Source organism: Typha latifolia, chromosome 11 (assembly GCF_019914945.1).
Source record: "Typha latifolia isolate L0001 chromosome 11, TyphaL0001v2, whole genome shotgun sequence".
NCBI classification, from domain to species: domain Eukaryota; kingdom Viridiplantae; phylum Streptophyta; class Magnoliopsida; order Poales; family Typhaceae; genus Typha; species Typha latifolia.
The window spans coordinates 9,697,286-9,941,078 of NC_133096.1; the positions used below are offsets into that span (position 1 = coordinate 9,697,286).

A 243,793-nucleotide genomic window follows, 5' to 3' on the forward strand; every position below is an offset into this window, starting at 1 on the left:
GGCTCGTCTCATCCGTCAAGTATAGCGTCATCAGCGGGTTGAACTCACTTCCGGTCGGAATCGCCTTCAAGATCGCTTCTTTATAAGCCACGGCTCGAGCCGTGGTGGTGACCGGCGGCTTCAGGTTCGGCATCACGATCGCCCTACCGAAATGCCTCGCGCTGCGTCGATGACACCATTAAGACCTAGAAAGCATCCGCATACTTCGAGATCGATAAGAGCAAGGAGAGGGGAAGTACCTATGCGACACTACTGCTTGGAGAAGGTCGCCGTCGCGGAGATGGAGATGCCAATCGTCGGGCTTCGTGATCGCGAGCTCCATTCTCGCTCCTCTTCGGGTTCTCTTCGGATTGCGAGAGATGGTAATGCAATAGCCCACCGGCCTGGGGGTTTCGAATGCTCGATAAGCGGAATAAGCAAGCATCGAGGAGATGGCGGACAGGAGGAAGGCGGTAGGGATAAGAGGGGAGGAGGAAGAAATAAACGAATCCGGATTTACTCCGATAAAATTGTTTTATTCCGATAAGCAATTCGAACGTTCGAGACCAGATAAAAGAATCGGATTCGTATTTGGGATCCAATAATGCTAGTTTATTTCTCTGGTTGGAAATTGGATCGGGTGAGGAACGATTTGGATAGGATCCGGTTAAATAAAGCCAATAGTAGCACTTTATATAAAATTCATTAATACCACTGTCTCGTACTATGCAACCTTTCTTTCCTGCTGCTACTTTTCTTCCCAAAAAAAAATTACAATAAAAATCAAATAGGTGAAAATACCACTGGTCTCGTACTATGATTCTGTGTATAGTAAATCTGTCTAAATATAGATATATATTAACGCATTAATTTCATGCAACCTGGAGAGGAGTTGGATGCAAATCAAATGTCAACATGGAAGCCCTTGACTTAGGCTGCCTTTGTGTAACAAAATTGATGGGCATAAAGGCCCCTGGTGCTATCCTATCCGGAGTGGATAACCACTTGGATAACATATACTTATCCTTCCTCCATGGTGCCATATGCATCTTGTTATCCTTCATGCACCTCTTTGCCGCAGCACACATGATCTTCACTACGCTCTTTACCTTCTCAGACTTGCCTACAAAGATCTCCGGCAGTACACCCACGAGGTGGTTGTACTCCTCACTAGCTCTCGCCATCTCGAACTCGGCTCGGAAGTTAAACTCGACGACGACTCTTACTGGGCTTCTCTTCCCACTTCTCGACTCCATCACTACGTCTACGTAGCTATGCTCTCCTGCATACAATTTGATAGCTTCAACGATTACATCATGATGACAATGTTATATATATAAATATATGTGTTGATATAAAACTTATATACCTGAAGGAATATCTAATGAACTCCTCCATTTGGACTTGCAAAGAGCACTATTATACCCAGATTTTTTAAGCCGTTCCGTGATGTAACGCAGTGTGCAACTCCTGCAGTACTCCTTGGCCATAAGATTTGAGCAAAAACAAACAAAACTCCCAGAGTTCATATTCCTTACGGCATCCTCTGTATCCATCCTTATCCTCTTCTCCGTGGAGCTACTCTTAGCCAATGCTTCCTGTGATATATATAATATTAGTTAATTAATATCTGTACAGCTTTTGTACATGTTTATAACTTGGAATCTATGACCACTTGGATATATATATATATATATATATATATATATATAATTACGTACTTGGAGGAGCCGGTGTTGCGTCTGCCAGAAACCCCTGGATTCTTCTTCGTCATCGTCGTCGTCACCGGCTTCTTCGCCGCCGGCATTATCCCAGGGCTCTTCTTCGACCTCCTCAAAGAACCCCATGACCATGTCTGAGAGGCTCATCACCGTCTCCCTCCCCTTCTCTCCCATCTCTATAGATTCAGTGTCCGTTCCGACCTTTCATGGACCCGTTTATATATACCAGTCCTGAGACCGCCGTGTTGGCCCACGTGATGACGTGGACAATGGACTGGCCAAGTTCGACGTGGCGTCTTGCTGTTGGATTGTCTGATTGGACGTGGAGAATGGAGATGGTAGGCTAGGTTAGTCAACATTTGTCGCCAGCGCGGATCCACGTCATGTATCCGTGTCGAGTTGCTCAATTATTATTACGAATTATTAGTATGAGTGGACACGGGTTAGGGATTTATCCTTAGATCTTTGTTGCTTTGGTTGGTTGCTAAATTAAGAGAATAATTTTTATGAATCAATCCTCTCTTATCCAAGAATTATAGCTAAATAAATATAGTTAAAGGTTGCCCATGCCCATGGATATAGCAACGATAAAACGCGTGGGGAAATTAATCTTAGAGTACGACAAGAGCAGTAGCTATCGTGCTTGTCGGATTAATATGTTACAATAATGACAGAATAAGATATAAAATGGAAAATTTCAAGCACTCATTAAATGTAAATCACATGGTAATTAAAGCGCACTGCAAGTTGTCATAGTTAATGCGATTAGAAGACCCAATAGCATGATCATTAAGCTAATCCACCCGAAAAACAAATTAAAATCGAGACTAGAGATGGAAAATTTGTGAGGTAACAAATGATTGGAACTCAGCTGCAACTAGTTCTTTTCAGTGGCCCGCCTTGAATGGGAATAGACGAATAGTTTTGTCTGGATAACTATTCCAACCACAACTCCAAGACGTACACAGGATAAGATGAGATTATTCTAATAATAAAATTATAATTCTCTGATTTTCGACAAGATATTCCGCCTCTTCTGATGAAGACTGCCCCAACTTGGCAATCATGAACAATATTCGCCACCACCAACCTCTCTGATTAAGTGGATAACTCATATATATATATATATATATATATATATATATATGACAGATTGAAATTATTCAATTTATCGAACTATTGAAGTAATACAAATGCTCCGTTTTATTCGAGGTTATAATTGTCATATATAAATATATACACATGTATTCAAAGTAATATACAAAATCAAGTTGAGAAAATAACGAGGGAATACAAATTACGCAAGAATTAAGGAAAAATGATCTCCATGGCTACGGTATAACTTTTTCCATCAGCGATGTGATTACTTCTGATTTCTTGCTTTCATTCTTATGGTACAATTTCTATCAACTTTTCCTATAAATTCTATGAACAAACAAAATTTGACAAGCTCGTCATACACACATTAGTCATTTAATGGAGAGAAAAATGATTTGATGATGGCATGATCGATGCGTAATCAGTGACAAAGTCAGACCATCTCCAAGAGCTTGATGCTCCCGCTGGAATTTGCAGCAAGTAATGTCGATGACTGGCCCCGCCAACACACCGAAGAAACGAACTGCAAGGGATCATCAACTTCCTGGCCAGACATGGGATCGGTAACATCGAATTTATATGACAAGACCGGCATAGGGAAAGCTTTGTGATAGATAAAAACCTAATAAGCAGCAGAATAAGAGAGTTTGTTAGCATAGATATTAAAATGCATGGTATATACGAACGAGTATACGACTCATTTTGAGCACAAACATCATAAACACATGCAGGTCTAATATGACTGTCCAACTGTTTAAAGAAAAAGAGCTGCCTCAAATTTTTGACATGGTAATAAGAAACCTTGTCCAATGTGATGTCTGGATATCCACTCTCGGAGGATCCAAAAAATACTCTTACATGGCAACTTTTGTTGTGTTCAGAAGAGTTCAAAGAAGGGCACAAATTACAGTTATAGCAACGAGTTAGGGTGGGTGCGTCCAAGTAGGGTTAAAGAATGTCAAAATAGAGAAGTACGAGTTGGCACTTTTTTGACAAATTCTAATAGAGTTAGTTTAATATTCTTGTTGACAAAGTGAACACTTCTATCAAGCTGAATATAAAGATGGAACAACTATTGCTATACTTTTGATGAAATTTTGAAAGTGCTGGAAAGTAATTTCGACAATCAACGATAAGTTAGTCTCAATTTAATATCGATATTGCATACCTCATTTGTTTCTGATCCAGTGGCAATATACCCATCAGATATTGAAAGGCCAACAAAGTTCTGGAATAATGCAACAGCCATAATCAAAAATAGAAACATAAGAAGATGCTTGCCATAAATAAAATGAGGGTCTGAAGATATGTCAAGAGAACATGCATCCTTTTGTCACTTCTAGTGCAAGAAAAAAAAAAGGATTTAAGCAGAGGGTCTGAATTATTTAATATATACATATATAGTTGTTGATTGAAAGAATTGGCCAAATTAAGAAGCCAATAAGCTAGATAAGCACTACATTGGTCCTGCAATATGGAAAAATAAATTAAAACTCTAACATATCAATATACCTTTATATTAGTATGCCCCGTGAAGGTCTGGACAGGATTGTCGATTACACTCGTTTGACATGAAGACAAGTCCCACTGCTTCAACGAGTTGTCGGTGGATGCAGACACAATAGTTGAAGAATCTAGATACTTAATAAAACTCACAGTTCTTGTGTGACCAACAAGAGTAGTACAAGGCATCCCGAAGTTACGAAGATCATAGCAGTAGATATTGTGATCTGCTGAACCAATTGCAAGTGAACTAGCAGAATCAGGATGGAACTGAACCGAGCAAACATGTGCCTTTGTTTTGATTGTACCAATACTTCCAGCCTGCAACATTCACTAAAACAGACATTTATGGAAACAGAATAGCATCTGGAGATGTGAAGTCACCATGATAATGTCAATTGTGATGACCATGGTACATATAGCTTAAAAGCTGGCATATATGAAGTGCAAGAATATATTGCCTGATTGATATTCCACAGCTTGACGGCACCATCATGACTTCCACTGGCCAACTTTGTTGGATCTGCAGTTGAAAAATCAACAGACCATACACGCCTTTCATGCTCCCTCATCTCTACAAAAGCCTGGTTTCTTGTAATATCCCACACCTGAAATGCACTAAAAGGAATTGTATAAGTATGTAGAGATATATACAAATTTTCAAAATTAAAAAGTTTTCCACCTGCACAACACCTTCAAAGTCACTTGAAGCTATTTGGCTCTTCATGTAATTGTTCCAACAAATACAGCTTAATTTTGATTTATTAGACATCTCAACTACAGGATAATGGATGTCGCGATCTTCATTTAGGATCATCTCACATTCAAAGATTTTTATTTTCTTATTTACACCAGCTGTCGCAAAGAGTTCCTTATCTCGATCAAAACTTAAGGAGCACACTAAATTTGAGAAACTTAACATATCTCCTTGCTTCAAGCTTGCCCTAACCTTCAACTTACTGAAGGATAGGTACTTGCATAATCCATCAAGAAAGGGATTCATCCATCGATTTTGCCTTCTAGTATTATAGCTCTCTCTAGAAATGATATCATCAACTGAACTTCTCGCAGTCCTAATAACAGATGCTATGCCATTATTAGTTACAAGGCTGTCACTTCTTGTAGGATTGTCGATTTGTTCCATCGACTTTTCTCTTGCTGAAAAATATGCTACTTCAAGTTTTTTGAAGTTCTTCATCAACCTCGAACTTTTTGACAGTACATTTTCATGAATCTGCAGATGTGACTCCAACCTAGGACCGCCAGCAAGATTGCTTTTCTGTTCCTCTAGGTTAAAACTCTGAGCCTCAGTCCTGCTATGCTTTTTTGAACTATAGCAGGATGAATCTTCATTCATTCTCGGGTACTGCAGGGCTTGATCCAACCTAGCAATTGCTGAATAGTCATTCTTAATCACCTCCAAGGGTAAACCCCTTCTCTGCCTAAGAATTGACTGCTGGTGTAGAATCTCATCTATGTCAGCAGAGAGAACGGCGACACTCTTACACAACTTATCTGCAATTTCCTGCTTCCTTTGTTGCGATTGCAAGAGAAACTCCAGCAGTAATTCCTGATCTTCTATCTCCCGTCTCACTTTTACTGCTTCTTCATGCTCTCCAAGATTGTCCCTTGGTTGGTCGAGGAACCCACTCTGTAACAGTTCACTGGCGATATATTATACAAATATACAGTCAGAATTTCTATTTTCAAGAACTCAAACAGAGGGACGCGAACTATTAAGACATGCATATATTATTAGATATTTATGCACTTGAACTATCATCTAGTTATTTTGCAGGTTTTTGAGTGCCTAGGCGTATGTCATAGATAACATATCAAGAAGTACTGAGATGCCTAAATTTCATGTTAATTATATTGGTCGAGCATTTTTTATGCTAATACATAAGCCTAATCTAATTCACAGATAATCATATTAACATAGATCACAACTTAGATCAAACATTCCATATATTAACCAACTGTAAGATGCCATGAACTATAATCCGTAGGCAAATGAGAACAAATACTTAAAAACTGACCACATTTTCGGCCGGGTATCAGGCTGAGGGTGCAACAACCACAAGCAGAAGGAAGCTTCCCTTGGCCACTTGAGTAGCAACTCTGGTGGAAGCACACGATGTCTCAAGTCTGACATGGACGCCAACTTCTCATCCAATGATTCAAACGTGCAGAACAACTACTCATAAGAAACCAGACATACCAACCATCAAACTACGAAGATGAACAACATTAATCACGAGAAAAAGTACAATAAATCTCCCAAAATAAAATCTTCACCTCAAATAGAATAACACCCAAACGATAAACATCCGATGCTAATGTCGTACTCCCACCGTTGGCTTCCTCCGGGCTAGTATAGCAATCCGACTCCATAACCAACATCTCGTTCGAAGGATCTCCTCCACCGAGCTCATTAGGGACCGACGTCGAACAGGAGGTGGGCGCGATGAATGATACACGATTGAAGGACGAAATGGCAAACCACGAGGGCCGGACATTACCGACGACAAGACCCCGCGAATGCGCGAGACTCACCGCCTCAACCACCTGGCGGAATATGGGAAGGCATTCAAGCAGGTTCACCCGCCGCCTGGGCCGGTCTAGCCATTGCCTCAAGCTTATAGTTTTAGCCTCTTCTTTCTCCTCCTTGGTTGATCCACCTCGGCTGTAGCCGCTACCGCAGCCATTGCCATCATAATTCACCTCAGAAGGCTCCTCGGATCCATCCATTACTAACTACCCCATGGAATACGCCTCAAGATCGCTCCTTTTGCACCAGAATACTTCCAACAGACGGCATCTAACAAAACCCATCTGCCAAAACCGCCATAAACCTCAGAAATCGAGCTCTATCGCTTGAAACTTCCCGGAAAAATACACAAAAGCTTCTCCCTTTTCCGGTTTATACTAAGATAGACAAACAACGCCAGAAGAAGAAGAAGAAGAAGAAGGAAGACTAGAAAAACCCATTTGAGGAAATCGCCATTAGTCTCAGAAACCGAGCTTTAACCTTCGGAATTATCGACGGAAGAGGGACAGAAAGGAAGAAAGAAAAAAAGCAAAAAACTCCTCTTTTACCTGTATGGCAGTGAGAGCAGCAAGAAGGAAGGAGGCAGATAAGGATAAAACCACTTGTTCCTTGGTTGAATTGCGTTCTTCGCTTCTTGTGCTCTCTATCTATCCATGTATCTATCTCGGGTAGACGTAGGAGCGCCTCAGCCTCACAAAATTCGCCAACCATACTGTACCACCACTTATTACGAGCACAGTGGTGGAGTCTAAGCAAACGGAAGCGGAATTTTACATATTACACCCCCCACATCTAAGCTCTTTTCTGGTTCCAACGATGAATTCTAGTAGCCTTTTTTTTTCCTACTAAATTTGTTTAATATACGGTGTTGTTTGCAAATATTCCTAAAAAATGTGCCCAGGGGGTGGGGAGGAGAATGGAATAACGTAGCGACAAGTAGAATAAACCAACTATTCCACGTCTCTATCCGAGCTTAAAAGGAGAATTGTCACGCGTAACCAGTCCTACCCCCCCCCCCCCCCACATGCATCGGATAACTTTATCCAGACCCGAGACGAATAGCATTTATCCGAAGAAACGGATCTGGAAGGGCAGATAACGGTGCTCTTATCCTCGCCTTTCCTTCCCTGCTCCATGGCTTTATGCTGAACGGGTTGACGTGGAAGAAGGAGGTTCATGTAAACGAAGGTACTTTTTTTTTTTTTGTTGAGAAGGACGTAAACGAGGATGTTTAATAAGTGGGTGATTTATTGCGGGACGAATCTTACATAACCAGTAGGACTCTTTATATGGTTAGTTACACTATGACCCCTTAACTACTAGTCATTTTCATTTTCATCCCCTCAAACCCTAATTGTATTAACAGAAATTACGAAAATGCCAACGGGGTTGAAGAAGAGAAAAATAACAACAAGGGTTTAAGGTCCATGTCATGATGAAGATGCCTTTAGATGTTAGTGGTGGTGATAAGTGATGCTGCGGTGTAGTTACGATCGTAATGAGATTTATATTTAGGATTAAAATTTGAGAATAAGATGAGAATAAAAGGTTGAAGGAGATAATGTGATGATATTTTGTTAGAAACCCTAACAAGAGCCTAATAAAAAAAATTATTTGATAATTTTAAATATTTGAAGGGAGTCAAATTATTAGAAAAAAGAAAAGATGAGGGGTGAATATGAAAACCACCGTTACTTTTTTTTTTTTTTTTGGTTTAAATTTCATTTTGCATAGAGTAATTTTGGATTAAAAAAATGGTTTTGCGATCCAGTGGCTCTCGTATATAAATATATTGTGTTGTTGAAAGAGAACCTTAAAAAATAATATAATCAGAAAAGCGGATTAAACAAAAGAAAGAAGTCTACTAATTATAGCTTGTACTTTACCTTTTGACTGGTGGATAAGTGGTGATTACTTCACTAGTTCGTCTAGGAAACGTGACCCGAATCCACGACTCCCGGTGGTGGTGTCATCGAAGTGGATTCTGAGGATTCCTAAGTAACAAATGCTATGGGCTCGAGGTCGCTTAAAGATGGTATCAATTTAAGTTTTAATATAAATTAAGACATATCGTGATCTACCTTCTCTTCCCCAAGATCGTCAGCCTGGCGTGGTCCTCCGTTGCATATGCGTCCAAAAGCTCAGCTCCATTCTCCCACTCCTACCTCACACGACCCACGGTGATCTCTCTCCTCCCCCTTCCTCAACTCTCGTCTTGAAGACCCTCCTCTCCGCTGTCGATCACCTCCACCTACCTCACTCTGCATGCATGCATAGCGACGCCTTGCTGAGTTCGACGGTGGCGAATGGCAAGGCCTGGAAGCCAATATCTCCAAAACCAAGCTTTGTAAGAATCTTCGCCATTTTTTTGGGTTTGCAGTGTTGAGCTTTATTTGTGGTCGTATTGTGTTGTTTTGATTGGGTTCTCTTGGGGCGTGGACGGTGAAGAAGAAGCTGAGGCTTCGGAGGATGGCAGCGAGCTTTGTTGACTGATGCTAACAGGGGTTCACGTTAAGGAGAAATTGATCAGACTTGAACTCGCAAACCAACTAAAAGGTGTGATACTTGGTGGGCCAAAGCCCAATGTCAAGGCTAAAACCATAGACCAGCCCATAGAATCTGACGACTTATAGTGTTTGACCTCCTAGTAGCTTCAGTTATACTATACAACTCACTTAGAACCGACACTTGTCATCTATATGATACCAAAAAAAAAAAAAAAACTGGTGCTGAAGTATGAGAATAATAGTAATATATCATTCAACATGATGCATTTCTTTTGACTTCGTACCTCTAATCGTTGTCTAATTGCATGTCCTTCTCGTGACTAGGCTATTGTTTGGTGTAGTACACTAGCTATCTAAATATAAATAAAACGTGCCTTATCTGATCTTATTTACTTGTCACGTACGCACACCATGGCCTTGAGAACCTTGGTCCAGAAGTCCAAACAGCCATCAGAGAAGGGAGCACGACACCTACTACGATCTGTTGTCATGATTAGCGGCTGCACGAAAGCTGAAGCAAGGGGGCACACCTATCTGGTGCTTTATAACTCGTGCAAACACGAATCTCGAGACGGATCAGGGAGCAATCTATCCGTTACACTTAAATCGTACCTGTCTTGCGTCCGAGAACTTTCCATGGACTGCACTCCGTAGCAACCATTCTCGTGAGCCTGGCTATTAAAACAGTGGAAATTACGGAGCAGCCCTCATCCACCAGACTCTGTCTTCTTCTATCTTCTGCCGGCTGAGGCCATTTATGGTAAGTAAAGAGAAGGGCAAACCCGTCAGTCGAAATTCCTCGTAATCCATTATCTAAGCAGCGCGAATCGCCCGCATTATCTAGACAGAGAGAGAGAGAGAGAGAGAGAGAGAGAGAGAGAGACGATGAAGAAGAGAAGGAAAACAGCGGTGCTCTTCTCACTCGCGGCTGTCATACTCTTATGCTACTCCATTCAATCTACAGCCGTCGATCTTCTCTTCAACGGCTTCGATCCATCGGACCTCCTCCTCTATGCGGACGCCACCGTCGTCCCCGGCCGCCGCTACATTTCCCTCACGGCTCCCTCCAATTTCTCCATCGGCCGCGCCCTCCACCGGAACCCTATCCCCACGCGCCGCTCCAGCGACATCCTCCCCTTCTCCGCATCCTTCATCTTCTCCATCGCCCCGATCCCAGACGTACTCCCCGGCCACGGCCTCGCGTTCCTCTTCGCCCCCGCCCCCGGAACCCTGGGAGCCACGTCAGCGCAGAACCTCGGCCTCTTCAACCTCTCCTCCAACCGCAACAACTCCTCTCGCGTCCTCGCCATCGAATTCGACGTCTTCCAGAACCCCGAGTTCTTCGACATCAACGCCAACCATGTCGGCGTCGACCGCAACTCCCTCACCTCCGTCGCCGCCGCCTCCGCCGGATACTGGCCTGACGACGGCTCCTCCGGCTTCGTCAACCTCACCCTCAACGATGGATCCAACTACCAGGCCTGGGTCGACTACGCCGGCGGGAGGCTCAATGTCACCATGGCGCCGGTGATTATCGGCCGGAAGCCGCGCCGCCCTCTCATCTCCGTCGATATCGACCTCTCCGATCTGTTCCTCGACGAGATGTACGTCGGGTTTTGCGCCGCCACCGGGAAGCTGGTGGAGCACCATCGCGTCTTGGCCTGGAGCTTTAGCAACTCCAATTTCTCGCTCGGCGACGGGCTAATCACCTCAAATCTTCCAGATTTCATCGCCAAGAGTCCCCGATCTAGCTCCAGATCGGGTAAACTCGTCGTCGTGATCTCCGCCACGGCGGCGATCGCGTTTATCTCCGCCGTGGCTGCCTTAATCGTACTAATCTACCGTCGTCGAAGAAGGATAGATATAGAGAAGGGGAAAGGGGGAGACGAAGAGGCGGCGGAGGAATGGGAGTTAGAATACTGGCCTCACCGTATCGGGTATCGGGAGATACTTATCGCTACGGATAGCTTCTCGGATAAGAATCTCATCGGCTCCGGCGGTAACGGGCGGGTATACAAGGGGGTCATATCCGGCGCCGAAGTCGCCGTAAAGCTCTTCTCCCAAGAAGATGCGAAGCAATTTGCCGCCGAAGTCTCCAGCCTCGGCCGCCTCAAGCACCGAAACCTCGTCGGCCTCCGCGGCTGGTGCCGCACCCGCAAAGCTGGCGCCGGGTTCGGGGAGGTGATGGCACTTATTTACGACTTCATGGTGAACGGCAGCCTGGATAGCTGGATATTCGACCGACCCGAACCGTTGGATTGGGGATCGAGGGCCAGGATCCTCCGCGAGGTGGCGTCGGCGGTGCAGTACCTCCACGAAGGGTGGGGCGAGGCTTGCGTGCTCCACCGCGATATTAAGGCGAGCAATGTGCTGCTCGACCGGTCCATGACGGCCAGGCTCGGGGATTTCGGGCTCGCCCGGGCCCACCCGCACGGCTCGGCCGGCCTAGGGACGACACGTGTCGTCGGCTCCGCAGGGTACTTGGCCCCGGAAGTCGTGCGGAATGGGAAAGCCACGTCAGCGACCGACGTGTACGCCTTTGGCGTGCTGGCGTTGGAAATGGTGACCGGGAGGAGGGCGGTGGAGGAGGGAAGGCCGCCGCTGGTGGAGTGGGCGAGGAGTGACGTGGCGTGGGATGAGGTGGTGGACCCCAGGGTGAGGGGTACCGAGGGGTACGATGACGTGGATGTGGAGAGGACGGTGAGGGTGGGTTTGGAATGCACGTGCGACGATCGAAAGGAGCGGCCGACGATGAGGTGGGTGGCGGCGGCGCTCGAGGGGGGCGACGATGACACGTGGCTGTCGGAGGAGACGTTGAGGAGCACCGGGGATCGAATGACGTGGCGATGGGCTCGGCGGGGAGAAGCCCAGGTACGGCACCTGACGTTCGAGGAGCTAAGGCAGTCCATGTCCGCATCCACGTCGCTCTCCGGCTCAGATTTGATCGTCGAGGGCCGGTGACACGCGTCGCGCATCGACCTCAGGAGTTATACACTGTCACTATGCTCTTATTTTTGTTCAGTTCAAAGTTTGTGCCTCTTGTCGTTTCAAACGTAGATTTGAGATCTCTAAGTCCAACTTATGGAATTGTTTTTTATTTTCCATGTAAATTTTAATCATTCCATTGTAAGACATACGACCGAAAAGAGAAGAAGTAAAATAACATCACTATCTCCTACCGCTGGCTTTTGTTTGTTTTTATGAAAATTTTAGCTGGTTGCTATGTCCGTCACTCTCAAATTGCTTTCAGGTGATGCACGGAGTATAGAAGATTGCTGATCCAAAAGTTGAGCCAGACTTGAATTGGTTTTTAAACTGACCTTTTCATACCGAGGAACCCAAGCTTACGCTAACTAAGACCATTTCATGAAGTTAAAAGTCAATCGACAAGTTTTTCTAATACACAATCAAACAGCTAATAACATATGACACTAATATTTTCTCAATTTACTCACTTATATGTTCATTAACCAATTAGCAAAGTATGAGTCCTCTCCAGACAAGGATAATGCATCACTTATTTTACTTACTTTCAACTTTTAAAATCAACTGTCAGTAAATTTCTCTGTTGATTTGACAACCTTACATTCTATTCAAACCCTAAAATATTCTTTAGGATCTCATTTGCGTCAGCCGATTTTAAATAAAAGCAATCTCTTAAGCTTACTTTGTCTAGAAAAATTGCGAGAGTTTGGTCGTGGATTTGACATTCAACGTTTTCCTGACAACTAACTGAGTTCATTGTAAAATCCAACAGAATAAGTCATAGCAAAGTATAAATATCAATGTCCTTGAGACTAGCTCCATACAATCTGTAATCAATTTTTTTATTGACCCAATCTATTGTTGAAATAAACCTTTATTTATGCTTTAGAAAGCCCCTGCGGACCTACACAGAATACCATGTCAAATGATTTATTTTTGTTTTAACACTATATTGGTATTTTTAGAGCGTTAAGATCCTCAGACACATCGCAAAAAAGCCCATTTGGAGCCAATTTGCTGTAAACAATAATAAAGAGTTGCAAAAAGTCAGCTTGGTCAAGGGATCTGATCTGCCTAAACCTATCAGAAGCATTTAAAACTAAAAAAATAGGACCGACTTAAAGAAGAACACACACACATGCATATAAGGCCACCCTCAAATGGACCCATATAAAGCCCACTAGTTTTAAACAATATAGAATGGAATTGTCTTAGCCTCTTAGGCCAAGTTTTGTGATACTATCTTACTTGCAATCTCTGATATGATTAGTCTACGCATTCATGATCTAACTAATATGTTGACAAATACTAATACTTTCTAACGCGTAAAATGTCATGCATAAAATATCACAAGCAACTTGGCCAGGCTGCTCATCAACATTTTCAACTCAACAGGCTGGTCAAATTTGAAGACTTAGCTGCAAAATAAGAACTAAAATAATTGCATTATATCTTTCTCCATCCAGAGAAAATAATCAGTAGTTTTAGAATGCTGCTTGGTTAGAGTATTTAATAACCATCACGCTTGCAACTGCCTACTCCACCCAAAGGTATCAAGGAATATTAATGGGACATGGGGCTCACACAGCATCACTCCTCTAGGAAAATAAATCCAATTAATAAACCAGATAAGGCAAGAGCTAACAGGCTACCATCAGTGGTAGGTGGAATGCTTGAATCCAACTAACTCAAACTTATGGACAACAACATTATATATGGATTACTCAAGAAACACGACGAACCTTTGACAAAAATACAAAAGTCTTAACTTTCAATAAATGGAGGAGGTCAATGTTTAGTGTCGATGATATCTTACAAGCTACATAGGTCGATATTTTCACCATCAATACATATTTAAGTATATATGTGATGCACAGAGCAACAACACCAACCCCATAGTGCACATTAGTGTAAGACAATATTTCCTATTAGCTTACCAGAGGTACAGACAGGAAACAATTTGCTGGAGTTCAGACAGATGAGTTGACTCTTTTGCCATTATTGATCCTAATCCAGCCTACCAGCTCTAAGATGTACAAGCAAATGTAACCTCTGAATTAAATTTTACTGCAACTATATAGAAGATGCTTGTTGTAAATCGTAATGTGTAATGTGATCTACTTCCGGACATGCAAAGTAAAATAGGTCGGACCCCAACCAGCCCAGGCAGTAACACTTATCCTTATACTTCATGTTTGTTGAGGAATGATATACTTGTTTGCACTGTGGTTGGAGTTGCCCTCTAATCAGGGACCTTCCTCTAACTTATGCTTATGTAATTTACTCTTTCTTATTTTAAAAGCTTAAATGGATATAAACCTATAATATACACTGCGAAAGCACATAAGCTGTTCCTCGCTTCCTGCCACTTGAGCATAGACTAATTCTCCAACTGGTTTTGATACTTGGATCTCAACAAAATACGGCAAAGGATTTAATTCTCATCAACTACATATCATGATCAAGGAGATCTGTGGAAGTTCAGAAAGACATCATCTAATTGCACAATCTCTTTGCCTACAAGTTGTTTGCCGCAAACATGCACAAATAGTCATATCTCTGGGACAAGGATTGGTTCTACAAATAATATCATATCCTGTTTAACTTGATCAATATGTCTGAAGTCGTTAAACCAACCAGCTTTCGTCACCTACTGACCTAGTCCACAATCATTAAAAGATATAGCAAGTATTATCAGTAATCTTTTCAGAACGGTAGGTAAATATTGATAGCTATTCAGCACTAACAAATAACAATGTGCATCGATGAGTATATGTATTTATAATGTGTTCTGCTATAATCGATGAATCCGATGACAAAGAGTATGGTGAATAACATCTCAATTGAAATGCACAACCATAAACTTGTCAAATTTTATACACAAAATTAGGTATAAACAGAGAATTTTCCTCATCCTCCTTATAGTATCTTCGAATTTATTCACAGGAACCGCTACAGATCTAACCCAAACCCCACAACCAATTCAGAAACTAGCCTAGATTGAAGCACGTAATGAAGGGGTTAAAAAGAACGCCATACCATCGCAAGAAACGATCTAATGCTTGGAAGAAGAACCGGTGAAGAAGCGGCGATCCGAGCCAAGCTGCTCTGAATTCAAACTTCTTTATTGTTAGCGATCGCCTAATCGAGTTTTAGAAACGAGAAAAAGGGAGGAAAGGAGAGGAGTAAAGCCCACGATGGCACTTTTGGGTTTCATCCTTGGAATTCTTATTGGGCCTAGAAGGCACGTATCCGATCTAGGCCGGGTCAAAAATAATCGGGTTTAACCCGCCAACTTGAATCCGGCCCATACTCGGATGCATATATGATAGTTAATACCTACCTAATCTCTGAGATTGTTTACTTTGAGTTTAGCAACCCCTCCTAAACTGGTTGAGTAATTAAATATATTTTTCATATCTAATCAAATTTACTTTCCAAATTAAAACTAACTAATTGAGTTCAAGATTTAGTATCAAACTAAATAAGACTTTGTGAACAACTATGACTAGTTATACGCAAAATGTGAAAGTGAAATTAATGCATTGGTGTTTTTTTTTTGAATTAATGTATTGGTGTTATGATGAGAGTGGGTTGTAGTTATATATACATGCAACTAAATGACCTTATATTGGATCATAATATATGACTGCTCGGTGCGATGGTTAGATAAGTGATTTGACAGCGTAGAGACTTAGAGCAATATATTGATGACATTTAGTTTGAAGCAATAACTCAACGATGAGCACAACTTAAAATTTATACTAGACAATTTAATATGTTGGCTAGTATTTAATAGTGTCTAAATACTTCTGTATCTAAAGAGAGCTAGTCGTTTGTCTAGCCTCTACTTACTAATGTTCTCCACCTGTTATTGTTTATGATAATCTAATTCTCCCGCCCTCCCCATCTTTTCACTTATTATTTATGATAATTTAACCTTCCTTCTTTTCTCTACAATAAGAGTAAACAATTTTTGATTATAAGAATAGTCGATAATTTTTTTAATCAAAACCTAAACAGATAATGAAAGAGAAAGCTATTTAAAATATTTTATACAGAATTAGAATTAGGGATAAAATATTTTAAAATATTCGTTATACTAGAATTAGGCTTTCAACCGGCTTGCTCCCTATAGATCACTCTATAAAGATCAGATTAAAAAAAATAAAAAAATAAAAAAAAATAAAAAAATAAAAAAAAAATAAAAAATACCCACTCATCTAATCCACCGAGATATGAGAAATTATCCTCAAACATTTCCATTCCGGTTACGATTTTATCTCTTAAAAAGATTTAAAAGATTCTTTGTGATTAGAAAATTTCTAATAGACTTTTTTTAATTCATCTAATTAAAAATGAACTGATACAATTCTTCGCTTCATTCCAGTATAAAAGAGGAATTTTAGGATTTAATCGTTATTTAAAAAATAAAAAAAATAAAAAAAACCTCTCATCTAATCTACTGATAGACATGAAAAATTATCCTCAAAGATTTCCATATTAAAAGATTCTTTGTGATTATTTCTAACTTTTTTTAATTCATCGAATTAAAAACAAACTGATCCGATTTAAAATTCCTTCTTTTGCGTGAATTCGAGGGTAATTAAAGAGGAATTTTAGGGATTTAATTGTTATTTAGAAAATAAAAAAATAAAAAAAGTCTCCCATTTAATGCACATGAAAATTTATCCTTAAAGATTTCTATTGCAGTTAGGATTTTATCTCTTAGAAAGATTTAAAAGATTTTTTGTGATTACTTTTAATAGATTGACTTTTTTTTAATTCATCGAATTAAAAACGAACCGATACGATTGTTCTTTCTTTTGCGTGGATTCCGTAATTAAAGAGGAAGTTTAGGGATTTAATCGTTCGGTGGTTGTTCCTTTAATTTTGGATCTTTAAATGGGAGATGACAAGACGGCCATTGAAGCACAATGACTGGAAAGTCATTGGGTCTCCGATCGGGGAGCTACGGATCATTGCAGCACCAGCAGCGGCAGCAGCTGCGCAACTTTGTCGCATTGCCGATACACTCACCGCCTCTCTATCTCCGCAAGCATCCCAAGATGCTCCTCTCCGGGTCGAGAGAGAAGGAGCGGTTCTTGCACTGGATTTTTAGGATTTCTTGCAGGGTGAAGTTTGTGATGCCGTTCTTGTTCATCGTCTCAATTTCTCTATTATGTTTCCTGTTCTCCATTGCCACAAAAGGTGCGATCTTTATTTCATTTGGTGTTTCAGTTGATTGGTGTTTCAGTTGATTGGTGTAAGGTTTTTCAAGAATTCTTGTTGTGCATTATTCTCTTTTCTAACTTATTATAGTATGATTCAATAACTTTAGTCATCTATTTGGTTAATTTTGTGATTGTGTGACTTTGTTCTGTTCTCTTTTGTTCACTCTTAGTTCTTACAAAGTTCGCTCTTAGTTCCTTCTTAGTTCTTATAACTGTAGTTGTTTATGATAGGTGCTAATACTAGTAATGATTTAAGTATTGATTTGCTTTTCAGAACTCACAACTTAATTGCGCTGCTAATCTCATTTTTGGTGACATCTGGATTCTAGAGTAGTCCAAGACTGCGGCGAACCTTGACTGTATTTTTGGATGACTCTTTTTGTCGCGGTACCATCATGATGGATGAATGTGAATCATGAACGCGTTCTTGTTACAACTACATATCAGGAGCTTAGATGAATATAATTAACAACTATGCCTGGATTTGGTGCTTCAAATTGTAGCTTTCTACCTTAACATTTTGGAAGTATGTCTGTATTTTGAAAACAGCTTCATGTCAGTTAACATCCTCAAATATTTTTATCTATGCATTATCTCTAAATCTTATTGCATTAAATTGTTCCATCCTCAAAAGTTTTTTTCTAGTAATTAATTCCACTGCTAGAATTTTTTCAAATGCTTAAGATTGTCTTCCTAACTCTTTTCAGTTTTCAGATCCATCTGATTTGGAGACTAACCTGGGATCTTCAAAACATGTCCAGAACTTTATATACCCTGGCTGGCCATCATTGAGTCATTTTACGCCTCCTTTTTTTCCTATAAAAGAAAACATAGTGAATACAGGATCACCTACAGATCAATTGTCTGCTACTCATGATAACCATATCCAGCCTCCTACTCCAGTTTATCCTAGCAATGCAATTTTTACACGGCATCCTTGTGAAAGTTTCTCATTTCCTCCACCACCGGTTGATAGGAAGCGCACTGGACCACGCCGTACGTATAGCCTCTTAAATTCTTGGTTACGTACTTTAATGACTCCAAATAGTACATGGAATTTGAGATGGAACTGACAATTTTGGTTTTTTTTTTTTCAGCTTGCCCTGTTTGCTATGTCTCTGTTGAGCAGGCCAAGGAGCTCATGCCACCTCTGCCATCGACATCCCCTGTCCTTAAAAACTTAAGATATATTTCAGAAGTCAACTTGGTCGAAAATGAGTTATATGGAGGCTTGACATTTGGAGGACATCCATCTCTGCATCAGAGGGATGAATCTTTTGATATCAAAGAGTCAATGGCTGTACACTGTGGGTAGGTAACTGTATAGAATTCTTGATATGGACTTACATTCAGTCTTTGCATGTTGTTTATCTACACCTCCAATCTTATAGTTGACATGTTTCATTATCTTGTTAGATTTGTTAAAGGAAAAAAACCTGGTCAAGGTACTGGGTTTGACATAGATGATGCTGATCTTCTTGAGATGGAGCAATGCCATGGGATAGTTGTGGCCTCTGCTATTTTCGGTACTGAACTGATGGATTACTGCAGTTGTCTACTTTTATTTTCTGTTCCTTTTGTCATTGCTACTTGTCACCTATCCAGATAAATTAGCTTTCTTTTATCTGGTTGAACAGGAAACTACGATATAGTGCAAGAGCCAAAAAATATCAGTGAATTCTCAGAGAGAAATGTGTGTTTTTATATGTTTGTGGATGAAGAAACAGAAGCCAGCATAAAGAACTCTAGTACGCTGGACCAGAGTAACAGACTCGGGTTATGGAGGAGGGTGGTAGTTCGCAACCTTCCTTATTCAGATGCAAGGCGAAATGGAAAGGTGCTTGCTTTTCTTGTTCTGCTGATATCCTGATTTCTAGCTTTTGAAGTTTGCTGTGAAATTATCTGTCCAGGGTATTCCCTAATCAAGGTGGCTAGGCTGCTTCAGATATTGACACGCTATAGAATAGACGCACCTCCCTTTGTGGTGTGAACAATCCAGTCATGAGACCTGATTGTTTTATAATTGGTTATCTAAGTTGGGTGGATCATGCTGCTTCTTACTTTGGCTCTCTTTTGCATGCTGTAATTATTCGTGCTGGAATTTGCAATATCTATTTCATGTCTTCTGTTTCTGTTCTTTTCCTCGTTCGTCTTGGAGTGATTAAGAAGTAGCTGATGTCATAAAATGTTGGAGCTGATATAAATTGTTCAATGATTTTATCACATTTCAATGGTTTATTTTCTTTTAATGCATGTTGGTGGAATTGTGATAAAGATTAATATTTTGAGAAGTTGATGCATAACCTATCTATCTAAATTTGCCTCACTTTGTAACATTCTTTGTTTTTAATTCATGTTGTATAATTCTAACAACTTTACTTTGGGTAGGTTCCAAAACTTCTTCTCCATAGACTTTTCCCAAATGTCCGGTTCTCTATTTGGATTGATGGAAAGCTTGACCTTGTTGTGGATCCCTATCAAATTCTGGAGAGGTACATTTTATATTAAGTGTTGCTTTGCTTCTTTTGGTATCTGGAACTCTTTGAAATTTTACATCAATGTAGACTTAAAGGAGAACTTTATAGACCATTTCCATTGATAAGTATCACACCACACCCGAAAATCAAATATCTTTGTGAAAACATACATCTATTTATTACCTATTTCTAAGGATGGAATATCTATTAATGGTTGTAGGCTTCCATAATAAATTTGTTTAACTTGTTCTAGAGTTCAAAAATGCTAAAATGTGCAATTGATTATAGCTGACTTATTTGCAATGTTACTACCCTAGAACTGATCAACATCGGATATATTCATATCTGTTATCTTTGCATTTGCTTAATTTACTTGTGGTCCAACTGGATCAAGAAGTCTAACCGCAATTGGTTACATATGTATCTAATTAGTCATGTACCATTGATTAGTGTTCTGTTTTGCCTTTTGCAATCATCTCTTATTCGCATTATCCTCTAATGTATGTACTTTGTTATCTTTCAGATTCTTGTGGAGAAAGAATGTCACATTTGCTATCTCCAGGCATTACAAGCGCTTTGATGTTTTCGAAGAGGCGGAAGCTAATAAAGCTGCCGGAAAATATGACAATGCATCTATTGACTACCAAATTGAGTTTTATAAGAGAGAGGGTTTGACACATTATTCTCCAGCTAAGCTTCCTATTATGAGTGGTAAATGCTGGTCCTTTTACTTTCTCAGGTTTAAGCCACAACTAATTTTGATAATATCTCTGATGACTTCTGTCATCCTCAGATGTCCCTGAAGGGTGTGTGATCATCAGAGAACACATCCCAATTACCAATCTCTTCACATGTCTCTGGTTCAATGAAGTTGAGCGCTTTACATCGAGGGATCAAATAAGTTTCAGCACTGTAAGGGACAAGATAAGGTCAAGAGTTAATTGGACGGCAGACATGTTTATGGACTGTGAAAGACGGAACTTTGTTGTTCAGGTATTACATTAGTTAGGATAGCCTTAAAGCTTTTGTCTGATGTGATAAGTTCAAGCACTTAACTAAGGATCTATATCAGACAATCCTATTCTTCTTTTTGTTCTTTTTATTTTGAGATGTATTCTCTTTTTCACATTTTATTCTGCTTTCTGGTTGATCTATGTGCTATTACAGGTAATCAGGTAGATAAATGGTAAGTGGGAATTGGCATTTTAATGGACTAGGAGTTCTACCAATCAAAATAAATGCTAAGAAATTTTTCTTCAAACTGTTACGCTAGAAATCTTAGATGTTATCCTGCTAGTCGTGTGTTTTGGAGGTCTTCTTTTGTGTGCTAATTAGCTTGGTGACTTAAATGACTTTTCTGTTTTATAATTTGATTTGTGCTGTGCAGTCATACCACAAAGACTTGCTGGAGCAAATACATACTGCCCCAAGTACTCCACCTCCTGTGGAGACTCATGCAAGACGGCAAATACTGGTACCATCTGGGAAGCTTCCCATGAAAACACCCATGAGGCATGGGAGGGATAGGAAATATGGTTCAAGGCGTCATCGTTCTAAAACTATCAATGGAAGGGACAATAGATTGTTATAATTTTTTTCTTTTCTTTTGACAATTTTTTCCCCAAGAACTTTAGGCTAGGATCAATGTTGGCCAACATTTGGACAGGTTTTAGAGATTTACTTCAATATATTCATGTAGCAAACCCTTCTTTTTTCCCTATTTTTTTTTTTTGGTCAGGAATTGTTGATAGCATTCTTTTCTGCTGTAAATAACCTGTTTAAAATAAATATCACTTGGGAATCTGTTGCTTTCTTGGAAGATGATTTGTATATCTATGTCTAGTACTGCCTCAGGCCTTTCACAAGCATTTATATTTGATCTCTTATTTCTTTCAAGGAATCTTTAGTCTTCAGAAATCAATTAGTTACATATCAGAAGACTAGAATTTGCAGTAGAGAATTGGGTCAAAATGTGTGCTTCATTCAACTTATGATGTAATCACTCTCTGAATTGGATCGATTCAGGCTAAATGGAGTAGAACACTGATTCATGAATAGCTGATAGAATTAGTCATTCAAATAACTTCAAGCTCTCACAATTACATATTCTACATTTATAAAAAAATTGTTCTACATACAAAAATATATTTTATCTTAAATAATATATTTCTAATAATATAAAATATTTAAACTTTCATATAATAAAAAAATATTAAGATCTTTTAAATAAAATAAATTTAATATATGTATACCTGTACTTATTTTGGAATATTATTTATTCAGTTGTAAACAAAAAAAATTATAAATTTATTATGTGGAATTAAATATTAGATTACCAAGCAAGTTTTTAATATATCTACTTATGTTTAAGAATTGGCAATTATAATAATATTTATTATTATTATTATTATTATATCACAAAACAAGGAATTAATTCCACTCAATTTCTAATGGATAGTAGTCAAACAGTCCTTTGTTTCCTTTTCTTGTCCAATTCTTTGACATAGATCACCTACCACTAGGTATGATATCATGGCTCCTTTTCTTACTTTTAATTCTTTCTTGCAATCATGTTGACATAGAATACCATGACATCCTCTGCCAACAAGATTGTTTCCTTTAGCACATTATCCAACACTAGCATCCATCCCAAACATGAAACATACAAACAACAAAGTCACTAATAAGACAAATCTATCAATCAGCTCATGACTTAGTATACAGCAACCTGCCAATTGCTTCTTATGCAGCAAAGCAACCTGTTTGTTGTACTCCTTTCGTAGAGTCCAAGTGAAGCATACCCATCTCTGATCTCTCTCACTCTGGCTATATATACATATACTTGAGAGCTCTGAGCTCTCCTCTTCTCATACCATGTTACACTTGTAACTTTTTTTTAAAAATTTTTTTGCCAGCACTAAACTTTGACTAACCTGAAGACATATGCCAATGGATACAACAAAGTTAAAAGATATCATTAGATTAATGATGTTATAATGTGAGTCCAAAGTAAGTCATATGCCTACTTTAGTGAATGGTGAAACAATAATGAGGTAATTATATACTCTGGGAATAGGGTCGATAGCAAGAAGAAGAAGAATTTAATATAAAAAAATCAACATAATAGGACCAATTTTGCCTGGCAAATCTAGTCACATGAGACAGGCCCACAAACTTCACTTGTTTTGTGCTTGTTTGGTAGCATACTCGAATAAATTAATGGATCCAAACTCCAAACAGCTCTTATATTTCTTTCTCCACCGTTGAAGCTACGGAAACATCTCATATGCAGGGCCTTGACCTACCCAAAATATAATTAAATGCCTTTTGGCAAGAAGACAAGCTGATGACAACTTTGCACCTCTGTTCTCCTTCAACACTACTACACAAAAAATTGACATCATATATACATTCCCACTGCTAAGTTAATAGATCAATCACTACTCAATCTAAGCCTCTTCTTCTTTCGCATGATTTGCAAAACAATTCCACTTTATAATTATACTTGTAGTTATGGACTAAAACATAATTTTGCAGCCGCGCACATACGCTTTACTTTATATATAATTTAAGAATTTAAAATAATTAGAGAAGATTAATTTATAGTTTAATATTTAGAGAAAGTATTATAAGGGATCAAATATAAGGATATAAAAATTATCTATTTATTAAGTTAGTTAAATTTGACATAGGGGTTTAGTGATATAATTAAATAATTCAGGAGGTTTATATATATATTTATTTTTTTCAAGAAAGCGAAAGTAATAAGTTGAGGGGTAAAAATATACACATAATATAATCTTACATATCCAATATAATTATAACAAGTAAAACTCTGTTTGCAAATAATGTAAATTTATGATCAATTATAGTACTAACATAATGATAAAGTGGAATTAATTTGCAAAAAGCACTTGTCTTCTTATGCGTACTATTTCATCACCTAAAATTGTCAGATTATTGCATGTGAAGGTGAGCAGGTGTGGAAGTGTGAAGCCATCGACTTTTACTATTTGTTGGGTCTCGTGCATCTTCGCTCACAGAATCTGATGACTCCTCGTGAATCGTGTTCTTTCTCTTTCTTTCCTCTTAATCTAACCCACACCAAGACACCGGTTGTCGTCTTCCTGCCCAAAGATCCAAGCTTGGCACCTCTTTTGGGGTACTATTTTTCTCTTCTTTTTCCCCTTCTCATGGTGGAGAAGATCTCACAATGGCTGCAAGCAATGGCGTCTTCTACCACATTCTGGGCCTTGCAACTTGCGTTGCATTCATATACCTCTCGTTTGGGGACATAGACTTCCATTTTCCGGAGCCCAAGATGAGCTTTGTGGCTAGGAATGGGACTCAATTTGTTGTGGATGGCAAAAGTTTCTACGTCAACGGGTGGAATTCGTATTGGTTGATGGATCAGGCTGTGGAGGAACACAGCAGACCGAGGGTCAGATTGATGTTCCAAACTGGTGCGAAGATGGGTCTCACAGTTTGCAGGACTTGGGCTTTCAATGATGGCACGTATAACGCGTTGCAAGTTTCACCTGGGCATTTTGATGAACGAGTCTTTAAGGTGGGTAGCAATTTCTAGATTTTTCTTTTGCATTCTCTCTCTCTCTCTCTCTCTCTAGCGTTGGTGTTTTACTGGGTGTTTGTGATTCGATTTTGGGAATTGTAGGCATTGGATCGAGTAATCGTGGAAGCACAGAGACATGGGATTAGATTGCTTCTAAGTTTGGCAAACAATTTGGAACATTATGGTGGGAAGACGCAGTATGTTAAGTGGGCATGGGAGGAGGGGATTGGATTGAGCTCCTCCAATGATTCCTTCTTCTTCGATCCATCTATCCGAAGCTATTTCAAGATATACCTCAAGGTAATTTAGGTTTTTCGGATCTTTGCCATTGAATTAGATGTATTGAGTTCTGTTGCAAGATTGGTGTTTGAGATATTGGCTCCATTAAAAAGCTCTCACCTAAACTCGCACAATGCGATGCGATTAACTGATGATGTTTGATTTTTATCCATTGGCTCCCAGACATTGTTGACAAGGAAGAACCACTTGAGTGGAATCCAATATAAAGACGATCCGGCTATATTTGCATGGGAGTTGATGAACGAACCACGGTGTATGTCTGATGCATCTGGTGACACTCTCCAAGTAAATACATTATCAACACAATTGTTCATAATTATGCAATCATAATCATTACTGTGCTATTGATGCAATCCTATTGTTCTACTTTATAAATTGATTGAATTATACTATTATGTATACTATGTATTGCATTTACACGAAGCCCCAGTAGCCGATGACTTTTTATAGAGCAGGTAAGGTTAGAGATACGTCTCTCTTTCCAAAACAGACAATTTTAGGCAAAACATGAAAAGCTAGATGAAGAACTTATGTAGGAGAAACAGGACAAAATCCACAAAGAACGCAAAGGGGGGGGTGGGAGGGGCCCAAAGAGATGCACAAGGAGAAATATTGAGGCAGTGGAGATGAGTAAGAAAGTATAAAGAAAGAATAATGCGGTGGAAATATGGATCAATGATCTCTTGAACATTGATCTCCTTAAAGTGACGACTTAAAAGATTGTTCTGATTCTTATATGAGAAACTAATCAAAATAACTTTCTTTCTGTAAGATTCGAATTACTGCCTTCCTACTTATTTCAGAGGAAGACTGTTTTGACAAAGAAGACGGTCAGATAGTGTTGTATTTTGATAGCTCCTATGACTTCTCTATTTATGTTTACCACTTAAGTTTACTTGCTTGAAACTGTAGTACAATGAAGCACTCCTCAGGAAGTCAGATGAGACGAGATGGAGACATCGTTATAGTAATTCACTCTCTAGATTTTAAGTCAACTGTCCATGAATGAGAGCTAAAAAAAGATATTTCCAGAGACGTGTATTTTGCAATAAATGTCAAACGAAATGACAAGATTATTCTGTATGCTTGAGTAGAGTCTCTCATGTACAACAATATAAATCAGATTTATAACTAGTTATTCGATGTGCAGCTCCTGATGCCAGAGTCCCATATGTTGATTCTTCAGTTGTATGAGCTCTAAAGAAAATATCTAGATCTTTTGGAATTTGGTGTTCATCATTCGATACTATTGTTGATCATTTCTTGTTTGCTGACATCCGCAGGACTGGATTGAAGAAATGGCTGGATACGTGAAATCAATTGACAAAAAGCATCTCTTAACAGTTGGACTCGAGGGGTTCTATGGTCCAACATGCCCTCCTGAGAAGCTGGCTGTGAATCCTGGGGAATGGTTCAGTACCCTTGGATCAGATTTCATTCGCAACTCCAAGATTTCAGCCATTGACTTTGCTTCTGTCCATGTCTATCCTGATAGTTGGTAAATTTGTATCTGTCATTGATTATCTTCTACTTTTTATCTTATTATATGTTTCAGATATTACTTTCCTGCTTGTTGAAATTCCCGGTCACTGATAAGCTTCATATTACATCCCTCGTCTGGCTTATTACTTCTTACGAATCTGATTCAAGTAGAAATGTGTTCATTTGCAGGTTGGTAAATGCAGAACTCAATGAAAAAATAAAATACATCTCCAAATGGGTGATCTCTCATATAGAAGATGGAGATACAGAACTTAAAAAGCCAGTCCTATTCACAGAATTTGGGCTCTCAAACAGGAACAAAGACTTTGATCACTCCCACCGAGATATGTTCTACAAATCTGTCTTTGATATCATCTATGACTCTGCAAAGAAGAACGGCGCTGGGGCTGGTGCTTTTGTTTGGCAATTCATGGTTGATGGCATGGAAGAATACAACGACGATTTCGGGATCATCCCCGATCAGAGGCCATCGATGTACAGGTTGATAAAGGACCAGTCGTGTCGGTTGGCTGTTCTACGACACGGGCAGGACACAGTAAAGAGAAATTTTAACAAGATCTGCGACTAATTTTAGCATATACAGTTTTCTCTTCTCCATTTTTGCATCAAACTACAAGAGGGAGGTTTGGATTTTTGTTGGAGGGCTTCTGGTCTGTCTCAGGCTCAAGCACATGGTCCTTGTGTAAAATCTTCTTTTAATTTCAACACCACTACTACTCGAGTACCATAATATGTGAAACAAATTTCCACAAATACAAATATGTAATCATTTTTTTTTTTTGCAATCTGGTTGATGATTGGAAATCAAGAACTCCTCTTCTTTACTACTGAATCATGCCTGCTTATATGAAAACTTACTAGATTTCAGATTGTTCATAAAGCATATTTTTGAATAATTAACTTAGCTCAATGAGACAAATCAGCTTTACAATAATAGAACTATATTAGGATAACCGATTGAGATGGATACAAAGCTAGATCGAATCCAGCCAATTTATTCCAACCTGATTAACTGTAGCACACCATGATAGTCCTTACTACATACACACTCCAGTTTACCATTACTGCATCCTTTCTTCTATCAGCATTCCTTACATAGCAGTACTCACATATATTGCTCAATTGCCACAGTGGCAGTCCACACAAGCACAGGTAGGTCCACACTTGCAGTTGCCCTCGTTCTTGGCAGCTGCGACCTCGAAGACGCCGTCATGGTAGCTGCAGAAATCGGACGAGAGAGAATAGAGAATTTTATTTCATATTACAGACTGTAATGTTCACTCGTTATCTATTTTCTTGTAAACTGATTTCTTTCAAATACCAACTATATGAATGTCTGATTAAGATGAATAGAGAAGAGTGGAAAAGTTTGTTCACATTAAATTTCATCCACACTGCAGTAAACAAACCAAAAGCTATTTTATTACCTCTTCTCAGTCTCAATGATCTCAACACCATAGCTGTTTCCCTTCTTCCTGCACATAACACACCAGCTTTGATCTCAGTACAAATTTCTCTCTCTCTTGAAGATAAATATAATATGTCGCAATAATAATACTTGAAGTCAAAAGAACTGTCCTTAGATCTCTTTTTTTTATTATTAATTGTAGTTATATGCGGACTTTTCAGTTCTCAACCACTTTCTTTGGAGAAACTGGAAGAGAACATCAAATCGTTGTCTTTTATCGTAGCCATCATCATATTTGTTGGTCATCACAACATCAAATCTTAGAGAAGAACTGGCTCTGTTATACTATTATAGCACTTCCCTTTCTAGTTCTACGCAGAGTTTTCAGTTAACTTCTGGAATCATCTCCATGAGATAAATCTGGGAAACTGAAAGACAAGAACAGAGCCAAGATGAACACTTACACGCACTGGCTCTTGTCAGCGCAGTCGCAGTTGCCGCAGGTCGACATGGTGAACTATGAAGGTAGCAGATGAACTTGAACCAAATGGAGAAGTATAGAATGCTAAGTGATCACAAATTAAGTGAGGTTGGTTTACCTTCTTCTTATAGGCATTCATATGCCAATAAGAAATGTTATCCATGAACGTGCCACACACGTTTCTTCTCTGTGCTTTGCACACGCCTTTGGCAACAACCATTCAAAGGGAATCTTCCTCTTAGCCTCTCATGTTAACATCTTCCTACAAATTGGAGATAAACCACTAAAGGCATACATTTTAGTGCAAGACTTGTTCATGTCGTTCTCTCTCACCTTTTCCATGTTGTGATTAGACTGGTAGATAATTTAAGAGGATGGTTAATAATGTTTTCTTTTCAGTTGAATGAAATTAACCATATGATCTAATTATTCTTCATGTTGAGAAAATGATGTGAATATCCTTGGCATATAAAATTATCTGCTACAATTCTAGTATAATAAAAAAGTTTTCATTGTTTTTCTTGGTTGGCTTCGGGCCTTTGGCTAGTATTAATATCAACTTTCACTCACTTCACCTCAACAAAAGGCAAATTTTCACGTATATAATAACTTGCAAATAGAAATATTGATCATCCTTTTATTCCCAGAGATTCTTATGTTGGACGATGGCGTTTTCGAGAAACGGAGCTCAACCAATAGCTGTTAGCAAATTCATAGTGGTGATCACTTCAACAGAAAGCTATCTCACTGTCAGGCACAAATAGTGCTAGTCTTTGTCTCTAGCTAAATAGTCCGTGATGTCCCATTGGAAGAGCCTACAGCCGTGTATAAGTTGGCTCAGCTCTGTGGATAACAGCACTTACAGTTGCTTCCCAATGTCAAAAATGGCATCTTAGTGCTTGTCTTCATTCAAATTCCCAAAGACCTCCCTCCATTTAGAGGCGGGAGAAAGACTCGTGGAATAGCTATTAATTTGATCAATGAAATTATCACAAAGACGCTTGTTTGGGCTAATTAGTTTTAAGTCTTTTGAGACATCAGAAAAACAAAGTGGTGGAAGCCTTGGAGGTCAGGAATCATGGCTAAATTTGCAAGCAAAGGAGAAATGGAATAAGAGACTCGATGCTGAAAGAGAGAACTTTCCTTTAGTTGATTTTTTTCCTACCTACAATAAATATAAGGGATAATTAGACAGCCCTCCTGAATTATTTATAGTTTTTTCACATCTGTACTTTTTTTCATTATCCATATAAAACTCCTGAATTAAAAAAATATCTACTTAGACCCTTTAACTTTAAAAAAAAAAAAAACTATATAAACTCTTTAAACGAAGGACTTTGTTAGATCAGAGAATATAAACTAAAAAAAAATTGAGAGAGTATATGTGTGATAGTAGTTGAGAAAAGCTAAGTATAATTAACCGTAAATACTTAGAATTATTGCCTTTTCTCCTTGTTTTGGAGGAAGACTAGTTTTCCTTGGAGATGAAGCACTCCTCGGGATGTTTGACGAGATGAGAAAGAGATATCATAGTTACCATTCATTGCATTTCATTCTAGAAAACCCATTCACTAGATTCCGAGTAAACTGTCCCATTAACCATACTCTTTTATATAAATTATCAGGACATACAGAAGTAGAAAACAAAGAGAACAACAAGACAACATTATAGGACAATGAGACGCATTCCTACACGCAAGGGAATCATCAAAATTGTATGTCCAGAAAAATCAGAAAAAAGCAGAGCAAGAAATCTATGATCAGTAGTCGCACAAAAAAAAATATCAATCAGTAGCGCCCGGTGACCATATCTCCGAGAGACAGATATTTCAGCCGCGAAGGGATACCACGTCGCCCAAGATATCAAAGAAATGATTTAGGTTGATTTTCTCCTTTCCAGAATAGATAGCTTCTGCACTTCCTCCGCGGGATCCCTGAGCAGCCATCTCCACAAGCATATATAGCTTCTTGATAGGCATCTGTATGATAACAAAATTTAGTAAGAACAAAGTGCCAGATTCTTACATCAAAGATAAAATAAGACATCCATATTCTTAGTTTAGTAGACAAGCCAAATTCATTTAGTACCAACAGAACATCTAGCATATAGATTGACATGGGTCAAACATGTTATAATGGCATAACCATAGTATTGTAATAGTTGTGAAAACTAGACTGTATGATCTGTCATTTCCAAAATGAGTTAAGTAGCAAATTGACATGATACCCGATAATAGACACTACAAATCCTTTATTTTGGATGTTAAACAGTGTGCCCTAGATAAGAGAGAACTTACATCATCTAATGCTTCGGCTGCTGAATCTATGTCATAGTCTGCAAAAACATTGAGACCTTGCAATACCTGCAGAGAGAAGTTGGAATTAAGAAACAGAGCGTCATAATACGATAACTCAGCAGCTAGCATAGAGCAAAAACAGTCCTTGCAATACCTGCAAAGCATCTGACTGCTAAGCATAAAAATTGGGAGGGAGCGGAGCATTGCTCCTTGACAAATATGACTACTTTTGAATTTTAACAAGCCATAATAATGGATGCTCTCACTGATAATTACAAATTCAATTTGTATGTATCCAAATATGTATATCCACATTCACTGACTCATGTTATACAAAAATATAAAGTATCTTTACCTTTTTGGCATCTTCCTTCTGCAGTTTTGGAACATGATGTGTGACAGAGAATGCATCACATATACCAAGAGACTCTAGAAACCCCACCTCACTAGTTGTTCCAATAACCATCAAATTCTTTCCCTGCAAAAATATCTTCTATTGAGATAATCTCATACTAAGAGTTCAGTGTGCAAAATTAGAGCATTATTGTTGTTTCTCTTCACACATGAACATGTGCAAATACAGTGTGCTTGTTATCATAAGGAAATTGGAAATCACAGTTCATGATAAAAAATGTTGAATCACTAATATGATATCCAAGTGCTTCATGTTCTGTAGTATTGATAATACTCATAATAGAAGTTCCCTCAAATAGAAAAGGATACTCCATTGCATAAAGCTCTTGTAAATGAAGGGTTCTAGAGAGAGCAGCACATAATCAGCATTACCCTGAGCTACTGAAGAGTGTTTTCAACTTTTCATGATACAAGCCTAGGCTACTGGGTGCATAATATCATACAAATTTACCAAGACAGAGGAGAAGGAAAGAAAAATAAGACCTTGGGAGGAAGCCTTTTGAGAAGGACCAATAAAGTTTGTGAAATGACATTTGAAAAACGTGGCCCAATAGCAACAAATTCGAGCAACCTGAGAATAAAATATCATTAAAAACTATCAAGCAAAAGAAAGTATGCACAGACAAGATTATACTTCGTGCAACATAATCTTCTGAAGCACTTGAGGAGAAGTCCTTCAGAGTGGCACTTATAGGTCACCAAAGTGAGATGTACACAAATTATTTTCTCTCGCAGAGCTGCATTTCTATCATATAGCTGAACATGTGACAGATATTCTATGTAATAATGCCTCATAGAAATATGAAACAGAACTAAAAAGAAAATACAAAGTTACCTTTCAATGTCATCAAGAATTATGATGCTTAACTGAGATTTGTAAGCATCCTCAAAAACCTAATCATAGAGGCATAGAAGCTGTATTAAACAAGAGCAGCAAATACAGTGCTGTTTTTGGAAGAAAATAAAGACCAATATACTAAGCTTTCTAATAGATGTGAGAAAATTAAGGTTCCTAAGATGTGACAAAATTTTGTGAAGGCAAAAATAGCCCCAAAGAACAGGGGTACAAAAATAAGCTTCCTAATGGATGTGAGAAAAAGAAATTTATTAGCTTTGGTTACTATCTATGCACGTAAAAGACCAAGAGATGTAAATTAAGGTTCAAAGTCAAAAGGATTTCTGCATGAGTTCCCTAGATTTCAAGCACATGCAAGTTTTTGTGTAGTAGTTACAGACCTTCACAATCCGTGCACATTTGCTGCTTTCACTAAGACCAATCATTGTCTCTGCTGATATCTATGATCACAAAAGGATAGCATCAAATATATATAGCTTGACAAATTAAAGGTAAGCAGGTAGTAAGAGGATCAAAGAACTTACGATCTTCACATAGGGAAAATCACTGTCAATGCCTATTGTGGCAGCCATTGCAGTCTTACCACTGAAATCAGATATGAATTAGAGAACCTACCAACTGCAAACAAAGACAATTGAAGAAAAGAGGCATACAGATTAGAGAGCTTACCTGCCAGCAGGACCTTCAAGAAGGCATGTAAGAAGTGGGCTACCTTCGCTGACTTTAACTTGCTCTACTAGAAGCATAGCTCTTTGATAGATGTGCTTGTGTCTCGCACCACAGTCAATGATACCATTGAGCCTGCATAATCACATTTGCAAATTATATTCTCACTGAGCTAACTGTGGACGTCAGTCGAACTATCATATAAAATCCTCAGATATAGATTCAGATTCACATATGAACCCAGAAATATTGGAGAATGGTAAATCTGAGCATCTTAAAGGCTTCTCTTTGCAATGAAGCACATCCAAGCTAACACCATCAAAAGGTTCCCATATGGAGGGGCCATTGCTGCACTAACCTTGCCTCGGTGAGAAGGCACACCACAACAAGTTGAAGAAAAGAAAGAGAAAAGAATTCCAACAAATCAGATACATGCTCAAGATAGATCTTATAAAGATAAAAGAAGGAACAACTTAGTCTCAGGACAAAATGATATCTCATAAGTTAAACAGGGAAAAAAAAACCTAGCATATCTCCCAAACAAAATTCTTCAAACCTTACTTCCAAACTAAAGAGAAGTTTACTCTACAAGCCACTTTCAGAATCATAAATGATAAGAAACCTAAGTTTACCTGCATCTTTCAAGATCATCCGTGGATGCTCCAAAAGCAGGAATAATTTCTTGAAGGGCATGCAAGAAGTCATCCATAGTAACTTTAATGCTCTCTTCATCTAACGGTTTAGTAAGATCATCCATGCTTATTTGCCGATTCAGAGCAAATGAAACAGCACTTTTAACAACACCTTCCAGTTCAGCTCCACTGTAATTCTTTGTGCGTGCAGCTTCATTCAGCATATGAAATTAGATTAGCACGGGGCATCTCCAGTCTATAATCTCATACATACACTATTCTTAGTACCTACAGATAGTACTATGCAGACAGAAACATATACATAAAAGTATGTATATGTACAGTTCCATGAATCCTTATGCATGTGAGACACAGCATTACGTAAGCAACTAGGCATTTCTTGCATCAGCTCACTATAGACAGGAGCTCTTTCATGATGCCTTGTCATCATCCAGAAGAGACACTGCCCATGTTATCCTTTACTATCAATTAATCATGTTTAACCAAAATAAATTTAGGCAGACATTTCTGAAGCTCTCCAAATATCAAATTACAATAAGGTACACTAAAACATAATTTCATTATTTAGCAGAACGGATATACTTGAAATAAAAAGAAAAACATAATGAAAGTAAAAGCATTTACCAAGTTCTTCAAGGCTCACATCTGGAGCAAGAAAAGAATTCTCTTTCATCTTATTTGTATGTATGTGAAGAATTTGCAGACGACCATTTTCATCAGGGAGGTTTATCTCAACATGAACCTCCAAGCGTCCAGGCCTAATATGGATAATTGTAAGACAACCATTACAGAAGACCAATCCAGCATAGACAACTCAGAATTACTAGAAGGAAAATGCAGGAAAAACTTCACTGTTCATAACCTAAATCAAGCTTTCTAGTCTAAAGAATATCAACTAATAACCTCCCAATCATTACATTGCTTCAGAAGAATGGTGTGACCTGGTATGAGTACATCTGCATGCTGGATTTGGAAATTTCCATTTAACATACTTCCACAAACAACAGTTTACTTGCTGCCTCATGCTAGTCCTCTGACCTACAACATATGGAGGTCTTCCTAAACTGAAGATGCAAGTGTCCTAATCCGCATATACTATCAAACTGATTATAAAAGTTATTAGAAAGAAAGTGAAAAGAAAAGAAAGTATCTAACTATCTATAACATAATATGAACTAATATTATCAGGCCATCCATGTCTCTCCAGCTTTCATGGTAAGTGGTAACTATAAGAAAATAGCATCTGCTAGCAACTGGATTCGCTACTTTGGCAATTTGCAGCTGGTATAATCCGCAAAACTTATGGGTGATAATATAATTTGAAGTTGCGCAATCTGAAATGTGAGAAACTAACCTCAGTAGCGCTTCATCCAGTAAATCCTTCCGATTAGTCATCCCAATAAGCAATACATTGTTTAATGACTCAACACCATCTATCTAGAATGGCATTACTTGGTTAGAATCGAGTAAATACACTTGCAGAGCTATAGTGCAAACTGTGGGAAAATTACCTTTGTAAGGAGCTGATTCACAATGCTGTCATGCACTCCTGTACCATCCCTTGTAGAACCTCTGGACTGTAAATTCAGATATGAATTCTCAATATAATGGAAACTAATATAATTCAGATATTGAATTTTCAATGTAATAGAAACTATAATATGTAGGCAAGGAAACAAAATGAGCTGACTACACAAGCATTTTTACATGACCAAGTATGTAACTTGTCATGGGGATTAAGGGACTCCCGGAGAATGCACATGTTACTTAAAAGTGGCATCAACTGGCATTACATGAACACAAAAGTAATTTTCCTCTGCTCTGAAAACTATTTTTAATTTCTTGGGAGTGCTGACAACAGCCACTAGAACAACAGCTAAAGGAGACAAGTGAATGTAACAGCTAGGAGCTTGATTGAAGTATAATATATAAAAGAATGAAGTGCAGCAAACATTTGGACGAACAAGATGGTTTGTATTTCTAATGAAATGAAAAGAATATTAAAGCATCCTCAAGAAATTAAAACATCCTCAAAAAACCAAAATTGAACATTAGAAGATAGCATATTTTACAAGCCTTTCAGGTTAGCATTAGAAGATAACACATTTTCTCATTGCTCATATCATTCCAAGAAGCAAATTATTCAAACAAAAAGATCCTATATTTTTGAAGAATTAACTACTTACCAAACTTCTTGTGACAGGTGTGGAATTGTGGATACCTATGAACTTCCTCTTAATCTCAATGAAATGCTAGAGCACAAAACTTTGAGATGCCACAGCAAATCTTAAAAATTTCCTTGTTGTAAAGTTGATTTCAAGTCATATCACTTAAAACAAATCATGCACGCAACGGACACAAAGCTAAAATAGACATAAATTATAGCATAACAACATTAATCATAATCAGCCCAATATAAAATTAGAGATCATTCCATGTCTCTGGATAGTATCAACTATCAACAGCCATTGTTTCACTAGATTGACCGAAGTGTTGTCAACAGAACATAAAATGAGGAATAGGTTAACAGAAAGAAGACGGTACAAGGTATCCACCTTACAGATAGCATCAATTTCATCAAAAATTATGACATGTAGTTCACTTTGGTCACCTGAAAAAAGAAAACAATATAAAAATATCAGAAAGAGGTCAGAAATCACAGCATCCATAGAAGACATAGAGGACATTCATAAAACTGCATGCCTTGAGTCCTCTGGTCATTTTCAGCATCAGCAAATAAATCTCTCACATTTTTCTCCGTCTCTCCAACAAACTTGCTCAAGACTTCAGGCCCATTCACGATCTGTAGAGGCATGCAATACATGTTCAGAGTGGAAATACTTTAACCACAACATATAAAGTTATAAATCACAGATGAAAATTGAGGAAAATGCTATTAGATTCTCCTGTTAACGACGGATTAGACAAGCTATTAAACACACTCCTGTTTATACATATATAGGACAGACAAGCAAGTGCTTATAGTTGTTCTTCACAAAGAAGTATATAAGCTAACTAAAAAACCAACCTTGGGTTCTTTCCCATTCAATAGTTTCCCTATTTGACGGGCCATAAGTGTCTTGCCAGTGCCAGGAGGTCCAAAGAGCAGCATTCCTTTCACATGCTTGATTCCCAACCTGCAGTGCATACCCATTAGAAGGGCACCACATACAACAAAAGCAGTAAAGAGAATTTGAAAATGTCTCAAACTGATAGAAAGGAAATTACTTATTAACGACATGAGGAGGAAAAACTCGAGAAGCGAATGCTCTTCGAAATATATCTGTGAATTCAGCACTTAATCCTCCTATCCCTAACTTTTCCAGGTTAAATTCTTTCTGTTTGAAAAGCTTGCTACTAGCAGCTTCACGCTGATTGATTATCTACATGCACAACAACAGAGATATATATTTAGATCGTGATGGTCAGTAGCTGATGCTTCTGCATATTTCCAGACAAATAAATCTGCTAAAAGATAGTAATCCATCAATTATCATTTTGCATGAATCGAAAAGGAATAGAAAAGAAGACCTTAATTCCAGAGCTTGGAGAAGCTTCAAAAACAATGTATGTGTCCGTGGCTATCATTCCTTTCTCCATTGGTCTGGAACTTTCTTGGCCCTCTAGCACCGCCTGATTCACTGTGAAAATATAGTTTGTTCCACAAAATTCAAAAGACACTCTTTGACCAGTTGTCATAACCTGTATAATGTCAAAAGTTTCTGGTGTAAGATAGACATAATCACACCAATCCTGTAAATTTCATTATCCGCAACAGAACTAATATTTGTTCAGCATATGCTTCTCAATTTTCCACAAAAAATCCTGCACAACAGTAAAACATAAAAACAAAAACAAGAAAAAGTCCTCCGAAGATGGAAGAACCTAACCTAAACAATCTTCAGGACTTATCTGGATAGAAAAATAAGTAACAAAACTTTCTTGATGCTTCAGGCTCTTCTGAAATGTATAAGGAAAGAAAATTGAAACTAAAGCAATCTCCTATAAGGTGGTTTTACACTCCAGTTAGCTTTCAGATAGGCAGATAGATAGCCGGAGATGTTGAACACATTCTTGTTTTCAAGAAATGAAAAGAGAGATCTGTATATCTCTCATGGGGAAAATCAAACTTATAAGGTAATGAGGTATTCCTGAGGGCAGAGTATAACAAAAAAAAAATATTTCAAAAAGACGTGAGAAACTGCGAACTCTACTTGCTATTCAGTAATAAGTAAGACGGTCAGAAGGTAGGAATATAATGATAAAAGTATTAATCATATTAATGCTAAGAATCTGCTATTGTGCATGGAAAGTTCCCCTTTCCCAAGAGAAAACTAATGCATTATAAATTACAGGAAGCAGGCAACACAAGAAGTCTCAAGAAATTAAGCGGATGCCTGACCTGATCCATAAATCTTTTCCTGAGTTGTTTGGCGAGAACAACAGCATCTAACTGCAAAGCAAACAGAGGTTTTATATACAAGTATATCATCCACCGCTGACTAGAATCTTACATAAATTTCAAAAGAGAACCATACTTGTTCACTTCGATTAGCCTTTCCTTTGATAAACTCCAGCTCTAGCGTAAGTAATGCTAGGTTGCAGTCATCAGGAGGTACATAACTAGATCGAAAAATTACCAAGAAACAGTATGAAGAAAAAAAAAACTGCCCAATGATTGAATTTGACAAACTACTGAACTAAGACTCCTAACCTGCTAACAGATATTGAATCACCAGCAGAAACTTTGGCATGGCGACGCTGGATAGCATTCAAAGCAATGTGACCAGTGGGAACACCATCATGAGCCGTGTGATTTTGTCAAGGATCAACCCAAAAAATAAAATAACAGATTATCACGAAACAGAATAAGATCCAAAGCGAATTAGATCAGACACAGAGAGTCTTTGATTCTGTGTAACATCTTAAAGATGCAATTCCAACTCAACATAACGCTAGAAACGAATTAAAGAAGCAATGCCTATATGCATAAATCACCTAGAACAACACTAAAGTGGAAAATTCGATATATCACGAAACTCAGCACGCAGATCCATCGTCATTGTATTAGCATTAGAATCTTAGATCCCTTATGTAACACTTTTACATTCTTTTCTTGAAGATTCCTGATGCGAATTTGACCGATCATATGATTTTCTATCAATGAATTAGCTTAAATAAAACTAAATCAGAAGATTCTGAATGAAGAAAACCATCAGACAAAGGAGATCAATAAAGGATATCGGAGGGTGAGGACGAAGGAATCGCCGACCGTCGCGAGGACCTGACTCGATCCGGGGGTGGAGAACCTCTTTATATCGGCGGCGGAGCAGTAGGCGCAGTTGGTGAGGGCGAGTTCCTGGCTCGGCGTGCTCGTCACGATCATCGAGGCGGCGGCCGCCGCGGAGGTGAGGCCGAATCCAAATCTCCCCGCCATGGGAGGTAGGGGAACGTAAAGGAGAGTAGTCGATCGAGATGAGGAATTCGAGGGAAGGAGAGTGAGATCGCACAGTATTTGGAGAGAGGCGAGACGGGAGGGAGGGAGGGAGGGAGAAAGAGAAAAGAGGAGCCAAGATGACTTCGGTCCGAAGGTTAATCGACAGGGAAACCGGCGTGGCCCGGTCAACAGCGCCCCTCTCGCTTTTCACAATATAAACTTAAGTCGGTAACGCTTATACGTGAATCGTCGACTTTGTTCGTAGTCGCTGATGGGGAGATGCAACCATCTAGGATGAAGGTTAGTCGGCGCGTTAACTGTCTCTCGTTGCCGAGTTTAAGCTAGTACACTGAGCTGCCGACTATGAACTGGATAAAGCCCAAAAAGGCCAATAGAAAATTTATTTTCTTGTTATATTTGCAGCCGTAAGAATAATTAACAACATAATATATATAATGTTCGGTAGCCAATCTAGTTACGTAAACTCTCAATTTCAAGCTCGTGAGACTTGTGGGCGAACAAAAAAGAAGGATATCTACTAAAATCGACAAGGTCTAGCAGCATGATGAGATACAACACACTAAGTTCTCTCAATATCCGAAAATAACTTCCTAGTGTCACATTAAAGTCTCAGGACGGATGTGACTCCAAATTGCAAACGTATCAAGACAGTAAAAGTACATAAAATTGTCGTCTAATAGAGTAATAATGCAGGCATTTACACACGTTATCATATCAAATTGAGTTTGAGTGAAGAGTCTTAATTTGTTCAACTCCAGTCAACAAGAATGGGAACCCAAAAAAAAAACGTGCAAAAAAAAAAAAAAGAATTTAGATGCACGGTATGGTAGGGAAGAGGAATCAAGAATGAATCGAACAAAAATTGAGTCGCCAACGTGATAAATATGTGGGATTAAATCGACTTCAATGTTATGCATTAGTCCAGAGATGGAAGATGCCTTTACTAGGGAGAAGAGATTAAAGAAATTTTTGAGATGGTAATAAGAACTGCGCCTTAACATGGATTAATATAAAATAATTGAGAGCTCTACTTCCCATGTCATTTTGATAATAAACTGGCAGCTTAATCCCCACCAACCCTCATTAAAGCTCAATAAAATACAACACTAATAAAGATTAAAACCCTCAGGTGTGTGTGTGTGTGTGTGTGTGTGAGAGAGAGAGAGAGAGAGAGTTAGTGATCATTACTTAAGGGGTCATCCTAATCATCTCTCTTATAGTTATGGAGCAAATAATTCACTCCAATTCCTCTCTCATTGGCCACTACTAGTTCCCCTCTCTTTTTCTCTCTTTTTCTCTCTTTTTCTCTCTCTCTCTTCCTCTCCACGAAAAAGCTTCCTCCTATCAAATTCTCACACATATCAACCTACCCCGCTCCCTTTAGCAGTTGGCCTTCCAGAACCTACATAACCATCACTACATACATCCATACATATATATCCATACCTCTCTCTCTATCGCTATATCGTCTATTCATCTCCCATTCCATTCTATTCTATTGCCTTCACTATATACCAATATGAGTACTACTAATTCCACGGAGACAGAAGCCAGCGGCGACGCAATGCCGTCGCCGACTTCGTCAATGAGCTCCTGCCCGGATCCGAAAGCGAAGCGGGTGCGGGGGGCGAGCAGGCACCCGTCTTACCACGGGGTTCGGAAGCGGGCGTGGGGAAAGTGGGTGTCCGAGATCCGCGAGCCAAGGAAGAAGTCGCGAATCTGGCTCGGGACCTTCCCCACGGCGGAGATGGCAGCGCGGGCGCACGACGTGGCGGCGCTGAGCCTGAAGGGCGCCTCCGCGGCGCTCAACTTCCCCGAGCTCGCCGCGTCTCTGCCGCGCCCAGCCACGCTGGCGCCGTGCGACATCCGGGCAGCGGCGTTGAAGGCGGCCGCGATGGAGGTCGAGGCGGCGGAGGAGTTGGGGGAGATCGTGGAGCTGCCGCGGCTCGGGGAAGGGGCGGCGATCGACTCGGCTGAGTTCGTCCTATACGACTCGGTCGATGACTGGGCCTACTCGCCGCCGTGGATGGACGGTGCAGATGAGTTCGGATTCGCGATCGATCACATCTGGACGGCCGTTGATCCACTGCCGGGGTGGAATTACGAGAACAACTCGGAAGCGCTCGTTTGGGATTGGTAAATTAAATAAAAAAAGAATTCCTTCATTCTTCTTCTCCTCTCTATAAGTTATTCGATATTTTAACATATCACCCCCTACATTACCACCTTATTAGAAGGATAGAGTGGTAAATAGGAGGGTTTCTTACGAAAAATTACTCGATCTATTTGGTCTGGTCTCTATGTGCTAGATTGTCGAGGTGCAAGGCGACTGTACGGTGTGGATGAATCCGGATAAAGTTATTCTACTCTTGTACTTATTCTGCATTTCCTAATCAGTGGCTTCACATTTGTGCTAGCAATTACATGATATAAACTATAAAGCCTCTGCAAAAGTAGCCAATAGTTTGGAGACCTCATCTTTGCTGCTCTATTGCTTCCTCTGTATCTTTTCCTCGAGAAGATATCAATAATAGTATATCTTCTACACATATTTGATTGAATGGAAGGACTTAATTTGTAAATATAAAAGATATAAGACTTAAATCGCAAATAGGTGAACAGATAGTGTGTTAAATGCAAATTGTCTTTATGTTAAACGTGGGTGTTATGAGGAAAGAATATTGCAAATTTGGATTCATTTGATGACCATCCGGAGCAAGTCAAAAACTTCATTAATTCTCTTTAATAAAAACAAAGAAATTAAACTTCATAAGTTTGATTAATAATTGATGGTTGCATCATTTGGGTACACAGGAAGGAACAATAAAAATTAGACCATAGATGAACCATGGAGATGGTCATTGGAATTGAAGTGCTTGCTTGGATTTAGGATTTCTTTTTTTCTTTTGTAAAGATTAATAGAAGTTTCTTATAAGTTTTATTGTACCCATTCTTCTTTGGACGACAAGAAACCTATTATTATAGGACAAGAGTACGTAGTCTCCCAGAGATAGTATTTGTTATGTTATTAGGAGGCTCGTTTGACTGGAGAAGTACGTGTTACTTTTAAGACCTTCAGATTAATTATTCAATCTCAAAAACTCTCTCAAGGCATAGAGGCGAGTATTAATAATTAATTACACTGAGAGGAAGTTTGTCTGACTGTAGATAAGTAGGTCTTATTTTAGACACCTATTAGACTTTAACGAGCCTCTAAGTCAGCTTAATCTGTGCAATTTGCATGCCGGAAAAGTTTCACCGTCGCACCAAGTAATACTATTTTCGAGTTGAAGTGATACCTAATCGTGTTAATCTCTACTAGCTTTTAACAACTTAATTGTAATTTATTTTTAAAGTAATAACAATAGGTTTTATGTACGTTTTATATATAATAAAAAGATTTGCGTGATAGATTCAGATACTTAATTTTGGAAGTTTCCATAACAGTACGATGTCATTGTCAATTCGGATGGGAATAAGTACGAGTGTTGTTATCAGAGGTAATGTATCACTTTCAGATGCATGAAAGATGAGATAAAACTGGAACAACATGGATAACTTAGTAAGAGAGGATTAGCTACACTAAAATTTTCATTAAAATACTCTTATCCAACCCAAAATAATTTCACCTCGCAAATCTTACCCAAGCTATAAGTACATAGGATAATTTTTTGATCGGATCTAAGTTGCTCCCCTTTTGATTTGATGTTGAGGAAGATATGAGGTTCACTCTACTCTTGGAAAGAAGAAGATAAAAAGGCATTTTTTTTGTATTAAAAAACAATAATTTACAATGGATGAAATATTCTCATCTGCCAAAATTATATTAACTTAATCAAGAATATTTCTGCACATAACCCCTATAAGAGAAGGCTAGATTTACAAAAGTAAAAAAATGAAGAAATAAAAAAAAAAATTCCTGTGGGCCCAAATTTCTCTTGGCGACATGTAGATCAAGTGGTGCTTCCCAAAGTTTCACGTCCCATGCAGCTGTGGGGCACCTCTCCTGTCCTAGGTTCAATTTCTTTTTCGGTACGATTATTCGACCCAGTCTTAATTTTTTATTATCTTTCATTCAATCATGCATATATACTACAAGAATTGCTTACAGTAAGATGATTAGCATCTTACATTATGGTTCTGAAGGATTAAGGTATAAATGACTCGGGAATATTCGAGGAATGAGAAACTATTGGACAACTTTTATGATGCATACCAGTCAAACAAATACGATTTCTATTCTTCCGTCGTAATCGTTGCCTTGTCATTTATACGATGGGAGGAATATCACATGCTAGGTTTATTCCCATGTGACAAATTTGAGACAAAAAAGAGAAATATGAAAGAGATAGATAGCATTGGACACAAGACTAAGACATTGTTGTTGTTGTGGAATAACTCACAGCATCTTAGTCAGCTTGCGTGACTCAGCATAACATTGGAGGTTTCCCCGACTCAACCAAGATATGAAATGTGATCCAAAAGAAAATGATTTAAGACTTCATTCATCAGTCTCAGAATTGTTTAGGCAGTGAAGACAGATGACGCAGGACCTGAAATGCATGAAGGAATAAGCTTTGACCATAATATACACATTTCTCTTACAAGCTGAGGTTTTTTATTGAGATGTTAAAGGTATTGACCAAGATCTTGATTGATATAATTAATCAAAAAGAATTCAGACTGATGCATTTAAATATATTGAGTTCAAAAAATCTCGCCGTATATGACTTGATACATCCCAAATATCGCCAGAGCAGTACCAGCATCTGTCGACATAGAATCTTTTCTGCCAATTCAGAAAGAGTGCTGGTTAGATTCATCTCTCCAACATCAGCTAATATTTTTACCTTATACACAAGATGGAGAGGCTTTGAGCCCTTTCTGAGATTGTTGACCTTCATCTTGTTTCACACCATTAGTAGATGTTGCATGGCGATACTCTAATCTTGACCACACAAAAATCTCGGCTGCAGCTTCTGGAATATTTGAAAGGCATTTTCTATCAAAGAAAAGAATCCAAAGTCAGAAGTAAACCCACCTGCACTCTTACCGATTCACTAGTTCTATAACGCAACAATAGGCATTTGTTCATGGCAAATGCTAAAACGTCAAAATACTTGATTGCCTTGGGCATTCTTGAGATGTAAAAGAATAGCTCGGATATAAAACATATGTTAAACTGGTCAGAGGAAAATACCTAGACATTAGTCAGCACTCAGCAGTAACAAGCATAAATTATATCTTTGTTCCTGTAGAGCACAGATATTTCAATAGATACTCATTTGAGGAACAAGTATCACTCAGATCCTGATGTAGTTTTGTTATTGCCTTTTGCAAGGACTTCAGTGCTGGAAGCAAACTTCTGGAATTCTGCTGAATGAAATGACCATGAACCTTACAGAGCTCCTACAACACATGGACACATTTAGATGCAAGCTTGCATATGACTATAGTGCTTACCTAGTCACTAGCATTAAATTTACCTGACACCATTGGAGGATAAATTCAAGATGTGGACAGCTTTCTAAAAGATCAGCAAATGCTTCAATCAACCTATGAAGATACTTAAATGGTACTGACGAAGAAATAGCAGGTATATCCGATGGATCCACAGAAAAAATGCACTTTTTGATTAGCGAGTCTTCATTCAGACGGAGGCTGAGCAACAAGGCTCTCTGTTTTTGGTCCTCCGCAAGAGCTTCATCGACTTTCTGTAGAGCAATTATAATCATGCTAGAGATAATCAACTAATAACCTTCAACGAGAAGTTAAAACAAGGAGGATAACAAACAATACCTCAGGAGTAACATCCATGTCAAGATCTGTCGGATCAAAAACAAATGATTCATCAATTGAGTATATTAGAACTCCCTCAGTAGTTGCTGCTGCCCAAGATCTACCAGTTGGTGCAATTTTCAAGCATTTTGTATGGGCTATAGGGCGTCCACGGTTTGGCAGAGAACCAGGTAAATCATGTCCTAGCCTTTCTGTTGTTTGTTGGTCGATTCCTTCATCAATATCACTATTTTCATCATCAATTAAATCTACTGGGCCAGCATCTGTCATCTTCTTGGAGTTCAGAAAATCAAGAACTCCATCCAAGGAGAGATTGCGAGTAATTTGAAATCTGCGAAGCAGTACCTAACAAGTCAAAGAGGACATGCACCAAACAGCTTAAAACTTGATAAGCAAATATCAATCAATTGTACATTCCAACATTAGTAAATAACACTATATAGCTGCCGGGAAAATATATTATATTTTGATAAGTTCTCCTATTGGACCAAAATGAAATAAAGGTTCTAGTAAAATAACACTACATAGCTGCTGGGAAAACATAGTACATTTTGACAAGTTAATCAGATATGTGGCTCCAAGCAGCATATGGAAGAGATATATTGCTGATTACACATCTTTAACAGGTGATCGGCTAACAGCAGCAAATGCATGGAAAACATAGTGAGATCATTAGGCAGCATCTGACCAAAAGGCTCTCTTGGCAAACAACTAGGGGTATACCAGCAAAGCACACAAGACTATAAATTATCAGATGAAAGAAAAGAAAAGATTTCTAACCTGATCTGCAATATCATACATGCATATGTACTTGCTGTTCCCTGCAGCTAAAATATAGCTTCCATCAGCAGAGTAGCATAAAGTTGTAAAATATTTCCCTGAAGTTGAGTTAGCTGCTGTTCTTCTATCAGTCATGAGACGTCCACCAGCAATGTCCCTGCGGCCCTCAATTGTATACATCAGCAGGCCATCCAAAGGATCCCAAAAGTGGATTAGACCATCTAATGTACTGCAAGCTAGCTGCTTTCCATCTGGACGATAAACAACAGTGAGAACATCATGTGTATGCGGAAATGTTTCCACTGCACCTTTTCCTTCAAATACATCCCACAAGCGCACAGTTTTATCCCACGATGATGAAGCCAGAATAGCCTATGAAAACAAGTCATTAGTGTTCCCACTCAACCAGCATGATGGCAGAAGTTACTTCATTCAAGAAAAAAAAACATTACATGTTTAAAAAAGAATGGTCCAAGACAAAGTCCTATTTTAAATGTGTTACAGATGCATTGGAAAAGCACAAGAACATTCAAGATGCAAGCCGACTTACATTTGTTGGTGAGAACATTAAACTGTGAACTGGTCCCTCATGACCACTGAGGACATCCAACAAGCGCCCAGTCTTCATTGACCAAACAAATATCTAAACCACATTTATGAAATATGGTCAAAGACATAACCAAGACTACTAGGAATGTAAACACCATATCGATACATTTATTTAGTTATAAAAAGTACATACCTCAAATGAATCAAGTGTTCCAGCACAAATTACTTCCCCACTCTGGTCTGAAGCTAAAGAAACAAACTGTCTAGGAGAAGGAGTGGTAAATGTCCTAAAATTCCGATAACGAAACAAATCCCAAGCACGAACCGTACCATCAAGTGAAGCACTCAAGAGACTGTGGTTATTAGCCATAAAATGAAGTGCAGTGACTGCATTAGTATGTTCTGAAAATGTTATGAAACAAAACCCTGATGCAGCTGTCCAAACCTGAAAAACATTAACAGCACAGTTCAACCTCGCTGGAGACAACCAATATATTGAAAAAGAAAAACTTTAAACAATACAAAGTTATAAGAAAGATAGATCAGCTGGTGCAATTGAATACCGATAAAACATTAGGCAAGTAACTCTATCGAGCTTTTTCTCAAGTTAGCTAGGCTAAACTCATTGCTAAACTTGCAAGATCTGGAAGGCCTCTTTAAATGAAACAAGCCTCACTTCCCAAGAAAAATGAGGTTTTAGAAGTTTGATATACTTCCTTTGATAAGCTTACTCGAGAAGCTCAAGCAAGATAGAGAAGATACAACTAAGACAGAAACAAACTTTAATAATGTCATCTAGCAATTTAGAACCTGATTTAGCTCTCAATGAAAATTAACTGCAGGTATTCTTGAATGGCAACTACTTTATTTCGGTCTTTTGGGTACATTTATCTACACCCACATTGGTTTCACAGATGGATTTCAGTTTAGCTTAAGGTCGACAAGTTTATACATCATAAATGACAAAATAAAAACCAAAGAGTATCAATGATGTATGACAATGTAGATTCAGGTGAATATATAAAATTATAAATCCTGGAATCCAAACATAGAGTAAAGAGCTCATGAAATAAAAAGTGACTATAAAGAGTATATACTAATTTTGGGCAATGATTACCTAAAACTATAAGTCATTTTTCCAATATAATTGTACTTACCTTGACTTTGTTATCATCAGCTCCTGTGGCCAACATTTGTGAATCAGGTGAGTATGCAATGCAATTCACATCGAAATAATGACCCTGTTGTTTCAGAATATAGCTCTCTGATCGCCATTCCCACACAAGCAGCTGCCCGAGCTTCGCACAACCAAAAGTTAACCAATTCCCAAGTTTGTTAAACACTGCAGTGGTTATCTTCTCTCTCGAAATGGAAAGCAAGTGGATGCATACAAAATCCGGCATCTGATAAAGCCCAAAAACTCCATTAGAGAACCCAACAACCACCATATCAAGCTCCCTGTGATAATCGCAAGCTGATAATTTTGCTGGCGACTGCATGAAGAAATCCTTCTTCTGCAATTCCCATCTCGCTTTATGCAAAGGAGTCTCTAATTCGTCCTCATCAACACTTTCCAGGGTCTTCCTTTTCCGACCGTCATTCTCAATCTCATCAGGATCTCCTCTAGGAACCTTCTGTTCTGGCGTCCCAGGAGCAGGAGGATCCAAGATGCTCCCTTTAGAGTCACCAAAATCTCCATTTTTCTCCAAATTCCAGGTAAGGATGGCTCCATCCCTTGAAATAGTATACACTCTATGAACCCTACCGCTCTTCTTCTCCACGGCAAAGAAGGCTCCAACAATGGCTTCCCTGTGCCCAAGAAACAAGAAAGGCTTATTCTTCGATCGGTTCGAGCTGTTCACAGCGAAGAGCCTCACGGTGAGATCCTTCGATCCCGCGAGGAGGTATTTAGAGTCCGAGCTCCAATCCAACGAGGTCACAGTGGCGGCACAGTCTGGAAAGGTCTTCTCGAGATGGAAGGGGAAGAACTCCTTGCGGAAACCAGGGGACCGCCAGATCTGGATGAGCTTTCCAAGGCCGACGGCAATAAGCGCACCATCAGAGCTGAACCGGACGGCGGATACGGCCTTCTTGAAGGCCATACGGTGGAGTACAGCGCGGCGCCGAATGTTAACGAAGAGGGCCCGAGAGCCATCATCGACGGCGAGGAGGAAGTTGCCATCTGGGGAAACGGCGATGCGGGAGATATTGGACGAGGACTCGAAGGGTAGCGTTACAGTTTGGGACTTGATGAGGTCGGTGGAGGAGATGCGGTTGCCGACGGGGGAGAGGAGGACAGAGTCTCCGGAGACGACAGCGTTTCCGCCACGGTAGGGAGCGCCGAGAAGGTTCTGGAAGCGAAAGTTCATGGCGGGCAGATGGGAGAGGTCGGAGATCTCTAGGTTTAGGGTTTAGGGTTTATTGTTTGGAGAAAGGAGGGAAGAAAGCCGCTAACTCGGGAAGACGACGGCTTAAACCCAACAAGTCAAGGGAGCAACGATGGGCCAATTGGGCCTAATTCTTATTAATGGGCTTTAAAGAAACCAATGGGCCCAATATAAAATTTGACCGTGAATTATAAATTGAAGGATTTCTAAAATCCTAACATTACAACAAAAAAAAAAGTTTTATTCCATTATGCCTCAGAGATAATTACATTTAGATTCTCACAACTACTGTCAATTTATATATAAACTTTCTTATTTATTTTTAGTGACATATAATCCCCTCAAAACTCCTAAATGTCTATTTTTAAGTTGTCATTTTGATTATTTTTTTGCTTTAAAAAGTATTATATTACTATCGTGCGATTAATTTTAGATTTTTGTATAATTATTTTGAAGAAGAAAAAAAAAAGCCAAGTTAAAAATAAAATAATTATTTAGGTCTCGGTTCATTCGTGCATAAAATTATTTTTAAGAATAATTTTATGCACACCTTTTAAATATAAATTAGGTACGTCTATAAATTTATTATATTTTATTATTTTGTTATAAAATGTAATGAGTACATTAAATAAATTTAAGTAAGAACTAATGTTTGATTACTAACCGAGAATGAGTATGTTAATTATAATAGAAATTTTACTTAAAAAATATGTATAAATCTATTGCACCTTTTTTATCTGTGGTAAGATTTTTTAATGTATAATTTGTCACATAACTTTTTTATACAAGATTTGACTAAAATATACATAATTAAATGCTTAATTATAAAATATTTTTAAAAAATATTAATTTATAAAAAAATATTTTTTATACATGAACCAAACTTCATCTTAGCGTTTTTCCTCTACTCTAAGTTCTATATTTAATTAGCCATGTTAATTATTACTAGTTTGAGACTTGAGAAAGAAACTCTAAAAAGTGCAATTAATCATTGCCCAATGGAAAGGAGATGCTAACAAAGGCAAAAAGGATCTTTGAACTATAGGAATCTATGAGGTCATTTACAAGGATTAATAGAAGTCCAAGATGCCCTTGTTTACATAAGTATCTCCTTTGTTAAGTATGCCATTAACATCAATCAAGGGGTCCACAAGGAGCACAACCCAACTCATGGTGCCTCTCCATAGCTAAGGCAAGTAGGCCAAGGCCTTAGAATCCAGCTCAGTGCCCCATCACTTCATGGACCCTAAGTGGGTTTTATTGAAACTTACAAACAGACCATCACAAATCTTAAGATGCCCTTGTTCCCATAAGTATCTCTGTTGCTAAATATGCTATCAAAAACAAAGTGATTAATTATTCACAATATCACCATACTTTTCATACTGGTGTAGGAAAAAAGTGACTCTTTTATTAAAAATTAAAAAATAGTCACTTCACTGAAATAAGATATTTTATTAAATTTCATTTTCTAACCACTAAACAGCACTTATGTATACAAGTCATGAGAGAGAGAGAGAGAGAGAGAGAGAGAGAGAGAGAGAGAGAGAGAGAGAGAGAGAGAGAGAGAGAGGTAGGGGGCATATTTTTTCTATATTAAAACATATCTATCCTTGACTACTGTCCATATGCATTGGACATGCACATTTGCAACTCTGGATTCCAACATGGTGATGGGCATGCTATGAAGGAGCATGCAGCACTTGGACAGTAGAGTAGAGATGGCAGCAACATTTGCTTTGTCTGGACCAGAATGGTTATGTCCAAGCCCCCACAGTGCCATGTGGACCATATGCCATGGCCCCCCATGAATGACCCATGCACACTTTTTCTTAGAACCATGGCATCAAGAAGAGCAAGCCCCTAGTCTTACATACTGAGGTATCTGGGCTATTAGTATTCATTAGAATGCTAGTACCAAAGAGGAGGACCTCCAAGAATGGTCTAACTTAGAAGTTGTCTGCCACCCCAATGCAGACCTCTTCATAGTTAGTCGGTATGAGTTTGGTGATGATGCCACTTTGCATGCACTACCCACCACCGGCTAAGTTTTTATAAACAAACTTAGATTTCTAGTGGGTGACTTGACAAGCAATTGTCTGGTGGAATGGAGGCAAACGAGAGAGGAAGTGGGACCCATGCATCGACCTTCTTGAGACAGACAGACACACCACCCACCTGCAGTCTTCTTCCTTTGATGAACAACAACAACACCTGTGGCATGATACACTACTACTACTACTCCTACTACTACTACTACTACTACTACTACTACTACTACTACTACTACTACCTCAATGCTACCTATAATCTCAGTTCCCATTCATTAACTCCAAGATCTCTCTCACGGAACCTAACCCCTCTTAGCTCCTCTTTGAACAGCCCAGTAGAAATTCCAAGAGAAGAACAACAAATGCCAATACAACACTAATCCTAAAAACTAGAAAGTTTATATGGGCATCATCATAATCTTGCTACGTCACTGATCATAACCAACGGTTGTGGAGATATTTGCAGGAAAAAAGAAAAGAAAAGAAAAAAGTAATTATATTAGTAACTATGTTTGCAAATTGCTGGATGAAGAGTTGGGCACTGCATGATATTTTTCTTGCTGGTTGTCCAATGGATGGAATAATAAAACGAATAAACTTTTGGTTTTTGGGGTGTCCACTAGGGAAAAATAATCGTGAGGGAGGAGGGCAGTGATTGGATGCTGGGCTTAAAATATTATAGAGGGGATGGAAATGGAGAGTAGTAATTCGATGTGCAAACACTATCATTGCCATTGCCGAGAAAGAGCCCAGCAAAGAAGACTACTCATTAATACTTTTTCCACCACCTTCGAGCTTTTCCACTTTGGGCGGTAAGGAATCCATGCCAGATTCCTTCTAGATTTTAAATACACCCTCTTAAGGCAAGGCCGTTGATTCCATAACATCCCTTGTAGACCTTCAAAGATTCACCTATCCAATTACCAATCTAACCCCCAAAATTTATTCATCAGAACACTTTAAATTTTGCCAAAACTATTAAAATTAAACGTCTCGAGAATGTTACCGGATACCTTATAGTGTGGCTCCACCTTTGACTTAGATTAACTCTATAAATAAAGAGACATAGCATAGTAGAGTTCATTTATTACTTTGAACTAGTTTTGGAAGAGAGATCTGGCATATTCGGATGGATAATATATATTGCTGGAACTCTTATGCACGGCTCCAATTGCACCACACAAATCAGACGAGGGCATTTCGGTAATTTACTATGCCATACTGCACAGCAAAACTTGGGGGGCCAACCAAAATCGTCCTCTAGCAAATGAGAATTCCAAGGAATGAGATACCTTTTGCTGTCCACTGGACTATATATACATCTATACCCCTCCACACTAATTCCAAACTTCAAACATCAACTCACCTCCTATTATTAATCTGTGATCACTATCCAACTCTCTTCATGGCTACTATTCTATCTTCCTTGGCTCTCCCTCGATGCACTGCTTTTTCGCCGACTAGTTCGGACTCGATTGGGCTTGAACTAACCAAATTAGGTCAAGTGGCTCCTCGGAGTCGACCTAATTTGTTAGAATCGTTCACAGTCGGCGTCGCGACCGAGTCACGGATCGCCGTACCGTGCCGGCCGGTCGAGACCGAACTCGTTGGCAGCAGCGGCGGCGGAAAGCTTGCCGCTTGGACAAGTATTAAACAGGAGAGGTGGGAAGGGGAGTTGGTTGTAAAGGGAAAAATACCACTTTGGCTGGTATGTTTACAAGATCTATTTTCATCATTTTAAATATCCGTTGATAATAATTATAAAAGCGATAATTTCCAAGAGATACATTTCTGTTTATTGTCGCTTTCAGTGCTAACGAAATGGAGATAAATTTTTTGTTGAAGTCGGGTAGAGATTCCTCTATATTTCTTATTAAATTATTGTTATTTTTAAGTTCAATTTGTTGATCATTGTATATAATTTGCATGCAGAATGGAACCTACCTGAGAAATGGGCCCGGCCTCTGGAACATCGACGACTACAACTTCCGCCACCTCTTCGACGGCTACGCCACCCTCGTCCGCCTCTCGTTCCGCCGCGGCCGCGTCGCCGCCAGCCACCGCCAGATCGAGTCTGAGGCCTACAAGGCCGCCATGCGGAACAAGCGCCTCTGCTACCGCGAGTTCTCCGAGGTCCCGAAGCCCGACAGCTTCCTCTCCTTCGTCGGCGACCTAACCGGCCTCTTCTCCGGCGCGTCCCTCACCGACAACGCCAACACCGGCGTCGTCCAGCTCGGCGACGGCCGCGTCCTATGCCTCACCGAGACCACCAAAGGCTCCATCCAGATCGACCCGGACACGTTAGAAACCATCGGAAAGTTCGACTACTCCGACAACCTAGGCGGGCTGATACACTCCGCCCACCCGGTAGTCACCGACTCGGAGTTTCTGACTCTGCTGCCGGATTTGGCACGGCCGGGATACGTCGTCGCCAGGATGGAGCCGGGGAGCAACGAGAGGAAGCTCGTCGGCAGGGTGAGTTGCCGCGGCGGGCCGGCGCCGGGGTGGGTGCATTCCTTTCCGGTGTCTGAGCACTACGTAATAGTTCCTGAGATGCCATTGAGATATTCTGCCCATAATCTACTACGAGCTGAGCCCACGCCACTGTACAAGTTCGAGTGGCATCCAGAGTCCGGGAGTTACATGCATGTTATGTGCAAAGCCAGTGGCAACATCGTAAGCAAACTCCTTTTTTTTAACTCATCAATTACTTTAAAAACTTAAGTTGTTATCACCAGAATTTGAAATAAACTATTTTAGGTGGCGAGTGTGGAGGTACCGCCCTACGTGACGTTCCACTTCATCAATGCATACGAAGAGGAAGACGAGGATGGAAGAGTGACTGCAATTGTGGCAGATTGCTGTGAGCATAATGCCGATACTAGCATTCTGGAGAAGCTTAGGTTGAAGAATTTGAGATCTTCCGTAGGCCAAGATGTGCTACCTGATGCTAGGTAGGTAGATTAAACTTAACTTAATTAACTTAATTGCATGGATTAATTGATTAACTTTGGGTTTTAATTTGGTTAGGGTGGGAAGATTTAGAATACCATTAGATGGGAGTCCGATAGGTGAGTTGGACTCAGCATTAGACCCAGATGAGCATGGAAGAGGGATGGATATGTGCAGTATAAACCCTGCATACTTAGGCAAGAAGTATAGATATGCTTATGCTTGTGGAGCCCAACGCCCTTGCAACTTCCCTAATGCACTCACAAAGGTACTACTACCTTAATTACTTTACTCTCTAAATTAATCTCTTTTTCCCATGCTAATTTTGTGTTAAGTACGATGATTAACAGATCGATTTGGTTGAGAAGAGAGCTAAGAATTGGCACGAAGAAGGCTCCGTGCCATCTGAGCCCTTCTTTGTGGCTAGACCGGGAGCAATTAAGGAGGATGATGGTGAGTAAATATTATTATTAATAATATATATCCTACGTTAAGATGAACATAAAAACTCACAAGAATTTTTTTTTGGATACATTGGTAGGTGTGGTTATCTCAATGGTGAGTGATAAAAATGGAGAAGGCTATGCTTTGGTACTGGATGGGTCAACGTTTGAGGAGATAGCAAGAGCCAAATTCCCATATGGACTTCCTTATGGATTGCATGGTTGCTGGGTTCCCAGAAATTAAAGACTACTCGTGTTCTTGTTTGTATATATATATAATATCTTGTTAATCATAATCTACTTGGCTAATAAGTTGGTATATGCATAAGATGTGTGTGATATATATATATATATATATATATATATATATATATATATATATATATATATATAACCATGGAGTATAAATAGTTTAAGTGTAGGGGAAAGTTGTGAAGCTTTTCTCTAGCAAAAAGATGTTGGCCTTTGGAATATGTTTGTACTGCTCCTAGAATGTACATGATATATTAAAGCAAGATTTGAGTTTGAAATCCAGTAACTATGCAGCATAAGTGACAATGCTCAGTGATCAAGCGATCTTTTTTTGTTTATGCAAAGAACAACACGTTTCCGATTGGAATTAAAAGACAAATAATTGTTCATACAATAGCAAAGAGCATCAATGCTCATTATTATAAATAAGCTCGTTCTCTAGTCAATAAGAATACTAGCTCAAAGATGCCTTTATATATATATATATATATAGATATATATACTCTAATCCCGTTCACATTAATTAACCCCAAAATACATTCAAACATTGATATCACGTCCTTCTCTTTGATACTATCCAAAATCGACCACGGCTTCTCCTTGATTTCTTCTCTTCTCTTCTCTTCATGCCATCCTCTCGATGGTACACACTGTTTAGTATTCTAAGGTTATGATAGGTTACGATGAAGCCGTTGCACGCTGCCTTCGTCGATACAATATTTTTTTATTATATTATTGACGATCGATCGATGAGCTATAATATAAGGTTTGTTCCTAAAGTCAGTCGCCTTATTTTTTTTTCTATTTCTTTTGTTAGACATGCAATGTTTTAATAACATTGACCAAAGTTACTGGCCAACCGACTCTCTAATCTCTTTTGTTAGAAGAGAAAAGAAAAAACCAAAATAGCCCATGTTTGTTTAAAAAGTAGTATAACTTTTACATAACAACTCTAGTAGAGTTAATATTATAAAAAAAATTATTTAATAATTTATTGGTTTAATTTAATTGTTCGACAGTATAATTAATTTGAAGGAACAATTTGACAGCGCGACGGTTTGAAGCTTTTAAATAATTTATCTATCCATTTTTTTTATATTTAGCTGCTCATGCTCACAAATAAAAAAATCCATATTTACTAATGTGATTATAAAGTGGAACTCGTTTTTGGGTTCACCCATTTACTTATTACAGGTTAGTTGTTAAGCCCGTCGCTGCTGGTTTACTCCTCTGCACAGAGGCATTTCTTCGAACATCTCGAGCGCACGTAGTAGATTGGCGATTGCTAAGAGGCCTCTCATGGCTTCCACTTCTAGGGCTTTTGGATCTGTTTTTCACAGAGCCTCACTCTTACATCTCGGCTTCTCCTCGTCCTTCTCCTCACTTAAGAATCCCGCCACGACCCAGAGTATGTTCTCCTCGCACAATCTTTTTCTCGTTCCCTTTAACTCAAGAAAATTTGCCTTATTCTTATACCTCGATAGCTATCGGTTTGTTGGAGAGAAACTTGGCTCGCATACCGTCATCTGAAGTTGGTCGCGCCGAGAGAGCGAGAAGGATTTGCACATCTCGGCCAGTTTGTATGGGAAGACGTTCTTGTAAGATTGCTGGAAGAAAGGCGCGTCCTTTTCAATCTTTGAATTATATTCGTGTCTTGTTCCTTGTCTCCTTTGATCAAATTGAGCACTCGAATTAGAGTTTGCATTGAGTTCAGTTTTCTTATCTAAACGCATGTAAAAGATGCAGTCTTTTGTTTTAACTGTGTGTACTCGTCTCATGTCTAATCCATGTATTGACTTCAAGTTCTGATTGATTAGTAACAATAATGGGGAACATTTTGAATATATTTCTTCAGTTGAATGCACTCATTGTTGCCTTGGTACAGGATGCTCAAAATCTGAAGAAGATGAAACGCAATAGCAAAATTGGAAAAGAAATTGTCTCTGCGTAAGTTCATAAGCTATGTTTTAGTTCATATAGTTGCACTACTTATGACATTTATCTTCAGTTGACATCCTCCCTACCCTTATTTACCCTCAACATCTATTTAGGGAAAAGAAGGGTAGGAGAGATACGCATCAAAGCCCTAGCCCGGAGAGAGAGAGGAAAATTACTTCTGCAACAAATGGAGTTGGGGTTTCCCAGATTCCATTATTTCAAACATAACAGTGATAAACTATATAAATCAAATTAAATTGGATGTGTCTGAGAATTCTTGTGTCAGATTTTGCCCGTGTTGGATTACTCAGAGATCTTGGAATTCTTATTGTCAATTTTTTTTTAATGTTTTACATACAATGCATCACTTGTTTCTTTCATATCGTGTAGCATCAAAAAGGGAGGCCCAAATCCAACATCGAATACTGTCTTAGCAGCTGTACTGGAGAAAGCTAGAGAGCTTGAAGTCCCCAAGGAAATTGTGGAGCGCAATATCAAAAAAGCGTCAGAAAAGGGTCAGGATACTTTTACTGAGAAGTTCTATGAGGTAGGCAATGCAGTATCATAACCTTGCAATCTGACAGTGTTTGAGATTATGCTGCTTATGATTAATCAGGTCTACGGTTTTGGTGGAGTTGGAATGGTTGTTGAAGTCCTTACAGACAAAATAACAAGATCAGTGGCTGCTGTCCGAGGCGTGGTAAAGGACTGTGGGGCAAAGTTGGCTGACCCGGGGTCTATTTTATTCAAATTCAGGCGTGCCCGAGTTGTAAATATAAAGGCTGCTGATGCCGACAAGGATCAGCTGCTTCTTGTTGCTTTAGATGCTGGTGCTGAAGATGTCATTGAACCAACAGTTTATGATGATGACTCAGAAGAAGATGGTCCTGAAAGGTACCTTTCCAGATAAGATGCAGTGAAATAATTTAATTTTAGTCGAACTTTCCTTAGAAAGGTTAGTTTTCTTTAATATGACTTAAAATGAAAAGTCATTTATCTATTAGGAGATTGGAAATTACCAGTAGTGGTGCATTATACTCGAAAAGAAACAAATGAAAAATAAAAATCTAGAGATCTTATTATGGTACTAATTTGACGCTTTGGACTATCTGTGCTGATTTATTACTTAATAGTCAATTTTCAGTGTGGATGCACGCTGATGTTCACTATAACTTGAAATGATCTCATCTTGCCCATCATATTAGTCCATGTTTAAATTTGAAATTGTATAATCCCAAAGATGGCGCTTTCGACTTCTGTGTTATGCAAATAATACAAGATACATCCCATAACCACAAAAACTATCCATACTAGCTATTTGTGTCCACATGACTCAGCATTTCATCTGGATCAAAGTAGGGAAGCAGTTTCAATACCCTTGGCCCGACTTGCACCCACTAACCATGATAAGATTGCTTAGTGCACAACACATCTCGATGTGTTTGACCAAAACTTTTGACTACGTGTTGAATTTAAAAATTTGACAGTTTGGTGTTTATAGCAGAAAAATTATTTTATATGAATGGTAAATATGTTCTTATAGCTGATTCAACTTTTGTAGATATTACAAGATAGTTACATCAGCAGAAAACTACTCTGTCATACTGTCAAAACTACGGGATGAAGGAATAGAATTTGAACCAGATAATGGTTTTGAGCTACTGCCCTTAAATCCCCTTGAGGTATGTTATCATTATTTACATCCTGTGCTTTTTCTGGATTTTGTTTCACTTTCATGCAAATGAATATATGTTCTAAATTCATCCAGTAGTTACTGCCTAATAACAGGGTTGCATATGTACATGGGCGTTGACGTGTTGTAGAGGAAATTGTTTAGAAAGTGGGTATTCAGATTGAATATTTTCTCAATGTAGCTTTCTGAGTGTTATCTTTGGACTATAGAGAGCTTATACAAGCAATGCATGATAAGCTACTCTATACTGCAACAAAATGTCATCTGGGTGATAATCTAATGATAATGACTGGTAAGTGGTGACTTAGCTACTTAGCCGGTTCTCCTCACTCATATGGACCAACATTTTTTTGGCAATTAAGACCATTTTTGGTTGGATGTAATTTCAAAATCAGTCAAGTTATCGGGAAGTGGGAAAAGAACAGTCAGATCCCCATTTTGATATTTTAAGAATTCAGCTTTTCATTGCATAGCTTTCCATGAAAATTCTTGTTGGCAAGTAAATCATCAAATTACTCCCCATGCACCAATAACAGGAACTGCTGATAATCTTGTGGCTGGAAAGTTGCACTGATCTGGACTAACGTTGTTCTGTGTTCATGACTTTGTGTAGTTATCTATGGAAACTACACATCTATGATAACATGACAACGATGAAATATGTGTAATCCTTTGAGCAATTACTTGAAGCTGTTAGAGGCTTGAAAGCTTTCTTCAAGTGCAATCTTGATCAATTTTACATCTTAGAAAACCATGTAACATGTTCTCTAAACAGGTAGATGATGAAGCTGTGGAGTTGAACAAGGAACTCATGTCAAAGTTACTTGAACTTGATGACGTTGATGCAGTTTATTCAGATCAAAAGTGATCTGATGTATCATCTGGTAACCGAATAAACCATCTGATTTATCCTTGACCCCATTCTTTCCTGTATATTTGGCAGCTATGACTTAATGTTCCATTCTATGAAAGGATTCCTACTTGGCTGAGGCAAATACTTTTATTTTCAATCAATTTGCCTTAAAGTACCTTATTTCGAACAACTAATTTATGCCCATTTCTTGTTAGATGCATCATTGAACTGAAGTGACGGCTGAGGACATTTGAGAAGCTGATATATTGAGCACCAAGTTCGTTTCAATTAATAAAAGAGGTCATGACCGCCGTTTGAATTAATCTGCTACCATTATTTGGATGCCATTAAATCTGAAAGATGTAATATTTAACTGACGAATAGAAGTTTTGCGTCATGCTCCCTGTTCTTTATTTCAAACTGATCGGCGATCAGTACGTCATATATCGAATTAATTTCTCTCAGCAGTTATTTGGGCTTCCGGATCCAGTAAACATTTGTGCCTAATCTTGGTCTCACACTGCACAAAGTTCTTAGTAAATATCCTATTTGGTGAGAGATTTTTGAGATTCTAAAAGGTAATCACATAGATCACCATACGTTTTCTTTTACAAAACATCATCATCTGACGTCAATATATCTTTTGAAAGTCTAAATTGACAAAAATTGTGACCACTGCGATAAATTTCATGTATCCTCTGATCTCGAGTAGATGTCCTAAGAAATGATGTCAATAAATTAAGCTACTTTTACTCCCGGATCCAACCACTGAAAACTGAGCTTCTCGAAACAACGTTGAAGAAACTGACCATAGTTCCTCTGCAAGTTTAGTGTTGTAAGAAAGTGAAGAGGACTCGATGGTCCTACCTTGGCCACCAAAGAAGTACTTCCCAGAAGCATCCTGAAGCAAAATTATGATAGATTTTATCCTTTAATGAATTAAACCTCATCAGTAATATAATGGAGAAGAGAACTTACTGGTGGTGCCAAGGCAGCATCAATGATCGGGCGAACACCAATCTCTGGCCATTGTAGAAGGTGCAAGAATCTTAGAACCGTGAAAGCTAGTCGAGAAAGAGTTGGAGGAAGTTCACGCATAATGTCGGTTTTGACAATTCCAGGATCAGCAGGCCTAAAACATGTGAAGTTACTAAGGTTTCACATATTATTGGCATGCATAATTTATAAATACATACATGACAGAGACAGCAGAAGATGTGTTGTTCACATAAAGTTGTCGATGAAGCTCATATGAGAACAGCAGTAAGCAAACTGGTATGGAAAAGAGGAAAACAATAGATAAAAGATAGTTACTTAAAACAAGGAGGTTCGTTTCTACTCTTAATTTCCTAAGAGCATACATACGTTTAGAATATCCGTAAGTACTAGCAAAAGGATATCCTTTCAGTGTTGAAGAGCAGCTCAGATTTTCCTTGCCTAGAGTTTCCACACTGAAGTCCTCACATGATGCTACAGATGAAAAATTGAAGACCGCACCAATTAGTAGGCAAGAAATGTGTAACTTGTAAGCTCTATCGCTCAGATCCCAATTCACATCAGTTGGGGATTCAGAAGATAAAATATTTCTATTTAACATGTTCGGATTTCATTCTTGACTAAACCTAAGGGGATTAGAGAGCTATCAAATATTTTAAAAATGTCAAATATTTAAGTGGTAAATATAAAAATTTAAAAACAAAGTAGTAAGAACCACAGTAAAAGGCAATTAGGTTCCTATGACAAGGTTTTCCATGTAAAGTTTGTACTTTAGATAAACAGGTGTCTTTAGGCAAAGATTTAATTGTTTGGATTAATTACCGAATCGGTGGGTGAAAGACGTCACATTAACAACTCGGGAAGGCACAGGACTGCTCTTGAGTAGTGGTAAGAGAATATTAGTCAGGAAAAAAGCACCAATGTAGTTTGTCTGCATCATCCTGAATACAGAAATGAGAAATCAGTATGGTCACAGAGATAAAACTCAGAACTAATTCTTAAAGAAAAGGAAAAAAGAAAAGTTGGAATAATAATACAGATGACCCTCATATAGTTGATAGATGAACACAAAAGAATAAAGTTCTATAATTCCCTATTTCATAATTATGCGGGGAACATGATTACCCACTTAGATAGAGGCTAACAGTTTATGCTCGGTGGGACAAAAGCATAGGATTTGGTCTATTTGCAATCTGCACTTTTCCAATCTAGATTTGCCAGATTCTTGTTTCAACCTACTCATTAGCACTCATAAGATTTAAGGGAAAAGTGAAGTTCAAAACCAGAATAGGAAACTTTAACAAAATTACCAGATTTCAATATCACTGATCCCCCAATATATACTCCTTGATCATTTGTTGGAAAATATGTGAAAGAAATCATCAAAGAAACACGAGCAAAAGGGAACCAAGGGATTACTGATCAAATCTGTCGGCGGTAATTCTACATGACTTCGCTAAGATACCAGCATTATTTATCAGGAGTTGTATAGAAGGATGCAGGTTCGAATCCGAAAGCCACTGCTTTATGGAACTTCCAAAGTTCATAACTGAATGAATGGATGACAAGTCAACCTCAAAAGCATCTACATGGGCATCTTCTTGTTTCTGTTTGATCTCTTCAATTGTCTGTTTCACATAAAAATGAAAAAAAAAAAAATTGAGACAGCCCACTTGAATCTTCGAAGGGAGATATATAGCTCAAGATTCCAAATGTACCTTATTTAACTTATCGGGACAACGTCCAGCTGGCAGTGAGACATAATGAAAGATCCTTTAATTAGAGACATTGATGTGAGGCAATAACTTAATTAAAAAATTTATAAGAATCAAAATAAGTCTAAACAATGGAGGCATCCTATTCTACAAATTATTAGGACTTGCTATAAAAACCATACTAGCAGTCAGTTTGGTTAAAAAGAAGGTTTAAGTATTGATCACGGTGAATATGAGTACTCTAATTGCTTCAATAGGACTTGCCATGAAAATTCTTTCTTCGATGTCTTTCCCATGTTTACGTTATTAAATTCACCTATCGAATCAACCAGAAGAATACCACATACTAGGTAGAACAATAACATAAGTAGCATTGCTATCACCGCATGCAAAACTAGAAGTGGAACCATCGCAATCCACCACTTTATCTTATATGCACGAAAAATACTCGGTAAAATGCCTGAACGAAATAAATCATACACTATCCTTACCAAGAACTACGTGATAGCCTTCTCGTGCCAGCGCTTTCGCGGCGGCCTTACCCAAACCCGACGTTGCCTGCAAATCCGACAAATTAATGTAAACAACTTGAGAATAACTGTGGAATAAGATAACAGACTTACGCCGGTGATGACGCAGATTGGCCTCTTAACCTTAGAGTCTGGGTCGGTGGATAAATGGCAGCGTGGATAAGAGGGGGATGGCTGGAAGGAGGGGAATAAGGCGGAGAGGGGTTTGGCGAATAGGAGGTGAAAGTGTGAGTATAGGAGGGATAGGGTCCACAAGATGGCCATCCTCCAGAACTCCATGGAGAAGACCATCTTGATTGCCTCCCTATCCACACCCATCGTTATTCGCGATCGCTGGGATAAGGGATCAAGTTATCCCGCTCCTGAGGTGCTATACTGCTGTCGCTATTCCGGACGAGACGTCGCTTGAGAGCTCCCTTCGCGGATCTAATATGATCGATATATCTGAGGTTTATCCGCAAATTTAAAGCCAAGTTTAGTTCTTAAATCAAGCTTTTATCCTAGCTAGATTCTAACTTTAATTTATCCTGGTTCTTAATAATCTTATTATCAAGCAGTAAAGCTTGCGTATGCTCCATTTGGATCTAAAGTCTTTCCGGGTTCCTAAAATTAATTGCTTATCCTCGTTGTCGTGACAACCTGCAAGTGTTGATAAGGATACGCAGTCTGATAGATGGGGGGGTGGAGTTATCTGGTAAGGCTACAGCAAGTAAGCATGCAGATTAAAATTATTCCACTTGGGACAAGTGGCATTCATGTTGCTACAAGTAATATGTAGTGTCTATGGGTGAATTTTCTTTCGTTTGCAGTACAAACTACAAATAAACATTAAAAAGCAATCGGCTGCAATCTCTATGTTACCTCTCTGTAACTCTCAAAAATTTCAAGATAGTGATCTCCCCTTTGTTCGATAAAAGAAAACGGGCGAGATAAATATATCCAGATCTCTACTCTAACATCCAACACATTGTATGGTAATTTGCTAAGACTGCAGGCGATCCGAAGGTTATCAGCACAAACCGAACGCTGAGTTGACTGCAAAACAATCTATGCGCTTGATTTACTGCCATGGGTTCTTCTTCGTACTGCCAACCCTTTTTGAACTGCTCGTGGAACTTGATTTATAATTCTGCAAGGAAGAACATAAATTAAAAAGCAATGTGTTACGGCTGAGAGTTAGAAGAACGAAAATTGTGTCAAGATTCTTGAGTTGCCTAACATACTGATTTAGATTTCTTCAGCTTTCCTCGCATCCTATTCTTTGCAGGTTTCAATTTATATATGCGAACCATCCAGTGATGAGTTGTAAACACCTGCATCAAAGATAAAATTAAACCAGGACAATGAAAGAGAGAATCATTGCAAATAAGTAGACATAAACAAGAGGGTCAATCCAGTCCATAACAATCAACCAGTTCTGTTAAATTTCAATAAATGGGTCGTAGAGAAAGTCTTACACAAAGATTTGGACATGACGCAGTTGTGACCTTTTAAGAAAAAGTGATCTTACCTCCTCAAAATGGGTTAGTTTGAAGTGTTTCTTTCCTATTTCTGTTCTCCTGACTCTGTCGAAGCCTTTGCCATCTGTCTCAACAAACCTAGAGACAAGGGAAAGGAAACATAACGTTATATCATCACTGATATGCTAATTTTGCATGGTATAATTAAAGGAGATTTACAAACCTATAATAAGAAAGCTTGTACATGAGGCAATTCAGCATCGTTGGAGTTGCATGAGCATCGATACGATATTGACCATCCCTCTATGTTGAAGGAGTAACACATCAGAGGAAAATTAGAGCTCCATATACTATAACGGGCAAAATAAAAATAGGGAACATGAAAACCATTCATGTTTGGTTTGCTAGTGTTGGCTCAGTATTAGTTGGCAAACGAAGAGACTACATGACGTGCAACATGAAGTTTAACCAAAATATCATCTATATTATGCTAAGGATGTCAACCCTAACTTTTATACTTGCTAGTTGCTCCAAGCCTCAACCACACACCAGTGTATACATTGCTCATCTTTTGGTATCAAAATTAATATTATCTTTTTGTTTTGGAATTAATTGCTTATAGGATCACCAATTAAAACAAGTAATTGATTTGAATGCAGTAGAAGATTTTGGAACTCACCAGATAATCAGGTTCCTTGATGTGAGGAAAAACACCACCGCCTATGCGGACCATCCACAGGAACTTATTAATATCATCACTAGGATATCCAACGAGCCCTGGAAAGAAAACATGCAACTTTAAGTTGTCTAACCTTATTAATTCAAGCTTTCAAATTATTGTGCAGTCATAAAAGTGCAAACCTCCAAATACAACCAAAACATATTTGACATCCAACGAGTTAAAGATCTCCCATGCAGCCTTCTCTGGGGAAGACATTGCCGTACCCACTGTTGCTATATGGGTGTTATTCCAGGTATTATTGTCCACTATGACAGTTCGGTTAGCCATTGCAGTTGTTTGATAACCATAATCCCACCATGAGGCTACCTGTAGGACATCATCTTCTAAGAGTTGGAAAGTAGCACATTTCAAACAACCGAAATCACAGTACAGAATAACCTCAAGTGTATTTTCCTGTATACATAACTCATGCAAGAAGTAGAGAGATCATCTTCTTTAATGAGCTGATGATCTTCCTTTAGGTCAAGAGCAACAACACCTTCCTTTGGTGAGCCTCTTTTGCTAATAAGCAGTTGAGCTCGTACAAGTACATTGTTTATATGATACGTATGCTAATACAATTCTACCTCAGGAATTCATGAAGTACTTGAGCATCAAGATTCTTAGAAAGAGAGATTTTTTGTTCTTTTTTTTAACCCCCGGGAAGAAAAAGAAATGATAGTCATCATATTTTAGATATAACAACCTTTCATGCCATCTTCTATTCAATTATACATCCTCCATAGGCGTGATGGCATATACTAAATTATTCTAAACTTCTGCATTTTCAAGTAGTAATAAGATCTGCTCGTAGAAATGCTAGCCAACTTATCAGATAGAAAGTCACTCGGGCACTTGTCTATGTTGGCTGATAAAGGATCAAAACACTTGAAGCACCGTTGATTTTTCAGATAACTTGATGTAAGGTATTAAAAATCTGGATTCATGGAGTAGAAAATCTTTTGTATATAAATAAGAAACCTACATAGAAAACCAAATCGTTTAAGGATTGAGACAGTCTTACCTTATCATCTACGTCGGTATTATGCCGTAACCATGCATAAGCTTCACGAAAATCATCAAAAACATGCAACCCGTCAGGTGAATGAGATGTTAGAACAATGGAAGGGGCAGAGTAAGCTTCAGCTGCTGCCCACACACAATGGACCTGCAAAGAGAAAGAACAATGAGCTTTGTCTGTCTCCATATGAATAATAGACCTGCATTAAATGCAACTTGAGATGTGAGATAAGACCCCATAAATTTCCATGCCAGATTCCATCGAACTGTTTCCTCTCCATATTCAAGTCAATTTTCAGACAGCAACTAACCAATGCATGATTTTGTTCCAAAGCATTACTATTAGTAATGTTACATACCACATAAAATCCACCAAGTACGATTAGTAGAAGAATGGCAACTGCAGATGCTTCTAGAGGCAACACTAAAAGCCGCCTTTCTGTTTTAGGCTTAACAAGAACATTTTCCACAATTTCTTTTTCCTTCTTGCGATTCTTCTTTGATGGTTTTTCTTTTGCAGCAGTTTCAGATTTCTCAGTCGTCTTATGATTAGCATGCTTTACTTCAGTTTGAGAGACAGAACTCTCTGTACTAGTATTCCCTGGCTTGAATGTCATAACACAAAATAACTGTTAGAAGCTCAAACATAATCTGTAAAAGAACAAGGATAATTTGGAGATACTAGAAAAAGAAAAAAAAATAACAAGAAAAGCGCATACGCCAGGACTGCTGAACAACTTTGGCAACTGAAATTTGATTGATCGTGTTAAGACATTGAATGCTTCAGAAAGAGCAATCCCAGACAGAATACATGCAGCTGGAGCTAATACAAGCATAAGTCGCACCTGGCATCAACAAAGCAACTATCAAAATGAAGACCTGCTATTAAGTTAGCAATAATCTTTGCTATCATTGTCACTTTCTCACCATTACTCCGGAAAAATATACTGATGTTACTATATACAGGACCACGAATGAGCTAGCATCAGATAATGGTAAGAAACATGCCTGCAGGACAAAAGAAAACATCATACAGGTGATGCGTAATAAACTTGGCAGATTTAGTTTTTTCTCATTAAGTTCCTAATATCAGAAAAGTTCTATCAAATTCAATCACAACATAGAGCTTGATCATTGTGCACAACAAACTATAGATATTAACTATATCCTTCTAGATAAGTAAACATCAAAGACAAGTTCATAATAGAGTGGAAAACATAAAGAGGATAAAAGTTAATTAAAAGAGCATATAAGTAGACAATCTATCGACTTAGAATGCCTTTTATAGCTGCCATTTAACTCGGTTCATGAAAAGGAACATAAGAAACACATACTATATGGAGAGATAATATGCTTGATCCACAGAATTCAACCCCATGGTACTTTAAACACCATCAATGTCAGAGAATCTTCTCGAGGACCTTAAGTCTTCCACTTTAAAAGACAAATTGTAACTTCAACTTCTTGTTGCCAAATGCAATAAAACTACAAAGTATCTAAGCCCAAGTTAGCAAGGACTGAATGATCAACCAACTCAACTGTCACCTGAACCAACTAGGTATGCCTCTAACTTAACAAAGAAGATCATAAAAAGTTGGATCTAACAACTCTTCATAAACCACACTGGATCTTGTGAGCAACATATATCCAGCAAATCAGCTTATAGGGAATTGGCTTTCTAAAAGATCCCAGGAGGGGGGCCTTGAAGGATATCTTTTTGCACCTCAAAATAAAAAATAAAAAAAAGAGCACACACAATGCAGGAGAGATTCCAATCAAATCTAAAATTTTTGGTGAACAATAAAGGAAATCACTATAATGTTACATAATTCACAAAGGTTCAAAAATTAATTTTGATTACCAAAAAGGCCTGACTGTAATTCCCAAATTAAATTTTGTTTACAGATGTACGATTACTTACTACAATACCAGCAGGAACTAAGAAGGCCAACACATTGATGTCCATGAAATAAGAAGGCCAGGTTGGTGGCTGATGTTCACTGACGCTAGCAATGATGGGTATGTACTTGCTTGCATAAGTTCTGTCACACCAACAAAAGAGTTAGGATCAGGATGTTAAGTTGTAGTTATACTATCTGAAAGAAGTACCGTATCAAAAATAATGCTAATTGATGCTTTACAACATGCTTCTATACTTGTATTTCACAGGGGTTTTATTGTAACAGAATATGGCGGGTTCTTTTGCATATCGCCACCTACATTTTATCCTTATTGCAGTTCTTCACATACTTACTTTTTCACCAACATTTGGAAAAGAAAGACTATCTCCAGTTTGTTTTTATAAGGAAAATCGATATTGACAAAAATATCTTCCTGTAGCATTTTGAGAAGGTGGGAAGAAGAGAGAGAAAACGAATTTTAGTAAAAAGAGAAGAAACCCATGGTTCCATGGCTTTGTGCAAATAAACTTTTCTTCACTACCAGCAAGTCTATCAAACTCTGAAGTACATTCTTTTGCATTTTGACACAAATAAATACATCACTATTTGGAAAACTTGCAACAATAATCTGCTCTTCTTCACATAATTACATACATTGTTTGGACCTTTTAATATCAAGATTCAAGAGATCACTACAATGATAAATTCCACTCAAAATGGTATAGCAATGCAAAATGAGATAAAAGGATATTTCTTCCTAAAGTTAGTGCCAATATAATGCTTAGACATGCACTTACGGGTCAAGTAGACTCAAACTGCGGCCACTCCATCCTTTTGTTGGGCTAGAAGCCACCAATGCTATGAGTATAGCTATCACTGCACAACAAACAGCCCTGGAAGAAAATTCTACCAGCACTCAGTTACTGCACAATCTTTAAAAGAACATACTAAATTAGGTGCAACTAATTCATATGTGTAATGATTGCTCTGACTGAAAATAAAACTAACTTTTAGAAACCTAACAATAGGTACATATATCTAGTGCGTCAAGGAAGGCCAAAACTCACATGCCAGCCATCATTACGAGTGTCATAGCCACTTTGAATAACTTCGGAGATAGGATCCCTTTGATATAATACACAATAGCAACCACATGAATGATAATGAAGACCTGCAATTTAACAACACAATATAAAATATACAAAGAGAGGATTATGCATATAAGTTAAGTTATGAGTCCGAGTCAGATCATTCTAAAGCAAGTCTAAACTTTCTAAGCTTGAATCCTTAGTCATATATATAAAATTGTGTTGAAGAATCAACAATAACTTCATGGAATGCACTAGAACTTAAAGCTTCAAATAGATTGTGAAATTTGATAGGTAAATATGGGTATTGAAGACAAAAATATTGTTCATTTATACTTAAATCAATGAAAGAAGTTCTCACATCATGTGAAACTTATTTGGAACATATCAACAATAACATCCATTATTTTTGCTGTAATCATTACCACATAGTAGATATAGATCTTAGAGGAAAAGCATCAATCAAGCATTCCCACCATACAAACTAGTTCTACTAGTGTAATTTGCTATTTTTTACTCTGCATGTTTCATACCATATATCCATTTCATGCAATTATACACCTTAAAGAAAGCTTAAATTTGAATAAGACAAATTTCACAAAGTGAACAACATTACCACATAATTACTGTGACTGAAAAATTTATGAAAGTTGCATACAATGTTAAAAGAAGTAGAAGAAACTTGTATAATGATCTATATATAACAACAAACCAGGAAAGAAGCGAAGTGTTCTGATGTCATCACTGCATTAAAACCAACCACTGGCACCAAGGATGCTAGAAGAGTTCCCAAGACAACCTGCATTAATGTTGGTAATATGACAAGGATGACTTCCCTCAGATATAGATTACTATTGTGAAAGTTTCTACTTTAATCTTATCTTACTTCAAAGTTGGAAATGTGCAGCTTTGCTTTCATTATCTTAAACACTTACAAGAGGGGCATATGCAATGTACAAACGTGAAGAATAGCGGCCAGTTACAATGCACAGCAGAACATGCATCGGGATAAGGTTAATGATGAACGTGTAGCCTCCCCAAGAGCAAACCTAGAAGAGAGAAACATTTACCTATGAATATAGTCATAAAATTGTTTTAAACACATGAAGTGTAACATAGTCATAAGTACCATGTAGAAGTATGAGAGAGCATTTAGAGTAGCATAGAAGAGTGAACCCGTATTTAATGTCTGCAAATTGTTGATACAAATAAGCAGATTAGTTAGCATCTATTAAACAATCTAAGATAAAGGTATGCATAAAATAAAATCTAACTAAAACGTGGAAACATGAAATAACCATCGTAAATCACTCACAACTACAGTTGAGCTAAAGTTACCTTTATGTATAGATAAAACGTAAATATTAGAGCAAATATTGCTACGGCTTCATTGTCATAGCTGCCAGCCACAGATCGTGAGATATAGGAAGGCACCTGCATTAATGAAAACAGAAAATCCACATTAGGTCAACAACAGTAACATATTTTGAAAGAGGCCACTGTAAAATTATAAGATCATAAAGAAAGCTCTAAAATTCATAAAACAATTGAAGAGTAACAAGATAAATGATCATAGATGTTGTAAAGAAAAGTGAAAAGGCAACCAAAAAACTCTAGAATGAAACTAGCTGTATCAATTACCATTGCCAATAGAGCTGCTGCAGTCAAACCAGCTCCAGCACCCTTAACTTCCTGTAAATACACGACAGACTTGTGAATATGATGATTTCTGTACATACTACAAGAGTGAAAAATAGATATCAAAACTATCTACCTTTGTCAGAAGATAAGTTGCCCAAGCTGCATTAGCTGAGAAAATGGGAGCAGTAAATACACACACGGTCTCCACAGACAGAGGAATGTTGAGGGAATTCACAAACCTGCATTCAGACAACTTGACCACATCAGGACATCTTATTGATACATTCCCATTCACTCTAGGATATTGAACTTGGTGCCTAACGCAAAAGTACGGATAGCATGAACATTACCACCAAATGGAACCTGCTGTTAATGTCAATCCAGGATAAACAGTACCACCAATCACACGACCAAGAGGATACCTAGAAACAAGTGAGGCCAGCATTATTTGACAAATAAAACATCCTATTGTTTCATAATAACATGGTTAAGCATTTTTTAGATGCCGTACCAGGTTCGATCATCAAACCAGTTCCAAAACTCATAAATCCCATTCTTTGTAAGAAACTGAAACAGATAAACTGTGAGTCAACGCAGATACAATATACATAAGTTGGGTTCTGAATAGAAGTTATATATGTAAGAATATTGATGAAACTTCTTCTATGACTGCATTGTAAAACTAATGCAACCAGCCAAAAATGAACTTGGTGCCAGAAGTATCTGCACATTGGTGTTATCAATGTACATGGCTGATCGCACAATTGAAGATGTGCAAACAGAAGGCATTATGTTGATATAATGACCCTAAAAATTGAATTATAGAGTCGCATTAGTTGCATTTATAACTGACGACTGAGCAACTAGTATATCTTCCAAAGGCCAGCCCTACTTATAAACAATAAACCAATTCGTTAACATGTATATAAATTTTCACAATACCAATTTTTATCTATTATGTTAAATGAACAATTAAAATTCTATGATCGCATAACTATATAAACAGACAGATATCACGCTCCACCACACTGCAGAAATCATTACAGCCTCCATTTAACAGCTCTTGATCGAAGAAAACGTAAATATGATTAGTGAAACCAAACCTGAGAGACTCTGTAGTTAAAGTACGGATCGAACTCATGGATCACGCTCTCGTACTTGATCACCTGCGAGACAAACCACCCAAGAAGAAACGCCACACCGAATCAGCAACGAAATCGAGATGACAGGTTGCGTTCTCGACTCGATCTAGGTTTCCGACACTCGAGAATCGAATTGATAGAAATCTTACGGAGAAGAGACGGATCGAGAAGGCGAGGACTCCGATCAGGAGAAGGATGAAGACGGCAAGAACGCCTCCAAAGGCGTTCCTCAGAGTTCCGCCTCCCGATCCAATGGATTCCACCATTGCAAGACGAGAGAGAGGGGCCGGAGGCGGAGACGAGGACGAGGACTTCTGGAAGACAGGGGTTTTTGAACGGATCCTGATCCTGATCCTGGACCCGAGCTGTATATTTCACGCACTAAAATGGAACCGATCTCATCAAGATCCGTCACAGTTTACGACGTCATCTGGACCGTCCATCTATTTACCACCCTCGCGCAACAATATGACATAGATAGAGAACTTAAACTAATCGTAACGGTGATTTAAACGGTATTAGTTCCATTTCTTTCTCTCTTTTTTCTTTTCCTTTTTTGAAAGAGAAAAAACTGTATTAGAACCCAGAAAAATTATGAAGAGAAAAGGAAAAAAAAATGCAAACGTGACAATCAAATATTTTACATTATGAAACCTAATTCATTATATGAGCGCTTTGTATATTTTACCACGCCTCACCGGAGTAAAATGATCGAGATCAAATATAGTTGTTGCTTTCCTGGGCCAATTGCACAAAAAATACTTTTTAAGTGTTAGTAATAGTAAAATTAACTCTTAAATATTAAGACTATTTATTTTGTATACTTAAAAGAGTTTTTTTTTTAGTACGAATGCCCTATTTTCCATCTGGTTTTCTTCTTCACTAGACATTCAACTTTATGAATCTCTCATTATGCTACCTCTATAAACAGAGAAGCAACTTCATAATCATGCATAATGACATAATCCAAAACTTAACAGCAACTAAAGCTACGAAATGGCCAAAAATGTACACTAGATCTTGTTGAAAATATTTCCATTGGCTGGTACATTAGGCATAATGCCTGTATCAGATGGATTGAGGGTACAAGATAATAGTTAGAGCTAATTTTACAATAATCCCAGACAAACCAAGCCGTAGAGTTGGAAGTTCCACATGGACAGTATTGTTGCTTCATTCCTCATTAGCAGCAATATGGACTTGTTGCACTAGACAAAATTTGCGACGGTGAAAACTGCCAGACCAGCAAAAGCCGAAACAGCAAATTCTCAGGACTCTTCAAGAAAAGCACGTCCAAGATTAGAGGCCAGAGCCAATCTGACAGAGCTCAAGGCATGAGACGGCAGGTTAGCATCACAGAAATCTGGCCGCAGTTTAGCGATGGATAGTTCCTGAAGCTTGTTTAGCAACAGAGTTGTTTCAGCAGCGTTTAACAGAGGATGGCCTTTCCAGTTCAGCAACTTAACCTGGGAACCATATAGAGAGGAAAAATATCCAGTCAGTAGGACTTAATCCAAGCATCCAATGATATTACTGATACATATATTCATATACAATCACAAGTTACGAAATAAGAGATCTCCATCAACTATAGAATAGCCAGCCAGCAATGATGTTTCCTGACATAATGTTTTCAGGAGTGTTTTGTATAAATTCCAGAAAACAAATTATTCACTAGCTCCTGGTATGACTAGGGGCAAGATGAACAGAAGAACATTCAAAATGTTCAACTACTACCTCAGTACCCAAAGGCAGAAACCTATATACCATCCAGAACAGATGTACTGTATCAACCTCCTTATAGTGCAGTATTAGTATGTTAGCAATTAACCGTTGAAGTACCTATACTACCACACTGCTGCTTATCTAATATGCATCTGTGGGTTTTCTAACATATTCAGCACTTTCATGGAAAGATGGCTATAAAATCAAGTCATTGACTCATACTTCCAGCAGCCTTGTAATAACTTCTATTGATAAATCCAAAATGAACAATAAGTAAAAAAGTTATAATTATTCACCACCTGTTATAGGTAATGTCATTTTTATTTCCTATTGCAATGCTTCACAAAAAATTAAATCAACAATCAAGCTTCCATAAAATAGTTCCTAAATAACCTTAATGTGTTTTAAGGTCTGCAGCAATATTTCATTCCATACCCAAATAATAACTATTAAATAAACCAAGCAACCATATTTTGATAATTACATTAACGATTGTAAGCAATGATAGATACGCTATCAATAGAAAATGTATTTAGAGCAACAACCTAAAAGCAGAAATTGCAATGGTGATGACTTACCGAGTCATGCAAAAGAGGAAGCCAGAAACGCTGTGGTGTGGATGGATTTCTCATAAGCTGCAAAAAGATTAACAATATCAATACTTCGAGCAAAATTGCCAACTCAACTTGTGCTTGGCCTTCCCCTCTGATCAGTAACAGCTTTTAACCGTTAGGAAGAACATATCCCTACATCAGCACATGTCAACATGTGCTGAATGCAGAGTTGGTTTATAACTGACAGTGCAGATCACTGACTACATATATATCCTAGATGGCTAGAAGTTCACGAGCTACTAATAAATTTCTCCTTGTGATGCAATAAATGACCAGAGAACTTGTCTCTGTACATAATAATAATTTTAGCATGATTATCAAATCAAAAACTATCAAATGGTTGCACCTAGGCAAGAGGAAAGTAAACTAATCAATATCCACAATCAAATAAAGAGGACCATGCAAAGCAACGCATCTCTTCTTCTATGATAAAGCCTTCTTCCTATGACACACATAACATCATTAGCTAGGTTAATGCCAGATCCCATGTAACAAGACTGACATAGAGCCAGTAGACCAAATATAAAACAATTGTTCTTCTATATAAAACAGAGATATAGAAGGTTCAGTCGGTTCTTTCCCGGAATCTGCCAAGTTACAAGAATAATCTTGAAATGCTAAAACTTACTTCAGCTTCTAACCTAGTAGTACAAGGTGTAGGTGCCAGACACACCACATGAGATACTTACATCTGACTGCAATTAGCTCTTATTAGATATGGATAAGTACCTGGATAAGTGATTCCATGGTCCGACGAGCAGCACTAGCATCCTTTCCCTCTAGCACCACCTGAAGGGATCTCTTAAAATCCCGATATCTGTGGTACAACCATGTTGTGAAGTAAACAAATATAGAAAGATAAATCACAAGCTGTATTTTATGTAATTCATGTAAAGAGAACAGAAAAAGGAAGCAAAACACAAGGAGTACTTATGAAGAAACTCAAGTCCTCTGGAAGTCCCAACATCAGAACCAAGTAACTCGATCAATCCCTCCCATTGCTGTCAGCAGTTCAAATCAAAATTTATAAGTTTCCCAGCAAAAATACTGATACATGTGGTTGAAAGTATCCTCCACAGGAAGCAATAGAACTTTGCTTTGTAGTTAGTCCCATTTCCAAAGGCACACAACTCACATGCACAAAATCATATTGCACGCAAGAAAGTAATACCTTGAAACTGTCATCAGATAGAGACTTCCCAATACTTTCAAACAGTTCTTGAGCAATTCTGTCGAGCCGAACTATGTCACGAGCTTGCTGAAACCAGTAAATGCCAGACCCTTTCCTACCATGCTTCCAATGGTACATGCCGGCAATCTAAAGTGTAAAGAAAGGAATGAAACAGAAAACAAGTTCATCAGTATTTAATGTTCACTTTTCTATACAATCTAACTATATGAAGGTTTTTGAAAAAAAAGAAAGATAAGCCAAGCTAAATCCAAGTCAGCAGCTTGTTTCTCTTTATATGGGCTTTAACAACCCAAGCCAAACTTGAGACTAAGATCTAAAACTTATGCTCATTTTGACTTTTTGACTTGTTAGCCACTTCAAGCCGAGACCTCAAATCAAGCAAAGCCTGTTAAAAACATTCAGCCTCCTTATGCATGAGCTTGGCTTAGTTATAGGCCTGAAGTTGAGGGTTGCTTCTTTTCGAGTTCGTTTATCATTTAATGAAGCTGCAATCAAGCTTTCTGTGAAGAGGAATCCTACTAGCACAGCTTCAGGTATAGCAGATCCCAAGTAGCTTATGTACAGGTTGGTTAAGTGGAGGAGCTACCATAATAGAGGAACGGTGAAGTATCGTATGCTTTAGAAACAAGATGTACCTTCATGACACCTGAACTGATGTTCTCCAGCTCATATAAACGGCAGATCTCCAGAGTCTGCTCAGAGAAGACAAGTTTCATGTCATTAAAAAGATGCCACTAGGAGGATATCAAGATGCAGGAAGAAATTATTAGAAACCTCGTTTGATATCACTAAGTAAACTAACATGTCCAATTACCTTAAGGGTTATCTGATGACTCTGTACAGGCTGCTTGCATAGTAAAATCTCCAGCAGTCCTAGTCCTTGCTTTGGGCATGATGCTAGATAAGTTGGTGCGATCTGACAACAGACAATGCAAAGATGACATCATATGAATCATGACCAAAAGAAAAAAAAAGTGTTTTGGGATAAGAACACAGGGTCAGTTTTAGATGCACTTGCATCTAAAATTTTGTCTTCAGATATGGTGAATTTTGATATCAATAAGCTGAAATTATGTAAAGTTGACTCAAATATGTAGAGCAGCCGAACAATATACATCACTTGATTAAGACTGTGCGACAAAAACTGCTATCAGAACATAACTATAAGAAAGAGATTATGTGTGCAAACTAATTATTCACAATAAAAGATTAAAACTCACTTGCCAAGTCAAAGTATGAGAAGACAAAACTTGAGCATACACAAGCCGGTGGAGTTCCTCAATGCTGACACCTCCTAAATTATACAGCTCTTCATGCAACAGAACATCTGTGTAATCACTATCAGCTGCCAGCAGCTCTATAGCATGAGCAACCATCCTGGATGAACAAAAATCCCAATACAATCAGGAGTACCACCTAATAGACAAAGAAACATAGTTTATAACTTACCATGATCCAAATGATTTTGAGCACTCGGCTAAAACGACCTAATGAACAAAGAACAAGAAACATTACCCAAAATAAAAACAACAAAACTCCACCATATTAACAATAGGCATGTAATCCTTTAAGAGAGTGAGAGTACATCTTCCTCACCTCCGGATTTTCTCCAAGAATGCCAATAAGGAGGCTCAATAATCCATTGGAAATAGAGGATGGTTTGAGTTGCATACATTTCTGAGCTAAGTTGTGCATTCCCTCTAAACCCTATATAAGTTTCATGTAATGATTAAATATTTCCAAACAGTAAGGAGATATAAAGAAAGCTCTGTAGTATTAGACAACCAAATGTATGGTAGAAACTAGAAAAACAACAAACTGCCCAAACATGCACACATTTGACAAATGGGGTACAATCATACATGTAAGATTGTGGCTAAACCAGAAAGCCAAATTGGCTACCCAACATCACATAATCAAATAAAGCAATTATGAAAAGGTGAAAAGTGCTGGATAAATAACTGAAAGTTTGTAGAATAATGGAATATATTAGCGAATATAAGATTCAATAAAGGGAAATGCTACTCCAAGTTCATAGAAACTTACCACTGTGAACGGCCTTATGAAAATAAAATGAGATATAAACAGCTCCAGCCAATGACAAGTTGCAGCAGTAATGTTCTTAATGTTTCCCAGCATGATCTGAAGTAAATTCCTCAAACCATCCCGAGTTCGGTGGTGGCCACATTGAACCCAAAATGCACTGCATTCCAGTTTACTTATATGGCCCCGCCATTTTTCCCAGGCCTAGTTGTGGAAGTACAATGGTAAGCGCCCATGGATAATACATCAAAAAAGGGGTTTCAGATTAAATGAGCATACCTTCATAAAATCTGGTTTAGTTTTACAACATTGACCTAGTCTTCCTTCTGGTATATCAGGACGCATACGTGGCATTATTGAAACCAGAACAGCAATTGCCTCTACTAACCCGTTTTCTGTCTGTACCGAGGATATATAGTAAGTAAGAAAAGTATAAATAATAAGACACGGAAAGTGATTATAACAATGAAGGGGACAGAGAGACAGCGAGATTCAGAGAGCTTGAATAATATAGAAGTCCTAATGCAAGTCCTTATGGCATAATGCAAATCTTCACTTGAAAGATGTGTAAGTCATCTCCTCAATGAGTGATTTCGTAAAAAATGACAAAGCATAATGAAACTAGAGAAAAAAAAAATCCACAAAGTAAATCTTTCTTTTGTCATAAGATATCTGAGAAACAATGACAATTATAGGTTCACTGCCAAAGCATGTCAAAGAGAAGGCTAAGCGATTCATAAACTCCACAAAAGGGGAAAAAATTATCTCCTGCATTTGCAATTAAAGCATCACCATGAAACAGCAACAACTAGAATTAAACAAAGATACAGACCTCGCGATTGTCAAGCTGGTCCTCTCGATAAGATCCATGCAATCTCAACAACTTCACCTGAGAGTGACTAGTCTATTTCAGGCTAATGAAATTAAAGAGATATATTTTCAGTATAAAACAGAGCAAATTCCAGCAAAGAAACTCAGAAGTGCAAAATTACCACAATATCAAGCCATCCAACTGTGAGTGCTGCAGACAGTCCTTCCCAGTAGTCAGGATCATCCTCTATAACCTGTGCAACAAACTCAAAATGAACTCTTTCTGGAAACCCCACATGCCAATATCTCATGATTGTTCATTTACTAAAAAATTAAATATGTGCAGTGAAAATAATAGCAAAAAAAAAATATATTCTGACATTCCCATTACGAAAAATAAGACCCGAAAATATAACAGGGATAAATACCCATATCCAGAAGATTTCCTGAATAAATCTGTCTAATGCTGAAAATCTGAAATTAATTCTGCGCCCAAGAAATAATAAAATCAAACCTGCAAGTTGACAAGCTTCTTTTGAAGACGGGCAAGCCTTGAATAAATTGCACCTTCCGTCCTAGACAAGAGACTATCGTAATCCTGATGGAGAAAAGGAGAAATGTAACTCCAAGAAAAGTACTTCTACCAAGAATGTTATACTCGTGTCCAATTAAGAAGGATAATAAGACAGGGTCAGAAAAGAACATTACTGCTAACCAATCAACGAGACGCTCCGGAAGCCAACTTGATAACTGTTTATCAACATAGAATATCTCCATGAGCTGCCATGCAGCCTTCAGACTGGTAGGCTCCTCAACAGGCTGCAATAGGAGAACTTAAAAGACAAATTAAGGGCAGAAGAATCAAATATAATTCAAAATGGTAAGAAGAAACAGTTTCTTTTATGAAGAATGAAAAACTAGGCCACCTGCAAAACCATCTTTGGATCTTCTATTACGTCGGTAGGACGGGAACTTGGCTCCCCGAGGAGGCTACTTATGCTATTACTGTACTCAAGAACATGCTGCCACCTGTATTGCCATGGGAAACAAACTCGAAAATTGATCTCCAAATTTAGAAACTGAAAATTATGTAAGATTCACAATGCAGAAAAATTTAAATGAAGTAAGAGGTAAAGTTTACGAGTCAGAATTCAGAATACCATTCAGTGCGGATCGAAGAAGACGGCATTCTCGACAAGGCGGCCAGCGAATTCTTCCGGCTCTGCAGAAGCGCAAAAGGGGGAACCGAGCCATAAGCAATCCTCCTCCTCTGGGCCTCGCTGATCTCTCCATCATCGGTTCCAAGCTTCACTTCCACTACCTTCCCGCCGATCTCCTCCTCGGAACCTTCGTCGCCAGAGCCGCCCATCGTGTCTGGATCCGGAGGTGGGCGGAGGCACGTAACATGGAGGAGGTTCCCACGTGACCAGGAGACATAGACTCGAAAGATCGGGGGCTTAACGCCATGACGTATGGGGTAGACGACCGGATCTTGGACGGCCGGCGAGAAGGGTACGATGGAGTCCCCGGAATCGGACGGTCGTCCAGGCATCTTCGCCGGAGATTTGGCCGGAACAGGAGGAGGAAAGGTAAGGGTTTCGAGAACGAGCGAGCGGGTTCGACTTGGGGTTTAGGGCTCTCGATGAAATTATTGGCGGGCTCCCAAAAAAATGCTAGCAAAAATTCGGCAAAGCATTCTGCAATGGTGGACATTGCTCGCCGACTCTTTAACATCCCCCACAAGTCAAGAAAGTCGGTGCATACTAACTCAGCTCTGCCGGATCTTGTGTTGTCCATCTTATGAGTTGTTTTCATCTCTCTTTTTTTTCCTCTTTAGAAAGAGTAATTTGTTTGCTACTACCTGCTGGTATACGTGCCAATTAAATCTTACTACAAGACTAGAACATTGAAAGAAAACATGCATATAGTTTGTTTAGATAATTCTATGTTTATAAGAAGAATAACTATAGTTTACTACCTACTCGGCAGCGACTGGCAAGAGACTACAAGAAAACCGGAAACATCAAACAAGAAATGCAAAGCCTGAAGGAAGCCGGTAACGAGAGAGTATATATCGCCGTCTTATTAAATACAAGTACATAAAGGGCGGCTCAAAGTACGCGGCGGCGAATCGTTTCACATGGCCGACATCCACCCGCTACAAAGTCGAGAACAAAGTCTACGTCGATTCTCAATTGACGTGGCCCTGTCATACAATAAACGTTGCCGAATTCATCAGATCACCATATTAAGCATAGAAGATGCAAGAACAAAGATGGAACATGCTAATATGCTATATCACTATATGCAATATATAACTTTCCTATAGAAAATACTAATTGAAGAGGAGAGAATAAGAGAAATGCAACATCAAACAGCAGCCAATTTATTTGCCTCGCTAAATGCTGTTCCAATTTCCATAACCAACCAACAACTCTTAATATCATCAGAAAAAGAACAAGTAACTAACAACTTTAGAATGTTGTATTTCTAAGAGCTCCTAGAAAGAATACGCATTAAGAAAGTAAGTAATGTTAGGACAAGTATGCTCCAAGATAACCCCTGTAGAAATTCACTTATAGAAAAATTCAGAATAGTATTATAGCTTCAAAAAAGTGATGTATATAGATTCTGTCTCCATAAGAAACAGGCAAGCAATCACATCGAGGGACATGTACCGAGTAGGTTTGAACATAAATCAACCATCAATCAGTAAGTAGCAAATAACTTCAATTCAGGAAGGAAAGGCATGCGATGAACCATAAAAGCTGTATTAGCATTCATTACATAATACATGTTCATATCCTCCTAAGTACATCAAGATAATGCGAGGCCATGACAGTTGACATTATTATTTAAAAGAGCAGCTTTTATTAACTTAACAATCGAACTCTATCATGCAAAGTTCTCAAATTGTTCCTGAAACTTCCCTCACTTCAGGAAGATGCTGGATCATACAGAAAATCTCATATTCCATGTTACATAGCAGTGCTGCACTCTCAAATTTATCCTGCATGCTACATGTTTCCAACTTCTGACAGTACTTGTGGATAGAAACAATCATAACCACAGAATATTTGTGAGTAAACCATAATCAAATGCGGTGATTCACTTATCTTTGACATCAGTCGATACAAAGAGGATATTTATTCGTTTTGCCCCAATGCACCACTCAGCTGATCAACCTCATCGTGCTACATGAGTATCAGGCACACATGATGTAAAGAATAAAGATAGCAAGCTTTTGAAGGTGTACACTTCAGTTTATTGCAAAACACACCATGTTAAGTACACATGATATACATTCAACTATCTAGTACAATACCAGTATATGCACAGCATTCTCGTGGTTCCAAATAAGAACTCTGAATGTAGTCTCTTATATAGTTCACCAAGCTTGCCTCCCTGAAGAAAGAGAGAGTAAACATTCTTTTACCATCTCTTGTATCTTTCTCTTCATCTGCTTGTCTTTTACACTGCTCAGCATACTGCGATGGAACATCTCCATTCGCACAAGCTCCTCATTGTCTGCTGAGTCCATGACATTCTCCAATTCCTTTCTCATATCAAAAACACCAGAATCCTGTAAAGACTTTGGAAGTGTTCGCTCATCTAGAGTCTTCCTAAAGATTGATATATGTAGCACATTGGCATATCGCTCCATACGTGTCAACTTTGTTCGCAGGAACTCTATTTCCTCCATTGCAGCAGATAATTTTTGCTCCATCTCCGCTATATTGCCATCTTTGTCTCTCACCTTCACATCTCTGTTTATATTCCCTTCCATCTCCTTGAAATTTTCATCGAGAGATGGCCACATAACAGCACAAGGAACATAACTATCAGTTGTATGGCCACTCCCAAGAACACCACACCGTCCTCTGCCCCATGCCCAAACCCTGTACCCCTCACCTGAAACAAGAACTGTATGTGCTGCTCCACAAGCTACTTGTACTGGACCTGTGAAGTTGGGCCCATTTGTCTCAGGAGATTGCATTCTTAAAGGATAGAGCGCATCCCCTGCATCAGTTCCTGTGTAGCTAGCATCCGGGCACAGCCCAAGACCCTTTTCCATTCCCCAACACCATACTTCACCAGATGAAGAGACAACAGCTGTGTGAAACAAGCCACAATCAAGAGATACCAGGAATGCATCATGTGGCAGTCCATTAACAGGTTCCGGTTTGCATGAACTGATCGTAGTTCCGTGAGCAAGCTGCCCATTCTCACCAAGACCAAATGTCCAGCACTTAGATTCGATATTCTTTTCATAAGTCTTCTCGTGAGTAAGAACAGCAGTATGAAAAGCCCCGCAAGCGATTTCGTAGACCACCCAAGAAGAATCCTCATTGAACACTGGGATAACCGCAGGACGTGATCTATTTTCCTTATCACCTAATCCCAACTGACCATGACTGTTGTTTCCCCAAGCATAGCATACAAGGTTGCCTGCAATATATGTTTCTCCAGCACTAACTGCAGCCACGACATGCTCATTACCGCATGCCACCTTAACAACTGTATGTCCATGGAAATCCCATACAGGCAATGGAACAAGACTGCCCGAAAGGCAGAACTCACCAGTATCAGTTTGCTGAGGGCAATTACCCCACATCCATAGAGCCCCGAGATTATCTATTGCAAATGACATCATCCCTCCAGCCTTGACAGCACAAATCTGTAGCACATTGAAAGTTAGAAATATCAAGAGAACCTACAGCATTCTGGTACACGTATATTTTTCGGGAGAACGTAATTCAACTTTTCTAACTTTACTAAGACATAACATTTTGCTTTTCAAGCATTTAATTGATGCCACCATAGTACCACACTCTTGCAGAAAGAGTTTCCTAAGAGGTAGAAGAATGGTATTGCGCTACCTTTAAAACAACTTGGCCACCATCAATGCTTGATCCATCTGCCAAAGAATCCGGATAACCCAATTCTTGTAGTTGTTCTACAGTGGAGGGAATCAACGAATTCTCCTCACCGTAACCAAGCTGGCCATCCATAAAATAGTCAAGGCAGAAAAGTACATTGTTGCTCACAGACTGTATCTATGCAGCAAGCCGCAAATATCAAAGACAAAACACAATAAAAAGAACTGCAGATTAAAGGATACAGATATTGTAGCCCCACGACCAAACGGATCCATCATCTGCCAAGTAAAAATGAAGGAATAAACATCAAGTTTCTAAGATGCAGGTGGAGAAGTGCAATTAAATATGTAGATAGAGAGTTAGACTACTAATTTCCAGAGCATCTTGTTTCAAGAGTTAAAAAGTGTCAAACCATTCGAAAAACTATGCATGTGATGTGAATGATCAAGCATCTTACTGGAATATCAACAGCATGGATCATATATAAAATTTTGAAATACTTAGAACCAAAAGACCATAGGTTTTGGAACTTTTTATAATTTAACTTACAAGTGAATTAGAAAATTTAGCTGTAAGGCAAGTGACATTATCAAGCAGTCCCAAATTGATGAACCCAGAGAGACCCTAAAATTACAAAAAAAAAATTCGGCAAATACTCCAGAGAGCAAGACCAAACAAAGTTCAAAATTATGTGGCGATGGATGTTTCAACCAATTAAAGCTATAAATAAACACATACGTGTAAAAAGAAAAAAAATAAATAAAACAACCCATACCATCTAATGCAAGACTATGATAAGCACCAGCAGCAATCCCCACGAACTTTGGCGGCCGCCCTCCTTGTCCATTCTTCCTCTCTCCCAAGGCGATGGGAACCGGGAGGAGCTCGTCCTCCTCCTTCTCCGTCCCGAGCCGGCCAAAAGTGCCCCTTCCCCACGAGAACACGCGTCCATCTCCTGACCCATTTGTACCAAAGCACTGAAATAAGTATCTCCCTTCTCTTGGGATAAGAAGCTACACGGAGTGAAGAGGAGAATAAGCAGTACCAGTCAGGGCAAGAGTGTGGGCTTCTCCGGCCGCGACTGATACGATCTTAGCCGACATATCGGCCGATCCCGATGAGATCGGGAGGCGCCGAGCGTGTACAGTGTCGAGGTGAACTATGAAGGGCCTCTCAGAGTGTTATCGGCCCTATTGTGGCGAGTCGGATAAGGGACAGTAGGAAACTAATCGAGTGTTGCTTTATAAAGCGTGCTTATACCGACAAAGGATTACCCTATCATTGTTCATTTGTCGCTATCCAAGTTTTATCCTCGACGGAAACTAGTTTGCTTCTGATAAAGATAATTTATCCTCCGTAGAAGTGTTTGACACGGAAATTTCTCTGAAGTCATCCAAGAGTTTTTTTTTTCCTTTTCTTTATTTTTTTTCTTTATTTTTTTCTTTATTTTTTTCTCTTAATGAGAAAAGTGGGCCTAATCCAACTAAATTATTCTAGGGTTTGTTAAAGGTACGAGCTTTCTCCCTCTATTTTTTCCATGTATGCCCCTTATAAGGCAAGCTCCTTATTTGTTTGTAGGTAAAATACTTTATAAATTTTGTATTTATGTGATTATTCTTTGGAAAAAAGAAGCAAATATGAGGGGTATACATGCAAGAGAAAAAAAAAAAAAACCTAAAAATATATTGCTGAATAAGAACATAAGTATTTTCAAGAAAACAAGAATAAGTGTGCCGCTTTTATTCTTCTTCCTTTGATATTGCAATCAAAGGTGTATTACTTTGCGAGATTGAAGATTGTAACGTCTATTAATTACGTCCGAGTGGCCATAAGAAAGCCAACCACGTCGAGGGAAACCTGGCTTAGACCTCAAGCTTCTCCAAAAACTTTTCAGAAGAAAGCAAAAGAACGCTGCAAGAAAAATGACGATCAAAAGGCACGACATAGATTAAAAAGGATCTTGTTTCTCTCAACATGCATTTGAATAAATAAAAAAAGCAACGAAATACTCTTATATGAGTAAAATACAATACAACCATTTTTTTATTACTTTCCTATCGACAGACAGACAGACAAACAGATGCCAGCATACCTCATCAAGGAGTAGTGTTTTGCAAAGCCAGCTGCGGCTCTGTGGACTATAACAGTTGAAAGTGAGAAAAATCTCTCAAGTTCAACACTTTGTTTTCCACAATACTTCTTCAGAATTCATCACACACCAAAGTTGGAAGGTATGAATACTTTAGCATGATTTAGAGTCAACATACGGGGTGCACTCATTTGTTTGAATACTCCCCTTGGCAATTTCGAAGCAGTTATTTCCTTTAAGCTACAGCAAGTTGCCAAGACTTTATATGAAATTCTTCAGACACCTGGGAAATGGGTGAAGCTCAAGCGGCAATGTTGTTTCTAATTGTTCAACTCATATCCCAAAAACTAAATCCATGACCTTGGATACAACTGATTTTGCCGGGGAAGCAATGCTTCCAGTCGCACGGCGCCCACTATCACTGATAATATTGGTGTCAGCCTTTGGGTGATAGGGGCGAGGGAAAGCTCCCAATGCACTTGGCGCAGCAGTGCTCTTCACAGCAGGCATCTTTGGAGGCAAGTTAACCATGAAGCCCCCCCGATTTATTTTCTGTAGCCTCTCATTCAGAAGCTGACGCTGTATCTGATCAACAGGCTTCACTCCTATTGTGAGTGCACCATTTAACTGAGTCCCATTCTTTTCAAGAGCCTTTCGAGCATCATAATGGTGCTTTAAGAACCCAATAAGAAAAGCATTGGAGAAAAAAAGTCAGTTTGAATCCAGACTAATTCCAGAAGACAATAGAAAGACATTAGAAGAAAGAAACAACCAGTCAGGACATGCTTATTTAATCAATTTGTCACTTCTTTTGAGAGTACTATTGTCTACCAAATTCATGCTGTGTTCTAAACAAGTCAATATATTAGGAAGAGATCTTAATATATACATTACGAAAAAAGTGAAATTTATATACCAATGGAGAATGAACAAATCTTGTAGTTTTGGCCCTACAAAAGGGACCTATCTTGCTGTTAGAAACAAGGGAGAATAGAGTTTTGACCAAAGAAACAAAAAAGAATAGATGCCAGTAACTTGCGGAATGGATATGCACAAGATTATACAGAAATCCTGATTTTCATATTTCAGAACCATGGAGTGAAAACAGGCAACAAGAACAAATTGTGAAAAAAACTTGAATTGGGTTACACTCTCGGGCAGGACATGAGTCGGACATGAACAAGCACAAAATTCACTGATTAAAATATGTCCCAAATACCAAGTCTAGCACCAAATCAAGTTCCAAGTTCCTAAGCAGGTGATTATTTCAGCTTGAAAAACATAACAAGAGATTTTTGGGTTATTATGGGTCAAACTTGGATTCACTAACATTTGTTGACATGCTAACAGTGACAAAGGGACAAAATCCCTAAATTTCACAGCATGAGAGTAGCTTATGAATGGTATGAAAATGATTGTTAGGATCACAACCACTTGTAGGTAAAACCTGATGGTATTCAGCTAATGGTATTCTTTGCACATCAAAATAAAGGAAATACAGAATTTGATGAAAGGATTAGAGATTACCTGATACAATATATGCATCCAGTTAGCTTCTCGAGGGCCAGGGAAATGCCTAATTATCACCCCACATTTCTCAAACTCGCGAAGTACAAGGTTCGTATCACTTGGGAAGAACCTGCAGAGGAAAACAATTGCAGTATCAAGCACAAAAAATGATGTTACAAACCTGGTGACGTCATTAACAAATGCAACAGAAAGATCATGCAGTTAGCATTTCACAGGTTGTTGGAATATCTTGGACACTGAGTTGATCATGCCAAGAAAGAATTGTGCAAGAGAAGTTCACCGACAGACAAAGACATCAGTGACCACTATATGAGCAACACGATTATCAAAAAAAACTTCGAGAGATAAAACTAATAAAAATCACTACAAAGTCGAAAAGAATAGCCATCATCAGGGAAATCACACTTAGTTTCATTTATAACTCATTTATCTAAGAAAATTTTCGGATTCAAATATTAACAATTTATAAATGGAGGACATAATCTATCTCGCTACCTACATCTAATTTTTCTGAAAAAGGGATTTTTTTTTTTTATTTCGATCGTATCTTGCCTATATGCCCTGTTAATTATTGCTATCTACCTACCGATAGCTTAAGAACTATAATAAAAACATAAAGAAGCAAGACAATAAAGCAACCAAGTAGTAGCAATCTCCATACCCGAACACAGTAACCCACTCCTCGTCAGCAGCTCCATTAGTCATCTCACTGTCCTCCATCCTCGCAACATCCTTCGTGGGAGGGGGAAGCGCGAGCAACGCGCCAGTCTCGACCACCCCCTCAACCGGAGAACCATTCCCCTTCTCCAAATAACTCAATCCATCTTCTCTCGCTGGCGTTATCATCCAATTCGAACTCGCTCCCCCATTACCGACCCCACTGCCCGATCCGCTCGCCTCCGCCCGAATCCGCAAAGCCGAGGAAGAGGACGGAGACGAGAGAGAAGGCGACCGGGAAAAAGATCGCCGATCCGGACGAGGCGGCGTCCGGCTACTTGGCGAGGAGGGTGGAAGATCGCCGACGGCGGTGTCGGGGGAGAAGTCGGCGCGGTCGTCGAGGGTGAACATCGGCGGCGGAGGCGGGTCGGCGCCGCTGGCAAGGCCATCTCGCCAAAGGGCGGAGGTAGCCGGCGGCGACCGGCCGCCGCCGCGGTGGTGGTTGCAGATCGGAGAGGCGAGGTCACGGTAGAAGAGGGATTGACGAGGAGCAGATCGAGAGCTCCTCGAGAATGATGAGGAACTCATCGTCTCTCTCCCTCTCTCTCTTTCTCTAACTCTCTCCTCTTCTGCCTCTTTCTTCCTGGAAGCAAAGAAAGGTTTCAACGGGACGGAAATGGGGAAAATTTTGAAATATTGGGGGGATTTTTGAGTTTTTCGATCTGCCGCTTTGGTTTTTTTGCTTTCCACGAGAAGGTGGAGGCGGTCCAAAGTAGCCGTATGAATAATAAAGATGAGGGTTTTGGCGTCAATATAAAGCTTTCCATAGCCGTTGATGCGCATCAAAGCTGGGGCCTGGCAAAAACGGACGGATAAAGAGGTGAGTAGTATTGCACATCCACTAATTACGCGGGCTACTCTTGCAAAGGATGAAAAATTAATAGGAACAATTACGTCTAAAAACCCATAAACTCCTTAATTGTAAAAAAAATCCTCTGAGATATCCCTCCTGTTAGTTATCCATCGGATTAATTTATCAGTATCACATAATCAACTTTAAATCTTTTATAAACCACTTTACTCTTAATTCATTTGATATTTTTTTGGTAAGATCAACGTCAATGTGTAACAAGTATAAGATGGAATAATGCATGTGAGAATAGCCAATAATTTAAAAGTTTTAGTGTAATTATTCTAAATTAATAGACCTTAATTGCAACATCCAATCAGATTATATTTTAGTGGATTCACAACCTCTTTAATTTTCATAAGAAGAATGCATGGTGTACCAGAACTGAAACAAAGAAAGGCTGCTTCTAGCCTTCTACTGCCTAATATAACATAGAGAACACCCCAATACATAGAAGAAAAGTCTTGGAGATCACCTTGCTGTAATTAGCATCTGAGCTTTGCAAATAGTAGTTATAAAAAGCCATAAAGAACTACAATATAGAGCAAAAATTCTTCAGTATGGCTGAAAACAATGAATGCATGGTTTTGCAGGGAGCCCTAAGTTGGCCAGGTCAAGAAGAGGGATATCTTCAATATTCTCGAGATCAATTAGTGAAACCTGAAATCATAAGAGGAGTTCCACTGCACTGTTCGCACCTTGAAGATAGACCAAGCACCAGTAGAACGAAAATTTCAGACAACAATTTGAAGTGCATTTGTCATTTGATGGAGATCTTTTCCTTTTTCTTGAGTAATCAGGCAGTTTTAATTACACCACGCGTAATAATCAGGAAGGAGAGAGTTGGCAATATCCCAATCCTGCACGTATAGAACCACAGCTTTAAAAGAATGTCGAGGAACAATAAGTGGTCGCAAATTATGCAAGCAATGTAGTCCTCACCACAAAAAAAGGAAAACTCCGATACCTCCATCATATTATAAAATTGAAAAAGAATAACAATAATGAATCCTATAAATCACCAACCCAGAAAATATATTTACTGGACCAAACATTATTAGAATTTATCATGCACAAACAGGCCCCTTATTTATCGACAGTCCATTGCACAGAGAAACACATCTTACTGCCTTACAAATTTCTGCAGAAAAAAAGCCGCAGATGCAACCTTAAAGCTAGAGAAGCGAATAGCTGTTTTTTCTTCATATGGATTAAATTAAATTTATTGTCAAATCACTTTCTATTTGTAGATAAGTTTATCATATAGATCAAACTAAGACTCCAGGATTAACATCACCATCATAAAACTGCTTCTTAGGTATGCACTAAATTCAAATAAAACTAGGCACTTGTATCAAACTCCAGTAGTTAATTATTAGATTAAACAACAAAAATAAAGCAGGTGGAGATGCAGTTTATTGCATACCTAAGAAGCAGCTTTCTGCACTAACAAAGCACTTCCAAAAAGGTCAAAAGCCGAATATACCTTTAACAATATTACAGCAGCCGCAGTTTTCCTGTAACTGAATCTATGTCAGACTTCCTCCCTGTATAAAGACACACGATAAGGGTTAGCAGATAATAGCATATAGCAATAGTTCAACTCCAATTGTATTTACCAAATAGTTAAATTACACATGAGAACATCTTGCAAATAAGTAGCATAGTATTTGTATTGATCAATGACAAAATAAATCAGCAAAAAATATCTCAGTAGAAGCTAGCTAATTGTCCCTAATCAAGGCCTAGCTCCGAGACTAACATATAGTGGCAGACCCTTCCTGCATACTATTTCAAGTATTAAAGCATGGCTGCTTACTGTTCAACTGCAAGAAAAGGTAAAACAAGAATCCAAAATACAAGATCAGACTAAGAAGTGAACCTGGTCCAATGGCAAGAACTGTCCTAGACCCAGATAGAACCTATAAAAGAGTTCATGGTCATTAGATTTCATCTATTGATACTGTGAAGAGGAAAAAAAAAAGAGTAGACAAAAATGGAGGAAAAAGAAATGCCCGGTTGGATTATGTTTGTCAGATTAGAGATAAGAGAGAGGAGATTCCAGCTGGAAAGAGGAACATTATTTAAGGTGTAAATACTCAGTTACCCACGAACTCTCTCTGGAGAACAACGGACAACAAAATTTCTGAAAATGGATACTGACTGTTCTGTTGTTTAAAGACTGTTTATGCATTTAAGAATGATAATTATTTCTTTTTTCCAGGAAGTACACTCCAAGCCAAACAGATCATGCTGAACTATAAGAGCTATTGAGTAGTACCTCCTATTGCATTGTGACAAAATTTAAAGCAAACCTGCGTACGCCCTGCATCAGCAACAACATGAGTTGGAAGGCCACAGCGATCTGCGGCATCCTTCAGCTTGTTCCTGGTGATATTCAGAAAAAAAATATTCAGTAAGCAATATGGAGGAGAAAATGGAATAGCAACTGTTGCATACATTTCTTGTTGATTCTTGCATGACAGAATTATTTTAGCTTGGCCAAATTGCTCCCATTGTCTCAAAAGAGCACGATGGCTGCAAAAAGAGAGATCAGATAACCAACAAAGTTCTGTTAAGAAGACATATCAATAGAGGAAGTGACCACAATGACAAAAGGAATAAAGCTTACAGAAAAACTCAAAATGTGTACTACAAATATGTTATTTGCTGCTGGGAGCATTTGGAAGGGTGTTCTTAAAATAGATAATCAGCTGAAAAGTGCTAGTCATGGATTATCAAAAAAGGTCTATATCTCAGTAGGTTTTGCAAAAGATTGCCATGTGTCCCTTCACTTTGAACTTGTGATATAGAGAATAGAAAGCACCTTTGGACCTTGAGTGCATATTTTTCACTATCATGCAACTCAAGTCAGCTCCCTAGTTACCTGTAATCATACAATCTTGATTCGTAATCATATCATTCAGTATATCAACTACGAAGAGATAAAACCTAAAGTCATAGATCAAGTTTAGATAAATCTCCATGGAGATGGCATGCTCAACTTAAACAATTTTAATTTGGTAGGGAGTAATATTTGAGGATCCATGAATAGGATAACTGTGAGTATGATAAACCAGATAGGACCTCAGTGGAACTCTCATACTACAACATGTAAATCACTACTACGCACCAGCATGCCTATAGATTAATATATATGTGTGACACGTGAATGTTCTGTTTCAATGCATCTGAAATTATTTTTTAAGAGAATCCAAATTATGCATTAACAGTAATTGCCAAATGAACCAAGACTTCAAAGCATATTAGCACCTTTGCAACAATTCCGCATACATGCCAGTTGCTGCATCTGTCATTAGAAATAAACATAAGATGATTAGGAATCAAGGAAACTGATTCACAATGAAGAAACTTAGAGCAAGCAATAGCAGACGCGTAGCATTGTTTTGACACTCCATAATCTATCCTTATACACCAATGCATCGTGACACTAATAAAAATAGTTTGACCATTTGATACACTTACGAGCGCATTGAGAAGCTATCTTTCCAACTCCCATCTTCAGATCTTGTCGAACAACTAAAACCTGCAAGATCTTGCACCAAATTAAATCACCAAAACCAGTAAAGTTATGGCGTTAAATGGAAAATTAACAAACTTCTGGAAGGTTTCATAGTCCCATATTAAATCGTATTCAGAAAATGAAACAAAATTTTTACTAACTTTCTGACGAAAAATTAAGAATACTGGAAATATATATAAGAGAGCTGCAGAGAGCACACCATCTTGAGTTCCTCTCCGCTTCCGCCGCCAAAAGCGGCGGATTGCTTCTTGGCCGAAGCCGAAGGCATAGTGGAATTGGAATTCCTCTTCGAACTGCCTCTATACGACGCAGATAGATCCATAAACAAGCCCAGAAGTAGACCAATTACGAGCCCAGGGAGGAAATTTTCCGGTTTCAAGCTGCTGGCCAACCATGGCTCCTCTCTCTGTGTAAGGAGAGAGAAGAACAATATATTATATGAAAAACTAAGGAAATGATAAGGAAAAAGAACTGTAGTGCAAAAAAGTGCTCACCTTTTTGGTTTCTTGAGAAGGATTTCGCCGTCGGGGGAACATCGCGTTGCTCTATGTTTGCTTGCTTCGCTTCGGATGAGTTCGGACATTGGAATAGGAGAGAGAGGACGGGATGACAAGGGTTTTGCTACTGGAGTTTGGGCTTTTTTATGGGCTTTTATTGGGCTTTTTGTTGGGATTTTATTGGGCTTTTCTACGGAAATACCTAGTATGACTATGAAATAAGTCTATTGGCAAATAAACAGATGGGCAAATGATTTTTATTTTCGACTGTGTATTAAGCTTGTAAATAATGATTGGATTTAATAGAATTTATCAGTATATGGATCTTTTTCTTTCAGAAAAAAATATATAATCTAACAAAAAATATCACCATATATCAATCACAATATTTATAAAACGAATCAAACCCATAACAATAAGACTCAATCACTAAAATTAAAAATAGTGACAAATATTAATTAAATATAAATCATATGTAAATATTTCAGTCGATAATCAATAACTTTTACTGTGCATGTATAATTCTACTTTGGTGCGCATTGAATCGGGATCATTATTAATATACCAGTCAGTTTACTCCCATTCCTTTCATAAATGAGATCAGATGAATTCAATTTCCAAAAGACTTAGAGGGAGAGATAGAGGCAGGTAACTCTGACATGAAACTATTGTTTGCATCCAAACAAAACTATAAATGAGAGAGAAGGGTTCGAGAGGAAGGGAGAAACTGCCAAGAATTTAATATGCTAGCATAAATTATGTTTATAAAATAATTTATAAGCATACCATTACTCTATAAATTAATGGATCTATTATTTTTGGTTGGATATAATTAACCAAAATATAAATAATTTTACTGCAATGACCAAATGATCCCTGCCAATACTCTGGGACGACATTATATTAGCCATACAATCCAGATAGTGGATAGCAGATTCTACCCCCCGACCCCACCATCCGCTCCGTTAACTCACACGTGCTATTCACGCGATCGAAGCACGTGAGCGGCGACCCAACCGGATACACATGCTCGGGGCGAAGGACCACGTGCGGGGCAGCGAAACACGGGGAAGGGGGTCAAAGACGCAATCGAATCTCGCCACGTGTGATTGACCACCGATCCTAGTGGGCTTCTTTTGGGCGCCCCTCACATGATCGCTGCCACCCGATCCAGCTCCGCATCACGTGCTCCCTGCGGGCCCACCGCTGTCCCCACCCCCCCCCCCCCCCCCCAAGATTATAAATGGGCTGAGAGGAACGTGAAAGAGGCCCATGAAACGAATAAATCACTGGAACTAAAACGTAAAAAGATAAATAAAAATAAATAAATAAACCGCCACGCCAAGCAAAGACCCAAGCCGTTCTCTTCCCCACTCCTATCTCTATCTCTATCTCTATCTCTCTCTTTTGCAGTCTTTCCTTTTAATCCAAGCAAAAAAAAAAAGGCCAAAAGTACAAGCCATCATGCATCAACCCCTCCCATCCGATATAATCCAAGTGGGATGTATCAATTTGGTGTAGCTGGGGTACTGGCGGTCCTTAAATAATATAACAATTAAAGTAAAAAAATAATAGATGACTAAATTAACAGTAAAAGGGAGCACCTATAGGGCCCCGATCAACCTAGGGATCAGAGGCCAATGGAATCCGGACTCAGACTGACGAAATCGGTATAACTAAACAACCCCATCGGATGGATGACACGTATTAAATCGAACGGATAACGGCTACGTGCCGGAAGGAGACGAGGCATAACGTGGAAAACCTGGCCGGGGTTGTAAGAAGTAGAAAAAACAAATCCACCCTACCCCTGTAGCTTCCCCACGTGGTTACATCTCACCCGTTGGATCGTCTAAGTCGAGCTGTAATCGTCGTGCTTAAACGTGGGTTAGGGAATATTTGTTAGCGCGCAGGGGTCGGAAATGGCAGTAGGATAAAACGGGGAATTTATAATATAAAAAAAAGAGGGGGTAAAAAATGAAAAAAAAAAAGTGGACGCGTTTCTCGAGGAGGGGGGAGTTGGGTTAGGGAGAGGAATCCGGCTGTAAACTTGGACGCTAATGCACGAGTCATAGCGACGAACACTGTGAGATCGATTCCTAAGGAGAGTTGAATTGAACACTTATAAAGTAAATTTCACATTATAACCCCCCACTCTCTTCTTAATTACCAGATTAATTAGCCATAGAATAAATAGTGTCTTTTACGGTTACGCCCTCTTGAGAACACGAAATTGCGAGGGCGTTTATGTCAAGACACTGACAGCATCGACTTGGAAGTTTTGGTCAGAATGGAAACTTATCCCTGTGATATTTATTTGTGGAGAAACCACCGCGAAGGGTGGGGATGTAAATACGACGGTAAAAGAGGGGTAGTTAAAGAGGCAGTACCTCATGGTACATGAGAGGTCTCCTTTTCCTTTTTTCCCCTGCCGTATAAATACCGATATAATTGTTTTATTTTTCACCTCGCCCTTTTGCTTTATTACTCCTTTCAATCCTTCGTTTCAGCTGTCTTCCTCTCTCTCACCTCTTCAACGCTCACAAATAAACCCTAACTCTCTCTCTCTCTCTGTTCTCTCTCTATAACTTCTCTTGAGGAATCATAAAACTACCCCGAAATAGTACAAAATGGAAGCACCCGAGTACTACCCCGGCGGGTACTACCAGTGCGCGCCGGAGAAGAAGGCCGGAGGAGGAGGCGGGGACCACTTCATCGTGGAGGACCTCCTCGACTTCTCCAACGAGGAGGAGGAGGAGGAGGAGGTGTGCGGCGCAGGAGACGACGCTGGAGCCGGGAACTCGCCGGCAGATTCCTCGACCGTCACCGCCGTCGATAGCTGCAACTCCTCCTTCTCTGGCTGCGACCCGCATTTGCGCGGCGACCTCGTCTGCCGGAGCTTCGCGGATACCACTCTCTCCGACGACCTCCACGAGCCGGTACGTAATTTTCTCGCGAATTATTAGAATTTTAGTTGTAAGTTATCCGATTGTTCATCGGACATTTCCCATTTTTGACCACTTGGTTTTAAATTTCAAAATGTTTTTACTCGGAAGAAAAAAAAAATAAGCGGGTAAATTGTGGAATTTTGGAGGAATTAATTCCAATTTATTTTCACAAAAGCGTTATGTATATGTATTTTAAGCTGCCAGAATTCTTCTCATTCAAGTCTCAATTCGGTTACCGGGAAAAAAAACGCGCTAAGAGATCTAGTATTCCATTCGTGAACGGAATTCCGTTTCCGAACGGTCCAAAAAAGGAAAGTTACAAGACGGAGAAGCGCTTCTGGAAGAAGCTTTGAATTTGAATTTTTTGCCATTTATGGTTGCAGTACGACGAGTTAAAGGAGCTCGAATGGCTCTCCAATTTCGTGGAGGAATCCTTCTCGAGTGACAACCTCCAGAAGCTTCACCTCATCTCAGGGGTCAAATCCACCGCCGCCACCATTTCCTCCTGCTCCGAATCCCGAGACAACCTCTCCGCCTCCGCGGCCGGCGCGAAGCCGGAGCTCTTCCGCCCGGAGGCTCCCGTCCCCGGCAAGGCGCGAAGCAAGCGTTCCCGCGCGGCGCCTTGTAGCTGGTCGTCGCGCCTCCTCGTCCTCTCGCCTGAGGCAGCGACGCCGTCGCCTGAGGCCGAGATAATCGCCCCGGCGGTTGTCAAGAAGCCTGCGAAGCCAGCGAAGAAGAGGGATCCGGGAATCGGAGCGGCGGCGGCGGCGACGCAGGACGGCCGGAAGTGCCTCCACTGCGCGACGGAGAAGACGCCACAGTGGCGCACCGGGCCCATGGGGCCGAAGACGCTATGCAACGCCTGTGGCGTCCGGTACAAGTCCGGCCGCCTCGTGCCGGAGTACCGGCCGGCCGCGAGCCCGACCTTCATGCTCTCAAAGCACTCAAATTCTCATCGGAAGGTGCTGGAGCTCCGCCGCCAGAAGGAGATGGAACAGCAGCAGCAGCAGCAGCTAATCCACGGCGGCCCCATCATGTACGACGGATCTCCGGGGAGCTCCGCAGACGACTTCCTGATCCACCACCGTATAGGCCCCGATTTCCGGCAGCTCATCTAATTGGAGAGCGGAAAGAAAAAATAAGGTCCCTCAGTAAGAATTAATCCTTTTTAGGAGTACTTTTTTGCAAAAAGGAAAAAAAAAAAAGAGGTACCGACAGATTGTTGTGCGTTCGAGTTTAGGTTCAAAATTTTCGTGTTATTTTTTCTCTTCTTCGTTCTAAGTTCTAACCCTTAGAAATTAATTCTAGGGAATTTTAAGCAATGTATCGCAGACTGTTATTTTCTGCATAGAAACTTAAAAATGTACTGAAATTAGAACAAAGTTGCTCGCAAGTCTATAACTCAAGACTTTTTTCTACAAAATTTCATTTTACCCCATTTTTTAGTTTTTAGAGCTGTGACAGCAGAACTGCTGCGTACAACCAAACAAACGAATGGGATTCCTGTTGTCCATCGGATGCACGTGATCATTTCCCTTATCGCAATCCGACGGTCCAAAACTTGCGAGTCGTACTCCAGGGGGCTGTACGAAAGATTACCCACCGTCCGCATCGGTCACTCAATACCACGAACCCCTAGGGGTGGGAGAATATAATTATTAAAAAACTGGAGGTCCTGCCGGGGACTAACTTAGCGAGATGGGCGCCCAATGACGCAGTCACATGGGTTGAAGCCCAAGAGGGAGGAATGAAGACTAATTCAGAGATAGAAAACGAAAGCCTTCTTTAAATTTTTTTTCTTTTGAAAAAAAAAAAAAAGAATCGTTGATATGGGAATGGGTGTCCTCGTGATCCAAGACAGGCTTTGGTGATCCATAGGCCACTCCCCCCTACTCAGTATTAAATTTCTGGATATAAGTCAATAATTTTTTGGAATATCCCCTCGTCCTGCTGCATTGTATTATTTTTTTCAGGCCCTTTTCTGCGTATTACCCTGCATTTCAACAAAACCGTGGTGCCGATTTACAAATATATCACAACGAGAGAGGGTCTTTTTTGTAACGAGGCTAAAATGTAGGTGGTAATATGCGAAAAAAAGAAACACGGGAAGGATATTATTATTTAGGGGTGTGGGCAGCAGAGGGGAACATACGTAACGGAGGTCACATGGGTAGGGCTCTGAATTGGTTGGTAAGGCGCATAATAGCAACCTTATTTAACGCTTTTTACTGTTCCATTACAAAGGGGGAGATGAGGATGGAATGAGATGAAATGGTGCGGCTCACGTCTTCCACCACAAGTGCGCACGTGCTCGCACGGAGAAGCACGTGCGCAGGCGTGGGAGGCCACCTTTTCTCCCCCACCCCCCCCCTGGGTTGGGTCATCATCACCTACCGGCGGATTTTGCTGCTGATCAAGGGCTTATATTTATGAGACTTTTAATTAGTTAACATTGAGAAACAACTCCTAATATGAAGTTGAGAGGATATACTCACTTGTGCCAAAATCCACCTCCTAAGTAAATTTATTGTGATGGCTTAGTTTAGCTTAGTGGTTTAGCTTGACTCGATAGTATATTGACTTGCAATAATAGCTCAATAGTACGACAACTATAAGCAATGGCTCGACAACCTAATGACTTAGAATTTATATTATATAGCTTTGTCTACCGGCTAAAAGCTTGTTGATGCTTTGTTCGGTCTATATCTAAACTCCGAATTCTTGAGTGATAATATTATATACTATATAAGAGTTAAATCAATTCAAGTAGCATTCGTTTAACTTAGCAATATATTAATTTACAATTACTGTTTTTAAAAAATCCTATTTAGATGGATCCATTACCACAAATTTTAAAGCAAATTTAATAAATTTATAATGGAGGAGCAAAAAGATAGATACGTGCATAATAAAAATTTGACCAATCTTAAGGATGTACGTGAATCTCGCTTGAGTGCAGCTCACTCTATTCTGCTGGAAAACTTTCTTGGGGTATGAACAACTAAGGTTTCACTTTGCTATAATGGAAAAAAGGACTTTACCCATTAATGGTTAAAATACTTTGTTTCAAATATGATATACCTAACCCAACTCTAGAGCTTTAATAGTTGAGTCTCAACGACAAAGGTCACACATATTCAAATCTTTTATGGACTTAAAACTCTCCTACCAAATAATTAATTAATTTATGGGTTCAAAATTTACCAACAAAAAGAATTGGCATATGTAACTTCCCATAAAATTTCTTATTCTTATTTTTTGGACTATTTATATTTATGAATTGATCCTACCATGCTTGATGCTTGGAGATTTCAGAACAAAATCTGAATCCGATCGAGGTAGCAACTTGAATGCGTTGCAGTATTTCTGAATGCGACGAATCAATCACATAGCGAGGGACCAAAAGATAAATACGGATCCAGATGTAGCTGCTCCTAATTCGTTGACTTTATATATATATATATATATATGTATGACATTAAAGACCACTTATATTTAGCTATGTAGCCCGCTTTGGTGAATCTCGGCCCAAAGGCGGCCCATTACGGCATTGAGAAAGATGGCCAGGGCGGGAAGGCGAAGAAGAAGAAGAAGAAGAAGAAAGCCATCAAAGCTTCTCTTCGGTCGCCAATACGTCTCGTAGGTGAATCCTCTCCTTTTGAGCCTTCCGATGGTCCCCTTCTTAGATTTTCGTGTTCTTTAATGTTATTTAAGATTCGTTACTCTGGGGTTTTCATTTGAATCGCCTCCTCTTTGGATCGAAGGAAGTAACTGTTTTTTTTTTCCTAAAAAAAATTCATGTTGGATATTTTGGTGGATGCCTCAGAGAATAAATTACATATTTTAGTTATTGTGATTCATGAATAGTATTAGATTTAAACTGATTTAGATGGTATTGCGAAGAGTTTGGATGAGGGTTATATGGTAGATTTTTCTCGTACCAATTCCCAGACCTGATCTTCCCTGCGTAACATTAGGTCAAGTTAAAAGATAGCTAATTACTTGTACAGAAGTATATGATTTTACTTACTTAATCTAATATTAGGAGCTATAGGGAAACCTTATTCTTATTAGTTGTCAACGCACTAACGGAGGGAAATTGATTTCGATGAATTAGGAGTATATATTTATATATTGTGTATATCATAGTCTAGAAATGCCAAAGCGGGATTATTGACATTTGCTAGGAGTCATAGTGGAGATAAGCAACATAAATATGTAAGAACTTTCTGGGACATTGTTAGATTGATTGTATCATAATAGATTTTGGTCCTGAGATGTTAATTGCTCAGCATTGTCCTAAAAGAAATTGGAGCATTGAACTTTAGCCTTGAATTGTATGGTCAGGCCAAACTTATTTCCGGCATTTTACCTGCATCTCAGAGGCGTCCGTTTTATCTAATTACATTCGATGGGCACAAGTTTCATATTTTGTAAAATAAGAAATCGAACTGTTAGCTTCTGTCGTCACCCTAAGGTGGCTAGATGCTCCCATCCCTTAGTTTTTCTTTTTGATATTTCAAGTATCTGAAAATTAAAAGTCATAATAGCGTACCAAAAATGTGGAAAAGTTGTGGTAGGGACCATTTGTAACAAATTGGATGGTGAAACCATGAAAGGTACTGTTTGTCCTGAAAAATAGGAGGCGTTTACAGGGGGACCATTCACAGGTTATTTTTTATTAGATTTTTTTTTTTCCTATGAATTGTAAAAGCGTGAATCTTCCTCTGTTATGAATTCTTGATGGATACACTATTTTCTATTTTAGGTTTTGTACCTTGTTGCAAAGGTTATTGTCAACACAAATTTGTAGAAGTTACTGTCTTTTTAATCTTACTGGTACTCTCAGTAGCAACTGTCATGATCTTTAGTTCATTATGTTATAGACTTATAACCACTATGAGGGTATCTCAAATTAAGCCTCATGCATGATGGACAGAAACCAGATCTTACAAGCCATAAATATCTTCTGTTATGACCAAAAGAAAGATTGACTTAGAAGTTAATTTTAGATTTATTTTTAATGTGTGTATGGTGAGAAATGATCTATAGAACTTTAGAGCCGCTTTTTACTGAAACAATTGTCACAATAACTTACATCAGATAATAGCTAGAAATTTCAAGGCTCATTCTCCTTTCACATGGATCCATTCATGTATCTGCCTCTTTCAATATTTTCAGACAACATATATTAATGTGTAATTCTAATTGGCTTTGCACAGGGTAAAGATGCTGCCCAATTAGAAACCATTCCTCATTGTATTTGCACAAGTTGGTGCAGCAGCATATTAGGAACTAAGAGCGAAACAAATTAAGGTTATACTTGATGTATGGTCCTGAATGAAGCCTCTGCTGCCTTTGTTGATCATCATCTTTGGTTTAACCTGATCTGTACACTTGTTACCTCTTGGATACCACCTTCTCTTGTTTGGAACTATTAGTTGATCGTGATTGATGTTAAACTAAATAACAAACTAGGGTTCACATTTCTTCCTGACTTCTATTTCTCTCTGTGGAAAGTCCATGAAAATTTAAACTGATGAATATTCTGTAATTCTGTTGGACTAGCACAGAAAGACATCTATATTCACTGAATAACATTCCATCAACCAGTTCTACGTGTCTTATTTCAATCAAGTCTTGATAACACATAGTATTGAGGAGACAGCACATAGGTTAAATATCTGCCTTTACCATAAATCTAAGCAGGAATATTGAGTGAAATCATAAACTATTCTTCTCAACGGCTTTGATGGCTTAATAGGTTAAGCCTATTAACAATTATGTGCCATCCATTTGGACTTACTTTCTCTTTATATTCACATTTCAATTTAATTTTATCCGCATTTAGCACCACATGATCCAGGATCTTTTCACATGAAGAACTATATATGCCATGCTTAGGCAACTATTTAATAGTTTAAGGTAAACACATGAAATTTTGTATGTAGGATTTTGTATCTTTATCTGTCTTTGAGTTTATATGCGCTTGCACAATTGAATTGCATGGTTTGTAGGATGAGTTATAATCACTTGGGAATCTTTTTTCTTTTTCCATGTGAAGCAAAATATTACACGTACAAATTATCAACCTTAAAAATCTGCTAAACTGATATTTTTAAGGTTGGATCCTGTATTTACATCTCGTGAATGATCACAAGGCATGATTTAGACAACTTCAACATTTTTATCCCTTTCAGCAAGATGTTCAGATCATTTCGAGGTACTGAGTTTAGATACATGGTTTATGCTTTCCTGCAGTATACTCCATTCAACAGTCTCCATTCAGTAATATGGTTGCAACTATTTCAATTTGCTCATTGATGGCAGATCTAATCCTATCTATCTACAAGACCCATTCTTTTTCCCTTTTCAAATGAAAAGGCATCCACCATAATTATCCAAAAAGGCATAACTTGAACTGTTTGCAACTTTTGCTTGACGGAAACTTACTAAGTTGCTGGTTCTTCCCCCCTGTATGTCTATTCCCCTAGCTTTTTGAAACACAAGTGTCCAAGTGATGCGTATAAAAGGGTGGGAAGACCTCCAAGCACATCTCATTTATGTAGAAAGGACACAAAGAAGCTTTAATAACTTCAGGAAGCAATGCAGTCCAACCTTTTTGGCAGAGAAGAAGAACCTGGCGTCCTCCCATCTATGGTGATTATAACATTATCTTTTCCTACTATCTTCACAATTTATAGTAGGCTGGTTGTAAGATAAGTGTAGGTGTTCTTTGCATTGTTTTGGTTGAGAAAGAGAGAAATGGTGGTAGAGTTTCCAGTGTAATTTAGACCCCTAAAGACAAGGACAAATATTTTCTGGCTGGAGTACGATTAAAATGCACTTTCACAATATAAAACCAAATCCTACGGGCAGAATCATCAAGTTGGTGAACTGATCTTCATTCTAGCAGGATCTATCTCCTCTTCCTCTGCCTCTGTTTCTCTCTCTCAATATCTATGTGTATGTCTGTGTCTGCAGTTGGTGCATGTTTGTCTGCACACATGCACGTAGATGCATATGTATGTGTATCTTGGTTTTCATGTTATTCAATTACCAGCTCTTTTACTTATATTTATATCATTTGATTCTTAAGTACTTTAGTAATTTGGATCATTTGACAGAAACATCAAGGGATCCAAAGAGCCTACTCTGACAGCCTACAAGTGACTGATAGAATCATCAAGAAACTGGATGAGACCCTAAATGCTCATGAAGCTGAAGTTGTGGTGTGTGAATGCTGTGGGATGTCTGAGGACTGTACCCCTACCTACATATCTCGGATCAAGGAAACATTCTGCGGCAAGTGGGTCTGTGGGCTTTGCTCTGAAGCAGTAAAGGAGAAGCTGAAGCGAGCACCACCACTCGCCATGGATGAAGCTTTGGAGTCCCACATGTCTCTCTGTAAGAAGTTCAACAGGACCACCAGGCTCAACCCCAAGCTCTCCCTAGCTGGTGCAATGAGAGAGATAGCAAACAAGAGCTCAAAGCATAGGACCTCTTATGACTCTTGTGCTTCCAAGGTTGCAAGGACTCTCAGCTGCGACTGTGTGATTGGCAGTAGGAGCAAGCACTCAGCAACCCAGTGATCTGGTGAAGCCATTTACTGAAGCATTTCTCTTCTATATGATCTCTGCGTTTCAATAGTTAGCATATTGGGTTGGTAGTTTTTTTCCCCCCTGACACTTTGTTGGATCTTTTTTCAGAGGATGCATGCAGTATCCTCTTTGTATATGTTATGGAGATCGAGTGAACGACTGATTCTCCTGTAGCTTATTTTTGTACTTCATAGAAAACTTTGCCTGTGATCAGGATATGTATTGCTTTATTTGGATTTGCTACGTGAGATGTCATTACAATTATGGACAATTTCACTTATAGCTATATATATATATATATATATACTGACGCTGTATTGCAGGAATTTTAGAAGTGATTAGTTGCCTGCCTTTGATTGGTTGCAAAATACAACACGTTTGGCCGCCAATTGAGAGCTGCCAGGTGCTACCCTGGAAAGAACCTACACCCAGCGCTGCATACGATCCACTGCCCATAAATCCAAATTAAACTGACAAAAATAGAGAATTAAGTGGAGAATATTTTTGTTATTAATCAAATCAATTCATCAATACACCAAATCACATATAACAGCGAATGCAACATACGTGATCTCCGAATTATTCATAATACAACCTCAGAAATATAAAAAAAAAACTCGAACTAATATCTAATTCTCAATCTGACACGAACTCAATCGAACGGCCCAATTAACAACAACCAGACTTGGATCTCACCCCATCTACCGATCCAACCCAGTACGACATGCACCAAATCGTTGCATACGTAGCTCCTCATGGAACCACCTAATGAACTCCTCAGCCTTCCTATCCACCTCTCCCCCCACCTCCTCCTCCTCCGCCGGAAACGGCGAGTCCGTAACCCTCAGCTGCCGCACCGCCGCCGGGCTCTTATCGCAACCCTCAGCTGCCGTCATTGGCGATGGCGGCGATGCAAGAAAACAATCATACTGTAAGTCTTCTGAATCGAGCATCTCGAAAGGATCATTGCAACAATAAGAGTCAGGGTGATAATAGTGGCGGTGGTGGTGAAGGTGGCGGCGGCGTATTTTTCGCTTCGATGGATATAAGGAAGGGAAAGAAGGGGTGTTACTGCAGCTGAACTCGACCTCGCGAGGTACGTAGACGGCGGTGGAAGAGTCCATAGAGCGGCATGTTAAGATCGAGAAATAGTCGTGGTTGCTGCTGTTGCTATTTCTTCTGATGTTATTTTTACGATGGTCTGCGAGAAGCCCACTAAGAATTTTTCTCACAATCTTGCTACGTTTGAATAGGAACTGGAGATCTTCTAGCCAAAGTTTGTGCTTGGAGATGCCTTTGATGTCGCATAGACTCTTGCCTGGGCTTTCTTCTGGGCAATCTGATTCCATTGCTGTGGCTTTCACTTCATCTTTTTGCTACTTCTTCTTGGAAGAATTAGTACTTCTTCGAAGAAATTCTGACAGAGAGATAGAGAGGAGTTTAAATTTTGGTTTCCTTTCAGGGTTGTGGGGGTGGTGGAAGGGGGAGGAGGGGGTATTTAAATGTGGCAGAAATGGTGGGTGATTTGTGATTGAGGTGTCATGGTTAGTATATAATAATTAGACAATTATTTCATAATAGTAGGTTGCAAAATAGAAATATGATAATTGGAATTAGTTTAAAAGCCTTCAATTATCAGAATGAGATACCTTAGATTCAAGCCTTAATTTTACTCAAATTATAAAAAAAAACTAATATTGACACATACTGTATTTAGAGTTATGGTAGTTAAAAATTAATGAGAAATCCTCAATCATTGCAGACATCTCCATTTCTAAGAAAAGTCCTTGAATCCTCCTTCAAACAAGTAGCAAAGTCATTAACATCAGAATCATTTATGACAACCAACCTACCATTAGTTAGCAAATGAAACTAGATTTTCTCATGCCTTAGTTTTGAGTTAATGTCCACTAGTTATGAAGCCATTTTCTCAAAGTTAGGCAACCGACTCAAGCCATAGAAATAAATTTTGGTGTTCACCTTGGCTTGAATTAATTTGTATAAATTTTTTTTTACCCACAAAATAAGTATTCATTAGGATTATATACTTTACCAATATTTCACAAATAATTAATTTGCTACTAAACTCACTTTTTTAATGATAATTATTTTAAAGCTAATGTATATTCACTTTAGTTTATAATTTAGATAAGTAAATACATGACATTGCTCTTTATATATGTTAGTAATAATATACTGTTCTTACTTAAATTTGAGCTAAAATCTATATTAATTTTATGTTTAAATCATAAAATTTCCAACAATTATTATCTCAAATATGACTACATTTTGAATAGACCAACCTGACCAAATAATTACCAATATATTAGTATATTATATATAAAATTATAAACGTGCAGAAGATTAAAGAATCGAATACGGCAAGTAAGTTTTCATGGATCGCTTTCCTGCAACAAATAATAGAGTTGGAACTTTCAAATTTTCCTGCAATTAATGTTTAACTTGCAAAATTCATATTGGCATTAATATCTGAAAGTGATATTAATTAATTTATTTTTAGAAGTATTCATAACCATTCAATCTGAACTCAATCAGAGGGAGGCAATATGGGAGAGTTTTAGGAATATATTGCTTTCTTTATATCAATGCAACTTTATATAGTGTGGGATTGTCATACATGGAATGAATGAACAAAGTGAAAAATAATTGAGAAGCTTATTTAAGAGGCTTTTGTAATTTAATTATATTAAAAATTTTAATTTAGCATATAAAATTATATATATATATATATATATATATATATATATAGTTGATACATATTTTATTATAATAGAGTGTACACAATATATATGCAATACAAACTATAATTTATTATTATAAATTAAAATTTTAAATACAATTAAATTGTAAAAGCCCGTTACTTTGGCTCCTTGGCATTATTTTGCAATAATATAACATATTATCACTTAATGTGGCATTTAAAATTGTAAGTTCTATATTTAATATAATTTATCCTTTTCATACTCTTTCGCAAATTGCCACCTATATCTTAGCCTTATTACACTACCCAATATTATTGAAATATTTAAGAATTTGCTCATTCTTTTTTTTTTTACTATTATTTGTAAAATCAACCTCTTATTTGTAAAATTTCCAATTATTTTCTATAATTTAAGTGTATTTTATTTTTTAATTTAACGTATAAAGCTGAATGCAAATATGTTTTATTATAATAAATTGCACATATATATAATGTATACTATATAATTATTATAAATTAAAATATAAAATACAATTAAATTACAAAATTCCCGTGCCGGTGCCTCCGAGGTTGTCTTCAAAATAAATAAAAAATAATATTTCTTCGCATCCATTGAAATGTCGCCAAAGTATGAATGGGGGAAGTTCATACAACCGAGATTGCAGCCGATCTTCTTGCACAAACTGGATTCCCTCATCAACCCAACTAACCGTCTCCTTTCGTCCTCTCTTCTCCTACCATTCTCTTCTTCCTCCAAGAAGAAGCGTTGCCGAAGTAGAGAACCAACTAACCTTCCATGGCCTTCCAACTCTACAGGCAAGACGGTGCCGACTTCATCCCGCAACATCTCATCGACACTCCATTCTTTAGTATACAAACTGCCGACTTCATCTCTTGGCCGCAATGGAGGCATCAAGCAGCAGAAGCGCCACTCCACCTCCTCCCTCCTCGCCTCCGCCCCAAGAGCCGCCGCCGCAGACATCTCCGTCCATATCCGATCGCATCGGCTTGGCGTCTCCCGAGGCGAGAGACGACGCCTTGTCCTGCCTCGTCATCCTCCTCACCTTCTGGATCTTTGGTCTCTCTCTTTACTCCATTTGTATGTCTACAAAGTTCCTTTTTTTTGTAATGTTCGCCTTCTTGATTCCTAAACTGCAATTGTTTCTTTCCAAATCTAGCAGCTTCCATGACGTTAATACTTGGATTATATGCCTCGGTGGATTTCCAAGTGGGTCCCTATTGCTCCCGGCTCTTGCAAACAAACTCCATCTTTGTGCAGGATATCAAGGTCAGTATGAGAAATGGATATCTCTATCTTCCAAAGGAATTATCTACTAAATCTGTGGTTTGGTGAGCTGTTCGTCTCCAACTGCAGGTGAAAGCAGAGGAGGGATCGAAGGATGCACCGATGCTTTACGGTTTCCGTGAAGCTCCGCCTCTTGATGTATTGATTGTGTGGTCGGAGAGTCATAATGTATCTGTACCGGCAAATTTCCACAAGGTTAAGATTAAAAACTGCCCGTTGTTTTTGTGCCGTGCATATGTTTGTTGTAATTACTGTTAGATCTCAGAATGTTGACAGATTATTACCTCTTCTATGACAGGAATGGATGTATTACCTTAACAGAGGAGCACAAGTTGAAATCGCTTATAATGTGAAGTCCGAAAAATCCTTTCCATTGAACCTCATTATTGCCCAAGGCAAGCAGAACTTTTTATTTGGTCCTAACTTACTTTTCTGCCTACAAATGGTTAATAGTACAATATAGTGGGTGTCGGTTTACATTATGCTTTCACCCAGATAATTTGAATGAATAAGATAAACCTCCTATTGTGAACAATTGCACTAGTATTGGTGTGCAGATCAGTAATCATCGGCCACAAATCAAAATTAGGGTGCAGCTATTCCCCAATGGGCCAAAGGAATGAGATGTACAGGAATAGCTGGTTTCCATTCTTAAATGGGACTTTAAGTTTATGTTGTATACTGATATTTGACCTAAAAATGAACTAGTTGTTTAGCCAGTTCAATTGCTTCATGTCTAATGACTATTTAATTTGAGGTCTACTTACCTACATTTCTTTGTGAGCTAAGTGTTGCATTTATTATGTCTCTATCCCCCTGTCATTCAGTTTATTTCTAAGCCACTGCAAGATATCATGTTTGGTAAATCTACTTGGTGAAGCGTAGAGATTAGAGAGTTAGTGTGCAATTATACTTGAATGTCGGTTCTGACGTTCTGTTTCTGTTTTCTTTCATTCTGTTGTTCGTTTGATTAATTTTTATTTGATCTTTTATTTAGGTAAGGAAAGCCTTCTCCAATGGATTGAGAACCCATCACATCCCAACACCACATTATCATGGAATCTGATACAAGGTAAGGATCACATTGATGCTCTTATGTTGGATGGCCTGTGTAACTCGTGCCTTATTTAGTTATACCATATAATTGCAGGGAATGGTGTGATTAAAAAGAATATTGAAAAGTCTTATGACTATTATGTTGCTGTGGGAAACTTAAACAGCCTAGATATCGAGGTAAAGTGTATAATTTTTTTTTGTTTTATTTCTGCATAGCTTAATTTGTCATTTTGGTGCTTTAGCTTGTTACCCCCTTGCAGATATGAATGTAATTTCTCTTCCTGATAAGAGAGAAAAGAATTAGTTTAATTAATTTGCAGCTCTTTCTATTTCCTTGTTCATGATTTTCATTAAGTAAACCCTGTGTACTCTTCCCATTTTGTTACTTAAATATAGGCTTATGAAGCAGGTACAACTGAGCTTCAGGATACAGTCTCTCTTGTACAATACAACTGGAGCATTTTACAAATGCTCGCTGGATCAAAAGTTATGTGTGTTAAGGTTATTCTTTTTCAAGGCAAATGTTGCAATCTTAGCATCAGGCCCTAGAAAGGTGAAAATCTAGCTGATTGTCTGCAATTTTTTTTTTTCAATCTTCCTGTATGAATGTATATAGTAAGATCCTTTGAGTTTTTTTTTCTCAAATCATAGCTGTTAATGTTAGTGATATGGTGAATTTTCAGCTTCAGGATGGTCAGTCTGATGAATGGTATGTTAAGCTATCATATGGGCCTAGATGGATCACTTATTTTGTTGGATCAGGTTCGCATGTAATAAGATTCTCATCTCTCTGCCTATCTATCTGATAATTCATTTATTTTCCTAATTTTTTTCTCCATGTAGGTCTAATGACTGCAGTAATTCTGTTGGTCTACAAGATACTTAACTACTTATTGAACATCCATGGAGATGACGTTGGCCATCAAACTGCGAATACAACTAATGAGAGAACTCCCCTTCTCACTAACAAAGAAGACGACAATCTGAGCTTGGGATCATCCTACGAATCTGTGTCGCATGATGAGGAAGATATTGAAGAATGCCTTAAAGCAGCAGCAGCAATGAAGTCGTTAGAAGAGCCTGAGACTAATCACTCCAACCAACTCTGTGCAATCTGTTGCAATGCTCACAGGGACTGTTTCTTCCTTCCATGCGGGCATTCTGCGACATGTTATACATGCGGAACAAGGTAAAAGTTTGATTACAGTAGTTGTTTGAAGGACATGAGCATCAACTAGCTGTTTGTTTATTCATGACAACCAATTAAAATACTAATGAGACTAATCTGAAGTTAATTTTGAGCATGCAGAATTTCAGAAGAGGCAGGAACGTGCCCTATTTGCCGAAGGAAGATGAAGAAAGTGAGAAGAATCTTTGCAGTGTGAGTTGCAGGGTGTTTAAATATTCTTCCCCTCCTCTTTCCTTCTTGCTTTGTAATTTGACACTCTAAAGTGAGAGTTTCTTCATTGAAAGGATTTGTTGCATGTACGTGATAAGATGAGTTGGTGTAAGGCTGACCAAAATGAAGCTGTTGCTTTTCATTTTGATAATAGGAAATTATCTAGAGATGATTGAGAAATGTGTGATAGTTCTGCTTTCAGATCCAAGGGTACGTTTGGAACCAAATCTGATTTTATCTAAAAGTAAATTCCATCTTTCAAAAAGTAATGAAATTAAACTGAAATCCATCTAATCTTATTGTTTGACATGAGGCTGGAGTTTGTTTTATTTTCCTATTTTACGGATGAACTTAATAAGAGTGTAACAAAACAAGTGTTAGTTTTGAGGTTTAAAAAGAATTTGTCGACAAATGAATTCCATCTATATTCCCGGGTGCAAAATGTAACAAAACCAGATAGGCGATCAATTCCAGTAGAATTGAATTATGGAAAGGCCATTCAAGTTAAACTTGATTTAAAAGATTGTTAACACGCCCACCGTGGGGCTCGAACCCACGACCACAAGGTTAAGAGCCTTGCGCTCTACCGACTGAGCTAGACGGGCTAAGTTGAGTCAATTTTAAAAGAAATCAACTTATACATATTTCTATATTTTTTTTTCCCATAATAAAGCTCCCGGCTGCCCACCAACACGCAAAGATACATCTCCCTCCCCTCCGATCTCCGGCTGCATCGCTTCAGATGATGCGTAGTCTCACACATCGCCTCCTCTTATAAGCAGTCTTCCCTCCGCGGCTGACGAATCCATCTGCCCTATCTGTATGGCTTCTTGGCTCAAAGTCGCCGAAGGTACGCAGATCTCGATCTCGCATCTCCTCTAGTTCGATCCATTTCGCGTCGATGCGCTACAACTCGTCAACCGACCTCATCACTTATTAATATTTGATGGCTTTTCTTGTCATGAATTGGTTCGATCGGTATTTCGCTCTTCGGGCGATGTGTAGAGGAACCGATTTGGATTCTGTTCCGGAGACAAGATCGTGTCATGTTAGCTCAAAACTTACTAGAGATGTTTGGTCTCGAAGTAGACGTTCGAGATTCTTGATCTTGTGGGAGAATTCCCAATCTTACGTGCATTTTCGTTTAATTTTATGCGGCAGTGTAGGTTCTTTGCTAATTCCAAGAATTCTAGTGAGCATTATACTTATGTATTTTAGCTGGTGAAACCAATGAACAGGTTTACAACTATAAATTCCTAGCACATTTGTGCACTGCTTGAATTATAAGTACAAAAGACTAGTTTTTTTTGGAGAAACGATGAATGCTGGCATCAGTACCAGTGGTAGTTTTAAATTCTATTGGTCTAAGTGTTTCTCTATATGCTGAATTCAGTTTATTGAAATTGACTAGCAAACTGACCTTTTAACAGCCGTGCTGTCATAATTTATATTCTATGAAGTCCCTAAGATTGTCAAATGTTCCAAACAGACTTACTAGAAGTTGTCGACAGAAGAGCAAAACTTGTCGTTAGTGAATATTCAGATGAGCTGTCCGAGTCACAGGCTTCAGGTACATCCCATTCTTTATTGGACAAATATGTCCCATATGCATTGCCTATTAGCAAACAACTTTTGTTGCGAGTTCTTTGGTATCTTTTGGGTTTGGCCACCACACTAATGTACTATTCCTTAATGTTCTTTTTTGCCACTAATAAGCATCGAAAGGTCAAGAAACTCAATCCAGGAAGATAAAGTTGAAGGAGAAGGTAATTAATCAATGCGACACTCGGATCCAGAACATAAGACTTGAACGTTTCTTTAAGGAACAGATAGTATCCTGTATTGACAATTTTATGCAACTCTTGGTTGCAGAGTCAACTGAAGTCCTTCAATATTGATGCATCTAAAAGCACCATTCCTGAAGAAGATCAGAAAAGCAAGCAATTATTGCTCCCAGATGTGCAGGATGACAAAATAAGGGCTGCTTCTTCTGAGCAGTTCTTTGATCTTAATATTAATGAAGCTGGCACTTCATCAATACCAATACCTGATAATAATAGAGATGGAGCAGTTTCAGATCATGAGAATGATAAAGGTAGAAATGCTGTCAACAATATGGTTGAAGTCCCAGTTGCAGAAAATGATGTACACAGTGCAGCTTCCTCTGCAAACAAAGATGGTACTGATGTAATTCCAAGAGATGAGGTTGAGATGTCTGCCTCTCCAATGGTGGAGAAAGTGACTGAGACCGCCGGTGGAGATCAATCGATTGGTGTTGATTTCAATGTGTGTTCTGCGGATAGGGAGATCTCCTTGAATGTTAAGCATGACAAAACTGATTCTGAAACAACTGAAAGACAGAGCGCTAAAAACCCCAAAGAAGCTGAGAAAGAAATTTTGTTAGAAGCCTCGTCAACCATGAGCAATCAGCAAGAGCATAAAGCTTCTTTCATGAAAGATCAAGATCAACTTGAGGAGGTAAATTGTTTCATATTGTTGAAGAAGTCACTGTGGATTTAGATTTTTCTTCTTGTTGTTTATGTCTAGTGTTGTGTGCATGTAAGTACGTGTTGGTCAATGGAATTGTATTACTTGATTCATCAATTTGTTTGACAGGCCCAGGGACTGCTTAAAACTGCTGTGAAAACTGGTCAATCAAAAGAGGCCAGATTAGCACGGGTAAGAAACATGATTGACTTTGTGTCTATATCAGCTTGCATGTGTAATTTGTCTAAGTTACTTCCCTGCATGCATTTTTGCCTTCCTGTTTATCTTGAATTAAATGTTCTTACTGACCAACAGGTTTGTGCTGGTCTCTCATCCCGCCTTCAAGAGTACAAATCTGAGAATGCACAGCTTGAGGAACTTCTTCATCAAGAGGTAAAACTGTTTTACATGCATTCTCTTGCTTTTATGTGTGGTTATGTCCTATAGGGTCAAGCTTCATAATACTTCACAAAGAAAATTACTTTGTACTTTTTTGTCACTTTGACTATAATTGATTTGACATTTGAAATGTGTTCCAGAGAGAGAAGAGTAGTTCATATGAAGCTCACATAAATCAACTACAGCAAGATTTATCTGAATACAGGATTGAAACGATGCGAGCTGAATCAAACATGTCTGATGCTTTAGCCGCCAAAAACTCAGAAATTGAGGTTCTTCTTACTTCTATGGATGCTCTGAAGAAACAAGCTACTGCTTCTGAAGGAAAGCTTGCATCTCTACAGGTGCCTTTTTCTTATTGTGCCCCCTTGGTTGATGCAGTAAGCTACCTAGATAAACCTATAGTGTTGCCTATTAGATACCTGAAGAATTAGGAATAGCCCGAATACCGCCGAAGCTTACAAATTGGCATCCTGCTAACATTTGTTTTCTCTTCAACCAGGCAGACATGGAAACTCTTAGGAGGAATCGTGAATTGACCGAGACACGAATGATTCAAGTACACTGATTAAATAATGAGAGAATTTTTTTTTTGGTCTGAAATAATTATATGTTTGTATCATATTCCCTGTAGTAACAATTTTTATCGCTTTCTCATGTTATAGGCTTTGCGAGAAGAACTTGCTTCTGCAGAGCGCAGAGCTGAAGAAGAGCATGCTGCTCACAATGCTACCAAGATGGTACTCCGAAAGAACTGTTGGATCTCCTTTCGTGATCTTCCCATTTTCAGTTCTTTTCTTTTTAAATAATCAGCATTATGCAGGCAGCAGTAGATAGAGAGGTAGAACTAGAACACCGAGCTGTTGAGGCATCCAGTGCTCTTGCTAGAATCCAGGTACTATATTATCCTGTTCAACCTCTTGTTATTCTTTCAGGACTGAGGCGAGGTATGTTATGGTGAAATTCTGGTTGCTTCTCGTTGTATGTACAGCAAGTTAGTAGCGAGATACAACTTTGAATTATCTGATTCCTTGATGTTGTAAATTGTATGTCCATGTGCTCCGTTGGCAATGATGAACCTGGTTTGAAATATATTAAAAATTATGCATCCATTTGGCCCTTGAAGAAACATACAGAATCTGTTTACACTAGCATAAGTCAGTATAATTTGATCTGATCATGATAAGTTCATTATTTTCAGAGAACTGCAGAGGAAAGCACATCAAGAGCAATGGAATTGGAGCACAAAGTGGCTTTACTAGAGGTACTGTGTCATTTGGTCTTCTCCTGTAATTCAGCAAGGTTAAGCAGTTAATCTAGTTTAAGTTTTTCATGTATTGTAAACACCTCTATTAGGTTGAATGTGCATCACTGCAACAAGAGTTACAAGATGTTGAAGCTCGAAATCGTCGTGCCCAGAAGAAACCTTCTGAAGAAGCTAACCAAATTCTTCAGGTGATAAAGACAGCAAAAATTACTCCATAGTTATTCAAGAAAATGGTGTCCAAACAACTATATGCCATATCTTGGGAACTTAATCTCATTGGGGTTGAATTCTTGAAAACTAGTAGATATTCCTTTCTTCCTTTCTTTGCAGTGACAAATGGCTATTCACTGCACTCAAAGACTCTGAAGGCAAACTTCATAATATTCCTGCTTATCTTGCATATGTTACAAAAAATAAAATGCAGCTGTTGTTAGTAATCAAAGTCTAAAACTATGCTGGGAAAATATTTTGTTATAGTATTAGTTTGCCGAAGAATAAATGTTGCTGTTTTTTTATACATGTAACTTCTTTTATTGTGGTGTTTTTTGAAAATTAAGATGCAGGCATGGCAGGAAGAAGTTGACCGTGCTCGTCAAGGTCAAAGAGAAGCAGAAAATAAGGTTTCGTCTTTGGAGGTACTTATATTTTGCAACCCTATATTATGAAAAATTAGTCCAGTTTTTAACTTTTTTGAAGATTAGAAATCCTTTGGGAATTGCACAACTGTTTCAACTTTTAGGTATTACAAGAAGATAGCTTGAAAATCTTTAGAGTAGCCTCATGTCCTCGTCTGACTACAACTAGTTTATATCATTATCTCATTTTAAAATTGTCCGAGTGAACATGAGAGATTGTCTATGCTTTTACCTTTTGACTTATGATTGTTTGTTAGACAACATCCTTTTTATCATGTTTCAGGCTGAGTTGCAAAAGATGAGAGTAGAGATGGCTGGTATGAAAAGAGATGCAGAACATTATTCAAGACAAGTAAGTTTCTTTGATACCAATATTCTGCTAATCTGCTCAATGTTATAGTAGTTACTATACAGAGATTTTTCACAGAACACATAATTTGGACAATCGCTTAAATTTACATCTTTAGCAAATTTCTTAAGTTTCTTCTCTAACTATCATCCTTCTCTGGAGCACATCGGCACCCTCCAAGTTCTGGTATTATTTTGGAGACTGATATTTATGATATCCTGAAAATTCCAGAATTGATTATTGCAAATCAAAATGATGGCAGGAAGATCAGTAATCTGTCGAAGAGTTAGAAAGTTGTATGCCTCCTAAGTTGGAGAGGCATACGCATGCTATTCATTAATTTGTATTAGTGACAAATTGTCTAGACATTGTAAGGGCACATCTGTGTGCTACACACATGTTAGATGAAGCATTTCAGTTCCTAATTTTAATTTGGCAAATTCAATGGTCTTGCAGTTTTACATAGTACTTACTACTTTCATATTCTGCAGGAACATATGGAACTAGAGAAGCGATACCGTGAGCTAACTGACTTGCTAGTATGCCATATTTTAGATTGTATTCTGCAAATGTAGTTTCCATTTGGCACTTTGTTAGAAATTACCTTGAGTTTACCTGGATTTTTTGTGTTTTGTTTCAGTACCATAAGCAAACACAACTGGAATCAGTGGCCAGTGAAAAAGCTGCATTAGAGTTTCAACTGGAGAAAGAGTTAAAACGTCGTCAAGAAGTGCAGGTTTGCACTTAATGTTGCTAAAATCTGTTTCCCTGCTTATGTTGCAAGTATTTATTATGTCATGTCATGACTGTCATAAAATTTTATAGGTAGAAGCAGAGAGGAGCAGAGCTGCCCGCCGAGCATTATCATCATGGGAAGAAGATACTGATATAAAAGCGCTTGAGTAAGCTCAGCCTACTCTTCCAGTGTTCAGAATAATCTGCTTTGTTTTCTTTTGTTTGTTTTCATCCTTACATGGTGGAGGTTCAAGGAAATTTGCTAGAAAACTAATGAGTTGACTGCAGGCCTCTACCTTTGCACCACCGACATATGGCTGCGGCAAACATACAGGTGCCTCTCTCTCTCTCTCTCTCTCTCTCTCTCTCTCTCTCTCTCTCTCTCTCTCTCTCGTATGTGCCACACTCCCCCCTGCACCCTATCATTCTCTTCTTACATTTTTGTATCTATTTCTTGCAGTTACATAAAGCTGCAAAATTTCTAGATTCAGGAGCTGTACGCGCCACTAGATTTTTGTGGCGATATCCGGTTGCTAGAGTAATCCTACTCTTCTATCTGGTACAAACTGGTTGATTTCCATCCTCCTCAAAAGAAATTTTTTTTGTCAGCATTGGAAATGCCTTGAAATTGACATGACTATGCTTATATGCAGGTATTTGTGCATTTGTTCTTGATGTATCTATTGCACCACCTGCAGGTATACATGCTTTTATGCAACAATTAATCGGCAATACACTTTGATTCCTTTTAGTAGAATAATTTGGTGCATTTTCTTGAACAGTCATTACATCAAATCCTAACAATTAGTCGTTCTTTTTGGAAATGTACTTATTCTTATTTTTATAAAAAGAGTAAGGTATATGGAAATCAAGTGCAACTGTATCTAGCTGACTCATGGAAGCATATCCTGCCCCCCATATTAAAATATGACCATTGAGAAAACAAGGGACATCAGCTAAGATGTGGTTAATTCCTGAAAAAAAACCTAGTAACCATGCTGAATGGAGCATTAAGTTGTAAGGAGTTGCCAGCATTGGAATAATTAAATGTACTTTCAAGTTACAGACAAATTATGATCTTCCAGTTCTTTTCCTATCAGTCTGGCTTCTGCTATAGTGCAATTTAGGATTTAAAAGGTCTTCATGTACGAAGTTTTGTCAACCTGATAATCACTTGTCATATGTTCAGAATTCCTTTATATCCAATAATAAATTGGGAAAAAAGGTCTTTCTGCGTGGTTGGGACAATCCATAACATACTCAAGGAAATGGGGATGTGTAGAAATACATTATATGCCTATTTATGTAAATTTAACATGTTCACATCTGTGCATATCAAATCACAGATCTGTTTGCCTTCTTGTGTTTGTACTGCCAAAACGATATACCTGTAAGTTCTATAATGATCTATTTTCTTTTTACAGCTGATGTGTCTAGAAAGACCAATTCATCCCAACATCTCTTTCCTATGAATTATATGGCACAAAACGGACACCAGGAAGAGCAGTAGCATTAAACTACTATGTGCATACAAGCATATTAGATACATGTTTATAAATGTGCTCGCCTTAGCAATTCATCCAACACCTGAGGATTTCTTTGCCTGTGTGCAGAATTTCTTATTTTCCCCCTGTTTTCTGGTCACTCTCATACATCGCAATCTATTAATTTTACTTCTTAATACCTCAGGAACAAGCTGACAACTTTGCCTCTCAAGGAGTCGCTGCATCTCTAGGGATGGGCAACTCGGGCTTGCCATAGAGGTCCTGATATTTTCCTCTGATGCAGTGGCCGATATAGATCTTTCTTTTTCCGTGTAAATTCTTTTGTTGATTGACAAATCTTAGTCCATTTTTTAATATTTTATTTCTCCACAGCATATTTCTAGTATGAAGTAACAAATTAAAGATCTGTACACAGACTTTCATTGCAATATTTAGTTCAAAGTCTACAGTGACGCATTCTGACTGAGATATAGTTTTGCAGAACTAGTAGAGCATCTTGCGAGCACTTGTTTGTTCCATTTTTGGGATTTGCTTTATTTATTTATTTTTTATTAAGTTGCTTGATTTTTGTTTATTGTGAAATGGCTAGTCCTGGTCCCCTTGCTATTCAAGTATTCATGATAACAAAAGATCCATCTACGTGTCCTTACGATATCTAGGCACCAGATCTCCTGTCCAGCCTCAGTGAACGTACTTGCCACCGCATTGGCTGCTTACGGCGAACTAGTGGCTGCCAATTACGTTACCCAGCCCACGGAATTCCTGCAGTTGAGATTGCAGATGATCTTCTCCCAATGTTTTTTTTTTTCGATAAAACTTTTGGTCCTCTGTAGCCTTTTTTTTTTCTTTTCTCCTGAGAGCAATAGTATAATAGTAGGCCGCGGTTTATGCCAAGTGCTAATCCCGTGAAATTCAAACCCAAATTTACAAATCCTAGTCAAATCCACTCGTCTAGATTGGGTTCAAACTTTTTTTTTTAAAGACCCCCTGATTAGATAAAAATTTATTTGATATCAGGTAAACCTTATTTACTTGAAGATAATAATATAGATTACCGTGTTCACAAGCTTATTGTCCCGATTGAGAAAAAAATTTCCCTTCTATTCTTCCATATTCTTCCATAGTTTCTTCACCCGCCGCCTGCAACCTTTCTCTCTAAATTCTTTCTCCTTTTTCTTCTTCATTCTCCTTTTTACTTTTCTTTTCCTCTTTCCCCCCGCTCATTGATGTCATCATTTATCATTTTTGTAGCTATGTTACATGCATCTCCTCCTCAATTGGCATTATTGACGCCTCCACCCTCGACTTACTTATATTAGTGCTCTCACCACCTTTTTTTTTATTTGACGACATTTTCAACTCCGATTGCGCCACCCACCGGCTACTTATGACTCAACTTCGACAATTGGATTGACAATTGTTATACCAACCTTTGGTGCAATAGTATTAGGTTTGGGTCGGTGGTGTGAGGTTCTAAGATGGTTGAGGTGTTTCGATGGTTGATTCCTTCACATAACGCTGACCCTTTGATATTTGCATTTCATTTCAGGCGAAATTATTAAAAATCTTTTGGTTCCATATGTCTCTCGCCATTCTTCTTGTGTGCTGCTGTTGTCATTGAAGACTAAGTGAGACGCTCATTTTGGATGCCTATCCTACGCGAGCTTCTTTCATTAAAATAGAAGAAGATTATTTTGCCCCTTTGATCGTCTGCAGCTCCGATGCAGCAATTTCATACAAACCATGGAGGCAAAACGCTACCGAAACTCAACCAAGTCCGCGTGGTGACGCGTATCATACGATCACGACCATGATCACGTACTCTGTCAGATATTTTATCCATGAGAAATTGATGATGATCTCTTGGTATCTCCTTTTCTTGTCGAGAGAACTCCCAGCGTCACAGGCTCCGCTTCCCACCCTCCCTCTTCGTGGGCTCCACCCCCTCCTCGTTCATCACACTTCTCCCTTTCGATCTCTACCCTCGTAACCCTAACCCTAATTTTCCGATCTCCTCACCAAATCTTCGATCGAGATCTACCGCGACATCCCCGATCGTCTTCTTTCAACCGGTGCTGCGAGAATCGGAGGCGAAATCTAGGGTTTCCAAGGCATGCGATTTGATGGGTGAAGGATGCCGGAGCTGCGCAGTGGAGTGCGCAGGGGGCGTGCGCAGGCGAATCCTGTAGTTCAAGCCGAGGGGCCGACCACTAGGAGGAGGAGAGCAGCGAGGAACAAGAAGACGATCGTGGATGAGGAGCCGGTAATTAGGGAAATCGACGTGAGAGAAGACGAAGGATTAGTTCGGGAAGAGAACAGGGAAGGGGTTGGGGAGAGGAAGATGGATGATTACGGAAGTGGGGCGAAGAGCGGAGATAAGGTTCTCGGTGGTGAAGATGAGGGGAGTACAGCCCCTATTCCGGAAAAGGTGGGGGTTTCTTGCTCTGTGTTACTCATTTTGATGATCATCGGGTAATTCTTGCGGTGTTTGCTCCTGGGAGCTGCAAGAATTTCTTGGAAAAGAGGAATAAGTTGATATCATTTGAAATTTATACGGTTTTGGTTTGATATTTGTTTAACCTTTTAATTTTGGAGATTTGACGTTCGATGGGACCTAGAAATGAAAAAATGTCGAGATAATCTAGGATATACTACCATCACTTGGAGCTTTCTTGCGCCTTCTTTATGATGTATTTTCTTCCTTCTGATAACCATTGGTATCCTTTAACTGGAACGGTAGTTCTTTATAGTCATATTTCTCTTTCTGCTAGTTATACATTTTTTTCTTGACTTTTCTATGTGATTAGATGATTTATGTGTATCTTTGTTCCTGAGATAGGACATTAAACCCTTCAGTTGAGATAATATGTTTTATTTGTTTGTCTGTTTTTGAAATCAATCACTTGTTATCATTTGAGTTAGGCATAACATCACTTTTCTGATCTACATTAATCAGCTCTATGTTATATTCTTCTGGTCATGTTGATTTCATTTCTTATTGTCATTTCAGTTCATGTTATGATCTTCTTATTATATTTGTCCAAGATATATCTTCTTTTCTTCCCTTTGTTTCTGCAGTACTGTTATCTATTGTGTCATTTTTTCTGTTTCTTCTTTGTTACAGGTCAAGATTGGCAATTCACCAAATTATAGAGTTGAAAGGAAGCTAGGCAAAGGAGGATTTGGCCAAGTCTATGTTGGCCGTCGTACATCAGCTACCAATACAAATGATAAAGCTACTGGCTGCAGCGCCATAGAGGTATTACTCATTATACTTTGTGTTTTATACAAGGAAATGGTGCTTCTTATACAGTTATGTTGGTTTCTTTATATGCTAGGTGGCATTAAAATTTGAGCATAGAAGCAGCAAAGGATGCAACAATGGACCCCCTTTTGAGTGGCAAGTTTACAAGTGAGGGAATCTATTATCTTAACTTTCATGTTTCCCATGAAATCAAGATAAAATTATGATAATTATTTAATCTACATGATTGATTCACTTATGTAGCACCCTTGGTGGCATTCATGGTGTCCCACGAGTTCATTACAAAGGACGCCAAGGGGATTATTACGTCATGGTATATGAAAATTTTCATTAATCTTTTAGACATGCAATGTTATTGTTCCCGTACTTGCTGCTAGATGTTAATTTAATTGCCTAATCCTTTGCAGGTTATGGATATGTTGGGTCCAAGTCTTTGGGATGTTTGGAATAATAATTCCCACACGTAAGTTGTTTTGCCTTGAATAAGAGTGGTCATAAAATTCTAATAAACATTTATGTAAGTTGACCCCTTTCTGCTTTCCAACTTGTGCAGAATGTCTGTTGAAATGGTTGCTTGTATTTCTATTGAAGCAATCTCTATACTAGAGAAGATGCATTCTAAAGGGTAAATCAATATAAGACCTTGTTTTCTCTATTAACTGCTTTTATTTCCTTATCTCAAATGTTTGCTGTTCTACTTCCTCCCATGTTCACTCTATAATTAAAAAGCATTGTTAATTACAGATATGTTCATGGGGATGTTAAGCCTGAGAATTTCTTACTTGGGCCTCCTGGGACTTCTGAAGAAAAGAAACTCTTTCTCGTTGATCTCGGCTTAGGTAAAATGAATGATTTTCATTCATTACATAGCAGCATAATGTTCCTTTTCTTTCTGTATTACTATACTTTACACATGTTACAGACAATTACCTGAGAATCTTTGATATGTTATATTGTCATTTTTTTAAAAAAAATCACCATATTGTCAAATTTTTTTTTCGGATCAACATCTTTACAATTTGTTAACCACAGCCACCAGGTGGAAGGATACTTCAACAGGTCTGCATGTTGAGTATGACCAACGGCCAGATGTTTTCAGGTTTACCTCAAACTTCATTGTTGTCAGAACGATGGACTCCTGCAAAAGTATATGGAGTTAGATATGAATTGTAGATCCATTTTTTATTCTTTTAACTGAAGTTCTGTTTCATACTTTATCTTGGCATTTCAGGGGAACTGTACGCTATGCTAGTGTTCATGCTCATCTAGGAAGGGTAGGAAGTAGGAGAGATGATTTAGAATCCCTTGCTTATACTCTGATTTTTCTTCTTCGAGGTCGTCTACCTTGGCAAGGATATCAGGTATGACTAGTTGAAATACTATTTGAAATAGATTGGCTTGTTCTTATTTTTAACATGAAGTTTTTTTCTACGCATCCAGGGAGAAAACAAAGGTTTCCTTGTCTGCAAAAAGAAGATGGCTACATCCCCTGAGTCTTTGTGTTGCTTTTGCCCACAACCCTTCCGCGAGTTTGTTGAGTATGTGGTCAACCTAAAGTTTGACGAGGAACCTAATTACGGAAGGTGTATTTCCCTTTTTGATAGCATTGTAGGTCCAAATCCAGATATCAGACCAATTAACACGGACGGTGCTCAAAAGGTATACCAGTGTTCTCTTTATGCCCTTCCAGTTGGACATTTTTTTTTCGGAAAGAAAAGGCAAAAGCTCTGTTTTATTGAAAGAGAAATTTCCAGTTGGACAGCAACATATGGGTTTCAGTACTATAAGAACCTAATCTTATTTTGGACTTTGTGAAGCTTATATTCCAGGTTGGTCAAAAGAGAGGTCGATTGATGATGGAGGAAGAGGATGATGAGCAACCAAGGAAGAAAGTTAGAATGGGAATGCCTGCAACACAGTGGATAAGTGTTTACAATTCCGCTCGACCTATGAAGCAAAGGTACTGACAATGTTCTCAGCTAGGTGTTTGAGAAATAGCTGACCTCTCTTTTGTTGCAGGTATCATTACAATGTTGCAGATATGAGACTTGGTCAGCACGTTGAGAAAGGAAAAGAAGATGGTTTATATATCAGTTGTGTTGCATCTTGTTCAAATCTTTGGGCCTTGATTATGGATGCTGGCACTGGTTTTTCCTCTCAAGTTTATGAACTTTCACCACATTTTCTTCATAAAGTGAGTAACCTTCATTTTAAAGTTTCCAGAATTGCACTTCAGTTCTAATTAAAAGTTTAAAACCCATCAGATTTGTATTACATTGCACTTGGTATATTTGTTACTATATCCTCTGATATTTCTTTAAAATATCCTCAAAGGAATGGATAATGGAACAATGGGAGAGAAACTACTACATTACTGCACTTGCTGGGGCAAGCAATGGGAGTTCCTTGGTAATAATGTCCAAAGGTGAATTCCTTAAACCCTATATTGTTTTGGAGTTTTGACAATTTTTAGATATTTTCTACTATACGGGTTCTCTCTTGAAACCTCTTCCAGGTACACAGTATGCACAGCAGTCCTATAAAGTTAGTGATTCATTTCCTTACAAATGGATAAATAAGAAATGGAGAGAGGGCTTCTACGTGACCGCTATGGCAACTGCTGGAAGTAGATGGGGAATTGTCATGTCCCGAACTGCAGGATTTTCAGATCAGGTTACAGTTCTTTCTTTCTTTCTTCAATTTCCATTTGTTTTGGCTGTGCAAATGCCACATGGAATTGATTTATAATTATTTTCCTGATTAATTCCCCTTTCTCCAGGTTGTTGAACTTGACTTCTTGTATCCTAGTGAGGGTATTCATCGAAGGTGGGACGGTGGTTACCGTATAACTTCAACGGCTGCAACATGGGACCAGGCTGCATTTGTTTTAAGCATACCAAGAAGGAAGCCTACAGATGAAACACAAGAAACACTCAGAACATCTGCTTTCCCGAGTCAACATGTGAAGGTAGGCGGATTACATATATTATGTTTACTTATTTCAGCTGATGATTGATGAGAACAGACATTTGGTTTCTTGTTGAATTATGGAATTTCTTGTTTCTTTGCAGGAGAAGTGGGCAAAGAACCTCTATATTGCATCTGTTTGTTACGGTCGTACAGTCTCATGAAGTTCTCTTGTTACATGGGATGATGAAGCCATTACTCACTTTTGCAGCCATATCTTTTCCTCCCAAGGCTATTATTTCTTCAGCTTTTGCAGCTTGCTGTTATGTATGTGAGTCAGAATATCAAATTTGACTTGGTACCATATCAATTATCAGACACAGCTGATACTGTGATACATAATGCAGCATTCCTACAAGGTTTTAAAGATGGCTTAGATGAGCTGTCAAATTTTGGATTGGTTGCTGGGCATCCTTAATTATCATAAAATCTGTACAGTAATAAATGTTTCATTAGCACTGTTATTAACTTTTATTAGGCAGTCAATGTCTGACTATGTTATTAACTGAGAAATTGTATTCCTTTGAATATGAAGCAGATCAAGCCTGTAGTTTCAAAAATTAACATCCAATTGCTTTGACTTCTTTCTGTTAGGTAGCAAGTTTTCTTCTCTACTCAACATTATCACGAGTGAAAGCCATTAGCTATCTGTCATATTATCTCTATTTGGCTTTACCATTCTAGAAAGTCTGATGTAAGGAGAGGAATATCAGTCTTCAATCTGGATGGCTGTTTATGAATTACTACATTTCTGAATAGTCAAACATTAGATTGATTTTCATGTTATTTCCGACAGACCTTTCGAAGAACTTTCTGGAGAAGCAAGAGTATTGCATATTTCTGAAGAAGAATCTGAGAAAACTCTTGTTTGTTATAGCAGTTTGTTAGTACTACAAAAGTGGACTAATGAAGGTGTAATTTCTTCTTTCCCTCTTTTCACATAAAGTGAACTTCTCACAGTCAAAAATTTACCATTTCATTCATTTAGTATTTGACATCTCTTTTAAAGCAGTATCTATTGCGGACAAAATATACTTTAATTTATTATTTTCTCTCATAATTGGAAATATGTCAGTATTGTATTGCTTTTTCTGCCTACTCAGTTTTAGCTGAGTAGATGTGTAGTAGGTGCTAGCTTTGATGAAGAAGTGGTTTATTACTAGTGGTGAAATCTTTATTGCTGACTACCTTATGAGTTGCTTGATTTAATAGTATGAGAAACATGATTCATGTTACTTGCAGCATCCCACAAGCAGACCTTTTAAGCTGCTATTTTGTAATAGCATCAATTGCATTTGAATGCTGCTATAAATTATGCAGTGTTTTTTCGGATATTAGAGGAATTACCCTGATGGCAATTCTTCAAGTTCCATAAATCAAGGAGAATGATGTCAGCTTCTGCTCTGCAAGTTTGTGCCTCATTACCAAATCATCATAGTTTTTATTTTCTTGTTAGAAGAGCATGTTGCTCAGTAGTATCTCTCTGATGGATTTTAATTGTCCTGCTGGTACCTAAATGCAGAACCCTAGCTTATAATCTTTGGAGGATTAAAAACAGGAGATGAGCTGTTGGAAATTTGGTATGACTTTATCGGACCTGCACTATGTTTGTGTTGTGCTTTGTAGTTGAAGTTTAAATATGAGTTGTTTGCACATGATCCATCCTATCTATTTTATCCCTTTTTCTAAGCTAGTGTTGGGTTATTTGGTGGCTTCTAGTATATTTTTCTTTTCCTCATAAACTCATTATTTATTTAGAGACTTGAATATTACTGTTGCTTGTTTGGTACATTTTTTAGAAGTTATTCAGCTAATAATTAAGTTTGTTGTCTAGCCGTATCAAGTCACTTTTTATTCTAGTACAATTTCTGTTATTATGCCCATTGCTTTATTTGTCTGTTGTTTGATTTATAATTTACATTTTTATATTGTATGCATCTCGATTGGTTTATTTTCATTTATTGGTCAACTAGATGAGCCGACAATTTAGCTTCCTCTAAGCTCCAAAAGTACAGGTTTAATTTCTTATATATGTTAATTAACTTGATCAACTCTCTGATTTTTTAGACTTTTTTGTCTTAATTCTAGGGTTATGGACACAAAAGAATTCATCTTGTATCTCTGCTGAACCTCAATATCAGTCATCAGTACACCTTTCATTCATGTTCTTTGAGTCTCTGCTTTCAGTTAATGACAAGTCTCAAGTTATGAAGCTTCCTTGGAAGAAAGGGGAACTTCTTAGATTATATGTCTAAGTTGATGCTAGCATATCAAGATTCAGTAGCTTGAGCGTATTTCTAGAAACATTGCAGCCAACTCAATCAGACGTACTTATGCTAGAGTTAGGTATCTAGCAGATTATGAATAGCAACTTTGTTTAGTGGTTAGGTGGTGGTAATGAAACTTCTGATTTACAGGGTACATGGACTCTGTTGTAGTAAATGTAAATTCCCAGATACTTGAGCTGCAGGTGGTTGACATTACTATAAGATGCAGATTTAGTGTTACAATTTTTGTCAAAGACATGCTTGAATTGCAACTAAAAGGAGAACTGAGAATATTTAAGGATGGAATCCATCTCTGAATTGAAAGGCTTTGCAGTTTGCACTAAGAGCATATACTGCATCAAGATGATTTTACTGAGCTTGATCTTTTATAATGTATCTTGATACACATGGAGCTTGATGTTTTACAATGTATCTTGATACACATGGAGCTTGATCTTTTACAATGTATCTTGATATACATGGAGCTTGATCTTTTACTGAACCTACCTAGATCAATGCGATAATATTAATTCTAAATCTGGTTTCAGGCTATCTTAACACCTATAAACTATAAAGAAGTACTCATCTGATGATTTCTTTTAAGCTATAGTATTAAGATAAAAGTATACTGCTTTTAGATAATGTGTAAGCTTTATAAAACTACAGTTAATTCTTCTTAAGAGTTCTGTAATCTTGGAACTCCTCTTGCCCCTTTAATTTGTCAATATCTTTTTGTATCTGGATAACAAGGCTGCGGTAGGGTATTTGTGTCTCTGTAACAACAATAGCTTTTGTGGTATTTTTATGAGATCGGTCACTCTTATTGCCACTGTTGTTTTATTGTTTTCTTTTGGCAGGGCAAGATTATTTTTCATGCGGTTAAGCTGATGTTGAAAGCAGATCTATTCGAGGAGATTATGGTGTTAGAGATCGGGGCCTTTTGTTTTCTCATTTTATTTTACTCTCTTTGTTCCTTTTCTTTTTCAAAAGATGGAGATCAGGTTTCGTTTTGTTTTGTGAAAAAGAAGTAACACTCTGGGCCTCTGAACTTTCATGTATGGATTGTATATCTGCTAGTGTGCTGGAATTTTATATACTTAGGCTTATATCCCCCACAGCAGACGTAATATGGGTGGTCTTTCGCAATGTAGATGTATGCAATCTCAAGAGGTTGTTGGGTCGAATCCCTTGATGGAAATTTCTCTCCAAGCAGGACAAATGTGTGGCAAGCTGTGTGCGAAACTGCGAATGGATTTGGTCCAAATTATGTTCTGTTTATTGGAAATATTAGCTCCAAGTAGATTAATTCAGCTCGAAGTAAGGAAGCAAGAGGCCAGAGGTTGGATTTCTTTGTTATTATTGCTGAAGTAAAGATGCTCTTAGATGTGTAGAATTACTATCAAAGATAATTGTGGTTGCAAATATAAGCAAGACAATTTAGGGTGTCCCTACTTTCCTGGAGGACTATCTATTTAAGTTGGTAGAAAACTAACAATATGAAGATATTTTAAAAGCAACTAGCCAGTGTTGACCTTCGAAAAATTTGAAGAACCAGTTTCCTCTGTTTCATTGCGGGGATAGCTCAGTTGGGAGAGCGTCAGACTGAAGATCTGAACGTCCACGCTCACCGCATTGTATTTTTTTTTTTTGAGAAATTCCGAACCATATAGTCGGATTCGGGTTTTGTTGGATCCTGTCTATATATCCAATGAATTATTTAAAAAAAAATTATGAACAATAATTATATAAATCCAATCCTCAAATTATATAAATATAAGTCTTGGATTACAGTGATGTTTTCTAATTTTGAGAAAAACAAAGATATTCATATTAACTGTATTATGCAAGAGAGTGCCATCCAACCACAGTGAATTATACCCATTTATCGATAAGACATCGTACATATATTACATTCTTCCACAGGTTTCTTTTCTTCTGTTTTGTGTACTAACTAGGATACAAAAGATTACTGGAGAAATAGAGCTCTGCTACAGCTTAAAATTAACATACAAAAACAGTGGTATTGTAAAAGAGAGGTTCCCGCAAAAGCACTTGCTTCATTGCCATCGTTTTCCAGGCTTGGCTGAAGAAGCTTTTGTTTGGCTCGCAGTAGACTTCACAATGCCTACAGAAGTGGTACGTATTAGTATGACATAATGTAACGGTACATAAGAGAATGCACTTAAGTTGTCCATCTAGAATAGTTTCCCGTATCCAAGCCAAAGATGGTCTTTCATGTAAAAACATGCCAACCACCACCAACCGTTTCAGTAGGAGGAACAAATGAATAACTTGTAAGAAGTCAATGAACACTTTTGGAAAAATTTCCATCAAAATATAAAGGGAGCAATGAGCATAATTATGAATGGAAAAATGCAAAATTTTAGCTAGTCTCTTTAAGAGGTGGATGCAGCTGTGGATCAATGCCTAGATTGTGGATCCAACCATGTTCAGGTTCCATTTTTCATCATTTTCCCAATTTCCCCACAAATTTCTTTAAATCAGAGTTCTTGAGTTTTGACATTTCACTTGACAGAAATATCAGCCTATGGCGTATCCTACAAACTCCATTATTGGCATAAATATCAACCTATGGCAATATTTTAACTCCACAAGCAATCTATTTGCTGAAATTTAGAAATTTTACAAATTAAGAAATCCACTTCATGGGTGTGCAGTGCATAAATCACATTTGAAATCACAAACATATTATGTGACTATGAAAATAATCTTCTTCGTTAGTTTGCAGAACAAGAACCAAAGTTGCAGACCTAGAGAATTTTAAAAAATTTCTTGCACTGATATTTGGTAAGCATGAGTAAAAGTACATACTTGGAGACTTTAAAGAATCTTTCAATTTTGTCCGGGACATTGTTGTTTGTCCACTCTTTGCAGGAACTGATCTGGTAGCAGGTGGTGGAACATTACGCCTGCATTTTAGAAAACTTATGTCAAACTTACATAGAATTTTATCATAGAATCCACCTTTACAACTTGAGAAACAATACTGGGAACTTATTTCAGTAGCATAGCTTGATCTTTTCTGATCTTCAAGTGCGATGCCGTCTTACCATCCTTAGTAAAGAAATGTTGTCGGTCATCACAAAGGTAAGGCAGCACATTTGCATGAAACTAAAAATTTGTGTTTTCTAGTTTGGTGGTTCTGGACACTGAAAAGCGCATAACCGACATTTTCTTAAAGAATAATGGAGAAAACTAGGTCACTCTTTAAAAGGACAATCATTTGGTAGTGCCAACATTATCTAAAGATTAGCCATATTGTATCAGTAGATGGAGCAACTACACAATAAATCTTACATGCTCTCCAATGTCACATCTGCCGGCTTTCCTGAATGAAGGAATGGATTGAACTCAAAAGCATTCCCTATTGAAGGCTCAATGTCTTCTCCCGTCGAAAAGGCGCCATCTGATATGTCACTCAACCTTTCATCATAATCTCCTTCACCTAAGGCCATCAGATCCGAATCAACAGGTGAAGTGCGACCAGCATCCTCTCCATTTAGCTCAGAATCTTTATGGTTAAATTCTGTGTAACTATCAAGATCTGAAGAAACCCTGTCGGTAGACTTGATCAGTCTTCCACCTAATAATAACTGGCCCTGTTGGTTGGTCACACCAAGGGGGAGAATACCAGGAGAAGAGGAAGATTGTCTTAGCAAGTTTCCACCATTTCTTTCAGTTTTTGCATACAGAGGTTGGGCTTTGATAGTTTTAACCAGTTGCAATTGTTCAATTTCTTCATCTTTCCTAGCTATTGTGTCTTTTAGAGATGCCACCTGCAAAACAGTAGTAGAGAATGTAATCCATACAATCAGCTTTCAAGTACGAACTTCATGCAGCACTGACATTAGCATAATGTGTGATGACACCAAACCACAAAATGTACAGCATACTACAAATTGATAAGAATCTGACCAGAGAGAACTCTTATTGTCTTATTAATAAAAGATGGCAGTCCTATAGTGTACTAAAGGTTTCATCTGAAAATTAGCAGACCTTCTTGAATAGGGATATCTGGTTATGTTTGAGCAAAGTAACAAAATCTAAAAGTCAGGTAGGACAAAACTATGTTTAGAAGCGGCTTAGAAATGATTATCTGCAAAACATTCATTATAGCCAACCATCACTAATTAGAGATGGCTGAAAAAGTGCCATTTTATTTAATCACAAATTATGAGCATGTTTAGTAATAGAACCTATAAATTACATATCTTCTATGAAGGTCCAACAGTCATGTCTATTCCTAGGAGGTAATTTGTTGCTTCTGTAATATTGAATATTCACTGTAACACTTGCTTTAAGACTTTCCAGTCAAGTTTGAACTTACCATTCCAGATGTTTGATGACATTCTATCAAAGGGCTTTAGTACCTATCTTGAAATTAAGTGATGCAATAAGAGAAAATTTGCAAAGTATAGGGAACTATTGGAGAGATGAGGTGAGTTAACCTGTTCCAACAGCTCTTTAATGTCTTTGCCCTCTTTGTTGCTCCTTGCAGCGCCCAACTCAACCCCGGACACCCTTTCAGCGAATTTTAAGGTGCTTATGGTTTCTGAGTATGATTCCACATCAGGATTTATCTGTACAAGCATCAGTGTCTTTGCTTGTCCACCTGAAGTTTAAGAAAGTTAAGGTAAGAGTATCATCAAGATGAGACGAGTATCAATGGCATATCCCAATACATCTGTCACATTATATGGTATCAACATAAGTAATACAACTCTTTCTGGCAAAGACAATAAACTTGTTACCTAAGGAACTTTGAAGAACTTGTGTAAGTTTGCTATTTCTGTATGGAACATGAGAACTCCTTTGTGCTAGAGCAGATATGACGTCTCCCAGAGCAGACAAAGATTTGTTAATATGCTGTGCCTCTTTGAGTCTATCACCAGTTGCTTCAGAGCGTTCAACTCTCTCACTTCCAGCAAGATCTATTAGATGGAGACAGCCTCTGGAAGTAGATCCATTCTTTGAATCCGCACCTCGAACATGAACGGTTAGAATGCTGCAGTGAAAAAAATGTGCTCAAATAATTATAGGATAGTGGATTTCTTCATATTTTTGTACAGAAATTATGACTAAGAGGACCTGTGAGACCGGCTACTTCTTTCATTTAGAGCTGTTGAACCGACAGCCCTGTTTGTTTGTCCAATTTGCATCAAGTCCAAAACATCTGAAGTTGATTTGACAGGGTGTAGGCTTGCATCAGGAACAACAAGTCCATTTGGTTGGGAAGTGCTCCAAATCCCAAGCGTTCGAATATTAAGGAGAATACAAAGTTCAAGAGCGAAGCATTAACGTTTCACATCTAGAATAGATGTACAATGCAATTCATGATGCATGAGTTGAGAAATCAAAGTAGTATTATGCCTTTTTACTATCATTTGAATAGGATCAAAGAGAATCAGGACCATCTAAATAGGAATCCCTAATAATATTTGTGAAAGACAGAGAATTTAAAGGTATACGACTCATAAAAGGATTTATAAGGATATCTTTTCTGTGACATATCATTTGAGAGGAGATCACGAACTTGTTCATTGTATATTTCAACCATTTGGACTCCCACTTCATAAAAGAAAGTATTCCTCCTACTGGAAGAGATGTCAAAAAGATCATTCAAAGCTCGATAATTGACACCCCAATCTTCTTTAGATGTACCAGGTCCACTCTAATGCAAAGATCATATTCTTTATCAGTTAGGAATAAGGGTATACACAATGTTCATATGACATCCATAATTGAGGTCGAGATGGAAAAAGATGTACCATTGTGTAGGTCTTTCCAGATCCAGTTTGACCATATGCAAAAATGCATACGTTGTAGCCATCAAGAACTGATCGTATTAAAGGTTGAATATCCGCAAAAACTTCCACTGTATATTAATCAAGTGTCAAACAAGTTGATGATAGCTAGAAGGATAAAGTAATTATTATTCAGTTAGCTTCGTATCCTACTAAATATATAAATTGCTTCGTATCCTACTAAATATATAAATTGTAAATCATAGCTTCTAAAAAGAAGACAAAACTATAAGTGTAACACAAGAAATAGCATAGGAAAAGAAAAATCAGTAAGTAGAACCTTGCGAAGCAATTGGAGCGAACACCTTGTTAAACTTGAAAAGTCGATGACCATCTTTTCCTTGCTTGAAAGGATTTGCAATAAGAAGCTCACCGTTCTCACCAATATAATCAATTGTTGTTGATTTTCCATTTTGTCCAGGAAGGAATGGTCTTATGCGGCAATATACTCGGATATTTCCTTAATCAAAATGTAAACAATATGAATTCAAAAATGTAAAATAAATGAAGAAAACAAAGTTTGAGGATATGTTGTACCCTAAAAGATACCTTTTAATTCCTGAACCTCATTGAACAACCTCTGATTTTCTGCAAGAATTGTATGATAGTTTTCAGCGGCATCTGTCAACTCTTTCAGCCTTAGTCCTGCAAAAAAGTGATCAGTTTATATATCAAAGGAGAAATTAAAGATGATAACAGTAGACAAATGAGCATATACAAGTATGCCTCACCGAAATTAAATATTTCTTCTCTCCATCTCTTTTGAGAAATAATTACTTCTTGCTTAATGCACTCAGATGACACCCTCAGATCCTGAGGTGGTTTCTTCCTATAAGGTAAAAATAAAAAAAGGAAACAAAAACTAAAGATAATATGAAGCTTGTCAAACCTTCACTGAGTATAATTGATTATCTATGAAATTCTGGAAGATGTGCTCCTTCTTATTCCAGCTCTGTAATTCCAATTCTGAAGCAGCCTCAATTTCTTCTATTTTCTTTGTTGACTCTGCTAAGAGAAACTCAAACTCCTTGATTTTCTTAGTTAGGTGGGTTTCCATATCTTTTGCCTTTCTTTCTATTTGCCCACAACGATGTTCATACATCTTATTTGTCATCTCCATTTCTTGCTTAAGCTTTGAAATCACATGGTCTGCATTTTCTTTCTCTTTCTTCAACCTAGCCAGATCCTCGTCACCCAGCTTACTTCTCTCTTCAAATCTTGACTTCTCATCCTTCGATACAGATAAAATGTCATAATTTCTAAGTTTCCTTATAAGAAGCAATTGAAATAAGTGACAGTATACCCATAAAAGATGTCAGCGCACACGTCAAAATTAAAGACATTTTTATTCAAGTTGCTGGCTTAGCACATTATGTTAGCATGCAAAACATGCATCAGTATGAAAAAAAAAACTCCAGCTGGTTGCCTCTATGCTGAAGACATGTTAGTCAGTTGAAATTGATTCGCATGGTTAAGAATACATAGTAGTTTGTGTACTTGAAGACATACTTTAAGTAAGTTTATGACATACTCAAAAATGGACGTGGTCACAAAACGATAAGGATGGGAAAATAAAAATGGTTGATATCCTTGATGATAGCATCAGTAAATGAAAATCAGAATTTGTACATTGTGAAGCAAGATTTCAATATAAACTTGTGGATGAGAAGGTTACAGGACAAGAACCGAACCTTTATTAGCTGGAGACGGTTCATAACTATCTGAAACAAAAGCATACTATCAATATAGTCACATAAGGAGAGTTTGTCCAAGATCAGCTAATGACCACTAAATATGGCATCCATACCTGGTTTTCTTCATTTGTCCCATTAACTAATGTTTCAAGCACATTGATTTTTGATCGATACTTCTCTTCCCGAGCTTTGATGAGATTATTTTGCTGCAGAAAACAAGCTATCAGAAAACCGCATCAAAGACATGCAGAGTAAAACAATACAGGAGATGTCTTACATTTCTTATATGCTCTGCTTGAGTAGAAATGCGCCGCTCAATCTCTTGCACAACTTTTCTCAGTAAATATACTACACGCTAGGGAAAGGAAAATGTATAATCATCATATGCATAAAAAAATGCTTAGAAGATCTTATGTGAATTTGCAAACTCGAGGGAAACCAACAGATCGAATTGCAAAAGAGACCAGTAAATCTGAAAATGCTTATATAACGAAGAAACTATTGTCTCGCCTAGTAACATACATGAGGTATTTCTCCTTTCTTTCTCTCGATACTCTCGTCCAGAATACCATTAATGACACTCAGAAGTGATTGAGTAGGAGCATTCTGCAACCGAACAATTAACCAAACAATTATTGTAAGAAATGTTCAGCTCATATGCCGCCCAAAAAAACTACAAGCTTGAGAAATTAGCACCAAGAAGTCACATAAACAAAATATCTTACATCTAAACTATTGGAGTGCATCATTTCTGAAATCTTGGCAGCAGGAAGATCAGAATAAGAACCTCGCTTTAATTGGAAAACTTCGCGAAACTTCTGTCCTGCAAGATGTAAAGGTGCATTTGATTTCTATGAAAACAACCACATCAGACCAATGTTGAAAATCATCTCGGCTCACGAATAAGCTATTGAACTAAATATTTTGGCATTTATAAAGGAAGAGATATGCAAACCAAACTGTAGCCATTCTAAAGTTAAAATTGCCACTGATTTTCTCAACTAAGGGGGGAGAGAGAGAGAGAGAGTGCCAAGAATAATGACAACAATGATTAATGAATGTAGGTTTTGCTTCACCGCCATGGTGAACATTTACTTTTGGCTCCTAAAACCCTTTGATTATTCTATAATAAATACACTCGGACCAACCTGAGGACTTGTTACTACATAATGAGTTGCAGGTGGTGACAAAGTGAAGGAAAATGACTTATGATTAGGGCAGATGTAGTGAGACAGCATGAATATGACATGATCAAGTCCATAAAGATGTCCAGAATGGGGAGGGACGTAATAAGATATGGAGAATGGGTAGGATTTCAGAAAATCTTTCCTAATTAAAGCGACTAAATCTCCAGGTAAGAAGAAAACGTTTAAGTGTCAACACCAAATAATAATTCGATAGGACTAGTTAGAAATGAATCTCCTCAAAGTTGTCATGGTAAATGTGGCAACCAATCTTGTCCCGGAAATTTTGAATAGAAGAAAAAAAATATTATCTTTTCTCTAGTAACAATGACTATAAGCATACCAGACGTAACAGGATTTCGCGAGGTAAGCTTCGACTTTGATTCTGAGAGGCCCTTTCTTCTCTCTTCTCTAGAAGTGGTAGAGCCTTGCTGAATTTGAATGTTTTTCCTTTGTTCAGCACCTCGAACCACAGATTTATCAGTTTCTGGAAGTCTCCATCTCTTTCTAAGCTGGACTCCAGACTTTGATGCATCAAGAAAACCATCTTCCCCAGGTTCAATATACACATGATCTCTGAGGATCAAAAGACAATCCACTACTGCAGACATGGATCCCTGAAATCATTGTATAAAAGTTTAAAGGAGTCAATTAGGGAGTAACGTTAATCAACAATCTCAGATTGTTGAAGTTGATACATAGGTGCCATCAAAATCCTTTAAGCTTAGTGCAGTATCTTTCACTTGAAAAGAGAAATTACCTGTTCCAGATCCATAACACTGAAACCAGGCAGACCCATTTCTGCAATAACCGAAAGAAACCTCTTAACATTTTTCGACCGCTGTTCAGAGGATATGTAAGCAACCCGAGAACTCTGCAAAAGAGTCTCAGCCTGAAATGGGAGGTATCACAAATTAAGATGTTGGTAGATTAGTTAAAACTAAAGCAATCTAAAAGAACCAACTAGTTCCAGAACTACCTCAATGATACCAGGAAAAAGACTGTTCAAAATGCAACATAAGACTGTGCCATCATACAACTGTTCTCTCAATTCTTCCTCCGAGGCATCAGCGGGCACATCAAAGTCCGGGAACAAGCTGTTCAACCACTCTATCGCATCTGCTTGCCGGTTGACTAAGGTACCAAAAACAAGGGAAAAGAGGCAAAAATCCGCGACTGACTACAATCTTCCACCAGCACTTGAATGAAAAAGCCAAAGAACATGGAACAGCATATCGACTCACCTGCATCGACATCACTATCTACACTTCCCATGGCGTCTCTTCTGTGATTTGACGCTTTAAGGCTCATCGGACCAACTCCACCATTCGTCTCAAGACTTCGTCCGCGAGACGAGATACTAGCAAATGCTGTCAAATTAGAATCAAATTGATCATCTTGGGGGTGAATGCCATACTACTCAATCCAAATTTTCTGCATACTCACTCCAAATCGAGTAATACCTATCGAGATTTCAAAGATCCGAGGTGGATACCGATCGCATAACTAGATGAGACGATCAATAACAGATCTTTGAAATCTTCGAACTGGACCAAAATCCGAGCGCAAACTCGTCTAGATCGTCGAGCACTAACCTCGACCGGAGCCAAATCTCACGACTCCCGAAGAAGTTTGCAGCTCCGGAGAAGAATTCTGAAATGCGAAGAACCCTAACAAGATGGGGTTTCTTGGATTCGCCAAATCCCCGAGCTCAGTGGGTACTTTATCTTTTCTACCCTGCTTTCCTTCCTTTTCCTCGTCTCTTCCTCTCCTCTTCCTCGCCTTAACTCGAGGTCGCCACCATTTAAGGTAAGATTAAGCGAGAATTAGAGAGATATAGAGACAGAGCAGTGGAGAAATGGAAGCGAGGGGTTTTTGGATCCTCTTCGATAAAATGGGAGCTTCACTTTCTCTCTCTCTCTCTTCTTTCTCTCTCTTCCTTTTCTTCTCCTTCGATAACGTGATCTCACGGCGTTAACCTCGCCACTGCCGACCGCATTGGCTCCAACGACGGACGACGTGCCCGTTTCAAACTTTTGATCTTTTGAAAGCACCACAACTAGACCCAATACTCCACCTAATCTACGATACTGCCATCGTTTAGCTCGCGAGCTCCTCTCTAGGTTTTAGATGGGGCCTTGGTATTTAGGTAAATTTTTGGGGTTTATGGTGGCAGAGGTTAAGGAGCGGGGTCCGGGTAGTATGAAACGCTTGGGAAACGGGAGGTGGTGGACCCAGTTGTTGGCCGGCACGTTCGGGTTTGACGGCGTTTATTTCAATATATTCCCGCCTTTAGACTTCTTCTAAGTGCGTCGCATGTCTCGCGTTTGTTCGTAGTTCGTCGCAACTTATCGGGTTCGGATCGCGGTCAGCTCACCATGATGCTAAAAATAATCAACATTCTATCTTGTCAAACTCGAAAATAAAAGGCCACCTAATTTGAATTTTTTTTTAATAAAAAAAATAATTTAAACCAGCCAAGCTTAATCAATCATCGAATGGATCTATTTCAACCTTGTTGGGCTTCAAATTTTGAAAAGAATCTTACCAAGAACAAGGCATCTCATAGCTATAAACTGTTTTATCTTAAATTGTCTCACAATTCCAACAGATGTTGCCGTTGGCTTGCAAAATCAATAACATAAGTATATTTACTTGATATATCTCAAGTTCAAATTCATATTACAACACAACGTATCTCTTTATTTCAAACTAATAACCATATATAGGCCGAAGACTTAGTCCCACAGGCTTAGTCTCAGTTACTGGACCCAGAAGCTCTTTCAGCAGGACCAACTTGCCGTAGCAACTGCAATGCCAAGGAAGCCACAAAAAAAAAGAAGAGAGAGAGAGATGTGAGAATTCAGAGATATCACTCAAGAAACAAAGTGGATAAAAATAAAATTAAAAAGAGATGTATAACAAGAGAACCTGGAAGTAGGAGTCCAGTTTTTGTCTCAAAACAGCATGCTCCCTTTTGACTTTTTGGAAAGATCTGATGCATCTGCAGGGACAAAGACAGTTTCATGGGTGAATGGCTTAATGACAGATCCCAAGTTCTTACCGTTTAGATTACAGAAAGTATGAGTGTCTGCTTCCAATGACAATAGTTAATAGTGGATCCTTTACACAATTGAATTGTAGGGGATGTGGACGTGAAAAGCAAAGCGATACAGCATGCTAGTGCCTGGGTTTGGAACTTTACTGAGTTCAAATTCATTGTAGAAAGCTAAGAGACAATTTAGCAGTGTTATCAAGGACCGAATCTTAACCAATAGGTAGGAATAGCTCAGTCTGATAATTGACATGCTCACTAGGAATGCGAGAATACATGTAAAACTATTCAAAGGCCAAGTGAAGCTTAGTTATCAAAATCAAGAGTTATGAAGAATAGAGGGAGAGAGAGAGAGAGAGAGAGAGAGAGAGAGAGAGAGAGAGAGAGAGAGAGAGAGACCCTTCATTATTTTCTTCTCTGCAGCATTCTCTGAATAGATTGCACTCGTTCTTCATCCTAGAAGCACCAATGCTGCACAAAATATTTGCCTAGAATTATTACCAGCATCCAAATAAGCATAGGAAGTCTATGAATGTAAGTTGACAACAAAAAGCACAAGAGCAGTAATCTTGAATTCTAGGATGTCATTCAATAAAGCTGAATCAAATGGTATCTGGAGAACATTTGTAAAAATTTAATTCATGCTTTAATAAAGATAAAATTGTCGCTCTCCTTTTGTTTTAATTTTACTCACTAAATAGAACAGTAGAGAAGGCAAAAATAAGTACTCTCCTGTTATATCTTGTGCCCTCTGTTCCACCTGTGAAGAGAAAATGGTAGAGAAATGCAACTAAAGACTTGACTTGTACTTCAGAGTTCAGATTATAAATAGCAAGCCAAGGGATCCTTAAACTTGGGATTTGATTGAATGAGGCGAATAACATAAGGATAGAAACACTGAGTGCAGAAAGTCACAACAGAAGTAGTTCATATCACTTGTGAGGCATTTTGGTCTATACACCAAAACAAACCATTACCTGCAGGTGCTACCCTTTAGTTGTTGCATGTAGCCATCCAGCTTGCTGAAATTTTGGGGGTTCTTCTCCCTGCAGGGATTAAGAAAGAAAAATATATTATTTAGGACTTTGAGATTCTTTCCATAAATAAATAAAGTAATCCTTTTGTGCAGTTTAACAAGATTCTCGACTCACAGAGCTTGCTCGACGTTAGCCATTAGTCTAGCAGAATCCCTGAAAAACAAGGTAACTACTTCTTCCACAAAATTAGGGCTAACTTCATCCTGCAAGTCTTCCAGCTGATGAAACTGTTCATCCAAGTACCCCTGCAACATCAAAATTAAGTTGCTAGGTTACTTTGATATTTACGGTCCCATGTGTACCAGGATAGACATACTTATTAAACTTCAATCTAAAGAATCCATCCCGTAGTAGTAATGATGACTGAGGAACCAGTCTGAAGTTTGTAAGAATATTTAGTAATCATGTGTACGAGTTTCTCATTTTGATATATACAGTATATACGAAAATGTCATTCTTTCTCACAAATAAATCATTGTATTTTTCTACTTCATGTGTTAAAATTCACAAAAGAGCAAGATTAGAATGGAAAAATAATCTGATTTATGAGTCATGAATATTCGTTTAGTACTAATGTTCATTGTGAATACTGCAACAGCAGTAGAAACTCAAGATATCATATGCTTATTTTTGGAAGATAAACAGTTGCCCAATATTGCATTTGCTGCTGTTCTTAAAGTTAGAAAGCAAATTGGAATTAGAGATTATTTCTCCTGTCAAGAAATCTGAACCCATATTAATCTGATATCATCCAACTCTTTCAAGAAGCAGTACGCAATGAAAAGATGCATGTGGAGGTAAATTAATACAGAACTGATTTCAGAGTGAGACACGAGTGTATAAGCTACATTATTCTGGCAGCATGGCTTCAAGGTTAGTAAGGAATTAGCCAATTCTTAGACAATTGTTTTCATCCATGCTTACTAAGGAAAGCATATAACTAGTCAATGTGAGGAAGAAAATTAGGGTAAGAATTGCAAAAGAAGCACAAACAGTGCTACTGCTGATTACTCTTGCTACTCCAGCAGAGGAGGGATCGCTAGGTCTAAAAGAAAAGGGAACCTGATCAAAGAGAGACTTCTTCATAGATGCAGCCTGACGTTGCAAGTTGGAATACTCCATTTTACGTTGGCTTGCACGTGAAAGGCCTGAGATTTCCAACTCCAAACATGAGATACCTTTATATAGCAGAGGGAAGGGAGGTTACTGTGCTTCTGGTAACCAAAAGAAGTGAGAATGGCATATTTCAGAATCACGTTGCTCCCCTATTTCTGTGTCAGAAATCAAACAGTGAAAAGAAATGGGCATCTTGAGCATGTAGATGATTTGCTTGCCAGGGTAAGCGCATTGCCCATCTATTTGGATGGTGACCTCCATTGAAGAAGATTCCGAGAACACTCTATCTTAGATTGTTGCCATGCATTCAACGCAAGAAGGATTCTATCTTCAGTATTCCATCCAAATTGTCTCTTTATGTTAATTTCTATATCACTCAGAAAGTTATTCACTTGAAGTAAACTTGCTTACAGCTTCTTGGCATAACTAATGCCTATAACTCTGCTCTATGGAGGGTGTATGGTAAGTTCTGAATTAAGGTTTTGAGTTAACCAATCGAAATGAGTGCCCCTGATATTAAGTGTGCTAAGGGACCGAGTTGGGTCACCAAAGTTCTCTGACTCATGTTTAAGGTTAAGTCTGAAATTATATAAACTACTTCCACTTTGAGAGCTGAATGGTGCCATATTTCTGGCCAAAAACACAAGCCCTTAAAGGCTGAAGATTCTGGATATGCAGCTTGCACGATAAATAACGGCATTCATTTCTGGCACGGTCTATACTAGGTCACATTTGGTTTTGTCTGGGACCAGCCTACTTAGAGGCCTTAAAAGGAAAATTCAAGAGGATGAATGAATTGTAAGTTCACCTTCAGTTTTAAAATATCAACAGATGCTTCCTTTTCTGCCAGTTGAATTACTTTAGTATGTTCTTCCAATATAATACTTCTAAAACAAAATATCTTAAACAAAAGACTTGAGCTCAATAAGTAGGAATGAATCACCAAGTTAGAAGAGCTGAGAACAGCCGGGTAAGTCTTCCATTTTTAGTCATTGAGGGCCTTGCTTTCTCCCCTGCATGCTTACCTTACCTTCTTCTTTTTTTCAGTCCTGATCTCCATCCTTGCTTGGCCTTTTTGGTTTCACTCTCATCCGTTGGATTGGTCTTCCTTAAGCCCACCAACCGCCTCTGCTCGACTTATATTAATTCTCTGCTTAGAAAATAAAATATCTCAAACAAAAGACTTCTGCAACTCCTGCATTGAGAAGCCGCAATATCTAAGTAGAATAAAAGGATGCACTCACTGAATGAATGAACAAATGACTAATGCTGAAGTTGCAAAATTCTTAAACCATCGTCTTTTAAGTTTCTTACTTACCCACGTCATTCTTCTTCCAGATAATGATTAGGAGACGAAATAAGAAGATGTCGGAAGTAGAATAAAGGGATGCACTCACCAAATCAATTCTATCTAGAGCCAAGCTGACAGTCAGAAGTAGTGGGTTGAGACATCAAATCAGTAGATCATTTCATATGATCATATGGGGACTTGGTGATCGATTGTGTGTTACTAATTAAGTTTCAACAAAAATAGTGCCCGCGGCCTATTTGTTAACAACAACAAAAATCAGTAGATCATCATAGTCAAGTATCAAATCACTGTTATCGACCATATTCATTCATTCCATCAAAATAATATTAGTTGAAAGCGGAGCTAAAAGACATTAAAAAAAAAAAAAACTTAGTGGTAAGGAAACTGGGTCTGCACTTATACAATAAGTTAAGGGAATTACTGGCTTGCTGCTGTAAAATTGATCAAAAGTAGTTCCTAAGAATCACGAAGTCATGTCTGATTAGGAGATTAGAATTATCCTCACCGGTCTAGCACAGTAGGTATATCAAGTAAAGAATACTTAACCAGCTGTCAGAAATGATTGAAGATAATTATGGATCATCATAAAATTTTAAAGCTGAGAGACTGTTCCTTTGCTACCTTAATCAACATACGTCAGCCCTCTCTAAGAGAAAGTAAACCTTCCCTTAAAAAAAGAAAAGAAAGAGAAAGATGGCTATAATCTTTTAATTGATTTTATCATCCATATTATCTATCATATGAATTCACCAATTGTCTAAAAGCTTAATATGATAGAGAAATATGGCTATAATCTTTTACATCTCATGTTGAAGGCCAGAAGCAAAGTGGCCAAATTCCAAATCTCTTTTTCCTCAACCATCACTACTCTTAATGATTTTCAATCAAGTTCCATCATAAACTACTTTGTAAGAGAAAAATATCCATGAAAACCATAATAAGGCCAGGCAAGTCATTGTTTCATATCATATGCCAGAAAAATATTTCTTTTTTAACAATTTCGGACAAAATATCTGCAATGGCTTTATATAAATGCATTATTTCAATTATAAAATCCATTCAATCAAGGTGTCCATAGTTTTACAAAGTCACTACTGTTTTTATTTTATAAAACAAATAACCACTTTTTATCACCATATGCTCAGCAGTAGGAAAAAATGACTAACAAATAAATTGCCTCGGATTGATGAACATAAACATATGTGAACGTGCACCCAGATATAAGTGTAACATTTACAGTTATCCAAGCAGCATAAATCAATCTGACCAGTTAGGCCCACATAAGAAAGCTCTACTCTAGTGAAGCAACTTGCAATCTTATATCAAGGTTGTTTAAGACAACCATCAGTCTACTTCATGTGAGTATCTGATTGCAACTACTATTATTTAACCTTTTGAATGATATCGCCATTGATACAGAGAATTTCAAAATTTAACAATCTATGTGCAGATAAATTCATCATGATATCTGACTGCCACCGCTATTTACAAGACCTATCCGAATATCTGTGGAGCTGATATTTATTTGACCTTTTCTGCTAGTCTTCTATGGTCCCACAAAAAAATTAAAAAAAAAAATCCAATCTCATGCAGATCTTAACAGGAAAGAAAAATGACATGCTGCAGAATTTGATTCTGTATCCTTCTGCAGCATGCATCACACAAACAAATATTTGCAAGAGATCAAAGTCAGTGTTATTTCCCAACCTTAGGAGAGAATAAGAAATTATGAAGCATCCATGAAAGGAATCATATGATCAATGGGCAAAGAAGAAATTTGATAATGAAACAACAAGTCTCATGCTTCTCAAAGCTCAAGGATAATGGTAAAAAGTAAAAGAGAAAGGAGCGAATGAGAACAGACTTAAGAGATGCTGCCTTTATTCCTTAGCGGCTCAGCCACATTAGAGTAGGACAAAGAAAAGGACTTCCAGTGGCTGTTTTCATACTTGTTTATTTCGGTTCTTTCAAGCATTTCGGCCGGTTCACAACCTTTGCCAAAAGAGTAAGAAGATTCATTCAATGATTGATCCGATATGATCGCACTTCCATCTTCCCATTACTATCACATATCGATAAGAGAATCCAACGTGGATTGATAGAACCCAGTGCCAAATCTGGGCAATAGAAAAGGATGGGAAAAAATAAAAATTCCAAGTCGGTTATTATTATGACAGGAGGTTGGCTCTGAACCATGTTTCTTCCATCAATCAGATATCAAGATCGACAGTTGATGCCCGTCCTGGATGATGCATGCCCATAAAGAATTTGTTCTGAAAACTTTCTCAAGTAGCACCAGCCATCAATCTACCGACATTATTTTGAGGAGTCGCAGTCGCAATCGCAATCGTGGGCACATTCCAGCATGCAATTTTAAGATCACAACATGGAAAACTTCAAAGTAATCCAGAATGAGAACACCAGGGGGAACACAGATTAGAAGAACCCAAAGAACAATTTCCAAGGAAATTATCTAAAATTTTAGATACATATAGGACAGAACCTCAGCATAAGATTGGAACAAATTTCCACCTAATAAATATGAATGATAGAAATCCAATTGATCATCAATAACTTCCTCTTGCTGGATCATTGCCACAATAAAAAAGAAAAAGAAAAAAGAATATACTAATGGTCAAGACAATGGAGAAGATCGAACATTTTATCTTTCTTTTTCTTCTTCTTCTTCTTCTTCTTCTTCTTACTCTGAGGAGACCAAATCTACCTACCATTTATCTACACTTCTAAGAATCCACATCAAGAAAGAAAGAAAAAGAAAAAGTTCAGGTACTAGAAAATGTACGTGTCCACTTTTCCACCTTGCATGATTATTTTAAGCAGTCTCGCAAGATCATCCAAAGTGTCAAAATAATGGTATTAGATTCCATAAATATCTTTCTATATCCCAAAGTATATACTAACAAAAGAACGCATCAAGAGTTGGAGGACATGCTCACTGCTTACCCCACCTTGGAAAGAGTTTGCCTGAGGAATGGGATCTTGTCATCCTCATCTTGGTACGGATCAATCGACTCTATCCTCGGGACCACTTGGGATTAGAGTTTTTTTATTATTATTATTTATTTTTAACCGACCTACTTGATAAAATAATTATCCTTTTGATATATATATTTTCTAAAAGCATTAAAGCTTTGTAAAAGCACGAACAAAAAGTGATTTAAGAAAACGATTTGTGTAGCAATATACCTTACATGATAGTCTCATTTTGTAGATTTAGGTATTTTTTTTTATGGAATATTTTTTTCATGAAATTGTGGAATGTTTTTATTGTCCTGTAGTTGTCCTAAATTAATAAAAGTTCAAGAGAACTTTATAAATCTCTTTCTCCCTGTTAGAATGTAAAATATAAAATTATTATTTTATATAAACTTTGAAATTTATAGAGTAATTAATGGATTAATATAGTATCACAGGCAAACATAATTGTTGTAGAATATAAGATATAAAATTCATTGTGTCTTTAAATACATGGCTTTTTATTTGACAAAAATTGTAGTACTTTATTTATTTATTTATTTTAAAAGTAGAAGAATGTTTGGATGTGGTTCGGATATAACTTTAAACTAACTTAGTGAGCATTAAATTAGTTTAATATCAAAATTTATCCCAAAACTAATTTAGGGTGACCTATTTAAATCTATTCTTTTCTCTCATCTTCTATCTAGTATTTTATATTTATTAACAAAGTCTAATTATTATTTTGCCTTTGAAAAAAATTATTTTAATTAATTATCATCCATCCACTATGAAAAAGTTCTTTTGATCATTTGACAAAATATCACCTAACTTATTAAATTTTCATACCACAACAAGTATAATCATGGCATTACTAAATCAATTTAAGCTATCTTATTTAAATTTAAGAAATGAGCATAGCCAACCGAGTTTTGTTTTTGGTTAATAAGATTTTTTTTTCTGTGAGAAGATTAATAAGACATAGTTAACGCTTTGTATTGGTCATAATTTAACTGTATAATATAGTTAAAAGGTAATATACACGCAAATATGAGGTATACAAGCAAAGAACTAGCTTTTGAGGAGTATATATGCACAACAAAAAGAAGAGGAAAAACTCCTTTAGTTAGTATTTACCATCAAAAACCTTAATTTGCTTGGAATCTTCAATCGTTAAATTCCCAAATTACAAAAATTTACAAAATCCAATTTTTATGTCGAAACTAGTTCACTTGCCTCAGAGCAATGAAAATCTAGCCGACTTACCAAAATTTTGTATAGTTGGAAACTTTGCTGCTCTTGAGAGGTTCATCTTAGAAAAGAATGTCTATATGATGATGATGCCTCATCTGAAAGTAGTAGACAATATCACAACAATTAAAGGGGGAATGACTCAGTAAACAGAGCAAGAGATATATCCAAGTAATGTTAGTATGTTACATCAAATAAGTAAACCAGCTGGGATCTCTGAAAGGGTTACAGATTAGATGAGAGCCATATTCTCTGTTTACATGCAGAAAGCCATAGCTGAGTTAGAGACCATATAAATTATTTAACTGCCGTCAACATATTCATGGGCATTAACCAATCTCCTCAACGACCCTGAAGACATGGACGCGAAGTTCCATTGGACCAACGATCTCGAACGCACAATAATCTCCTTCTTCAAGACGGTTGCCGCGTGCAAAAGCACACCAACCTCCAGATAAACGATCTCTTGTGCTTGGAATGTAGACCACCAACCAAGCCTTGCCGCTCGGGTCTCGAAGAACAATCTTGGTTTTGTCACGAGGAAGGTTCGGGCGTGAAAAACTAGTGGGGAACCTCTGCATTTGATAAAACCAGGCAACAGTTAAATGTGCAGTTCCATAAACATCATTGCTGCGACTTTCTACAGAAAGCAGCTAGCTGGACCATGAATTGTAAGCATGAAAAAAATGCGACTGGTTGGGACTATAAAAACAAGATGCTGAATTATAACTTTAGCAACTGCTCTAGCCAAATACTGTCTTATGCTTTCACTGTGGCAGAGAAAATTGTAAAGAGGAACAAGAACTATAGAACATATATATAGAAGTACAGAATGCACAAGCTTAGTTACCCGACAAGTTCTATCTTAGAATACGAAGTTCAAAACAGAACAATTTAAGCTTATGCATGACTGCAACTAGTTAGCCAACTCTGAAGCAAAAAATAAAACTATAATAGTTAAACTGACAAGTTATATCAAGTTATTAACGCACCAGCATATATGGCTTGGAAACATGCATTGTTGTCATACACATGACAGTAAAAGGGAATGGTGAAGTAAATTTGGAGGCAGCTTCACTTGCTTTTAGCCTTTCTTCATCGGTCACAGGCCGCCTTTTCGAAACATATCCTTTACGTGAGCGAGCAGGTGAACGAACCACACAAGTTGAGAGCTCAACAGCCTCCTGTTTTATTTTGAGAGGAGAGGATATTCGACTTCCTGCGATAATGTCAATGAAATCATAATTTTCATTCTTCACTGAGGGCTAGAGTTACTGAAATACAGTTAAATCAAAAAAAAAATCTTTTAACTCAACTGAGAAACATATGCAAAATTGGATCAGTCATTCTAGAAAGAAAACATCTTCTGTTCCTATACATTAATAATATGTTAAGGAATCTACAGGTATTCACAAGTATTACATCAAAGGTAGTGGTGGGGGAATAATTACTTGAATAATAAACTTTGTTTTGATAAAACAGTAGGCACTTTCTATTAAAAATCTTGTTTCCAATAAAAATGCATGCAGGAGATCTGATACGATGCTTACTTCTAACTTCCAGTAGAACCGAGTTAGAAGAGTCAACTTGTAACTGATTTTCTCTATGACAATTGTTAATAGCAAGTGCTGTCAAATCACTTTCACTTGGTTCAGTCTTAATTACACGGACAACATCAGATGATTGCTTTGGTGGTCTTCCTCGTTTCTTTTTCACTTCACCAATTGTGGATGTTCCATTGCATTTAGGTGAGAAGAAATCTTCCCTTTCACATGCAGTTGTATCAAAAATTAGAACAGTAAAATTCATGTCTCCATCATATCGGAAGACCAGGAATTCATGCTCCTTCAAAGCATGGTCCTTTACAAAGTTTTCCCATCCGGCTGCAAGGAATGTGCCTTTCATATCCTTGACTAGTTCAACTCGCCAATGACGACCACTGGGACCTTTAAGGGTAGCTTGCATGGCTGCCTCTTTTAAGATATGTTTCAAGAAGTTTGGAGGAATTTTCTGCATATGGAAGAGTAATGAGGAAATCATACAGCAAAATTAAACATGTGCTATGTAGCACCAAGTTTCTAGCACTTTTTAGATTAATTTTTCTATCTGAACCTGTCAACTCACTAATTATTTTAAAACTTTGAATTACTAGAAAAGTGATTTTTACATCTTATATTCTATTATGCCCTTTGAGATATTATGACAGGCCCAAGAAATGGACTTAACTAAACGGATGGTTTTATATTTTCAGGCAAAGATGAATATGACAGGTTTTGAATTCATAAACTCCGGCTCTAATAGTTAAATCGCCAATTATTTTAAAAGCTTAAATTGTTAGACAACAATAATTTTTATATTTTATATTCTAACAAAGCCAAATGCCACGAAGCTGGCATCTTGTGGTCAGATCAGTTCATAAATAAAAGTATAACCACCACCGCAGCCACCATAACTAATGACAACAGCAAAAACAACAATACACTGCCGGTTGCAACTATTAAGGTTACCTGTATGAATACTTTTCTTTGATTCAGATCAATATAATATATGGTTCTTTGCCAAAATTAAATGCTATAATGTACTTTTACTACTTCCTTCCATATGCATCAATTCTTTGTCTCTCTCTCAGGGCACCTTCTACTTCAACAAAATAACTCCTTTGTACATAAAAATGAAAAGCTAATTTGAATTTGAGAAGAAACAAAACCAAAAAAAAAAACAGCACAAATATGGATTGATTTCCTTTTTTATAATCTAATATAAATTATTGTGAAAATTACTGAAATGTTACTAATAATCCAGCTTTACTATACAACAAAGGCCAGTACATCCACAAATGCATTCCTCAGCAAGAAAACATCTATCTATGTGCATATCTTATACAATCTCTACTTCGAGAATGCACTTTGAATAAACAAACACTCTAAAGAACGACCATAACATGCACGAAGAAATGTCCCACTAGTGCAAAGATGCATTCCGAAAACGGAAAAGATTGACTTGCCAGGCGCTGCGAGAAGTCTCCCAGGAGCACTTTAAAGAAGTGAGGGTGCCTCGTCGCCGCACACTTCTCGCGATCCTTCTTCTTTGACTTCATCCCAGATGGAAAATTTCCCAAGTTGGAACCGATCAAGAATCTTCGGGTTAGCGCGCGAACCGAGGAGGAGGGAAGCAGAGAGCAGTGGAGGGCGGAGAGATCGAAGTAATAAGTAATGGGTGGGAGAGAAGGGAAAGGAAGAGAGCAAGAAAGCTCGGCTTTTGAGGGCCTTGCTCGCTGTTTGCCGAGTGGTCGCTTCGGCAATAAAATGGAGAGGCTACTGGGCCATCGACGGGTGGATTTAATTAGTTAATGAATTATTTATTTATTTATTTATTTAATGGCGGGAAAGGTAGCATGGATCTCGTTTGGGAGCTAACCGTATCCGTTATTGTAAGAACGCTGAAGCAGATGTCAGGAATGAGAGAGAGGATTTCGTACTGACCAGGTTGTAGGTTATTCACACGACCTAGACATTTTTATATGGCATTCTTCCCAAAAGTCTCGGATAATTGTTTAGTAATTTTTATTAAAATACAGGGTTTGAATTAAAAACAGTGAAACATAGGATATAATCTGGGTGTGAAATGAAAAAGATGTAGCAACAAATTTATAGAAAGTTGAGGGGTGAAATTGCAAAAAGTAAAATAAACACCGACTGCTGGTTTCCTTCCCTTCTTTTATCGCGTTGCGAGCTTTCGAGAGGCAAGCTCTTGTCATTTCTCGTTCGCAGCGGCGAAGACGAGCAATGGAGGAGGAGGACCGCCTTCTCGAAAGCGAGCGGCTTCAAATGGAGCAGATCCGAGAACTTGACATGGAGGAGCTCCAGATCGAAGAGGTCGACGAAGACTTCGAGCCCTCCTCCGATGACGAGAACACCCTCCTCAGGTTCCTATCTCTCCCTTCTTGTGATTTCCCATCCCTCTCCATGATCGCCATCTAGGGTTTTGTTTTGTCCTTTGGTAACGGAATGACCCTTGCGTTCAGAAGTGACATAGATTTTGTTTGATTCGCGCTAGGTCAAGTAGGCGAGAGTCGTATCTGGTCAGCGATGGAAGCTAGTGGGAAAATGATGCGTTTGTTGCGTTATTGTTAGTATAATTTGGATTTGAAAGGGTGAAACTGGATGATTGGTGTGCTTGGTGACACGAGAAGGGAAGAGAAATAGAGAAAAAAAAAGTATTAATTATCCTTACTCCCGGACTTGATTTTAGTTTCTTTTTCCCTATTCTTTATTCTGGTTATAATCTCTCTTGATTTTTGTTTAGGTTGTTATGGATTGGATTTGGTTTGGGATTGTTATAACTTACTTCTAAGTTCTAATGTGGGATTTGCCTGCTGAAGTGACTGGTTTGCACCATCTTATATCATGCGAGTACAATATCTTCTCCTAAGAATCTTGAAGTGTAATTTATTTTGTTGGTTCTTGTTGATGTCTTCGGTACTTAATGCTGCAGCTTCAGATACATCTTTACCCTATGATATCCTCGTCTCCTCAATGTCTATTATGTACATATTTAATCAAAGAAATTGGGGGAGGAGATAAAAAAGGTCATGCATACAAAGTTGGTCCATATTTTATACTTTTTCGTCATTGTTTCTTATGGATTCTTTTCCTCTTAGTAGAAGTGGTCATGGAGATGGAGGCGCTGGTCCATCAGGTGGCTTTACCTTCAATACATGTTTGGCCTCCTTGCATACATATCTTGGTGGTATTATCCTTTCTTTTTTCCTCTTTTTTTTTTTCTTTCGGTGATTATATCTTTACTAGCAGAACACTTTTCATTTACTTCATTCATGTAACAGAGGTTGATGATACCCATGGTAGGCTCTCATTCTTGGATGGTGGTGCAATTTTAAACTTGCCAATGTTCTATCTTGAAGGTATATTTAAAGTGTAGCTATAGACTCCTTGAGGCCAACATTTTTCTTTTCAACCCATTTTTATAATGCATTATCATTTTTTTTTTGGACTGTTACTGTTTTCATTTTTTGAATTTCCCTAGATTAAGACCATACTTTGCTGGTATAATTGTATCATATAAGATTTAATAATTTGGCCACAAAAAATTATCAGGAGTTGTTTTGTTCCCCGAAGCGACTCTACCTCTTAGAGTAATACAACCTAGATTCATAGCGGCCGTGGAAAAAGCTCTGAATCAGGTTGATGCTCCATACACTATAGGTGTGGTATGTTGATCTTCACTTTGACTTCATGCACTTTACTAACTTGTTCTTTTCTATTTAATAAGAACTGATTTCGGAATTGGTTCAGATTCGTGTTTATAGGCATCCAGATGATGGGAGGCTTTCTTTTGCTTCAGTTGGAACAACTGCAGAGGTGTGGCTTCCTTTAAGATGCAAGTTCATCCATGCCACTAACATTTGATATATTTACAATTGACCAATATGTAGGAAAGCTGGTTGCTTTAATCTTAGTTCATATGATTTTTTTGTATAATTTGGAAATTTGTGATGTATCATTGTGATTACTTCATTCCCACCAACACGTTCTGTGACTGATGCCTTTTGAGAGTTCTTATTCATCTTACTATACTTGTTTTTTAATCTTCATCTTTTGTATATTCTTTTGGCTGCTATGCTTGGTATATTGCTGGACACTAATCTTATTAGTCAAGGGACTAGCAACTTAGAATGTAGTGGAAGAAGTTTAATGATCATCACTATTTGTTATTCTAATGTTGTTGGAGAAACAAACAAATTCATGTTAGTACTTAATATCTGCTCTTGGGCATCAGCCAGACAGGTCCCGCTGATGTCTCCAATTTTCTGTTCTAGATACGTCAATATCGACGGCTGGAAGATGGTTCAGTAAATGTGGTTACTCGAGGTCAGCAGCGCTTTCGTTTGAGACGCCGTTGGATAGATGTTGAAGGAGCGGTGAGCCTGGTGTTCTGTTTGATTTTAAATCAGTTTGGTCTTTCAAAGAGCATTGAACGAGATAATATGTCTTCTTTTCTTCTTTTAACAGCCATGTGGTGAAGTCCAAATTGTTCAGGAGGATACTCCTCTGAGAACCCCAAAGGATGCTTTTGGACAGCTGGCGGCAGTTAATAACTTTCAGAAATGTAGTTTTCCACCTGCTGTTAGTTCAGGTGCTTCTCCTGCTAAACATCATGGATGTGCAGATGTAGATAATGATTGGGAATCTATATCATCTATTAGTGATCATTCAGCAGCAGACACAAGAATTTGTGATTGGGGTTCTGCTTCCAGTGATTCCCCAGATACGTATGAGATGCTTAATGAGTACTCAAGTGGTGATGAAGAGTTAAGACATGGGCGGCTTCGGAGACAGAAAAAACGTTGTTCAAAAAAGCTCCATGGATCAAGTCAATTTTATAAGCATGATAAAATGAATGAGGAAGATAAGCTTGGGTGGGACTCTATTGAGGAGTATCCACTGGGGAAAAAAATAGGTGCAAATGAGAAAAGGAAAAGGCATTGGGCAGCCAGTGATTCAAAACAGGCATTCCAGGCTCCAATGTCTTTTTGGCCTCGGTGGGTTTACCAAATGTATGACTCATATTCACTTGCTCAAACGGCTGCAGGTACGGATATCATTTTCCATGTTTTGGCATAGCACGACTTGTTTCATTTGAACTCAACATACAAAGTTCTGATGAGATTTCCATATGACTTGTTTGTTCTTATGGGAATACTGCTTTTATGTGCTAAAGAAGATCTTGCTTTTCGATTTAGACAGCAGAGTTGTTTCAATATTTCCAGGTCTTACACTTGAGGGTGTCTTTTACCTGGTGGTGCTTGTTTGAAGCACTGAATCTGATCTTCAGTGATAGGTTGAGGCTGCATAATCTATCCCTACTCAGTCCTCATGGCTTTAAACTCGTGCACTTAATGCCCTTTTGTAGTCCTTCACTTGAGTATTCTAGTATATAGTTCTCATCTTTTTTGGCAGATCACTGTAAACATTTATATATCTGGCATCTTAGAGCCTGATAGCAGTTTCAGATGGTCTGATCTCTGGACTCTGGACCATTCTTTTGGCTATCTAGATTTTGAGATTGGTTAATGAGCTTTTAAAAGCAAGTGTATCAGTGATCTTGAGAGCTCAATGATCAGGTACTTCTATGTTATTCTCTTTGTCATCTCTTGATAGGGTCATCTTGACTCAAGAATAGTTGTGTAAATTCTATATGTACTTCAAAGGCAGTATCTTGAAACTTGAAAATAATATAATTTGGTTGCTATGCATTATGTATTGTATGTTTGCATTTGCAATATTACTGATAACTCTTGAGTATGCATGGCATATAGATTCTAAATAATACTCTATAAACAATGTCAGTAATCTCATGTTGTTGCTGCAGATCTATGGAGGCAAATAATCATAAACCCAAGCATGGATGACTATGTAAAAAAACCAGGTCTCTTGTCTTTCTATATTGGAAGCAAACTACCTATGTCAGAATCAACAAGGCAGGAGCTGCTAGAAATCGATGGAATTTCATATCGATTGCGGAGGGAGATCCAGTTACTCAGGGACTTTAATCTCTTACGCTGTAAAAACTGTCTGGTAATCTTACAACCTTTAAAGTTAGTTTTGCTTTGCTAGATGACATCAAAATATTTTCATTTGGTGGTGACTTTGATCATGATTTTGTTTGTTATAGACCCTTATTGCAAAGCGCAGTGACATGGTGGTGATGTCTAGTGATGGACCTCTTAATGCTTACGTGAACCCAGGTGGTTATGTCCACGAGGTTATAACTGTTCACAATGCAACGGGGCTGGCACTTCTTGGTACTCCTGTTAAAGAGCATAGCTGGTTTCCTGGGTATGAAATCAGCTTATGAATTACTAGTTTCTTGTTAAGTTTGATCATCAAGAAGTTCACATATGAATATTTAATATTGTCATGAAAGCTGTTCTCTATGATTTTCAAGGATTTCATTGATGATATTTTGTTTCTTTTGCTTTCTAAGAATGATAAGTTGCAACTAATTACCAAATATATGATCTTATAACAGAGCTGCTCTGTTATATCGGTTTAAGCTGTAACACTTCTTGTTTGCAGTTATGCATGGACAGTCACAAACTGCGCCATATGCGAGAGCAACATGGGCTGGTTATTTACGGCCACCAGGAAGAATTTACTACCCAAGTCCTTTTGGGGGATCCGCAGCTCCCAGGTTGCAGATGATACACAATCTCGAGCAAGATGAGGAATATGATAGCAAAATAGAAGTCCAATTCAGTAGTCCTTAAATCTTAAACGTGGGTGATCGATGCTTGTATGTGACAGCTAACTAGCTAAGCCTTTTTCTTGGAGTGCATCTTTGTTATGGTTCATCTTCTACTTCTATAGTAAAGCCGCTTGTAACGGAAGAATAATGTAATGTGTATTATAATGGTACTAGTACCTGTCAGCACGGATAATCCAACCGTTGGTATACCGAGTTGACTTAAAATCTTGAAAGAAAATTGTGACTATTTTGTGTACCCTATCGGGGTTGAAGCTCGTCTCATACACTCAAAGAGTAATAGTGCAGCATAATACTATCCTTCGCTCGTGTACTTCCATAATGCAGGCCAATATATTATTTAATCAAGACATAGTATCTTTAGCTTAGAATTGATTCCAATAATACGGTGAATGAATTGTACTCGTACTCTTCTCTGGGTCGTGGCCTTTTGCGATCCCTTTTTGCGTCTCTGATCTTTTTTTTTTAAAAAAAAGAATAATTTTTTAGCCTACAGGCTATCCTCACTAGACTCAAATCATCAAATGGGCTCCAAATTTTATAATAATATGTCAATTGGAGGGAACAGTTCAATGGCCAAGTTTCTGTTTTAGTATATGATCCGGTCCACGAACGAGCAACCTCTAATCCAGTGTCTATAGCCGGACACGACAGCTGCAGCATTCCATAAACGGAGAGGGCTTTCAACAAATGACGAGTAGTCGAGTACAAGTAATAGAAGCACGTACCTCTCAATTTATTCAACATAATGGCCTTGTTACTAGTATCTATTTTACACACAGTACTCCCAGATTCATCTGGAGAGGCTAAAAGTAACAGAAACAACAAGTACAGATGCATAACTGCATTATTGCAACATACAAAACGTAGTGGTAACTGTACTTCTTTTACAAGATCGGAAATAACCTTAATTTATCTGTAAGAACGGTAGAGAGGGGTGTACATGCAGCTCTCTGCGTATTTCACCAGGTTCTGTGGGCGAGGGAGTCGACTTGCCAGACCTGTACATGTATAAGATGCATGAAAAATAAGATGCCGATGCAGAAGACGAAGTAGAAATACGTTTGAAGAAATCCAAATTTAAGCAGAAGAGGAATACGAACCAAGCTCATATGCTTTAGCAGCTACATTAGCAGCAATTTCGGCAGATATCCTTCTGATATTGGAGAAGGGTGGGTAGATCAGCCCTTTCTCAAAGTTCTCCTGTGTAACCTGTTGTGCCAGAGCTTCCGCTGTTCCATTGGAAGAGGTTAAGAATAAGGTAATTGGAATAGTTTTACAAATGTCTAGCTGGTAGATTTTATACAAGAGGGAACAAGTATATGTATTCTGTAATAAGGATTGAAGCCTTAAACCCTCTCATCCTAGAAACAATGCTGAAGCATTTAATTCTGAATCAAAATACCATACAACACTGAAATTGGTGTTAGTTTCTGTAAAAAAATTTACTTACAGGCAGCAAGAAGCATTTCATCATGTACACGTATTGCTCCTGAGATGACCAAACCAAGACCAAATCCTGGGAAAATGTATGCATTGTTTGACTGGCAGCATGTCAAGAAATAATAACATTAGTGCAAATTTATTCTTTGAATTTCTCCTCAAGAGAAAGAGACAAAGGGAGAGCAACATTCAAACCTGGCCAGGCACAAAGATTTTTCCATTATATTCAACTGGATCAAATGGACTTCCACTAGCAAATATTGCTTGACCCTGTAAATAATGATTTAGTGCCAAAAGGGGAAGGTAAAACCTACTTCTTACCAAATCTCCGAGTCAAGAATAGTCTACAACTATATAGAAAAAATAGGAATGAAGAGAAAGGTTAATCATACCTTACTCCATGTATATGCTTGCTCAGCAGTACATTCAGATTGTGAGGTTGGGTTTGACAGAGCAAGAATGATGGGCTTCTGCATTTGAGAAAAGGAGAATTGTTATCACTCAAATTTGTCTGTTGCTGCAAATCTTTCAACAAACTACAAGCCCAACTAGTCAAATGAAGACACAGATGAATAAATAAGTTCTAAGAAATGGAGTTACCTCATTAAAGGAAGACATGGCTTCAACTACCTCTTTTGTGAAAGTTTGACCGACACCAGATGATCCGATCAACACAGTAGGTTTGATAGCCTAAAGAAAGAGAAAAGAAAGTAGTTTATGATGCGCATAGCTGTTAAGAGAAAGTAATAGGGGGCATTGCCGCTGTCTAAAATTTCAGGCCTGCATTATGTGGCAACTGACAAGACTGATTACTTAGTTCATCGGTGTACATATTGCAAGCAACAAAGGACGATCTATTAATGCGGACTAGATTTACAATAATAAATACAATGAAAAGATCACCCTAATTTCTAATGTGTTATATTGTTCCAATGACCTAAAAACATATACCAGCATTCAGGATTAGCAAGTTGAGGAGCACAAGCTCCTATATATAGCATCCTCAGCACAAGCCCAGGGCTGATGACCTTTTATTTTTGCCCATGCTGATGGTATAATATTGAGCTGAACTATAGATATCTATATGCAGATACTAATGTTAGTACTCCTAAGTTGAGTATAAGAAGCATTTCATATATTCCCATTAAAAATCAGACAGAACAAAATTATGCAATTTCTCTATTTAAGTTTGGTATGATGTTTCACCTTGACAGCATCTAAGAGGTTCTTGACAGGTTCATGCTCATGCGCCCAAGGTTTCTTGAACTTCTGGAGAGATTCCTTGCGTGACCTCACAATCAATCCCTACAATGCATTAAATTTATCCTTATTTAACTTAAAAATGATCAAAGAAGAAATTATTCTTAGCTTTAGAGAGGGGAAAAACTGTTCGCAAATTATTAACCTTAGAGTCCACAAGCCAAATCTTCTTCCGAGTCTCTTCCAGCGGAGCCTTTACCTGTAACAGGCAATCAATCATTTATTTTTAACAGATAAATCTTGGTCAAAGTATAATCATTCTAAAAACTCTTGGAGATTATAAAAAAAAAACTGAATTACCTGCTTTGACATTTCAAGAGCTATGAGTTCAGCAATACCTGTCCCAGCCTGCAACCACAAAAGAGCATGCATTTGCATTGAACTTATGATAGGTAAAAGGAAATGGCAAAAAATAGAGGAGAAAAATCGTTGGCCTCAACAAGAAATGAGAACTACAGAACTATTAACAGAGAAACATATACTACTGTCCAATAATCTGACATGAAATTTCCTGTTGCCTTAACAGCAAACCACTTCAATTTTTCATGTATATGAAGGTATAAACGCTACATTAATCAATCAGAAAAGCTACTAAAAGATCCTAATTGAAATTCCACCATCATATTGGTCTAAGTATGAATGCTGGAACACAGAGTTTAATACTCATATATGGTTACATATAATATCAAGTGCCCTTCCCTCTGGAAGGCAGTGCAAAATACTCCAAGACATTGAACACCTGAAGGAATAAGATTCCTGACAGGGTGGGTATGATGGTCTTCAAAATATTGCTGTGGCTGATAATGAAATAGGGGAAATCTAAAATAGAGATGCAATAAAAGTTAAGAGTACGCTATAGGTGCTAATGGGAGGAATACAGTAAAGTGAGAGAGAGAGAGAGAGACCTCTCCAGCACCAAGGAACAAGAAAGTGTGCTCTGCTAAAGATCCACCAACTAACTTCAATGCTGCAACAAGCCCTGAAAGAACCACAGCGGCTGTTCCCTGCAATTCAAATAGTATAAAGAAAAGATCTGCAGATAGCTGTGAGGTGCACGACAAAGATCCTACTATGCTACCTGAATATCATCATTGAATACAAGATGGGTCGTGCCATACTTTGCAAGAAGGTCAAAGGCATTGTGGTTGGCGAAATCTTCAAACTGAAATTTGAAAAGAAACAAAAATTTCTTAAGTGAAATGATGAAAGGTGTCCAACAATAGAAAAGCAAATAAAACTCTAATAACTAATCATCAAATTAAAAAGATCTGATATCTTGCAAACATATCTGCACCTGAATGAGAACCTTTTCCCCATAATTTTGCTTAACAGCAGTCATGAATTCATGAAGAAATTCACTATATTCCTGATTAATTAGATATGAGAATATACGATCAGTATTTCAAGCAACATAATTTGCATAGTAGCAGGTAGTGTGAAATCGACATGTAACCTGGCCAGTGGCCCTTCTTTGCCTTAATCCAATGTAGAATTCATCCTTCAGCAACTCCTCATTGTTTGTCCCGACATCAATTGTGATTGGCAAGCACTGAAGAATATAAGTTAACTACTAAGCTACTCCGGAAAGCAAAAGAAATCTGAATACATGATCACAGCAGATGGAGTATAAAATTCTTACAGAAGATGGACGAACACCTCCAAGAGCAGTGTAAAGTGCAAGCTTGCCTACAGGGATTCCCATTCCCTAGAAAAAATTTATCCAACAATTTCCCAGCCAGATTAGCAACCAATACAAATTCATAGAGTAAATTTATCATGTCATATTCTCAAAGAACGTTCAAAACTTACCTGGCAGCCAAGATCTCCAAGCCCCAAAATACGCTCACCATCAGTGACAACAATAACCTGAATGCTCCTCTCAGGCCAGTTCTTAAGCACCTCCAGGATCTTCCCCCTAAAATTCATCAAGCTTCTAAGTTGAAAAGAAAAGGAGACAGATATCTATAAAGGCAACACAAGAAATGACACTTACTTCTCCTTGAGACTGATATAAAGACCCTGCGGACGCCTGAAGATGGATCCATACTTTTGGCAAGCCTCACCGACAGTTGGCGTATAAACAATCGGAAGGAGCTCCTCAACATTATCGATAAGAAGCTTGTAGAATAACCTCTCATTTCTTTCCTGATAAATAGATCATGAATAACAAAAGGGTTAGTTGTCCACACATCTTAATCCAACATACCCAAAAATAGAAGCACTAAACCATATTGACTTTAACTTGCAGAACTACTTACTTGAAGGTCCATCATGGCCATGTAACGTTGCAGGGGAACTTGATATTGGCGAATACTGTGCATAAGCTTCTTCTCCTGAAGAGTGGACAATTATTAGAATTACTGAGCATAAATGAGCTAAAATATCTTCCAAGGAGGAAGAAAGGGAAAACCTGAAGCTCTTGAGAAATGATAGCTGGAGGTAGCAGGCCTCGTAAATAGTGAGCATCTCTCTCTTTCTCCGTGAAGGCGAGCCCTTTGTTGTGGTGTGGATCCCTCAATAATGTGTAACCGCTGAGGGGATGAAATAATCACATATAGATCAGATAATAAGCAAAATATATTAGCACGAGCTTGTCAAAAACCAAACAAAAAGTTTGATCGATCCAAATGTACCCAACTCTCACTCTGGCTGAAATCTGCGCTATAGTTTAATTTGCTGAAAATTTTGCGAGGATAATGGAAAAACTAGATAACATAAATGATAAAACAAGACCTTTTACTGATTATATTAAACAGGAAACATACAGTGATTAGCTTCTCACTACACTAAGAAGATGGAAAAGCGAAAAATTAGTCCACCAAAAATTGCAACATCAAGATCCAGCGAAAACAATCACATGCAAGTTAAAGGATACAAGAATCAGCACTTTCATCGATCACCTCAAGATTTCCACTAAAGAGGCTTAAAAAAAGAGTCAATAACACACTAAGATCCAGCGAAACTGATCACGAGCAAAGGAAACTATCCTACTATGATCGTATTCGTCCAAGAAGCGACGTAGCTTAAGGGAATTTGGCCATCAAACCTTGCAACGGAGACGGTCCACGGGGTGACGAGCTGCTCCTCCGTGGCACGATCCTCACCGTACACGTCCTCGACGCCGCCCCCGATCATGCTCTTGGGCTCGAGCACCGAAGGCCCATGTCCTCTGACCTCCTTCATGATGCTCTCCATCGCTATCCTCCTCGCTCTTCTCTTCGCACTTCTAGAGAGGGAAACCGATCGCAAGCACTGGCGCCGCTTACAATTTCTGAAGAGGAAAATATATGGACGAATATCCCGTATTCGTGGCAATTTTGGTCAAAGTGGCCGTCGAATGAGGAAATCAGTATGTGTAAACTTGGAACAGCCGTGTATTTCTGAGCAGCTGCTCCTTTGCTTGAGCAAGATCATGCCGCGTGGAGTGAACCTTCCTGAAAACGAAGCGGACCTTGTGCAGCCACAGCCAAGACCCAAGACCGGAAGAATTTTCCTACATCTTTGGTTAGCAGTCCTTGATTGGCTACCAAATCTTCAGAAGAAGTTGGAAATTTTCTTTTCAGCCCTTCAATTTTCTTCAATTTTCTTCTATTTTCGTTTGGGCCCTTTGCTTTGCTAGACCCCTCACTTTCTCAATTATTATCTGGAAGACAACTTCCAATACATAAATTATATTAGCTAGAGGCCACGGTAGCTCGGGTATCGGATTCTCGTCGGCTTAAATATAAAGAGAGTTATCAAAATCATCTATTATTATTATTATTATCCAACTATATGAATATTTATCAATTAAATCTTGTATTTTTCTTTGTTATTAGTTTTTTTTTCTACCCTCAGTAGCCGTATAAATGAGTCAAAATAACATTAATATCTTTGAGTAAATTTTTTATAGTTAAGATAAAAATAAAAGGGAAACCAAAATTTAAAAATAAAATAGGAGGTAGTTTAAGTATTTTAAATATTTGTTTAAAAGTAACGGAACATTCTTCGTCGACTACTAGGTACTTTTAGGTTAACATTAACTCAATGTTTCATTCGACTGGACGAAATTCTTACAACTCTGGCTGCAGCCAATCCCTCGCCTCTTTTGGGATAAGATTAGTATCAGTTGTACCTCCGGAAGGAAGGACGAAAGTTTCAACCTCTTGCTTATGACAAAGGAGGTCATGAGTTCAATTCTAACCCTAAAAAGTATTATGGATAAATTATTTGGTGATTGATTTTTTAGTGACTTGACTCGATTCGGTTGATGGTTCGACAGTGCAGTTAGCTTAGAAGAAGAGTTTGGCAACGTAATAGCTTAGAGGAAGTCTCGACGACGTTTAGTTCGAAGTAATTGTTCGGCTACGTATATGACTTGAAGTCTATACTAGACAGCTAAAAATTCGATGGCTCGGTAGAATTTAAAGTGTCTTTATATTTAAGGAGGATTTATACTTTGTCCAATTTATATCTAAGTCTTTGGGCTTATAAAGAAAATGGACGAAAGTGGCTGATTGGAGTCGTGTCACTCTTCGTGTGACCGCGCGACAAAATGGTCGTCGTCTCAGTTGACGCACGTGTCAGGGAGGAAACCGGTGATGTTGTTAGCAGCCGCCGCGACTGCACGAATTTGGTGCAGCGAGAACCATCGCAGCCATTCAAAGGGTGCCAAATACCCCCCCATGAGATATTCGCTTGTCAAGCTCGGAGCGACCAAAGATGGGTGGATGATTTTGCAATTGAGGGCAATAATTGCGGCAAAGAAATGTGGACGTAAAGTACTAATAAACAATTGGAAGGCCAAATTCAAAATTTTCTAACAGGCCTGCTAACATTGGATTGACCATTCCTCGATGTGAACTATCAAAAATATCCGGACGTTTTTTTTCCAGAGGAATAGTCAGTAGGCAGATTATTTTATTAATTCTAATCATGATTTATAAGGTTGATACACATGTAAAATGAGAGATATTTTTAAGAGCTTCTCTATAATCACTGTAACAGTCGGCAGTCTCTATGCTCGATTCCAAGCAACAATTTTCAGCAAAAGTTATCGACCTGAAATAGTGGCTTTTTATGCTTGTCCAAATTGACTCTGAGTTGCTGGTAAATGCCTTGAACAGGAAGCACCCATCTCTGTGGACAATCTCATCCATTGTTCAAGATTGCAAATAACTTTTATTTTTTATCTCCATATATATTTATAAAATATATACATAGAAAGCTAATAAAGTAGCAGACTAGCTAGCTATTTTAGCTGGATATGATGATTTTAGGTGTGCCAAGCAAGGAGCCAGTAATCTAATATAAATTTTTTACTTATTAATTAAAAGAAAAAAATTATTAAACTTTAAATACATATAAGGTTTGAAAGAGAAACCCAATCACCCAACAAAGGAGAGGTATGAAAAAAAAGAGAGAGAAAATTGAAAGGAGGAGGAGCGTAGGAAGGGAAGGGAAGGAATAAGAAGGCGGATATCAACGAAGAGAAGAGAAAGAGGTGATGGGGATCAACGAGAGGGAGATCTAATAAAAGTAAGGAGAAGATACGAGAAAGAGATGGTAAAAAAATGGCAACAAAAAAAAAGACTAAGAAATAGAAGGAAAAATATTGAGAAGAGGAGAAAGACCATTTTCTTTAACTAGCCACTCCGCTGGAGAAGGAGAGAGAGAGATGGGAAAATGTCCAACAGAGTAATTGGCAAGGCAAACTCTTGGATATAGAGAAGAAGACTATAACTTTAGACTAGCAGGCCGGCCGGCCGATTAAAAAAAAAACCAAGGTAAAACAGGAATCGAATTGATTTGGTATGTTGGAGCCAAACAGAGCTCACAAGAAGCAGCTATTCGGGTCAGCCAAATGTAATAACTCGTTTGAGCCAATTGTTTTGCATCCTCATATAAAATGCTATTCATCGTGGGCTATTTCTCCACTTCTTTGACTTCGTTTCGTCTGTATTGTTTATAAATCCATACAAGTTTTTTCTTTTTCAGGTTTGATTCCAATTCTTAAGATCAAAAAGCTAATATAACTGAGAAAGACTTGACGTGTTATTTTGGCAACTGGCACCTCTCATGCATTATGGTAATTAATAGACATAATTCTACTTAAACCTCTTAATTTTATAAATATTTTGATAATGCGTAGATCCTTCTAATTAATCCAAACCATCATTCTTCCTAACGTCAATGTCAATATCGTTAATGAAAAAAAAAAAAGGATATAAATATTACAAATTTACTCACGTGTGAATTATATAACAACTCATAAACGAAAATTTTGATAGAAACTTAATGAAAGAAGAATAAGCTAAGAAGAATAATTTGAAAGATTTTTTATAATTTAGAAGCTTTGCATTTGTAGATAGATATCGGTGTAAAAATAATCAGATAAATAATTTTAAAAAAATTACTAATTTTTCTCTCATAATTCAACGATTGAAATTAACTTAGAAATACGGATCATATGAACCGAAAATATCGATCATTTTTTTAATTGTAATGATAAAATAATTATATTTTATTTCTCTCTCTTAATTAGCTATTTAAAAAAATTTAAATTTTCTTTTGCACTCTTATTATTAAGGAAACAAGAATAAATAATAAAAAAAATACTTAAATTCGTAGTTTACTTATTGATAAATTTAGTCACATATATAAAATGTGTTCTTAATTTATTAACTGATAGAAATTATTTTTAATAATTAATTGGTTAGTATCAAATCACTGATCCATTCCTAATTAATATGAAATGAATAAAGCCTTACGTATATTATCTCCGTACATAAACGTCTAAATTTCAAGTAACGGTGGTTTAGGAATAGGGTTCATAGTGTTCGTCCTCGCGAGGCCGCTCCTCCTTGCTCGATCTTGCTACAGCGTCGTCTAGTAAAGAAAATGGCGGATTCGAAGGCGGTAACTATCAGGACCAGCAAGTTCATAACCAAACGTCTTCTCTCTCGCAAGCAATTCGTGAGATCCTAAAGGCTCGTTCCAATTCCGCCCTTCTCTTGTGCCAAACCCTAGTCATCTGATCCGTTCTTGCGATTCCTTGCAGGTCAGCGATGTTCTCCATCCTGGACGAGCCAATTTCTTCAAGGTACGATCTCCATTACTTCTTCCTTCTTTTGCTGGGGGGTATTGCAGTTCAATTTGAGGGCCGAGTTGAAGGATAAGCTGGCGAAGTTGTACGATGTGAAGGATTCCAACTCGATCTTCGTTTACACGTTTCTGCCAAGAAGTATGAGCCCAAGTATCGGCTGATTAGGGTATGGATTCGAACTGCATGCGATTCTTTTTTGTTTGAAACAATGTGATACTTAGTATAACTATTGTTTGCGATCATGTGCATAGAAGGTTACTAGATTTATATGTCAAAATTGGTTAAGAGTTATTGATCGAGGCTAATCATATACACTGCCGATATGGCGGGAGGTCGGTTTTATTAGTTTTTTTTTTTTCAAATCTAAATATTCATATGTTGATCCGATGATAATTTATGGTTACCTTGTAGTAGCTTATGTTTCCTTCATTCGAAAGTTGGCATGTCGGATTTGCTCTACAGTGCTTTCCACTGTTTTGGTTGAGTAATGAAATCAAAGATAGATCTACTAGTGGCAACTATTGACCGGGCCTTACCCATTATGCAAACACAAATTTAAGGTTATGTTTGCTTTGAGTATAGAAATTCTCCCAGCTTCAAGACTCCTAAATTCATTTAGTGACTATTATTTTTTTTAAAAAATTCATATCTAATCAAGTTTATTTTTCAAAAATTTTAAGACTAAAAAATAAAATTAACTAATTGAGTTCGGGATTTAACCTCAAATCAAACAAAGCCTAAACGAACATAATATATATCAGTTCAAATATATTTCTTTGAGTTTTTTTTATATAATTGCCACTTATTTTTAAAATATCGTAATTACTATTATTTTCTTATCTTCCAACTCTTTCATAATTACAATTATAGTTAATTTTCGACGAAATATTTATAAAACATTCCAAATAGATGATTTTTAAAGTTAACAATATATATATATATATATATATATGACTAAAATAGCCTTCTTTCTTATGATTTAGAGCATAAAATTTTATCACTGATTTTTTTCTTACGAGAAAGAGAGATTTTTCTTTCTTATACTATAATTTTGGGTAACATTCGATACTTTTAAATTTTAAAACCATTTAAAATAATTTATATAAAGACAAAATAGTCTTATGTTATTTTAACTTCAGTTTTAATAGTGATTAGTTAGATTTAACCGATAATGTTATTTTTAAAGAGTTCAATGATTTCGGTAGCAATTATAATATTTAAAAAAAATTATGACAATTATGTAAAAATCCTTATTTCTTTTATATTTACTGTTTTGCAAGGCTTTTGTACATATTCTATAACCGGATCCAATAAAGTAAGGTGTCCTATATTGAACTTACCAGTAGACTATGATCCTCAGTTTTTTTTTACATGTTTTTACCCCATTCCAAAGAGCCAGTTCATAATTTGCGTTCTGAAACAGTGTCGGAAATGAGCACCAAAGAGGAGCATGCTGCTTTCGTTTATTCCAACATTTTACAGCTTCAATCGTGCACTTACTATCATTACAAGAGGAAAGACTAACTAAACAGCCTGAGCTACACCAGATGCACTGCACGGAGGTAAGATCCACTATGAGAGGTACATCTTATAACAGGACAGATAAGATCTCCTTGAAAGGAAAAAATGTCCTTTTTCCTTTCATTTCCTTGAATTCAAGTGCAGTGCATCTGAACAGAGGGCCCTTTGAGAGAGACAGGAGTTGAAAAGGAGTGGGGAACATAAGGACAGGTTAATTCTGAGGAAAAACAAGTTATCCAGTAATCATGTGAAGTATTCAAATTTTTAGGGCAACCAACTAGGCTGCCCATTTTGATAGGGATAAGCAATTTCTGTACCTAGGAGTTGAGATTTCTTCCCTCACTTTTAAGCTTGACTCGGGAGCATCAACTCACATAAAGTTTAATTTAAACTTAGCTGGCTTTTAGCTCCTCTTTTATTTAAAAAAAAAGGGAGAAAAAAAGAAAGATTCAAATTTTGTAGTATTTTAAAAATTATGCATTCGGAGATTTAAGAAAGATAAAAAAGATTTCTTTGTGTATAGTTAATAATTTCTCATCATCGGAAAGCACCTGAACTGAGATGAAGGTTAATCTTCCATTATTGTAAGTCCTATTCCTTTTTAGGAGAGTACTGCCACTTACATTTTCTTCTATTCCTGTACTGTTTCTAATTTTTTAATTCATTTATACTTCTCTACTTACTATTAGGTTAGAACTTGGAACTCAGATTCGATGTTATACACTTATTAGTACAGGATATTAGATTTTTTTTTAAAGAAAAAAAAAATTAGGTGTAATATGATATTTGAAAAAAAAAATTATATAAAGCGAGTTTTCTGGATTGAGAAATTTTATTAGTTGTCATAATGCTTGCTTACAATGTGCAAGTTACGTTTCAAACTATTTTCTTAGAAGATTGGCATATTTAAATCCTGAGAGTTCTTAGATGTTTACTTAGATTATTTAGCACCTCAAATATTATCTGCTGCACTGTTTGGTATCATCAAGATTATCTCTCTTGTCGGAGCCATTTTGCATTAGATACTTCATAAATGCTTCCACCTCAGTAACTCTTTCCTTCGCGCGTTGTGTAAACTTGGGTGTGTTGCTCTTTTGGCCCATCGTTCTTGCTACTAAACTCGAGAAGTTAAGCAGACGAAGGAAAGGAAAATTAGAGGAAAGAAAATTCGTGGGGGTAAGAAAGTGAGTGGAAGTACTTTATGATTTGCTGGCTGCTTATTACTGTCTCTAGTTTTATGAGCGTTTATCCATCCTACTACTGCTATTTATTGTGCTGACTGCTGCTATTTACAACATCTTTACAAATGTGCTGACTGCTGCTATTTATTGTGCAGACTAAGAGCATCTCTAATGCCGGAGCTAAAAATGGAGCAACCAATGCACCGGGCTCTATATATATTAAAATAATAATATAATATAAATTATTATATTTGCTATTTTAAATTACTTAATATGTTATCTTAGTATTATTATTTTTTAATAAAAAATATATGGTTAGAAAACTCTCATCGAGATCTTTAAAATAAGACTAATATTCAATAGTTTCAGAAGTAATTTTAAATTATTAATTTTTTAATTAAACGCTTCGAAATTATATTACACGAAATAAACATCGAAATAATCATTACATGTCATTAACTAAAAAATATTAAAATTACATTACATAAAATAAGCAGAAATTAACTAAACATAATAAAAACAATAGATGTTTAATATTCTGGTAAGTTATCTCCGTAGCCACCGGTTTCGTAGCTACCAGTTTCGGTTTCGTAGCCACCGGTTCTGGTAAGTCATCTTCGTATTTTATTTTTAATGTATTTTATGTTTGATGTATTTCATATCTAATGTATTTTTAATTTTTAATATTTACATTGGGAATAATTTTGAGTAATTATATTTTAGGACACATAATTTATTAGACTCATTTTTATAAATAATAAAAAATTTAAAATTTAAAATAACTTAAAAATAATTTAATATTAGACTCATTTTAAAAGTCTCGACGAGACATTTTTAATGGTATTATTTTTGTTAAAAATTGATTAGTAAAACTAATTATATACTGAGTTTAATTAATTAAATTATTTAATAAAGTATACAAATGGAATTAAAATTATTGAAATATAATAATTATTAGGTAATTTTGGTATTTTTAAAAGATTGAAATGATAAATGGAGCCGGGCTCTATTTTCTTGGTGGGGCCTAAATTTGGAGCCTTATTATTACTAGTTTCAAATTTGGAGCTAGTTTTAGAGTTTCGTTGGAGCTCAATGGGGCTCCAAATTTAGAATTTGGAGTCCGATTGGAGTTGCTCTAAGGCTGGAAATGCTGTCAAATATGGGAAGAAGAAGTTAGTGGACTCCTTCATTGCCTGCCTTTATTCTACTGCTTTCTGGGGTTAGTTGGGCTAATGAAAGAGTAATGAAAGAGTACGACGAAACTTTGAGGTGATCTATTTGACATTTTCAGTTTGGTTTGAGAATCTAGTCTTAGAGTTTCATCATCGTGAGTAAATTATTTCAAATTTTCAGATTAAATGATTTTTGTATGTTTCAAGTTTGAGCATAACTGGTTGCTGTTGGTTTACTAATCAAGCTTCGATTATTGCTAAAGGAAAAATTATGTTTCTAGTACTTGTTTCTTGCACTAGCCATGGATGCATATTCTTCCTCCGAGCTTGGCCAGTTTTTATGTTCGAACCTAGAGCAGCTATGGAGGAGGAGTTCAGGAATAGATTAGATTTGTTGTAGTTGTAGTTGAAATAGTAAACTCAAAAATTTTATTTCTTTCCACGTCGTTATTACTTTATCGTCTGACGCATCGAATCAATCAGTATCAAAATTAAAGAAAGAACGTATTCCGGTCCTTCACGAGAGCTCTTCTCCACGTGTAGAAAGTTGCTGCGGCCGCATGGTGCCTCACTGTCCCGCTCATATCCGGACCGCATGATCGATATCACACGCGACTTATTCGGGTACACAATACCTGCTGCTCTTTGATGATCAAAAGCGGTGGATGATGTAGTATGTCGAGCTTGGAATCCCCCTCCACCCGCATTCTACCACGTGTCTGGATGCGTGGCACGTCTTTTAAAAAAAGAATTAAAGAAAGAGCTCCGGGTCTCTGGATGTACCGCCAAAGCTCGTTTTAGCTCTCACCGACCCACTTAATTTTTTTTTATTTGACAGAGAGCTCGTAGACTAATTATAGTTTAGACATAGAGCTTTTTTTTTCTTTCTTTTTTAAAGAAAGGACTATAAATGTCTCAATTAGAAAACATGGGTAATTTATCCTGAAGTTTTCAAGCGAAATTTTTGAGTTCATAAGTATTTAAACCCTGTTAGTACGCTTGCAGTGGTAGTTCCATTCCGCTCAGAAGTTGATCCTGCTGACCCCACCGAAAGGATACATCCCCTCTGTCGCTCTCCTTGACGACACGTGTCCCATGGTGAAGTGGTACATCAATTACTCCCCTCCGGTCTTCTGCCGACGTCATCTCCCACGAGTCGCTTCCTTATTGGCTCGGCTCTTCCTTCTCGACCTCCTTTTATTCCCCCCCAACTCTCTTCTCCTTCCTCTCCCCTCCCCTCTCCTTTGCGATGGAGTGCGATCCAGAGTTAGGAATTGTCGAAGCCGAACACGTGGTGGAAGATGACGGTGCGGCATCCAGCTCTGGTCAGGTGGCGGTGGCGGAGGGGGCGGTGGAGAGGAGGAGGGCGAGGTGCTTGTGGCGGCGGGGCGGCGCTGCGATGATGACGTGGGGGTCGGCGACGGCGGTGGGCAGGCGGCGGGAGATGGAGGACGCCGTGGCGGTGGTGCCGGAGTTCATGTCGGCCACGTGCGAGGGGGTGGGCGGGTGTGCGGCGCCGGGATCAGGCGAGATCTCGCACGTGCGGTTCTTTGGAGTCTACGATGGCCATGGGGGCTCACAGGTATTGTACCTTCGTATAGCACACGTGGCTTCTTTCCAGTGGTTTATTCTGTTGGGGGGCTTCACGTGTGAGTGCCTGAAGATGCTCCATCTTCTATCCACCCAATGAATTTGTGCCATTTGGCTTCGTAAGCCGTAATTTTTTATCCATACACTTTTCCCGCTATATATATACATATATAATATTTTTGTTGAAAAAGAAAAACTTGTCCTATTTTTGAAAAGCAAATGAACTAATTCGACAAAATATCGCGATCAAATAGCAGACCCAAAGTGTATTGAATATAATTTTACGATTATAAAACTCTTTTTCTTTCGAATTAGGGACAAGCCTTTGAATCCATGATTATATAACTTTCGATATAAGTTTGGTAGGACGGTATTGACTCTGCTCACGTACGACGAGGTGATGCATCATTAAAGTACTATATCTTGGATGACCTGCAATTGTGAATACTAGTAGGCCTCATTTGGTGATAGATAAGAAATGGCCGTATCCTTTGTACTAGTGATATTTTATTCACGACTGACCTCTGGTAGTAAGAGTTCGTAAAAGAAGTTGTAACAACTACTTCCCAAAGTTCGTTTTTATTATCGTGGAAAGTGTCAGTGTTGAGAGAAACATGTAAAAGGAGAACTTGGAGAATTTTCAATAATTGGGTTTTATTGCTTGTACAACACCGGAGTTCAGGAATGATAAATTCTCTTTGACTAGAATTTATTGCCATTAGCAGAGAGGGTGTATTTCTTTTTGTTGTGCACTAATGATGAGGACTTGTTTATTAATAGAACTCCTTAATGGTGAAAAAAAACTTCCCTTTTGATTTTCATAGGAAATTCTTTGGCAACATTCTTTCGCCGCATATACATTATTGGAATAGCAAATTGCTGAAAAACACTAACTAAGAATGTTTATTTTTTTTTCCTTCTGATTTACAAATTGGATAACATAGCTTTGTGGTGTCTTTTTGTTCAATTCAGGTGGCAAATTACTGTGCAAAGAGGATCCATGAAGTACTGGCAGAGCAATGGGGGCGAACAGATGATGAGCAGGGGTGGAAAAGGAGGTGGGAGGTGGCGTTTAATGATGGTTTTGATAAGGTCGATAATGAGGTCATAGCAGATGGCATTGCCCCTGATATCATAGGATCTACTGCTGTAGTTGTCGTTGTGTCTGGATGTCAAATCATTGCTGCTAATTGTGGTGACTCAAGAGCAGTTCTTTGTCGTGGAAACCAAACAATACAGTTAACCGTCGATCACAAGGTCTAGCGATTATGCATCTCGTTATCACTTGAGTAACATTCAAATTTCTTTTAGTGGGAAGCATATACAATAAATATTAGTAATCTGATCCTGTAGACAATCGCTGACAAATTGAGCATATTGGTGAATGAGGTTTTGCCTTCTCAAATTTTCTCTTGGAGTTGCTGAATTGAGTAATATGACTAGTTTGTAGGCCATGCCACAGAAATATCGGGCTGGCAAAGTGTGTCATCTACATGACTATGTCTACTTACACTTACCTAATTCTGCTCTCAGCCATGTTCTAGCTACTTTATTGAAGTTATCACTTAGCATTTGTTATTAGAAATCGTACCTCAGTTGGTTTAGAAATTGTTCTAGCATTATAAAAGGAGCAATAAGGTGTTATGTAGAACTTCGAGAGAGCTTCTACTTACTATCCACGTGAATATGTGGCAATCCTAATGACAGAGCGCTTATTCTTGAGCGATATGAGTTGCTTGACATATGCAATGATGGATCATCAAGATTTCCCCCAAAATAACTTCTCTCTTTATTATCAATGTAAACATGATTTCTATTTTGGCCTGCTCCCATCTGACTTCTAACAGTAGTTCTTACAGCCTGATAGAGAGGATGAGCTTGCAAGGATTGAAAGTGCAGGTGGAAGAGTCATGAACTGGAAAGGGCCAAGGGTGCTAGGGGTTCTTGCCATGTCTAGATCCATTGGTTTGTTCTCTCTTGCACCTAGTTTAGCATATTTACTATTTCCAGTGGTTATGCTGTATGGCCTATCTGCTCCATTTATGTATGTTTTGATTTCTTGTTGTAGTCACAACCTTCCTAATGTTTGCCACTTGGTCTTCAAATAAAGCAATCTGGGATCTTTCGTAAGAATACCTATTGAACCCATATCTCCAGTAGCGATTTGAAGGATCTTCTTTTTGCAGTTTGCTGCCTCTCATGATTGTGGAGTCTGTTAGCAACTGTATTTATATTGTCCCTTCTTTATGCATACCAACACAATTGTTTTGCCCGAAGAGCATAAAACTATTACCTGCAGAAAACTGGTTAATGCCCTGTGGGTCTTCCGAACTGCGTGAACTCCCTATGACAATGATATAGTAAAATATATATTTTTCATTCTCTTTGATAATTTACAGTAATCTTCTTTTGACTTAAGGTGATCGATATATGAGACCTTGGATAATTCCAGTACCTGAAGTCACTTTTCTATCTCGAAATGAGGATGATGAGTGTCTGATAGTGGCCAGTGATGGACTTTGGGATGTGATTTCCAATGAAGAAATTGGGGACTTGGCTTGCCGTCTTTTAAGGCGACATCGCCGTAATGGCCTGGTGGAGGATGTGTTACTGCCAGCTCCTGCACAAGCAGTTGCTGATCATCTTGTGAGGATCGCTTACAGAAAAAACAGTTCAGACAATATCTCTGTGATTGTTGTAGATTTGAAGACTAAGAGTAGGCGAAGGCCAAGGCATTGAAGGAAAGTTGTCTATGATATTTGGATCTATGGAAGTCACTAAGGAGATATTCCTGAAGGGGAAATTAGTTTCACCTGAAATATTGTTGGTATGTGAGTCAGGTGCTTCAAACTATTGTCTGATGCTCCTAAGAAGCATGTAGGCAAATTTATTTTTGTTGCTTGCTTGTCCGGAGGCACAGCCACAAGTGATGCTTAGATATTGTGGACAATGTTGCTCGCATCCTGAGACACTCTTCAAGGGACCTGCAAATTAATGCTCGATCAGTGAAAACACCTCAATGATCTTTCCTTAATAGTGCGATGGCAAATTTCTAGAGCATGTCCCGCAATTGATGCACAGATAAATAGCAGTGCTGGACACATTACCATGAGAGATTTTTTGTTGCTGATGAAATACTGGGTTGGTTTAAGAGGTATCAGAAGGTGCAAGTGACCGCTAAATTGAGGTTATCCTCTCCATTCTCCTATATCAATTTGCATAGCTTCTATTGAATGATTCATATAGTATATGCCATCTTCAGCTATTGTGGTTACATCTCACCGGTATCCAATTGGAATTTGTAGTGTTGTTGCTACCAGTATAAATATCAGATTTTTTTTCAGATACTTCACCTATGAAAACCAACAACTCTGATACGAAAAACGATTCCACAGTCAGAATTCAGTAGCATTTGAACTGCCGTTACCAATATTTCAATCATCAATGTGTTTGATGCAGAATTTGATTATCTATCACCATCAATATTTTCTTTCAGCATCTCTGCAACATGGTAGAAACTTGTACGTCCAGCATGTAATCCTTCAAAGGACAAAATCACAAAAGGCAAAGGCAGTTATATCCTGCAATTGTTATTATCATTACTGTCTTTATTTTCTGATCAAATGAAGCAACGTCGTTGTGTGCGTATTCTCTATATTTGGTAATAAGATTTTTTTTTTTCTCTCTTTCTTTCTTTCTTTTCTGTAAATGAAAATAGCTCTTCTGATCGAATCGAAATCATCGAGATCCATCTTCTCTGACCTATCTGCACACTTAACCATCAAGAAGGGTTACAACTTACAAGCGTAATCCCAACGTGGCTCCATTCTTTGGTTATATGATTTGCTTCGAAGAGCAAGCCTGACAAAATTACGTGCAGTGGTGTTGTTTACTCTGCTGGTATAGAGAATCTTGAATTCTTGATGCAGGAGAACATAGGAAAGACGTTCCAGGGGGCGGTGCCGAAGCTATTGACAACGTTGACCACACTGAAACCGGTAATGGGGGTAGTATGATCGAGCATTGTTTCAGCTCTCTTGAAACATTAACAATGTTTAAATTACAATTTCACTCCCGAATTATGACCCAGCATCAGAAGTATAAATTTTGCATTTTAATTTATATGAAATGTAATTACCTACACAGAATTAGATAATTCTGCGGAGTGATTGTAAAACTATTTATTTATTTATTGCTTTATTTTTGTGTGCATTTTGGTCAAATAAAAGTCAAGAATAAGAAGCCCAATTAGTATCCCCGCACCATCCTCTCAATCACATCCGTCGTTAATCGTCCACGTCAATTGCTTCAAAACCGTAGAGCATCATATGATCATAATCTAAAATCTTCCTCTTCCTCTCCCTCGTCATTCGTCATCCTCTCAGAGCCCAATCGCGAACAAGAAACAAAGAAATAGAGGAGCGAGAGAGAGGGAGAGAAGACTTCGTCGGCGATGAGTCGTTCTCTTCTCTCCCACTTCCTCACGCTTTCCAGTAGCTCCCGCTCTTCTCGCCTGGGCAATTCAATCACGTCCGTAACGGAGATTTCCTTCACTTCCCACTGATACGATCTCCCGATTCCGACACTTAACCCCGCTATTTTCCTCTTTTTTCGTTGGTATCAGCTGTCGCGGTCGCAACGCGAAAGCAACCCGAGGAGACATTCCTTCTCGCTTCCATCTCCGCCCCGTTACGCCGCACCGATGCAACTGTACCGTCTCTGTGTCGGAAGCGAAGAGCTCCGAAACTTCATCTGCTCCAGCGAAAAAGTAACCTTTGCAATGGTTTTAGTAGTCTTTATTTTGACGTAAAAAGCGAAGGGTAACCCGAAATTCCCTTCTTTTACTTTGCACGCAATATGTTTGACTCCTTGTCTGAGTGACCTAAGGACCAATTTTGAGTTGAAGTTTTACTTTTGCAATTGCATAAACTATAAATAGTCAGAGGCAGATAATGTAACTATGCTATTACTTTCATCTATTTGTGCTCGGAACTTGTACACATTTAAATTGCTGCTTTATTTAAGATAATCTTGTATTCAAACTTCTATCGTACAGGAAAAGGGTTGTTTCTGGTGTCCAACCAACAGGATCGGTACACCTTGGAAATTATCTTGGTGCCATTAAGAATTGGATTTCGCTTCAGGTTGTATTGCTTCCTTTAATCATAAAAATTCATATTTCACAATTTTTGTATTCATTTTGAGTCTTTTGACCACTATGTGGAGTTGAATTATCCTTCGTTGGGTCAAAGTGTCAAGGTCTCAGGTTAAAAAGTTAGTACCGGTGCAGTCCTTGTACTCACATTGTAGAATTCATATGTTGACTTGCATTTTCCTATTCTTTGCAGAATATCTATGAAACGTTCTTCTTCATTGTAGACTTACATGCGGTAAGCTTCCTTACAGCTACAATGTTCATATAGGCATGTAGAGAAATATGAAGCCACAAATGCTGCCATGATTTGCACTAAGGGCAGCATGCATTTAGTCATAATGTTGCATACTTGCCTTCTACTTCTTTTGCCAAATGAATGTACTCTGATCTGTTTAACTAGAGCATATGCTCTTTTTTTTGTGCGTATACCACCTGTTAACTACATTGGACTATTGGAGTTGAGGACTGTTAGAATTACTTATGAATGTGATGCTTGGTCCTCATTTCTCCTTAATACATAGGAGATTCAAGAACCTTGAAAAGTGCTTCCGTGGCACCCTTCATATATGAATATGCCACTCTAAAGGTGTGACAGTTAACTCGGTAAAGGTCCAATTTACTTCTTATAATCTTGGAATGATCATTCACAGGAAAGCAAAAAATGGTCAGTCAAATATAATAATTGGTTACACACTTTTGCTGCCTTTTTTTTGCATACATATTTTTTATTTATATCTTCAACTTTCTGATTTGACTATGTACAGATAACTTTACCATATGATGCCCCAGAGTTATCTAAAGCAACAAGAAGTACAGCTGCTATATATCTGGCATGTGGTGTGGACACTTCCAAGGTCCAAACTTGCAGCTTGTTTTTCCATTAAATCAGCATTTACATTTGAATTTCTTTTTGTTTTTGAAATAAGAAGAGAAATACATCTCTTGGTTTTTCAGGCTTCTGTCTTTGTGCAATCTCATGTTCGTGCCCATGTGGAGCTGATGTGGCTACTGAGTTCTGCTACCCCTCTTGGTTGGCTGAACAAAATGATTCAGTTTAAAGAAAAATCACGCAAGGCGGTGCGTCATCGCTGTATGACAGCTTCTTCACCATCACCTTTTCTTTACCTTTTGTGCATATTGTATCTGTAGTAACCTTCCTTCGTAGTTGTCAAACTATTCCATACTAAAATATTCTGACTTATATCATATCTGTATACTTTGTTTTGATGGTTCCTAATCTGGTTGAGTGATAGTGCATATCTGATTTCAATCCAGTGATGCTGTGCCTATTCAAGCCTTCTTTCTGGATTAGATTTCATTGGCCATACTGGAAATGAACACTTCACAGACACATAGGCCAGTGTTGTTAACTTATCTACAAGGTGTTTCCCTGAAAGTGATAGTTCTGCTATTAAATCTGAAAGTTGCGCAGTATTCATCAAAGTTATGAGAATTGTTGAATTCATGATTGAGGAATAGCCCTTCAAAATTCTGATGTAGAACAAGGATAGGAGACAATGTCAAACATGTGACCCCAAGCCATACCAGAACAGATTCCAGATGCTACATTTTCGCCTTAAACTATGATCTTATGATTTAGTTCAAGGTTTACATTTCGAGTATGAGATCATCCTGACACAGAATATTTCTTCAATCCTTTCTATGTTAGTTTGATCTTCATGATGCAACAAGTACAATCACCAGGCCATTCTTTAGATTGGTATTCACATTTCTTTGCAGTATATGCATATAAGATGCGATCATGTGAATATTTTTCCTAGGCAATATGCATAGGCCTTACACTTCTTTTCTTTCATTTTATACTTTTCTTGGTTTTTCAGAACAGCATTTTGAGGCAGCAAACTTGTTAAATGCCAATACTAAGCATATATATCATAAACCTTCTATGTTTTCTTTTTTCGAAAAATTGTCAAATATGACCTTCATCTTGAGAAACTATCTTTTTAATTTTTGGATCCATAGGGTGATGAAAATGTTGGAGTAGCACTTCTTACTTATCCCGTTCTCATGGCTTCTGATATCCTTTTGTATCAGGTAAATCTGTGCATCACTTTATGTTTTTCTTCACCATGAAACCGAAACAAGAAGTGATTGCTAGGCCCTTTATTATAAATATAATTACAATAATAATAATTGTTATTATTATTATTATTATTATTTATTCTTTTACTATTATTACTACTACAATTATAAGTATAACTATTATTATCATCATCGTCATCATTTCACATTTATGGATTACGTCAAGTCTAATGCACATTTTGGATATTGAGATCTTACTGTTGAATTGATAAGCTCTATACATATAGATAGATAATGCTCGCTCATGAATGCAGTCTGATTTGGTACCTGTTGGTGAGGACCAGAAACAACATCTGGAATTGACTCGCGAACTTGCTGAACGAGTAAATTATCTGTACGGTGGAAGGAAGTGGAAAAAAATGGGAGGGTAACAGTATTTGTTTTGTGTTTCAACTTTCTGACTATTCATTTGGTAGTTTAATTGCTCTATTTTAGTCTCATAGCATATTCCTGTTTGCAGGAAAGGCGGTGCAATTTTTAAGGTGTGCCTTCCCTATTTCACTTTCTAAGACCTATTTTATCTTTCCTCCTTTTAAGATCCAACCATATATGTTTGTTCTTACCAGTATTAATCTTCTCGTTAAGGTTCCAGAAGCCCTTATTCCACCTACAGGGGCTCGAGTGATGTCCTTGACTGATGGACTTTCTAAGGTACTTGAGGATATTCATTTTACGAATAGTTCGATTACAAAATACTGTCATATTTGAGTGCATACTAATGAAATAATTAGTCTGTCAATCTTTATCATAATGCATTATGCGTTATCCCATATAATTGGATGAAGCATTCAAACCCTTTTGCTCCTCCACTAAACTGTTGCATCCTGTACGCTTCGGTGTTCTACTGACTGTTTTTCTGGTTATGCTTGATAGATGTCGAAGTCTGCTCCTTCGGATCAGTCTCGAATCAACCTGCTTGACCCAAAAGATGTAAGAATATTCATGCATGATGCACTCACATACATGTACCTTAGAGTTTGGACAAAACCTGTGTTACAGTATGATTCAGAACTTTATGCTGCTTTGCTTTCTTGGTAGCTGGAAATACTCCATATTGCTTGCCAGTCCAATCAAGAGTCTCTCTCTCTCTTCATATGGATCATATACCCAATAAGTTGGATATTGCAACACTAAACTGTGCTGACGGGCTGTGAATGTTGTTATATCACGACCTCACCACACTTTAGATTGTAAAAGGTTCATTAACTGAACTTTTGGATCATTATTCTGTAGTTTGTTCTCCATTTGTATCTTTGGCAAATGTTAAATACAATGCAGAGGACCAATACTAGAAATGGATGGAATGCTATTGAAACTTGTGGAATCCGTTGTTCTCATTTCTGCTAATTGCGTGTGTCGAAAGATCATCTAAGCGTATATAGAAACATTATTAGCGAACCTTGCCTTGCTGTCCCTGTGCCGTAATATTTTCCTGAACCTATATCTCATCTTTGCTATTGCTATTGTACTAACATTATTTGGTGTTTTCTAGGTGATTGTGAACAAGATTAAGCGATGCAAAACTGACTCATTTCCTGGGTTTGTAATCATGAATCTCTCCATCTCTTTTCCTTTCATTTCACTTTCTACTCTATTCATAGGAGCAGTTGACAATTTGCTTGTTTATAAATATCTGTTCATGTATGACTTTCCGATTCACATGTTCTATCATCCACTTGTTGGCCATGTGTTATGCTTACACAGTGTGTATATTCATCTTTCCCTAGCTCATGTCTGCATACTAGCAATACTTGATGGACCATACCCATACTACAGCAATATATCTTCTGTTGCTTGCAGGCATGGAAGTTTAAATTTTAGTTAGTTCCAGCATGTCATACAAAAAGTAAGATACTATTGGGGGTTGCCACAAAATGGATTACATAAAGTAATTCTGGTAAATCAATGAGAGATGATATTATTGGCCTAAGAATGCAGAGGAAGTGTCACTACAGTGAGCTCACAAACTGAATGGTGTGAAAAGTTGATGTAGCTAATTTGAAATCTTGGCATTTAAATCTGGAAGCATTTGTCAGAAAATATTGTTATAGATATTGAATGCCCTTATTAGTTTTTCTGGTATTTTTAACTTGTATGTGTAGCTGCTTCAAGATAGTTTTCTTTCTTCTATATCAAAGATAAGTCCTTTTTTCTGTTCTTGGACTTCACAACTTGCAGCTTGGAGTTCGACAACCCAGAGAGGCCTGAATGCAACAACCTTCTTTCAGTATACCAGCTTATAACCGGAAGGACAAAGGAGGTAATGGTTTGAATGCAATTATCTAGATGGGTTCATGCCTAGTTCAGGCCATGATGCTTACCTAATTATGATCCTTCATTTATTACTGTTGTACATTTATGCTGTGTGCTATTTTACTAGTTTGAACTGGCTTCTTGATCCATGGCCCATCATCTTCTTTTATGTTGTTTACATTACCTCTTCATTTAATTAGCTCCTCATGCACTATTTATCCCAGGAAGTTGATCTGGAATGCCAAGATATGAACTGGGGGACATTCAAATCAAACCTTACAGATGCTTTAATCGATCATTTGCACCCGATTCAGGTTAAATACAATTTTGAGATCATCTGGGTTTGTGTATATACGAGATCTTACTCGTATACTTTCTGATGGCATTGTGCTAATAATAACTGTTCAAATATGATCCCCTTTTGAGTTTCTTCATTGGTGTAGTTTTTGAAGAAGTTCATTTTTCATGTTCTTTAACTGCTTATTAGATTCCTTTTCAAAATAAGAACTCGTGTCTCTTTTAGGTTCGGTATGAGGAGATCACCTCTGATCCTGTCTACTTGGATAACATTCTTGCTGACGGTGCAAGAAAAGCAGCTGATATTGCTGATGCCACACTCAATAACGTTTACCAGGCAATGGGTTTCTTGCGGAGATAGTGTAGTTCGTGGTTGAAGTGATTTGTCACTACCAAAAGCAAGTCAAAACCCTTTAGTTTTTCCATCCCGAGACAGCAAGTTTTAAGCCACATTTTTTGCAATTTTCTTTTCTTATCAAGTGTTATAGCCCCTTGGAAGTTCCAAACGGTTATTTGAAGTGGGGCACCATTGATATATTTGATTGAAAGTACTTATCTTCTGTTACAACTCTTCTTGTCTTCTATTTTTTCATGATTAGTTTCTTTACCATCCAAGGTTTAATTGTTAGAATTGTGAAATAATATTGTAGTACTCTGAGATTAATGGTTGTTTCTTTTATATTTCAGTAAGAATACTGGTTTACGAGGTGCATCTGCTTATTGATCATTACAGAAAGGTCCCCTTTGCGAATTGTTTGATTGCTAGTAGATGGGATAAGAAATCTGTTAAATGAGTTGCATGTGAAAACTTGATGGAGGTTAAGAATCTCATCTTTGTATCTAGGGAGTCTCGCCTTTTGTCTAGCACATTATTGAACTTTCGAGTTCTCAAATAATTATAAAAAAAACAAAGAAGTAATTTACATTGAAGTGCGCAGAATCTGCAATAATCACCTCAACAAAAAAAACAAAAAAAAACTCTCATCTCATTTCAATCTATATTACGAGATCAGCTTGATATGCGTGTACATGTGGAAGGTAAGACAGTTATGAGAAGAGCCTCTCTAAATACTTCTAGGGATTGCTTTCACTTCATCTTCCTCAATAATGCAGACTTCTTGAAGCAATTGATGCCCTGTGTGTTTGTATGTGTGGAAGTGGGGGTTACAAGTATAACAAAATAGTTTGATAGAAATGTATCAAAAAATGGTATGAATATCAAACCATGTTTGCCGACATCTAACAGCCTCTCGACGGACAGCCCTTTTCTTATCATCAAGAGCCTTGGTTACAGCTCGTAGGACCTGCAAGCAGATTAAATATACATTTTATATTCAATTTCGGAGAGATCCTCCAGGAAATGTCGCACAAAATATAAGGAAAAAACAATAATGTACTAGAACTAGATGAATCGAACCTCTACAACAAGAATATCCGAACTGACCTGTGGTCGCATGGGATAAATTCTTGAATGAGGAAGACCTGACATGGCTATAAGACATTGAATTGCTGTTTCCCGAACAAGCTAAAAACAAAAGAGAACAATCCAGAAAATCAGCAAAATCTTGGATTAAGGTTAAGTTACCAAAGAAATGAGTCAGAAAGGAAATATTGGTAGTTCGCAACAGAATAAATTGGTGATCAACATATTTTGACACAGCTTGCTTATATCAGATACTGTCATCTACACCATAGGAATTAGGAAGATCAGGAAATAGAGGTTTCCAATCTCATTTTCAAAACAATAGTTCCTCTCTCAAAGTTGTGGCAATGAAGGAAAAAAAAAAAAAAGCACGTAAAATTCAAATCAGACCATGTTGAGTGGGCAAGTATTACTAGCAATGGATATAACACCCGCTGAAAAGACGTTAAATAGTATTTCTGTTGCTTTTGAAAGCAAAAGACAACTAGTAAAAGACCAATAGTATAGCGCTAGTAACAGTGCTAGAAACAAATTAGTTTCTAAAGAGAAGAATTTACCATCATATGAGGGTAAGAAACAAGTTGTGTAAGGAGTCTAATGATGATATGAATGTTCTCTATGATGGATTCTTTTCCTGCATTCACATGCAAAAACACAGCTTAATAATCTAAATAATATAATACTGTCTAATGTTTAGAAGATCTCACCATTGACATCCATTAGGATTCCAGATAAGACAAGAAGTAGGCTATACATCAGATCTTTATTCCGCGCATCCAGACTAAGTACAGTTAAGCTATCTATCAGTGTAGGTATGATCTGCAAAAGAAAAACCAACAGGGCTACAAACTTTACTTTCAAGCAAACTCACTTTCAAACAAAATCAGCGGAAGAAACAGTAAGGATATGCAAGATCTTAAAAGCTGCGTGCATGCAAGCTTGCCAGCATGGTATGTATCAAGCAGGATGGTGCTGTACTGACACAGAAATATTAGCACGGCATGGTGTCCCATATATCAGACCAGTAATGTCATGCTTCTGTATCATGTGTGTTATATATGTAGCATTGCTATATAGAACAAACCTTATGGGCTTCAGCAACAACAGCAGCTAGTGGAGCATCAGAAATAACATGCCCGAAAGCTCGATAAAGTACCATTCTGTAACTGAATGACAGTTGAAAGTCAGTTCTAGGGCCTTGTCACAACAAGGATTTATGACATCAATAACCAATGAGACCTTAAATTACAGTCAACTTTTTTTCAATAAAGCACCAAATATGGAGAGATGAAAGAAATGCGAAGAAAAATAACATAGCCAAAATCGAGATAGAACACAGAAATTTTGAGAATGCTAATACATACTTTGTGCTCAATGTAATAGATTCCTTGATTGAAGACAGTAGCACAGGCGTCAAGCTTGAGAAGAAACGCTGCTTATAAAGTGGCTTTACTGTGGCATGGAACTTTTTATTCAAGCAAACTTCTGAATCACTCATAATTACATTGAAAGCATCAGCTGCAGCTTTTGCAAGAAGAAAGCATGTATCCAGTTCATCACAATTTCCAGATTCTTTTAGATGTGAAGGCATGACCTCAATATTTTGACTTGAAATTAAGCATTTTAGAAGGAACTTAGTGATTTCCTTCAACTTTTCATGACCTCTCATAAGCAAACCTTTCCCAATCCATGCTAAACCACTCACGACATTTATTTTGGAACAGGTATGATTCTTTAAGCGATGCAAGCAACTTGTATCACCTTCACTGTCATCAGAAGAGTTCAACTTCCTCAAATGGCTGCTGCCTAGTACACTTGAAAAGCACCTCTCAAGAACAAATTCAATTGCTTTATCCAATGAACGCACACTTGAACATTCTGATATATTGATGTTAGTTGACCACTTGTTGACAATAGAAGCTAATGCTTGAGCTGGTGGTACATGTCCCTCAAGGAGGAAACCCGTAAAAAGGTTCACTAATACATTAACATCTGGCAGAGGTGTTTGTGGATGAAGTGCTATCACTACTGATGCAAAGAGATATACAAACCATTCATTTCGAAAGAAATCTGGAGGAAGCTCTACCCGTTCTATCTTAGAGAAAGGACAAGGCAGTGATTCGACTAGAAGAGAAGTACTTGACGATACAATACTATAAGCTCTCTTTACAATTAAGGACTGATGTTCTTCAGTACAGCCCGCAACTAAAAGCTTCATTGTCCTCATTAGTGAATCAAGAAAACCCTGTACAACAGAGCATGTAAAATATTCTTCACAATAGCAGCCATCCTGATATTGAAGCAAACTTCTAACATACAACTACATAATTATAGATTTTACAAAAAATTGCCTATTCGCATACAGCTCAGTTGTACGATACTTTTAAAGCTTTAGAACACCAAAGCAATCTAGAAATACAATGCAACATTTAAGTCAGTAGCTTTGAGACCACAATGGAATAACAGAGGAAACAAAAATGCAATGATAACAACTATTACCTGATCTTTTAATTTTTCATTTGGAACTCTTAAATTTTCCATTTCATTCCAGATACAGATAGCAAATCTTGTTGCAATTTCATTGAAGATTCCGTGAGTGTATAACCTGATTGTCGGAGACAGGTTATATCAAAAATAGCAACAAGAACATTGAATAAAATGAAACAAATTAGTCACTTTAAGATTTGATGGAAACTGATAATTCGTGTAAGTCAACTAGAAAACAGCAGTATTAGATATATCAAGCTATCTGTCTAACAAAAACCTAACAAAAATTGCATTTACTTTGACTTAGATATTATTATCTTACTTATGCCTTTTTATTTTAATATTCATTGGAACATAGTTTGGGAAATGCAAAATCAGCTTTTTTTGTGGAGATCTTCATACAACAATTTGATGTCCATTGCATCCGTGACTAAGAAGTTGTCTTGCATCCACCACTTCTCCAAAACAATGCAATCATACAACTAAGAAAAATTTTACTCCACCAATTTTAAGACAGTACTGGGAACTAGGACATAAATGTGATCATACCATGGAAGGACTTGACTTGAGTAGCACGTGAGCAGAGCAACTACAATCTCCACAAACTCCATTCTTCCATCAATCTGAATGGGAAAAGATGATTGATTCCATCCACCATGTTATGCAGTATAACAAAATTGGAAGATTACAAGCAATAAGAAGTTAATTAAACTTGAGAACATACACAGGCTCTGGAAATATTGAAAATTATAGCTTCCTCAAGTGCTTGAACTACTCTTGACATATGATCCAGCCCAACAGCACCGATTTCACAAATTGCATCAAGCTTTAGGGTAAGGGGCATGGTAGGATTATCAAGTTGAAGTAAAGAAATGATACTTCCAACAACAGTTCTGCTGTAAATTATTCCTCTCGCAAAATCGTGAAACTTGTCAACAGATAAACCAATCTCAACTAATGCTTTCAATGACAATTTCCACAGGTATGCATCTTCATATTTGCAAGTGATGACTGACATGAATATTGATAGAATATCTCGATAAACATCCTCAGATATAGGTAAGTAGTGTCCTGGAAATGTTGCAAGTACCTGCAAACCCCTTACTGCAAACAATAGAAAAAAAAAGAACCATCAAATTACTGAGAACATCACTGCTAAAATGTAGGATAATATAGAGACCATCAATTTGAACTAAGATGAAAAATACAATCAAGGCCACCTTTTACTTTCTTTTCTACATGACGATTATGGACAATAAGACATGTGATTGTCTACATTCTATCTAAAAAAAATCACACAGAGCCATGTTATGAAGATAATATACACATCCTCAGTACACAGCTGTGCATAATAGCCACATAAGTTACAATTCCTGCCCGCTACAATTTTCAATGTTAAGAAAGAGATGGATCCTTAGACCATCATCAAATGCCCTCCTTTCTACATAGGCGATTTATGTTCGATCCATCATGAGACTCAACAAAAGCTTTATATCATCTCCTCATTTTCACCTCAGACAATGATTAAGCAATGGAATGAGAACAGAAAAGAGACTAGCAACAAGAATTTCAAAAGCATATTTCTTTAATGTAGATGAAGGATGCAGATGTCAGTTTCTACTTTCATTGCAGAAAATAGAAGGCAAACAAGAATTTTGAACTTGTACATTTCTTCATAAAATTGCTTGAGAAAGAATGTTGTGGAAAAGAATACAGTTGAAGCACCATGGAATGCCAGCATTCCAACAGGACACAATATACTTAAAATAAGGCTACATTAGATAAATAATAGTGAAAGAAAAAAAAAAAAACAAGATGGATAAGAGCTGTGTAAACAAATACCATCTTATGTAAGCTGATCATCATTGATTGATGAAATTTAGCCTCCAAGAATACTACATGTGTTACTAGTCAAACATGATTAATATTAGCAGTGAAATTTTGGTTCCAAATGTTAAAATCTAATGCAGAAGAAATGTTAAAGATAGTAAACTTTACCACTACGCAGGACATGTTCTTGTCCGATCCTGTTATTCACAGTTTTGGAGCTTGCATCTAGGAGTGCTCGAAAAAAATGGCTTAAAGGGTCAGAAAACTTTTCCAGGACATGCCACCAAGTTTCTTGCACTGGACTAACTTTGGAGAACTCTTGAGAAGCCAAAGTCAATTCTTTACATGACGAAAGTATTTCAACACATAGATAAAGAGCTCCAATATTCATTCCAGTGGTGCTGTCTATAGATACAATAGAAGACGTACTGCTTGCAGGAATTCCCAAGATATCCATCAAATGAGGAAAATACTTTTGAAACACTCTATTGCAGAAATAAGTGGAGCTCTTCAGCAGCACAGAAAAGATGCTTCCAAGAGCATTTAAATGATTTTTACGTTCTTCTGAAATATCTATGGAGCTCATTACAACTTGAAATTTGCTTGCAATATCCACATCATCCAAAATCAAATTTAAGAGAAGATCTTTATCTGGAGAAGTTAAATACAAAATGGCAGTTTGCAAGCAATTTAGAGCTTCTTTCCCAATTTGGTACTCCTCTGTTTCTATATCTTGAGCTAATTCTGAAGTCGACAAGAAACACCCTTGTGCTGAACTAAAAATTACATCTTTTAAATTTGACCAAATAGCTTTGGAATGTTTGGCCATTCTATCAGCTCCATAAGAGGGGATGCAATTATTAAGATATTTCAAAGAATCAAGCTGTAAAGACAAGTCATCAGAATAAATACAATCCTAGAAGCTCTCAGAGGAGATGTTTCACTAACTAAGTTCATCTTGTAAACAAAGATTTGCACCATGATCTGATATTACAAACCTTTGCTAATGGAAGAGAGGAGGAAAGTTTGTCAAGAAGCAATGGGATGGCAAATGGCTCAAAATATGGAGTAGAACAGAAGGCAACCTGCAACATTTAGAAGCAGATAATGTTGCATATATGAAATGATCAGAAGACTTTTCGGCAAGCTCCAAGATTAGGACCATCTTGTAGCAAAATGAAGGAAAAAAGAACTGCAGATAAAATAGTACATCCAGAAAACAACAGCATTTATAGAAGAATTGCAGATATAAAGAGGTACAGGCATATCAGATAGTAATTTCAAGTGTTTCTAAAGTCTAAGCTCACAAAATGTAATTTACTTCTAGAGAACTATTCAGTCACTATTTTCTCATAGCAAAGCTGAACAGACCGATTAATTGCTTGTTTGTACTTTGTGCTATTTGTCTTGCACGTAAGAAGCACTAGTTGAGAGTTAATCTCCCCCATAAAAAAGGACGAGCCTCATGGTTTGAAATCACTATCCCATACTTTGATAGCACCAGGAATTGGCCAAGCTAGCATAACTTCCAAATTAGTAAATCATTACGGAAGAACTTTGTAACATCCAAGCAAGAGAAAAAGGGAACAAGACATACCATTAATGCCCTAGAAATGCCATCTCTAGAAACACCTAGCTCATTGCCTCCACCCTGCAATCAAACAAAGATAAAGATCAAGAAGAAAACTATCATGTACCTAAATCCGAGAGCTAGTACTATTTTCCTTGTGTTTAGTGCTAACTGCTTAACTTAAATGAGCTAAAATTTGGGCTTGCCTTGATGTTTAATCAAATTTAAATTATGTTTGATCCAAGTGAATGAAACTTGATTTTCTACCAGACAATTAAGATTTAAGACTATCATATCAAGAGGCTCATGATCTCACATCAAGATCGAGTTTAGGTCATCTCAAAATTACACCTAATTCAGCCTAGACATGAAATTGAGCAAATAAAGTTTGCTTCTAAGTTCTAGCTTCTAGGATCAAGATCAGTTTCATGCCAAGCTTGATCAGACCTAGGCATATTAAAGATCAGAAGGTTTGCACTCCTAATGTATAGTTAATGAAAAAGTGAACAACTATATGGGAACAAGTGCACCATTCAAAAATGCTCAAGTGAAAATAGCAGTTAACCCAGAAAAAAAAGTTGCCAGCTGAGGAACTGATATAGATAGTCATATAGGATGCCAAGATTATAGCACATATTATGGCAAGGTTTAAAAAGGCAGGGAATGTCGAGCCTTTTACACCATTCTTAAATAGTAAAATCATGACTTCATATGGATGAAATCATAGGAACATTTTCATTTTGCACCCTAAATTGTTTATAGCAGTTTACACCCCATCTCTGCACTATTTGTAATGATCCCTGTATTTTCGATAAACATCAAAAATACCTTGAGCCACTCTTATATTTGCAGTAAACACATAATATAGGGTGTCATATGAAAAAAAATCCCAAAATTATAAGTCATCTTGACCAACTGCAAACAAATTATAATGTGTCAATATAGTAACGACATGAGTCACTATTGAACTTACATGAGTAAAATAGACAGGAAAATATTTACTCAAGATCTCAAAGACATCACCAGCAAAGTGCGCTACTGAATCAGATTGATCTTGAAGTAATCGCATTGCACTTTCCACCAGATGAAATGAAAGCATCAAGCATTGAGGATCTTTTTCTTCATCAATTGCTTCACATAATCCATAAACAAGGTCGTCACCCTGTTCCAAGAAATTTCATTATACGTAATAACAAGGATAATGTGAAGAGTGGGTCAATTAAAAGATTGAATGTTGTAACTCTAAGTTAGAAGCAAAAGATGACATGTCACCAGCATCACAACAGCCTCAGGGTAGTAATCCAACAGGCAACGAAGTATTTCAAAAGATAGCTGAAAAATTGTAATCAAATGTCAGGCATGCATTACATTTACTAAGAAACATATCTACCAAATAAGCTTCTCAAATGCATCTATACTTCAGGAAGATTCTTGAGGTTAACCTTGCGATCATTTGCTGCCAGGGACTGCACTTGAACATTCGTGAGGAAAGATTCAGCAAGTTTTCTTGCATCATTGATCGAAATGTTACATGTGCTGATTTTCCTTTGCAACAAAGCCAAGCAACCGACTAGTGCTCCATGTAAAGCTTGCCAATCTGACTGGTATCATCAAATGTGGTGTGACTTAACATATTCATAAAATTCATATGCCCGGGCATAAAAGAACTAGAGTAATACAGCTCAGAAAGGCACAAGAAGTATGAGGACAACTTGCAAGATGACATGGATATATTTAGAATATGTTGCATTTGATAATTAAATATTTAACTTGTGTTGCAATTTAACAGGCAGCATGCTTCAAAAGAAATTATCCTGTGTTGTAAATTGCTAAGTTGGACCAACAAGTTGTGACACACACTGGGTGATTGAACAAGGGAAAGTAGTTTACAAGTACGATACACTTGCTGATTGACTACAGAAACAGGGAATGCATAAATTCAGCAAGCATATGTTTCAAATCCATCAGTATTGCTTGAGGACAAACGGAAATATATCTAACTAATTGATAAGGTTGGCTGATTAGAGGAACAAACAGTTGTCATCCAGAAAAATCTCAATATCAGCAATTGAAGTTCAAGAAACAGTGAAGCTACGAAACTAAATCCAATTTTCTGAGAGCAGTTCCCAACATAAAGACTTTACGACCCCTTTTATTAGTCTCTTCTCCACTTTTCTTATACTTCTCTCTACAGTCGGATGCATTAATCTTTTCTCCCCTCTCCTCTCATTAACCTCCCAAAAGCCAGGTGGGCTGTATTCTTCCTTCTCCTTTCTCCTTAGCCCAGTGGATGTTCCCCTTCTCTTTTCAATCATCAGACAAATTTAGACTAGTTTGTCACCAATTATATTAATCACGTGACCAACAATTAGTAGCAACAAGATCATCTCAATCTATATAATTATCAATCTTTCGACTTTCTTACTTAAACAAGAGAAGATGATATCACCAGATCACTAGCAAACTGCTCCTTATTTTGTGCTTCATATCCTAGCTTTCAGGATACATGTCCTCCAAATTTTTATCTAGAAGATAGGACATAAAAATCTTAAAATACTACTTTACTAATCACTCTTTTGCTAGGTGAAATGATGATTGTTTACATCATTCCTCAGGAGTGTATTTTCCAGGCAACATTGTAATATCTAGTTTTCTAACTGGTATAAAAAGGAATAAACAAAGAAGTGCAACTGGCTGAGGAAAAATATAAAAAGGAGAGGGTTCATTATTTATAAAATTAGAAATTTATGAAATGACTTCATTAATAGTTAGGAAAAGGCAACAAGGACTTAAACACTGAAATAGAATCAGACAGAAATATCAGATGCAAGATTCAAGACTTACCAGCCTTGATGTGAAGAAGTTTACCAAGCTACTTATGGTGGTCCTATCCAATGGCTTCAAAGTAATACCAGTAAGAACTTCTGCTAGAAGTAGGATGCCTGCTACAACAGTGAAACCATGTAATTCTCTTGACAATAAACACACGTCACTGACACTCTAAATTCTAAAATAATCAAATAATAAATTTATGCATTTATTAGTAATATAAATGACAAAAACATGCTTATAAACTAGAATATGGTCCTATTAGACTTCGTGCCTAAAACGAAAAGCTAATTTTCAAAGCAAACAGAACATGTTGCAACACTGAATAAAAATGTGGGTGACATTAAATACACACTATTGTGTGAACTGCCCATTATTTTGTACCAAAACAATAAAATTATGCTTGCACTTTTAATTAAAAATACCGTTAAAAAGCTCATATATTGGATTAGACCAGTGCTCAGAGGACATCAACCCTGATCAAAGACCATCCCGGCCTAGATAGTTTTAGTACAGCAAAAAAGACTCAAGTATTGAGGACGTATGACGTTAGTGAGCATTTCCACTAATAATTTAGACATCGTCATGGGTCAGATTAGCATCATACATACGTCAGAAAAACCAGTAGCACGACAAGATCAATGTTCAACAACGTGAATGCGTACCTCTTGAGCGAATGACATGGTCTGTGGTGGTTAGATACATCCCCATCTCTTTTACCTTAATAAACGAAAAAAAAAGGGGGGGAACAAAGTGAATCTCTAAGACATATATGAATATAATTATGAGAAAATTTGTCCAGGTAACCCACCAATTCCAAAAGGGATAGCATGTCTTTCTTCACCAATATTGCAATCGCCTCAAGACTAGCCGCCTGTTAAAAATCAAGCTGAAAACCTTAACATCGCATTGAAACGCAAAAGAAAGAATAGCTGTGCTCGAAATTTCTACATAACGATAAAGAATTCGGCATACAACGATGAAAACCCTAGTTTCAGAATTGTCCCAAAAAAACAAAGAAAAAAATAATGAAAACTATTTTAAGAAGATCCAAGAAAAAGAAACCCCTATGCCGATCAGCATTTCAACAGGAAAAAGAAGACATGAAGAGAAAGGAGGAGGAGCGACAGCAAAGAAGAGAACACGACATGCTCGTTCTTCGGGCGAGATGTGTCGACGAAGGCCTCGACGTGGGGGATCCAAGAGCTCGGATTCGCCATTAGAGTGTGGAGGACGAGGGGCGGGGGTTTCGGGGAAGAGAACAAACAAAGAGAGGATTCTGGAGACCGATGGCCGACCGAGGTGGGAAGAAACAGATGCCGCGAAAAGAATGAAGGATTATGTTTAAAATGGTAAGGATTGAATTAGCTAGTCTAACAAGAGTAAAATAGTAATATAAAAGAGAATTATAGTTATTATAATGAAGTGTTATATTTTAATCAATTAATTTGCTTTTTTATTTTAAGAAAATATTATTTAATAGATATTGGTGCCACTTTTTCTATTTATTTTTATAACTAAATATTAAAAGTAAAAAAAAAAGTTTTAGAGAATGATTACTTTCTTTTCTTATTTTCTAACAACCAAACGCTCTTAAGAAAAATAAAATAAAAATAATCTTAGAAGAAATTATAATGTAATTTTTGTGATTTGGCTCGAACTTACTTTTATATATTTTAAACTGAAGCACTTAAATAATTTGATCATTTTGCCACTTATTAACGCCCAAGAAACAATAAACACAGTTAGTTTTGAATCAAAAAGTTAGCGGTTGCAATTCGGTATAGACAATCGAACTAAACAAAAAGGGGTAAAGTGGAATTTGCCCATAAGAAAAGTATAAAAGAAAATGATTTTATCATTGGGATAAATAGTTCTATAGAAAAGATGGAACTATTTTTATGCCTTTATTATTTTCTCCTAATTAACTGGAAATATGAGAAACTTGTTTAGCAATTCATGCAATCTGTTAAAGAGTTCGATGAACAAACAAATACGAGGTAAAGCATTCATTGACGAATAGATTCTGATATACATAATATTCTTCTCTACCCAAATATATTCATGTGGGAATGACATGAAAAAGAATCAAGCTACATAAATTTTTTTAATTCAAAACACGAAACCAAGAGATAACAACTAATGCACACTGGTGAATGGATTAACAAAGGATAATGGAGAAGACAAGATGAGTTGAGGTAGAAGAAGAAGAAGGAGAATGGGTTTCTCATCTTCCTTGTACAAGCCCACTGAAGACTTGGCTGTTTCCAGCCAGGGTAGCTTCCCACTCCACTGATGACAGCAGTAACTGGGACAAGGAAATTACTACCTGCTTCATGTCTGGCCGCAGAATAGGATCATCATCCACACATTGTTTTGCCAACATGGCCATCTTAAGATACAACAACAACAAAAAAAGTGTCAGTCAGCAAAGTGAAGATCCATAATTTGTACATTAACCTTTTTACATGCAAATCTGGTGTGTTGTTGAGAAAGACAAGTAAAAAAGGTGAAGACAGAATCCAATTATATCAATAAGAGCGCATAGAGATGATACTGGACTCATTTCATCTTTTACTAAAAATACTCACCTTAAATACACAGTCATGAGGATATAAGCCTGCTAGATTAGGATCAATACAATCCTTCAAGCTTGCCATATTCATTGAATTAGAACAGTTTCTTAGAGCATTCAACATCTGCAGAATTCCAGCAGCTCGGAATTAGAGAAGCTTGAATTAAACAAACAAAATATTTGGAACAACGTGAAGGAAAAAAGGTAAAAATATATAATGAGATGAAATTACAGAAGAGCAAATTATGAGCATAAAAAAACTCAGCTATCCTAACTCAACTACTTCGTTGAACTACATATATTCCTTAGCTGTAGGCTACTTTAGATTGGGTTATGGCTTCATGGAACTAAAAACTTACAACTGATGCCAATGAACGTCTTTCTGAACTGGTTATGACTATTCCTTCTGTCCTTGTAATTGCTTCTTTTCCAGATATTAGCTCAAAGAGCACAACACCAAAGGCGTAAACATCACTTTTTGTAGTTGCCATCCCATCACGCAAGTATCTAAGAATATAAAAGTAGTGGCGTGACAAAAAAGCCATAGTCTAGAGATTCTGCATCTGCTGCTTCTAAATATACTTACTCAGGAGCCAGATAACCGAAAGTACCCACAACTTTTGTAGCAGAAGGTTCGCCTTCACTAGCTCTCACAACAAGCTTTGCAAGCCCAAAATCAGAAATCTACAGAAACAAGGAGTTATGATATGTAAATAGACAAGATAAATATCAATTATGCAAAAAGAATTGGGATCATTGAAACCTTTGCTCTGAAAGAACTATCAAGCAAGATATTGCTTGTTTTGATGTCCCTGTGAACATAATGGTTCTTTGTGTGCTCATGAATGTATTCAAGACCTCTAGCAGCATCAAGTGCAATTTGAACCCTAGAGATCCAAGATAGTGATGTATGGCCTGGCAAACAAAGAAAGGATGAGCATGAATTCAATAGAAAATGGATCACTCACTAAAAACAGTTATGGCAATGATTGGCAAAGAGCAGTATCAAAGACTATACTCACCCTTGTTGTGTGGATCATGTAGATGATTTTTAAGCGAACCTTTTTGAGCATACTCATAAACAAGAAAGAGCTCATCATCACTTGCTGAATAGCCCATCAATTCTACCTTGACAAAATTTAGGTGGCAGAGAAAGGTTAAAAAATAAAGGTAACTAGAAAATGCATTTTGAAAAGGTGGTAAATACTTGTTCTTATAATGATTTATACCAGGCTAGCATGATGAACCTTGCAAAGAACTTTTATCTCAGCTATAAATTCCCTGGTTTTTGTAGCAGTCATTATCTTTATCGCAACCTCCTGACAATCATTATCATTTGTGAGGCAGTGGCCCATAATTTTTCTTTAGAGAAGGCACACTGGCCATACAAACCTGGTCTCGAAGAACTCCATAATAGACAGCGCCATATCTCCCATGACCAAGTATATTTGAATCAGAAAATGAATCAGTCGAATAGAGAATCTCTTCATGTGTAAAGATGATAGGTTTCTCCATATCAAATGCTTCAGCTACCATCCCTGTATAGAAGGTGCCATTAGGAGACATATTCTAATATTTAGCATTACTCAAACAACAAACATCATTTATAGCAAGATGTGTGTGCTTAGTATTTTAATTAGTTGCACTTGTGTGAGACCGCAAAAGATGCTATCATTGACAAACAAATGTCTCCTCAAATTAGATTACAAAGTGCTTAACTTCACTTTGAAATTTAAGATCTGGTTGCCAGCAATCAGGCAGCCCAATTATATATTAGATAGATGTAGAAAGATTGCAGAATTTATTGCTGATACCTTGTACCCATGAATCTGCTTCCACTTCAGGTTAGTCAGTTTTATATTGATAAGTTTGTTCGTATCCTACTTAAAATGACTTGTATGATTTTTAAATCAATTATATGAATACAGCTATGCTTTTGAGAAAAAAAAAATCTCACATTTTCCAGTTTCTTTTCTTCACATGTAAGCTTCCTACTTGGACATAATATTTTACTAGTGATGAATATGACTTTGTAGGACGGTTATCATAAGAAATTTAAATGTTTACATGTCTAGTACTCTAAATACTCTTAAATTTTAAAATCAGTTTAAAATACAGGAAAATTTTCTGACTGCCCTGAAATCATAGGAATTGTATTATAAGATACTTATATAACTATACATGACAGAAAAAAGAAAGAAAGAATGATGGAAATTGGACAAATTTAATAACCTTTGGGATTATTGATATGGTGATTGCCTGCAACCCCGCTTGATGGCTTCAGATTCCCAATTGTACAGCAGAAGTATCTTCCAGAACCATAACAGAAACTCCTGCTTTTAAGGATGTGAAACTTATGCGAGGTTGGCTCATCAGGGTCCTTTCTTTGACTCCTTGAATTTTGGGCATGGGAATTGAAGAATTTTAATGAAATGAATAGAAGGAGAGCCACAGCAATCAAAGCAAGGGCGACACCCATGCTACCAATAACCCATCCATATGGAAATTTTGCAGGACGATGCTCTAGTTTCTCTGCAAATGTATTATGTAGTAGTCAGTAACTACAAGTCATACAATTTGAAACAAGGATTTGTTAGGTATGAATGAAAAGGTACAAAAATTACATACGAAAGATAAAAAATTGCACATACCTCTCATAGTATTTAGGTCTTGGTACAACACTCATAAGAAAATGCTATATAAATAAAAATTAGTAAAATGCAAATAACCCATCTAGTACTACTGGAATACCAGTGCTATTTAGTAAGAGTATAGAACTAATTGATAATTGAAATAAGTATTGCAAGTGTGTAGAATGCAGCTGTTATAAAAATAATGGCTTAAGTTCTCATCTCAGGGATAATCCAACTATTAGCTTAAGAGCATTAGTGCCTCACTTTGAATCATCTGGAGTAGCAGTCCCATTCTCAATAGAAGATAAGTTATGAAAGGCCTTCACAACTGAGGACATTATCATCTGGATAATATATGCTCTAACATCTGCTGTAGCAGTCCTGCCACCAAACTAGAAGTATATAGTCTCACTTATCATATTACAACACTAACAACCTCGGCATCATCCACTCAGCCATGAGCCAACAAACATCAAAAACTCTTTCGACATCTACTGTCACATTGCTGAGATAAACCAACTAGCAAACAAATCACGAACAATTACCACATCCAGATCCCTAAATCCTACCAGAGAATCAACCATCAAAAGAATCTGAATTCTGAAGTTACCTAGATATGGTTTGGATTCAAATCTAAGCAGTCGATCATAAAAAATGAAGCAGAACTATATTCAGTTAGAAGCTTTATATCAAGATTTAAAGAGTAAAGACTGCATAACTACAAAGACATAACAATACTTACTTGAGAGTGTGTCAAAGGTAGCTGCTGGAGCAGGTGAAGGAGCAGAAGACATCAACGAATAGGGTTGTCCAGGAACTACAGATGGCAGAAGTAAATTTTAGAGATCTAAGATGGATTTCATGATGAAAATAAGTGATACTCTTATAGTTTAGGAAGATGGAGAAGCTTCATAATGGATTACTGAGGAAAGCATGACTAAAGCATATAGAAAAGAATGTTCACTGATCAGAAGAATTTGTAACAGCTCATAAATGAGAAGTAGCTTTCAGTATAACGCGATTATGCCATAGCTTTCAATGATATAGTCAAGAACACTAAATTTGAGTATGTCTCCCTTTGATAAGTGAAAAACTAAGAAGTAACTAAATGATAGTTGACTAAAAAAATTATTACGTCTTGTTAACCAAGGAAATATACACTAATTGAATAAAAATCGAATCTTTCACAATAATCTCCAGGGCGGCGCTCACCAGAATTCAACGGAATGTAGTACACCTGGCCAACAACCACCGCATCCGGCCCCGACATCCCATTCGCCGTCTCAATACTATCCATGCTCACCCCAAATCTACTCGACAGCGAAGCAATCGTATCTCCCTCCTCCATCACATAACTCATCAGATAATTCCACAGCCCACTAGAGCACCCGCACACCAAGTGCAACGACACCACTGCTCCGGCCCTACCAGTCCTCGTCGAATTCGGCAAGAACGCAAGGCCACCGTACGCCGCCGTGACCATCGGAAACACGGGTTTCACCTCCTCGGATTGAACCGTGAAGGTTGTATTGGTCAAATACTTCTTCGAGTACAAGCAAGAACAGTTCTTTCGCACGAACACGTAACCCGGGCTGCTTCCCTCGTCGGCGGTGATGTCCTCGGGGAAAGCATCGAACATGCTCTGGATTTTGGGAAGGGTCGCGCCGGGATTGGTCTTGAAGGCGATGAAGGAGGTGCAGAGGCGAGAGGCGTCGGTGCAACCGAGAGGGGTGGGAAGAGTAGAAGAGTAGGAGAAGAGGGAGTTGACGAGGAGGAGAAAGGAGAGCGAGAGAGCGATTTGGAGTAGATCCATTGGAAATTGAAGGAGGGAGATCGAGAGGTTGGATCCAGAAACGAGAGAGGAGAAGAAAGATCTGAGAAGGAGATGGGATTCGAGGTGGTTAAAAGAGAGAGGATGGAGGAAGGCTTGGGGGCTCCGTGGAGTGGAGTGTGAACTCACTCACAGTGAAGCGAGAAGAGTAAAAACTCGAGAAGCGTATCAAGGGGAAGGGCGGGCAGATTAGTGGGCTTGCGTGATTAATTTTACCTAAATGCGCTTGTCATTATGAGATATTACATCTAACACCCCTATATTTTTTTCTTAAATATAATAGTTCACATCTTACATTTCGAACCTCATTTTTGCACTCCAAATTAATCGTCGTTGATGACAAAAAATTATTTTACTAGGATCTTTTGAAAGTAAAATTTCTTACATATGAAAACTCAAATTTGATTCTAAAGAACACTTCTTTTTGTGAACATAAAATCCAAAACAAAGGATTAAAATAAAATTAATGAAAAGATAGGACGTGAAGTGTAAAATCCAAAACAGGGAGAGTGAGGGCATTGTCGTCATTTAAGCGAAGAGAGCGAAACGGCGATCTTAGAGCTCTGAAATAATCCGGACCGTCCGAAGCCATCAGCAAAAGAGCAAACATAGAGAAGGATCTTTTAGCAACATCCTGATTCGCTGCATCCCCCTGATGGAGGAATTTACTACACTCGAGACCCCCCGGCAGACCTGGCAAGCTGCCAGATCGCATTAATTGGGCAATCATTCGAGAACACAATGAGATGGGCTTGTTATGGGTGGTTCATGTACACATGGCTTGTTATGGGTGGTTCATGTACACATGCATGCATGCATGCATGCCCCACCTTTATCTAAAGAAAGGGATAAAAGAGATGGTGGAAGAAGTTAGATAAAGCAATCAATATACCAGTCTGGACTTCTAAGTTAAGGAGTATACTCTTAGCCAACTATACACTGTCTTTGTTGTCGTATTTTTCCATAACATATATGATTACAAGAAAAGGGAGGGACTAATGTGAAAAAATACACAGTATAATGTGATTATGTGAAGATGGCGGCGTTGAGCATGTGGCAGATGAGCATGGTAGGTGGGTTCAGTCATGACTCATGTGGTAGTTATTAGATGTTTCTGCCACGTGGCTCATCGTAGTGTAGCTTGCGAGGCAGTCCATACTATTTCGTGCGTACTTATTGTCTGCTCACATGCGTTACAGCTCTTAATGCTTATCCTGTGTATCATCATCATACATGATTTGATGTGACTCTATATGAGGCTAATTTTTAAAATATAAACTTGTTTATTTTTAATTAAATATATTTTATCTTTTTAGTTACGTCTAAAATCACTTTATTTCTTGGATTTTAAAAAGTCTCAATAATACAAAGTTACTTTTTTTATCAACAAAAAAAATCTCAAACAAATCACTATACTTATGATTAAATTAAAACCGTAAGTTGATACGAAATCGGGTCAGATCGAATCACATCAAAGGAAGATTGGGCTCAATGGATTAAGTCTAATTATCTTATTTAGTTATTTAGTTTAGTTAAAATCTTAGCAGGTTATAATTTTATTTAATTAGCTAAATTCAACTCTGTACAATTTTGGGAAAATATTTGCAGAATATTTTACCCATATCCAAATAATATCAAACTAGTCGCTAACTCCTAGATCTACAATTTTTATATTCATGATTTCTCTAGATTCAGAATCTATCTATGACGAAACGATCCGAGAAGATAAAGTAAAATAAAGGAAGACTAGTTTACTTGGTTTGTTAGGTTTTAACTTAGTTGTTAGTTTGTTAGGGTTTGTTTGGAGTTGTTTAACTTAGTTGATGAGTTCTTAGGGTGAGCCTATATATATATGTGGAAGAAATCCTAATTGGAGTATGATGATAACGATAATTATGATAGTAGAATTGGCTTTGGCCTTCATCTCCTTCTATACTTGTCTCTAACCATTAGCGCCTTCTTCTTTCTTCCACCGCTTAAGTCTTTGGTCGGCTTCTTTCAGCTTCTAATCACCTTCTTCTACAGCAACTTTTTCCCATTCACACCAAGAACTAAACCTAGCATCTATCCCATTGGTGAGCTATCAAGCTAAGATCTAATTGACCTTTGGGCACTCTTTGGCCAATATCTTGAGATCTATTCGCCTGAATCATATGATCTTAGATTCGTTGGAAAGCTCTCTCTTTGATTTACAACATATTTAAAATTTAGGAAGATCCGACGGTTAGATTATTCGTAGATTTCATAGAAATTTATAAGCTTTATTAAGTCTAGGACCGTTGCGGATCAGATTAGGTCGTAATATAAGTTAATCTGTTAAATTTAACCAAGTACCTTGACTATTTTAATAATTTTGCTATATTATATCAAAATCTGTATGTCTTCTCTAACAAACACGATTAGGGCATTTTGGTTATTTTGATATTATTCGGTTAAGTTTAACAGAAAAATTAACAGTATAGTATAAAGAGTAGCTTTGAGACTTTATTTAATTCTTTTTTTTTACAATCTTAACCTGTAGAACTGACAGTAAATTTCCAGTTCAAATCTATGTCGTGGGGCAGTATTGAAAATTTATTTTATATATTTACCCTTCTAAATATACTAATAGAAATATTTTAAAAAAACTCTAAATTATTTGTACATATATACTATCAATTAAGGGTCTCTTTGTGTGTTTATATATTAAATGCTTCTAATTCTGACACGTAGTTATCAAAAAAATAACTAGAAGAGCATCTATGCAGAAGCGAACAAGCTTTTGACCAACAAAAAAAAACTTAAAAGAAAATTCAGGTAGGAGATGAGAGAAAATACAAAAATATAAAGGAAAAATTAATTAATTAATAAAAAATTGAAGCCAAAATGAGACGTAATAAAGCTTAAGTTCATCATCACCATGCAACTAATCCAACAAATCAATGTTGTGGCTTTAAATAGGGGCAAAGAGAAAGGAGACATAATAAGGGGAATGTTCCTCTCCTCATCATTCTTGTCAGCTTAAATTGGCACACATCATCTCCTATTCGTATTTCCATATCACGTGCAAAGCACTCGACCTTTGTCACCTAGCAAATAACGAGTTTTTTTTCTTAATAACGGGCCTGAGACCAATGGGCCACATTTGAAGCCCATTAACATTTAACCAGACCTAGCAAGTTGGGCCCTTGCAATTGACCTATTTTTGCAAAAAAGGCTAGCTTGGTCACGAGAAGACCTACTAGTACTACGCTCGCAATTGGTTTATAATGTTTCGATTAAAAACTCGAAGACTTTTTTAGAAACAATACGAGGCACACGTGCGCATGCGCGCTGCGCAAATACAAAAGTCCAACGTCGTACGTGGCGAGATGTCATCGGTAGCCGTAGGCACGCGCCGTCATTCAGCTAACCGAGTGGAACTCGGTCGTACCAACCCTTCCACCGACCAACTCAACTCGACGGTTCCGATTCCAGTAACCGCACTCGGTAAGGTTACCCACATAGCTACTCGATAGATTTCAATATCTAAAGAGATGTTGTACATCTTCAAATTTAGTGCTCACATCCATCGTTCTAATCTATTATCCAACCGACTTGGCCTCCTATCCCCATAGTCCAAAACAGAGCAAGAAAAAAAAAAACAGGGGAAAGCGCATGTGTCATGTGAGCATCCTCTGTGTCCAATATTGACCTCCACTTTACTGCCACTGGTGTAGAAGGACCACATCTATCTCTCTCTCTCTCTGCTATAGTCTAAGTAGCTCGAATAGATTGATATAGTGCTCAATCCAATGCCAACTTTTGAATTTTCTCTACATAACCCGTGGCTAGAGGTCCCCCAGCTATACTCTCTACGATTAGTGGACGTAGGCATCACAACCAACTTGTATTCCTACGAGTTTGTCTTTATACAATACTGATACCATTTTAGCTTCATTTGTACATAAAAGTGTCATACATAAGAACATAATGAGAAAGTATATCCTAAAATATTACTTGTTATTTAGTAATAATATACTATGGGTAGAGCTAACACTAGTTTATTATGAAACTAATAGCCTGTGAAAAGCACACTTAACAACCCTTTTAAGATGGAAGACATATATAACCATTAGCTTACTCATATTAGTAGTTTAGTTATGGGAAAGAATAGAAGTTATATTATTTTAGTATCTTATCTTAAGAGCGAATTATTGTTTAAGTAGGCAAAGAAAAAAAAAACAAGAATAGGTGGCTTACCAATATCAAACAATTTGATACGAGTAATGCTAAATCTACACGCAAATTAAGAAACTTTCCACATCCCCATTTGTCCCTCGAAGTACAAACTGATCTTAATTTTGACATAGTAGTCCGGTCTTTGCTTCCTTATTTCTCGATTCATATTGCATACGAAATAAGTTTATTAATGTATATGTAAAGTTATTCCATCACAAAATATTCGTAAAGCCAAAACATTTTCCTATATATATATACATATAATATGGAGAGAAAGAGAGAGGAAGAGAACAGGACAAGATATCCATCACCATTGTTTGCTTGGCTGGGCAAAGTGTGGTGGTGTAATCGAAGCACGCCTCTCTGCAAGAGAGCCCACTACATCCAATAGACTTGCGTGAGTCGTGCTCTAAATTCCATCTCTGGATCCATTGTTGCGACTTGAGACAATGGAATCTGTCACAGTGGCCTTGTTAAATCTTGTCCCTTTTCTTAGCCACAGCTAATCCAGAGGAGAACAAAAAAAAAAAAAAAGGAAAAAGAAAAAGGAGCTGGCGTTAAAAGATATAAAAAGAGCAACGTGAGCGCATCAAAGGCCAGGGTAATCCTTCCTCTCCTTCTCATCTCTCTAAGATATCATTTTGAGGACTTGGGTTTGTTGTATTCGTAATTTAACAACTGGGTCTGAGAACTTTCACCTTGAGGTTGAGAGTTGAGAAAGAGAGAAGTGCTGCATCTTTTTCCTCTGTTCTTGAACAGATTTCTTTTGGCTTGTCGTTTCCTGGCCTCTTCGCAGAGCTGAGAAGGTAAGTCCTACACATTGGTAATGTTTGATAAGGATTTCCCATTATGAGCTCTCTTTCTAAAAGGTTTGCTTACCTTCTCTCTTTCTATGAGGAGTAACATTTGTATCTTTTTTTTTTTTTTTTTTTTACCTTTTTCTCATCCGGGTCTTGTGGCGTTTGTTTTGACCTGGATATTGACATTTTCTCGTTTCCTAGTTTGAGAGTTGAAATATAGGAGGTGGGTGTTTAGTCCTCTCTTATCTATTTTATTACCCCAGAGAAGCTAAACCAGACAGTGGTTTTCTGCTACAAGATTTCATATCATAGCAAACATGGAAGAAGGCTCTAAGAGAAGAGTTGATCCTTGTCCTAAGTTGCTTGATTTGATCCCGAATGAGAGGCACCGGATGGTGAGAGATCCTGGTGGCGGAGGAGGAAGCAGTGGTTTAGGAGCTGAAGAGGAGAGAAAGCTCGAGCTAAAGCTTGGTCCTCCTGGAAGAGAAGAAGAACCCTCTATTCTATCTCTTGGGTACTTTTCTAAGGCTTCCAAAACCACCACCAACATCTATAATCTTTATTCTGGAGCTAAAAGGGGATTTTTAGACACCGTGGAGTCCAAACCAAAAGGTAATGGATTATTTCTTTATCTTCTTCTTTGATTTCCATTAGTTTTATTCTTCTTTCTTATGCCTTTCTTCTTTCTCAGATCACCATCAACAGCAGCAGAATGGGCTGCTTCAGCTGAATAATAGAGCTGGACTGGGAAAAGAAGTTTTTACCGATACAAGTGGCAAGGCAGAGCAGCAGCTCAGGCTCGAGAGAAAGGCATGCTCTCAGACAAGGTAATGATAACCCTATGCCACCACTGATTCAAACTTTTTGGAATTTTATATATTATTATTTAGTCCCTGCAAAGCTCTGCATACTTTTAATGTATTTAGACACTTAGTTTGAAAATATTGAGCTCTGGAGTTTTCCACTAATTGTAAAAAAAAAAAAAAATCAGCTTTTAATGCATGTTTGCAAATGGAGCCTTGCTGAGAAAAAAATTATTTCAAAAAGAATATACTTCCTTTAATCATCTCCTTGCTGCAAAATATTTCTCATTGGGTCTGCTTTTGTTCTTCTGTCTTCTATTATTACTTGGTCCGGTGAAACTACTGCTATGGAATTTGACTCTCTTTTGATATCTGAAATGTTATATCGTTTCAATTGCATTAGTATTTGAAGGCTCTTATTCTTGCTGTAATTTGTGTCTGAATTAATTATTTCTATGTTTGTCATTGAGAATCTTTATATTTGCTAGATAATTTGATTGGTTTTGCATCATCTAATTCACTTTTCTTTTGCCATAAAAATAGCAGAACTGGCACTGCTCCTGTAGTTGGTTGGCCTCCCATCCGGTCGTTTAGAAAGAATATCGCAAGTAGTTCATCAAAACCTTCTCTTGGATCACAAAATGAAGGAGAGGTCAAAGCAGAGCTTAGCTTCAGGAAGGGCTTATTAGTTAAAATTAATATGGATGGGATTCCCATTGGAAGGAAAGTAGATCTGAAGATCTACGACAGCTATGAGAAACTTCCTTTGGCTGTCGAAGAGCTCTTTCGAGGCCTTCTTGAAGGTATTCTTTCTCATTTCATAGAGAGTTTGAGTCTTAACTTGCATGTATGTAGGAGTAGCATATCTACACATGGTAGCAATTCTCCAGCCTGTAATATGCAGTAAACAAATCTTATTTCTGGATATGATGATTTTGTTGACATCTTCACCTTGTTTGTAAAAATATGGTTTCTTCTTCTTTTATTTAGGCTATAAACTTAAATGACATCGCTCGATTTTTTTGTTCACATGTTTAATTTCTTTATGTCTAGCTCAAAAGGATCCTTCTGTTGTTGAAAGTCGAAACCATGGAGAGGAAGAACAAACCTTTTCAGGCTTGCTAGATGGGACTGGTAAATATACTCTAGTTTATGAAGACAGAGAAGGAGACAGGATGCTGGTCGGCGATGTACCTTGGGAGTAAGCTTTCTTATTCCCTTGTGAAAAATTTCACGTCATGACTTCAATACTCATTCTGGATCCCTTGCTGCCAGTTTTGAACTCTGGCACAGAAAATTCAGCAGCCAAACACAAAGAACAAATAGATTAACATTCTGAAACACTGTTGTTTTTGACACTTGCAGCATGTTTCTTGCAACCGCTAGGCGGTTGAGGGTGCTAAAGACATCAGAGCTTTCTGGACTATCGGTATGTTCTTGGTTTTCTAAGAGTCTAATCTGATTCCGGTTTTGATTTCAAACTGATGTCTTTCATAGATTTCAGTAGTATAACGCAAATTAACCAATTGCTTATCGCGCCTGAGCTCACTACAGTAATCTTTTTTGTTTCTTCTCCAGCTGGGAGGAGTCTGCAGGAAAAGGAACAACACCACCACCATCACCGACAACAACAAAGTGTTGAGTTGAGGGAGGCAACAAGGAGTGTTTAATCATTTGAGTCATCAATCTAACATTTACTTTCTTCTGGAAGAATGACTTGTTTTCGATCTGTTTAGCTTTGCTGCTTCTTTTCAATCTGTAGAGACAACCGATAAACTGGAGAATAGCAGGGAATGGCATACCAAGCCCTATGTAAATGCACCAAGTAGAAATGCAAATGTTTACTTGCAAGCTTGAGATGCATAAGCTAGAATAGTAGAATACTTCTCTAGATCAGAAATTCTATGCACTATAAAGCAACTGAAACAAGGTCATGCTGATCATTACTAAACTTTCAGTTCAACAGAAATTAGCTCGTGCGATCACGATAAGGCTTTCTTTATCCTCAAGAACCGAAAAATTCGGTTTTCGACTATTAGTTCTTGTGCAAGATCCAATCATTGAGGAAGTTAGAGCTGGTCCCAATCCACCAAGTAGGACCTTTGCAGCTTGCTTGCTTGCATGCTTGGTGTCAAACTATTCCAAATAGTGGTGTGAATGTGACCACACAAGATGCTGCCCAAACTTTGGTTGTATCTCAACGAATCAGACAAACCTTTTAGCACACCATTGCCTCTTTCTGATAGCTCCAGTTGCCAAACCTGGACGCCACCCAAAGGATGCATACAAACTGCTGCAAAAAGAAATTTAGTAGCCCCACCTCCCTCCAACTAAAGTCATATGTGAGCTGGTAATGTTAGATATGATCTTGGTCTGACATTTATACAGAAAAAGCTGTAGTCAAATTTGCTACCCATTTCTGGACATCCAATTGATCTTCAAAGACTGGTCACAAATGTAGGTCGATGCACATTCCTGATGATCAGCTTATTTATCGAAAGTTATTCATTTGCTATATGTTTCAAGATCAATTTTACTCAGCATAAATTATAGCTTCATAAAATCTCTAATAAGTTAAAGTCATCTGAAAACTTAGGCCTACCTGTCTACCTTCCTCTATAAAATAATATTTCCAAGTCAAAAATTTGAGAGCCCTTTTCCCATCAGCTGACCCCACAGTTGGGAGGTTTCTTTAATATTCGCGCGAGGGGGAAATAACAGAGTGGTCCCTTTCATTTGGGCCACGCTCTAAAATTCGGAGACAGCCGAAAGGAAGAAGAGAGTTTTGGTAGAATACGAAAAGAATAAGCCACTGTTTGATTGCAATATGCTCGCAGTTCGCGTCTTATCTCTCTATAATAGTTCTTTTTTTTTTGTATGTGCTCCTCCCCATGCTCATGCTCATGCTCTGTTCTCTCTCTGTCTCAACTCTTTTAGAGACAGGGAAAAAAATATATTCCACGGCGTGCGACGAGCTTTCCTTTGAGGGTGGAAAGCGGAATAGTAGGTCGGAAAGGTGGCCAAAATTAAGCGGACCAGTCCCCAAAGTTTTTTTGTTATAATATATAGAATGTTTTTTTGTTTTCATTTCGCACCCTATATTATCTATTTATTCCAATTCAGACTCTGTTATTTCACTATTATTAGTTAGTTGACCCTTTTATCTCTTTTTCTTTAAAAGGCCAATGGATAGTTTGATAAAAGAACATATAATTACAGGGGCATTTTCACTAAATCCTAGTAAACACGCTGTTTGGATTGCAAAAGATAGGGTCTAAACAGCAACAAACATACATAATGTAGGGTGCTAGAAAAAAATCCCTATAATATATCATCTAATTAGGGGCAATTAGCATAGCGACATGTTTAAAAGCATGATGCCACCTAAGTTTAGGGCATAGTTAACACTTCTTTCAATGTATTGCCACTAGATAAAGGACTCATGTACCTAATAAATAATATATAATTTATCAAAAGATGGATTCCAAAGAGAGGGTCTGATGATCTCAATTGTCACATAGTCATATCATAAGGTGGCTTATTATAATAATAATAATTATTATTATTATCATTCTTTATTTTGATATAGAGTTCACCTATGAGATCCACATCCTTCATGAATTCCATCAATGCATTTGTTGCTAGGTGTGGACTAGATTCATGGTCCCAGAAGAGAAAAAGTAGTAACATTGGAGGTGGAATTATCTACTTTAATAATACTTACATCTCTAATTGTTTAGCAAACTTGAGGCATAAAGTAGAGTTTAGACATGTGATCATATCAACATGCATAATATTCTCATACATTCTACAAGAAAAAAGACAGAATATTCTTCCACATATAGTAGAGTTTATAGATGCAAGTTTCAAGCTAAAGAATTGTTACAATTGAGAGCCCAATCATGTGTAAGAAACTATAGACTAATAAAACTAACCAATTATTGTACATGCAGATGGTATATACTACAGGTGACATCTCAATACCTCATAGGGAGATGATAACTATTGGGTTTTCCAAGACAAGATGCTTAATAGTCTCTAACCATACTACTTGTAGCTGAAATGAAGAGGCATCAAGAGTGCTTTCATGATTAAGCAAGAACAGAAATATAATAATAACACTGCTACTTCAAATCAAAGAATATAATTGCTGATATTTTGGAAAATTTGTATTTCACTCTATTGTCTCAATGGCATACAAATTTGAAGAATGGGAGAGTCTCCTGCTTCCTCATCCAATTTTGAACAAGTTAATGTTTTCCTATGAAAAGAGTATAACATCAGAGAAAAGTTGAACCAAAAGAAAGATTCAGCCCACTGCAGCCTAACCCAATATAGAGGTATCATTCTGCCCTATTGATCAATATCAGATCTCTGTGTCATCTGAACTGCCCAATCTGGGGCCAAGCCCAGCCCCAGCTCTAGTCATAAATAAATATTGCAGATCCATGAAAATTAGCCATTGCATATCAGTAAATTCTTAGTTTATTTCTGTTGATATTCCTGATGTTATGCTTCGTACAAAAAGACCCTATATACATTGCCTGTTCCACAAGGATAGCCTAATCTATTGCTGGAATGATAAACTAAATCAGGCCTCTTTAGAAGTGCCGCAAAGAGGTTAAAAAATGACATCTTCCTTGAAATATAAGACATTTAAACTCCTGGGCCCTGAATTCCTGACTGATTAAGGCTACACAGGAAATCTTATATTAAGATGAAAATCCAAATCACAAGCTGGGGAGATGACTATAGTGGATACATTTAATCTAAAAGTAGGGTAGGATCTACTTCCGCCAAGTCCACCAAAATAAGCTAATGTAACATTGCAAGAGGAGGCAACGAGTTAATTACTTAATTTTATCTTCGAACTGCCATATTACTGTAAAATCTACTTGAATCAATGACTTGTTGTTGAAGCAGATAACAAGATCAACTAAGAAAAAATGCAGTAGTATATTCAGATTTACAATGACTAAAAACTTCACCTATTTCGTGTTATTGCCTATGTTACTGGTATTTCCTCTAAGATCCATGTGCATGAAAAAAAATGGAACAAATACACAACCTATAGCTACTAACAGTGGATTTCTAATTCTAACCAATTTGACTAACTCTTCTTCTTTAACAGACAAGTCATGGCTACTGTGAATCAAGCCATAAATATGGAAGCTAATTCTTCACATTGTTGCTACTAGCTCTTACCTCATCAAGATACTGGTACATCCAAAGGTACCGAGGTTATTAAGTAAAGTTATAATTCAGCAAGAAGAATGATTTTTTGAATGAGAAACATCGATTGCTAATAGTTAAAATTAAAGATGTATTCCAAATATTAAGGAACATAATAAAAGGACATCAAACTCATGCAAGAGAACTATTAGGCTTCTCGCTTATCACATGACTATTCCCCTTGACTAAATGGAAAAGTAACACACCTGCTGCCACACTAACATTCAAGCTCTCCACAGCAAGAAAGGACTTAAGATCTTGCCCCAATTGACTCTGATCTCCTTCATCTATATCTGCTCCTATTCCTCCAGCATATCCATCAATACTACCGGGAATTCTGATTAATTGTGTACATGACCTCTCCACCAGAGGTCTTAATCCACTGCCTTCACTACCTAACACAAGGATAGTAGGCTCCCCAGGTTCAACTTCAGTTAAAGGAATAGCTTTAGGAGCAACTGAACCTCCAAGAACTCGCCACCCATTCTCAGTTGACGAAGACAAGAACTGCATCATGTTCTTACAAGACCGCAGTTCAATCAGTTCAAGAGACCCCGCGCTCGCTTTGCTAACTACTCCACTCAAAGGAGCAGAATTCTTTGCACACAAGACCACTCCGTCCGCACCGAAGAAGTAAGCAGATCTGACAATGGCTCCTAAATTCTGAGGATCGGTAACCTCATCTAAAGCGACCCAAATAGGAGCCTTTTGAGTCCCTAGCGCAATTGGCTCCAATTCCCTTATGTTAATCATTTCTAAGGGAGAAGCATCAAGAACCAAACCTTGATGCGGACGATTATCAACCACCATGTTCAGATCATGCTTTGAAGCTTCCACAACCTTCAAACCGATCTTCTCGGCCATCTTCAAGACCTTCTCCACTCCCTTCTTGTCCTTCTTCTTCTTGTTGTTTAGACTAAAATCCAACCCTTCCTGAACATATAGAGCATAAAACTCCCTCCTTCCTGCCGTCAAAGCTGCCAAAACTGGGCCAACCCCATAAACACCTTGGCCGACCATTCTCGGCAAGCTCGACTCAGTGCCCTCCTTCCATGTCTTTTTACCCCAATTCTCCTGCTTACTCCACTGTCGGACCTGTGGTTTCTCAAACCGAGACTCTCGATCACCAAACTGTTTGTACCGATCCTTAATCTTATACCATTTTGGGTTATCTACAGGTTCGGCATGTTCCTCATCCTCTTCCCGCTCAACTCTCTCTGCCACATGAAAATTCCTATGTTCTAACTCCTCTGTGTTCCTCTCTGTCCTGTCCCATTTCTCTTTTACCAAATTTCCACTATCTTTATCAAAAAATTTATCCGCCGACTGTTCCCACGACGAACGCTTAGTCCTCAATGCAGCCCTATCCTCTCCTCGATTTCTTCCCCTGCCTCCATATGCAGCTATCCAAGGAAGCGCCTTTCCAGCTTTAGCACTGCTACCGTCATCCAAACTCACCTTTCCAGACACAGTGGAGAAGAAAAACCTAGTACGCAGTCCACTCATTCTGTCTACATACCTCGAGTAAGACCCGTTCGAGCTCTTCCGTCGCATACAAGAACTAGAGAAACTTCTGGGTTTTGGAGCAAATCCACTTGTAACGCAAGGAAAGCATCCAGCTTTCCACAAACTGCTGCTTTCTTCAGCAAAGTTTTCATTTACTTCTCTACTTCCACCGCCTAGCGATTCCCAACAGTACCCAGATAAAAATTTCGATCCACTGCTACCCTCCGATGCTCGCAAGCAAAAGCCATCTGAAATATTGGAAAATTTGGGAACTGGGGAGACTCTTGAGAAGAGTGGGAGCGCTGGGGTTTTGGCAAGGTGGCAGTAGGACATAGTGGAGACGACGGGAGATGAGAGGCAGCGAGGAGTCTACACGCTGCGGAATGACCGAAGGAAAGAGATTGTAACTTATCGACAACACGCCCGAGAGATGTTTGGCTAAATGCCCCACTGAAAAATGAGCTCCGTCTGCGTTTAATAATGCTGCTGTATTATGTATGTCTATGGTTGCATCGCTTCGACAGATAAGTTTTTGCTACAAGTATAGTAAGTAAAAAGACCAAGAGGGTATAACGGGTACTTTCTCCCATATCTCTCTCACACAATATTGTTGCAAATATTTTGAGAGAGTAGATCGAAATTAAGAACAGTCTACTTTCCACCCCACCTCCACTCTCACAATTTTCTTTTCCAAACTACAGATAATATTACATAGTTTTCCTTCACATCATTTTATGCATAATAGTATTTTAAAAATATTAAAATTATATGTGCTAACATCATTCACTATAAAGTTTTGGGAACTAAATAGAAATTTTAAATTAACGTAGAGTGAAAAACGAGCAAAAAAAAAAAAGAAAACAAAACAAAATAAAATTATTTGGTGTGAATTTTTCTCTCCAACTTTCCTCATTCCTCAATTCTTAAAAACACAAACAGAGAGAGAACATAAGATTCATAGGCCACAGGCCTACGACAGAGTTGAGTTCATCCTGTCCTGGTCCATTCTTTCTCAGATTTTGCAAGCCAATACTCCTGCCACAATATTTTGAGTTAATTTTCACAACCTATGCAGGAAAACAAAATATTTCGATAGCTTTAGAAGGATGAACAACAATTAGGAGCGCACACAAGCTAAACAAAAAATAGCTGCTTTTGCACCCTCCAAGTCTCTGATTCAGTCATCAAAGCAGAAAAATTCTGTCTCATAGCCTGAGATATAAATCAAATCTGAGTCGAGCATAACAGCCGCCATTTTCGGTGATGTGAATTCCAGCATACATTCCAATGTAACAATGCCTATTTCTAACCAGCAAAAATGCTAATGATCTTTCCGGTACATGCTAATGGACTATAAGGTAAGGACGAGAAAGCAACAAATCAATCTCTTCATCCAAGTACTCACCTTGTTCCGGCATAAGCTGGAAGTAGTCAAAGGAAATATTCCTTCATGCCATAGATTACACCAGTTGCAACTAGTGTTTCACATTGCTAGATGATTAAAAGACCACAGATGATTTTGATACACTGAGACTTTAAAGCATTAAGGGGCAGGCAGGAAAAATTTCTACTGCTTTTGCGCTGCACAATCTAGCGTATCTAGGTTACTGATTTTCAAAAGTAGCAAATCTTACCCAGCTAAACCTAAAACGAATATCTGTCCAGAGAATCTATTACCATTTGGCAAATGATTATGGAAATCTCCAAATTAGTAAGGAAGGAGGACACCCTTAATTCAAAGAAGCATAGTGGCTACTAGATCTTTCAGCAGAACAATAAGAAAGATAGATATGTAAAAGATAATAGAATCTGAGCAAGAAAAGGAACGCTTTAATCGTTTTGATTCCATGCAAGATAGTGGAATAGTTGACAATCGCTCCAGATCAATTTGAGAGATAGTGTTGTACTTCACAGGAACACTAAAACAGCTGATTATTAAATCATGACAGGTGGTGCTAAAAAGCTGAAAGCAGTTTCAGTCCATCTGCAAATAAGAAAATTATGAAAAAAAGGCGAATCTTGCACCTGAATAAAATTTTCAGCAGAATGAAATTACTAGTGATTTCACAATCCATATTATGCAATGTGCCTGATAATTCATAAATTTGACAACAAAGCAAAAATTCAAGTATCTCATGCACCTAGAAGATTTTAACTAACATAACAAAGATCATCAACAACATTGCCAGAACCTATCCCATGGATGAGATGGAAAGACAGATCACGGAAAATGTTCAGATTCAATTCAATGATGTGACAAGGGAACATTCATATACAAGAAATTAGATCAAAGCATCAATTGCAACAGATACTTGACAATCGATGAAAAAATAACTCAAATCAGCTGAAATACTGCATGTGCTATGGAACTTATTTACTGCAGATATTACAGAACTTATTGTATGAACATAAAAGGCCGAACCAGTTATTTATTGCTTCCCTACACTATCCAACTTATCCTGATCCAATTTAGCATAATAAAAAAGAGAATAAGAGCTTATTAGATATTAGACAAGGAAACTGCAAGGAAGTATGGAAGAATTATACAAACAGGGCCAACAACATTACTAACTGCAAATTGAAGCATAATCTAGGAAGGCAAGCAGGTTCCAGATAACAACATATCCAGAGTGCTTCAGAACCATAGTGTATGAATTCTAAGTGGCAATTACCGGACCTCAGTTCAGGGCCCCCACTGGCCGGCTGCTAAGGCAAGTATTATTAAGCCTCTCGATCGCCAGGATCAGTGCCTGCGTCCCCAACCCACCTTCCCCGTGAGCCATCAGCGAAACATATAGCTGCTGCGCCAATGCGAGCCCTGGTAATGCCAATCCCATAGCTTGGCATTCCTTCAAACAGATTCCGAGGTCCTTGACAAAGTGATGCACGTAGAACCCCGCCTCCATATCTCTCTCCAGGATCCTCTTCCCATACAATTCCAACGATTTCGACCCGGCCGCCCCCGTCGAGATCGCCTCCAGCCAATTCCCGACGTGTAGCCCCGCCTTGTGGGCGTACATCATCCCCTCCACCAATCCCACCATCGTTGACGAGATCGCGATCTGGTTCCCCAGCTTCGCCCTCTGCCCTGATCCGGGCCCGCCCATGTAGTTTACTTTCCCCATGGTTTGGAAGAGGGGATTGAGTCGGCGGATGACCCCCTCGTCCCCCCCAGCGAAGATGGATAGAGTTCCGTTGCGTGCCCCACGATCGCCGCCGGATACGGGGGCGTCGATGGCGGACACGCCCAGGGGGGATGCTACAGCGGCGATCTCAGCGGCGAGGGCTGGGTCGCTGGTGGTCATGTCGACGAGGACGGATCCGGGGGAGAGGCCTGCGAGGGCGCCAGAGGAGGGGTCGAGGACGGCGGCGCGGACGTCGGAGGGGTACCCGACGATGAGAAAGACGACGTCGCTGGCGGCGGCTACGGCATGAGGGGAGGGGGCGATCTTGGCGCCGAGGTCAAGGAGGGGCTGCGCCTTGGAAGCCGTGCGGTTGAAAACGGTGAGGGAGAAGCCTGCGGAGATGAGGTGGCCCGCCATGGACCGGCCCATGACGCCGGTGCCTATCCAGCCGACGCGGGTGTTGGACGGCGTTATGTTTGAGGAGGATCCCATGGCTGTGGAGGTGGTGAAGCGGAGGAGGTAGGGAAGGCGGGTGGAGGAGCGGAGAAGGGAAGGAAGGAGCATCGGAGGAAGAAGTCAGTGGTAGGTTGGTAAATTTAGCTTAGATTGGGTGGAGTTACTAAATTGCCCTTTGTAAATGATAAGGAACGAGCGGGTGGGATTTCCCCTTGGTGTCTTGATGGAGCCAAGCTTAACGGGTATGGTTCAGATAAAACCATCAACCAATACCCAAAACAATCCGGATCCGGGTACGGATCTGAGACCATGTTTGGTATCACGCCATCCAACTCGTTATTGCCATCTCCGAGCCAACGGTTGTGATGGAATGATAGAGACGTCTTTCTTCGATCGAACGCATCAAGATATGTGTACTGCTCGAGTAAATCACCATGACAAGTGCCACTCGAGAGCTATAAATAAGCTCATGCCATTAGAGAAAGTATGCAGGGTTCCCGAGGTTCGCCGCGGTGGTCATCATCTTAGCGGAGCAGGAGGTAGAAACCCTAGGTTTTGCTTCCGCTCTGCATGATCTGAGAAATTTATGCTTGCTATTCCTTCGTCCTCGCTTGATTTAGTTTGAAATCTAGAGTTCTTCTAGTGATCAACATTACCTTTTGATACTTAAAAAAAAAACAAAAACCTTTTGATCGTAGTAGGTCAATGATCAAGTTGATGAGATCATCGGGACATTGTTTTTATGATATTGATGCTTGATTGTTAAGATAAGTTGTTCTTGTTGATCTGTATCTTGTGATAGTCTCGTTAATTTTTTTTAATATAGATTTTTGAGTTAGTATGTTCGCAGAAATAGTCGCAGAAATAGTCGAGTTCATTACTCGTAAATATTTACTTGATTTATTATGACTTCTCAGTTACATACGTTGTAGTTTAACTAGTTTATTTCAAAAAGTCCACTCAATCCGAAGCGTTGTGATGTTATGAGAATCATATGTGTTTGTCTCTTTGTTTCTTTCTTTCTTTTTTCCTTTGCGTTTAACATGCGACATATAAGATAATAAAATCATGGTTGTCTTACTGAGAAGTTTCTATCATATTGAGAATTTTTTTATCCTCAAGGACAAGACAATTTTTGAGTTTTTTTTTTCTTGGTCAGTTGGCAAAATAAAACTTCTATAAACTATGTAATCATGTATTCTTCTGAGTTTTATACTTGCACCTACTACATAATTTTCTAATATTATCACAGCAGACCTCTCTTGGTTGACTAACATACTGCATCTTGTCTATGGAAACTGGTCGTGCAACATTATGAAGTTTGTGGCATTTGGCAGTGAACCCGCTGAATGCCTTGTCTGCAGGGTACTCTAGGTTTGTTGATAAATGAGATGATGCCTTTGCTAATCAAAAGAAATAATTGCCCATCTGTTGTTGGGGTGGTTTTTAAGACCAGAAGTCCCATAGTGATATTTGAGTTGCTAGAAGGAGCTTGAATATGACCAAGGAAATGAAGTGCTATGTAGTGGGTTCTCTGTATTTCGTGTACTTGGTTGGATAGAAATCACAAAATCTTCCAACTAATTATACATCGCCGTCCCAGCAGATCTAATTCACCATATTTATTCTATGTTTATCTACTGAACAATAACCAAGAGTGTTGAGACATATAAGAGAGCCAAAATGATGCTGCTGGGATCCAAATAGCGGCTTGGGTGGTTGCGAGAAGAGATTCTTATTTTGTTGTCGATGTCTGTAATTCTTGTGCTACTATTAGAATCTTAGTGTTTTGTTAGTAGGGCGTTGTATTGTTATTTCTGTTCTTTACTGGTAGCTGGTGCTAGTTAATAATTTTATAGGCTTGATGCATGTTTTGAAACTTTTATTTGCTGCGATCTGTGATAGAGCAGGATGTATGCTGTGAGTTTTGAAATGAAACTTAGTCTTTAAGTAGTTATATCATAGATGTAGTGGTGCCTCAAAGGTGCTTCAAGATTCAGTCCTTCTGTTTGCCCCTGTTTTGTTTTTGTTTTTGTTTTTTTAATTTCTCCATCCTAATGGCAATAAACTTAGTTTTTTATTTCTGACAGAGCTGTTGTTTGTGCTTAACAGGAACATATTTGAGGTTTGTTTGTGTGATTTGAGAAAGCAGTCAAGATGGTGAAGTTCACAGCGGAAGAGCTCCGCAGGATTATGGACTTGAAACACAACATACGCAACATGTCCGTCATTGCAAATGTTGATCATGGTATGGGACATCAAGCACTAAACTCTGTCGATTCTCTATTCTATTTCTATTCATAGTTTTACCTTCAACAGTGTAGTAGAATTTATCACATAAAACTTGAAGAATATAGTCATTCCCTTTTCTTTTCAATATGCCAGATATCCTCTTTTTCCATGATCTGAGTATTATGAATCTTCTCCTTATCATTAGTGCCAAGCGTTAAATCTTCTTGGCTAATCACATCTAATCTTGTTCCTAGTATACTTGGATTTCCATCTTCATCTACCCAACCAAATTATTTGATTGCTAACACTACTAAGTATTTTGAGAATTGCTCTTTCAATAATTCAAATTTTACGGTTCCTCTGCTTTTAGCTGTCTCTGTATTGATCGCCCAAGCAAAGTTTAGCATGAAATGCCCGACAATTTTCTCTGTCTTTCTCTCTTTTCTTTCAGGAAAGTCCACTCTCACTGATTCCCTTGTGGCTGCTGCTGGAATTATCGCACAAGAAGTTGCTGGGGATGTAAGGATGACTGATACTCGCCAGGATGAAGCAGAACGTGGTATTACAATAAAATCAACTGGGATTTCTCTTTACTATGAGATGAGCGATGATTCACTGAAGAACTACAAAGGCGACAGAAACGGAAACGCGTATCTAATCAACCTTATTGATTCTCCTGGGCACGTCGACTTCTCTTCTGAGGTTACAGCAGCCCTCCGTATCACTGACGGAGCTCTGGTGGTTGTTGATTGTGTCGAGGGGGTCTGCGTTCAGACTGAAACTGTTCTACGGCAAGCCTTAGGTGAGAGGATCACACCTGTCTTGACAGTTAACAAACTTGATCGATGCTTTCTCGAGCTTCAAGTTGAGGGTGAGGAAGCTTATCAAACCTTTCAACATGTGATTGAGAATGCAAATGTCATTATGGCTGTCGTGCAAAATACTCAAATGGGTGAAGAAGCGGAAGTAAAACCCTTCGCCCTCAAACAAATCCAAATGGAATAGTAATAATTTAGGGGCAAACCAAATATTAGCAAAGCTAATATCAATATCTATGTGAGAACTCCAAATGCAAGATGCTAGTTCTAGAGAACTTCAAATACTCAAGGTAATCACAAACATGAACACCAAATCAATGCAAACCATGAAGAAAAAAGAGGGAGAGACACGATTTACGTGGTTCGGCGATGTGCCTACGTCCACGGGCGGAGCAATCTTCAATCCACTATGCAAATCTTCAAATACAAAGAGATTACAACTCTAATCTCTCTCTAAACAATGGTGGCTCTCCCCTACAAGCTTTTCTCTCTTGCAAAATGCCTACCCTCAACCCTAAAACCCAACATTTCTATTAATAGGCCCGGTTCAGAACTGGGTTTTTCCACGTCGCGTTCGAACGCCCTCGGGGCGCGTTTGAACGCGCCTAGTGCAAATGCAGACTGGCGTTCGAACGGGGCCGTTCGAACGCCTGCAGAAACTGCTGCTCTCGGGTTGGCTCGCGTTCGAACGTGGCTGGGGCCGTTCGAACGCCTGCATCACAGACTGCTCTCTGTCTGGAGCCCGCGTTCGAACGCCCCTAGGGCCCGTTTGAATGCGTGGCACAGAAATGCTGATATTTTGCTGAAACTGAATTTGAGCCAATTTTTAACAATTCTCCACCTTGGAGACAAATTCACAACTTCACCAAAACACTCTCCACCACTGCAAAGTGACTGCAAATCCCAAAATTGCACCGCCTGCAAATTTGCGTCAAAAGACACCGAATGCAAACAATTTCTGCAAACAAATCCAAAATAAACTCCAAATGGTCTTCACCATTGCAAAGTGAGTGCACCACTCCAAATACCAAATGCAAGCAAATATGATGAGACTTCAAAGATGTCAAACAACTGTCTCCACCAATTCTCTTGGAGACCTCATTATTCAAATTTGGGCTTTGTGATCCATGACCATATCTGCCTATCACAATCTTGCCCTGCAAAAAATACAAATTCATTTTCCGAAAGTCTTTCATCACAACTCGAATTCTCAATGCAATTTTCAAAATTTCATTGTGAAGCCTTTGGATTCCAATGCGCTCAATGAGATGATCACTGGGAAATGATGTTTTCTGATCCTATGGAGCCTGCCTCTCAGGCAGCACAGCTTGTGACAGAAATTGGCAAGAGGAAGGGCCTAAAGGAGCAGATGACCCCACTGTCTGATTTCGAAGACAAGATCTAATCTTCTTATCACAATGTACGTGCATCTTCTTAGATACTTGCAGTTGTCAAAGGTAATTCTCTATGTAATACCTTTATTTTGTACTTTATAAAATGTAGAACTATAAATACGTTCAGCTTACGACTCCTCCTTTTGGTTTTATTCATCTACTCCAATCTGATGGGATAAAGAGCTCCTATAACACAACGATTGCCCCTTGTTGCTTTCTGCTGTATGATGCAGTTGAATAAAATCATAACATGAATTTGTGGAGAGAAATGATTATAATTAGTCTCCACCGGTCCATCTCCTCATCAAAACTCATCTTTCTGAGGCATAATCATCATCCACCGTGTCAAATCCCATTCCCTAGTCGCGTACGTGTTCCTTACGACATTAATTGCGCCACAAAAGATGCTCCTCAAGTCGATGGGAGAGAAAAGTATTCGGTAAGACTTTGAATGGAAGAGGAAGCTTCTATTCACCCTGTCCTTATCCTGCCCCATTTTCCACAAGCTTTATCAACTTTATGCAGGCCGTGTGTAAGGTATCGGATATCTAGAATTACAAATAGCATCTACTTTCTAGAGTATTGCATTTACTAATACACCTCTCATTCCGCCGTAGTCAGACAAAGTGGGCACAACGAAAGCACATCGATCGCTGTTGAAACTGCTCTTTTTGGCATTATTTTACGGTGAAGGATCCTCTCGTCCTTTCACTTTGGTTTGATTCTATGAAATTTCCAATTTTATGTTAAGACTATTTATTATGTGATACAATAATTTCTAAACAAAAGAGACGTTCGCACGTGCACTCTGCTTGCTTATTTTTTATTTCTAGATCCTGATAATTAAAGCTCCCTAAATCCACCTCTAGGCTCTAGAAACTATTATATATCATTTATTTATACTATCAGTTCTAGAAGAAAGTCTTCTTTTCCGGTCGCTGGGGTCCGCCAATCCTAACTACCCCTTGTTACTCCACTACGACTTTGAACTGCCGTCTTTGACCACGAGAAGAGCAAACTGGAAGTTATCCGTTCGGACTATTTAATTCACCCGCTAAATCCTTCACAATATAGACGGAAGAAGAAAAAAGGAAACAAAAATGGCCGCCAAGATGGCCTCTATGCATCTCCTCCTCTTCTTCCTAAGTCTCATCTATTTTCCTTCTAAATTTATATCCCAAATCACACCAAATGAAGTGGAGAGGCAAACACTTGTAAGAATAAAGAGTGATTGGGATAATCCAACGTCACTCGCCTCCTGGAGCAACTCAACCTCTCACTGCAATTGGGTTGGAATCCAGTGTTCCTCCAATGGCGCAGTTATTAGTATCGCCTTATCTAATCAAGGGTTATTTGGAGCTTTCTCAGCATCTATCTGCGATCTCAAAAACCTTTCTTATCTCGATCTCAGTGATAACAACATCGGCGGCACCTTCCCCACCTCGCTCTACAACTGCTTGAACCTCGGATTCCTTAACATCTCCTTCAACCTCTTCGTCGGCGGTCTCCCAGCTGATATCGACAGCCTCTCCCCCGCCTCACATACCTCAATCTCGGCTCCAACAACTTCACCGGCGACATTCCCCCCGCCGTCGGCCGCCTCACCTCGCTCCAAACTTTATGGCTCTACAACAACCTCTTCAACGGCACCTACCCTGCGGAGATCGGCGACCTTTCCAATCTTGAATCCCTCGCCCTCGCGTACAATACCTTCTCCCAGACGGCGATCCCCGCGAGGTTCGGCAATCTGAGCAAGCTGAGCTTTCTATGGATGGCGAGCACGAATCTCGAGGGCGAGATTTCGGAGAGTCTGATGCGGCTGCCGGCGATAGTGCAGCTGGATTTGACGAGGAATTCGCTGACCGGAAGCATCCCCGCCGGAATCTGGAATCTCAAGAATTTGAGATTCTTGTATCTTTTCCAAAATAACCTTTCCGGAAGTATCAATCTCAATGGCTCGATCGGTGCGGAGGGATTGGAAGAGATCGATGTCTCCATGAACCAGATCACCGGATCGATCCCCAAGAGCTTCGGCGGTCTCCGGAACCTTTCACGTCTTGTAATGTTCAACAACCGGCTCTCCGGAGAGATCCCAGCAAGCATCGGCCTTCTCCCGTCGCTCTACGATCTCCGGCTGTTCAACAATAGCTTGACAGGCGTCTTGCCGCCGGAATTAGGGAAGAACTCCCCACTTTCGAATTTTGAGGTGGATGACAACATGATCTCCGGCGAACTACCGGCGGATTTATGCGCGAGAGGGATGTTTGGCTCTCTAGTTGTGTCTAATAACTACATGAGCGGAAAGATTCCGGAATCGCTCGGGAGTTGTGCTACCTTGAACGACATCCAGATACAGAATAATAGGTTCTCCGGCGATGTTCCGGTAGGGATTTGGTCGGCGACGTATCTGACGACTGTGCTCATGCACGATAATGCTTTATCGGGCACACTACCGGACAAATTGCCGGGGAAACTCAACAGGCTACAGATCGAGAGAAACCGGTTCACCGGCAGCATCCCGTCATCGGCCAGGAATCTTCTTGTGCTCACAGCGAGCGACAACCTCTTCTCCGGTGAGATCCCGGCGAACCTCAGTCGGATCTCCAGCCTCCAGACCCTGGAGCTCGCCCGGAACCGGATCTCCGGCGGGATCCCGGCATCGATCTCGACGCTGACGTCACTCACCGAGCTAGATCTGAGCGGGAATAGCCTCTCCGGCGAGATCCCGGCAGGGATCGGATCGCTTCCGGTGCTGACGTCGCTGGATCTCTCGTCGAACCGGCTCTCCGGCGATATACCGCCGCAGATCGGAAACCTCAAGCTCAACAACCTCAACCTCTCCTCCAACGACCTCTCCGGCGAGATCCCAGCCTCGCTCGAGAGCCCCGCGTATTCAAATAGCTTCCTCTCGAACGCGCGTCTCTGCTCCTCAGACGCAACGCTAGCAGTCCGATCCTGCGACCGCCAATCCGGCAGCTCTGGGGGGATCTCGCGGGGGTTGCGGATCCTATTCCTCGTCCTCGGTGCGGTCGTCTTTGTTATCGCCGTTGCCTTCGCCTTCATCGTGGTAAGGGAATACCGAAAGCGCTCCGACGGGTCGGATCCCGCCGCATGGAAGCTCACCTCCTTCCAGATGTTAAACTTCTCGGAGAACGTCATCGTCCGCGGCCTCGTGGACGAGAACCTCATCGGGTGCGGCGGGGGCGGTAAGGTGTACCGCATCAGCCTCGGAAGTCGCGGGGGCGAGATCGTGGCCGTTAAAAAAATATACAACGCGCGGAAATTAGACTCGAAATTGGAGCGCGAGTTCGAGTCCGAGGTCAAGATCTTGGGCTCGATCAGGCACACGAATATCGTCAAGCTGCTCTGCTGCATCTCGAGCGTTGATTCGAAGCTGCTCGTGTACGAGTACATGGAGAACGGGAGCTTGGACCGGTGGATCCATCAGACGAGGTGGGGCCAATCCAGACCGTTGGATTGGCCCACCAGGGTCCAGATCGCCGTCGGTGCGGCGAGGGGGCTGTGCTACATGCACCACGAGATCTCCCCGCCTATCGTCCACCGCGACGTGAAGTCGAGTAACATCTTATTGGATTCGGCATTTAGAGCACGGATTGCGGATTTCGGGTTGGCACGGATGCTGGTCAAGGCTGGAGAACCCGATACCGTATCGGCCGTAGCAGGTTCCTTTGGATACATGGCTCCAGGTGAGTGAGGATATATTAACTACCAATTACTCCATTCCTACTACACTTGTAGCTATTACTAATGACAACATCAGGAATCAAGTTATCAAGAATATAGCCTACTTATTCTAACATTGATCATCTTATGCTACCTTACAGAGTGTGCATATACAAGAAAAGTGAACGAAAAAGTCGACGTATATAGCTTCGGAGTTGTTCTACTAGAGCTGACTACTGGAAGAGAGGCCAATGACGGCGGTGGTCATGGATCTCTAGCAGAATGGACATGGAGGCACTTGCAAGACGGCAACGAGATATCCGATGCCATAGCGAAGGAAATCAGAGATCCGGCCTACTTGGCGGAGATCGAGGTCATGTTCAAGTTAGGAATCATATGCACAGGCACTTTGCCTTCAACTAGACCAACCATGAAGGAAGTCTTGCAGATGTTGCTAAGGTGTGAGCAAATGCATCAAGTGGCTGGGAAGAAGGAATCTCTAGAGGGGGATGCTATTCCACTTTTGCAAACAGAAAAAGGCAGCAGAAGGAAAGGATCAACTGGTGCTGATGATAATGACAAAAACTTTGAATGCAATGTGTGATGGGGGGGGGTGGTGCAGTGATTTGCTTGTGGTTTAATTGTAGCAAAGCTACAAGGTTATACATGTAGTGAAGCATAGATGGAACAATCACGTCACACGTTGTATGATAAACACTTGAGAGTGGGATAGGATAGATTAGCACTGAGGTAGTCTCGTTGTACACATAAGAGAAGAAAAAGGTTTGAAGAAAGACACAGATTGAATAAAGACTTCCATTCTTCTAATTGCTCTAAATATACATTAGCTCCTCGATTTTATAAAGCAACTCTGGTAACTGAATGAACTTGTAAATGGATGCTCCAGACATGCATACAGATGGGTCTCTATTCAAGTAAATGCATTCGTTAATAATCAGTTGTCTTGATGAAGGCACTTTAATGCAGTCTTTGCCAGCACTTAAAACATGAACAAGTCTTACATTTCACATGCTTCATAAATACTTCACTTGACCCTGTTGCATATAAGCTGCGCCAATTTTATTGCATTCTCAGATCTTATTCATTGCTCAAGGGCTCATTATACAGAGATGAACACCAATATCAAAGGACGCAAGATTATGAGGCCCTTGAAGCAGGGCAACTCCCACTGCGCTGATTCGTCCATGAAAGGACTCTTTAAGACTCTTCAACCTCCTGGTATTGTGAGTGAGAGGCTGCAAGGGGAGCAGCACCGATGCCAGAGCCATCATTGGAAAGCTTGACAACGACGGAAGCTGAGGCCTCTTCTCCGAGCTTCTCCCTAAGAGTGCTTCTCACACACTCGCTGAATATGTTGTAATGCTCATAAAGCCCACCGTCCATGGCAATTACTGTCCTCTTGGTGACGCAGTCATTTGCTACAGTGTCCCGCCCCAGCTTCTTCAGGATGCCATAAATACCAGCAGCTGCAAGGCGTGCCCCACGCTTGTTGACGATATCACAAATCTCACTACCATTTCCCTTGTCTTCAGGTAGGTAGGGATCTGAATTTAGAAAGAACATGAGGAAGAGAATTAGACAAGAGAAGCGTACCCCAAAGACTTCCTTCAGTTTGGTTCCAACTATATTGAGATCTGACGACGCATCATGATGCATTGCTGACATGACTGGCGTCCTGCATAATTCAAGCCCCAGATTTGTCGAAGGAGAGCAAGAACCGGTTCCGAATACAGCAGAAGTATTCGGAAAACAAGAAACTGTCACACTGAATATTGACTTTCACATGGTAAAGCACTAGAGCTCCAAATTGTTTGCACCATTGGACAAGTCGAGACTATCTTAAAATATCTGCCCCTCATTATGGTTAACTTTGTCATAAAAAACAGTAATTTTCTGATTCTATCTGTACTACTACGTTAAATCATTGCATAAAAGATGCTTCTCAAGTGGTTAGAAGAGAAAACTCGTTGCTAAGACTTCGAAAGGAAGAGGAAGCTTCTATTTGCCCTTTTCCGTCTCCTGCCTGTGGAAAGGCCATGTGTAAGGTGTCTGAGATCTAGAATTACAAATGACATCTACTTTCTGGAGTATTGCATTTACTAATAATACCTTTCATTCCTCCATAGTCAGACAAAGTGGGCACAACGAAGCATATCGATTGCTGTTGAAACTGCTCTTTGGCAACTACAGGGAAGGTTCCTCTCGTCCTTTCACTTTGGTTAGTTTCTATGAAATTTCCACATTTCATATTAAGACTATATTGTGGTACAACAATTTCTAACAAAAGACACGTTCGCACGTGCACTCTGCTTGCTTAATTATTATCTTGTTTCTCTATCATAATAATTAAAACTCCCTATATCCACCACTCATATTTGCCTATATGAGATTCATTTATACTGTTATTTTTAGAAGAAAGTCTTCTTTTCCAGTGCCTGGGTCCACCACCATCCCTTTACCACACCACTACGACTTTGAACTGCCGTCTATGACCACAACGTAGGACCACCCGCCAAATAAAACCGTTACGTCGGACTTCATACTAGAAAAAAAATTTAAAAAAAGAAGAAGAAAAGAGGCCGCCAAGATGGCCTCTATGCATCTCCTCCTCTTCTTCCTAAGTCTCATCTCTTTTCCTTCTAAATCTATATCCCAAATCACACCAAATGAAGTGGAGAGGCAAACACTTGTAAGAATAAAGAGTGATTGGGATAATCCAACGTCACTCGCCTCCTGGAGCAACTCAACCTTTCACTGCAATTGGGTTGGAATCCAGTGTTCCTCCAATGGCGCAGTTATTAGTATCGCCTTATCTAATCAAGGGTTATTTGGAGCTTTCTCAGCATCTATCTGCGATCTCAAAAACCTTTCTTATCTCGATCTCAGTGATAACAACATCGGCGGCACCTTCCCCACCTCGCTCTACAACTGCTTGAACCTCGGATTCCTTAACATCTCCTTCAACCTCTTCGTCGGCGGTCTCCCAGCTGATATCGACAGCCTCTCCCCCCGCCTCACATACCTCAATCTCGGCTCCAACAACTTCACCGGCGACATTCCCCCCGCCGTCGGCCGCCTCACCTCGCTCCAAACTTTATGGCTCTACAACAACCTCTTCAACGGCACCTACCCTGCGGAGATCGGCGACCTTTCCAATCTTGAATCCCTCGCCCTCGCGTACAATACCTTCTCCCAGACGGCGATCCCCGCGAGGTTCGGCAATCTGAGCAAGCTGAGCTTTCTATGGATGGCGAGCACGAATCTCGAGGGCGAGATTTCGGAGAGTCTGATGCGGCTGCCGGCGATAGTGCAGCTGGATTTGACGAGGAATTCGCTGACCGGAAGCATCCCCGCCGGAATCTGGAATCTCAAGAATTTGAGATTCTTGTATCTTTTCCAAAATAACCTTTCCGGAAGTATCAATCTCAATGGCTCGATCGGTGCGGAGGGATTGGAAGAGATCGATGTCTCCATGAACCAGATCACCGGATCGATCCCCAAGAGCTTCGGCGGTCTCCGGAACCTTTCACGTCTTGTAATGTTCAACAACCGGCTCTCCGGAGAGATCCCAGCAAGCATCGGCCTTCTCCCGTCGCTCTACGATCTCCGGCTGTTCAACAATAGCTTGACAGGCGTCTTGCCGCCGGAATTAGGGAAGAACTCCCCACTTTCGAATTTTGAGGTGGATGACAACATGATCTCCGGCGAACTACCGGCGGATTTATGCGCGAGAGAGATGTTTGGCTCTCTAGTTGTGTCTAATAACTACATGAGCGGAAAGATTCCGGAATCGCTCGGGAGTTGTGCTACCTTGAACGACATCCAGATACAGAATAATAGGTTCTCCGGCGATGTTCCGGTAGGGATTTGGTCGGCGACGTATCTGACGACTGTGCTCATGCACGATAATGCTTTATCGGGCACACTACCGGACAAATTGCCGGGGAAACTCAACAGGCTACAGATCGAGAGAAACCGGTTCACCGGCAGCATCCCGTCATCGGCCGGGAATCTTGTCGTGCTCACAGCGAGCGACAACCTCTTCTCCGGTGAGATCCCGGCGAACTTCAGTCGGATCTCCAGCCTCCAGACCCTGAAGCTCGCCCGGAACCGGATCTCCGGCGGGATCCCGGCATCGATCTCGACGCTGACGTCACTCACCGAGCTAGATCTGAGCGGGAATAGCCTCTCCGGCGAGATCCCGGCAGGGATCGGATTGCTTCCGGTGCTGACGTCGCTGGATCTCTCGTCGAACCGGCTCTCCGGCCATATACCGCTGCAGATCGGAAACCTCAAGCTCAACAACCTCAACCTCTCCTCCAACGACCTCTCCGGCGAGATCCCAGCCTTTCTCGAGAACCCCGCGTATTCAAATAGCTTCCTCTCGAACGCGCGTCTCTGCTCCTCAGACGCAACGCTAGCCGTCCGATCCTGCGACCGCCAATCCGGCAGCTCTGGGAGGATCTCGCGGGGGTTGCGGATCCTATTCCTCGTCCTCGGTGCGGTCGTCTTTGTTATCGCCGTTGCCTTCGCCTTCATCGTGGTAAGGGAATACCGAAAGCGCTCCGACGGGTCGGATCCCGCCGCGTGGAAGCTCACCTCCTTCCAGATGATAAACTTCTCGGAGAACGTCATCGTCCGCGGCCTCGTGGACGAGAACCTGATCGGGTGCGGCGGGGGCGGTAAGGTGTACAGCATCAGCCTCGGAAGTCGCGGGGGCGAGATCGTGGCCGTTAAAAAAATCTACAACGCGAGGAAATCAGACTCGAAATTGGAGCGCGAGTTCGAGTCCGAGGTCAAGATCTTGGGCTCGATCAGGCACACGAATATCGTCAAGCTGCTCTGCTGCATCTCGAGCGTTGATTCGAAGCTGCTCGTGTACGAGTACATGGAGAACGGGAGCTTGGACCGGTGGATCCATCAGACGAGGTGGGGCCAATCCAGACCGTTGGATTGGCCCACCAGGGTCCAGATCGCCGTCGGTGCGGCGAGGGGGCTGTGCTACATGCACCACGAGATCTCCCCGCCTATCGTCCACCGCGACGTGAAGTCGAGTAACATCTTATTGGATTCGGAGTTTAGAGCACGGATTGCGGATTTCGGGTTGGCACGGATGCTGGTCAAGGCTGGAGAACCCGATACCGTATCGGCCGTAGCAGGTTCCTTTGGATACATGGCTCCAGGTGAGTGAGGATATATTAACTACCAATTACTCCATTCCTACTACATTTGGCATTACTGCTTCATTTGTAGCTATTACTACTGACAACATTAGGAAACAAATTATCAAGAATATAGCCTACTTATTCTAACATAGAACATCTTATGTTATATTGCAGAGTGTGCGTATACCAGAAAAGTGAACGAAAAAAACGATGTATATAGCTTCGGAGTTGTTCTACTAGAGCTGACTACTGGAAGAGAGGCCACCGACGGCGGTGAGCATGGATCTCTAGCAGAGTGGGCATGGAGGCACTTGCAAGACGGCAGCGAGATATCGGACGTCACAGCGAAGGAAATCAGAGATCCGACCAACTTGGCAGAGATCGAGGTCATGTTCAAGTTGGGCATCATATGCACTGGCACTTTGCCTTCAGCTAGACCAACCATGAAGGAAGTCTTGCAGATGTTGCTAAGGTGTGAGCAAATGCATGAATAGATAGGGAAGAAGGGATCTGCAGAGGGTGATGCTATTCCACTCTTGCAAAAAGAAAAAAGTAGCAGTAAAGAAAGGATCAACTGATGCTGATGATAATGACAAAAGCTTTGAATGCAATGTGTGATGGGGGTGGTGCAGTGATTTGCTTGTGGTTTAATTGTAGCAAAGCTACAAGGTTATACATATAGTGAAGCATAGATGGAACAATCACGTCACACGTTGTATGATAAACACCTGAGAGTGGGATAGAATAGATTAGCACTGAGGAAGTCTCATCATATAAATAAGAGAAGAAAGACACAAATTGAATAAACATTACCATTTTTCTAATTGCTCTAAATATACATTAGCTCCTTGATTTTATAACGCAACTCTGGTAAATGGAATGAAGTTGTAAATGGATGCTCCCAGACATGCATACAGACGAGTCTATTCAAGTAAAATGCATTCGCTAATAATCAGTTGGCTTGATGACTGCACTTTATTAGTCTTTGCCAGCACTACCAAAAATGAGCAAGCCGCGCCAATTTTATTGCATTCTCAGATCTTATTCATCGCTGGAGGGCTCATTAAACAGGAATGGACACCAATATCAAAGCACGCAAGATTATCAGGCCCTCGAAGCAGGGCAACTCCCATAACCAAGTTTGTCCAAATATATGATATAATTAGCAGCATTCATAAGAAAAAAGAGGCTGATTACATTCGCCTCTTTATTGTAAAGTTTGAAGATAATACTGTGGAAATTGCAAATTCAATAGGTTTGCCGCAAATTATGCAGAGCAAATGAATTGGCAGAGGCCAGGAAGGCAGCACCCACATATCCAATTTCAGACAATGCCATTATATACTTGTGAGATGATTTCCCCCTCCTTTTTCTTTAGCATATATGTTTCTGCGCAGGCACCAAAAGTTCTGCTACCATGTGCGGAACAAACAAGAACTCTGCGCTGATTCGTCCATGAAAGGACTTTTTAAGATTCTTCAACCTCCTGGTATTGTGAGTGAGAAGCTGCAAGGAGAGCAGCACCGATGCCAGAGCCATCATTGGAGAGCTTGATAACGACGGAGGCTGAGGCCTCTTCTCCGAGCATCTCTCTAAGAGTGCTTCTCACACACTCGCTGAATATATTGTAATGCTCATAAAGCCCACCGTCCATGGCAATTACTGTCCTCTTGGTGACACAGTCATTTGCTATAGTGTCCCGCCCCAGCTTCTTCAGGATGCCATATATACCAGCAGCTGCAAGGTGTGCACCACGCTTGGTGATGATATCACAAATTTCAACTACCATTTTCCTTGTCTTCAGGTAGGTAGGAATCTGAAATTGGAAAGAATATGAGGAAGAGAATAACAGTTGTTTATTAATACTATAAAAAAAAAGACAAGAGAAGCACACCCCAAAGACTTCCTTCAGTTTTGTTCCAACTATTTTGAGATCTGACGATGAATCATGATGCATTGCTGACATGACTGGTGTCCTGCATAATTTAAGCCCCAAATTTGTTGAAGGAGAGCAAGAACCAGCAGCCAAAACCAATTCAGAATATAGCAGAAGTATACAAAAATCAAGCAACTATTACACTGAATATTGACTTTTCACATAGTAAATCACTAGAGCTCCAAATTTTTTGCATCATTGGACAAGTCGAGACTATCTTAAAATATCTGTTCCTCATTATGATCAACTTTGTCATAAAAAACAGTCATTTCTGTTACCATTAAAAAATGTGCAGTCCTGTAAATCTGATGGTTCTCCTACAGATATCCTCACGTTTCCCCCTCCCATGCCCTCGTGTCATTCAAGACGAATCATTTTGTGGTGATGCTACTAGAGTCAAAAAATGTTTACAAATGTTCCTTAAATGCTTTGCAAGCTGCAAAATAAGGTGCTAGTTTGACAAGATGCAGACGATTCTAGTCAGATTATTGAAAGGATTATGGATCATCGTAAGATAAGACAGATCAAGGATTTTCCATTCAGTCCCCCTTAGCTATCCTTCGAGACCAACTGGGACCTTTAAAACTATCATGGCATGCAAACCAAGGGTTACTAGAAAGAACTGGAGTTACAAAAATATACCGCAATATAAATGGAACTCTTAGTTTTGGTGGTACAGTATCCCCAAAAAGGGATGCTTCTTCTGCCATCCTCAAGAGGACTCTTCGTAGGATCTCTCCCAGATACATTCCAGAAATCAACTTTTCATATATCTGTGGACATAAATACATGATTTAAAGTATTATATTAGTGATTCAAACAATTAATAGTTGTCCTTTCAAAGCAAAACTTACCTGCTCACCAGGATTTAAACTTTCAAGATCTAATGCTTGGTCGTACTGTGTCATAGGAAGATGAGATGATTTGAAATTTCCCCATTCCATGTTGATTACCTAAACCAACAACGCAAACCACAATGCAGGTCTGCTTTAGACAAATTGCTAGCATAAGCATCCGCATATATGTCCTTATTGCCTTTACATAGAGCTTATCAAAAAATTACCTTATGAGATTAAGCATAAAGATAGTTACTTACCATTTCTCCTGATTTAGGTAACAGACCATGCCACTTAGGAATTGCATGTGCCCGCTCTACATATGCTGCATTTGTACCAGTACCCAATATCACAGCAGCAATAACATCACTATCATCGTATCTACCTCCAGCTAACGTCCCAATTGTGTCATTGACCTACATCAAAGAATTAGCTGTCTTCTCAGTTTGTGCTGTAAGAATTTGAGCCATGTTTTACATTACAAAACCAAACTACTTGATGCCACATCCAAAACTCTTGAAATTCGGATTCAAGGACAGACTGTTGAACAATATCAATGTCATATAGTCATGACAACAGTGTTCCATTATAGTCAGATTCTTATCATCTGACACATCAATCAAATGTTTTACTAAATCTTCAGAAGTCAACGATGGACAAGTACGATAAGAGACTGACCAATGCTGTGACTTTCATGTCAAGTCCCTGCCTTTCCATAGCCTTAGTCAGTTCAGCCACCACATCTTCCCCTACCTGGCTTCACAGCAATAAAGAAGTCAAATCAGAAAAAATGGTATTAAGTGAAACTCAGCAGACGGTCAAAACCGAAACGTCTAGAATACCTAGCTCTTCATCTGATATACCCAATGACTGACTACCACAGATGCAGCATTTAAGAAACTGTATCCCACTGGAGAAGACTCCCACGTTGTGTGAGGTTCAGGGAGACAAAGATGTTCACAACCTTACCACCAGTATCAGGGAGGTTGTTCAGAACCAGAACTCATGGACTCAGGATGCACAGTACAAATTATGACATGCTTTAAGTACAGAAGAAATTACACTTTCCCAAAGAATATGATAGTTTTATTAGTGAAAAATTTACTGATTCCACATAAGAGAAACCCAAGTGCACAGGATAATTATTGTAACTTTTCTACAATAGAGCAGTGGGAAGAATTAGTTTATAAAATAAACTAATTGTGGTATCTAGCTGCCACTAGATATATACAATAACAGATGATAATGGAATGAAAAAAAGCTCAGATTTGTGTTAAGCATCTGAAAAAGGCAATTTGCCTCAGGTACTTCATTCTTTTGAAGATGGAATAAACTGTAATAACAAAATGCCACAGAAATGTCTCTACTGCAGCCAATGCTTATATTTACTACTTACAAGAAAATGTAAAGTCTACTGTAGGTAATAAGAAGTTACCGTGCCATCAACTGAGAAGCCTTTAGTCCACTTAATAAGAGTGCCAGATGCAATTGATGTTTGTTTCACTGGGAAAGAAAAGGTGAAACCAAGCTCCCTCTGTCTGCCCTCAGGAAGATGAAAATCTTCACCCTCAGAAGCGACAAATTTCGCTAGTTCAGCAGCAATAAAATCAAATAGTTCCTGAAAGCATAGTTAAATGAAGTAAGCATAGAAGGAAACCACAAAGTTTAGCAAAAGTTTATAAATAATAATATATAGGGGACTGCACTTACACCAGAACTTCCGACCATTAGATTTTGCGGAATGGAAACCTCTTCATATTCTTGCTTAACAACACGCCTTTCTTTTCCTCCCAACTGTACACGTAGAACGCGGAAATTGGTCCCGCCAAGATCCAATGCATAAAATAATCCTTTCTCATCCCTGTGGGAGTACTTAAACAATTCATTATCACTCTCTATTTCCTTTTGATGGAAAAGAAAATTTTGCACAGTAACCTGGTGAAACACCATCCACTACTGCAATTGACTGCTTTGTATTTTGAAAATATGTTGTGTTAAACTGTCTGATGCGAGATAACAGTCTATAGGTAGGTAGAGTAGCATTTGCTTATTGCATTTGTTTCTTTATCCCTTTCTTCTCTCAACCAAAACATGCAAGTCTTTAGACAATGATTATGCTTAGAAAACCTATTGCTCTGCATAGGACGATCTACAAGAAAACTCATATCAAAGATCGTGATTTAAGAGTTTGAAATGACAATTAAAGCATATGAACCATATATTATTCACACACTTACTATATGTCAAATGAACGAATAACTTCTCTAATAACAAAGAAAAAGAAAAAAAAATCTAAAATTAACGTAAGAAAAAGGTATTATATTGACAGAGTTCCCTCTAAGTTATAACATTCAGCCAAAGTACATAAAACAAAACTATTGTGCTCCTTATCTACATAAAACTTAGAAATCGATCATTTAGCAAATTAGCATTGAACCATACAACTATCAGAAGTTATTGGCCAGTGTAGAAACCATGGATATGCAGACCATCTAAATATATACGAACATTAAGACCAAAATCCAGTTTCTCAGGAAACTGAATAACATATAAGAAGCAGTCAGAAGAAAATGAAGTTTGAATTCTGAAAACTATTGGAAAAACGAACAAGAACAAAGTTAGGACTAAGGAAGAAGCGAGTGGCATAAATGCCAAGTACTCAAAACATAGACTTGCCTCTAAATAAATCTGTCAATCCATTCTTTGCAAAGAGAAAACGGCCAAGATAAGATAACAACTAAAAATAGGAGATCTCAAATAGATAACCTTTTTAACAAACTTGGGGATGAGTACGCAATACATATAACACGAAAAAAAAAAGAGGGAGGTGACGTGCATTTCTTTACTCAATCAACTTCATTGATCTTTACTCAAATATTATTCGTGTACCACCTATCAGAAAGCACAACTACGAATAACTTCTCTAATAACCCAGAAAAGATCGAATTTTTAAGCTAGATCAAATCGATTTTACCCAGTAGGGAGGTTATCCACATAGCTGATGAGCATCTTGAGCTTGCTCCCGCCCTCGGACGCGAGCCCAGCGTGCATCTCCACAGTCATCGCGTCGGCGATCTGCCGCAGCTTCGGGATCGGCGCCGCACACCGCTCCTCGAGCTCCTTGAGCACAGCCTTCGCCGACGCCCACCTCCCCGAGTTCCTCATCCGGCGCTGCATCACCAGCACCGCCACCGCGCACGCCGCCGCCGAGCAAACCACCGTCGCTCCCACCGCCACCTTCCCCATTGATCCAACAATTAGGGCTCCTCCGTCTCCCTCGTCTTCGAAATGGGAGGATTATAATGATGGGAAAACCCTAGGATTGGATGGATTTGTTGCTTTGCCTGGAATCCAAGACACGCAGGAGTGGAGGTGAAAGATCTCGAGAGGCTTCGGCTTTCTACTACTTGGATTGGGGGTTTGCGGGGCAGCGCGAAGAAAACGACGAGAGATTTACGGAGGTAGAAGAGCGTAGATTAGATTTCGGAGTTTCTCCCAAAATAGACGGTTTATTTAGTTGGGGTCTAAGAAAAACTCTATTCCATTATAACTGCTTCTTTTTTTCCTTCCTAAAAACCTCACAATTTACTATTTTTGTTGTCCCAACACGTGCGATATAGATCTAATTCTTTGTCCAAAATTTTGTCCCACGTGGACAAAAAAAAATCTTAAAGCATCCACGTCAGATCGAGTAGCTGAATGGTTTTCTAGGACAATCTGGCGATAAATTTGACGATAAAACAAATAGAGTCACGTTTGGGATAAATTAATCATCTCTTATTCATAAAATTACGCGGATAGGAGGACCAAAATCGAATAAATACATTGCTTTATATGGCTATTATACCTTCTCCCGATCTATTCATCCTTCCATGATAGCATCCGATTTCTCGCGTGGAGAAAGGCGAGATGCTCCGAGGCCTCTCGAAGTGCGCCTCGTAACTCGCGTAGTACTTTCGTACGCAGTCCTCATTAACCGCGCTTTCGTCACCGCGTAGACTTTCGTGACTTCTCTCAAGTACCTCTTTCGTAATATAAATGCCTTCTCTGACTTTTTCCACACTACCACTTTACCACTTACATTAATGCAATATCCAAACTAAATATTCATCTAATAATTGAAGGGTCAAAGTGCAAATCGGTTAAACATCCGGGTGTTATCTGCAACTTTCAAAAGGGCCGTATCTTTCGGATCCGCTGCAAAAACCGGCCATTTTGACCAAACCCAATTGCTTCTCAGAGATCTCAATCGCAAGAGCAGAGCAAGATACGGCTAATCAAACCCAAGATCTTATATTAACTTGGTTGGTCCTCCTCACCTGGGTGACTGGGTCTTAGCTCTCGGAGAAGATTAAAAGCGAAGCATTGAATGGAGAGAGAGTACTGCAAAGAGAAAAGCTGAGACCTTTTGAGAGTTGAGAAGTAAAAGGTAGAGAGAAAGAAAAGGGGAGAGGGGGGATTCACGAGGTTGTCAGGTGGTGGAAGGAGTAAGGCAAGTAGAAGAGTTATATATATCATTCCCGAGGAGAGAGAGAGAGAGAGAGAGAGAGAGCTCCAGAAAGATAGATAGAACGGTGGATAGTATTCATTCTGATGCAAGGTGTGTAAGAGCTTGGTGCAAGTTTGATTGCTTTCTACTTCAATCTACTGCACAGTTCCATTACCCAAATCCAGAAAATTTCGAACTTGGTGTGAGTCTCATCGGACTCATTTGCGTAGAAAAGCTCCCAGCTTTGGCGTTCTTTGAGAAATTTTGTTTTGTTTTGTTTTGTTTTGTTCTGCTCTGTTTCTTTTCTTTTCCTTTCTTCCATCTCTCCATGTGTTGAACTGTGAATGGTTTCTGTTTTCTTCTTTTCACTGTTCTCACTGTCCTTTTCCTTCTCCATCTCTTTTAGACTTTGGCAGAAGTTGAAAGCTGATACGTTTCCTCTCTTGGGGTATTGCTTGGCACTTACTCTTGCTTAATTTCGAACAATATGTAGTCCCAAGTCCTTTTCCTAACACCATTGTCTTGTAACAGTGGCTGGGAAATGGATCAAGCTATAAGGTGGATAAAGAAACTTCTAACCGGGAAGAAGGAAGCTAAGGGTCCAAAGGTCAATCCCAAATCCAATGGAAGAGAAGCAGGAGAGAAGAAAAGGTGGAGCTTTGTCAAGCCAAGGAAGAGCTGTGCCAAAGAGCTTGTTCACAACTCAGCAGCCTTACCTGAGACAGCGCAGAATGCGAAAACTCATGAGATCACTGAGTCTGAGGCAGCTATCACAATCCAAAAAGCTTTCAGGGGTTATCTTGTAAGATTACTCTGCTACAACTTTCATTTAATTTGGTTTTGATGTTTTTATGCTAAAATTCTTTTGGGTTGTTCTTGTTCTAGGCGAGGAAAGCTCTACGTGCTCTCAAATCTCTCGTCAAGTTGCAAGCTCTGGTTCGAGGCTACCTTGTCCGAAAGCAAGCAGCCACAACTCTTCATAGATTGCAAGCTCTAATGAGAGTCCAAAAATCTCGCAGTCTAACGAACTCATATGTAGGAATAAATGCTCAAATACCCACATCATCAAATGTTATAAAACTTGCAGTTTTTAACTTCTTTACTTGTTTGCAGGAGAGATTCAGCGATGAGACCAGGATCAAACACTTGGCGCCAAGCCATGGCCGGAGGTTATCTGCAAGCTTCGAAAGCCCAAATTCTAGCTTCGAGAGGAGCCCGAAGATTGTAGAGATGGATACTTGCCAATCGAGATCAAGATCATCTAGAATTACCAATCCGTACGCATTGATTAAATCAACAGAGGAGTTGCATTCCATGTCACTTTCCTCTCCACTTCCATGCAAGCTTCAGCTTCGTGTGTCAATACCGAATTGCGACAAATGCCGGTGCTCGAAAACGGCGCAGAACACGCCAAGATACACTGCACATTCGCCGGCGATGGCGAAGAGCGTAAGCCCAGCGGTCGACGGCGTGCTGAAGCGATTCTTGAACCTCCGAAACCGGCCAAATTATATGGCGAGCACCCGTTCGTCGGTAGCGAAGGAGAGATCACAGAGCGTTCCGAGGCAGCGGCCGGAGCCGACCGGGGGGCGGCGGAGGGCTGCATTGAATGAGATGGTGGAGTCCAGAGCTAGTTTTAGTGGAATGGGAAGTAGGAAGTCTTGCTCAAGAGTTCAAGATGCTTACAGTTTTATGATCCCAGAGTTAGACAGGATTGAGAATTCAGCAAGAGATTACTACTTGGATAGTTTGTGGTGATCTTAGCGTAAGTTTCAGAGTAGAGATGCTAATCTACCAATCCTAGTATATCAAATCTGGAAGAAGTTTTCCATGTCTTTTGCGGTATAGATGGAAAAAAGAGATCAAAATATTAGGCTACATGTAAATATAATCCCTGTTGTTTTTGTTAACTGGATCATACATTGCAGTGACTTTGACTTTAGTTTTCTTTTCTTTATTGGATCTAATTCTCATGTCACATCAGTTGACTTGATCTGGATCTGAATCTAAATCTCAACAACTATGTCAGAAGGCAAAGAACTGGAGACGGGTCAAAGCAACCAGCCATGATTTGGTGAGATTTGCACTTTTGCATTAGCTTTTGGTGAAATCATGTGGATGGTCCATAGCCATAAATTTTCTTTTGCTGTACTTATTTGCATATATACAGATACACCCTTAAAAACCTTTCTGTTTAATAAAAAGAATCTTAGTAATTTAGTAGAGGAAATGACATACAGAGACCCTTAACTGAACATATGCAATGATAATAAAGTTATTTTTGTCTTGGTAAAATTGAATGATTAATTATATTGGAAGGATATCTATATAAAAAAAAGGGGGTTTTAATAAGTCTTCATATAAATATCACTTTTGGAGGGGTAGTATATATATATATATATAATTTAGCTTCCAAAGACTGGCCTATTTACCATTGAGGTAATGAGGTAACCATGAAGATCTTCGTGTGGGCTTAAGCCCACGCTCGGCGAGTAAGTGGGCGGAATTCTTCGAAGAGCAATAAATGAGCCCATGATGATCAATTAATTTACATGCTCAGCACGAAAATTATCCCACACAAAAATGATATTTTACTCGTTAGAGTAAAAAAAACTGAAACTTATATGAATATTTGGTTATGCTTTTATACCAATTGAAAAATACACGCTGTCGATAATAATATGCGAAAAATAAAGCGTGAAAAGACAATCACACAAACACAAGTTTTTACGTGAAAAAGTCCTAAATTACATAAAAACAATGGATCCAAAATAAGCTGTATGTGTGAATGACTATAGGGTGCGTTTGAATAACCAAAATAAGTTTTCTATATATGCAAACACAGTGTGAACGGATAAAGGGTGCGAATGAGCTCAGAGTGTATTTAAACACCAATACAAACAGCAGATTAATCAGTTAAATATAGAGTATTTGTTCTTGTGACTTTAAATAAAATTTCATACTTTTTCAATAATTATAACATCGACTAGCTACTTTAATAATAATTCTAAAATCGTTGAATATTTTAATTTTAAAATTAATTTTACACTTTAATATTTTTTTATCAAATATATTATGACACGTGGGAAAATAAAATCTAAGCATATTACATAAATAGAAATTTATTTTAAAATATAATTTATTAATTACATGATGACAAATAAACCTAACAAAGATGATGATTATTTTGTCTTACCACCACGGATCTATGTCGGAAGCTTTAGCTCAATTTTTTTAATACGAACTATTTATTTCCTACATTTTGCTCTTCTTCCCCAAAATCCATATCCAATTCTAGAAATGAGAAATAAATCCACCCCACTCCTCCTCCATTCTCCTACCATATCCAACGCCACCGCCTCATTCGTGGTGGTTCTCGTCACCGCCCTATTCCTCCTCTTCCTCTACCTCACGACCTCTCTTCCTTCCAAGCCCACCTATCACTCCCTCTTCCTTTCCCTTTCCTCTAACTCCACCGCCGCCGACCACCTCCGCGCCCTCACTCGCGTTCCCCACGTCGCCGGCTCCGCCGCCAACTCCGACGCCGCCGCCTATGTCGTGTCCGTCCTCTCCTCCCTCTCCTTCCCCACTCACTCGTCCTACTACTCCGTCCTCCTTTCCTACCCCATCCACCGATCGCTCTCCCTCATCTCGAACCCTAACCCCACTATCTACTTCAACCTCGCCCAGGAGACCTACCCTGGCGACCCCTACGCCGGCGCTGCTGCGGACGTAATCCCCACCTTCCACGCCTACGCTGCGTCCGGCGCGGTCACCGCCCCCGTCGCCTATGCCAACTACGGCCGGGTGGAGGATTTCGAAGCGCTGAGGACTTTGGGGGTTAACCTCACCGGTACGGTGATCTTAGCGCGATACGGTAAGATATACCGCGGGGATATCGTAAGGAACGCTCAGGACGCCGGCGCGGCGGCGGCGGTGGTGTACACGGACTCGAAGGACTACGGCGGCGGAGGTAGGAACTTCTTCCCACAAGGGCCATGGATGCCGCCGAGTGGGGTCCAGATAGGGTCGACGTATCGGGGACTCGGCGATCCGACGACGCCAGGGTGGGCTTGCTCCGTCGGAGACGGCGCCGCCTGCGAGCGGCTGAGCAAGGCTGACGTGGCGGCGAGCGGGCTCGTGCCGGCGATACCGTCGCTGCCGGTTTCGGCCAAGGACGGAGAGGCCATCCACCAGACGATAGGTGGACACGCGGCGCCTGATGATTGGCAGGGAGGGGATGGAGAACCGGTTTACCGGCTCGGGCCTGGCCCGGGAATCATTAACCTGACATACTCTGTAAGTCACTATCGAGCAGGTTGTTTTCATGTGATTGATGGTTTACCTTTTCTTTTTTGTGGGATAATAATGTTAGGGAAATGAAACTATTGTGACGATCCAAAACGTATTTGCTGTGATCGAAGGCAAAGAAGAGCTTGATAGGTAATTCATGTTTTGTGTTAAAATTTGTGTTTATTTTATTTTGCATTTAATGTGCGTAGTAGTTCTTTTCTGCACCTCTCTGAGAATTATAAATATGAAAAATATTTCCTGGGTTGTATACTATTTTACTATATGCGAAGGTAGGTAGTGGCCCAGGGGATTTGTCCCATTTCTTCGATGGTTTGAAAGATATTGTACGATAAAACGAAATCAATCAAGGTTGTCCTTTTCTTTCTTTTTCTTTGAGTTGAACGTGAGTTGAAGTTTTTCCTTAAACCATTTGGGTAGGTAGTATATATCATTGTCTAGCACAAAAGTATCGTTAGACTTTTGTGAATTTAGGCATCTCAAGTGATGAATACTTGGTTTGTCAAAAAAGTGATGACTTCTTAAACCACAATTTTCGCTTGCTAGAAGTGACTAAATGCTTTCTGTTATATTTACAGATATGTACTTCTAGGTAACCATCGTGATGCATGGACATTTGGGGCAGTTGATCCAAACAGTGGGACTGCAGCTTTGCTTGAGGTAAAACTAAATTCGACATAGACCATTCAATGCATCGAAGTTTGGATGTTCAAATTCTCTACATTTTCAAGCTGTAAATAAATGTTGGTGAACAGTCAGCTGTGCCCTCGACATAAGGAACTACAGAGATTTCTAGTTTTTCACTGGAAGTCCGATTAAAAGATGCTATGGTTATCTATGATACAAGTCAGATGTAGTTGGCTTCGTCAAGCAAATAAAAAATTGTAGCCTTTTTATTCACTCCGTATAATTTTAGATGCTTTGCATAATAGGTGCTAAACATATATGGTGTAAATAGCTTCTTCCTTTCACACAACTCCTTGAGGCTGCAAAGTTTTTCTTGCATCCTCATTTTAATTTCTTCTTATCACTTCACACACTTCACATCATGATTCTCTACCTGTTATATCGTTTCTCCAATGTAGGTAGCTCAAAGGTTGTGGAAGCTGCAAAAAAGGGGATGGAGACCTCGGAGAACCATTGTTCTGTGTAACTGGGATGCAGAAGAGTATGGCTTGGTCTCTCTCTCTCTCTCTCTCTCTCTCTCTCTCTCTCTATATATATATATATATATATATATATCTTCATGTGTGCTCACGTACAACTAACTTCAGGCATCATTTCTTCATATTATTTAATGTTGTTCAGATAGGATCTACAGAATGGGTTGAAGACAACAGGGAAATGTTAGCTTCTAGAGCTGTTGCTTATCTGAATGTTGACTCTGCCGTAACTGGTCATGGATTCTGGGCTGCTGCAACTCCTCAACTTGATGAGATGCTTAAAGAAGCAAGTAAAGATGTACTTCTTCTATCTTTACGCCATTATTTGAGAAGTAGAAAGGTTCACAACAATCATTATTTTGTTAGGTAAATTAGGAGCAGTAGATATTGGACTACAGTTGTAACACCAGAATGGCCAGAACGAACAGCATAATTGGCATTAAGAAGAAAAAAAAATGACAGGAGATTATATAAACAAATTTATGCAGTATGTAATATATAGGTAATAATAAAATAGTTATAGACATACAAGGTGTTATAAATATTGCAGGTGTCATGGAGTCCATGGATGAGATACAAGCTCCAGTTTATATCTTTGTCAGATCTCCTTTGTAGCCTTCTCATTTTTTAGTTGTACTGTAGCTGACCTTATATTGTTTTGAATAGGCTGGGTTGGTTTAATGTAATTCATTCTTTAAATAATATGTACTTTTTCTTGTTCATTGTGAAGGTTCAAGATCCTGACAACTCATCTCGAACTTTATATGAATCATGGATTGCATCCGGTGATTCCCTACTTGTAAGTTGCTAGACATGGTGCATATCTTGTGTGAAAAGACAAACGTGAGTATCATTAATGCATTACTGCCTGCCAAGAAATAAGTATTATGTGTGTGTGTTCCTTTCTTTATTCTAATTAATATGAAACCATCACCTTTTTGGGAATGAAACTCAAAAGTTCTGATTAGCTGCTGCAAAACTTCTTTTTGAAGATTGGGAGGTTAGGTGGTGGAGGGACAGATTTTGCTGCTTTTGTCCAACATGTAGGTGTTCCTTCCATTGATATGTCATTTGGAGATGGTAAGTACCTTGTTGCTTGACACTCCAATTTGAATTCCCTTGAATTAGATTATCTGTAGGATTACAATATTTTGAATTCCATTCTATATGAAGACCTTTAGGAATTTCTGAACTTTTGAAAGTTTTTATTCTATGAACACTGTATATTCAAGAGAGAATTTGTAGCACTAAATTTGGTAAAACGTTGCCAACCATTTCTTTCTTAAATGAGTGATATGACTTGCACTTCCTGGTTTGATGCTGAAAGTATCAGTAGGTATCATTGTTTAGATCTTATTGTCTCAATTTTGGGCAAATAATTGAAAGTGGCAAACTGGCAATTAGAAAGTTGCGTAATGGATTTACAAGTCCTCAAATTTCTTAACTAATGCTTTTCTCCTCCAATTGTTTGGTACTAAAGGTAATGTAGTTTCACCTGCAAGTCTGTGCTTACATTGTCATCCCTTAATTTTGTCACCTGTCAGGTGTTCTATGTATCAGTTGTAGAAATCATACAATTTTAATTTTGAAGGCTTGCATTTTCTAGAACTCAAATTATTAAGCTATCTTGCAGGATACCCAGTTTACCACTCCTTGTATGATGACTTCATGTGGATGGAGAAATTTGGAGACCCTATGTTCCATAGACATGTAGCAGGTAGTCTTGTATGTTCTGTTAATTTTTTAGGCACATACTATGTCAATAATTTCTTTTGAACACCTTAACATTTTGTTGTGCCATAATAAGATATTTTGGTGTACTCATGTAGCTGCGAGCATCTGGGGATTAATTGCTTTAAAGCTTGCAGATGAGGAAATCTTACCTTTTGATTACATCTCCTATGCTTTGGAGCTTAAGGCAATATTTTGTTTATTACAAATCTATATACTTCTGGCCTTACATTTTGAATGAACACATTGATATGCCTGTTCCAGTATTACATATATATCCTTTTGAACAGAGGAGTGCAAAAATTATTGAAGATGAGGCACTGGGGATGCGTGTCAGCTTCTCTCCATTATATAAGTCAATCAAAGAGCTCAAAAGGGCAGCCACCAAAGTAGATGGCGAAAGAAAGGTATCTAATAGACTATAGAGATAATTGCCAGGTATATCTTAGGATGTATTATCACTCTGCTGAGCAAAATTATTGCATACTCGTAGGCATTAAAAAGCAAACTTTGGGGCCTGAAGTTGAGAAATGACCCATTGAAAGTTAGAGAACTCAACGACAGGTTGATGATGACAGAACGGGCATTTACTGATCGGGAGGGGCTCTTTGAAAGACAATGGTACAAACATCTGGTGAGCTCTTGCATCAGATTCTTAAACATTCATTAATTCATTTTTAATTTCCCTTTCGGATGTTCAATTATATGTTACTGATAAGGATCTTCAAATTTCCAGATTTACGGACCTTCGCAGCATGATGATTATGGATCTAAAGCATATCCAGGTATTGATGATGCCATTGAGAAGGCGATGAGTTTGAACACCTCGGAATCAAGGTTTCTTCTACAACATGAGGTGTTGAGGGCTGCCAGGGCTGTGGCCCAGGCAGCCCGAGTCCTTTCTGGAAAATTGACATGAACAAATGAATGAGACTTTTAGGCCTAGTTTACTTTAAGAATAAAGTTAATTTTAAAATAGATATTCTCTTGATTATATTTGAAATAAGATTTTTATTTTACGGATAACTATTTTTATGTGTAATAATTACTTTTAATATAATATAAAATATAATAAAACAATAAAATTATTATAAATATTTTGATTTGATAAAAAGTATGTTGATTGGATAAATATTAAGATAAAATTAGTAATTAGATTAATGTGTTGATATAAGATGTAATTTTGATAAAATAATATTTGTATTTTAGAATTAGTTTATTATGATATTTAGTTATTATTTTAAAATAAAGAGTTATATTTTAAAATAATAGAAAAATTATTTCTGAAATAAATGATGCTTAGCACCTTAAATTTGTACAAATTCATCAGCTAGTTAATCTTCTGAAGTATATAAATTATATCGTGGTATTTATTTCATCCTTAAACGTAGTGAAAATTTGTTCTCTCGTATGTAAGACTTCACCAGAGACCCCAATTATGCACTAATTTCTAATGACACGAGTTTCTAATTTGACATGTTCACCATCAAATTTCGCTGGGATTTCAATCTTTCCTCACTTGTTATTATGATCATTTTGCATGAACTGCCACAATACCAACGTAATTTTTTTTTTTTTTTTCTATTAGTTTGACCGTTCTTACGTAAGATGTGAAACTTTAGCCATTATCCGACACAAGTTAGGGAACTCATAGAGATGAATCTAATCATAATCACCAAATTCCGTCATCCTCAACCAAAATCACAATCCTCCCCACCCCACCATCAATTGGAGGCAAATAAAAAAAAAATATTGAAATCAAGAGAGGAACAACAATACCTTCCTCTCATGATCAGACCAAAGGCTACTCCCAAAAGCCATTGGACCATCACTTCGCAAGAAGAAAGATTGGAGAGATCCACAGCTACTCCTGCTGGTCCACGCAAAGCTCCTTCCTCAGCTTCTGCGAGAACAACTTACATGCATCCATGCTTAAATCGACCGCCGCCGACAACGCTACGAACAGCGCCACGTCAGCCATGCAACTCACGTGCTGTGCACCGACTTCCACCGTTGGCTTACTCACCTTGCCCTCCCCTTCCACCGTGGACCCCATCACGAACCCCGCCACGTCACTCTTGTCGATGACGAATCTACCCCCTCTTCGGACCCCAAGAGAGGACTCGGCGATCGGGAAGCCTCTGTAGTCGGAGAGGCCTGCGTCGGTTACGAGCTCAAACCGGTAGCCGAGCGCGTCCACCGGGCCGCGGTCACGCCAAGCCTCGAGCCGGCCCCACGGCTTCCAGCTGGCAGTGGAGGAGCCGACGGCCCGGAGGATGAGCCAGGCGCCGGGGTTAGCACGGGAGACGCGGCCCGAGCCGGGGGAGGGCACGAACGGCGTCACCATGGAGGCGGCGGCTATGGGCGAGCCGGAGAGGTCGTGGATCGTGACAGTCCATCCCTTGCGCTGGCTATGCCGAGGGTTGTAATAGTCACCGTCGGCGCGGAAGGAGCCGAGCCAGGATTTAATCGGGTTAGTGGATATGGATGCGGAGTTGGACGGAAGTGATCTGGAATTACATAAGATGTATAAGAAACTAGTTCAAAACAATTAAATATTTTAATATGTGGCAAAAGATAATCGTTAGATAATAAATGAGTACAAGACAAAGAACAAGAGTGCATTTTGTGCTCTCTAGTAGGAACTTCAAACCCTTACAAGCTTTTTTTTAACCATTTGAACACTGTCTCATTAGTAACAATTGCTTGTTTTGATCTCATTTGACCAAGTAATAGTTGGTCAATATTAACCGTCACAGTGGAATATTACAGTCGCAAAAGATGCCTCTCCAGCTAGTAGTGGTGTAGAATATTAGAGTAGCAAGTCTTGTTTAATGAATGATACATTAGAAAAGTGGTAATTTGTAGCATAGTATTCTTTCTGTTAGCTTCCGCAGTAGTTCCTAGAGATCCGAGCACTACTCTAGAGTTTCCAAGTACTATTAAGCAATAATTTTATGCCACTTGACAACCCCAACGAGTAGAAGATTGCGCTTTACGTACTTCTTATACCATCTAAAAAGGTAAGCAAAAAAAAAAAAATATATATATATATATATATTTTAACTTTGATCTGGTGAGAAATATAATCCTAAAAACTCAAATCTGCTACGATATATATATATATATACATTACCATAACAACTCCAATAAAAAACTTTTTTTTTGTTTGTAAAAAGGGAAGAGAACGAATAAATTTACCTTGATCTGGTGGTTCTCCTCCGGTCGGCATTAAACCGGCAGCTAAAAACCGGCTGCCTCACGCAGCCGCTCCCCCGGATCTGGTACACCACCGGGCTCAACTCCGGTTCTCCCCCAAATTGGAAAACGAACCGGGGGTCCGGCTCGGCTCGGACCACCAGATGCAGCCTCCCCTTCCCCTTCCCCAACCCCACCCACCCGCTCTGCGCCACCACCGCCTCCTCCTCCGCCGCCGCCCTCCCCACGTCCACCCAAACCCTAACCCTCCCCAACACCCGCCCCCCGCCTGCGCCGCACGTGCCCCCGCCCCGACCCGAGTGGACCGCCACGGTCAGGGCCGCCGGTTTGGCGGAGAGCTTGCGGAGCGCCGCCGGATCGAGCGAGATCACGACGGGCGGCGGTGAAGTGGAGGCGGTGTCGGGGGTGGTCGGATCGGCCGGGAGGAGGGGGAGTGGGGCAGTTTGGGAGAGGGAAGGGAAGTCTTGGAGGTGGAGGGAGGCGAAGCAGGGGGTGGTGGTGGAGGGGTGGATGGTGTGGTTACCCGGGGATCGGGACACCGCCGGTAGCTTTAAGGCGAGGGATTCGACGATGAGGCGGACGAAGGGGCAGGGATCCATTTGAGCGAATTGGTAGCGATGGCGGGATAATGGAGGACGGGAACGGGATGGATATAAAGACGGTTGTTTGTTTGCTTTGGAGTATATATATATATATATATATATATATATATAGGATTTGGACGAAAGAATCACAGCCGTTAAAAATAGTATGTGTAGGACCTACGGATTAATCTTTTGAATGATAACATGTATACTAATATTATTTCTAAATAAAATGATAACCTAATTGGCTTTATAATTAACGAGAACTGACTCACACTGCCAATGCCTTCTTAATTATTAACGATTAATTCGAGTTTGAAAGTAGAAGGATGGTTATCTTGAAGCTTTCTCTCTTTCCAGTTAAATCTGAGAGTATTATGCAGAAAGTACTGTATGATCGTTTAGGCATGCATGTCAGTCATCAATGAAGTTCCATATGGGATATCCAAATTGTAAAGGATTAGATTTGAAACCCCGGAGAGTATTCAAATTGAAAACCCCGAGGTAATCTTTTTATGCTAATTAATATCAGCTTAGAATCTTTGAAATAAGGTGTAAATTATTAAGAACATTTGGAGAGATATACCTAAAAGAAAAAGGAAAAGTTCAAAAATGACACACATGTTGCAGGAGCTAGTAGAAATGTATTGGATACTACTAGGATTGTCATCTTCTGAACTCGACCCACGTTTCATGGTCCTATATATTTGTTATTTTAAATTATAGATAGTAAAATGGTTGTTTATAGGTAGGTATGTGACAGGTGGATAAATCATTAAGTGTTGGCAAGATATAATTGGGGTGATCTGGCATGGTCCTACAAGCAGCTGGCTCTTTGCTGTCTTAGCATGTGAGTCTTGCACTTGCCCATATCATAGCACTTGGTCTTATTATCTCTTGAGTTATAGTGTGAGTCCACCAGTAAGAGCAAAGCCAGGTGGGGTTATGATGCTACTACTCCTTTTGTTGTCTACTGTTCGACTTTAAGGTTACAAATGTATACTTCTTCCCGCAGTGTTGGTCGCTAACTATTTTATGTGAATTACTTTTAGATTCTATGCATCCCTAGGAAATATTTTAATATATAAATTGATATAGAGTGACTGTTCTTTGACATAAGTCTTTTATTTGATTATATAGTAAACATCACAAGAAAGGAATACAAGATATCGAGTCTTAGGATGCAAATTAAGCAAAAGTAATTCAAAAAGTAATATAGGTAGATCTTGCATGCAGTTGATGGTACATAACCCTTTGAATCTCCAAAAGGTAGGAGAAGAATTCCTAACCAATAGACAAGCAAAGAAGTAAACGACGAAAAGGGTGAAGGGGATAGCACAACTAGGGTTCACAATCAAAGAAAACGATAGTCGTTGATGAGAGAGAGAGAGAGAGAGAGAGAGAGAGAGAGAGAGAGAGAGAGAGAGAGAGAGAGAGAGAGAGAGAGAGAGAGGAGGAAGAGAAGAGAATGGGGGAAAAGAAAGAAGAAGATGATGGTGACGAGGAGGAGGAGGAAGGAGACGTAAGAGAAAGGAGAAGGGGAGGGAAGGAAAACCCTCCGAAAGATATCGCCGACAACTAGGAGAGAAGAGCCTTTTAAGAGGGAGAAGAAGAAGGAGACCAATCCCTAGCTTAGTAGAGCTAGTTTCAGCGGAATGGGGAAAGCTACTTTGAATCTTAATTACTCTTACTATTGATAATATTAGGTCAAACCATAGAGCAATACAAACAACCATGAAGAATCCAACTAGAAAAGAGAGAATGAATCCTACTAGCCAGTGATGTATGAAAGTTAGGCATAAATGCTAAAGTGTGGCAAAAGGTGTAAGAATTAATGGATTCTAACGTACATGTATTAGATACGTAACATAATATGCTGCATGTCCGCACCCATGCTGTCATGCATGCATATATCTGGAAAAGAAAGACACGTCACGTAATTGTTTTAGAGTTTAGTGTTTGTCTTACATCCACGACAAAGATCGTCACATGCACACTACCAAGCAAATCACATACAAAAGCATCGGTCCCCAGCACACTACATGACACATGTCCATGGTTATTTTGGCATATGATGCAACCTTGCAGATGGTACATACATATGGGCATGTCGTCATGTCGTTTTCAGTAAAGCATGCATGAATGTT

At 38.6% G+C, this 243,793-nt stretch overlaps 42 protein-coding genes, 3 long non-coding RNA genes and 1 other non-coding gene across 83 annotated transcripts in view; 22 read left to right on the forward strand and 24 right to left on the reverse strand.

Moving 5' to 3' along the window:
* The window catches only part of LOC140798185 (dihydroorotase, mitochondrial), a 2,621-nt gene extending 2,052 nt beyond the window's left edge, over window positions 1–569 (reverse strand). Inside the window, exons 1-2 of the mRNA XM_073151946.1 lie at window positions 240–569; window positions 1–161 (exon numbers count right to left, since the gene is read on the reverse strand). The exon at window positions 1–161 is cut by the window's left edge and continues 21 nt beyond it. Of these exons, the coding sequence (XP_073008047.1) occupies window positions 1–161; window positions 240–424 (346 nt within the window). The 5' untranslated portion in view covers window positions 425–569. The remainder of the gene's footprint in view (window positions 162–239) is intronic.
* A 94-nt stretch (window positions 570–663) lies between these two features.
* On the reverse strand, window positions 664–1,887 carry LOC140798186 (uncharacterized). Its single transcript, XM_073151947.1, has 3 exons — window positions 1,701–1,887; window positions 1,349–1,577; window positions 664–1,261 (listed from the first exon to the last, which is right to left on the reverse strand). Exons 1-3 carry the CDS (start codon window positions 1,872–1,874, stop codon window positions 852–854), a joined length of 813 nt encoding a protein of 270 aa, XP_073008048.1. The 5' UTR covers window positions 1,875–1,887; the 3' UTR covers window positions 664–851.
* Window positions 1,888–2,885: 998 nt separating this feature from the next.
* On the reverse strand, window positions 2,886–7,805 carry LOC140797477 (protein SPA1-RELATED 3). 5 transcript variants are annotated; one of them, XM_073150933.1, is made up of 8 exons: window positions 7,401–7,802; window positions 6,600–7,122; window positions 6,341–6,498; window positions 4,984–5,965; window positions 4,763–4,909; window positions 4,311–4,622; window positions 3,967–4,026; window positions 2,886–3,420 (listed from the first exon to the last, which is right to left on the reverse strand). In XM_073150933.1, exons 2-8 carry the CDS (start codon window positions 7,050–7,052, stop codon window positions 3,232–3,234), a joined length of 2,301 nt encoding a protein of 766 aa, XP_073007034.1. In that variant the 5' UTR covers window positions 7,053–7,122; window positions 7,401–7,802; the 3' UTR covers window positions 2,886–3,231. The 5 variants fall into 5 exon arrangements, with proteins under 5 accessions (XP_073007034.1, XP_073007031.1, XP_073007032.1 ...); XM_073150930.1 differs by having other exon boundaries at window positions 6,600–7,278; XM_073150931.1 differs by having other exon boundaries at window positions 6,600–7,136; window positions 7,401–7,801.
* Window positions 7,806–9,106: 1,301 nt separating this feature from the next.
* On the forward strand, window positions 9,107–12,537 carry LOC140797478 (L-type lectin-domain containing receptor kinase VII.1). Its single transcript, XM_073150935.1, has one exon. The coding sequence runs from the start codon at window positions 10,245–10,247 to the stop codon at window positions 12,318–12,320; it is 2,076 nt and encodes a 691-aa protein (XP_073007036.1). The 5' UTR covers window positions 9,107–10,244; the 3' UTR covers window positions 12,321–12,537.
* A 2,183-nt stretch (window positions 12,538–14,720) lies between these two features.
* Window positions 14,721–15,464, reverse strand: LOC140797480 (uncharacterized). Its single transcript, XR_012110667.1, has 2 exons — window positions 15,384–15,464; window positions 14,721–15,002 (listed from the first exon to the last, which is right to left on the reverse strand). It is a non-coding gene; the product is annotated as an uncharacterized lncRNA (long non-coding RNA).
* Window positions 15,465–17,244: 1,780 nt separating this feature from the next.
* LOC140797479 (probable hexosyltransferase MUCI70) lies at window positions 17,245–21,874 on the forward strand. Its single transcript, XM_073150936.1, has 9 exons — window positions 17,245–17,555; window positions 18,293–18,574; window positions 18,676–18,889; window positions 18,995–19,104; window positions 19,216–19,415; window positions 19,967–20,070; window positions 20,579–20,766; window positions 20,849–21,048; window positions 21,443–21,874. The coding sequence occupies exons 1-9, from the start codon at window positions 17,282–17,284 to the stop codon at window positions 21,644–21,646; spliced, it is 1,776 nt and encodes a 591-aa protein (XP_073007037.1). The 5' UTR covers window positions 17,245–17,281; the 3' UTR covers window positions 21,647–21,874.
* A 2,225-nt stretch (window positions 21,875–24,099) lies between these two features.
* On the forward strand, window positions 24,100–27,213 carry LOC140798222 (mannan endo-1,4-beta-mannosidase 2-like). The gene is made up of 5 exons (XM_073151997.1): window positions 24,100–24,622; window positions 24,728–24,925; window positions 25,088–25,210; window positions 26,209–26,423; window positions 26,597–27,213. Exons 1-5 carry the CDS (start codon window positions 24,269–24,271, stop codon window positions 26,994–26,996), a joined length of 1,290 nt encoding a protein of 429 aa, XP_073008098.1. The 5' UTR covers window positions 24,100–24,268; the 3' UTR covers window positions 26,997–27,213.
* Window positions 27,214–29,893: 2,680 nt separating this feature from the next.
* LOC140798221 (vesicle-fusing ATPase) lies at window positions 29,894–38,741 on the reverse strand. 2 transcript variants are annotated; one of them, XM_073151994.1, is made up of 21 exons: window positions 38,447–38,741; window positions 37,918–38,013; window positions 37,742–37,826; window positions 37,606–37,656; window positions 36,735–36,905; window positions 36,432–36,586; window positions 36,232–36,340; window positions 35,907–36,006; window positions 35,759–35,814; window positions 34,715–34,780; window positions 34,558–34,640; window positions 33,828–33,961; window positions 33,183–33,393; window positions 32,554–32,685; window positions 32,409–32,469; window positions 32,265–32,324; window positions 31,864–31,922; window positions 31,512–31,599; window positions 30,970–31,092; window positions 30,615–30,680; window positions 29,894–30,296 (listed from the first exon to the last, which is right to left on the reverse strand). In XM_073151994.1, the coding sequence occupies exons 1-21, from the start codon at window positions 38,638–38,640 to the stop codon at window positions 30,147–30,149; spliced, it is 2,250 nt and encodes a 749-aa protein (XP_073008095.1). In that variant the 5' UTR covers window positions 38,641–38,741; the 3' UTR covers window positions 29,894–30,146. The 2 variants fall into 2 exon arrangements, with proteins under 2 accessions (XP_073008095.1, XP_073008096.1); XM_073151995.1 differs by lacking the exons at window positions 29,894–30,296; window positions 30,615–30,680 and adding an exon at window positions 30,715–30,768.
* A 1,439-nt stretch (window positions 38,742–40,180) lies between these two features.
* On the forward strand, window positions 40,181–41,210 carry LOC140798223 (dehydration-responsive element-binding protein 3-like). The gene has a single exon (XM_073151998.1). It carries the CDS (start codon window positions 40,181–40,183, stop codon window positions 40,799–40,801), a length of 621 nt encoding a protein of 206 aa, XP_073008099.1. The 3' UTR covers window positions 40,802–41,210.
* A 2,045-nt stretch (window positions 41,211–43,255) lies between these two features.
* Window positions 43,256–48,246, reverse strand: LOC140798179 (periodic tryptophan protein 2). 2 transcript variants are annotated; one of them, XR_012110797.1, is made up of 9 exons: window positions 46,947–48,231; window positions 45,983–46,234; window positions 45,791–45,883; window positions 45,241–45,612; window positions 44,461–44,805; window positions 44,148–44,375; window positions 43,862–44,070; window positions 43,560–43,663; window positions 43,325–43,450 (listed from the first exon to the last, which is right to left on the reverse strand). XR_012110797.1 is itself a non-coding variant. In XM_073151943.1 (8 exons), the coding sequence occupies exons 1-7, from the start codon at window positions 48,156–48,158 to the stop codon at window positions 43,900–43,902; spliced, it is 2,673 nt and encodes an 890-aa protein (XP_073008044.1). In that variant the 5' UTR covers window positions 48,159–48,246; the 3' UTR covers window positions 43,256–43,663; window positions 43,862–43,899. The 2 variants fall into 2 exon arrangements, 1 of the variants encoding a protein (XP_073008044.1); XM_073151943.1 differs by having other exon boundaries at window positions 43,256–43,663; window positions 46,947–48,246.
* Window positions 48,247–51,313: 3,067 nt separating this feature from the next.
* On the forward strand, window positions 51,314–54,160 carry LOC140797884 (carotenoid cleavage dioxygenase 8 homolog B, chloroplastic). Its single transcript, XM_073151572.1, has 6 exons — window positions 51,314–51,935; window positions 52,160–52,903; window positions 52,988–53,181; window positions 53,258–53,447; window positions 53,530–53,632; window positions 53,721–54,160. The coding sequence occupies exons 1-6, from the start codon at window positions 51,495–51,497 to the stop codon at window positions 53,864–53,866; spliced, it is 1,818 nt and encodes a 605-aa protein (XP_073007673.1). The 5' UTR covers window positions 51,314–51,494; the 3' UTR covers window positions 53,867–54,160.
* Window positions 54,161–55,052: 892 nt separating this feature from the next.
* Window positions 55,053–58,825, forward strand: LOC140797374 (probable transcriptional regulatory protein At2g25830). Of its 2 annotated transcripts, XM_073150752.1 has the most exons (8): window positions 55,053–55,282; window positions 55,359–55,492; window positions 55,760–55,821; window positions 56,203–56,359; window positions 56,429–56,706; window positions 57,374–57,494; window positions 58,281–58,389; window positions 58,574–58,825. In XM_073150752.1, exons 1-7 carry the CDS (start codon window positions 55,174–55,176, stop codon window positions 58,371–58,373), a joined length of 954 nt encoding a protein of 317 aa, XP_073006853.1. In that variant the 5' UTR covers window positions 55,053–55,173; the 3' UTR covers window positions 58,374–58,389; window positions 58,574–58,825. The 2 variants fall into 2 exon arrangements, with proteins under 2 accessions (XP_073006853.1, XP_073006854.1); XM_073150753.1 differs by lacking the exons at window positions 58,281–58,389; window positions 58,574–58,825 and adding an exon at window positions 57,601–57,949 and having other exon boundaries at window positions 55,061–55,282.
* Window positions 58,826–58,918: 93 nt separating this feature from the next.
* Window positions 58,919–62,016, reverse strand: LOC140797373 (uncharacterized). Of its 4 annotated transcripts, none has more exons than XM_073150751.1 (9): window positions 61,723–62,016; window positions 61,561–61,627; window positions 61,073–61,101; window positions 60,774–60,982; window positions 60,177–60,295; window positions 59,724–59,828; window positions 59,555–59,630; window positions 59,337–59,490; window positions 58,919–59,259 (listed from the first exon to the last, which is right to left on the reverse strand). In XM_073150751.1, exons 1-9 carry the CDS (start codon window positions 61,915–61,917, stop codon window positions 59,089–59,091), a joined length of 1,125 nt encoding a protein of 374 aa, XP_073006852.1. In that variant the 5' UTR covers window positions 61,918–62,016; the 3' UTR covers window positions 58,919–59,088. The 4 variants fall into 4 exon arrangements, with proteins under 4 accessions (XP_073006852.1, XP_073006851.1, XP_073006850.1 ...); XM_073150750.1 differs by having other exon boundaries at window positions 61,693–62,009; XM_073150749.1 differs by having other exon boundaries at window positions 59,555–59,828; window positions 61,723–62,010.
* Window positions 62,017–62,321: 305 nt separating this feature from the next.
* LOC140797372 (dolichyl-diphosphooligosaccharide--protein glycosyltransferase subunit STT3A) lies at window positions 62,322–70,922 on the reverse strand. The gene is made up of 23 exons (XM_073150747.1): window positions 70,722–70,922; window positions 70,534–70,596; window positions 69,942–69,997; window positions 69,781–69,852; window positions 69,564–69,669; window positions 69,431–69,481; window positions 69,128–69,223; window positions 68,919–68,978; window positions 68,725–68,838; window positions 68,502–68,588; window positions 67,769–67,872; window positions 67,499–67,594; window positions 66,722–66,842; window positions 65,728–65,808; window positions 65,520–65,645; window positions 65,160–65,405; window positions 64,805–64,948; window positions 63,921–64,107; window positions 63,739–63,836; window positions 63,283–63,362; window positions 63,110–63,197; window positions 62,823–62,912; window positions 62,322–62,728 (listed from the first exon to the last, which is right to left on the reverse strand). Exons 1-23 carry the CDS (start codon window positions 70,836–70,838, stop codon window positions 62,660–62,662), a joined length of 2,352 nt encoding a protein of 783 aa, XP_073006848.1. The 5' UTR covers window positions 70,839–70,922; the 3' UTR covers window positions 62,322–62,659.
* Window positions 70,923–71,556: 634 nt separating this feature from the next.
* Window positions 71,557–78,657, reverse strand: LOC140798123 (nuclear pore complex protein NUP85). Its single transcript, XM_073151869.1, has 18 exons — window positions 78,117–78,657; window positions 77,883–77,985; window positions 77,665–77,775; window positions 77,471–77,554; window positions 77,139–77,210; window positions 76,979–77,035; window positions 76,426–76,545; window positions 76,150–76,350; window positions 75,700–75,810; window positions 75,553–75,590; window positions 75,324–75,480; window positions 74,918–75,019; window positions 74,739–74,795; window positions 74,083–74,229; window positions 73,842–73,912; window positions 73,641–73,728; window positions 72,876–72,932; window positions 71,557–72,038 (listed from the first exon to the last, which is right to left on the reverse strand). Exons 1-18 carry the CDS (start codon window positions 78,506–78,508, stop codon window positions 71,841–71,843), a joined length of 2,166 nt encoding a protein of 721 aa, XP_073007970.1. The 5' UTR covers window positions 78,509–78,657; the 3' UTR covers window positions 71,557–71,840.
* Window positions 78,658–79,689: 1,032 nt separating this feature from the next.
* On the reverse strand, window positions 79,690–83,062 carry LOC140797445 (ultraviolet-B receptor UVR8). Of its 2 annotated transcripts, XM_073150872.1 has the most exons (6): window positions 82,882–83,062; window positions 82,612–82,791; window positions 82,079–82,114; window positions 81,837–81,964; window positions 81,538–81,634; window positions 79,690–81,432 (listed from the first exon to the last, which is right to left on the reverse strand). In XM_073150872.1, the coding sequence occupies exons 1-6, from the start codon at window positions 82,937–82,939 to the stop codon at window positions 80,345–80,347; spliced, it is 1,587 nt and encodes a 528-aa protein (XP_073006973.1). In that variant the 5' UTR covers window positions 82,940–83,062; the 3' UTR covers window positions 79,690–80,344. The 2 variants fall into 2 exon arrangements, with proteins under 2 accessions (XP_073006973.1, XP_073006972.1); XM_073150871.1 differs by having other exon boundaries at window positions 79,690–81,634.
* A 697-nt stretch (window positions 83,063–83,759) lies between these two features.
* LOC140797446 (nuclear pore complex protein NUP35-like) lies at window positions 83,760–87,852 on the reverse strand. The gene is made up of 4 exons (XM_073150874.1): window positions 87,721–87,852; window positions 86,117–86,967; window positions 85,453–85,564; window positions 83,760–84,597 (listed from the first exon to the last, which is right to left on the reverse strand). Exons 2-4 carry the CDS (start codon window positions 86,953–86,955, stop codon window positions 84,259–84,261), a joined length of 1,290 nt encoding a protein of 429 aa, XP_073006975.1. The 5' UTR covers window positions 86,956–86,967; window positions 87,721–87,852; the 3' UTR covers window positions 83,760–84,258.
* LOC140797448 (uncharacterized) lies at window positions 87,408–91,189 on the reverse strand. Of its 6 annotated transcripts, none has more exons than XR_012110662.1 (9): window positions 91,061–91,172; window positions 90,766–90,972; window positions 90,509–90,569; window positions 90,296–90,332; window positions 89,483–89,560; window positions 89,338–89,410; window positions 88,905–88,944; window positions 88,449–88,569; window positions 87,408–87,882 (listed from the first exon to the last, which is right to left on the reverse strand). XR_012110662.1 is itself a non-coding variant. In XM_073150877.1 (9 exons), exons 1-8 carry the CDS (start codon window positions 91,100–91,102, stop codon window positions 88,520–88,522), a joined length of 588 nt encoding a protein of 195 aa, XP_073006978.1. In that variant the 5' UTR covers window positions 91,103–91,189; the 3' UTR covers window positions 87,408–87,882; window positions 88,509–88,519. The 6 variants fall into 6 exon arrangements, 3 of the variants coding, with proteins under 3 accessions (XP_073006978.1, XP_073006979.1, XP_073006977.1); XM_073150877.1 differs by having other exon boundaries at window positions 88,509–88,569; window positions 91,061–91,189; XR_012110663.1 differs by lacking the exon at window positions 88,905–88,944.
* Window positions 91,190–93,528: 2,339 nt separating this feature from the next.
* Window positions 93,529–95,434, forward strand: LOC140797447 (GATA transcription factor 9). Its single transcript, XM_073150875.1, has 2 exons — window positions 93,529–94,002; window positions 94,395–95,434. The coding sequence occupies exons 1-2, from the start codon at window positions 93,694–93,696 to the stop codon at window positions 95,127–95,129; spliced, it is 1,044 nt and encodes a 347-aa protein (XP_073006976.1). The 5' UTR covers window positions 93,529–93,693; the 3' UTR covers window positions 95,130–95,434.
* Window positions 95,435–97,509: 2,075 nt separating this feature from the next.
* LOC140797978 (uncharacterized) lies at window positions 97,510–101,876 on the forward strand. Of its 3 annotated transcripts, XM_073151695.1 has the most exons (3): window positions 97,549–97,650; window positions 100,273–100,671; window positions 101,139–101,876. In XM_073151695.1, exons 2-3 carry the CDS (start codon window positions 100,618–100,620, stop codon window positions 101,601–101,603), a joined length of 519 nt encoding a protein of 172 aa, XP_073007796.1. In that variant the 5' UTR covers window positions 97,549–97,650; window positions 100,273–100,617; the 3' UTR covers window positions 101,604–101,876. The 3 variants fall into 3 exon arrangements, 1 of the variants encoding a protein (XP_073007796.1); XR_012110752.1 differs by lacking the exon at window positions 100,273–100,671 and having other exon boundaries at window positions 97,510–97,650; window positions 101,139–101,279; XR_012110751.1 differs by lacking the exon at window positions 100,273–100,671 and having other exon boundaries at window positions 97,520–97,654; window positions 101,139–101,278.
* A 223-nt stretch (window positions 101,877–102,099) lies between these two features.
* Window positions 102,100–103,077, reverse strand: LOC140797968 (uncharacterized). Its single transcript, XM_073151682.1, has one exon. It carries the CDS (start codon window positions 102,959–102,961, stop codon window positions 102,314–102,316), a length of 648 nt encoding a protein of 215 aa, XP_073007783.1. The 5' UTR covers window positions 102,962–103,077; the 3' UTR covers window positions 102,100–102,313.
* Window positions 103,078–105,094: 2,017 nt separating this feature from the next.
* LOC140798309 (E3 ubiquitin-protein ligase APD2-like) lies at window positions 105,095–108,275 on the forward strand. 2 transcript variants are annotated; one of them, XM_073152124.1, is made up of 10 exons: window positions 105,095–105,412; window positions 105,516–105,622; window positions 105,710–105,835; window positions 105,939–106,035; window positions 106,638–106,712; window positions 106,791–106,873; window positions 107,106–107,249; window positions 107,380–107,458; window positions 107,540–107,885; window positions 108,006–108,275. In XM_073152124.1, the coding sequence occupies exons 1-10, from the start codon at window positions 105,238–105,240 to the stop codon at window positions 108,079–108,081; spliced, it is 1,308 nt and encodes a 435-aa protein (XP_073008225.1). In that variant the 5' UTR covers window positions 105,095–105,237; the 3' UTR covers window positions 108,082–108,275. The 2 variants fall into 2 exon arrangements, with proteins under 2 accessions (XP_073008225.1, XP_073008224.1); XM_073152123.1 differs by having other exon boundaries at window positions 105,101–105,412; window positions 105,513–105,622.
* Window positions 108,276–108,627: 352 nt separating this feature from the next.
* TRNAK-CUU (transfer RNA lysine (anticodon CUU)) lies at window positions 108,628–108,700 on the reverse strand. Its single transcript has one exon. It is a non-coding gene; the product is annotated as a tRNA-Lys (tRNA).
* A 103-nt stretch (window positions 108,701–108,803) lies between these two features.
* LOC140798131 (golgin-84) lies at window positions 108,804–115,940 on the forward strand. Of its 6 annotated transcripts, none has more exons than XM_073151886.1 (21): window positions 108,804–108,945; window positions 109,585–109,665; window positions 109,812–109,861; window positions 109,968–110,573; window positions 110,712–110,774; window positions 110,898–110,975; window positions 111,122–111,325; window positions 111,484–111,540; window positions 111,647–111,721; window positions 111,805–111,876; window positions 112,183–112,245; window positions 112,338–112,436; window positions 112,806–112,883; window positions 113,167–113,235; window positions 113,724–113,771; window positions 113,873–113,968; window positions 114,058–114,134; window positions 114,256–114,301; window positions 114,428–114,536; window positions 114,621–114,665; window positions 115,657–115,940. In XM_073151886.1, the coding sequence occupies exons 1-21, from the start codon at window positions 108,918–108,920 to the stop codon at window positions 115,665–115,667; spliced, it is 2,055 nt and encodes a 684-aa protein (XP_073007987.1). In that variant the 5' UTR covers window positions 108,804–108,917; the 3' UTR covers window positions 115,668–115,940. The 6 variants fall into 6 exon arrangements, with proteins under 6 accessions (XP_073007987.1, XP_073007986.1, XP_073007984.1 ...); XM_073151885.1 differs by having other exon boundaries at window positions 114,428–114,526; window positions 115,392–115,940; XM_073151883.1 differs by having other exon boundaries at window positions 114,428–114,526.
* Window positions 115,941–117,313: 1,373 nt separating this feature from the next.
* LOC140797481 (casein kinase 1-like protein HD16) lies at window positions 117,314–122,264 on the forward strand. 2 transcript variants are annotated; one of them, XM_073150937.1, is made up of 16 exons: window positions 117,314–117,900; window positions 118,597–118,731; window positions 118,811–118,884; window positions 118,981–119,050; window positions 119,145–119,200; window positions 119,291–119,362; window positions 119,482–119,576; window positions 119,770–119,836; window positions 119,969–120,098; window positions 120,178–120,396; window positions 120,555–120,697; window positions 120,757–120,931; window positions 121,072–121,162; window positions 121,253–121,410; window positions 121,517–121,705; window positions 121,809–122,264. In XM_073150937.1, the coding sequence occupies exons 1-16, from the start codon at window positions 117,607–117,609 to the stop codon at window positions 121,866–121,868; spliced, it is 2,028 nt and encodes a 675-aa protein (XP_073007038.1). In that variant the 5' UTR covers window positions 117,314–117,606; the 3' UTR covers window positions 121,869–122,264. The 2 variants fall into 2 exon arrangements, with proteins under 2 accessions (XP_073007038.1, XP_073007039.1); XM_073150938.1 differs by having other exon boundaries at window positions 117,316–117,900; window positions 120,567–120,697.
* A 20-nt stretch (window positions 122,265–122,284) lies between these two features.
* LOC140797482 (uncharacterized) lies at window positions 122,285–125,086 on the forward strand. 2 transcript variants are annotated; one of them, XR_012110669.1, is made up of 5 exons: window positions 122,285–122,398; window positions 122,501–122,616; window positions 123,025–123,113; window positions 123,227–123,284; window positions 124,829–125,086. It is a non-coding gene; the product is annotated as an uncharacterized lncRNA (long non-coding RNA). The 2 variants fall into 2 exon arrangements; XR_012110668.1 differs by lacking the exon at window positions 122,285–122,398 and having other exon boundaries at window positions 122,475–122,616.
* Window positions 125,087–125,823: 737 nt separating this feature from the next.
* Window positions 125,824–134,772, reverse strand: LOC140797715 (kinesin-like protein KIN-14K). 4 transcript variants are annotated; one of them, XM_073151350.1, is made up of 22 exons: window positions 134,270–134,772; window positions 133,919–134,044; window positions 133,654–133,808; window positions 133,435–133,566; window positions 133,018–133,291; window positions 132,216–132,313; window positions 132,013–132,096; window positions 131,768–131,845; window positions 131,604–131,696; window positions 131,488–131,517; window positions 130,686–131,027; window positions 130,528–130,609; window positions 130,346–130,441; window positions 130,077–130,256; window positions 129,761–129,867; window positions 129,488–129,663; window positions 129,081–129,245; window positions 128,744–128,997; window positions 128,441–128,604; window positions 127,290–127,768; window positions 126,804–126,901; window positions 125,824–126,096 (listed from the first exon to the last, which is right to left on the reverse strand). In XM_073151350.1, exons 2-22 carry the CDS (start codon window positions 133,983–133,985, stop codon window positions 126,029–126,031), a joined length of 3,222 nt encoding a protein of 1,073 aa, XP_073007451.1. In that variant the 5' UTR covers window positions 133,986–134,044; window positions 134,270–134,772; the 3' UTR covers window positions 125,824–126,028. The 4 variants fall into 4 exon arrangements, with proteins under 4 accessions (XP_073007451.1, XP_073007450.1, XP_073007453.1 ...); XM_073151349.1 differs by having other exon boundaries at window positions 134,138–134,591; XM_073151352.1 differs by lacking the exon at window positions 134,270–134,772 and adding an exon at window positions 134,138–134,156 and having other exon boundaries at window positions 133,919–134,034.
* Window positions 134,773–135,240: 468 nt separating this feature from the next.
* Window positions 135,241–137,965, reverse strand: LOC140797998 (pseudo histidine-containing phosphotransfer protein 5-like). The gene is made up of 6 exons (XM_073151717.1): window positions 137,829–137,965; window positions 136,881–137,011; window positions 136,707–136,775; window positions 136,129–136,200; window positions 135,606–135,678; window positions 135,241–135,483 (listed from the first exon to the last, which is right to left on the reverse strand). The coding sequence occupies exons 1-6, from the start codon at window positions 137,886–137,888 to the stop codon at window positions 135,433–135,435; spliced, it is 456 nt and encodes a 151-aa protein (XP_073007818.1). The 5' UTR covers window positions 137,889–137,965; the 3' UTR covers window positions 135,241–135,432.
* Window positions 137,966–143,559: 5,594 nt separating this feature from the next.
* LOC140797929 (B3 domain-containing protein Os01g0723500-like) lies at window positions 143,560–146,701 on the reverse strand. The gene is made up of 4 exons (XM_073151635.1): window positions 146,426–146,701; window positions 144,972–145,431; window positions 144,414–144,640; window positions 143,560–143,996 (listed from the first exon to the last, which is right to left on the reverse strand). Exons 1-4 carry the CDS (start codon window positions 146,516–146,518, stop codon window positions 143,751–143,753), a joined length of 1,026 nt encoding a protein of 341 aa, XP_073007736.1. The 5' UTR covers window positions 146,519–146,701; the 3' UTR covers window positions 143,560–143,750.
* Window positions 146,702–147,143: 442 nt separating this feature from the next.
* LOC140797807 (uncharacterized) lies at window positions 147,144–151,924 on the forward strand. 4 transcript variants are annotated; one of them, XM_073151474.1, is made up of 11 exons: window positions 147,497–147,637; window positions 147,727–147,833; window positions 148,085–148,170; window positions 148,265–148,342; window positions 148,536–148,648; window positions 148,734–148,799; window positions 149,258–149,359; window positions 149,451–150,030; window positions 150,811–151,016; window positions 151,114–151,277; window positions 151,518–151,924. In XM_073151474.1, exons 2-11 carry the CDS (start codon window positions 147,781–147,783, stop codon window positions 151,663–151,665), a joined length of 1,596 nt encoding a protein of 531 aa, XP_073007575.1. In that variant the 5' UTR covers window positions 147,497–147,637; window positions 147,727–147,780; the 3' UTR covers window positions 151,666–151,924. The 4 variants fall into 4 exon arrangements, with proteins under 4 accessions (XP_073007573.1, XP_073007574.1, XP_073007575.1 ...); XM_073151472.1 differs by lacking the exons at window positions 147,497–147,637; window positions 147,727–147,833 and adding an exon at window positions 147,144–147,346 and having other exon boundaries at window positions 148,082–148,170; XM_073151473.1 differs by lacking the exons at window positions 147,497–147,637; window positions 147,727–147,833 and adding an exon at window positions 147,144–147,346.
* Window positions 151,925–152,416: 492 nt separating this feature from the next.
* Window positions 152,417–158,041, reverse strand: LOC140797392 (NADP-dependent malic enzyme). Its single transcript, XM_073150792.1, has 19 exons — window positions 157,454–158,041; window positions 156,818–156,938; window positions 156,666–156,740; window positions 156,401–156,552; window positions 156,217–156,322; window positions 156,047–156,112; window positions 155,861–155,956; window positions 155,702–155,773; window positions 155,486–155,569; window positions 155,313–155,411; window positions 154,708–154,755; window positions 154,553–154,606; window positions 154,354–154,452; window positions 153,748–153,837; window positions 153,540–153,617; window positions 153,343–153,417; window positions 153,158–153,248; window positions 152,808–152,936; window positions 152,417–152,705 (listed from the first exon to the last, which is right to left on the reverse strand). The coding sequence occupies exons 1-19, from the start codon at window positions 157,600–157,602 to the stop codon at window positions 152,617–152,619; spliced, it is 1,773 nt and encodes a 590-aa protein (XP_073006893.1). The 5' UTR covers window positions 157,603–158,041; the 3' UTR covers window positions 152,417–152,616.
* A 3,149-nt stretch (window positions 158,042–161,190) lies between these two features.
* On the forward strand, window positions 161,191–163,811 carry LOC140797396 (uncharacterized). The gene is made up of 3 exons (XR_012110637.1): window positions 161,191–161,375; window positions 161,447–161,657; window positions 162,915–163,811. It is a non-coding gene; the product is annotated as an uncharacterized lncRNA (long non-coding RNA).
* A 2,563-nt stretch (window positions 163,812–166,374) lies between these two features.
* On the forward strand, window positions 166,375–170,610 carry LOC140797394 (protein phosphatase 2C 53-like). 2 transcript variants are annotated; one of them, XM_073150794.1, is made up of 4 exons: window positions 166,375–166,947; window positions 167,928–168,212; window positions 168,806–168,920; window positions 169,375–170,610. In XM_073150794.1, exons 1-4 carry the CDS (start codon window positions 166,615–166,617, stop codon window positions 169,692–169,694), a joined length of 1,053 nt encoding a protein of 350 aa, XP_073006895.1. In that variant the 5' UTR covers window positions 166,375–166,614; the 3' UTR covers window positions 169,695–170,610. The 2 variants fall into 2 exon arrangements, with proteins under 2 accessions (XP_073006895.1, XP_073006896.1); XM_073150795.1 differs by having other exon boundaries at window positions 168,815–168,920.
* A 690-nt stretch (window positions 170,611–171,300) lies between these two features.
* LOC140797393 (tryptophan--tRNA ligase, chloroplastic/mitochondrial) lies at window positions 171,301–177,373 on the forward strand. Its single transcript, XM_073150793.1, has 15 exons — window positions 171,301–171,485; window positions 171,580–171,723; window positions 172,012–172,099; window positions 172,304–172,345; window positions 172,875–172,964; window positions 173,065–173,187; window positions 174,094–174,165; window positions 174,468–174,580; window positions 174,674–174,695; window positions 174,799–174,864; window positions 175,087–175,143; window positions 175,706–175,752; window positions 176,392–176,473; window positions 176,691–176,780; window positions 176,990–177,373. Exons 1-15 carry the CDS (start codon window positions 171,409–171,411, stop codon window positions 177,122–177,124), a joined length of 1,248 nt encoding a protein of 415 aa, XP_073006894.1. The 5' UTR covers window positions 171,301–171,408; the 3' UTR covers window positions 177,125–177,373.
* A 259-nt stretch (window positions 177,374–177,632) lies between these two features.
* Window positions 177,633–188,307, reverse strand: LOC140798168 (MMS19 nucleotide excision repair protein homolog). 2 transcript variants are annotated; one of them, XM_073151930.1, is made up of 20 exons: window positions 188,051–188,307; window positions 187,714–187,776; window positions 187,568–187,622; window positions 186,918–187,015; window positions 185,516–185,674; window positions 185,346–185,405; window positions 185,047–185,235; window positions 184,101–184,154; window positions 183,502–183,588; window positions 182,672–183,386; window positions 181,398–181,777; window positions 181,223–181,296; window positions 180,686–180,791; window positions 179,551–180,431; window positions 179,271–179,352; window positions 178,894–179,005; window positions 178,744–178,820; window positions 178,208–178,288; window positions 177,988–178,067; window positions 177,633–177,898 (listed from the first exon to the last, which is right to left on the reverse strand). In XM_073151930.1, the coding sequence occupies exons 1-20, from the start codon at window positions 188,120–188,122 to the stop codon at window positions 177,865–177,867; spliced, it is 3,459 nt and encodes a 1,152-aa protein (XP_073008031.1). In that variant the 5' UTR covers window positions 188,123–188,307; the 3' UTR covers window positions 177,633–177,864. The 2 variants fall into 2 exon arrangements, with proteins under 2 accessions (XP_073008031.1, XP_073008033.1); XM_073151932.1 differs by lacking the exons at window positions 185,516–185,674; window positions 186,918–187,015; window positions 187,568–187,622; window positions 187,714–187,776; window positions 188,051–188,307 and having other exon boundaries at window positions 185,315–185,405.
* A 577-nt stretch (window positions 188,308–188,884) lies between these two features.
* Window positions 188,885–194,077, reverse strand: LOC140798282 (lysM domain receptor-like kinase 3). Its single transcript, XM_073152089.1, has 11 exons — window positions 193,323–194,077; window positions 192,853–192,927; window positions 191,710–192,009; window positions 190,870–191,015; window positions 190,707–190,796; window positions 190,500–190,605; window positions 190,241–190,392; window positions 190,064–190,161; window positions 189,837–189,984; window positions 189,494–189,601; window positions 188,885–189,294 (listed from the first exon to the last, which is right to left on the reverse strand). The coding sequence occupies exons 1-11, from the start codon at window positions 193,921–193,923 to the stop codon at window positions 189,130–189,132; spliced, it is 1,989 nt and encodes a 662-aa protein (XP_073008190.1). The 5' UTR covers window positions 193,924–194,077; the 3' UTR covers window positions 188,885–189,129.
* A 4,561-nt stretch (window positions 194,078–198,638) lies between these two features.
* On the forward strand, window positions 198,639–201,595 carry LOC140797433 (auxin-responsive protein IAA6-like). Its single transcript, XM_073150857.1, has 8 exons — window positions 198,639–198,742; window positions 198,901–198,947; window positions 199,240–199,553; window positions 199,633–199,768; window positions 200,288–200,547; window positions 200,798–200,945; window positions 201,110–201,173; window positions 201,323–201,595. Exons 3-8 carry the CDS (start codon window positions 199,259–199,261, stop codon window positions 201,389–201,391), a joined length of 972 nt encoding a protein of 323 aa, XP_073006958.1. The 5' UTR covers window positions 198,639–198,742; window positions 198,901–198,947; window positions 199,240–199,258; the 3' UTR covers window positions 201,392–201,595.
* Window positions 201,596–204,908: 3,313 nt separating this feature from the next.
* Window positions 204,909–206,998, reverse strand: LOC140797431 (uncharacterized). Its single transcript, XM_073150853.1, has one exon. It carries the CDS (start codon window positions 206,813–206,815, stop codon window positions 205,109–205,111), a length of 1,707 nt encoding a protein of 568 aa, XP_073006954.1. The 5' UTR covers window positions 206,816–206,998; the 3' UTR covers window positions 204,909–205,108.
* Window positions 206,999–207,229: 231 nt separating this feature from the next.
* On the reverse strand, window positions 207,230–210,210 carry LOC140797432 (probable 3-hydroxyisobutyrate dehydrogenase-like 1, mitochondrial). 2 transcript variants are annotated; one of them, XM_073150854.1, is made up of 2 exons: window positions 209,160–210,210; window positions 207,230–207,517 (listed from the first exon to the last, which is right to left on the reverse strand). In XM_073150854.1, exon 1 carries the CDS (start codon window positions 210,169–210,171, stop codon window positions 209,161–209,163), a length of 1,011 nt encoding a protein of 336 aa, XP_073006955.1. In that variant the 5' UTR covers window positions 210,172–210,210; the 3' UTR covers window positions 207,230–207,517; window position 209,160. The 2 variants fall into 2 exon arrangements, with proteins under 2 accessions (XP_073006955.1, XP_073006956.1); XM_073150855.1 differs by lacking the exon at window positions 207,230–207,517 and adding an exon at window positions 208,293–208,466 and having other exon boundaries at window positions 209,160–210,188.
* A 1,185-nt stretch (window positions 210,211–211,395) lies between these two features.
* LOC140797187 (elongation factor 2-like) lies at window positions 211,396–214,518 on the forward strand. Its single transcript, XM_073150463.1, has 4 exons — window positions 211,396–211,437; window positions 212,176–212,311; window positions 212,747–213,261; window positions 214,432–214,518. The coding sequence occupies exons 2-4, from the start codon at window positions 212,221–212,223 to the stop codon at window positions 214,516–214,518; spliced, it is 693 nt and encodes a 230-aa protein (XP_073006564.1). The 5' UTR covers window positions 211,396–211,437; window positions 212,176–212,220.
* Window positions 214,519–215,561: 1,043 nt separating this feature from the next.
* LOC140797349 (uncharacterized) lies at window positions 215,562–219,019 on the forward strand. Its single transcript, XM_073150714.1, has 2 exons — window positions 215,562–218,214; window positions 218,353–219,019. The coding sequence occupies exons 1-2, from the start codon at window positions 216,279–216,281 to the stop codon at window positions 218,793–218,795; spliced, it is 2,379 nt and encodes a 792-aa protein (XP_073006815.1). The 5' UTR covers window positions 215,562–216,278; the 3' UTR covers window positions 218,796–219,019.
* A 1,427-nt stretch (window positions 219,020–220,446) lies between these two features.
* Window positions 220,447–224,201, forward strand: LOC140797344 (uncharacterized). Its single transcript, XM_073150710.1, has 2 exons — window positions 220,447–223,395; window positions 223,552–224,201. The coding sequence occupies exons 1-2, from the start codon at window positions 220,800–220,802 to the stop codon at window positions 223,869–223,871; spliced, it is 2,916 nt and encodes a 971-aa protein (XP_073006811.1). The 5' UTR covers window positions 220,447–220,799; the 3' UTR covers window positions 223,872–224,201.
* A 277-nt stretch (window positions 224,202–224,478) lies between these two features.
* Window positions 224,479–229,678, reverse strand: LOC140797354 (hexokinase-2-like). The gene is made up of 9 exons (XM_073150721.1): window positions 229,124–229,678; window positions 227,860–228,010; window positions 227,585–227,767; window positions 226,828–226,902; window positions 226,410–226,565; window positions 226,168–226,266; window positions 225,956–226,086; window positions 225,272–225,353; window positions 224,479–225,193 (listed from the first exon to the last, which is right to left on the reverse strand). Exons 1-9 carry the CDS (start codon window positions 229,393–229,395, stop codon window positions 224,846–224,848), a joined length of 1,497 nt encoding a protein of 498 aa, XP_073006822.1. The 5' UTR covers window positions 229,396–229,678; the 3' UTR covers window positions 224,479–224,845.
* Window positions 229,679–230,280: 602 nt separating this feature from the next.
* On the forward strand, window positions 230,281–232,600 carry LOC140797357 (protein IQ-domain 26-like). Of its 3 annotated transcripts, XM_073150726.1 has the most exons (5): window positions 230,281–230,749; window positions 231,045–231,086; window positions 231,170–231,440; window positions 231,524–231,673; window positions 231,752–232,600. In XM_073150726.1, the coding sequence occupies exons 3-5, from the start codon at window positions 231,180–231,182 to the stop codon at window positions 232,394–232,396; spliced, it is 1,056 nt and encodes a 351-aa protein (XP_073006827.1). In that variant the 5' UTR covers window positions 230,281–230,749; window positions 231,045–231,086; window positions 231,170–231,179; the 3' UTR covers window positions 232,397–232,600. The 3 variants fall into 3 exon arrangements, with proteins under 3 accessions (XP_073006827.1, XP_073006828.1, XP_073006825.1); XM_073150727.1 differs by lacking the exon at window positions 231,045–231,086; XM_073150724.1 differs by lacking the exon at window positions 230,281–230,749 and having other exon boundaries at window positions 230,771–231,086.
* A 1,215-nt stretch (window positions 232,601–233,815) lies between these two features.
* LOC140797351 (probable glutamate carboxypeptidase LAMP1) lies at window positions 233,816–238,869 on the forward strand. The gene is made up of 12 exons (XM_073150718.1): window positions 233,816–234,937; window positions 235,014–235,081; window positions 235,528–235,609; window positions 236,035–236,127; window positions 236,258–236,410; window positions 236,843–236,911; window positions 237,105–237,192; window positions 237,746–237,829; window positions 237,942–238,030; window positions 238,134–238,250; window positions 238,337–238,477; window positions 238,580–238,869. Exons 1-12 carry the CDS (start codon window positions 233,939–233,941, stop codon window positions 238,760–238,762), a joined length of 2,166 nt encoding a protein of 721 aa, XP_073006819.1. The 5' UTR covers window positions 233,816–233,938; the 3' UTR covers window positions 238,763–238,869.
* A 637-nt stretch (window positions 238,870–239,506) lies between these two features.
* LOC140797356 (uncharacterized) lies at window positions 239,507–241,749 on the reverse strand. Its single transcript, XM_073150723.1, has 2 exons — window positions 241,045–241,749; window positions 239,507–240,353 (listed from the first exon to the last, which is right to left on the reverse strand). The coding sequence occupies exons 1-2, from the start codon at window positions 241,659–241,661 to the stop codon at window positions 239,708–239,710; spliced, it is 1,263 nt and encodes a 420-aa protein (XP_073006824.1). The 5' UTR covers window positions 241,662–241,749; the 3' UTR covers window positions 239,507–239,707.
* Between the last annotated feature and the right edge of the window lie 2,044 nt (window positions 241,750–243,793).

Excerpts from the sequence above, each read along its gene's own strand:
- LOC140798186 (XM_073151947.1), bottom strand. The coding sequence starts at position 1,874 with ATGGGAGAGAAGGGGAGGGAGACGGTGATGAGCCTCTCAGACATGGTC. Across the intron at positions 1,578-1,700 it reads CGCAACACCGGCTCCTCCAA|GAAGCATTGGCTAAGAGTAG; the intron begins GTACGTAATTAT and ends TATATATCACAG. Across the intron at positions 1,262-1,348 it reads TTCATTAGATATTCCTTCAG|GAGAGCATAGCTACGTAGAC; the intron begins GTATATAAGTTT and ends AATTGTATGCAG.
- LOC140797477 (XM_073150933.1), bottom strand. The coding sequence starts at position 7,052 with ATGGATGGATCCGAGGAGCCTTCTGAGGTGAATTATGATGGCAATGGC. Across the intron at positions 5,966-6,340 it reads GATACCCGGCCGAAAATGTG|TGAACTGTTACAGAGTGGGT; the intron begins GTCAGTTTTTAA and ends ATATATCGCCAG. Across the intron at positions 4,623-4,762 it reads AGCTGTGGAATATCAATCAG|GCTGGAAGTATTGGTACAAT; the intron begins GCAATATATTCT and ends TGAATGTTGCAG.
- LOC140797478 (XM_073150935.1), top strand. The coding sequence starts at position 10,245 with ATGAAGAAGAGAAGGAAAACAGCGGTGCTCTTCTCACTCGCGGCTGTC.
- LOC140797479 (XM_073150936.1), top strand. The coding sequence starts at position 17,282 with ATGACTGGAAAGTCATTGGGTCTCCGATCGGGGAGCTACGGATCATTG. Across the intron at positions 17,556-18,292 it reads GTTCTCCATTGCCACAAAAG|ATCCATCTGATTTGGAGACT; the intron begins GTGCGATCTTTA and ends TTCAGTTTTCAG. Across the intron at positions 18,575-18,675 it reads GAAGCGCACTGGACCACGCC|CTTGCCCTGTTTGCTATGTC; the intron begins GTACGTATAGCC and ends TTTTTTTTTCAG.
- LOC140798222 (XM_073151997.1), top strand. The coding sequence starts at position 24,269 with ATGGCTGCAAGCAATGGCGTCTTCTACCACATTCTGGGCCTTGCAACT. Across the intron at positions 24,623-24,727 it reads TTGATGAACGAGTCTTTAAG|GCATTGGATCGAGTAATCGT; the intron begins GTGGGTAGCAAT and ends TGGGAATTGTAG. Across the intron at positions 25,211-26,208 it reads CATCTGGTGACACTCTCCAA|GACTGGATTGAAGAAATGGC; the intron begins GTAAATACATTA and ends TGACATCCGCAG.
- LOC140798221 (XM_073151994.1), bottom strand. The coding sequence starts at position 38,640 with ATGGCGGGGAGATTTGGATTCGGCCTCACCTCCGCGGCGGCCGCCGCC. Across the intron at positions 36,341-36,431 it reads CCTCCTCATGTCGTTAATAA|GTTGGGAATCAAGCATGTGA; the intron begins GTAATTTCCTTT and ends TATGCACTGCAG. Across the intron at positions 30,681-30,969 it reads AGAAGGAAGATGCCAAAAAG|GTATTGCAAGGTCTCAATGT; the intron begins GTAAAGATACTT and ends TTCTCTCTGCAG.
- LOC140798223 (XM_073151998.1), top strand. The coding sequence starts at position 40,181 with ATGAGTACTACTAATTCCACGGAGACAGAAGCCAGCGGCGACGCAATG.
- LOC140798179 (XM_073151943.1), bottom strand. The coding sequence starts at position 48,158 with ATGAACTTTCGCTTCCAGAACCTTCTCGGCGCTCCCTACCGTGGCGGA. Across the intron at positions 45,613-45,790 it reads TAATGTTCTCACCAACAAAT|GCTATTCTGGCTTCATCATC; the intron begins GTAAGTCGGCTT and ends TTGTTTTCATAG. Across the intron at positions 44,071-44,147 it reads TTATCCTCCAATGGTGTCAG|GAGCTCTGTAAGGTTCATGG; the intron begins GTAAATTTAATG and ends CATGTGTTGTAG.
- LOC140797884 (XM_073151572.1), top strand. The coding sequence starts at position 51,495 with ATGAGAATTCCAAGGAATGAGATACCTTTTGCTGTCCACTGGACTATA. Across the intron at positions 52,904-52,987 it reads GCAAAGCCAGTGGCAACATC|GTGGCGAGTGTGGAGGTACC; the intron begins GTAAGCAAACTC and ends AAACTATTTTAG. Across the intron at positions 53,633-53,720 it reads AGCAATTAAGGAGGATGATG|GTGTGGTTATCTCAATGGTG; the intron begins GTGAGTAAATAT and ends ATACATTGGTAG.
- LOC140797374 (XM_073150752.1), top strand. The coding sequence starts at position 55,174 with ATGGCTTCCACTTCTAGGGCTTTTGGATCTGTTTTTCACAGAGCCTCA. Across the intron at positions 55,493-55,759 it reads GTAAGATTGCTGGAAGAAAG|GATGCTCAAAATCTGAAGAA; the intron begins GCGCGTCCTTTT and ends GCCTTGGTACAG. Across the intron at positions 56,707-57,373 it reads GAAGAAGATGGTCCTGAAAG|ATATTACAAGATAGTTACAT; the intron begins GTACCTTTCCAG and ends CAACTTTTGTAG.
- LOC140797373 (XM_073150748.1), bottom strand. The coding sequence starts at position 61,917 with ATGGGTGTGGATAGGGAGGCAATCAAGATGGTCTTCTCCATGGAGTTC. Across the intron at positions 59,491-59,554 it reads TCTTCTGCTGTCTCTGTCAT|GCCTGCTGATCCTGGAATTG; the intron begins GTATGTATTTAT and ends CACATGTTTTAG. Across the intron at positions 59,260-59,336 it reads ATGCTGCCTTGGCACCACCA|GATGCTTCTGGGAAGTACTT; the intron begins GTAAGTTCTCTT and ends ATTTTGCTTCAG.
- LOC140797372 (XM_073150747.1), bottom strand. The coding sequence starts at position 70,838 with ATGGTGGAATCCATTGGATCGGGAGGCGGAACTCTGAGGAACGCCTTT. Across the intron at positions 67,873-68,501 it reads AACACTTCGCTTCTTTCCTG|GTCTTCATTATCATTCATGT; the intron begins GTTTGTTGTTAT and ends GTTAAATTGCAG. Across the intron at positions 66,843-67,498 it reads AGTTTGAGTCTACTTGACCC|AACTTATGCAAGCAAGTACA; the intron begins GTAAGTGCATGT and ends TTGGTGTGACAG.
- LOC140798123 (XM_073151869.1), bottom strand. The coding sequence starts at position 78,508 with ATGCCTGGACGACCGTCCGATTCCGGGGACTCCATCGTACCCTTCTCG. Across the intron at positions 77,986-78,116 it reads TCTTCGATCCGCACTGAATG|GTGGCAGCATGTTCTTGAGT; the intron begins GTATTCTGAATT and ends ATGGCAATACAG. Across the intron at positions 77,555-77,664 it reads GTCTCGTTGATTGGTTAGCA|GATTACGATAGTCTCTTGTC; the intron begins GTAATGTTCTTT and ends TTTCTCCATCAG.
- LOC140797445 (XM_073150871.1), bottom strand. The coding sequence starts at position 82,939 with ATGTCGGCTAAGATCGTATCAGTCGCGGCCGGAGAAGCCCACACTCTT. Across the intron at positions 82,115-82,611 it reads TCATAGTCTTGCATTAGATG|ATGATGGATCCGTTTGGTCG; the intron begins GTATGGGTTGTT and ends TTTACTTGGCAG. Across the intron at positions 81,965-82,078 it reads GTCGTGGGGCTACAATATCT|ATGGCCAGCTTGGTTACGGT; the intron begins GTATCCTTTAAT and ends ACTATTTTATGG.
- LOC140797446 (XM_073150874.1), bottom strand. The coding sequence starts at position 86,955 with ATGCGCATCAACGGCTATGGAAAGCTTTATATTGACGCCAAAACCCTC. Across the intron at positions 85,565-86,116 it reads GAGTGGGTTACTGTGTTCGG|GTTCTTCCCAAGTGATACGA; the intron begins GTATGGAGATTG and ends TTTCCTCTGCAG. Across the intron at positions 84,598-85,452 it reads GGATGCATATATTGTATCAG|CACCATTATGATGCTCGAAA; the intron begins GTAATCTCTAAT and ends GGGTTCTTAAAG.
- LOC140797448 (XM_073150876.1), bottom strand. The coding sequence starts at position 91,102 with ATGTTCCCCCGACGGCGAAATCCTTCTCAAGAAACCAAAAAG. Across the intron at positions 90,570-90,765 it reads GCGGAGAGGAACTCAAGATG|GTTTTAGTTGTTCGACAAGA; the intron begins GTGTGCTCTCTG and ends AAGATCTTGCAG. Across the intron at positions 89,561-90,295 it reads TATGCGGAATTGTTGCAAAG|CCATCGTGCTCTTTTGAGAC; the intron begins GTGCTAATATGC and ends CTCTTTTTGCAG.
- LOC140797447 (XM_073150875.1), top strand. The coding sequence starts at position 93,694 with ATGGAAGCACCCGAGTACTACCCCGGCGGGTACTACCAGTGCGCGCCG. Across the intron at positions 94,003-94,394 it reads CCGACGACCTCCACGAGCCG|TACGACGAGTTAAAGGAGCT; the intron begins GTACGTAATTTT and ends TTATGGTTGCAG.
- LOC140797978 (XM_073151695.1), top strand. The coding sequence starts at position 100,618 with ATGCAGTCCAACCTTTTTGGCAGAGAAGAAGAACCTGGCGTCCTCCCA. Across the intron at positions 100,672-101,138 it reads CTGGCGTCCTCCCATCTATG|AAACATCAAGGGATCCAAAG; the intron begins GTGATTATAACA and ends ATCATTTGACAG.
- LOC140797968 (XM_073151682.1), bottom strand. The coding sequence starts at position 102,961 with ATGGAATCAGATTGCCCAGAAGAAAGCCCAGGCAAGAGTCTATGCGAC.
- LOC140798309 (XM_073152123.1), top strand. The coding sequence starts at position 105,238 with ATGGAGGCATCAAGCAGCAGAAGCGCCACTCCACCTCCTCCCTCCTCG. Across the intron at positions 106,874-107,105 it reads TAAACAGCCTAGATATCGAG|GTACAACTGAGCTTCAGGAT; the intron begins GTAAAGTGTATA and ends CTTATGAAGCAG. Across the intron at positions 107,886-108,005 it reads TGTTATACATGCGGAACAAG|AATTTCAGAAGAGGCAGGAA; the intron begins GTAAAAGTTTGA and ends TTGAGCATGCAG.
- LOC140798131 (XM_073151881.1), top strand. The coding sequence starts at position 108,918 with ATGGCTTCTTGGCTCAAAGTCGCCGAAG. Across the intron at positions 112,246-112,337 it reads ACAAAGTGGCTTTACTAGAG|GTTGAATGTGCATCACTGCA; the intron begins GTACTGTGTCAT and ends CACCTCTATTAG. Across the intron at positions 113,969-114,057 it reads AACGTCGTCAAGAAGTGCAG|GTAGAAGCAGAGAGGAGCAG; the intron begins GTTTGCACTTAA and ends AAAATTTTATAG.
- LOC140797481 (XM_073150937.1), top strand. The coding sequence starts at position 117,607 with ATGCCGGAGCTGCGCAGTGGAGTGCGCAGGGGGCGTGCGCAGGCGAAT. Across the intron at positions 119,577-119,769 it reads TCTCGTTGATCTCGGCTTAG|CCACCAGGTGGAAGGATACT; the intron begins GTAAAATGAATG and ends TGTTAACCACAG. Across the intron at positions 121,411-121,516 it reads CTGCAGGATTTTCAGATCAG|GTTGTTGAACTTGACTTCTT; the intron begins GTTACAGTTCTT and ends CCCTTTCTCCAG.
- LOC140797715 (XM_073151350.1), bottom strand. The coding sequence starts at position 133,985 with ATGAGCCTTAAAGCGTCAAATCACAGAAGAGACGCCATGGGAAGTGTA. Across the intron at positions 131,846-132,012 it reads AGAAAGGAGAAATACCTCAT|CGTGTAGTATATTTACTGAG; the intron begins GTATGTTACTAG and ends TCCTTTCCCTAG. Across the intron at positions 130,442-130,527 it reads AGAAGAAATATTTAATTTCG|GACTAAGGCTGAAAGAGTTG; the intron begins GTGAGGCATACT and ends ACTTTTTTGCAG.
- LOC140797998 (XM_073151717.1), bottom strand. The coding sequence starts at position 137,888 with ATGGAGTATTCCAACTTGCAACGTCAGGCTGCATCTATGAAGAAGTCT. Across the intron at positions 137,012-137,828 it reads AGAAGTCTCTCTTTGATCAG|GGGTACTTGGATGAACAGTT; the intron begins GTTCCCTTTTCT and ends TTGATGTTGCAG. Across the intron at positions 135,679-136,128 it reads AGAGAAGAAAATAATGAAGG|ATGCATCAGATCTTTCCAAA; the intron begins GTCTCTCTCTCT and ends TTGTCCCTGCAG.
- LOC140797929 (XM_073151635.1), bottom strand. The coding sequence starts at position 146,518 with ATGAAGTCAAAGAAGAAGGATCGCGAGAAGTGTGCGGCGACGAGGCAC. Across the intron at positions 145,432-146,425 it reads GAGACTTCTCGCAGCGCCTG|AAAATTCCTCCAAACTTCTT; the intron begins GCAAGTCAATCT and ends TTCCATATGCAG. Across the intron at positions 143,997-144,413 it reads TTTCCAAGCCATATATGCTG|AGGTTCCCCACTAGTTTTTC; the intron begins GTGCGTTAATAA and ends TATCAAATGCAG.
- LOC140797807 (XM_073151472.1), top strand. The coding sequence starts at position 147,207 with ATGGAGGAGGAGGACCGCCTTCTCGAAAGCGAGCGGCTTCAAATGGAG. Across the intron at positions 148,800-149,257 it reads CAGTTGGAACAACTGCAGAG|ATACGTCAATATCGACGGCT; the intron begins GTGTGGCTTCCT and ends TTTCTGTTCTAG. Across the intron at positions 151,017-151,113 it reads TACGCTGTAAAAACTGTCTG|ACCCTTATTGCAAAGCGCAG; the intron begins GTAATCTTACAA and ends TGTTTGTTATAG.
- LOC140797392 (XM_073150792.1), bottom strand. The coding sequence starts at position 157,602 with ATGGAGAGCATCATGAAGGAGGTCAGAGGACATGGGCCTTCGGTGCTC. Across the intron at positions 154,607-154,707 it reads CTCTTGAAATGTCAAAGCAG|GTAAAGGCTCCGCTGGAAGA; the intron begins GTAATTCAGTTT and ends TGCCTGTTACAG. Across the intron at positions 153,838-154,353 it reads ACCTCTTAGATGCTGTCAAG|GCTATCAAACCTACTGTGTT; the intron begins GTGAAACATCAT and ends CTCTTTCTTTAG.
- LOC140797394 (XM_073150794.1), top strand. The coding sequence starts at position 166,615 with ATGGAGTGCGATCCAGAGTTAGGAATTGTCGAAGCCGAACACGTGGTG. Across the intron at positions 168,213-168,805 it reads AGTTAACCGTCGATCACAAG|TTCTTACAGCCTGATAGAGA; the intron begins GTCTAGCGATTA and ends TTCTAACAGTAG. Across the intron at positions 168,921-169,374 it reads TGCCATGTCTAGATCCATTG|GTGATCGATATATGAGACCT; the intron begins GTTTGTTCTCTC and ends TTTTGACTTAAG.
- LOC140797393 (XM_073150793.1), top strand. The coding sequence starts at position 171,409 with ATGAGTCGTTCTCTTCTCTCCCACTTCCTCACGCTTTCCAGTAGCTCC. Across the intron at positions 171,724-172,011 it reads TCATCTGCTCCAGCGAAAAA|GAAAAGGGTTGTTTCTGGTG; the intron begins GTAACCTTTGCA and ends TCTATCGTACAG. Across the intron at positions 174,581-174,673 it reads AAGTGGAAAAAAATGGGAGG|GAAAGGCGGTGCAATTTTTA; the intron begins GTAACAGTATTT and ends TCCTGTTTGCAG.
- LOC140798168 (XM_073151930.1), bottom strand. The coding sequence starts at position 188,122 with ATGGCGAATCCGAGCTCTTGGATCCCCCACGTCGAGGCCTTCGTCGAC. Across the intron at positions 187,777-188,050 it reads CTCGCCCGAAGAACGAGCAT|GCGGCTAGTCTTGAGGCGAT; the intron begins GTCGTGTTCTCT and ends GATTTTTAACAG. Across the intron at positions 181,297-181,397 it reads TCAATATTTCCAGAGCCTGT|ATTGATGGAAGAATGGAGTT; the intron begins GTATGTTCTCAA and ends TTTCCCATTCAG.
- LOC140798282 (XM_073152089.1), bottom strand. The coding sequence starts at position 193,923 with ATGGATCTACTCCAAATCGCTCTCTCGCTCTCCTTTCTCCTCCTCGTC. Across the intron at positions 190,606-190,706 it reads AGGTTCATCATGCTAGCCTG|GTAGAATTGATGGGCTATTC; the intron begins GTATAAATCATT and ends AATTTTGTCAAG. Across the intron at positions 189,295-189,493 it reads CTCATGACTGTGTATTTAAG|ATGGCCATGTTGGCAAAACA; the intron begins GTGAGTATTTTT and ends TTGTATCTTAAG.
- LOC140797433 (XM_073150857.1), top strand. The coding sequence starts at position 199,259 with ATGGAAGAAGGCTCTAAGAGAAGAGTTGATCCTTGTCCTAAGTTGCTT. Across the intron at positions 200,548-200,797 it reads CTTTCGAGGCCTTCTTGAAG|CTCAAAAGGATCCTTCTGTT; the intron begins GTATTCTTTCTC and ends CTTTATGTCTAG. Across the intron at positions 201,174-201,322 it reads CAGAGCTTTCTGGACTATCG|CTGGGAGGAGTCTGCAGGAA; the intron begins GTATGTTCTTGG and ends TTTCTTCTCCAG.
- LOC140797431 (XM_073150853.1), bottom strand. The coding sequence starts at position 206,815 with ATGTCCTACTGCCACCTTGCCAAAACCCCAGCGCTCCCACTCTTCTCA.
- LOC140797432 (XM_073150854.1), bottom strand. The coding sequence starts at position 210,171 with ATGCTCCTTCCTTCCCTTCTCCGCTCCTCCACCCGCCTTCCCTACCTC.
- LOC140797187 (XM_073150463.1), top strand. The coding sequence starts at position 212,221 with ATGGTGAAGTTCACAGCGGAAGAGCTCCGCAGGATTATGGACTTGAAA. Across the intron at positions 212,312-212,746 it reads CATTGCAAATGTTGATCATG|GAAAGTCCACTCTCACTGAT; the intron begins GTATGGGACATC and ends CTTTTCTTTCAG. Across the intron at positions 213,262-214,431 it reads AAATGGGTGAAGAAGCGGAA|GCAGCACAGCTTGTGACAGA; the intron begins GTAAAACCCTTC and ends CCTGCCTCTCAG.
- LOC140797349 (XM_073150714.1), top strand. The coding sequence starts at position 216,279 with ATGGCGAGCACGAATCTCGAGGGCGAGATTTCGGAGAGTCTGATGCGG. Across the intron at positions 218,215-218,352 it reads CTTTGGATACATGGCTCCAG|AGTGTGCATATACAAGAAAA; the intron begins GTGAGTGAGGAT and ends GCTACCTTACAG.
- LOC140797344 (XM_073150710.1), top strand. The coding sequence starts at position 220,800 with ATGGCCTCTATGCATCTCCTCCTCTTCTTCCTAAGTCTCATCTCTTTT. Across the intron at positions 223,396-223,551 it reads CTTTGGATACATGGCTCCAG|AGTGTGCGTATACCAGAAAA; the intron begins GTGAGTGAGGAT and ends GTTATATTGCAG.
- LOC140797354 (XM_073150721.1), bottom strand. The coding sequence starts at position 229,395 with ATGGGGAAGGTGGCGGTGGGAGCGACGGTGGTTTGCTCGGCGGCGGCG. Across the intron at positions 226,566-226,827 it reads ACATGAAAGTCACAGCATTG|GTCAATGACACAATTGGGAC; the intron begins GTCAGTCTCTTA and ends TCTTTGATGTAG. Across the intron at positions 226,267-226,409 it reads TACCTAAATCAGGAGAAATG|GTAATCAACATGGAATGGGG; the intron begins GTAAGTAACTAT and ends TTGTTGGTTTAG.
- LOC140797357 (XM_073150724.1), top strand. The coding sequence starts at position 230,983 with ATGGTTTCTGTTTTCTTCTTTTCACTGTTCTCACTGTCCTTTTCCTTC. Across the intron at positions 231,087-231,169 it reads GATACGTTTCCTCTCTTGGG|TGGCTGGGAAATGGATCAAG; the intron begins GTATTGCTTGGC and ends GTCTTGTAACAG. Across the intron at positions 231,441-231,523 it reads AAGCTTTCAGGGGTTATCTT|GCGAGGAAAGCTCTACGTGC; the intron begins GTAAGATTACTC and ends TTCTTGTTCTAG.
- LOC140797351 (XM_073150718.1), top strand. The coding sequence starts at position 233,939 with ATGAGAAATAAATCCACCCCACTCCTCCTCCATTCTCCTACCATATCC. Across the intron at positions 238,031-238,133 it reads CCTATGCTTTGGAGCTTAAG|AGGAGTGCAAAAATTATTGA; the intron begins GCAATATTTTGT and ends CCTTTTGAACAG. Across the intron at positions 238,478-238,579 it reads GACAATGGTACAAACATCTG|ATTTACGGACCTTCGCAGCA; the intron begins GTGAGCTCTTGC and ends TCAAATTTCCAG.
- LOC140797356 (XM_073150723.1), bottom strand. The coding sequence starts at position 241,661 with ATGGATCCCTGCCCCTTCGTCCGCCTCATCGTCGAATCCCTCGCCTTA. Across the intron at positions 240,354-241,044 it reads AGGAGAACCACCAGATCAAG|ATCACTTCCGTCCAACTCCG; the intron begins GTAAATTTATTC and ends ATGTAATTCCAG.